A 274859-nucleotide genomic window follows, 5' to 3' on the forward strand; every position below is an offset into this window, starting at 1 on the left:
AATTGACTTTCGGACAGAATAACTCTATCTACTCAGGCAAGTTGCTCTGATGCCCTGATCAGCATTAAATGATGAGCAGAGCTGGGGCCCCTTCTCATTCCAGATACCCCAATCCAATCACTGTGACACAAAATACTCCTTTATAGGTAAGATGAGCCACTGGAAATAAAAATGAGTTTGAGAGAAGCCCAAGGTACATTCTGATTTTATATCCAAGAGGCAGTGGATGGACACCATCATGAAAAGGCTCATCTGTACAGTAAAAATCAGACTAGAAGCTTCTTCAAAGGCAGGGTTTTAATTTCTGTGTATTTGCAGGTTCCAGTTTCAGGCCCAGAGCATTTTGAGAGACCTCACTTTAACATGGACTACTGGAAAGTGAAATCTCACCTTCATGGGTGCCATTCCATTGGGGAAAATTGTGCAGAGAGGGCATTTAGGGACACCCAAGAGCGATGAGGGACAGCTCTGGGTGAACTGCCAAAAGTGGGAGGAGGCAGGGCCCACTGGTTTGTACCTTTGAGCGACAGGCACCCGTGGACAAGCCAAAGTCTCAAATGGACCACGTGTTCCTGCCACCCCTTAGTCCTTCAGAGACCACAGGGACCCACGTTATAGCTAGATTCCCATGATGAGACTTTTTTTAAAAAATAAATTTATTTATTTTTAAATTTTGGCTGTGTTGGGTCTTCGTTGCTGCGCACAGGCTTTCTCTAGTTGCGGCGAGCGGGGGCTACTCTTTGTTGCGGTACGCGGGCTTCTCATTGCAGTGGCTTCTCTTGTTGCGGAGCACAGGCTCTAGGCACACGGGCTTCAGTAGTTGTGGCACACGGGCTCAGTAGTTGTGGCTTGCGGGCTCTAGAGCGCAGGCTCAGTAGTTGTGGCACATGGGCTTAGTTGCTCCACAGCATGTGGGATCTTCCCGGACCAGGGCTCGAACCCATGTCCCCTGCATTGGCAGGCGGATTCTTAACCACTGTGCCATCAGGGAATTCCCGTGACTTTCAATAATTGATTTTTATTGCATGGCTGAAAACATGAAAATAAAATGTTCACCACGAGTTTAACTGTGGATACTTTTCTTATCCAGGGAACATCTATTGCACAAGCTGAGCCATCATGTGTATCTTTAAGTTGTAATGCTCTGAGCAAGATTTTACCTCTGGACAGTTGAGCTCATTTGTTTTGGAGTATAAACAGCTAAGAGAGCAAGCGACTCAGATCTTGCAGCAGACTCATTTTAGCTCTTTGATTACTGCCATTATACTGAGTGCCGTAAATGAGAAGTGGGTCAGGAATGGGGAACTTAGCCTTCTGCTCTCACTCTAATAAATGATGATGATAATAATAATAACACCAGCTTTATATATAATGTCTCATTTAATCGTCAACAAACCTAGACAAATATATTATCATTCTCCCTTTTTACAGATGATAAAACTGGGGCTCAGAGAGGTTAAGTGACTTGCCTTAAGTCACACAGCTATGATGGGATTCGAGCCCAGACACACACATGACCTTAAGCAATAAACTCTACTTGCTGGATTGAGTCACTTTCTTCCCTGTTTTGGGTCTGAATTCCCTTCTGTATTGAGGATAGAATCGAACAGGATCATCTTCGGCCCCCAGATGCCGGCTTCTTTGATTCCCGCTTGGGCCAGCGGGAGCGGAGGTGGAGGGAGGCCGGGAGGAGCGATGAGCTGGACTTGCCGCGACGTGCGGTCCGGGCCTGCCCCGCGCCCCCATCACCACACTGACTCACTCTCTGCAGCTGGCGGGCTAGGGCCGCGAACGACGTGGAGAATCTCTGGCCAGGGCTGTGGAATGGACGGGACTCCACTCATGAGCAGAGAGGGGCGGAACAATGGAGTAACTGCCGCCTCGGTGGGTCTGTGGCCGACCGCCTGTGGGACTCTGGAAAGCCTCAAAGCCAGAGCCCGGAGGAAACGGCGGAGGAAGGAGGGGCCTGGACAGCCAGAGGGCGTGGGGCCAGCTGCTTCATCCGGGGTCTGATCGCCTTCCTCCTCCGGAAGCGGACGCGAGCCCCCATCTGTACATGGTGTGCGCCAACGCCGGCACCACAGACTCAGCCCCGCCCCCGTCCCGCCCCGCTGGGGTTTTGGTTCAGTCGAGTGATCACGCACAAGTTGGAGCAGCAGAACGGCGGCAACCGACTACACAACGGGCAGCGCGTTTACCGTGGTCCACACCCAGTGTCAGCTCCTTTCCGTGGGGGTAGACACGACAGGCATGTGAGGGCTCGGCAGTGTCCCTGGCACAACTGGGCAGGTACTGCCTCTAGAATGAACGACCACCTTGAGGGAGGACGATCACGAGAGCCAGCGGTGGACGGCCAGGGCCCAGCCGAGGGCAGGCGGGTGCGGTGCGGGGCAGGGCAGCAGGCACTGTCCCGGTTCCTTCTGGCTCCACCGCTGCCCGGCTTAGGACTCAGCAAACTGCTTACTCTCTTGGTCTCACTCTCATCTGGAAGATGTTAAGTTAAACATGCAGACAGTAATCATTCAACGAACTATCACTACTATTATCACTGAATACGAGAGAGAGGAACGTGCACTGGAAACACAACCTGCAGGAAGTAAATAAGCTATGCTTTTGTCCAGCGACACCGACGATGAAGCGAGGATGAGTTTCAAGGAAGCTGGCTCCAGCAGAAAGGTTCCACGGTAAAAGTATTTGGGAAATGGCAGACTATTGCATCTTACTGATTTACAAAGCAAATTTGCGTACTAAAGGCTCAAAAGAGTCCGATAAAAAGACGTGTTACATTTCATTCTGTCCATTCTTTTCCCCAACTTATCTGACCGTGGGACCATTCTTATTTTGGCTGAGTATACAAACGTTCCGTAGGAAACATTCTGAAGACAGAGGAGGTTTGGGGGCTAAAACCATCTCAGTCTAATTGCTTTTTTTTCCTCCTGTGAGTGATGAAGGAACAGACAAATCAGAGAACCGGGGTAGGAGGAGGAGGAAGAGACTGATCCCGGAAGCCCAGGGCCGGGAGGTACACCTGCCCCTGCTTTCCGCCCAGCAGGTGACACCCAGAAGCAGCAGGAGAGCCGGCCGATGCCCGGGAGCACTGGGCAGGCGCTCTGTGAGGAAACCGAGCGGGAACTGAAGAGAAAAGGAAAGGGTGACAGAGCCAAGCTCAGGAGGGTGCAGGACACCTGCCCCTCGTCCTCCAGGACTTTGTCTGAAGCACAACGTGGCGACCAGAGACAGGGACTGAGTCGCGTCGGGAGACAGGATGAGGTCAAGGAGGGGACCTCCTCCCACCCGTTGATCGGGGAGACCTCACAGAGGCGGCGTTCAGAAGCTGCCGAACAGGAAGGCGCTGACAGCCCACCTGTGCTTTTGTGTTTCCTTTTTGAGCAGGTGCCCAAAATGCAGCTGAAACTTAAACTCAGTGCCCCTCATCAACAGTTTCAGAAAGATCCCTTACCCTGGACTCACGGCAAAATCAACACAGCCGTGGGAGTGCGGGTCTCTTTCAGACGCTCCACAGGAAGAAGATATTTATAGTTATTGCCATTAACAGGTTTCTCTAAATGTGGACCATGGACCATCTGCGTGGGACTCACCTGTGAAGCTTATCGAAAACACAGCTTGAAGGGACCAACTCAGCTCTGCTGAGGCAGAATCTCAGACTGAAGTGGAGGCCTCCTGCGCCACAGCTTGGTTAAGCAGGCGCCCTCCCGGGCCCATCTGCGGTCACGGTCCCTTCTCACGGGGACATGACCCTCACACTCGCGGCTGCTCTCCGTCTGCCCCTATTTGGGGAAGGCGCAGCCCCACCATCTCCTCCCCGGGCAGGCTGGAGCCACCGTGCATTCCCTGCCCAGCATCCTGGGAGCTTGGGTTTCAGGGGACGCATGCTGGCTGCACTCTGAGATGACCCCTGTCACCCACCAGCGAAATCGACCCCAAAAAAGGAACTCAGAGGGGCTCCCACACCAGCCATCCATTCCCTGGTGGCCGCCGCGCCCCACAGTGAGTGCCGGGGCGTTATCTGGCCGAGCTCAGCTGATACGGCCTTAGGGAGAGATGTCACATGCCACCTCGATGGAGGATTACACAGAGAATTTGAGGTCAAGGGTTTAGGCCAAACCAGCTTCTATTTATAAAAAAGAGCCTCTGGGGGGAAACATAAGCGCAGGAGATGGCTCTGTCTGGGTGCCGGTCAGGAGGAGGACACGCGGAGGCAGGTCAGCTCCTGCCATTTAGTCACGTTGCTCCCTTAAAGCAAGGCCCTCCACCGCGAGCTGTTCCCATCAACGCTCGAATTCCTTTGTCTCAAGATGGCCCTGTGTACGAACTAGGGAGAGCACACGTGGGAGGAATGAGCCCCGTGTGGACGTCTGGGGACTGGCTCTGTGGCTGGGGGGGCCTCACATGAGAACAGGTGGAGACGGGCTCTTCAGTTCCACAAAAACCAAAGAGGGTACCCGTTAAATGACTGAAGTCCAAGCTCTTTGAAGGAGGCAGACGCCCTGATGAATGGAACATACGAACAGACTCTCACTCTCCTCTCATAAACTGCACAGAAAACAGGATAAGTCACCCAGGGGCCCAATTCCGGTCTGGGATTCCTGAAACCCAACGTGCCGCACTTAGGAGACTCCTCTTCTGATGAGTGTAAGAAACTACTGCCTTCAGCCGGAGGGCGTCCAGTACCAATTTCAGTCCTACTGAATCAGAACCTGCCAGACTGGGGCTTCTGAGTTTGTACTTTACACAGAGCCCCTAGCAGAGCCAGGACCGGCAGGGCAGGCTGTGGCCCAGGGTACCTCCCCGGGGTCTACCCTCCCAACAAGCCAATAGAACCAGCCAGGTCATACTGGCTGTAATGCGACAAATTCAATCACATGGAAAACTTTTATTAACACCTTTCAAAATACAACTTTCCAATATATAAAAATCTAAATAACTGTCCCTTTCCAACCCTCCCCTGCTGATGACCCAAGCCAAAGCGCTGTCCTATCCTGAGCCTGAAAGATAACAAATTCTTATGCCTACGCTTTGGTGCAAGGCAGTCCTTGTTTGCCAGCAACTGGCTAGGACATCACAGGCCTAAGAACACTGCATTACAAGCACTTTAATGAGACCAAAGTCACGACCTCTAGGCCACCCTAGCCAACACTTGCCTGGTGGCATCGGGCAGTAGCAACATCTTCTCACTCCCGGGTCTACCCAAGGGTTATGTGCACTGCGGTTCATAGATAGGAGCAAGGAGTGGTCACCAATGTCACCGTCACCTACTGGAGATAAAAGCTGTTTCTCAATCAACTGTCCACCTCGCCGCCAGAGTATAAGAAATTAGCCGTGGGACACACAGAGCCCAAGAGCCAAACTGAGAGGATGAGCAGAGGTGTTCCAAGGGCAGCACACCTGTCACCAGCACCCCCTGGCAGGTTTTCCACGCCTGCCTCACAGCTACCTGTACGCTGAGGTGTTAATACCTCTTCCGAAACTCAGCTAATGCCTGCATAAGTGAGTTTCCTTCCCTCTACTCAATCACGAAGTTGACACCTTGAGGGGCCTCATACTCAATAGCAAAAAGGACGTGAAGAAAAGACACCGAGTTACGGCCTCAAAAAGGCGCTGGCCAGCACTCAACCTCTTCCCCCTGGGGAGGGCCCCAGTCCGAGGAGACCAGGGGAGAGCGTCTGGGAGAAGCGCCTGCCTATCCGTAACCTATGCTGGATCCTTTTGGCAGCCGTCTTTGAAGACACATGCTGCTGGCTGATGGCAGGCTGTGCAGGTTTCTCAGACCCAGAGGAATGAGGAAACCTCTCTCCTTGGCTGTGACCTGAAAAAGCCCACATACATTCTGTATGGAAACAGGCCGAACAGTTTAATAGCGTGTGTGGGGGGGAACAACCAACACAAAATATAAAACAAAACAAGCAATCAGGCATCTCTGGAGTTTGGTTTCTGCTGTTTCTTTCGGGGTGTGTATTTCAACGAGAACGTCCAGTTCAAAGGACTGCTCCAGGGTTTCTCAGTGAAGGGGAGCTGAGAACGCAGTTGGTCACAGGAACGGAAAGGAACACCGACACCCACTCAGCTTCTCCAGCCACCAAAGCCCTGGACAGACCTGCAAGGAAGCGCCGGGAGAGGCAGATCAGCTCCTGCTCTGAGGAAGGGCTTCAGGGCTTGTGCCACTCCCTGTGTTCAAAGTTCCGGACCCTGAATTTTTAATGTCATGCAGTTCTACACAGAAGCATAGAGCGAGGATCAAAAAAATAAGACTTGGTAATCGGCTTGGAGCCCAGGAAGCTCCTGAGACACCAACACAAAATAAGCAAAAGCATCTCTCGAGTCCTGCCTTCCAGACTTTGCTCATCAGGAGGCACAATCTCCTCTCAGGCTCAGCCCTTGAGGAGACGCCAAGCCGGGCACCTCCTGCCACATGCCCGAGATCATCAAGTCCACAGAACCCAAAGCCTGCTGCCAGACCACCATGCTGCCAGGACAAGCTTTTAAACCAGGAAAAATGGGCACAGAACGTACAAACAGAGCAGAGACTAGTATTTTCACATACCACACACTCTTTCATCCTTCATTAATGACTCAAAATAACTGAAGATAGATACTTACGAGCTAGATGATCCAAAGCTAAATCCTGAAAAAGAGGAAAAGGGTGCAGTTAAAACACACACACACACACGGGACTTCCCGTGGCGCAGTGGCTAAGAATCTGCCTGACAATGCAGGAGACACGGGTTCGAGCCCTGGTCTGGGGAGATCCCACATGCCGCGGAGCAACTGAGCCCGTGCGCCACAACTACTGAGCCTGCGCTCTAGAGCCATGAGCCACAACTACTGAGCCCACATGCTGCAACTACTGAAGCCCACACACCTAGAGCCTGTGCTCTGCAACAAGAGAAGCCACCGCAATGAGAAGCCCCTGCACCGCAACAAAGAGTAGCCCCTGCTCGTCGCAACTAGAGAAAGCCCGCACAGCAACAAAGACCCAAAGACCCAACGCAGCCAAAAGAAAAAAACAAACAAAAAACCCCCAAAAAACACCACCACACACTTGGAAGACAAAGGTGGTCTCTAGGCTGCATTCTTTCCCTCCCTTTGTCTCCCTCCTCCTGCACTGCCTGCAGGTCCGGGCGGGCAGGAAGTGCTGTGGTCTTTTATTTCAGGGTTCTCCCCCCCTCCCTGGCGGGCACTGGCAGAGGGTCTTGGGTAGGCACCCTCTTACTGCTGCACCGTGCCACACAGATCCACTGCGTCGGGAAAGTATGTTTTTTCTACTTCTCCCATCCACTTGCTTCCTCTTCTTCTTGAGGCCGGAGCAGCAAGACACGCGGGTTCTAGGCCTGGCTCTGCTGCTCACTGTCTGGCCCTTTGGGCAAACTGGTTCCTTGGAGTTTTTGCGTCATTTGTAAAATAATAACGATGCCTAACTTCTGTGTCTAATAAGTGTGGTGCAAGGATAAAAGCAGAATGCACACACTGTACTATGTGGAGAAGCGGAGTGTCAAACCAATGAAAGACATTTTGTAAAGTCTCTACGTCTTATTTTTATTTTTTTCTATATCTTATTTTTTGAGTCTGATTTTTAAATCAAGGTTTAGTGGAACCTGATTTTTAAATCAAGGTTATTTTGGGGGGTCCTCAAATCTTGAGAGAAAAATCAGGTCAGCCATTTCTTTACTTGGTAAGAAACAGCACAGCGTTACAAATCTAATTAAAACCTAAAAAGAACATTTTGTCTTTCAAGCACTTTTGGCTTTTAAAATACTACACTGAACAACCAGGTAAAACCACTCATTCTTGTTTTTTTGGGCCGGGGGTGTCCAGGCATTTACTGAGGAGACGAAAGGAGGGACCACGGTGAGGGAAGAGGTCTGGCTGCCTACCTCCGCTGCCTGACCCGAAGGCGGAGAATCCCGCGCTCTGGGCCCCGAACGCAGAAGACTGTTGGGACAGCGATCCGAACGTCGGGGCGTTCTGACTGGCGAGGGTGCCGAAGGACGTGGTGTTGCTGCTGCTCCCAAACCTGGGTTCCGGCGAGAAATGAGGCTGCGGTTAAGCGTGGCCACGCGGTCACTCTGCCGCCCGACGGCCTCATCCCCCCTCCCGAGTCTCAGGAAGTGAGACTCGCGTGATTCGAGGTGACTTGCTTGGTTTAAAGTGGCCGCCTCTCAGAACAAACAGCCTAGAGCCCAGAGCCAACCTTCACCTCAGCTTCGGGAAGAAAAATAAAGGGACGCCATATGAAACCCCCCTTGCCCAGTGTTTGAGTTCTCCCCCACTGTCTGGAAATTCCACGTCACTGGTCCTACTCTAATGCCTCTCCTGCCTCGGGTCTCTCGTGTGCGCCTGTGGGAACCCCTCAGATGTCAGTCGGGGTCAGATACAGTTTCCTGGCCAGGGACCTGAAAAAAGGTGACAGGCTCTTGCGGAGATTTCAAACCAAAGCTGGTACTCAGCTCTGCTGGAAAAAATGGAACCAGCCAGTCAGGATTTATGTGGGAGAGCCCCCAGCCAAGGCAGAATCTGATACTTTTTTTTTTTTTTTTTTTTTACTAGTGAAGAAAATAGCTGGTTTCAAATAAATAAATAAAACCCTCAAGATTCCTAGTCAACCACGAACCTTCCACCAACTTTGCAGCATTATGTGCCGGGCGGTCACTGGCGAGAACAGTCAGAACCTGCCAGGATACTGGCTTAAGTCGATCCCAACTCTCCTTTAAAAGCTTTTCTTAACTTTTAAGTCTTGGGGTTTCCTGACTTCCTGGGAGAAACTTAAAAGACCCATTGGTCTCTGCACGAAATCTAAGGAGCAATACATCGACTTGCTCACTTTCCCTGAAATTCGCCGGCACTGCTGCGGCAGCATCCTTCATGGAGAGGAAAGGGCATGAATAAGGGGTCCACTTGAGTTTATTTTCAAGATAAAGATGCTTTCACCTGGCCAACCCTCATCCCATGTACCCTGACAGCTCTCCCAAACAAGCCCCTGGCTCCACTCCCCAACCCTCTAGCTTTACACATCCTGAGCCAGTGCTGAGGACAGGGACAGCGAGAGGCCTGTAAGACGTTAATCTCCGACTCCACACCTCCTTTGAAGGAGACACTTTGTAGTCATCACCACATATATTTTACTGGGAATTTGTGGTGTGGTGAAGGCTATTTTTTCCATGGGGTTCTGGTAACCAGACCGAATTTCTGGGGCCCTTAAAAGCAAATCTCTAATATGGCATTTTCAAGTGAGGATATGCACAAGGGAGTGAGAGCTGCCTTGAAGGCTGAGCAGTCGTGGAGACTCTGAAACACGCACGGGGCCCAGGCAGTGCCTAAGGAAGCTGGCCCAGGGGACTGTGCACCGAAGACCCACTCTGGGGGTCTGGGGCGGAGCAGGGGACACAAGGAGTTGTTTGCTCAAGGACAATGGGCCTTCTGCACAACAATCCCAAGAGGAAAGAATGTGATTAGAAACTGTTCATTCAGAGTCTCCTAACAGAAGTCACCACACAAGGGGCAATCCTGGCTGTACAGCAGCCACGGTGAGACTGTTTCTCTTCCTCTAACCAACCCTGTAGCTCCACCAGGAGAACAGGGATCTGCCAGCCACGACGCCACGTATCAGGGGACAGCAACACGGCGGACGTCCACCGCGTACTGGACAGAGTCTGCCTTGGAAGACACGAACCTTCCCCTGGAGACAACAGGAATCCTGGAGCGACTGGTTTGCTGATTTCAAGGGAGGGGCTTTCAGCTCAGTTGAGAGTAGGGGAAACAGAAGAACTTTCTTTTCAAAGCAGCAGTACTGGGCCCCAGTGCTTCTGCTGACCTGAGCCTGTGGGTTTGCCCAGGCCTCTATGGGGGGCTTACCCGAATCCTCCCGCGCTGGCGGCCGCGGTACCCTCTCCGAACACTTTGCCTCCCGTCGAGCCCAGAGGGCTTGTAAAGGCTGGGGCTGAACCGAATGCTGGCACCCCTCCAAACCCAGGGGATCCCCCAAAAGTAGGAGGGCTGCCAAACACTGGAGCAGCACCGAAGCCACCTGAGCAAAACAGAGGCAAACAAACAGAAACAGGGAGAAAGAAAGAAGGAGACAGGAAGAGAAGACAATGAGCAGTGAGAAACCAAATCAAAAGAGGGAGGAGAAAGGGGAAAGTACGTTAGAAACTCAGATTCAAAACACTACAGCAAAGGGCAACACCCTTTCTACCAGCAAAATAACAAACCCAAACCCAAACCCAAACCCAACCCAACCCGCCACCCCCTCCATTTCTAGCAGAGGGGTCTGGGGTCCATGTAGGAGAGCTCCTTGGAGTTCTAAGAATCCAGCAGACTCCATGTTTGTCTGCGAGCTCCCTGGCCCTCCCAGAGGCAAGCTGGACTCATCAGCTCCAAGTCTCGTGAGATCCGACTGCCACCAAGAACCAACCCCACGCACGGCAGACCCCCGCCCAGACCCTCTGCCATGTTTTGAGACTCCTCACTGAAAAGTCACGCTCAAAAGCGCCGATCCCTACCCAGCTGTCAAAGTGGTCAGAGTTTATTACTTATCATCACATAGGCAAGGCATCTCGCTTCATGGAAACACAAATTATAAAATTAGAGGCTCAAATCCCCTCTCAGGGAGAATCTGCGAGCCGGGTTACAGAGGAGATGGAGAGGCTGACGCTCGGCCAGGTGCTTTTTACTTATTTAGAGCCTGAGAGCTCTCACATCTCTCACAGGAGTCTTTCTCTCCCTGTACAGAAGAATTTTTAAAAAATGCTCTCTCTGCAGTCAGGAACTACTCCTCAATAAAAAAGCACGCCGTTTCTTGTCTGGAGGAAGGCTGCTGCATAAATGTGATAAGGCAATCAATCAGCCGGGAGGAGAGCCCTGAGTCCACGACCCCCTGGGCAGGCTCCCAGCGCTCTCACTCACGTGGACACAGGCCTGCAGGGGTGGCACGCATGCAGGTGACCGCACAGGAAGGGCCAGGCGTGCCCAGGCCACCTCCCCTGATTGCCGGATGCCCATCAGGCGGGAAGACAGAAGGTCCTTCCCTAACTGTTCCTTCTGCTCCTGGGGAGGGTTCCCAAACCCCAAGATACTGCATACATCACTCTAGGCTATTAGCAGAGACACTTGCTGAGTATCTATTGAGCAGAACAGAGCAAAACAGTACAGGACGTGTGCTCTAAAGGGCAGCATTTCTTACAGTGACCATCGGCCCAGGAGCTACATGCTGAAGGGAGGAGTGGTGGCCCAGGCAGAGCCAGGAGGCGATTTGCCCAGGGAGACGGGGACCTCATTCTCGTCCCTTCAGAAAGTGAATCCCGTTGACAGAGGGATCACTCAGGCCTTCTTACTATGAGCGTAATCACAGCACAAGCTTCGGCCACCTGCAACAGGGAAGATCAACCGCTGGACACGAAAAGCTGTCAGCTGAACGCCTTAGTTAGCTGCTACTTTGTGGTTCAATCGTTTGGTTATTTACCATGAACAGCAGAAGCACAACTGAGAAGGTGCTTTCTGTGCGGGCTCACGTTTGGGTTTACATTCTGTATTTTAAAACCTTGAGTGAAATTCCAAGCCATGATAATGGAGACTGTTGGGTTACAAATATAACAGACTGGAAAAAAAAAAAAAGTGCTAAAAAACCCTTGCAGTTGAATTATTTAAGACTGATCACAGATCTGGTTACACTTTCTTCCTGGACACACAGGCCTTTATCTAGTGCCTTGTACTCAATAGTGTTCAGAGTTCTTGGTGGAAGGTGAGTGAAAAATGAGAAGTCACAATGATACAGAAAGTATACTGGACAGGAAGGGGAGGAGATTAAGCGCACACATGCATGCGTGCGCGCGCACACACACACACACACACACACACAAATGCCCCCAAAACAACGAATCCATGTCACAGCTATGTGAAACAGAAGAGAATGGTCACTTGGGCTTTATTTCTGGAGACAGGCAACTCACTCCTGATGCTAGGGGGGTTCCAATTTTATTAGATGCTTATATTTTTTCTCCTCCAGAAGAGACAGAAATTTAGTAGCACTCAATGATAATAAGATTTCTGATTTACTGAGGGCCCTCCACGTGCCAGGTGCTGTACACCAGTTTGTTTCAATCCTCCCAACAAACCTGGGACTCCCTCCTTCACAGGTGAGGACCCCGAGGCTCAGAGAACATGTCTCTCATCTACGCTGAGCCAGCTGGTGAGCAGTAGAGCTGGGATTGGAACAGGGCTGAGTGACTCACAAGACTACCCATCCCCTCACCACTACATGCCACGCTGCCCCCTGCCACTACCACCAAATCCAGCAACTCCACTGACAGAGCAGTGGGGTGACCCCAGTGGACTGGGGGTGGCAGGAAGGTCATTTTCAGTCTGTCCCACTTCCTGTTCTCTCCTCAAATGATCTCCAGTGGTATTATTTTCTACTGCAACTGTACTCAAGGGAGGATGGGCACTTTTGGGATTTCAGAGACCCATCCAAACCATCAATCTAAAAATCCCTCGAGACCTCAATCTAGGTGGTTTCATGGGGCAAGTAATCAAATAGGAAAAATATTCTGAAACATGGGAGGACACATTTTCTCTCAGACTGCAAAAATAAAAGGGGCAAATTCTCAGATCAACTGGGACATGATCCCAGGATAAGGAACAACATAGAAGATAAACACAAGAATCGAAGAAAACATGATCAGGTTCCTGAAAAAGTAAATTTAAAAGTCTTGATGATTAATAACCTAAAATTTCTTAGTCAAATAATATTTGCCTTGTCAAGCAGGACCAAAACCTTTGTAGCACTTTCATTTTTAAATCATTCACTGCAGGGAAGGGTGGCGGCAGAATAAAGCTGTGATGCTCATTTCTAGTCCATTTTAGGTTCTAGGAAGGAGTTTAAAAAAACTAGCACTCATAGACTAACCCAGCCCAGGCACGGGTCTGAGTAAAGGTGCACAGTGCATGCAGAAACCTCAGCAATTTCGGTTCTAAAAGGTGGGATTCCAGGTACTAATTTGGGGCAGTTCTGCTCCTCAGTCAGAGCCACCCAGGCATCTGCTCCTCTGGTAGGGTCCTTCCTCTGCAACCCCCCCATAAATTCAGATACACACAAGGGAGAAGTATCCTGCCCGCTCACCTGCGGGGCATTTGCTTTATTTTGAAGAACTGCTTGCTCAGCAAATATCCTCCCCCTTGACCCCCTGCCTTAAAAAAGTCTTTTCACACAATCTTCCACACAACAAGGGCAGGTATGCACAGATCCCCTCTGTAGATCTCAGAGACAGAAATAGGATAGAGGGGCAGCTGACAGAGATGAAGTACGGTTTTGCAGGTAAACATATATTGTTCTTTAAAATTTTTAATTATAAGTGTAATAATACATGATTGTAAGAAGCCACACAGTTTATAAATGTATACTTTAAAAGTAATGCTGGGATAAAAAGTAGTACTGTAACGTTCTTTATTCCTGACTACATGGGTATATTCCAACTGCAAAAATTAATTGAGCTGCAGAGTTATGATACGTGGATACTGTATATGTACAGGAATATCAATACATTTATGTATGTTACACTCACAAGTACAAAAAAAAGTGATTTGGGAAGGAGGACGAATGATATAGACATAAGAAATTAAATAAATAATCTGTCTTGCCCATCACAGGTAATGGGCATCCAAGCAAATCTGACTTAGGATGCTTTCTTGTTTCTATTTCAGTTATCACGGTCTTATATGTTCCCTCACTTTGGTTGTTAAATGCAACTAAGTATTCACAATGCTTTCTTCCCTAAGAAAACATGGAAGTTCTCTTCAGGGCTGCATGCTGTGCATTCTGTGCTTTTTAACATGTCTCAGGAGACCTAGAACAGCGTCAGAAACGTAGTAGATGCTCGATAATTAGAAAATGAATTTTGGGGAAAAGGTCCCTTCATCCATACTCCATACTCTCCCCTGAGAACACCCCAGAGAGCTCTCCTTCCAGAGGTCTATGCAATGTTAAATACGCATCTAACAATAACCACAGCTAACAGGCATAGGAGTACCTGTTTTACTTGGAGTGGAAAACCCAAAGCCTTGGGAGGCCACACTTCCTCCTCCAGAGCTAAAGGTGCCAGCAGGTTTCTGGTCTCCAAATGATGAGCTGGCAAAGCCACCAAACGTCTTGGCTCCACTGTTTCCAAAAAGGTTAGAGGTATCTGAAGAGATGAAGAACACGTATGAGGGAGATCAGAGGGAGAAAAATGTCCTTATCTGCTTCTCAGAACAGAGAAGGAAGGAACCTCACTAGGTGTCTGCGGAGAAGGGAATGATAGAGAAGTCGAGGATCCAAGGTCGCTGAGACGACCTTGTGTGCTCCGCGGCATGTGGGATCTTCCCGGACCGGGGCACGAACCCGCGTCCCCCGCATCGGCAGGCGGACTCTCAGCCACTGCGCCACCAGGGAAGCCCTGCATGCATCTTGATGACAAGTCTTTAATCATTCCGGTGCTCAGGCTCAGGACTTCCTGTCGTGATTCTACAGGCACAAAACAACGGGGCCGCAACAGGTCCCAGTGAAGAGGCTCTTCTGCAGAAAGGTACCTGCGTGCCCACAGGTATCACAGGTATGTCCAACACAGGACCAACCCCGCAGCTGCACACGAGACCATTTGCTTCTGAAGAACAGGGCTGGTTTTCATGGATCTCCTCGTATGAAGACCAACTTCAAATTTTGTCAAACTAGAGAAAACAAAGAGAGAATCCAAACCGAGCGCGGTGGCTTCCAGCGTTCTGCTTTTACCGTCTAGCTGGGCATGCTTGCCACTGCTTGATCTGTGCAGAGAAGGGCAGACGAAACAGGAAAAACCCTGCTGCTCCTACCTCTGATCTGATAGGAGCTAGGCATGCTCTGAAGAATGTAAGGGGCCAGCAAGACTTCCAGTCTGATTTCCTCTTTCTAAGAGGTTCAGTTAAGCCCTTGACCTTTCAGAGGCTTATCTAGTGGGTCGCTCCTGCAGCTACACACTGAATCGGCTCCAAGACTTAAAGGAAAAACGGAAATGAGGGACTTTCCTGGTGGTCCAGTGGTTAAGAATCCGCCTTCGAATGCAGGGGACACAGGTTCGATCCCTGGTCGGGGAACTAAGATCCCACACGTCGCGGGGCAACTAAGCCCGTGCGCTGCCAACTACCAAGCCCGCACACTCTAGAGCCTGCGAGCCACAACTAGAGAGCCTGTGTGCTGCAACTACTGAGCCCGTGCACTGCAACTAGAGAGAAGCCCGCGTGCCACAACAAAAGACCCCACATGCTGCAACGAAGATCCCGCGTGCCGCAACTAAACCCCACTGGAGCCACATAAATTAATTAATTAAAAAAAAAATAAGGAAGTGAACTACTAAAAACCAAGATGGGTGAGAAGTATTTTGTTACAAGAAATGTGAATCTGACAGGCAACGTATAAACAGCCAAAGTCAAATACACAGAAGTGCTTGGAGAGAGTACAAACAGCACACTAAGTAACAGGAATTTTTCTTTAACTCTTTTCCGGGGGGAGAGGGGAGGGGTAACTCACATTTCCCCACCATGTCTGGATGCACGTTTTATTAAAATGAGTTTGCACCCACAGTAAGGCAGCAAGAAGCTCTGCTGAAATGGGATCACTGCCCAAAGCCACAGGCATGGACAGGAGGCTGAAATGACGTGCTCCGGGGCATTGACTCCATGTCACCAAGCGAGGCCTACAAGCACCTGCACAGGCCAGTCTTCCCCCAAGCCTGTCAGGCGCTCACGGAGAAGGTGACGGAAAGGAAAAGAGTGGAGGGCGAATAACTCTGCAAGTCGGGCCGTCTGCAGAGGTGGTCTACCACTAGCCCGTCAGCGCCAGGGTCTCTCATCTCGCTCTGCTGCCAATCCCACCCCAGTGTGAGATGCAACTCCGTTACTACTTCCGCTTGCAGTGCTCTTGACCTGCAGGCCAAGAAGTGAGGAGCCTCACCTCAGGGACACAACCACCTCAAATGTCTGTAGGCACCAATAACACAGAGCCTCGGCCCACCGCAGGCTCACCTGCTCTGTAAAGCTATTGCTGACAGTGTGGGAGCTTGGCTGTGAGTAGGTCAGGCACTGAGAGCAGGAGTGGATAACGGATTCCTTTTCACCACCTTCACATACGGTCGCACGGGACTATATACCCTCTGGTAGAGTCTGCAAAATGCCCTCCTGAGCAGTCTGATCCTTCCCCTAGTGAGCCGGCTGAAGGTTACACCAGATTCCTCCAACGGCAGTACAAAACCAGGCTTCTCAGCCATTCCTTTTATTTGGTATTTCAAGAACAGAGGACTGCAATTTTCTGACTTTGTTAGCGCTACCAAGGCAAAAATTCCAAATAGCAAACAAATTCAAGTACAAGATTAGAGGCTAGAGCTCCTCTTGGAGAAATCAGAAATACAGAGATGAAATGATTTTACTGGGACAGTGCTGGAAGACAAATTCTAGAGAAGTCAGAGAACATTTAGAAGTCTTCGGGCTTCTTTATCCCTTTATCCTTTAAGACTCCTTTGTCTTTAAGATGTTCACAGATATGACAGTGGAATAAATGAGCTGTGCAGTCAGCCCTGGCTTCGAAAACCTAATAACTGTGGGGCAAGGTCTTAACCTTCCCAAGTCCCAGTTTCCTCATACATATAATGGGACAGCCACTGTGCCCAGGCAAGGCTGCTGGGAAGACTGAATGAATTAATGTATGGAAAGCCCCTAGTCAGGCATAAGGTAGCCCTAGAAAATAGGACTTCCCTCTCTGTTTAACTTATCTCCTGCCAATCATGTTTCCTATCCCAATCAAGTTCAATACAATAAAACAGAGCAGGTCAGCTGCAGAAAGTTAAACCCTTTTCATTTTGCAAAGATCACTAGAATCAAGCCATTCAAGTTTTAACAGCTGTCATTTGTAGTCTCCAAAGGAGCTCTGCATGTTGAAACATTTTAGGATTTATTTAAGCTGCTCTGAAACAAAGTAGCATTAAACGATGGGATGTCTGCTTCTCTCTGTCTCTATGGCCAACAATGTGCTTCTCAGTTTTCTCCTAGTGGCTCCAAAATAACAGTCTCTGGCTCTTGAGAATATGGTGTCTTGGCTGTTGGAACAATATTTCACTGTGGAAGAGACTTCTTCACTTGTGAACTAGCCAGTAAGAAAGCCTGTCTCTGCAGAGCCACCGGATGACCTCCACTGGGGGTTCCAAGAATGGGTCACAGTGGCATCCGCTTTGGGCTTCCCCCCACTGGTGCAACGTGGATCCTCCATGGTCTTTTATTTGGCAAAAACACTAGCAAAATCCAACAACAGGGTCTGACCCAATTTAAATTAAATGATACTTGATATAAATAACATCACAGAGACCAGGTCCCACGTCATTCTGCAGGTCTAAAGTCACTAGACGAGAATTCAACACACACTGAGAAGGCAGTTCTCAGGAAGCCCTCGTCCAGGATACCTTCCCAAGACATTCTCTTAAAGAACAGTAGTAGAAGGAGCCTTGTGGGACCAAAGGATTCTCATCAAATGACTCCTTCATCCTCACACAAACATGTCTTTCAAGCCCCTGTGCAGAAAGAATGTGCTGAGAACTGTTCTCACCAGTGTCTTTAGGACAAGACTCAAGGAGGCAATAGGGCCTTACAGGTAGCAATTCACAGGACCCCCAGGGGTTAACTGTATCTATGGTAGAGTCTCGGGGAAGAGAGAGAGAAGAAACCTTTCTAGTGTGAGCTTCTGGATATAGAACACGCCAGCTCCAAGCACCAATGTTCCTAGCTTGTCTTTCTCGATCAATGCATAGTTCCAATTACTCCTCAGGCCTAAAGAGGGCAGCTCCAGGACCAGGCAGCCTGGGGCCTAAATGTCACCAAGGGAACTGCTGGCCGCCCAATCTGTGCTCAGATATCTATCTGCAGGGGAGCATGTTCGATGCCATGCGGAGTGATCACAAGGGCTGTCAGACAAGGCGCATGGGGAGGTGTTCCATTCCATGGCGAGGCCAGACGATCTCAGCAGGCAACACAGTGGATCAGAGCTCTGCACACATGCCGGGATGAAACCCTCCTTATGCCACTTAATGGCTGTTACCACTGGAAGTCAACATTCCCACTCTGAACCTACTTCCTTATTGGTAAAATGGGGACGGCCACATCTGAAAATACTGTTGTGAGAGGTGATTAGACCGCACACACTGAACAACTGGCGCACAGCAGGTGATCAGTAAAGATGAGTTCCCTTCTGCTGATGGCTCGTGAAAGAACAGAGCATAAGGGCTGCAGGATTCCAGAGAGGGAGAGATCACTGTGCATCCTCGTGACCTTTCGGCCACGCTGCAGAGGAAGACGTACATTCATGCTGAAAGGAACGGCAGGTTCAGAGGAGCGGCGTGTGGGAAGCAGTGTGAACCCTGGCACTGAAGCAGGGAGAAGTGAGGGGGTGTGTGTGTGAGCGCGTGCGCAGGCGAAGGAATTCGAAGTCAGAAAAGTGTGTCAGGGCTCATGGAGGGCCCTGCATTATAGCCCAAGGAGTTGGTCTGGACTTGGTTAGTGGGACATTGCCAAAGGGTTCTGAGTAGGGAGAGTGGCAAAATGAAAGAGTTTTAAGACATTCAATTTGGTACAGGTTTCTAGACCACAGTGTAGGAGACAGCAGGCAGAGAGGGGAGTCTGGAGACTCCTGTGATAACGTGGATGACAATGGGGACACACCCCACGATGACAGGGAAAAAGGAGAGGGAAAGAGCAGGGAAGGAAGTGTTTGGCAGGCAGGAAAAGAGCCGGGAGCCCATCCACACAGGGCAGGAAACTGTGCTGCTCAGAGGATCACACGCCGCACGGTCGCCCGAAGAGAAAGAGGCCGCCCCTGTGACCTGCAGAAAGCGTTCTCAGTTCTGTGGCGAGGCCAGTGTCCTCCCCAGGGGCCTTCCAGCTCCTTCTCCACTGTTCCTTCCTCTCATCCTGCACTTGGTCCTCAGGGCTACAGAAGCTCTTGTCCGTTTCACTAGCAAATTACGCAGTTTTAAAAACCAAAATAATGCTAAATCTTTCCTGCATACTTTCAAATTCACTTAAACTTCCCTTAAATGTGAAAGTAAACTGCTGGTTTACAACAGCTGACGTTTAGGAGATGAAGACCTGCAGGTGTCTGGTATCAAGAACAGATATATGTTTATTTTAAACCAGAATTAAAGAATTAGAAACAATGGTGTGCCTACGAACAACAGGTCGGGGCTGGGCAGGGGGCGTCTGTCCCCGATCTGTAGCACTGTCCAGTTACTGTGGTGTACATAACTACTCCCTGATGTCACTGAACAGGGAGCTGGGGAGAAACGTGCAAGCTGGCTCTCCTGAGCCGGTACAGACCAGCTCCAGCCCAGCACTGAGAGAAGGCCATTTTCTGCCAGGTAAGAGCCACGGCATTAAAGGTGAATCTGACAGGAGGAAAGGATTTCTTACAAAGATATGACACACCCACGTCTTAACAAAATAGGCTAGTAACACAATCTTGCAGACAATAATCTGCCCATGGGACAAACCCACATTTCTCACTAGCATGTTTTATCAAATGCCTGTTCTGTGCCAGACGCTGTGTTTGGCACCTTATGCACGATCTAGCTGAGTTCTAGGTCTGCCACTTTCTGGCTTTGTAACTAAAAATCACCTAACCGTTCTGGCTTGTTTCTTGATTGGAAAAGGGAGACTGACACCCGAGGATCACGTTTTCAAAGTACGTGTTATGGAGCCCTGCAGTTGCGTGCTGATAGCTGGGAAAAAGATGGGGAAACCACCCAGGAGTACTGCTGGTTCTTGGCCCCTGCTTCTGAATACCCTGTTTTTCTCTGTTCTATGTATAAGGATTCTGCGTAAGAGTTCATCTGCAGAAACGGCTTCTGAAAACTGTTACTAGGCTTGACTTCTAAGATCCCTTCATTCAAGGTACTAAATTCCTCCTAGCAGAACACAAACTTCTGATTATATAATTTCACAAGTTTAAAGCTATGTGTGTCTTCACTATAATCTCTCCTTATATATTACTAGATGAACAGTGACATCAAAGTAACTGATCTGTGACTCCAGGAGTCTCAGCAAAGAGTTTTGCTTTTTAACTACATGAGCCTTAATATCAAGGAAACATCTGTTCTGTCTATGGAACACGAGCTCTCGCATGAAGATCGCGTATAGCACAACAGAAGAGAGAAGCTTCTGGTAGAGCGTATTAAACAAGAGAAGCTAAGATGAAGGTGACAGGTGCCCGACTTCCCATCTCAGTCTCTACTGGCAGCAGGATATATATTTTTAGAAGATTTAAACAAACACATTTCTTTCATTTCCAACCATGAACAGACATCAACAAGGAATCAGCTGGAGAAGAAAGTGCCGGCAGAAAGATACAGCTTCATTTGAAAACAAGACGAAAACGTAAGAGATGAGAAATAATGACGGCTTCAACTTTTGTGTGACATTTCTCTACAGTAGCTGAATTTTAAAGCAAATTCAAAGAGAGTCCAACACAAATGAAAATCCAGATGCTCCTTCAAGCACACCCAGCTGGTTCTGCTGCTCTTTTACGCCTGTCTGCTTGCATTCATTTCAAGTCATTTCAATCCTAAGAAACAGAGCAATTTGGGCCTTGGGAGAGAAGAGGGGAGTAGCTCAATACACAGATCCTCTCTCCCTGCAGCTCTGATGTCTTTCCATGATTATATAGGACATCTCATTAGAAAACCAAAAATAAAAAACAAAATCAAAACAGATCACACTGCTTCGGGGTAGATATTTTAAATGGGCCTTCTAGACCTTTCTTTCCTGTCTACACTTGTCACTGAAGCTTTGATAACACCACGAGGATGACGATGACGTCAGGGGACCAAGAGACTGGGAAAACTTTCTTAACTTACTTGGGGTGGCTGTAGCTCCAAAGCCCCCGCTGGCCGAGCTGAATGGGTTTTTGTTGGCTGCGTCTTGGCTGGGTTTCCCTCCAAGGCCACTGAAGAAACCTCCCCCTCTTCCAGTGTTTCCAGACCCAAACACGCTGCCGCTGGAAGAGGACGACTGCTAAAAAACAAAAGGGACAGGAAGCACGATAAGATGAGAGGTCACGGTAAAATGGCAGGCCACATCCACGGAGAGGAGGCACTCACAGCTGCGCAAGTGGAAGAAGCAAGAGAACGCTGATTAGTTCTGGTGCAGATGCTCTAACACCCACAAAGGAAGCTGAGCTCTGCACAGGAACACTCTCTACAATCACAAGTTCTCAAGTTCTTCTATGTGCACAGTTCTCTGAAAACATCATTTATGGTAGGTGGGAGTTTTAACAGTTCATCTGCCCTGCTGCCTGCAGTCTCTGCTGGACATGACGCCAGGGGCAGGAAAACCAAACCCTCAAAAGCGCCCCCAAATGCGAAAGTTTAAAAACATGTCTAGGTTATGATGAGCACCAATTATTTTAATTCCTCTAGTGTTTGGCTGACCTCATCAGCAACCGACGATAAGGGATTCACACTGTCTTTTCTCCCAATTTGCGCGCTTTTATTTCGTAATGACTTCCCCAGTACTGCAGAAATGAGCTTAAATTAGCTCCACTGTTGAAACGATGACCACAGCTGAATTCTGTCCAAGTTTGCAAATCTTATGCTCAGAGGATGGTGAGCACGTGCTGACACAAAGCTGTATCAGGCACCACACACTGTATTTTTGTTTAGAAACTGGTTCTTTAAGGGAGACCAGGGCTAGATTTGAGGGACAATTAATGATTAGTTAAGTATGATATCTCCCTGGCTGATAACGTGGAATACGATGGGCCATTAGAAATGGGTCGCTGTGCACAGGAACCTTACAGGAGTCCCTTCAAAGGGGAGGGGGGGGGAACCAGAGAAGTGTACAAGTCCCTCTTCTTTCTGGCAAAATAAACCACCCACCTCAAAACAGTGAGTGAAATATCAATAAATGAGCTAGGAAGGTAGTGCCCTTCAGAAAAGTGCCTAAAATGTAATTTACACGCTCAAAAAATGGTTGCTGTTCAGTATTTTGACAATGACGATAATGAACCAATGATCGAGCACTTTCTCTGTGCTAGGCACTTTTCTACGCACTTTACAAATAATTATTTAATCCCCACAACGGTCAAACCTCTAGCAGCCTGCCCCTGAAACATGCCCCAGCACATCCCTGCTCTGAGCCCCCGTACCGTGACTTTCTGCCTGGACCATATGACAACTTTACTGACGTTCTGCTACCCCTACAATCTGTGTTCACACAGCAGCTAGATCCTTGAAAATGGCAGTCAAAACATTTCACTCCTGCTTACAAGTTCTGAAAGATACACATGACTTGGCCCCATCCATCTCTTGGCATCGTCTTCTATCACCCCCCCGCACTTGGTACAGTCACACCAGTCTTTTGTGCCTTGGACACGACAAGCTAATTTTTACCTGAGGGCAACATACTTAATGTACTTGCCTAGGTCTCTCTCCTTTTCTTTTTCCCTCTTTAAACTTCTTTAAAAACAACAGGAACTGTTTACTACAACCATTTAATGACGAGTAACAGCTTTTTAAAACTTGGAATGAAATCCAACCATAAGAGCACAGGCTTTGATAACTAGTAAACTGACTTTCAAAGGAACGAAGATGTGACAACTACGCCTGCACGCGGAAAACAGAAAATATCAGGTTTCTTGGCTGACTTCCACGCATCAGGCTGAAACATAGGAAACTGCCACTATACGGACATTTTTGCCCTACAAGGAAAAAACCAAAACAAAAACCCCACCGAACGCAGCAATTTCAGATGGCTCAACTCATTTTTTAAAACATCATTTGAGGGCTTCCCTGGTGGCGCGGTGGTTGAGAGTCTGCCTGCCTATTCAGGGGACACGGGTTCGTGCCCCGGTCCAGGAAGGTCCCACATGCCGCGGAGCGGCTGGGCCCATGAGCCATGGCCGCTGAGCCTGCGCGTCCGGAGCCTGTGCTCTGCAATGGGAGAGGCCACAACAGTGAGAGGCCCGCGTACCGCAAAAAAACAAACAAAAAAAACCCCATCATTTGAAAAGTAATGGATATCTGCAGAAATGAATAGAAACGGGTAGCACTTCACTGAAGTGAATGTGAATCGACAGTTATTGCATCCTCAGAAGCGGGTTGGAGTATTCCATTCATTTTAACTACAATAAATAACAATAGTTTTTAAAACTTTAAATTATGGAAAATCTCAAAAGTATAGATGGAGGAGCATAATGAACCCATGTACCCATCACCCAGTTTCACCCGCTAACTCACAGCCAGTTGAGTGTTACCCAGAGCCCCATTTTCTTCCCCTCAGCCTTTATTAGTATGAAGTAAATCCCAGACATCTCACCATTTCATCCACGGATCTTCCAGCATAAAGCTCTGAAACATGAACCATAACCATAATAACATTATCGTGTCTAAAAAACTAATTCCTTTATATCATTGAATAGAGAGCTAGTGTTCAAGATCCAGCCTAATAAGGTTGCCAAAAAACCCTGTGAATCTCGTCCAGCCTCCAGACCCAAGCACCATTTCACAGGAAGTAACAGGGTGCTACACTGCAGGGATCTCCAAAGGACCAACGATCTGCTTTGTTCATCAACTGTACTATGAGGGGAAATAAAAGAGAGGCGGTCCTGGGAGGGCAATTTATAGATACAGAGGCTGCAGAGAACTACCAGCCGATCTCAGTGAGTGAGGCTGACTTGATCCTGATTCAAAGAAACAAACGTAAAAACAGACATTTATGAGACTTCTTCAGAAAGGCATTTCCGGACTATCGAACCTAAATCAGCTTCCCTGATTACTGCCACATCATCCTGCTTTACTGTCTTCATAGTACTTAAATTAACTATTTGAAATGAAACTGTTTTAATAAAGACGGACACCCCTCCCCACCCCGCCAAATGTAAGCTCTATGGACATAGCTAACCACTTTTGCCTGTCTTACTCATTACTGAATCCCGGCATGAATGTTAAATTAATTTTCACAGTCCTGGTTCTCTACTGCCATTTTAACAACATTAAATCTTCTGATCCATAAACACAGCATGTCCTTGCACTTATTTAGATCACCTTTAATTTCTTTAAACAATGTTTCATTGTATTCAGAGCACACGTTTTGCACTTCTGTTAAATGTATTTCTAAGTATTTTACTCCTTTCCATGATACTGAAAACGAACTGTTTTCTTAATTTCATTTTCAGATGGTTTGTTGAAAATGTACAGAAATACAATTAATTTTTATATATTGATCTTGCATCCTGCAAACTTGCTGGTCCCATTCATTAGTTCTAGTTCTGTAGTGGATTCCTTTGGGATTTCTATATACATGATCATGTTACCTGCAGATGCATAGTTTTACTTCCTCCTTGCCAATCTGGATGCCTTTACTTCATTTCTTGCCTAAATGACCTCGCTACACACAACATATGCTCTTGAGAGCCACCCCTATGGTTGCACGCCATTAGCCGTCCTTCCCTTCTTATTGCTGAATAGTATTCCACTGTGTGAGGACGCCAGGGTCTACTATTCCCCTGCCGATGAACATCTGGACTGTTTCCAGGTGTGGGCTATCATCAACAAAGCTGCTATGAACATTCTGATAGAAGTCTGTCTGTGAGTATATATTTTCATTTCTTTTGGGGGAATACCTAGGACTAGAATTGCTAAACCCTAAAATCAGTGTATATTTAACTTACTGAGAATTTGCCAGATGGTCTTCCAAAGTGGCCGCACCATTTACCTTCCCACCAGCCAGCAACGCATTACGAGATCTAGTCACTCTAGATCTTTTCCACATTTGGTTTTGTTGGTTCTTAAATTTCAGTAATTCTACAGGTATGACATAGTATCTCATGGTTTTAATCTGCATTTCTCTGATGACTAACAATGCTGAGCAAGTTTTCATGTGCTTATTGGCCATCTGCACAGCCCCTTTTGTAAAGCAGCTGTCCAAGTATTTTGCTTATTTTAAAATTGAGGTGTCTTTTTATTTTTGAGTCATAGGAGTTCTTTACATATTCTGCACAGAAGTCCTTTAATTTATGTATTGTAAATATTTTCTCCCAGTCTATACCTTGCCTTTTCATTTTCATAACAAAGTCTTTTGATGAGCATAAGTTTGTAATTTTAATGAAATCCCATTTTTCAATTTCTTCTTTTATGGTTAGTGCTTTTTTGTGTTCTAAGAAATCTTTGTCTTCCTAATGGTTTCTTCACAGTGGCATTATTGACATTTTGGGCCACATAATTCTTTGTTTTGGAGGGCTGTAGGATGTGTAGCCTCTACCCACGAGATGCCAGTAGCGTCCCCCACTCATGAGGATCAAACGTGTCTCCAGACGTTGTGATTGTGAAATTCCCCCGGGGAACGTGTCTCCAGATGTTGTGATTGTGAAATTCCCCCGGGGGGCAAAATCGATACCGGTTGAGAAGCACTGATTTACTCCAAGGTAGCAAAGATGTTCTTTTTGCCTTTTTGCCACGGTTGTCACATATTTAATACCTTGTTATTAACTGCACAATACATTGTTTCTCTTTATGTCATCAATATTCTTTCTTCAGCTGCTTTAAAAGTTTTCTTTTTGTATTTGGTTTTCAGAAGCTTAACCAGGCTGTGTCCAGGGGTGGTTTTCTGAGGTTCACAGAGTGTCTTGGATTTGTGGATTCCTGTTCTTCAACAAATTTGAAAAAGCCTGGCCATTGTCTCTTCAAAAAATTTTTTTCTCACCAATTCTGTCTCCTCTCCTTCTGGGACTCTGATTGCATTATGCTGAATTGCCTGATACTGTTGCACAGGTCACTGATGTTCCGTCCAATTTTTTTTCAGTCTCTCGGAGCTTCATTTTAGGTAATTTCTATTGACATATCTTCAAGTTCACTGTTCTTCTGTAGTATTCACTCTGCTGTTTAACCTGTCTAATCGTTTTTTATTTTGGATATTAGATTTCAACTTCAGATACAGACTGACTTTCTATTTGTTTTTGTAATTCCCATTTCTCTTCTGAGATTCCTTATTCAACCATTCTTTAATTTTCCTGTAAATCCTTGAGCACGACAGTTATTATAAAGTCTCTACCTGTTAGTTCTAATACTGGATCATCTGTAGGTTATTTTTTTGCTGATTTCTAAAGTATGACCGTAGGTCCCCCTTTTCATTTTGCTTCTTCACGTGTTACATACCTTTTTTTGTTGGTTAGGTATACTGGACTTTATACAGAGGAACGGTGGTGTGTGACTGAGGAATGCTAGCGTGTTCCCCAGAGAGTGCGAGACCAATTATTCAGATCTCCCTACGTGTCCAGTTGATCGGGAACTGGTTCACAGATTTAGACAAACCCACCTCTGGTTAGCCAAACACTGCCTTTGCTTAGGGCTTAGCTTATTTGTCATGTAAGTGTTGGAGCCTGGAGCCAGAGGGCAGTTAGGCTGGAGTGCTACCTTTGGATTCAACAGTTTCAGGGAACAGGAGGTTGCAAGACTGCAAGTTCTTTCTGCTTTACTTTCTTTCTCTCAGCAAAATTGGGGGAGAGGTGAATAGAGGATTTTTATACTGAACTTGCAAGTCTTTCAGACTCCAATTTGTTGTTGTTGTTGTTTTTTTAAAAGCAGCTTTACTGGGATTATAATTCATATACCACACAACTCACTGATTTAAAGTATAAAATTCAGGACTTCCCTGGTGGCACAGTGGTTAAGAATCTGCCTGCCAATGCAGGGGACACGGGTTCGAGCCCTGGTCCAGGAAGATCCCACATGCCGTGGAGCAACTAAGCCCATGCGCCACAACTACTGAGCCTCAGCTCTAGAGTCTGCGAGCCACAACTACTGAAGCCCACACGCCACAACTACTGAAGCCTGCACACCTAAAGCCTGTGCTCCTCAACAAGAGAAGCCGTCACAATGAGAGGCCCACGCACCACAACGAAGAGTGGCCCCTGCTCGCCGCAGCTAGAGAAAGCCCGCGTGTGGCAACGAAGACCCAACGCAGCCAAAAATAAATAAATTTATAAAGTATAAAATTCAATGGTTTTGGTATATTACATCTTTAAGTTTTAAAACGTGTGGTAAAATATGTATGACATAAATCTTGCCCTTTTAATCATCTTTTAGTATACAATTGAGTGGCATTAATTATATTCACAATGTTGTGCAACAATTACCACCATTTCTAAAATTTTTCATCACCAAAACGGAAATTCTGTAACCATTAAACAAGAACTCCCTGGTCCCTCCTCCCCCCAGGTCCTGGTAGGCTCTAATCTACTTCCTGGCTCTAGGGATTTACCGATTCTAAATATTCCATACAAGTGGAATCATACAATATTTGTCCTTTTATATCTGGCTTATTTTACTTAACATAATGTATTCACGATTTATTCATGTGTAATATGAATCACCACCTTACTCCTTTTGAAGGCTGAATAATATTCCTATGTATGAACGGACCACCTTTTGTTTATCCAATCCTCTGTTGATGAACACTGGGTTGTTTCCATCTTTTGGCCACTGTGAATAATGCTGCAATGAGCAATGGTGACCAAGTGTCTGAGTTCTACTGCTGGGTCATATGACAGTTCTATGTTTAGCTTTTCAAGGAACCTGTTTTCCACAATGGCTGTACCATTTTCCATTCCAACCAGCAATATACGAGGGTTCCAATCTCTCCAATCTTTGTCAATACTTGTTATTCTTTGTTTGTTTTTTTTAAAAAATTATAGGCCTGCTAGTGGTTGTGGAGTGGTATCTCATTATGGTTTTGATTTTCATTTTCCTAATGTTTATAATACTACTGATTATCTTTTCGTGTGTTTATTGGTCATTTGTTTGCCCTCATTGTTGCCAATAGCTTCCTCTGGCTTCTCCAGCCAGTAAATTTCCTTTGGCAAGGCCTCTCTTCCACTTCCTAAACCCAGGCCTGACATTTGCCCCCAAAAGCTGCTGTACCATCAGGCTCACCTACGATTAACTCCCGTCTGGAAATCAACTCAACAAGGCTTTCTGCCATGTTTTGATGGTCCCATTGTGACAGATTATATTTTCCAAAGATGGTCACAGTAGTATTTCTAGGCCTAAATGCTCTTCTAGAGCAAGAGGTGAAGTCTATTCCCCTCTCCTTGAAACTGGGAGGGGCTTTGTGACTGCCTTGAACAAGAAGATGCAGTATACATGATGCTCTGTGACTTCTGAGGACAGCTTCTGCCTGGCTCCCTCTCTTTCTTGGAATATTCTTCCATGGAATCCAGCCACCATGATGTAAGGAAGCCCAGGCCATACAGAGAAGCCACATGTAGATGTTGTAGCCAAGAGTTCCAGTTGAGGTTGGAACTAACAGCCAAGCCAACCACTGGAGAATGCTACTGAGTTTTGGGGTAATTTGTTACACAGCACTAGATAATTCTAATATCCACAGAGTTAGTGTGATTTTCACACCATCTGGATTTTTCTTGGTATTATGATGAAAATGAAGTTCTTCTATATCCTGGCCAGAATCTACCTGTATCCTTAGATTCTTCTCAGAATACCCCTACTACCTGAAAATTCATTCATTTTTACAATGCTTATCCTGTGCTAGCCACAGTCCTAAGCACTGGGGATACAGCAACAAATATAACAGATAAAGCCCCTGCCATGATAGAAAAAAAACTCATTTGAATTTCTAGCCCCTCCAATTGCAAATATAATTTCTGTGAAGGAAGAACATGAGGTGCAGGGCAGTAACCAATATGGAGTTTATCACAGTAAGCTTTAAATCTCTTTGCTCAAATTATGCCTGCGAGAGAGAGAAAAAATTTATGCCTGTGAAAGTCACGCACGTAGCTCTAATTTGTTCATTTCCACAATGTAGTAACGTTCTACTACAGAGTAATGTAAGTTCATCTGCCCGGTGGAATGGCCATAGCTGTCTGGGTTGCTTCTAGTCCTGTTATTGTAACAGTGTACCCTGGCGCACAGGTGCATCAGTTTCTCCAAAGAACAAACTAGGAGTGGAACCACAGGGCTTTACTAGATCAACCTACGCCCCAGCTAAGAGTGTACGTGAGTTTCTGTGGCTCTGCATATCTGCTGACATTTGGTATTGTTGGGCTTTTAAATTTCTGCTGCGTTACAGGTGTGCATCTCTTAGTGGTTTTACTTTGTGTTACTAATTAAGTTGAATATGTTTACGGTCCTCTGGCTATCCTTTTTAAAAAATGTTTTCTTATTTCTCTCTTTTTCTCAATTGTGCTAAAATATACATGAAACTTACCATTTTAAGCTTTTTTTCCCCCATGCGTCTGGGACATGAACCAGGCATGGGCACAAACCAAAAGCCAAGCTGGGATAAACAAGGAGTTGCTTTGTCCCCGGCTGATATGAGACAGGCACCAGCAACTAGGTGCCACTCGACCCAGGTCAGGGGCAACATTTTAAGGATTTTAAGTGTATAATTCAGTGGCATTGAGTACATTCCACAATGCTGTGTAACCAACACTACCCTTTTTTATGACGTCTCTTGTCCTTTTTCTTTCTGTTGTGTTTTCTATTAAGTTTTCTATGTACAGAGCTCAATGAATTTTGACATATAACTGTTTATGATGTTCAACTTCTTTTTTCTTTTTTTTTGGCTGCGTTGGGTCTTCGTTGCTGCGCGCGGGGGCTTTTTCTAGCTGTGGTGAGCGGGCGCTACTCTTCGTTGCGGTGCACGGGCTTCTCGTTGCGGTGGCTTCTCTTGTTGTGAAGCACAAGCTCTAGGCGCGCGGGCTCAGTAGTTGTGGCACACAGGCTTAGTTACTCCGCCGCATGTGGGATCTTCCCGTACCTGGTATTTTCAAGTTTGTCTTTTATGTCTTTACGGCACGTAAAACACAGCTGTTTTATAGTCTAGGAAGTCTTTGGAAATGTGCGTCTCATGTTTACTCTGGCTCTTGATCATAGTTCCTTGTTTCCTGTTGTGATGAATTTACGTGTGGGAATCAATGTCCTTAAAAATTATCTGAGGCCTACAGTTACTTTTCTTCAGAGTGGCCTGTGCTCTTCTGCCAGACATCTGGAGACACCGCCATCCTCGGATCGGGTCAAGCCACATTCTCAGGCCGAGACCGGTGAATCTGGAGTCACAGCTTATCGTGGGGAGGGTCTCTTTTAGCCCTCCCACTTTGTACACGTCTTGGTGAATGATGTCTGCCCCTTTGCCCTTTTGGTGTTGTTAACATAGGCAATTCAGGTGCTCTCAGATTAGTAGATGCTCTCAGGGCAGAACTGGCTTCTGTGCTCCACTCACTTCTACAGGTTCCCATTTTCCCTTTAATCTGGTTTGGTTAAATACCTTATTAGTTTATAAGTGCTTTTGAAACTGGTTTGTACGTTTTATATAGTCATTTTTAGCTGTTTTCAGTGGGGAACTTGAAAACCAGAAGTTCTGTTTCTCGGTCAAGGATCACTGACTAGGGCAGGGCCCATCTTCTAAGGAAAAAGGTGATAAAGAAAATCTCCTACTGAAGACTTGGAAGAAACATAATATGGCTACCACTTTCTTAACTACTGGACAAGTACCACCCTCACCTTTAGAAAGTCACAATCGTTTCCAATATATCAGAGTACCTTATGAAGTTACTGTGATCTAAACGCAGCAGCTAGCTTTTACAACAGTAAATTTAACCCCTCTGGGCCCTCCGTGTCCTCATCTGTCAAATGGGGATAATAACAGCGTTACCTTATACAAGTACTAATGATTCCAGGACTCAGTGCGTGTACAGCACTTAAAACCACACCCAGCACATAGATAACCACTAGCTAGACAAAGTGAAACGGCTCAGGTCACCGAAAGGTCCCTGGACTATACACTGCTTCGCACAGGGGCCACATACAGTTTCTGTTGCATATCCTTCTTCATCTTGTTTAAACAACGACTTAAACAAATAAAAACTTTTAGCTCAACGGCCTTAAAAAAAAAAAAAAGGCCAAGGAGCAGATTTAACCCATGGGCCATAGTTTGCCAACCCCTGGCCTAACAACAGGCAGAAGATCGATGGAAATCAGGCAATGTGCTTCAAAGTGCTTCCCGAGAGGACTTTCACACAAGGATCAAAACTGTAGTGATTCTCTCAAATCAGAGGCTGAGACTTCTGCATCCCCAAGGGAGCTACAGAAGGCAGAGCTCGAGAACAACAGGGCTGTTTTTTGGGGCTGGTTACATCCTACAGGACCGGTTACATCCTACGGGAACATGACTGATTGTATCCTATAGGAACGACGCAAATGGGTTTGATACATGTTGACGTGAATAGAGGCAAACATCCATATTTACCTGGCCAAAGACCGTTCCACCAGTACTGGCTGCTTGACCAAACAAAGAACCAGTATTACTAGACCCAAAACCTGTAAAATAAACAGAAAACCGAAGTTTAATTTGGATGAACCTTCTATAATATCAGTTTTGCTTTTTACTTTTTAAATGGCATTTAGGTGCGCTAAAGTGCCTCACAATAAATCAATTCATGAAGAAAATCTGTTTTCCTGCCTAGGAAATGGAGAAAATTATGAGTAAGTAATTTAAAGAAACCCTTTTTCCATTGCTAGAATTTTATAATAGCAAAAAAAAGTCCCAAAGTCCCAAGGATTGAATCCTTGTCTCCTACCAAACCCCAGGCGGGTGAGGTCTCTCAGCGTAGCTCCCCTAGACTTAGAGCTGCCAAGAAGTGCTTCCAGTGTCTGACTTAAAACCATGAAGACTCCTACTCCCTGGTTACCTCTAATCTCAAATACCAGCTTCTTTCAGGGTAGTTTATCTTTCTTCTAGGTGGCATAACGTGGTTGAGGTGCTGAGTTAACAGGGCCTGGGAGAATCAGGAAGAACTATATTTTATAACAAAAGAGCCCCAGATGAGGAGCTGGAGGACAAGAGTTCCACGCTCATTTCTGCTACTGGTCTAGGCAGGGGAGCTCAGGCAAGGCTCAGTTCCTCAACCAGCGCTGGAGGAGGCCGCTCAGGTTATCTTTCCACCTAGCTCCTGTAGGAAAGAAGGGTTTTTCAGAGGTTCTCAGTTGTACTGAAATAGTTTTGATTATACTTGTGAACGAGGATTCTCAAGTTTTGACTGCAGAACAAAAAGATGCACTAGCGACAGCGTTAACTATCCTACTCTCTTTTAAGACCCACAAGGCCTCTTCCCTGCCCGTTCTCTAGACCAACTTATCACATCTCCTCCCGTCACTCAAACAGGCCAAGCAGCCTCTTCACAGGGCATCAGGTGGATCCCAAAACTGTCGTGCACCACTGTGTTCTTGTAGTAGAACATAGTGGGAGCTTCACAAACATTTGTTGAAGGCAGGAAGGAAATGACTTCCTTTCTAATAAGTTATGAACCAGTTTCCAATAAATTTTCACCAAAGGAATGAACGCGCAGTTACTTGTAATCCTGTCCACCAAATCATTAATCTTTGATTCCGCCCCCCATCCCCTGAGCCTGATGGTTGAAGAAATGCCTTTCATAAGATAACCATGGAGAAAGGAAAATTAGAAAAGATATTTGAGTTGTCCTGTCTACTGGTTTTAGGAGCAAAAGCAGCTGCTAAGATTGGACATGCAATAGTGAGGATTACATTTTACTTTCAAAAATAGTAAAATTTAAAGATTTGTTTTTTTAAAAGAATTACACTGGGGCTTCCCTGGTGGTGCAGTGGTTGAGAGTCCGCCTGCCGATGCAGGGGACACGGGTTTGTGCCCCGGTCCAGGAGGATCCCACATGCTGCGAAGCGGCTGGGCCTGTGAGCCATGGCCGCTGAGCCTGTGCGTCCGGAGCCTGTGCTCCGCAAAAGGAGAGGCCGCTACGGGAGAGGCCACAACAGTGAGAGGCCCACGTACCGCAAAAAAAAAAAAAGAATTACACTGAAAATAGAAAAATAATCCAACTTCTCAAATGTCACTATTTGCCCTTCTAGAAAGCAAGGTGGTGTCAGCGGAAATATGAAATACCGGCAGCGCAGAGGACTAGGATGAGGAGCTCTGGAGTCTAGTCCTGGCTCCAGTACTGGCACTAAATGACATTAGATCAGTCACCTCGAGGCCTGACAGGTTTGGACATAATGACCTTGCAAATGTAAAATTTCATACTTATGAGTCATTTGTTATTTGCCATGACTTTACATCTGTTTTTCTCCCCCCATGAAACTGGCACTCCGGTGGCTAGGAGAGTGGAGAACTTGCTGAGAAGCACAACTGGAGCTGCAGTGATTAGACCAAAGAAATGCCCGAGACTGCCAGTGGCCAGGCTCCCTTCCGGACTTTTCAGAGCCTCTTCTGTTTTCCTTTCCTTTCTTTTAATCACCAAACTAATGCAGATTTGCTGCAAATGTTTCAAATAATACAGAGGACAACAAAGTAAAAATCTTCCATAAATTCTTACCTGAAGCTTGACAAAAGCTAAACCCAGAGGATGGCGCTGTCGTGGTGGTGGCTGAGGCGCCACCGAACACAGAGCTTCCCTGCCCAAAGCCAGGGCCCTGGCCAAAAGCAGGAGGGCTGCTCTGGCCAAAGAGCCCCCCTCCAGTGTTGGCAGAAGACTGTCCAAATGAGAAGGAGCTGGAGCTACTGGCGCTTGAAGATGCACCGAACACGTTCCCGCTGGTGGACGCGGGGGTGGGGGACGCGGACTGACCAAAAGCCGGCACGGAGCTGAAGCCGGGCTGACTGAAGGAAAAGCCGCTCGCGGGGCTGCTGGTCGGCTGCCCGAAGGCCGGGGCCTGCCCGAAGCTCGTCTGTCCAAAGACCGTCGGGGCGGAGGTGCCAAACGCTGGGCTGCCGAACCCCGAGCCGCTGACCTGCGGTGCGGCAGCCGCCGTGCTGGCGATGCCGCCCGCCTGCTGTCCGAACAGGCTCGGGGCAGTGCTGGCGGCCACCTGCCCAAACATGGGGGTCGCCGAGGGGGCGGTGGCTGTGTGGCCGGTGAGCTGGCTGAAAGCCGAGCTAGAGCTGGCGGCCGGTGGCTGAGTAAAGACAGGCGAGCCCGAAGTGACCGCCCCAAACACTGCGGGCTCCGTGGCTGGGCCTGGAGCATCACCGGAAACAGCGCTGGAGGTGGCGGGAGGCCTGGATGTTTCTGGGGCCACGGGGCCGGCACCTGGGACGGCAGGTGCTGCGACGGCAATCTGCCCAGGCGCTGCCGGGGTGGGGGCAGGGGACGGCGGTTCGGTCTTGGCGTCCGGGGCCCCGGTGGCTGCCGGAGTGGCCTCCGCGGACGGCGCTAGGACGGTGGCACTGGGCGCTGCTGTACCAGGGCTGCTGGCCGCAGGCTGGGTGAGAGCGGGCTCCTTCTTCACAGAGTCAGACGTTTGAGAAGGAGCTTGGGGAAGCTGGGCGGATGGCTGCTGCCCTAGGAGGGAGGCTGTTGACACCAAGGCCTCACTACCACCTGGCTTCTCAGGCAGAGCCGATGACGTGGCTGCTTCCGTGCTTTTAGCGGAGGACGTGGGCACGGTGGGAGCAGATGCTAAACTCAGGAGGCTGCCAAACGACAAGGCGGGGAGGGATGTAGGAAGGGGTGTGGCAGCGGCAGCGGCAGAGGACGGCGCTGTACCACTTGTCTGCTGGCCTCCGAACGGAAAACTGGTCTTGCTACCGCTTAGCGATAGCCCCGCAAAACTGATTACGCTGGAGGGTCCCGCACTGGTGAGCGGCAGGCTGCCAAAGACGCCAGTTGAGGAACTGCCGGGGCTGGGGCCGGCCGCAGCCGCCAGGGTCACTGTGGTGGCAGCCACAGAGGAGGTCACGGGAGGCTCCGTGGGCTTCCCCAGCACCACGGGGCCGGTGAAACTAAACCCGGAGGGGACGGCCGAAGTCTTGGTGGGCTGTGCACTAGCACCAGTCCCGCCTGGGGATGAAGCCTTACTGGCTGCCTTTGTAGAATCATCTGCTTGGCCAACCCGCAGTCCTGAAAAACTTCCTAGAGTCTCTCCAGCCAGAGAACTTGGAAACAGAAGCTCTCCCAACTTGGACGGCGGAGCTTCCACCTTGCCAGAGGGGGTGGAAAGAGCAATTCCAGAAGGTGCCACAGGCCTGCCGCTGGATGGAGCAGACTCCCCAGGAGAGGGACCAGCAGCTCCCGTGCTACTTGACGTCGTCATTCCCGAGGGAGGGGAGCTTTCAGGAATGGCCTCGTAAAAAGGTTTGCCTGTCCCGCCAAAGGAGAATGTGTCCAGCTGGTTTGACTCTTTGCCGGGGGGTGCTGCCACTAGCAAGAAAAATAAATTAGGAAATGGACTGGATTTCACAAAATATGACCTATCACAGTCTCACTGACTTTTCTAAGCCAAAGCCTCTCTCCTCCCTTGATACTGTCAGGGACAGCTTGTTCTGACAGCAGCAGACAGAACAAATGCTTCTCCGCAGGAACGTTAGCTCTGAGTCATCTCACTGAGGTGGGATGAACGAATGTTCTCTTTATGACCATTAAATAATAACAAATACATCTCTATCTAGAGTACATGAAATTAACCTAGTGGCCCAAAAGAGAAAGAAAAGGCATCTTCCCACATTTCCCCCGTGTGTGCGCCGCAATAACATTCCTGGCAACAGTACTAGCATATGGACCTCCTGAGAGACCAGGAATTGATCCTTTTTTTTTTTTTTGGCCGCACCATGCGGCTTGTGGGATCTTAGTTCCCCAACCAGGGATTGAATCCAGGCCCTTGACAGTGAGAGCACGGAGTCCTAACCACTGGATCACCAGGGAATTCCTCCTTTGGTTTTATGGACAGATAGAGTGTCAATCCACAGGCAATCATTTTTACCTATAATTAAGGGCTACTTCCTAGTGCTCTCCTCACTAAGTGCTTTCATGGCAGCAGTGTGGCCAGATGGTCAAGGACATACGTGGGCTCTGAGGCTGGGGGCTCTGCCACTTGCTGGCTGTGCAACTCTGGAAAAGTTAATTGACTTCTCTGGGCTTCAATTTCTCCATTTGGAAGAGAGAGCTAATAACAGTACGTACCTCACAGAGTTGTTATGAAGATTAAATGAAATACAGGTAAAGCATTCACAAGGCCTGGTCAAAAAACTGATCAATAAAGACTAATTTGATACTTACAAACTGAAATTGGTCTATCGAAAGTGCTGGTTGATGTTTCTAACTCCATGCTCTTTTAAAAAGTCTGTCTAGGGGCTTCCCTGGTGGTGCAGTGGTTGAGAGTCCGCCTGCCGATGCAGAGGACACGGGTTCGTGCCCTGGTCCGGGAAGATCCCACATGCCGCGGAGCAGCTAGGCCTGTGAGCCATGGCCGCTGAGCCTGCGCGGTCCGGAGCCTGTGCTCCGCAGCGGGAGAGGCCACGACAGTGAGAGGCCCGCGTACCGCAAAAAAAAAAAAAAAAAAAAGTCTGTCTATCACAAACTCCTGAGAACACTGCAAAGCCCCTACTATATACAGGTAATTTCCAGAAACCCCTCTTTGTATCACTGGTGTTGTGCTGAGCTGTTTATGATTTTGGATCGTTGTCTATTCTTGTATTAGTGAAAATGTTTATGGAATTACTATTGTGTTTTAGTACTAATTTATTTCATTTAGGATTTTTGAAATTATTCTGTTCCTCTCCAATCTTTTTATATCATTGAGTTGTTTTTCTTCTAGAAAGTGAGAGTGGGGAGAGGGTGGGCCTCAAGGGTATTCAGCCACATCTAAGTGGGCAGAACAGTTTAAGAATCACTGCTCCAGAGAGAAAGGAATGAGATCAACAACCCTTTCAGTGCCACACACAGCTCAGGTTTAGGAAGTCTGCTATGCTTTCAGCTCCCTAATCTCCCTCCAGGAGGTTTTAGGAGATCCCTTTTTTACTAAAAAAAACTTCTACCACTTGGGTTGACACACAGAAAGCACTCATAAAAATATGTGTTGAATGAAGAGATGAAAAATGGTCATTGTCTTATTTATCATAGGGAAAATCTAGAAAGAGCCTAAATGTCCAAAAGGTGAATAGTTAAATAAATTATGGCATATCCACAAGACAGAAATTATGTGGCCATCAAAAATGACATTTACACAAGATTTTCAATAATACTGGAAAACTCACAAGAGATTGTGTTAAATGAAATAGGAGTGGAAGCAAAAACCCCAGAAGGAGACATAACCGAATGGCAGTGGTTAGGGTACGATGTGTGATTCCAGAACACATCACTTTTATAATAAAATATAACAATCACTTTTATAATAAAGGTTTTCTTTTTAAAATAAAAGAAAAGTAAGCTTAATTACTTAAACTGAGAACTGGAAGGCACTTAAAAAGTACATCTGGTTTCCTTATAGGTCTTCAAATTCTTTTAAACATTAAAAACATGCTGGTTGGTAGATGTGCAACAACATGCATGAGACCAGTGTGTCTTCTGCTAGGTTATCAAGGAAAAAGGATGAGTTCAGTCTTTGATGTCTATAGTACTAAGTCTATCTCATCCTATGAATTGATACAATTTTAAATGACATAGGAAAAAGATGGAAAAAAATAATTCACATGTAAACATTCACATTTAAAGCACAGCCTTGCTTTTCTAGAAGCAAATCCTTTCCTTGTACTTAATTATGGAGAAGTCCTTCCCCAGTTTTGTAAATCTAGACTATTTTTAACGCATAATATCAACACCAGGTTAATTGCAGACACTTTAGGCAAGACGCAGCAGCAAGCAAAATGTCAACACATCTGACCCCCAAAACCTGCACTTGTTTAGGGGGAAACACAAAAGTAATGCTATGCCATGCAGAGACTGTACCTTGTGTGGCCGTGAAATTAGAAGACGGTGTTGGTGTGACTATCCCAAAATTAAAGCCAGTCCTAGGGAGGGGAAGAAAAGAAGCTAGAAATGAACAAACCCAAGGCACAACATTGCCCTTTTAAAGTACATTTTATAATTCATTCACACAAACTGTTCTCGAGGGACTTACAATCTAGAAGATAAACGTCAACGAAGTGAAAGCACATTATCTCTGAAGCAGCAGAGCCATCGCAAGCTCTCTAAGTGGGGAGAGACAATTTGTGGGTGAGGTAAGAAGGGAGAAGCAGGTGAGAAGACCTTGGAGGAACAGCTGGGCTTTCCACGGGGGAGGCTGGGGTGGGGACCTATTCCAAGGAAAGCAAAGGAGTAGGAGAAATGCACTGGGAATGTTTCTGTGGGGAGAGTGGCCAGAGCAGATGGCCCACCTAGTGAGGAAGACGAGACAGGCTGGAGGACCTCTATGACCCAGACCGAGACCAAAGAGCGCGTCAGGACAGTGCACGCCACAGGGAGGTGACGGACAGCACGGAACAGGAGCCACTGTCTCTGCTGTTCTGACAGAATGCTTAGTTCTGGGCTGGGAAATTTGGTTCAAAAGCTTTTCTTTTCTTTTTTTAAAATTTTGGCCACACCTCGCGGCTTGCGGGATCTCAGTTCCCCAACCAGGGACTGAAGCCGGGCTGTTGGCAGTGAAAGCGCCGAATCCTAACCACTAGACCACCAGGAAACGGCCCTCAAAAGCTTTTCTGACTCTTGTCATCACGTCGTCTCTTTCTGTACATTTTCTTTACACCATGAATGAAGACACCATGGCCAAAGAAGAAAACGCAGCACGAGCTGAGCCAGAACAGACTATTCACTGTGAGAAAAGTTCAAATAGCAAATTTAAAACTCTACAGCTTTAAAATGTAAGGGACCAAGCATACCAAATATGGTAAGAAATGGTAAGGACTGGACTTAGAGTTTTCTTTTTAACCCATCATTGGCTTCGTCAAATGGACTAAGACCACCTAAGAGGATGTGTTAAACATTTCATCACATCAAAAAAGAAAACAATTCTCTTTCTTTTTCTCAAACTTGGTGAAGAAATTTTATCTAATAACGGTAAGCCACTGACCCAATGACCCAAACCTTTTCAGGTTATTTTAAAAATGGCAAGAAGACTATCAGTTCATAGAAGTAAAGATTAAAAGATGCAGTAACTCCAGGGCTTCCCTGGTGGTGCAGTGGTTAAGAATCTGCCTGCCAATTCAGGTGACTTGGGTTTGAGCCCTGGTCCGGGAAGATCCCACATGCCGTGGAGCAACTAAGCCCATGTGCCACAACTACTGAGCCTGCAGCCTGTGCTCTAGAGCCGTGAGCCACTACTACTGAGCCCGTGAGCCACAACTACTGAAGACCGCGTGCCTAGAGCCCGTGCTCCGCAATGAGAAGCCACCGCTGTGAGAAGCCTGCGCACCGCAACAAAGATTAGCCCCTGCTCGCCGCAACTAGAGAAAGCCCGCGCGTAGCAATGAAGACCCAACGCAGCCAAAATTAAATAAATAAAATAAATAAATTTATTAAGGAAAAAAAAAGATGCAGTAACCCCTGGCACTGACCTACTCTTTAAAATTTGCTCCAAACTACCTTTGGGAAGTAGAAAACATAATGATTGACAGTAAAATATATATAATTTCCTCCCCTCAAATTCTATTCTAACCACCTCCTTTCTTTTAAGTGGTTAGGTTGAAGGATGCTCAAGAAACAAATTCACGTCAGGAAAAAGAGATTGTGGTCAATATGATTCTAGTTACAAAAGCATGACCTGAAAGAGCTTAAGAGGCTTTTCTAATGGAACTGAACATGCAACTCTTCACAGTAAAAGCAATCTTTGGATGGGTTTTTATCTCAGTCACACAGAGCCTAACTCCACCCCTGAAGGGGAAGGACGCTTTGGCAACTCTCACAGGTTTCAAGATGAGTGCTTATAGCACAGAGAAAAGACACTCTCCTTCCAAGGTTAATAAAAGCTCCCTTTGGAATGAGGGTTAGAAGACCCTTTTGTTTTTAAAGATGACTCAACCTGACAAGTATAGCCATCATTACTTTTTAAAAAATGAAACAGAAATGTATGTCCCCACATCTATATAAAACCCAAATTTTCAAATGGCTACTGTCTTGCTCTCTCAGAAGTTGCATATAACGTGACCTCTCAAGGCAGCAAAGCCAATCCAAGCTTCTCACCCAGCCCCCAGACGGTGTCAGAATGAAGACACCTCAGTGTGATAAACGTGATCAACCAGACTCACTATGCAAAGAAAATGGAGCTTATCCTAGAAAACAGAACAAATAGGCAATATGTAATGACACATGTCTAAACTTGAATCAAAAAGGGGAAGCACATTTACATTAGGGCGCTCAACTACTGTCACTATTACCAAACGCATCACTGCAGTGATAAGAACTCTGGCTTCACATAGGGATACCTACAGATTGTAGGATTTGGGACAGCTATCTGTAAGGTTGCTGGTGATGTCACAAAATTTAGTTCACTACTGACCCTGACGGAGAAAATGAGAAAGACTTGCTGAACTGCCCAACAACAGACGGGGTAGACGTCACAGCTGTCTCTATCTTGGTTGCCACTGGTCCTGAAATTATGGAAAAAAATGAGAACGTTACAAAAAACCAGTTAGAGTCACCATTTTAGTTTAATTCTCTGTGGCAGCGAATGCGTGGTGCCGTGCAGAGCGCAGCCCCAGGTCACGCACTTTCTATGACAAGTCGGTGGCCGCAGCGCTGCCTAAGTCATGCTGCCTCAAGGTCTCTGAACTTGCTCTCTGGCTCAGTCACTGTCAGTTCCAAACCAGGACATGCCACACTTGCCCCTTTGCAGGAAAGAGGTCAAAATAGCTGGAGTGCAGTTCAAATTTAAGGCTTTAAAAGTAGCTTTTACAATTACCGAAAAGTAATATATACCAAAGGAAAAACAAAATTCCAAAGAGAAATAGGATAACTTAATATCTCTGAGTAGTGACTTCATGGCTATTTGCTTTCTCTCTGCATTTCTATATTTTCCATAGACTTTTTGTATTTAAATAATAGTTCTTTTTTTTTTAATTACAGAGGTAACATATGATTGCTGTAATATAGAGAAGTATAGAGAGTTAAAAGTGCAATCCATCATCCTTCCCACATTCAATATACTGTAACTACTTATTAATAGTCTGGGGTATTACCTACAATCTTTCCCCTATCGCTCTACTTTTAAAAGGAGGACGGGAATGGGGGAATTACATTTAAAAAGCCCAAATCAGGGATTCCCTGGTGGCGCAGTGGTTGAGAGTCCGCCTGCCGATGCAGGGGACACGGGTTTGTGCCCCAGTCCGGGAAGATCCCACATGCCGCGGAGCGGCTGGGCCCGTGAGCCATGGCTACTGAGCCTGCGCGTCCGGAGCCTGTGCTCCGCAACGGGAGAGGCCACAACAGTGAAAGGCCCGCATACCGCAAAAAAAATAAAATAAAAAAAAGCCCAAATCAAACCAAACCAAACAATAAGAAAATGCACCTCCCTTTAAGTAAGTATGGGATAAATATTTGTAAAATTATCTAACAAACCACTATAATACAATGTGATGTGTACAAGGCTGTCCAAGGCAGCCTGACTTATAATCTTGAAAAGTTAAAAACAATCTAAACTATCTGCAGAGTACTATTAAAACTTAACAGGGTACAACTACACAGTGAAGTCTTAGGCTACCATTAAAATGAGTGAGGTAGAGTTGTATCAGATCTGGAAAGATGAACACGATATTTACTTTGGGGGGGCGGGGAAACAGATTACATATCAATATATACAGGATATGACTATTTTTGTTTAAAAGAACAATACACATCAAACCCCAAGAGATACACATCAAATCGCTGAGCGCTGTTATCTCTGGAACAGGGAACTTATAGGGCAGCTTTCGTTTTCTACATTATATAGCTCTACACCATAGACTTTTTGTGGACTTGTAATAGTTCTATAATCAGTAAAACAATGAAGGTATTTCCATTATTAAGTAATAAGGGAATTATTCTACAGAAGTTTCAGAAATGCATTTTTTTTTTAAAGAAAGTTTTTGCAAACTCTTAAATAGTACTTTTCAGGGAAATTTTCCTACTTAAGAAAAGTCTGTTTCCAGAAAGTGAGGACAGAAGGAAACACACAGCAAGGACAGAGAATATTTCACAATCATCACTGAATGGTGAATCCTAGAAATCTCTTTGCAAGTCATGCTAACTGCCTAGACATGCACAAAACAAAGCCCCTTAGATGTCCTTGATTCTTAACTTCAGGAGTGACAAAAAACTCTCCAATAAAATCCTTGAAAGGGGTTAAGATACATAATCTTTCAAAAATTTTTTCTAAAATATTAGCTAGAAATGGAAACAAATTTCTTAATTTGAATCCTAAATGATTCAAAAGTCTTCGACAAATTCCACTGAAATTTCCCTTCTAACATAAAGTTTTAGCTGCTAGTTAAGAAGTGCTATACACCTTCTCATGGAAGGCTTATATGATAAAAACTGTGCTCCTCCATTAATCCGAATTCTAGAATACAACTTGGGCTTACACAATAATGGTTTTCTTCTGAGTGCAAGGAATACTTCTGAAGATAAACCCAATATCCAATGAGAAAGATTTGACTACAGAGAAGTTGGGATGATGGTATGATTGTGTAGAGATTACGGAAAGCAGGCTGCTAAAGTGTGAAGTTCAGCATCTCGAACAGAATTTATTAGCTTGAAGACCCACTGGAGAGCATGAATCAGAATAAAAGCTAGAGTCCAGAGCATGGTGAGAACGCTGGACCGCGGGCAGCACAGTCTAGCATTTTCTGGGCCGTAGCAGAAAGTAACACATGTCAAATGAAGCGGACTCTAACACAGGGTCAACAAAAGGGGCTGCTGAGGAAGAGCCCACATTAAACTAGGCACTACGTGTAAGCACACTTCTATGTCAAGTGGGCTAGGGCGGCGTGGATGCCTGGTCAGAGCACTTTATGGTGACTGTAAAAACTAATTTCGGTTAAGAGTAATTACGCCTGAGTGACTGCTGGAAGCATGTGAAGCCACAGTCTTTTAATACTGAATTTGATCTACTCTGAGGTCTTATATTGTAACAGATCCATTTTACTTTCTGTGTTTTACCAGCTTTTGAACTGTCCTCGTAAACCCAGAGAGTTTTTCTTTCCTTTGTAGTAGAAGAAGTAGAGTTCAGTGCTCTGATCCACTCCTCTCTAAACTTTGATTATCCAGCAAGGCAGGTGCTCCTTTTTAGGAAAAACATTTAAAGGCAGGCTTTCTCCTATTGCTCTCATATTTCAGAAGTCTGCAGAGCTGCTGAAGGGCTCACTAATTTCCTGGATATTCTACATCAACTGAGGCCTTTCAAATATGTCTTTACTGTACGTGATTTCACACCAAGCTGCCTTTGTGATCCACACAATAAACTCTACTGTGGAGCATATCTTTCACCTTTATTTTCACTAAAACAAAAGGGCAAACTTACCTGAAGCTTTATCACCAGATGACAATTGACTGGACGCTGGTGTGGGCCCAGACGGCTTTAAGGCGTTTATCAGAGATCCCTATAACAGGAGCAAGACATTTATGTGAAACCGCAAACGAGCCTTTGGAATAAAGGAACATGTAAAATGATAACATAATTTAAAATAAGCGAGCACAAACACTTTGATTTAGTTTAATTTTGTTTTTTCCGTTTCAATTTAAGTCAGTATTTTTAAATGCTTACCACATGTAAGATCGTATCAGAGATGGGAATATTCCACAAGCACCAAGAAAACAGAGTCAGGCCTGTTTAGCTGGTGGCTATTTCCTCAGTGCCTAACACAAGACTTGGCACGTAAAAGGCACCGGGATATTTGATACACAAATGAAGGAAGAAGTTAACGAATGAAATAGGTCCTGGCTCTCAACAAAACTTATAATAAGGTTAGAAAGCAAAACTGTTCAACTTATCCACCTCCAGTCAATGTTCCTTTCCTCTTGGCAAGGCAAGAAGATTTGTGCCTTACCATGTGTCCTCCAAGGTGAACATGGAAACCTCCAGAAGAAAGACCAAATGCTAACCGCTTAAGTGTCATGTTAAGTCACGGCAAGCTAAGGAGTAGACAGCCACGTCTGAGAACTCACAATAGGCAAGTTCTGATGTTCAATCTCAAACACAATCTACCATTATTTCTAGAGACAGAGATGAGTAGCAGAGCAACCAGGTTTCTTAGGGAAAGTCTCCGAGAGAGCTTGGTCTACCTTTCACCATCTCCTATGATTTTCTTCTGGATTGCGTAACTGTTTATAATATAACCTATCTTTGTAAGAGACAATGTTTATCAGGCAACAGCCTGAAAGTAGACATAACACACATCACTGAAGATGCAAGGTCTGAAAGACAGGGATTGCAAGAGAAAGCAAGAGAACCTATCCCCTGGATGCTGACACAGGAAGGTACAACGAACAAAGCAGTGGACAGGAAGAAGTTGGAAGACTTGGGTTCCAGCTCTGGTTCCATCATTTAATAAAAACCATGGAAGCCTCCGTTAGTCACTTGAGCCCTGGCTTCTTCATTAGTGAAACATAGCTGAACACCTGTCTTGTCTATATGGTTGCTGTATGGGTTAACTAAGACAATGTTAAATGAAAGTAAATTTCAACTCCATACAGACACCCCATATACAAATATAGAATTATGACCCAAGATTACTAGGTGCAGGATGTCACATGGCCTAAAAGACAGTATCAGGTCCTAACTGACCTACCAGGTCAAGACTGGCATAAACTGTGGGGAAAGGATCACAGGCCTTTGTCAGACTTACAGTTCCTTTAAACAACATGAGGACCTAGTACAGCACTGTCTTCAGTTACAAAGACGGTCACTGCAGGTCACGTTAGCAAAGCCCAAAGCAGCACGTTACCTGCTTAGCTTGGTGAGCAGACGCTGGGGTCAACATCGGGTGAGGTGTTTTGGCTGCAGAGTACGGCACTGAAGAACTGAAAAACACAAAGCATATGCTCAAGAGAAAGGCATGACTGGGTGTAAATCACATTCATCCCCGAGCCAACCTTCTGTCCAAAACATAGTATCAATTTGGGGGTAGAATATAGATGTCTGGGACCCTAATCAAAGTCATTTGACATTTTTCGGATTGCAGACTGAATTCTTTAAATGATATTTGGGTCTTTAGCATAAAAGTCAAAGCAGCGACCTGTAATCCCAGGAAAAAATTATGAATATTCAGAAGTAGATCCTTTTCTTATCTGGAGACTCAGCCGTCTGCACCTCCTCCCCAACACCCACCGCCATTCCGGACCACGTGGGGACTTCCTGATTCTGTTTTCCAGGCCTGAGAAAATGTTCAACAGGATCTATGGGATGTATATGATCTGGCTCAAAGAAGAGACCTCAGCTTCTCACGGCAACCAGCCCTGGGAGCCCAGCGCTCACGATGTCAGCACACAAGAGTCAAACATACCACGGTTCCGTTCCCGACCTGCACTTCTGCTATGGTATGAAAAGTGCATCCAGTGTGTGTAGAAAGAGTTCTCACCATCTTTTGTTACCCCTGAACACAGTAAGCAGGGAACTGTTATTTCAATAATTACTTAGTGTTAATATGTGATGGAAAAAAATCACCTGTTTAACACAAAGCTCTATTCTTGGCTCCTGGGAGCAATTCTTTCCATCAATCTATCTGTCCTCAGCGCAGAGCTACTTTGACTAGTATGCATAGGAATAGCAATTATAGGACCTGGTTTTATTTTTCAGAACTCTCATTTAGGGAGAATTAATAATTTTCCATTGAAAGATTAACTTGGAAGAGGAAACACAAAAATAAGCCCATGCCTCATAGAAAAAAATTATCAAACATTTTAATAATCTTACAGTCACCTCAGGATACTCTCCTGGAATAATACAGGAACCTTCCCAAACAAACTTTATTAGATTCAGAGAGGAGAAAAAAGGCAGTTATTTTCAATGAAACAGAACCTCTTTATTTTCCTACTGAAGAGAGAAGGAGCTGTAAGTGTGTCCCTCTCTGAAGAGACACACCCCTGTCCCCCTGAGACGCTCCACCAAACAGGTGCGCAGGGACACTGCTCCCTCATCTGCTGACTCTCCAATGAGAAAAGGAATGTGTGAGTGAGATGCCGGGGCTGAGAAATCCCTGGGCGGACACAGCAGACTTAGGTGGAAAAATGGCTGCAGCTCAGGCGAGTCACGAGGGCAATGAAAATCTTGCACGCTTTCTTAAAGATAAGCAAAAAATAAACTACAAATAAAAAGAAAAGCAGCAGTTCACCCAATTTTAGAACATTTTTTGCACCCTAAACTTAGTTATGACATGACGGTAAATTAAATCATGCATGAAGCAGACTGAGTGTAATTATTGTTCTATTTACTTGTGATAATGCTATAAATCTCTTGGGTGTCCTAAATCCCCAAACACACAAAATTAGGATTCACAGTACTTACACACCGGGCCATATGACAACCCGCAGAGACATGCTGCTCAGTGCCATCAGCTAACAAACCTACTGGCTAATCGGACCCACGATGATCCAAGAGCACAAACAGAAAAGAACAGTGTACTACCAAACAAACGTGTTCAAAGACCTGTGCGGGACTGTGAACCAAAACAATGGAAATCAACAGCTAGCAATGTTCAAGAGAAGATGGAAATGCTAAACTTGGAACTGTCCTATTTTGGAGGACTGTATTCTACTTTCTAGCAGTATGGACCTGAAAAGAGATCACTGGAAATTCATTTGAAATGTTCTGTTCCACAGCTGAAAGCAGAAGCCAAAGGACCACAGGCAGAAAATGGCACTGTCACATATATTTACTACATTGAGTCTACAAATGACATTTATACTACTGCCAACACTAGGGCACTGCTTTAGAAAGGAGGAATGGAGTTACACAGGTCACTAAGAGTAGTAAAATTAGGTTCTTGGAGAAAAACAACTGCAACCGAACTTAAGTTCTCCGACTTTCCATTACCCAGACCATCCTGATAAAAGTTAATACACAAGTGGAGGTGAGCATATCAAGTATGATAAACATCAAAAAATGTCACAACAAACCTCGTTCAAACACTGCCTTGAACACAGGAAAGCCATTTTTTGGTCTTTTTGCCACACCCTATCAGCACTGCCTGCTGACACAGGCAGGCTAATGCACACATTCTAGGGCTGTGTACTCTACACACAATGATCAAATTGGGTTGTTAAGATTGTGAAGCATTAAGATGTTGCCTAGGCCCTTTCTTAGTGGTCCCTTAAACTTTAATGAACTTTAACAAGGCAAATATTCATACTATTGTTGTGAAAGGGGCCAACTACTCATTCTTCTACCTATTTCAACATTTTAAAGAGCTTAAAAAACAGACCTGGTTATGTTTTATTTTGGTAAGTCTGATTCATTATCATGTACATCTTTTTATAAATTCACATATGACACAGTGGATCTAAACTGTGAAAGCTACTAAAGTTAACTATTTAATGAACTATGACTTTTTTGTAATTATTTAAAGGTGAAGCAAGTAAGGGGACAGGACTACTTAACAAGAGCAACTGAAGAAATAAATCAGGAGAGAAAAAGAAAATAATAGAAGATATTGAAAACAAAAGCTCTCAGTTCATTTCTTCACCTATCGGACTGTAGTAATCGTAAAGTTTGATAATCTTGGCAAAGATATGGGGAACCAGATTGTCACACACTGCTTGTGGGAAGGAGAAATTGGTATAAGCTCTACTGAGAGAAAGTTGACAACAATTGTAAGAATTATATGTATGTATATACACTCACATATATGGATATCTCCTTTGCCTCAGCAGTCCTACAACTGAGAATTTATCCAACAGATATGGCTGCAAGCATGCAAAATTATCTAAGTGTCAAATTGTTTTAGCATTGTTGGTAACAACATAAGAAGCACATCCCTGAATTATCAGTCAGTAGAGGAAAAAAAGCTATCAGTTCACTTTTAGGTGTTTCCTATGTCTTGTTACCACCAACTACTGTGCCCTATTGGTAAATTTTATGTCTCTGAAGACTCAAAGGCTTTCCAAAATATCATCTAAAAGTCTGCTAAATCAAACTGTAGTTTTTGCACGCATGTCTAGGTGCCAAGTAACTTAAATAATGCAAATTGGAACTGCATTACAGCTTTAAAAAAGACCTATATTAAATATGGAAACAGGATTCTTAAGAATTTATAATGACATGGAAAAATGTTAACAATTAAGTTTATCTGCCCACACCATGCAGCTTGCGGTATCTCAGTTCCCTGACCAGGGATTGAACCGGGCCACGGCAGTCAAAATGAGGAATCCTAGCCACTAGAGCACCAGGGAACTCCCTCCAAATTTTACTTTAAAAAACTAAATTTTCATGGAATAAAGATGAAGACAAATGCAAACAGTGATTAAACATTTGCAGTGGGAATAAAGGTAATTTAAATTTTGTTCTTTTTTAAACTATCTGAGATTTTCATACTATCTACAATGAACATTTGTAGTAAGAAAAATAAAAGAATGAGAGTTTTTTTTAAGGTTATGGTAATTACTATAGTTATTATTTTTAAAGTGGGGCAACATCTTTAAGTCAGTGAAGGAAAAAAACTGTCAACCTAAAATTCCTTACTTAGGAAAAATATCTTTCAAAAATAAAGATGAAATAAAGACTCTGGAATACACACAAAAGATGGAAGAATTCAGATCTAAACCTGAAGAAATGTTAAAGAAGTCCCTGAGCAGAAGGAAAATCATACCAGATGGAAACCTGGGACTGAACAAAGGAATGAAGAACACCGGAAATGATAACTATATGCGAAAAGAAAAGATATTTTTCTTCTAATTTAGTTCTGTTTAAAAGATAATCAACTATTTATAAAAACATATCATGGGATTTATAACATAGGTAGAAGGAAAATATACAACAATAGCACAAAGGTGGGGAGGGGAGAAATAGAAGAATACTGTTATAGATTCTTTTACTATATTTTAACAGTATAATCACACTTGAAGATAGACTGTGATAAGTTAAAGATGTGTACTATAAACCCTAATGCAACTACTTAAATAACACACAGAGGTATAGCTAATAAGCCAATGAAAAAGATAAGAGAATCATGAAAATATCACTAAATCCAAAAGGCAGAAAAAGAGGAAAATGGAACACAGAACAAATGGGACAGACAGAAAACAAATAGCAATATAACAGATTAAAACCCAAACATGTTAATAATCACATTAAATGTAAATGACCTAAGTACTCCAATTAAAAGTCACAGACTGTCAGATTGGATAAAAAAAAAAAAAGATCCAACTACATGCTGTCTACAAGAAACCCATTTTAAATATAAAGACACAAGATAGGTCTAAAATAGAAGGAAGGATAAAAAAGCTATACCACACTAGCACTAAACAAAGAAAGCTGGACTGGCTACATTAACATAGGAGAAAGTAGATTTCAGAGCAATTAATCTTACAAGGGAGAAAGAGAGTTATTTTGTAATGACAAACTGGGTCATTTCTTCAAGAGTATGTAACAATCCTAAACATTTATGTAACTAATAACAGAACTTCAACATGAAGCAAAAACTGATAGAACTGTAAGGAAAATAAATCCACAACTATAGTTGAAAATACCAACACCATTCTCATTAATTGATGGAACAAGCAGACAGAAAATTATCACTATCAACCACCTTAACTTAATTGACATTTATGGAACACTCCAACCAACAAGAGTAGAATACATGTTCTCTTCAAGTGCACACAGAACATTTACCAAGATGATGGATATTCTAGGTCAGGGACTGGCAAACTACAGACTAAAGACCAGCTGCCTGTTTTTGTAAATAAAGTTTTACTGTAACAAAGCCCATGCCCATTCATTTACAGTTTGTCTACAGCTGCGTTCAGGCTGCAATGGCAGAGTTGAGTAGTTGAGACAGAGACTATATGTCCCACAAACTTAAAATATTTACTATATGGCCCTTAAAAAAAACCCTTGCTGATCCCAGCTATGGGCCATAAAAGAAGTCTGAATAAATCTAAAGAATTCAAGTCATACAAAGCATGTTCTCTGACCACAATAATTAAATTGAGAATCAATAACAAAAAGATATTTAGAAAATGTCCAGTTATTTAGAAACTACATAACACACTTCAAAATAATCCATAAGTATAAAAAAAAAGTATTTTGAACTGAATGAAAATGAAAAATAACATATACAAAATCTGTGAGATGTAGCCAAAGCAATTCTTAGAGGGAAATTTATAGCACTAAAATGCCTGTATTAGAAAAGAACAGTCTCAAATCAATGACATTAGCTTCTACCTTAAGAAACTAGAAAAAAGAGTAAATAAAACCCAAAGTAAGTAGGAAAATGAAATAATAAAGACCAAGTAAAAAAGTAATAGGAAAAAAAATCAATGAAACCAAAAGCTGGTTTCTTTGAGATCAATAAAATTGATAAACCTCTAGCTAGACTGATGAGGTAAAAAAAGACACAAATTACCACTAACAGGAAAGAGGGAACTGAAATCATGAATTCTATCCACATTAAAAGGATGACAATCAGTGACTATTACAAAAAATGTCATGCCAATAAATTTGACAACTCAAATGAAATGAACATATTTCTTGGAAGACACAAACTACCAAAGTTCACTCAAGAAGTGGATAAGCTGAATAGTCCTATATCTACTAAAGAAACTGAAATTTCCAAGCCAAAATGACTTCAGTGGTGAATTCTACCAAACACTTAAGGATGAAATAATAACAAATCTACATAAACTCTTCCACGAAACTGAAAAGGAACACTCCCCAACTCATTCTGTAAGGCCAGCATTACTCTGATAACAGAATGAAACAAAGATATTACAAAAAAACAAAATCTACAGACCAACATCGCTCATTAAGACATGAAAAAATTCTTAACAAAATTTTAGCAAATTGAATCCAACCATATATTAAAAAAAAAGGACAATACATCATTACCAACAATTGGTTTAACATTAGAAAACCGATCAATCGGGCTTCCCTGGTGGCACAGTGGTTGAGAGTCTGCCTGCCGACGCAGGGGACACGGGTTCGTGCCCCGGTCAGGGAGGATCCCACATGCCCCAGAGCGGCCGGGCCTGTGCATCTGGAGCCTGTGCTCCGCTGCGGGAGAGGCCACAGCAGTGAGAGGCCCGCATACCGCAAAAAAAAAAAGACAAGAAAGAAAACTGATCAATCTGACAAGGGCACCAAGACAATTCAAAAGGGGAAAAGAAAAGAGTCTTTTCCGCAAATGGTGCTGGGACAACTGAATACCCACATGCAAAAGAAAGATGTTGGACCACAAAGTCACACTATTTACAAAAATTAACTCAAAACAGATCAAAGACCTAAATGTGGGAGCTCAAACAATAAAACTTAGAAGAAAACATAGGAGTAAATCTTTATGACCTTGGATTAAGCAATGGTTTCTTAAACACATACCTATATGTAAGACACCTACAGCACAAGCAACAAAAGAAAAACATAAACTGAATTTTATCAAAATTAAAAATTTTGTTGTTCCAAAGGACACTACCAAGGAAGTGAAAACTATGCAAAGAATGAGAAAACATATTCACAAATCATGTATCTGATAAGGGACTTGAATCTAGATTACATAAAGAATATGACACCTCAACAATTAAGATAAATAACGCAATTAAAAAACAGGCAAAGGATCTAATAGACATGTCTCTAAAGAAGATACAAATGGCCAATAAGCACATGAATAGACTCCCAATTATCATGCATTAGTCATAAGGGAAATGCATATCAAAACCACAAGGAGATACCATGTAACACCCATTAGGATAGCTATAATCAAAAAGATGGACAATAACAAATATTAGTGAGGATGTGGAGAAATTGGAACCTCATACATTGCTAATGGGAATGTAAAATGGTGCAGCTGCTTTGGAAAACAGTTTGAACTACGTTTAGCTCAAAAAGCTAAATGCAGAATTACCATATGATCTAGCAATTCCACTCCTAAAACATTACCCCAAGTAACTGAAAGCAAGGACTCCAACAGATACTTGTACAAGAAGAGGCGAAACACCCAAGTGTCAACTTACAGATGAATGGATAAGTAAAATAGGACATATGCATACAATGGAATATTATTCAGCCATAAAAGGAATGAAATTCTGACATACGCTACAACATACATAAATCTCGAAAATTTGAGCGAAATAAGCCAGACACAAAAGGACAAATACTGTATGATTCTACTTATATGATGTACCTAGAACAGACAAATTCTTAGAGACAGAAAGTAGAATAAAGGCTACCAGACACTAGAGGGAAGGGGGAGTAAAGAGTTACTATTTAATGGCTACAGTTTCTGTGTGAGATAATGAAAAAGTTCTGGAAACAGATAGTGGTGAAGGTTACACAACACTGTAAATGTACTTAATGTCACTGTACACTTAAAAATGGTTAAATTAATAAATTTTGTTACACATATATTTTACAATTAAAAAAAAAAAAAGCTTCCTAACTGTTCTCCCTGTTTCTACCATTCCTCACTCCAGTCCTTTTCATCTATTCTCAATATAAGAACCAGAAGCTTCCTGCTAAAACCATAGGTCAAGAGAACTATCTGCATTTATCAAAGCTCATAGAGTTTTACACTAAAAAAAAGGTGAATTTTACTGTGTGTTAATTACGCCCCAATATTTTATTTTATTTTTTTTTGCGGTACGCGGGCCTCTCACTGTTGTGGCCTCTCCTGTTGCAGAGCACAGGCTCCAGACACACAGGCTCAGCGGCCATGGCTCAAGGGCCCAGCCGCTCCGCGGCACGTGGGATCTTCCTGGACCAGGGCACGAACCCATGTCCCCTGCATTGGCAGGCGGACTCTCAACCACTGCGCCACCAGGGAAACCCACACCCTAATATTTTAAAAAACTGCTAAATGCTTTTAATAAAGGAAACATAAATCCGATCAGTTTGCTCAACATCCATTGGTCAGCCAGGTCCTGACCGAGGCTTACTAGATGTTACAAGACCTGTATCCTGGGCCCCGGCCCTGCTATCCCTCTCCCTCCAGCCACCAGTGGCTGTCTGGCTCCTTCCTGAACCTGCCAGACATGCTCTCACTACAGGCCTGGTGCTTGGGGCTTTCTTCCTTAGGATATTCATGCGACCTGCTCTCTGGTCTTTGGTCTTTATTCAAATGTTAAGTGTCAAAAGACACTGCAAGGCAAAATATTACATAAGACGGGAGAATCCAGCTTAATGGTGAAAGAAATATGGTCTGATATTTCTGAAATATTTTAGTCATTAGCTATGTATGAATAGCACCTTCCTTGTTCCTATTTAAAATTGTAACCCATGTCCAGACAACAGTCCCTAAACCCCTTCTCTGCTTTAATTTTCTCCATCATATCTATCACCACCTAAAATACTATATATTTTATGTACCATTTGTCTCTTTGTGACAAGGGCAAGGTTTGGGGGTTTTTGGGAATCTGTTTTGTTAACTGCTTTATCCCTGGCACCTAGAACAGTGTGTGGCATACAGGAAATGCTCATAAAGTATTTGTAGAAAGAATGAATAAACGAATGCCAAAATTCCTGAAAGTAATGATCTATCCGGTGTGCTTTGGAAAAAAAACCCAACCAACCAAAAATCCCACCGTATTTCTAACCTCATTCAGCCCTGCTTTCTTCATCCTCCATTTCCTGCCAGGTCTCTAGACATACTGGCCTTCTTTTACCTTCACCTCAAACATGCTCTGTCCTTTCCCAGGTCTGGGCTTTTACACATCCTGCACCCTCCGTTTATAACAATCTTCTCTCTACTCTGCCTGGCAGCTTCTGGTCACTGCTCAACTTTCAGCTAAAACAACTTTTCCTTCTCAACCTCCTCATCAGCCCCAGATTCAACCAGATGGCTTCACTGTGTGCCTTCTTAGCACCTTGTACGTCTCCTTCATCCAACTCATTACACTGCAGTTAGAGAACTGTCGATGTAATGGGTCGTTTAGTGGCTGTCTTCTTGCTAAGATCTAAGTGCCGGGAAAGCGGGGACCTGGTATGTCTTACTCACAACTGGATCCCAAATACCCAGGGTGTTATCATGCTCATGGCAGACACCCCTTAGGAACCTGCTGAATCAAGTGACTGAGCACTGGAGAGGAGTCTAGATAGCCATGGGTTTGCTCCAGATAAACCCTCTTCCTGAAAACAGGAGGTGAATATAAGGGATGAGGCCAATGAACATAAGACATACCAACGGCAGAAATGTGTAAACTCATCTTTTTTGTTTGTTTGCTTTTGTTTTAAAATTTTTATTGGAGTACGGTTGATTTACAATGTTGTGTTAGTTTCAGGTGTAGAGCAAAGTGAATCGGTTATACATACACATATATCCACTCCTCTTTTTTATTAGATTCTTTTCCCATATAGGTCATTACAGAGTATTGAGTAGACTTCCCTGTGCTATACAGCAGGTTCTTATTTAGTTATCTATTTTATATATAGTAGTGTGTATATCTTAGTCCTAGTCTCCCAATTTATCACTCCCCCCCTTATCCCCTCGTAACCATAAGTTTGTTTTCTACCTCCATGACTCTACTTCTGTCTTGTTAAGTTCATTTGTACGCTTTTTTAAAAAAGTCCACGTATAAGTGATATCATATGATATTTGCCTTTCTGTGTCTGACTTACTTCACTCAGTATGACAATCTCTAGGTCCGCCCACGTTGCTGCAAATGGCATTATTTTGTTCTTTTTTATGGCTGAGTAATATCCCATTGTATATATGTACCCCATCTGCTTTATCCATTCCTCTGTCGACGGACATTTAGGTTGCTTCCGTGTCTTGGCTATTGTAAACAGTGCTTCAATGAACACTGGGATGCATGTATCTTTTTGAATTATGGTTTTCTCCGGGTATATGCCCAGCAGTGGGATTGCTGGGTCACATGGTAGTTCTGTTTTTAGTTTTTTAAGGAGCCTCCATACTGTTCTCCATAGTGACTGTAACCAATTTACATTCCCACCCACAGTGTAGGACAGTTTCCTTTTCTGCACACCCTCTCCAGCATTTATTGTTTGTAGATTTTTTTTTTTTTTTTTTTTTTTTTTTGCGGTATGTGGGCCTCTCACTGTTGTGGCCTCTCCCGTTGCGGAGCACAGGCTCCGGATGGCAGGCTCATCGGCCATGGCTCACGGGCCCAGCCGCTCCGCGGCATGTGGGATCCTCCCGGACCGGGGCACGAACCCGTGTCCCCTGCATCGGCAGGCGGACTCCCAACCACTGCGCCACCAGGGAAGCCCTGCCCTGTAGATTTTTTGATGATGGCCCTTCTGACCGTGTGGGGTGATACCTCACTGTAGTTTTGATTTGCAAGAAATGTGTAAGCTCATCTTATAATAAATCTCTTTAAGATATTACTCAGAAAAAGTTAAATGCAAAATTAAATATTTAAAATACACTTACCAAACTACTGCTTAAGAGAATCTGAAAGTAATTTTATAATGAATGTAATTCCCTCTCAAGCTTTCTTATTGGGGGAGGTGGTAAATACCAATTTCTACTTGTCAATTATGCTTAGATTCACCTATTATTCAACAAGTGGTTATTAAAAAGGAACTGCATTCCAGGCACCACTCTGGGCTTACGAGTTAAATAACTGCACCACAGTCCACATTCTGTGGGGAAAGGAAGAGATTTTCTTTGATTCCTTTTTAAGTTTTGTGTCTATTTTTCTTAAGTCAGAAAAAAGGGCAAACTCAGCACTGCTCCTTTAACAAAGCCCTTATCAATGATTAGCTCAGAGGAACCCTGGAGGGAAACAAAGCCTGAGATAAGATAAAGGAAATCACCAATAGGTGCTTCTCACACATGGTTAACAGCTAAAATATCTCAGAAATACCAGACCATATTTCTTTCACCATTAAGCTGGATTTTCCTATCTTATGTAATATTCTGCCTTGCAGTGGCTTTTCTTTGCCTACCCTACACTAGGAATCTGGCTATAATTCCCAAACTCTAATGCATAGTTCTTTCCCTTGAGAAGTTCACAACGACCACAAATGCCATCTTGGTCGAAACAGCATACCAAAGCTTCAAGGTCACTACAAGATAGGAAAGCGAGTAGGCTTGTTTTTGGCTGTTAGTATGGCCCTGAGATAACTAAGAAATTCCTGGGAGTGTTGATAAATGGACCAATGTGGCAAAAAGAGGCCAGTGGTCTAGTGCAGCAGGGCCACTCGATAAAGCCAAAACAGAACAGTGAGCAGACCTGGGGGCAGGGGAGTGGGAGAGAGCTAATGTAAACTGGAAAAAACACAGGGTCTGTGGCTGTTCATCTCACCGCTGGACTAGTAATGGGCACCAGACTCTAAATGCCTGAATGACACTGGTTCTCACGATCCCTACATTCAGACTGAGGAAACGGCCCTCAACTCTTCCTTCTTCAGCCACACTGAAGAGCTCCTGGCTACAAATACACAGAGCAACAGGGCACAAGCATATTCTATGAACCGTGCTGCCCAGAACAGTGACACGGAGTCAATACCTTGAATTCTAAACACAGATTCAGACTTAAGAAAAGTCAGCTCTGGCAGCAATGATCTGGCCCTCAGATATGGCATGAAGTCAATCTAGACGTCTCCAAACAGAGCTGGTGCCTTTTAAAAGATTGTTTTTTCATACAAAAGGTATGAGAAACCTGAAAGAACAGGAATGCCTGGAGACAGGAAGGAAGGGAGGAGAGACGGTCAATCTCAAGATCATCACTGGGTTTTCAGAATCAACAGTCTGCATTAGAGTCGAACTGCCAACTCAGGAGCCCCAAGAGTATTAAAAAACAAAAGAAATCAAAAATCAAACCCCACACCTTACCTGACTTAGTAACTGTAATGTGTATCATATGTAGACTTACACATGACAAACAGCATACTGAGTATATATCACCAAGACTTTGAAGGTTTATGAGGCAACTGCTACTGCCAGTTGAAGAGGACAATCTCCTGAAAACCCAACTGTGTACCCAAGATTAGCTGTCCACTCCACCCCTCTTATAACCTACATTTCTGCAGGAAAAACAGGCACACTCTGACAATGGCAATGCTGCCCCCTGCAGGCACTTCACCACTATTACAGAATAATTCACGGGCTTAAACACACTGAAAAGTAGTAACATACCCCATCGCTGCAGAGGGGGCTGTAGGATTATTCTTCAATTCCTGCACATTTACCACTTGAGGGACATTCTTCAAAGTTGATTCGGTCAAAGTACTGACAGCTATTTAAATAGAGAAGAGAAAGGCACATTAATTGCAGTAAAGGATCAAAAATTCTAGCCAGGTATAATGAATCACTAGGACACAAACTCAAGCAGAATGCACTTACTATATAAAGGAGATCTAGGTCGTCCTGCAGCACTGTGCTCAGCGAAGCACCTGGCCTACTCCACTCAGAAAAGTTACTTGGTGAAGCTTCATGCAATTTAAGCAAATGTACTAGTTTAGAAACAAGGAATTCCCTAGCCAGCTTTTATACAGTAGAGCTGAGATACCTGCCATATTGTTGGCTCGCCCTCGAAAAGGGCAGAAGGAGCTAGAGGATTAGCAGTGCTCGGACTAAGGGCTTCTGCCATCCATCATGCATTCATTCACTCAACCACTCTTTCGCATGAGCTTATTATTGTCGGACTCAGGTGCTGGGAATACAAAAAAAGGTCTAAAACATAGTTCCTTGTCTAAAGAAGCTCATGCCTTAGTGAGACAGACACGGTGAATAAAATGTGAAAAATGAGGCCAAGAGGCCTGAATTAAGGAATGGCAACAGGGATTGACTTGACACCTACTTATCTATCTTAGGCTTGTCAGCTTTCATATCTCCTTTTTTGTGTCTTATAATTTAAAGCTGTGGCCCAAGACAATGATATTTCATAATTAACTATTAAGAAGGCCTAAGCAAAGCTCTTAGGTCTCTTCCAACTATACTTTGGGCAAAGTTGAAAGCTGCAGCCCAGGTAGGACGGTGGGTCCACGGCAGCTCACTTCACTCCCTGTTCAGAGAGGTAACCAGGGACATCTTGCCCGTGACCGCATGTATTTCATCCTTCACATTCAGAGGTGCCTACACCTTAGACCTATTTGCTTCCAAAATGATAATAGACATCACACCACCTCCTGCTGAGAGTGGAATAATCCTAAATCCTGACAGATTTAAGTTTATAAATAACCAACTCAATCAGCTTTATTTGGGGCCTGTTCAGCACAATGCTAAGATTCTGCTTGGTCCAACAAATATTTAAAACATCAAAGGTTTCTTATTTTTTCAGACGGCTCAAAAGTGCCTTAAAAACTTCTCCGGTTTTTGCTCTTTCATTTCTATTTTAGATGGCTTAATAAGTGTTTTAATGTTTGAACTTTTCTTAGAAATCTTTATTATATAATGGTAATTCTTTTTTGTCTAAATAAAACCATCATGTTTTTTTAGTCTTTTAAAATTTTAGTCTAAATTGGTATGTGTTCTAAGCAGTTACAGAACTAAAAAATAATTTTATTCAGCTAAAACAAAAATATTTGATTTATAGCCGAGTTTCTCAACCTTGGCACTATTGACATTTTGGGGCTGGATAATCCTTTGTTGTGGGGTTGTCTTGTGCATTTAGGATTTTTTTGCAGCATTCCTGGCCTCTACCCACTAAATGGCAGCAACACTGCCAACTGTTGGAGGGGAGATGGGTGGGGCAAAATAGCCTCTGGCTGAGAACCACTGGCTTGTGAAGACTGATAGCTAGTGATAACTGAGGTCCCGAGGCGAACTACCTATAAATCTTAATGCAGAAAATTACGGATAGCCACAAACCACTGACAAAATGCAAAAGCTGATTAGCTTCTTAGAGTTTTCATCTGTCAAGTTTCCATCTTAAATTTGCAGTCTTAAGAAAAAGCTGTACTACAATACAAAGAACACAGGGTTGGAGTCTGGGTTTTGTTACGTATTGGTCAGCTGACTTTCACCTCTCCAAACCTTACATTACTCAAAAGCAAAATGGGCATACTTATACCCACCTCAGAGGGTGGCTGGGATCCTTCAGACACCATCAGACAACTCTAATGTTATTAGGTGATCTAACTGCGAAGATTAATTTTGGGCTTAAAGCAGACATTATTCAAAAGTAGGGATTAACAACTCCATCAAAAAACCCCACTGATCTCCCACTTAACTGAATGTGGCAGCTAATACTGCCTCTTCAAAGGAAAGTTCCCGACTAAGTCTCTGCCTTCGCAGAACTCTCTCCCCCAAGAGGTGAGAGACCTGTCACATTAGCCTTCTCTTCTGAAGGGCAGCAAAGAGAGCCCGCCATTTCTTGGCACCTGTGTCCTGGCCTGGGGCTCAGACAGCTCACCATCAGCCCCTGAAATAGATGTTTTTACCTGGAGACTGACTGGCCATCTGCCGTCTCAGGGCTGCTGCAGCGGCCGCCTGGGGAGCAGAGATGGGGTGGGAAGGGCCAGGGGCGCCATGCTTCACGGTTTTTGTTGCAAGCATTGTGCTATCAGCCCCTTGGGGAATAATTTTGCTAGCAGGTGCAGTCACTGAGGAAAAAAGATAAATTAAGTGAGAGAGTGGGTCAGAGAAGAAGAAAACGCAAAAATTAAAATGGTAAATTCTCCATGTGTGGTTGCAGGGAAAACGTTAAGATTAAAAATCCTTAAGCATTAACATAGGAAAGTACTGGCAACCTGACAGGCTGGCACTTTTACCTTTCAAAGATGCTGCAGGCAATTTGCCTGCCTACTTCTATTAGTGAAAATACTTCACATGATCATTTCCTCTGACACTGAGCAAGATATAACTTTTGTGCCAAAACAGAGCAATGTCCTGCTCTCCTCTCATAAAATCTCTCCATTCTGGTACCTCATGCCCGGCTTTGTCCTCTTAGAAGTCACTGCAATACAAAGTCCTGATGCTCTGAAATAAGGTGTGACAGCACAACACAGGTCACATCCGCGAGCCAACACAGACAATGAGCGTTCTGGCTGGTGAACTCTGAGGCACACAATGGCTACAATGGAAGAGCTGAAAGGAGGTGGGACGTGAAAGGCACAAGTTGTGCTCCACAGTAAAGCAGTAACTGTGAACCTTGCAGGGTATCCTCTTCCTCAGGTCCTACCAACCACTTTCAAGGGGAACACACCTCTTGAATCTGTCCTGTAATTTCTAGAATATTAACAGAAATGGGCTGGAACCCATGACTTATGGATGCGATAATATAAAACCCAGTTACAGGAGTTAGAGATCTCTTAGGGAAAAAAAGATCATTTCCTGTCTCATTGTTTACTTACCTGAAGTTCCCATCACACCTGGTGAACCATGAATCAGGTGAGATTTAGCAAAAGGAGTCGCCTGGGGCAAAAGACTGGGCTGGATGGAAGGCGTCCGAACCACGGGAGCATGCCGGGGAACCTGGACCACTGCGTCGTCATCCTTACAGGATGCCCGTGTGTCTTCACCTTCCAGAGACTGGGAAATGGATGACGTTGAGCTGACTTCATCCAAGTCTTCATAATACCTCTGAGACAGGAAAGCTGACCGAGACAGGCTGGCTACAAAGCCCAAAACAAAACACAACTTAGACAATTCAAGTCCAAAAGACAATTCAAGTCCAAAAGCTATGTAATTTTCACTGCCGCTAGAGAAATATCCAATTTATAAATTGACTTAATTATTACTTATTTTATGTGGAAGCAGCTGCTGCTGAATGCGAACAAAGATACTTTTTGCTCAAATGGGCTTTACAAAACCGAGCTGTGTAGGACAAGAACATTTTGACTGTTAAACAAAAAAAATGATGTGAGGTGAGAGAGGGGATGCATGCTGGTGTAAAAGCAGGAAGTTCACAGGCAATAACACCGTCTCAGAAAAGCAACAGACAAGCTTCCAGAGCAGAGTAAACAGTCGCAGTGCTGCCACTGCCTTCCAACAATAAACTTCTGAGAACAGGCCTAACGCAAACTGGAAAAGACATCATGTCCTCAATGCTGAGGGTCTCAAACACTGCCACGTAAATCTAATCATTCTTCTGAATCAATTAGGTTAAAACAAAAAAATCACTGAAATCGAAGATTGATTTTCACCTTCCCTGTTTTTTTCCTTCCATAAACTATGGGGTAATATGCCATGTTACTTTCTACCGTGAATTTCAGAAGTCATGTTACTGTCTGTATATTGGAAAAAACCCAAAACCAAACAAAAAACAGCCCTCTCTCCTCCTCAAGTTATGCTAAAGTATTGCTAATATTTACTGACTTATTTGCCCTATAGGCACATCACTCTGCAAGATTTTATTTGTCATAATGGAACCGGAACATAAATAAATGCAAGTGAAAACCAACGCTGTGTGCTGGCGCTGCTGCTAGGCTGCGCCAGCCATGCGTGGCTATTTAGATGAAAAGTAACGTAAATCAATGAAAATTTGGAATCCTAAGTTGCACCAGCCCCCTTTGAAGTGCTCAAGAGCCACAGCTTAACTGCTATACTGGAGAGCACAGACCCAGAACATCGTCACCACTGCAGGAAGTCCTACGGGACAGCACTGTACCAAAGTGTTTTGATGCAGGTCAGTGTGCAGCAGGGTCACTTAGCAAGTCCCTCCATAACCACCAGCACCACCAGTAAAACTGCAGTTAACATTTATTGAGAACTTACCTGGTACCAGGTACTGCTCAAAGCATCTAAATTAGAAGTTCCTGTTATCTGACTTTATGGTTATAGAAAGGCTGAGTAATTTGCCCAAGGTCACGAAGTTGGTAGGTGGTAGAGCCGGAACTCAAACTTGGCGTGTATCCGACTCGAAAGACCATGTTCTTAACAATACTCTGTTATATATAAAATACCCTGTGCTAGGTAGAATTTTGACCCCATGACCCTTGCCCCCAGTGCCACACCCATGGTTATGTTCTGTTAGATGGTTATATTACATGGTCAAAGGGATTTTGCAGACACGATTAAGGTTACTAATCAGTTGACCTTAGAACAGAGAGGTTAGCCTGGATTTTCCAGGTGGGCCCAGTGTAGAATCTCAAGAGCCCTTAAAGGTAGAGAAAAGAAGCACAAGAGGAAGCAGAGAGAGGTGGCAGAAGTGGGGGCACAGAAGCATTCAATGCGCTGTTGCTGGACTGCAGAGGAAGGGGGCCGGGGGCACATGCAAAGCAAATGAGGACCTCAGTCTTATAGCTGCAAGGAACCGAATTCTGCCAACGACTCAGAAGCGGGATCTTCCCCAGAGCCTTTAGATGAGAGCTCAGACCAGCCAACACTGATTTCAGCCTGTGAGCCCCGAGCAGAGGACCCAGCAGGGCCATGCTGTGCCTGGACTTCTGACACACACAACTGTGAGATCATAAACAGGTAGTGTTATAGGCCACTACATTTGTGATAATTTGTTACACGGCATCCACAGAAAACTAATATAAACCCCACACTCTCTTAGGGCCACAATGCTCTCACTAATTTCTCTAAAATCCCACTTCCTGAGAGTTAATAGCAACAAGAGATGACTCAGACTCATCAACTTCAGGAACTGGATAGAAAACGGAAATAACTTTCACTCCCAAGGTCTGATACCACCTGGGGGTGCTCTCAGTTTCCTTCCTTCATCTTTCTGATGCCATTCATTGGATTTGGGTGGAGGGACACCCATCAACTGAAAAATGCAATGGCCATGCTCACTTGCAGAGCCCAGGAGCCTGGTCTGCTCAACTGTCCCAATGATGCTGCCTCCGCAGCTGACACATGCTGCTTCCTGCTGTGACCAAGGCTGCAGCTACCTTCCTGGCACTAGAAAGGGGGCACCACCAAAACCTAAAGAATCTTACTCTGCTTAAATGCTAGCTCAGATCAGGACAGGCAGAAAGCCACATTAACAGGAAGAAGAAGGGGTAGAACTCATGATCATGTCAGTAGACGCAGCAAACCTCATATCTTACGAGGAACTACAGAAAGTGTTCCCTTTGAGATAAAGGCAAGGATGCCTACTCACCCCTTTTATTGGACTTTGCATTGGAGGTCCTAGCCAGTGAAATAAGGTAAGAAAATTAAATAAAAAGCAGAAACAAAAGTGTTCATATCTATGGAAGGTATAATTGTTTCCACAGAAAGTCCAAGAAATAGCTACAGACATATTATTTGAAATGAGTCAGCCAAGATGCTAGATTCAGTCAACATACCAAAAAATCTAGTACATTTCTATATACTATATCTAACATAAAATAAAGTGAAATTTAAGGAAAAAGCCCCCATCATTATAAAAGCATCAAAAATATCAAACTTAGGAATAAATCTAACAAAAGATGTGCACGTCCTCCATGCAGAAAACATTTAGAAAAATTAAAGACCCAAGTAAACATACGCCATGTCTAGGAAATGAAAGATCAACACTGTACAAATGTCAATTCTTCTAAGTCAATTTAGAGATTCAACACAATCCCCATCAAAATCTCAAGTCTTTGAGGGCTGAGGGTGGTAGAACTTAACAAGGCAATTATAATATTAATATGGAAACGGAAAGCACCAAGAAGAGCCAGAACATTCTAGATCATGGGTCAGCAAACTACAACCATGAGCTAGCTGCGTGCTTTTATAAAGTCTTACTGAAGCATAGGCGTGCCCATCTGTTTACATACAGTCTGTGGCTGCTTTCCTATTACAAGGGCAGAGTTCACTAGGTACCATAGAGACTACATATTTACTACATATTTACTATCCAGCTCTTTAAGAAACAGTTTGCCAACCCATACTCGAGACTGTAGAAACTTCTGTGATGATGAAATGTTCTGTCTGCGTTTCCCATTACAGTAGCCACTAGTCACGTGTACCTAGTGAGTACTTGAAATGTGGCTGCTGGGATTAACTGAATTTTTTACTTTATTTAATTTTTATTAATTTAAATTTGAATAGGCTACCATATTGAACAGCATAGCTTTAGGATTTAGGGAAAAAACCAGTATTGAGACTTATTTTAGCACCAGTTAATTGAGGCAGAGTGGTGGCAGTGGTTTCTAATCAGTGTACAGACCATCAGACCTACAGTATAAGGAAAACCGATTTACAACAAAGGCGGCCACTAAGCGGGGAGGAAGAATCTTCACTAAACAGTGTTGGGACAATCAGATATCTAAATACAAAAAAATGACATGAGAGCCATACTTTGTATCATACACAAAAATCAATTCCAGATAGTATAAACGAAATATGGTCTACCCATGCAATGGAATACCATTCAGCAATAAAAAGGAATGAATTACTAATACATGATACACATCATGGGTGAACCTTAAAGTTATACTAAGGGAAAGAAGCTAAAGCAAAAGACTACATATGATTCCATTTATACGCAGTTTCTAAAAAAGGCAGTTCCACAGAGCAAGAAAACGGATCAGTGGTTGCTGGGAGCAGAATAGGAACTGATTACAAACAGCATGAGGCAACTTCTTAAGTGATGGAAATGTTTTAAAACTGGAATGTGGCGATGGTTATACAATTCAGTAAATTTACCAAAAATCGTCAAACTACACACAACAGGTGAATGTTATGATACGCAAATTATGCCTCAATAAAGTTGTTTAAACAAAATCAATTTCAGGTAGATAGCAGATCTAAACTGGAAAGGCAAAGCATTAACACTTCTAGACAATAATAAAGGCGCATACATACTCTTGTTACCTAGAGGTAGAGAAAGATTTCTTCAACAGAACAACAGGAACTGACCATAAAAGAAAGGCTGAAAAATCTGTTTTAAAATTAAGAACTTCTCTTTGCCAAAAGATACTAAGAGGCTAAAAAGCAACAAAGTGAATAACTACAAACTCATATAACCAACAAAACGCTGGTATCAAGAACTGATAAAAACTTTTACAAATCAGCAGGACAGATTATCCAACAGACAGATGAGCAAAGGATTTAATCAGGCACTTCACAAAAGAAGATACCCAAATGGTAATTAAATACATAAAAGGGTGACACCAGCAGAGTTAAAAGGAAAAAGATTGATAATATTAAGCTTTGCAAGGCTGTGGAACAGCTGGAATATTCATACACTGATGGCCAAGTGTGACTTGCTACAAGAGAACTGCACGCAGAATCTGAAGCTGAGCACAGGGAAAGAGTACGAGACACAATTCCACTCGGAGCCACAAGACCACATAAAAGACATACACGTGTACCTCAAGGGACAAGCACAAGAATGTTCAGAGCAACATTCTACTATGTTACAGCTAAAAACTGCAAACAGTGAATGTCCACCAAAAGGAGAATGGATAAACAAATGCAGTATATTCATACACCGAAGCAACAAAAACAAACAGCTACATGCAGCAACATGGATGACTCTTAGAAACCTGATGTAGAGTAAGAGAAACCCATCCAGAGAATAAATAAATGGACTTCCGCAGTATCCAAAGCCCAAAAAACAGGCAAAACCAAATTACGGTGTTTGGGGAGGCAAGCTTAAGTAGTAAAACTATCAAAAAGGAAAAATAAAGGAGACTAAAGAGGACAGCGGCTTAATGCAATGTACAATCCTGAACTGGATCCTGATTTTCCAAAAAGCTTGGCTACGCGTGCTGAGCCCGCGCCTAGAGCCCATGCTCCGCAACAGGAGAAGCCACCGCAATGAGAAGCCCGCACACCACAATGAAGAGTAGCCCCTGCTCGCCACAACTAGAGAAAGCCCGCGCGCAGCAACGAAGATCCAATGCAGCCAAAAAAATAAAAATTTCAACTCAAAACATAGTTTCAAAGAAAAAAGCACTTACAGGCACTAGAGCAAAGCAGGGTTATGCCTACAGTTGCATCTAACAAATATTTCTTTAAAAGCAGATTCAGGTAATTATATAGACAATTTCATGACAAAATATTTATCAGGTATATGGCTTCTTTTCAGCAAGTGTTTTTAGCCATCATTCCCTAATCTGTAGTTTTTGTTTCTCCTTTCTTAGAACATCTTTTTTTCAAATGCAGCCTTACTCAAAACCCCATACCAATCAGAAAAGTAAAGCTTCTCTAGGTAAAGCAGAGGCTAGGACCCCTGGAGCCAGCTCAGCTTCCCCCAAAACCCTTGAGAACCACTGCCACAGAACCTAAGGACCACAGAAAACACAGTGTAAACGCCAGAATAACTACCTTGAACTGCTTCATTGACCATGTATAAGCTGCTTCTTACACACACACACACACACACACACACACACACACACACACACACACCCCATCCTACTCCCACACCATGTACTATATGGTTTATCCTAAAAATTCAGGACCAGTTTCCTCTACCTGGAGCAGTAGATCTCACCGGTGGGGTCTTCCTCTTGGCCAAGAAGTTTCTCAGCTGTGCCTGTTTCACGGGGGACAGTTTAGCTGCAAGAAATTCATGAACACATAAATGCGTAAGACTCGGTTTTTAAGATGTCAGTAGATGAAAGAGAACAAAGAGAGTTTAAAGACCGGGAAGAACTCATTTACCTGCGACTTTGGGCAAGGGTTTGGTTTGAAAGTCTATGGTTGTTTTCAACAAAGCATTGCGCAGGCTTTCGAGGTCACTGTCAAAACTGAAATAGGATAGTGTTACATATGAACCAACTATGACCTGAGAAATCAGGGTGGTGGTGGTGGTACATTATCCTCCTAAACATAAAGGCAAGATGTGAGAGCATCCCAATACAGAAATGGAAAATCTGACCAATCAAGGAAACTAATCCAAGAGGAAAGAGATCACAGTCTCAATATTATATCCGAACCCCAGAGCAAACACACCACCAACGGGGCTCCAGCAGGAAGGGCAATTAAAATCTACACGTTCAGCCTAAAGGCAGAAACACGAGACCACCTTGGTAACTTCAGGGGTAAACTGTCTAACTGCAGGGTCTGAAATCTCCACGCTCTTGCAAAATGATAAATCTGAGCTTCAAGACAAATTGGTCAACCTAATCCTGAGAGTTAATTTTCAACTGAACAATAATACTGTGACTATAGTATCTGCTATCATCTAATGAGCATCTGTTTCATCAGGCACACTACTAGGTGCTTTAAAGACTCAGTTTTAAACTCTCCAGTAATGCCATGAGGCACGTACTATTAGCCCTACTTTTTGGCAAAGGAACAAAGGATCAGAGAGGGTGAGGAATCTGACCAGGCTCACACAGGTGAAAGACAGCAGAGTCACTTTCAAAGCCACATGTGAACCATTCTAAGACTACTCCACCTAATTCTATTTATTCGTTCATCAAACCACATTTATTGAGTGCACGTGGCATTAACAGGCCCATCCTCCTGCACACCTGTGAGTGCTGCTCTGAGAGGGGACATCCAAGGGAAGGCCCCACTGGGAGGTTTGGTTATAAAGACGGAGCTGCTGGAGACTATCCACCAGGTGATTCAGCCTCTTCCTCTGTTGGTTGATGATTTCCCGGTTGTTGGCAAGGGTGTTAAACAGCGTCTCTCGCTCTGGCACAAACAGGCGCCTGTTGAGAGCAAGGAGGAAAGAATTAAATGTGAATGGTTCAAGTAAAGGAACTCCCCACCGAATGGGAAAAAAAAGACTACAACTGTAACAGTGAGAAGACTGAACTGGAGAACCACTAGTGGGAAAGAAACATCAAGAAATTATTAGAACATAAAAAGGGGATGAAAGCCTAATGAGGATAAAGTGTAAGGAGGAAAGAGCAGCTTAGGATGTGCAGGACCGGGCCTGCAGCAGAGGACAGCACAGCCAGACAGAACCTCAGATGGGTTCCAGGGAAGAAATGGGGGAAAATTCATCCAGCTATATATTTAGGATATGCATATTTCTCTGTATGTAAATTATATGAAAGAAAAAGAAAAAGCCCAAGGGTACAGGGAAATCTAGGGAGTCAGTCATCTCTTCAGAGTGCTGTCAAAAAAATACCTAGAAACAAATGACAATGGGGACACAATGACCCAAAACCTATGGGATGCAGCAAAAGCAGTTCTAAGAGGGAAGTTTATAGCAATACAAGCCCACCTTAAGAAGCAGGAAACATCTCGAATAAACAACCTAACCTTGCACCTAAAGCAATTAGAGAAAGAACAAAAAAAACCCAAAGTTAGCAGAAGGAAAGAAATCATAAAAATCAGATCAGAAATAAATGAAAAAGAAATGAAGGAAACAACAGCAAAGATCAATAAAAACTAAAAGCTGGTTCTTTGAGAAAATAAACAAAATTGATAAACCATTAGCCAGACTCATCAAGAAAGAAAGGGAGAAGACTAAAATCAACAGAATTAGAAATGAAAAAGGAGAAGTAACAACTGACACTGCAGAAATAAAAAAGATCATGAGAGATTACTACAAGCAACTCTATGCCAATAAAATGGACAACCTGGAAGAAATGGACAAATTCTTAGAAATGCACAACCTGCCAAGACTGAATCAGGAAGAAATAGAAAATATGAACAGACCAATCACAAGCACTGAAATTGAAACTGTGATTAAAAATCTTCCAACAAACAAAAGCCCAGGACCAGATGGCTTCACAGGCGAATTCAATCAAACATTTAGAGAAGAGCTAACACCTATCCTTCTCAAACTCTTCCAAAATATAGCAGAGGGAGGAACACTCCCAAATTCCTTCTACGAGGCCACCATCACCTTGATACCAAAACCAGACAAAGATGTCACAAAGAAAGAAAACTACAGGCCAATATCACTGATGCACATAGATGCAAAAATCCTCAACAAAATACTAGCAAACAGAATCCAACAGCACATTAAAAGGATCATACACCATGATCAAGTGGGGTTTATTCCAGGAATGCAAGGATTCTTCAATATATGCAAACCTATCAATGTGATAAACCATATTAACAAATTGAAGGAGAAAAACCATATGATCATCTCAATAGATGCAGAGAAAGCTTTTGACAAAATTCAACAACCATTTATGATAAAAATCCTGCAGAAAGTAGGCATAGAGGGAACTTTCCTCAACATAATAAAGGCCATATATGACAAGCCCACAGCCAACATCATCCTCAATGGTGAAAAACTGAAAGCATTTCCACTAAGATCAGGAACAAGACAAGGTTGCCCACTCTCACCACTCTTATTCAACATAGTTTTGGAAGTTTTAGCCACAGCAATCAGAGAAGAAAAGGAATAAAAGGAATCCAAATCGGAAAAGAAGAAGTAAAGCTGTCACTGTTTGCAGATGACATGATACTATACATAGAGAATCCTAAAGATGCCACCAGAAAACTACTACAGATAATCAATGAATTTGGTAAAGTTGCAGGATACAAAATTAATGCACAGAAATCTCTTGCATTCCTATACACTAATGATGAAAAATCTGAAAGGGAAATCAAGAAAACACTCCCATTTACCATTGCAACAAAAAGAATAAAATATCTAGGAATAAACCTACCTAAGGAGACAAAAGACCTGTATGCAGAAAATTATAAGACACTGATGAAAGAAATTAAAGATGATACAAATAGATGGAGAGATAAACCATGTTCTTGGATTGGAAGAATCAACATTGTGAAAATGACTCTACTACCCAAAGCAATCTATAGATTCAATGCAATCCCTATCAAACTACCACTGGCATTTTTCACAGAACTAGAACAAAAAATTTCACAATTTGTATGGAAACACAAAAGACCCCGAATAGCCAAAGCAATCTTGAGAACGGAAAACGGAGTTGGAGGAATCAGGCTCCCTGACTTCAGACTATACTACAAAGCTACAGTAATCAAGACAGTATGGTACTGGCACAAAAACAGAAAGATAGATCAATGGAACAGGATAGAAAGCCCAGAGATAAACCCACGCACATATGGTCACCTTATCTTTGATAAAGGAGGCAGGAATGTACAGTGGAGAAAGGACAGCCTCTTCAATAAGTGGTGCTGGGAAAACTGGACAAGTACATGTAAAAGTATGAGATTAGATCACTCCCTAACACCATACACAAAAATAAGCTCAAAATGGATTAAAGACCTAAATGTAAGGCCAGAAACTGTCAAACTCTTAGAGGAAAACATAGGCAGAACACTCTATGACATACATCACAGCAAGATCCTTTTTGACCCACCTCCTAGAGAAATGGAAATAAAAACAAAAATAAACAAATGGGACCTAATGAAACTTCAAAGCTTTTGCACAGCAAAGGAAACCATAAACAAGACCGAAAGACAACCCTCAGAATGGGAGAAAATATTTGCAAATGAAGCAACTGACAAAGGATTAATTTCCAAAATTTACAAGCAGTTCATGCAGCTCAATAACAAAAAAACAAACAACCCAATCCAAAAATGGGCAGAAGACCTAAATAGACATTTCTCCAAAGAAGATATACAGACTGCCAACAAACACATGAAAGAATGCTCAACATCATTAATCATTAGAGAAATGCAAATCAAAACTACAATGAGATATCATCTCACACCGGTCAGAATGGTCATCATCAAAATATCTAGAAACAATAAATGCTGGAGAGGGTGTGGAGAAAAGGGAACCCTCTTGCACTGCTGGTGGGAATGTGAATTGGTTCAGCCACTATGGAGAACAGTATGGAGGTTCCTTAAAAAACTACAAATAGAACTACCATATGACCCTGCAATCCCACTACTGGGCATATACCCTGAGAAAACCAAAATTCAAAAAGAGTCATGCACCAAAATGTTCATTGCAGCTCTATTTACAATAGCCCGGAGATGGAAACAACCTAAGTGCCCATCATCAGATGAATGGATAAAGAAGATGTGGCACATATATACAATGGAATATTACTCAGCCATAAAAAGAAACGAAATTGAGCTATTTGTAATGAGGTGGATAGACCTAGAGTCTGTCATACAGAGTAAAGTAAGTCAGAAAGAGAAAGACAAATACCTTATGCTAACACATATATATGGAATTTAAGAAAAAAAAACATCATGAAGAACCTAGGGGTAAGACAGGAATAAAGACACAGACCTACTGGAGAACGGACTTGAGGATATGGGGAGGGGGAAGGGTGAGCTGTGACAAAGCAAGAGAGAGGCATGGACATATATACACTGACAAACGTAAGGTAGATAGCTAGTGGGAAGCAGCCGCATAGCATAGCACAGGGATATCAGCTCGGTGCTTTGTGACCGCCTGGAGGGGTGGGATAGGGAGGGTGGGAGGGAGGGAGACGCAAGAGGGAAGAGATATGGGAACATATGTATATGCATAACTGATTCACTCTGTTATAGAGCAGAAACTAACACACCATTGTAAAGCAATTATACCCCAATAAAGATGTTAAAAAAAAAAAAAAGAAAGAAACAGAGGAACAGCACACGATTTTGCAGCAGGGGGGTCACCCACCCAAAAGAATTACAAGAAGACAGGGACAACTGTCCCCCTTCTTTCTGGTGACAAGGTAGTTAGTTCAACATATATTTTTAACAGGCATTTCAATAGGGTACAAGGTAATATTTAGAGAAGGGCCCCAAACAGAGAAGTGCTAGAAAAATAGTACAGATTTAAGAATCTGAACTCTACAGAAAGGGAACTTAAAAAAAGCACATTAAGGGACTTCCCTGGCAGTGCAGTGGTTAAGAATCTGCCCGCCAATGCAGGGGACACGGGTTGAGCCCTGGTCCAGGAAGATCCCACATGCCGGGGAGCAACTAAGCCCACGAGCCACAACTACTGAAGCCCATGTGCCTAGATAGAGCCCGTGCTCCGCAACAAGAGAAGCCACCGCAATGAGAAGCCTGCACACCGCAACGAACGAAGAGTGGCCCCCACTCGCCACAACTAGAGAAAGCCCAAGTGCAGAGGGAAAAAAAAAAAAAAAAAGCACATTAAGTAGAAAATCCATGGGGTTGTTTAAAGGAGAACAAAGAGCCTGGCTTCTCTGTTTGCATCATGCACTTTTTATTGTTTATTTTCATTTTAAAATTTTTTATTATTTTATTTTATTTTATTGGCCGTGCAGCTTGTGGGATCTTAGCTCCCCGACCAGGGATGGAACCAGTGCCCCCTGCAGTGGAAGCACTCAGTCTTAAGAACTGAATCGCTAGGGAATTCCCCATCATGCACTTTTTAAAAAGCCAACTTATTAATTAGCAAAGAGAAATCCAACTGTCAAGCAGAGCAGAATGTTCTCACTGTCAGGTCAAGCCATTCTCTCACATGGGGAGGAACATGAATTCAGAACCAGGGGAGTAAGCTCTGAAATCTCTAAAGGGGCCCAACTGCCCACGGGGACAAGTGCTCCAGGCCACAGAACCTTCCCCCTGCCAGTGTCTGGAGGATCAATGTTCACCTCTGTCTTCCCATATCTATGCTCCTCATGTCGGGCACAAAGCCTTTTCTCCACGTTGTGGAATATAATGTATTAAATTTTGTTTACTGAATTTTAAACACCTTCTAGCCCTGCCCCTGACACAACACCCAGGTTGCCCCACTTAAAAGTCCGTGACCTCACGGCTTTGTAAACAAGTGAATAGACCATTTCCTGGTTTGTTTCCTTACAAGGCTAATCACATTAATCAAGTATAGGTGTTTCAGAAATCTAGCATTTGGAGGGCTGACCTGGTTTTCACATTTCTTGTGGGCACCTTACTGCTTTCACAATGTACTGCATTCTATTCCTTCTGGAAAACACGAGGCATAAAACCAAATATCCACGGATGGAAGATCAGGATAGAAGATTTTCCTCTACCTCTGTTACCACTCCTCTCATCCTTTTAGTTACCCATACTAATTAGGAATGTTTCCTCCAAAGGAAAATTTGGAATATACAGAAAAGTATAAAAGAAACATTCCTCTTGATCTCGTCTTGCAGGTGTAACTATGAGTATTTTGACAGATTTACTTCCAGCCTTTTCTACATTAGACCTCCACAATGAGGTCACCTAGTATGATTTTATGTCTTACCTTTTTCATATTTTATATTTTATACCTAATAGTTACAGAATTATGTATCTTGTATAGTTCATGTAACACAATATATTTAATATGATTTTTTTGAGAATATGAGATTCAATGGCTACACAGTATTCTGCATTAAGAAAAAAATGTGACCAGATTTATTAGCCACTCCTCTAACTTCTGGGTAACTAGGTTGAATCCAATTTTTCACTCTCATAAACTGCACTGTAATATAAACCGTTCTATGTAAATTATTGTGAATATTGCTATTATTTATGTAGAACAAATTTCTAGATGTACAATGACTGGGTCAAAGAGAATGAACCTTTGTAGGGTTTTTTATAAATCCTCCTAAGTGATCTTTTAAAAGGGCTACAGCAATTGTCTACACAGTGGATGAGAGACCTCGCTCACTTTTGTTTTTTCTTTTGTTCCAGATGCCGATCCCACTCCAAGTCTAGAACATCATTCACATCTTGGACAGCAAATTTCACATACTGATGAAGGCGCCGAATTTCCTACAAGAAAAAAATGAAACGTCAAAATGACTCAGCTGTCCAGTAGCTTGCAGGAAGGTGTATCAAAACAGTTAAAATGACTCTGAAGTCTTTTTATACTGAGAACCATAATGAACAAGGAAAACGTAATAGGCTTTAATACAATATTAGAATGTTATAATTGAAATGAAAAACAGCAACTCAACCTTTTAAAGCGTGTGACAGAGAGGTGGTGTGAAGAAAAGGGAAACAGAAAGGGCGTATCGGCCTAGGGCCTCTAGGGAGCCACTGTTCTTGCTTAGTTCTCATTTTCAGCTCCTGTAAAGTACCTCCACATGGCCTAGGAATTTTCCACTGCACTCTGTTACTCCGACAGGGCACCCATTTAGCTTCTGCTCTCCCACCCCTGAAATTAACTGTAATACAGACCAAATTATTCTACAAAACAGTGCTGAAAATACTTCTGCACCTATCTATTCATAGAGTAGAATACATAAGTCATCTCACCAGTGGGGAAAAACCCATTTCTCAAAAACAAAGAATAGTATCAGCACTAGAAACTGAATTTGCCATTATTAAAAGTCTTACCTATTAATTCATTTTAGGCCTGCAATAATTTTCTTTAAATATTGGTCCAGTGTTAACCTTCATGGCTATACCATTTGACTCTCAAAAACTAAAAAAATATAGCATTCCATTAAACATGTGTACAAATGAAGACAATGTACTTTACAGTGGAAAACACGCTTTACATCTGTACAAAGATCTTAATGTGTTTAACTGTATTTTCAAAATTATTTTCGGATAAGGGTATGTGTCCTAACTGAAGAAGAAAATGTCATGTAAAGAGAGCCAGGCTGATTCCAGGAAGCAGCAGTAACCTTAGCATCAAATACAAATTTCAACTCAATGCTCCATGACTACAGGGAGGCCCTTTACTGTGGACACTTCAAATGTGACCATACCTCTGTGCGTTAACTGATCTTGTTTCTTCTGAATGCCCTCCCAACTTTGTCTGCCAGGAAAAAAACTTTTCTTTTAAGGCCTATCACAAATATTTTTCTGTGGCTTAGCTGCTCCCCCATCTGCAATCCCATAGCAACACACCCCACGTTATATTTACAAGTCGATCTTTCTGCTGCTACTAATCCAGCTGTAGTGTAGTGCTGAACACCAGAGGCTCTGAGCCAGACCCCCCAGGCTCCAGGGTCCAGCATTTATTAGTGGTGAGACTTGGGTAGTTCCTGTGTCTCTGATTCCTTATCTTTCTTTTGTATATGGTATGCATTCAATAAATGCTAGCTATTATTATCTACTTAGCACTGTGGAAAAGAGAAAATTATTTCCCTTGAATGGGGAAAGTGGTTCACCCAAAGCTGAATTCTTTTAGTTTGCACACAGAGGAAGGGGTGAAAAGGCACATAGGAAGAAAGAGTAACCAGATTCAATGTGGAGGCCTGTAATTTGATGAGTGGTAGGCAGGTGGTCGGCACTCTCTGCTAAGAGGGTTACCATCCCCAGGAGAAGGACACACCTAGGAATACCTCAAGGGTGGCAGGACACAGCAGGGGTTCCTCAACCTTTCCGGGAGGCCTCCACTTCTTTCATTTTCCTACTGTCAGTATGCTTACCAGGTGTGGGATGGAAATGACAGCAACAGTAGAGTCTGCAGCCTCCAATCCTCCGAGGAGGAGGGGGTTCACCACACTCACAGGCCCTCAGGTCCCAGGTGAGGAAGGCCACTGCTGCCTCCCCTGCACCCTTTCCTACCTGATTCTAGGGAAATGCAAGGTGCTGGGAGATGACCCCTACTAAAGCTGTGATGCAACAATTTTGAATAAATTGAAAGATGGAAACAAAACTCAGATTTCGCTCAAAGAGAATATAGGAATAATTAAGAATGAGAAAAGTAACTTTGCTAATAGTTACAGGAAGGAGCCCCGGCAGGTAGAAGTTTCGATTCTGGTCCCACTCTTACTAGTATCAACATTACCTTGGGCAAGCTCCTTAGCCTATGATATTCCAGTTCCTTATCCGTACAATGGGATCAGTAACTCTCACCTTGCAGAGCAGCAGGTTTTGAAGACTAGAAATAATGTATTAAAAAACATCTCACAGGGCTTCCCTGGTGGCACAGTGGTTAAGAATCCGCCTGCCAATGCAGGGGACACGGGTTTGAGCCCTGGTCTAGGAAGATCCCACATGCTGCGGAGCAACTAAGCCCGTGCGCTACAACTACTGAGCCTGTGCTCTACAGCCCACGAGCCACAACTACTGAGCCTGTGTGCCACAACTACTGAAACCCACGCGCCTAGAGCCCATGCTCCGCAACAAGAGAAGCCACCACAATGAGAAGCCCATGCACTGCAACGAAGAGTAGCCCCTGCTCACTACAACTAGAGAAAGCCCGCGTGCAGCAAAGAAGACCCAATGCAGCCAAAAATAAATACATCAACGAATACATTTATAAAAAAAAAAAAACAAAAAAAAACCCCACACCTCACAGGGTACTTGGGTACTTGGTGCCCAGTGAACAGTTGCTAGTTTAATAATTATTATTCCTGATTTGATTTCTAAATGTATCTTTTTCAACAGCTACTCTCTACCAATCTTAAGGTTTAATTAAGAATTACGTTTTTGTTTAATCCAGAAAACCTTAAGTGGGAAAGTGGCATTTTCTTTGTGATGGTGAAGGGAGTCTACGCCAAGTGGGTCAACACTCGCAGGCAATGAACAACTTTACAAGCAGCTGGGCAAGCCTGTACCTCCCAAAGGAGTGCCTGTCTAGGAGTCTGTTCTCAGCAGCTCTGGCGGGGCTCTCCTTACCTGGAGCTGAGCCTCACTCCTGGGGTCCAGCGGCCTCTTATAGAGCAAGTGCAGATACCCAGAGTCACGGTTTCTCTCATTTTGTTCTCTGGCTTCTTCAACACCAGCAAAGCCCTCAAGTAAAGTTGTTTTCAGGGTACTTATATCTCCATGAAGAGACTAGAAAAGGTATGAGGATGAATTGATACAAAAGTTATTTCCAAGAAATAAACCTTTCTTTCTAGATCAAGGAAGGTGGTATTTCTCAAATATTTAACGTGATGAACATATGAATACAGCAAAAAGTGAATTTCACTGCTTGGAAAGAAAGATACTAATGCTCATTTTTTTTTCCTTCCTCACTAAAAAAAATACATACTCTAATGATCAGAAACTCAGGAAATAAGGTAAGTACTGTAATCCTGCCATCTAAAGATGATCACTGTTAAAACCGTGGAGAACGTTCCTCTTTCTTTTTTTTAATTTTTAAAAATTTTATTGAAGTACAGTTGATTTACGATGTTTCAAGTGTACAGCAAAGTGATTCAGTTATATATACATATATTCTTTTTCAGATTCTTTTCCATTATGGGTTATTACAAGATATTGAATATAGTTCCCTGTACTATACAGTAGGTCCTTGTTGTCTATCTACTTTACATATAGTAGTATCTATTAATCCCAAATTCCCAATTTATCCCTTCCCCACCCTTGAGAACTTTCCTCTTTCCAAGTGTGTTACTTAAGACCAGAGCTCTGGAGTCAGGCAGTCTGAACTGGGATCCTGGCTCTATAACTCAGTAACTGGGTGGCTTTGGGCAAATTACTTCATCTCTCTAAGCCTTGGTTTCCTGTTCTTGCAAAACAAAAAGAATAATAGTGCCTACCACACAGAAAAGCTGTGAGGATTCAATGAGATAATATAGATATGCCTGGCACATAGTAAGTAGTAATAATTGTAACACAGTAAATAAACAGTTAACAACAAATATTTGTTACTTTTATACTGTATATGCTCTTAAGTATCCTGCTTTTACTTTAAACCTAACAATTTACTATAAAAAACAGTAAATTTTCTCCTGTAAATGACCCACAGTACCTTCATTAAAGTCTGCTTTTATACCAAGAAAAAAAACTGAGTAAATTTTCAAATATATCTAAACTAGGGCTTCCCTGGTGGCGCAGTGGTTCAGAGTCCGCCTGCCGATGCAGGGGACGCGGGTTCGTGCCCTGGTCCGGGAAGATCCCACATGCCGTGGAGCGGCTGGGCCCGTGAGCCATGGCCGCTGAGCCTGCGTGTCTGGAGCCTGTGCTCCGCAACAGGAGAGGCCACAACAGTGAGAGGCCCGCGTACCGCAAAAAAAAAAGAAAAAAAAAAAAAAAAATATATATATATCTCTAAACAAAATTAACAACTAGAATAAACTTTTATGGAGTGCCTTGTAAGTGTCAATGGGGTAGAAAGTACTTATTATTCCATTTTCCACATGAGAAAACTAAAACATAGAATAGCTGGAATAATTTGCCGAAAGTCACATAATTTATTATTAAGTGCTAAAGGTAGGGTTTGAAGTCAGGCATTCCTAGGTAAACCACTCAGCCACATAAAAAACAACACTGGTGGTTCTTGAAGAGAGAAAATATATATATCCGTGGAGTATTAGGACAACAATTTGCAAATGTGCAATTCAACTTAGGAAGAATATCAAAAACACAAACCTCTGTGGTCTCTTTAATCTCCAAAAGAAAGGTGTGCAGGTCATCTGATTCTGTTCGCAGCATCCTCATCTCCTCAGAAGTGCCCACTTGGAAACAGGCTTTGGAAGTCCGGGCTTTCAGCTCTTCCAACTCCTTCTGAAAGTGAGTGATCTGCAGAGGCCACAGATGAGGAGACGGCTCAGTCTGAATGGCATGGCAGTCATGTCACTGCTCCCGGGCCCACTAACAGCACAGACTCCCGGCACAAGCCAAGGCTCAATGCCAGAATATAACAGTCACGTATGAGTCCACACTCAGAGCCAGTCAAGTCTCACTATCAGAGCTACTTCTGGAAAAATCTGCAGGAACAAATTTACCTCCTCCCCGATTCCAGCCATCACAGGGTCTGACTCTTTCCACTGATGTCCCTGCTTTTCTGTAACAGGAGGCTGAAGTGATTTTGCCTGAAACGAAAGGCAAAGGTTTTAAAGTGCACCCCACCCCGCAAGTGATGGCTTCCTGGAGCAGGTGGCTCAGTGTCTATCACAGGTGTGGCGCTCTCACAATACCATCACTGTTCCACCACTCACTCTTTTGAACCCGTATTTACTGGGCACCTTCCTGGTATAAGATATGCTCTAGGGCTTCCCTGGTGGCACAGTGGTTGGGGGTCTGCCTGCTGATGCGGGGGACGCGGGTTCGTGCCCCGGTCCGGGAGGATCCCACGTGCTGTGGAGCAGCTGGGCCCGTGAGCCATGGCCGCTGAGCCTGTGCGTCCGGAGCCTGTGCTCCACAATGGGAGAGGCCGCAACGGTGAGCGGCCCGCGTACCGCAAAAAAAAAAAAAAGATATGCTCTAGATAGAGGTAAACAAGGTAGATGAGGTCCCTACTCTCATGGAACTCACAATCTACTGGGACGAGACATATAATAAGAGGCAAACAACTCAGGTAATTTCAGCTAGTGATAAATGATACGAAAAAAGTAAACAGGAACATATAGAGAGAATAAAAGTGGGCACTGCTTGACATGAGACAGCCCAAAAGCCCTCACTGATCACTGCCTCTGCACTGAAATCTGAAGAAAGGGAGAAAGCTATGGAAAGCTCTAGGGGAAGCACCTCCAGGCAGTGAGAAGAGCAAGTGCAAAGAACCTGAGGCAGGAAAGACTTCGGCAAGTCTGAGGCAAAGATATAAAGTGAATGTGGGCACATCAAGTCGGAGGGAGCTGGGGGCAGGCAGAGGCAGGTCGTGTAAAGCTATTCCAAGGAGTCTGGATTTTATTCTAAGTGTGTTGGAAAAGTACTAGCGGAGTTTTAGGAGCGTTTAAACTATTCTGATTTATGATATTAAAAGATCCCTCCTACTGCTAAATAGAGCATGGATGACAGTGACAGGTAGGAAAAGAAGTAGGAAGAGGAGTCAGGAGGCTAATGAGGGAAGAGATGATAATGGTCTGAAATACGATGTTAGCAGGGGACAGAGATGTGGATTTATGACATATGACACATCACAGAGCAGAGCTGGCAAGACCTTTGCTAGTATGGACTGGGGGAGGTGCTACTAAAGAGAGGAATCTAGGATGACTTCTGGACTGGGGGTAGAGCAAACTACCTGGTTAGTGCTGCTTACTGACATGGGAATACTAGAAAAGGAACAGGGTCTGGGGAAGACGGAAATCAAGGATTCTGCTTTGGAGATGTTATAACTTGAGATGGCTTTCAGATTATTTGATACCTACAGCAATTAACACATGGAGAGTTTTCAGACTGCATAAGCATTCGTTAAAACAGCTTTATTTAATAAATGCCATGTGTCATGCTTTATGCCAAAAGCTACACCTGTAAACTGGCCATTTACTGTGGAGCCTGTACAGGTGTGTGCTGGGGGCAGGAAGAGGTTGACTGGGAGAGGGACAGAAGGAAAAGACATGACTCCTGTTCTGAGGACACTCAAGTAGTCAAGTGGGAAATGGACAGAAAATGCTCTTTAAGTTAAACCATAAAAATAAATGGAGATGACAGACTGCAGATCTAAGTATGAAAAGTAAAATAATAGAACTTTCAGAAAACATAGGAAAACATCTTTTTTTTTTTTTTTTTTGCGGTACGCGGGCCTCTCACTGCTGTGGCCCCTCCCGTTGCGGAGCACAGGCTCCGGACGCGCAGGCTCAACGGCCATGGCTCACGGGCCCAGCCGCTCCGCGGCATGTGGGATCCTCCCGGACCGGGGCACGAACCCGTGTCCCCTGCATCGGCAGGCGGACTCTCAACCACTGCGCCACCAGGGAAGCCCAGCAAAACATCTTTTTGACCTTGGAATAAGAAATGATTTCTAAAACAGAACACAAAAAGCACTCATTATAAAAGAAAAATTGATATATTGAATTATACTAAAATTAAGAACTGTAGTCATCAAAAGACACCACAAAGAAAATGTAAAGGCAATTCAGAGAATGAGAAAGTATTAGTATTTGCATTATACGTATGTGTTTGCACATGCATGTGCATATCCAACAAGGAACGAACTCTTATAGATCGGTAAGAAAAAGACAACCCAAAAGACACCCTGTAAAAGAAGACAGTGAAATGGCTGAGAGTCATATGAAAAAAAAAAGCTGAATTTTACTACTCATCAGGGAAATACTAATCAAAACCACAAAATACAACAACAATAAACAATGAAAAATACAAAGGCTGGCGAGGATGTGGAGCAGCTGAACTCACATGCTCCTAGTAGGAATGTACGGAAGAGGAACATATGAGTATTCTATGACCCAACAATTCCACTCCTAGGTAACTGCCCAGCAAAAACGCATACACATATTAACCCAAAGACGTCAGCTAGCATGGTTATAACAACACTATTCACAATGACTTAAACCCAGAAACTACTCAAATGCCTGTCAAGGATGGAAGGAAACTTGTAGTAGAGTCGTCCAATGAATTCCATACAGCAACAATGATACAGAAAAATCTCACAAACATAATGTTGAGCAAAACAGTCAGACCCAGGAATATATACTGTATGATTCCACTTTACAGAAGGTACAAACAGGCTAAACTAAGCTATGCTATTAGAAATCATATAGTGAGACCCGTTTGGCAAGAGTTGTGACCAGAAAGGTGAACATGAGGGGGACTCCGGGACCCTAGTATGTTCTATTTCTTGATCTGGGTGTTAGTTACCAAGGTGTATTCAGCTGGTGACAATTCACTGAGGTGGACGTGTGTCACGTGTATCCTTTTTTACCCCCATGTGTATTCTATGTTAGTAAAAAACTAAGTAACTAAAATAAACTGAGTTGTTATGGAAAGAAAAAGAAAAAGAAGGCAGTGGGTAGATTTCTTGGTTACTTTGGGAATGAGAGAAAAAAATCAGGTGCTACACCACAGTCTTCAGACATAAAGAGAATTCAACAAATGGAACATAACATGGATAAGCTCAGGAACCAGCAGAGAAAACAATTCTAAGACTCTAGGGTTGAGATAAATGGCTTTTATGAGCTCACATTACAAATATTCAAAGATCATACTTTGGTATTTCCTATCACATAATCCTATATACTATTTCAAAGGTGTGAATTCTAAAACACAAAAACCCATTTTATAAACATGTATGTTTTGGGCAGTAAATTAATAAACACAGCATTGTAGGTTGAGTTTAAACATACCTGGGGAGAGCCTGACTTGGCCACTGGAGGGGTTATCCTGGGTGATTTCTGTACCGTTGACGGCACTGCATTTGGACTACCCTGAGCAGACCGCCCTGCTAGAACAAGAAGTCAGTTAAAACCAACAGTATTTATTCCCATTATTTCTCCTATCACAAACATCCTTTCCTCAAATCTAAAAAAAAAAAGTTTCTCACTGTCCCTAGCCCCCGTTTATGATCTTTGTTACCAAGAGTGACACCCACAGTTCCCAAATAACTAAAAAACACACATTACATTTTAAAACGGGAAACTCCTTTGTAAAGCAGGTAGAACTGGAGTGTCTCTGATCATAGGTGTGTGGATGGTGTGCAGGCCCAGGAGGCTGCCCACTTGGCCCATCCTTACTCCCCACAGAGGCTCCTGATGCACCTCTGGGAACTGGGGGCAAAGTTTACAGACCACCAGAGCAGTAATCCCCATCACCCTGTAAGAACTCACAAGGTCTTCAGGACCCTCCTGGAAGCCTCTAGGACAAGTCTCGCCCTGTTGTGCATTAGAATCACCTAGGAGTTCTTTAAAAAAATACACCAAAACTCATACCCAAGCCTCATCTCCAGAGAGCCTGATTAAACGGATAGGGAGGGGATCCCCCACTGCGTCCAGTGTACAACTGGGATTGCAATCCAATAATGCAAGACCCACCAAATTGTAAGAATTAAATATGTCAATGGGGGTAGGGAGATCTGGGTGGTAAGCGGTGGAAACGGAGAAAATGTACGTGTGTTACGGTACATCTCCTCTCTCCCAAACTGTAAAGACATGGGGAAAGACTAAAGGAAGGCTTGTTAATTTTTTGGGTCACAGACAGGTGCTTTTCAGAATTTGATGACAAGTCCCAGAATGAGGTGACTTTGGCAAACGCCACAAGGCAGCTCTTTCTCCTGAGCAATAGGTAAGAGAGATTTCAGGAATTTCACAGCTCAATGCTTGCTCAATATCTATCAAGATAAAATAATTCCTGACGCTCAAACACCAAATGGCTACCCAAGTAGGTCTGGCTCGGTATTACCACTGGAATTCACAGAAGCAACCAACTTAAAAACTGAGACAGATCTGACAAACACCTTCCCAGCCATGGGAGCAAACCGACATCACTTACGTCAGGACAAAAAGAAATCCTGTGATGTGATGCACATCACCTATGTGGTATTACTGCTCAAAATGTTTCATGCGAATCTCACCATGTGGAAACTCTCAAATCCAAACTGAGGGACTGTCTACAAAACTAACTGGCCTGACCTCTTCACGAATGTTAATGTTGAGAAAGACAAAAACGGTGAGAAACTGGCTAAGACTAACAAGACAAAATCGGAATGTAACATGTGGTCCTTGAGTGGCTCCTGGATTGGAGGCAGGGAAAAAACGACTACAAAGAACATTAAAAGGACAACTGTGGAAATGCGAATACCGGCTGTAGACTGGATTACTGTTAAATTTCCTCAGTGTGACAATGTATTGAGTACCCTTATTTTTAGGAAACATACTGAAGTTCCTAGGGGTGAAGTGTTTCACGTCTGCGATTAACTTTCAAATGTTTTAGAAAAAAATTACATTAAAAAGGAAAGACATAAAGCAAATGGTGCAAAATATTAGCAAGTGTTGACTCTCAGGGAAGGGCATGGTATTCAGAATATAAGTTATGCAACCTTTCTGTAGGTTTGAAGGAAGAAAGAGATAGGCTGGGAACATTTACTCATGGGGTTTTATAACGCACTTCAACTTGGCTATAATCATTATTCCCATTTATGATCTCTATTTAATAAATTTGCTTGCGGTAGGGCTGAGTGTGAAAACCCAAAGACAGTCATCAGAGGAAATAAGCATAAAGCCACCGTAGGCTCCTTCTCCTCTATGTGGCTTAAAGACTTGCTCTGTGACTGACCTTCACGTAGGGCAGGCTCTGCATGAAGATAAATGTCCCACAACAAGATGGAGACAGCATGGCAGCACTGAGGCCACTGCGAACCTTCCCAATCCAGAGTACAAAAGCCACAGAACTTCAGTGTGAGTTACAGGAAGCAAGAAAAAGGATTTAAACAACAGTCCTTAAAAGTAAGGATTTTTAACTTGGGAAAATTTTTTTTGGCCGTGCCGTGTAGCTTACAGGATCTCAGTTCCCCAAACAGGGATTGAATCCGCACCCCTGGGAGTGAAAGCGCAGAGTCCTGACCACTGGACCGCCAGGGAAGTCCCACAGCTTGGAAAAATATACATCTGGGAATTCAGGATTGAGCTCTAAAGCAGGTTGCTTAAAATCATACCCGATACTGAGGAAGAGACCGAGGACTTGGATGACAAGGAACTGGATGATGCCGAGAGAGGTGCAGGATGGCTGAGAGGTCCAGAGGATGCTGGCTTGGAGACCGAGGAGAACGGCAGCATTGAGGGTGAGCTCTGTGAGTTGTGAACAGGAGCAGAGGTGGCCGCGGCCGTGAACCTGAAAATGGAAGCCCGAATGGATCAAAATGGCCTGCTGCTGTGAGATCCTTTCACACTGGTCATGAGCGATCATCAAAGGATAACTTACTATCCATACTTTTTTGCCTTCAGGAAATGCAAACATTTAGCTATTTCTTATAAAAGGTGAAAGCTGCATGAAAGCATTTATCATCTGCTTATTTGGAATGAAAAAGTCAGTGAAAATATCTAATAAGTACTTAACATGATGATGAAACTAAGTTTATCACGGCATAAAACATTTATTGTCGATTCTATCAAGCTGAGTAAAGAAAGAGGGTGGGACTCTACTGGACTTAGGAGAGTTTAGTGCTCTCCCTTTGCCAAGGAAATTACTGAGAACTCGTTGTGGGGTGATCATCTCTGGGGAATGAGGAAGGAAGAGGAGAGCAGGTCACCCTCTTTGGGATGCTGACCATCTACTGGGCAGGGGAGGTAAGTTCCACCTAACGAGCAAACGTCTGTGAACGATGTAAACAACAGCATCAGATGACTGGTCAAATAAATTATGGTGTGGCCACAAAATGGAATACTAGGCAACCTTTAGAATGAAGTGGCTGCGTGGCAAATTTAATATGAACAATGACAGCGGCCAGCAGCCCCTTCACAGTAATAAGAGATAATACAGAAGAGTGGGGGAAAACTGGTAGCGTTTACACTCAATGGCTATCTTAGGAAGGGTTACAAGGTATAAGGGATTACTTCACTCAAGAAGCTTACATGCTAGTGGTGAGAACAAAACAAGCAGATAAAGAAGTAAAAAGTAAGATATGAGTGAGTTAGTAGGACCCAGATCTGGAGGAAAGTGGAATACCACGCTGAAGTGTTTGGATTGTACTCAAAGAGCAATGAGAAGCCGCTGGGGACAGTCATCTGATGTATTTACAATTTCACAAGATCACTCAGTGGCTATGTGGAAAACAGTTCAGAGAGTCAAGAGTGGACACAAGGGAGAAAAAGGACTAGAGAGATTCAATTTCCTTAAGGGATATATAGTCTGTATTGCTTCATTTTTTAAAAGTAAGGAATACCTCCTACATTTAAAACCTGCAAAAGCAAAACAAGCATTTAAATATAAACTTCTAACAGTTAAAAAAAAAAAATTCTAAGAGACATCTCTGGACTCTGTCCACTGATGAAATGCAAACCTTTATGTTGTTTGCATTTTTACCATTTGCAAGTATTACTATGGGAAAAAGGACAAGAAAATCTATTCAATAACTCCACTCACAGCGACTCTATTTCTAGTGAACAGGCAGCGATATTTCTACCCATCAAACTTTGTTACCTACTTTTCGCTAAGGTTGACCTTGACTGCAGAGGCTGATGGTGGGAAGGTGGGCTTCATTCCTGTGTTTGGAGCAGACACGCTTGGCACTGGTGTGCTTTCCAGGGTAGGCTTAAAACCCGACGATCCAAAGGAGAATGAGGCAGCTGAGGGTGCCATGGGAGAGGCCGCAGGGGTGAGCACGAGGGAGGCTTGAGGAGGAGGAACAAAAGAGAAGGAGGATGCTCCAGGGCCCAAGGCTGCTTTGGAATTGTCAGAGGCACTGGAACACGGAGGGGCCTCCCCAGTGACAGAACCAGATGACTTCAAGGATGAAGAACCAAAGGAGAACACAGCAGGGGCTCCCACGGCGGAAGGCAAAGAGAAGGTGGAGGTGGGAGCAGTCGGTGATGAAGGCAGAACGGAGGCAGGAGCTACGGCTGCTGCCGCATCGAGCTTCTGCGGGGCCTGAGAGGAGGTGGGAGTAGTAGGAGTACTTCCTGCAATGGGAAATATGGAGAAAAAGGAAGGGAGAAGTTAACCCCGTAACAGTGGAGATCCACATCACAGAAAGCAAGTGGGTTTGTGGAAGAATGAAGCCAGAAATAATGGTTCTCGTTCCACAAGGGAACAAAAAAAGGGAAATGGAGTTGATGTTGGACTTTCCATAGCAAACATTCCATATGGTAAGATGTCTAAAACTTTGAAGGAAAAAGGAAATGCAAAAAGACATTAGACTAATAGGACTTCATGAACACCCACTTGAGTAATGTAGAAAAAATACACTTCTCAATGTTACAGTGAAAAATAAGTTATTCTGCAATATTTTATTATCAGGAAAAACCTTTAATTCAGACTTACACCTTATAATAGTCACTAAAACAACTCTAGGTTAATTAAAGATACACACATATACAAAAGCATATATATAACTATATCTCAAAACAAAGGAGGCAAAAAGTGAGTTGTCTCTTAGAGTCTATCAACTTGATAAACCTAAAAGTGACCCCCCCCAAAAAAAAAACACAAAAGATAAAGATTTGACTATGTACAGAAATAGTTATACAACCAAAAGGTAAATGAAAAAAAATTTGCAGCAAATGACAAGTAATATGTTTTATTTTTTTTAAAGCTCATACAAATTGAGATTTAAAAAAATTTGAGACTTTAATAGATATAAGCTGGGAATCTAATGCATAAAAAGAAAATATATTCAGTCTCTCTAATCAAAGAAATACAAATTTAAAAGAGGCATATTTTTGGCTGTCCTCTAAATTATCAAAATAAAAATATATATAATCCCCTATGTTTGAAAGGGTAAAACAAACCTGAAACTTTTTATCACTAGTAGGTACCTTTTTAGCACAGTCTTTTAGAAAGTATTTTAGCATTTTGCCTCAAAAATCACAGAACATGTACCTAGTAATCCCAATTTTAAGAATAAAGACTACGGAAATAACCTAAAAAATGAAAAAGATATTTAATACAACCCAAATGGTAAAATATATTCAACAGAGTGTTAAACACTCCTAAATGAATCATAAAAATTACTTAAGAACCTGGAAAACACTTAAAATTTAAATAAAAGACCAGCATACCAATTATGTATACAATATAATCACAACTATGAAGATGTTTATGAAGAAACACTGAAAGAGAATACCATAAAAGGCAAGTTTAAAATTTTTTCTATTTTCCAAACTTTCTATAAACATGTTAATTCTCCAAATTAAATAACTAACTAAGAAAGCAGTATTTTTTTATCAATACATTTATGGGTCTTGGTTCTTCCAAATTGTCAGAGGTGACAGTTTATCTTCACTATGTCTAAAGCAAGGAAATACTTAGGATACAACTATGAAAATGCCACTTTCTGAAAACAACGACCCCCAGGTAGATTGTCACTTCGATGACAGTATATAATGCAAGCCTATCTATTCTGTTAATACTTCCTTTACACGATAAATATGGAACCAACAACAGCTTACCTCTTTAGAGACCCAAGCATATGTGTCAATCACTTCCATGCATTTAGTAGACCAATACAAAAAGCATATGCCAAACCCCAAAGAAATCACAGGCATCTTCCCCACTGAAAATGGAACTAAATATCTGAAAACCATCATGCTGCTCTTTGCGATCATTCAACCCAGCATCCTTGGCACTGGAGTGTGGGAGCACGCAGAAGCACTGATGTCCTCTGAACCCATGAGCCAGCTTCAGCTAGAGCTGGTGAACTGGTGGGACACCTCCTCCCCCTTCAGTGGCTCTCTTCCTCTCATCTAAACATGGCTGTTACCTCTGGGCTAAGCATGAGGGAACACGGGGTTTCTCTAGGAGAGGCAAACAGTAAAACTGGTCTTTGCTCGCACTCAGGGAATAAGGGGCTTGTAGCAAGCCCCTCACACTGAACTGTGCTCAGAAACAAACATCATCCCACAGGCTCCCGACTTCACAGGGTACACTGCTTGTTACAGACAGACCCAGCAACTGAGTGTAGGTAGTTCATGGGACTCAGGACCACTTAAAGGGGAAAAAATAACTCAGAGTACACACTGCAAAAAAGGAGATATCCCAACACAACAACACTGAGGCACCCAGTACATTACTTGGGGTCACACTGCCAGTTGATAGGAGCCCAAGTATCTGAGTGGCTCTATTTATGAAGTACAACTCACTCTGCATTGGGAAGCAGTGAGAAAAGATCCCCTCAGTGTTCTCCACCACATCCAACCCAACTGGTCAACGTTTCTCCCTAGATATAGAATTGGTGGCAGTATGAGCTTTTTTAGCTATATCAGAAGAGAAAAAACTTACTAGTTATATACTCACAAAATTCAAAAAAAGAAATATTAGTAAAATTCCACAATATGAAACAATGCCCTTCTAGAAAGTTCACTCTGTTCTCACAAGTGACCCACTGCCGTCGTGAGAATTCTGAAGACGCAGATTGGCACTTACACGCATGCATTTACGTATGTGAAGCATAGGTACCAAAATGCTGACTGGCTGTATTGCTTGATGGGTTCTGAAGTGGTTCTGTCTTTGTATTTTCTAATTTTTGTCCAATAAACATATATTACTTAAGCGATATCTTCAAAGAGGAGGGGGAAAATAAACTAAAGAAAATTAAATACAAAGAGAAAATTCCCACGTTCTCATCACCCAGCAATAGCCACTATTTAGATTTTAACATCTTTCAAGTATTTTTTCTATGTATGTATTTTTCTCATAAAAAAGGAATCAGAGTATACAGTGCTCTTTTACAATATGTTCTGTCCTTTCCTTGTCAATAAATATAACATTTTTAATAGTTACATGGCATTTCACTGTATGGATGTACACTCATTTATTTAACCAATCTCTCATGATTAAACAGGTTAGGTTTCAGACCATATAATATAGGGTCTTATAATAGGATACTGTCAGTAAATTACCTAATGGGATCCATCGGGCTGAGATTCCTTTTTCTCTAAAGTAAAGGTTGGAGAATAAAGCTTGGGGGTGAGAGAAGGCAAGTATGTGCATGTGTCTGAGGAAAAGATTAGTCCTGCCTCAATAAGACAGACTGGCTGATAAAGATAACCACTGTGTGTCCTCACAGTATTCATCCCAGCAAATACTCCTGTACAAGCCCTCGGTATCCCCTCTCGGCCAAAATGGGGGGAGGCACGCACCTGATGACTTGGGTTGTCGCTCTCCTTCCAGTGAGAGCCGCTCTGGTGTCCTGAGGAGGGACCTAACACCAGGATTTTGATTGATCATGTAAAATGGACAAAGCACACCATCTGTTGAAAGTAACATAAGAACTGGAGCAGGAGGAAGAGTCTTCTCATCATCTGTTACAAAAGAAAACAAAGGTGATAAAAGGGCCAAGTCGATTGAAGGGCCTGGGCCCAGAAGCGGAAGACTGCCGGAAGCAAAAGACGCTTCACAGGACTCATCTCTACAGTAGCTCGAGTTGGTTTGTTCTGATTTGGATCTGAACAGCCTTTTATGAAACAGCTCCTTAAAGAAGAGCTACTGCCATGATCAGATGGCCACCGTCCCACCAGCCCTACAGGGAAGCCCTAGCAGTCCTGCAGTAGCTCTGACTCCCAAACCTCTGATTTTTACGTGTGTCCCGGTGTTTGGGAGGTAGGTTTAGCATTCCCCTGACCAAGACAGGAGTCTCCAGGAAGTGACTCCTTTAGTTAAAAAAAAAAATGACAGATGAGCCTCTTTGGAAAACACATGGTAGGGCACAGAGAAGTGAGTCCCACTACTTTATATTCATTCACAGTTGAATCATAAGCATGTATTTTGTCAATTAAGTCTTTACGAGAATCAGAGTAAATGAGCTAATCAGACCAAACAGCCTGACCAGGGAAAGGACAAGGAACTTAGTGGTGTCTGATGGGTACACCTTTCTAAAATGAAGCACAAAGCACAAAGAATATGGCTTTTTGTAAACAAATATTTTTTCCCAGTTTTACTGGGATAAAACACAAACATCGTACGTGTTTACGGTATACATGATGGTCTGATGGATGTATACGCTGTGAAATGATCACCACAACCAGGCTAATTAACACATCCACCACCTCACGTACTTTACCATTTTGTGTGTGTGGTGAAAACTTTTTTTTTTTTAATTTTTATTGCAGTATAGTTGATTTACAATGTTGTGTTAGTTTCTGCTACACTGAATCAGTCATACACACACATATATCCACTCTCTTTTAAGATTCTTTTTCCATATAGGTCATTACAGAGTATTAAGTAGAGTTCCCTAGGCTATAGGGTAGGTCCTTATTAGTTACCTATTTTATATATAGTAGTGTGTCTATGTTAAGATCTACGCCCTTAGGAAATTTCAAGTATAGATCCCCAGACCTTATTCATAATATAATTGAACGTTTCTACCCTCTGACCAACACCGCCCCATTTCCTCCACCCTCTAGTCCCTGGCCACCACCATTCTTGCTCTCTGCTTCTCTGAGTGTAACTTTTTTAGATTCCACATATAACTGAGATCGTGCAGTATTTGTCTTTCTGTGTCTGACTTATTTCACTCAAGGTCCATCCATGTTGTTGCAAATGGCAGGATTTCCTTTTCATGGCTGAACAGTCCATTGTATATATAACACATTCCCTCTATCCATTCATCCACTGATGGACACTTCGGCTGCTTCCATATCTTGTCTGCGGTAATAACATTGCAATGAATATAGAAGTGCAGCTATTTCTTCAAAATCCTGATTTCACTTCCTTTGGAAAGGGAAGTGGAACTGCTGGCTCACATGGGAGTTCTATTTTTAATTTTTTTGTTTGTTTGTTTGCGATACACGGGCCTCTCACTGTTGTGGCCTCTCTCGTTGCGGAGCACAGGCTCTGGACGCGCAGGCTCAGCGGCCATGGCTCACAGGCCCAGCCGCTCCGCGGCATGTGGGATCCTCCCAGACCGGGGCACGAACCCGTGTCCCCTGCATCAGCAGGCGGACTCTCAACCACTGCGCCACCAGGGAAGCCCTATTTTTAATTTTTTGAGGAGCCTCCATGCTCTATTCCATACTGGCTGCGCCAGTTTACATTCCCACCAGCAGTGTATACAAGGATTCCCTTTTCTCCACATCTTTGCTAACACTTGGTATCACTTAACTTTTTGATAACAGCCGTCCTAACGTGTGAGGTGATAACTCATTATGGTTTTGATTTGCATTTCCCTGGTACTTAGTGATGTTGAGCACCTTTTCACATACCTGTTGGCCATCTGTAAATCTTTTTTGGAAAAACGTCTATTCAGGTCCCCTGCCCATTTTCTAATCAGGTTGTTTACTTTGTTTTATTCTGCTATTGAGTTGTATGAGTCCCTTATATATTTTGGATGTTAACCCCTTATCAGATATATGGTTTGTAATTTTTTTTCCCATTCCACAGGCTGCCTTTTCGTTATGTTGTTGGTTATCCTGTTTCCTTTGCTCTCTCTCTTTTTTGTTATTCTCTTACTTTATTTTTTTATACAATTTTTAAAGGTCACACTCCATTTATAGTTATTACAAAACATTGGCTGTATTTTCCCCATGTTGTACAATATACCCTTGTAGCCTGTCTTGCACCCAACAGTCTGTACCTCCCACTCCCCCACCTCGATATCGCCCAGCTCTCCCCTCTCCCCACTGGTAACCACTAGTTTGTTCTCTAGATCTGTGAGAAAAAATGTCTTGTCTCACTTTCACATTTCAGGAGACTGCGGCCCTGCCGAGCCTCAGCAGGGGAGAAGACAGACTCAAAGCATGTGCTCAGGCCCCATCTGGAAGCCTGTGCCTGAGGCCTCCATTTTCTAACCAGGCCTTCGAACCAAGTATTGGTATGTAGCACCCAAGTGCCGTGGGGTGCTGTCCCCTTGGGAGGCACTGGGAACCTGGAAGGGGCACAGAGACAAAGCTATGAAATCAGCACTATGTATTTTAGCCGTATTCTAAAGCACACACAGACACGCCAACACTCAGATACTCAGACACACAGAGTATGTGACCTCGGTCAATGAGTATCGATTCAAATTAGATGAGCGTTGTACAACACACCGTCTCACTCTTTAAGTAGAAACATGGTACAAGTTAAAAGTGCACAGCAGAGTAGATTCTGTCATGAAAACGTAGAGCTGGATTTGAATATTAACCATGATGGGAAGAAGACCACTTCTGCGCTAAGCTGTGTCAGACTATACTTACTGATGGTGATTTCCACTTGGTTGGTGTAATCTATGGCAACTCCCATGGGCAAGGAATCATCACTCTTGTCTGTCACAGGCAGTTCAGCTCGGCTAGAATCCTCCAGCAGCCAAGATTCCCAATTACTCTGGACAAAAGAACAAGGAGAAGAAGAAAATGCCATGTTGGTTAGAGCCTTCTCCAGCACTGCTCAACAGGAGAGAAGAAAAAAGACAGCTCATGTGGTTTAGAGTTATATGTTGACCGAGACTCTGAAATCTGGAAAAACAGTCTAAAAGCTATGAGTCCCCCAGCAAGCGAGGGGTTACTTTTCCAAGTCAACCTCTCTGTCTGTTCCTGGCATACGAAGCTCCTGCCTTGTGAATAAATAACCACTACTGTGAACACTCTCTGAAGTACTGTCCACCACAACCAGGTAGACTCCTGAACACAGAGGGTGAATCTAATAGCTGCACTAAGCCAGTCAGTAGCTGCTCCTAGAAATCTGGGATGGGCACCAGGATCTCCAGGGGATCTCCAGTGAGGTCTTGAGCAGAGCAGCTTATAAAGCTGGCCAAATGCCCTGTGCTCACTCGACCACAGAGACAGAAGGTAACCTTAGTTCTTGTCTTCCTAGTTCCTGGTGTCAGTTCCTCACTCTGGCCAATCATCCTGCCACTGGATTCCTTGAGAAACCACCACATCTTTCCAATAAACTCCCCTTTCGTTCAAGTTTGCTCGAGTGGGATCTGTTCCTTGCAACAAATGATTCCTGGTTTTTAAAAATCTAACCTTTCAACGTTGACCAAAACTGGGCAGCATGAATCAAAGGGGAATAATGCTCAATGAGAAACAGAAAAACAAAAAACTGCTCAGGAAAGGGAACATAATTATGCTCCATGACTTAGCTATGGAGTCAATAGTCACATTCATAATAACGTAAACAAAATGGATTCCAACTTGGAAAAACAATTTATAGACAAAATAAAGAAGGCTTGCTAATCACTACAGAACAGAATACAAACAGTATCAGCTTTGATTTTGCGAAAGACGAGACACAGATGACAACAGCTTACAGGTGGGAGTGGGGAAGGTGTGCTAAAGGCAAGGGTGGGGCGCTGACATGTTCCTCTCACAGCTCGGAAGATCAAGAGAGATGCTGTATGGGAATACCATAAGAAACAAAGGTAAAAATGATTACTTAAAGTTCAAAGATAACAAATAGAAGAAACTAAAACAGTGCTATAACCCTACTGAAAGGAAGGAGGGAGGGTTTGAAGGCCACATGTGAGCTAAATCCTCATTTGCCCTAACAGCCCAATAGTTTAACATTAATAATCGACAACTAGTGATAAAGCAAATTATTATTTAGGGATAAGGAGGTAACCATTAAAAGAAAAAGTTTACAAGTTAAAAGTGGTCCCCTTTCGTGGTTGAGAGTCTGCCTGCCGATGCAGGGGACACGAGTTTGTGCCCTGGTCCGGGAGGATCCCACATGCCGCGGAGTGGCTGGGCCCGTGAGCCATGGCCGCTGAGCCTGCGCGTCCAGAGCCTGTGCTCCGCGACGCGAGAGGCCACAACAGTGAGAGGCCCGCGTAACGCAAAAAAAGTGGTCCCCTTTCGAGAACAGGACAGACCAGGACAGGATGGGCAGTGGTGATTTTTCACTTATAAGCCTTTCTCCACTATTTGATTCTTCAACCATGAACATAATTATTTTGATAAAAAGCAAAAATAAAAGTGTTTTTCAATGTGTGAATACATAAAATATTTGTGCTACTAAGAAATTGTGACTGAAGTTAATCCAAGAGCAGCAAATCAGACCGCTGAACTCTGGCCTGTGACCCTGAGGACTACGCACTTATGGCTGGCCACCTTGCTGCCCAGAGAAGGATAGATAAATGGTGAATGACTGAAGAGGCATATGTACCTGTGCATGGGGTGCACAAAACATTTTTAAACTCAAGGTAGACTTTTAAAAAGAAAAGTTTCTGGCTGAGGAGTTGTGAGAAATGGTCAGAATGCAGATGCATTTTGCAAGTAGACCAAACATTACCTTTTGATAGATGTGAGATGTGAGAGAAAGAGAGTCAGAGGTGACACCATAATTTTTGCTTGAGCAATGGATGGAATGGAGATTAACCTACAAAGAAGGGAAAAACTTGAGGGAGGAGCAGGTATTGGGAGAAAAACAAGAGTTTAGTTACAGACAGTATTAGTTTAAGATACCTCTTAAAAATACAAGAGGAGTTGCCACTTAGACATTTACATATGAGATAGAAAAGTACCCCTGGAATAAACTCCACTTGCTTATTGCATATAATTCTTTTGCTTAATGCATTATTTAATGTAGTGGTATTTAATTTGCAATGTCAAATTCTGATACACATACTACTTCATCTGTATTTTATTGGTCCATGTATTATTTTGTTTCTTTTTGCCTAGTTCACTATTTAGGGTATACCAACACCCTGTAACAAATATAGATCCAAATATGCACTAGCCAACATTACAGAAGATTTTTGGAGTTTGACTGGGTATTTAAGTTGGCAGAGTGGCTGTCCTACCAGCTTTATTCAGGGATCCCAGCTCCTCATTTGTGGCTACACAAGCCATTACTTTAGTCCTTAACCAACTTTGTATCCAGGTGACAAAGAGAAGAACAAATGGAGAAGGCCCATAGTTCCTGGGGGCCGGGCCTAGAATTAGCACAGAAACTGCTGCTCCCATTGGAATAGGTAGAACTCAGTCACATGGCCACACCTCACACCAAGACAGTAGCAGAAAAATAGCTCATCATTTTAATGTTCAGAAGCGAAACAAATTTTAGGTCATTCTCCTGGTTTTCTTAGCAATAAGAAAAATATTTAAAATTAGCAGAATTCTGTACTCACTTTGATTAGGTGAATAGGTAACTGACCCATATTCAAAATTCTCTGCATCCTTTTCTTATAATCCTTTACAAAATGCAGCAGAGGCACTAAAATTTGGCTCACATTTTAAATAAAACATTTTATTGATTTGGTCTTCTGTAGCTTATTGAGTTTTCATTCTCTCTTATTCTTTAAGAACAGCTCCGTATGTTTTTAGTTTGTCTCTGCCATTATTTCTAAGTAGTCTGCAACTGTAGCTCTGAGCTTCTCTTTGACCTGAGTTATTTCAGTTAGTGACTTCATATACATGTATATATATTTGCCGGTATTTTGTAATTTTGTTTTGATTGTTTAAAATTGTGTCATTGTCCAGCTTTATTACAATGTCAGAAACAGTGCAATGTCATTTCTACATCTGACTTGATATGATCAATTTTTCAAAATGTTTTGTGGGGCTTCCCTGGTGGCACAGTGGTTGAGAATCTGCCTGCTAATGCAGGGGACATCGGTTCGAGCCCTGGTCTGGGAAGATCCCACATGCCACGAAGCAACTGGGCCTGTGAGCCACAACTACTGAGCCTGTGCGTCTGGAGCCTGTGCTCCACAGCAAGAGAGGCCGCAATAGTGAGAGGCCTGCGCACCGCGATGAAGAGTGGCTCCCGCTCGCCGCAACTAGAGAAAGCCCTCACACAGAAACAAAGACCCAACACAGCAAAAATAAGTAAATTAATTAATTTTTAAAAAAATGTTTTGTGGCTTCTGGAAAAAAAGTTTATTCTTGATGTGTACCCAAATTTAATACAACCATTACCTGGACTTTACTAATTATATAATTAAAAAAATAAAGAAAGAAAGAAAAGCTTCCCTTTCATTGTGTCTCCTGTGTAGTCACTGTGCATAATCTACCAGAGCTCAGGAGAGCTTACCACGACAACTGCAGCCCACCCTGGCCTGCAAAGAGCACAAAGGGGAAGAAGGGAGATGGGTGCTTAACTGCACAGGTGCTTTTAGCTTTCTGGCCATTTTCCAAAGTCAAACAGAAAGTATTTCTGATGAGTCACAATTTGGTTTGATTTGCATGTCTCTCTTCCATAGTCAAGGATGGGTTATAGTTAACCAAATAGAAGAGGCAGGTTCAAGTAATAGGAAGAAAATAAAGACGGTTGAACAGAACAAGGCAGAAAAAACCTCCTACACATCCAGGTACACTCCTATTGGAGGCTGATTACTAGTATGTTTCCACACACAGTGGATACATCCTAACCTAACAGAAGGGCTTTTGATGACACTGAAGGAACGGCTAAATCTGACACCCATGTTTGTCCAATGCAATATCCAAGCCATTTGATCCAGGGCTCTTGGTCATTTAAGCTGTGCTCTCATCAGAAACTCATTAAAAGGGATGTGACTTCATCTAAATCTTAACTTCAGTTAAACCCCTCCAAAATCTTTCTCAGAAAGGTATCACATAAAAGTGACAAAAGAGAGACACTTACCTGGCTGCTTTGTCGAGCGAGGATACTAACTTCTGTTGAAGCCGCAGATGCTGCCAGCACTAAATCCCTTCAAAGAATAAAACCGGAAGACCATTAAATTCAAACAGCAACAGTTGTACCTTGACTTGAGTCACTGGTAGCATCTACAAGGCTTTCATTGGGACGTGAAGGAGAAAAGCAAGGTTTTCTACCCGGCTGAAGAAAGGTAAGAAGATTTTGGATGTAAAGCTTTATTTTTTAGTTCATAGGCTAGAGCCCTGGAGACTCAGCCAACTGCCTCCCTACTTAAGACAAAGGAGAGACACAACAGAATCAAGTCAGAGTTCCCAATAAATATAATACCCCCCTGTAGAGAGAATAATCTAATTAGAGGAACAGAAGCTTTGCTTCAAGTCATCTATCTTTCAAAGGGACACTTCTGCTCAGAGGGAAACTTCAGTATGTTCCTTAAATATCAGTATTTTCTTAAGTCATCATCGGAGTTAATGAGAAAATGGGATTTCTAAGTTTAGTATGTATTTGAGCTAAATAATTCAAGACTGGGAAAACAGAAGTAGTAGTCAGAAGGGCATTATCTAGCATGAGCTGAAAACGTTCGGGTTATCTCCAGCCTCTATTTTCCTCCCTTACAGAAAGGAAACAAAACAGAACAAGCAGGACCAAGTGACTCAGGGGTGACCTGACAGTGAGGGCAGGTTGCACCCTCCCTGGGTACGCGGCTCACCATTCTTCAATGTAGCTGAGGTAGTAATGATGCTGCCTCTCTGTACAGCTGCCATAGCAGGGCTCCATAAAGTTCACAAACACTTCTGGGTGCTTTTCTTCTTTTTTCTACAATGAACAGAACGAGAAAAAAAAAATCTCATGGGCGATTTTTCTTGAATCCTACACAGTTAAGAATCTCAAAAGATAAAATCATTTAAGTTTTATGAGAAAATTCATTCAAAATATATAGACACTATATAAAGGCAGCACTGAGCAGTACAAAGAACAGAAGCATTGGCCACTGACCAAACTGAATTCAAAGTTTTCTGTCACTTTAGCATGGACAGATTACTCAACCTCTCTGATAATGTTTTCTCTCATGTACGATGGACCTAAAAAACCTACATCAAAGGCTGCTGTGAGATATGAAAGGATACACGTAAAGCATGTAACCCGGTCTAACCCGGAACATAAGGAGTGTTCAATAAATGCTAGTGTTAATCTGATCCCTGGGAAAAGAAAATCTTAATGATATCTTGAAATAAGGCATCTTAATAAACTTATTTTTAAAATTCAATATTGTCAGGAACCCAAAAGAGTTAATAAAAACAAGGCACTTTTTCTTATCAGATTGGCAAAGGTTACAAATGGTACCATTACATATTGACACACATATTGGGAAACTGGTAGTTCCAACCGTGGTAGGAGTACAAACTGATACAACTTTTCTAAAAGATACTTCGGCAGTGTTTTCAAAAGCCTATATCAAAAGAGCATACACTGCTTGACCTAGCAAATTCATTTCTAGGTGTTTATCCTAAAAAATAAACATAATCCCATTAAGTGTACATAAAAGTGTTAGTATTGTTTAAAACAGGGAAAAACTGAAAGCAACCTGAGTATCCAACAGTAGAGGAAGCACTAAATAAATTGATTATCTGCCCAAAAGCAAAATTCAGATTTACTGAGCTAGAAAGGTAGTTGCAATTTACTAAGTAAAACAAGGTTGCAAAACAGAACGACTAGTGCCACTCCCACTTTTGTTATACTTAGACTTTTATGTATGTATTTAATGTTTTTCTAGACTTTGAAAGTTAACATGATTTGGAAATATAAGCCCTGCCTCATTTGCTGTTTTTAATGCCACTGCAATTTAGGAAGTGTAGATCTTATCATTCAGGTCCTTCTTTGTCCTTCAAAATGACTCACTCCCTCACTCAAATGGCTCTTCCTCAGAGGCCTTCCTTGACCACCCAAGCTAAATCACACCCCAGTCATCAACCAACCACCCCTTACCCTGCTTTATTTCCTCCATCACCCCTATCACTCCTTGATCCGACCCTTGTCTGTGGACTAGCACGTTCATCCGAATGCAAGATCCACAAAAGCAAGGACTTTGCCTTGGTCGCAGCTGTATTCTCAGCTTTAAAGCACACTGTGTAGGCATTCGATAAATATCTGATGAATAAATACGTGAACGAATTTTGAAAATCAAGGTACTTTCTTGCTTCTCTAAAATGTCTTTATCATGTTAACATCTACCACAACTCACAGTTTGCAACTTAAGCAAAGTAAGTTTTAGGACTTTGTCCACCTTGTGACTCGACAGTAGAACATGCTCTAAGTGAACACCACCATTTTGGTCCCCAGGCTCCCAGTGCAGCATTAAAATCTTACACCTCAAGTTGCACGACCACTGCCAGCAAGAAAAGGAAACTGAAGCCTAACTGCAAACTTTATTAGAAGACTTCTAAAATTCTCCAATAACAGAGACATCCTTTGCATAGACATACCGGGAGCAGAGCCATCACCACATCTGGAGCAGTTTCCAAGGTCCCGTCTGCAGCAGCATATACTATTGTGAATTCATATGTACCAATCCACAGCACATCCAGAACTGAAAGACACACACCCCAATAAACCATCTTGTGCTTGGAATAACCCCTGTACATTATACTACCATCTCATGGATTAAAAAAAAAAAAAATCCAACTCCTATAGCTTTTAAAAAGGTCCAGATTTCACTAACTAAATACAATTCACAAAGACTCAAGAAGCCCAAATTCATCCCAAATTCATCCCATCCCATTTTTTTTTTTTCTGGTGGATTATAATCAAGGCAAATAGTGAAGAATTCTAATTAAAAAATCAGGATCCATTTAATGTCATTTACCAAGAGACACAGGTGTCTACCAGAGGATTATTGTTACAGCGACTTAATTAGCTAACTGAAATAATGGGAGTTTTCATACAGGAGGCACCAACACTTCCCTGATCAGGTATGCAGGTACATCACATGATCTGAAATTTCTGCAATAAGGACAGCACCTCATTAGAGGTCAGCCCAGTAAGAAAAGCAGATGTGTTACCTCTGACAGGATGATCTGCCTCATAAAATGGAGGACAAGGAATGACTTTTTTTTCCTGCAAAGTCTGAAAGAGATTTGAAAAAAAACAGAGTCGAATGAAACAATCCCCAAACCAATGAAACTGTCAAATCCAATAAGTTCCCCTAGAAACCACCTAAGTCTCATCTCCCCAGCCAGGAGAGAATGAATACAGAGACAAGTGGATGCCTACTTCTAGAATCCTACCCTATGGAAACACTCACAGCAACGTGATCAACGTAGGTGATGAGGATGCTCAATGCAATACCACTCAGAGTAGCAAAACCACTCACGCTGATACAAATAACCATCAATAATGGAACAGACACTCACATAGTGGAGTCCTATGCAGCCATTCAAAAGAATGAAGTAGCTCTGCATGTAATGAGCTGGAAGAAAAAGACTCCAATACACTTTTTTTTTTTGGCCGCAGTGCGCAGCACGAGGAATCTTAGTTCCCCGATCAGGGATCGAACCTGTGCCCCCTGCAGTGGAAGAGCGGAGTCCTGACCACTGGACCGCCAGGGAAGTCCCTCCAATACACTATTAAGTTTAAAAAAAAAAAAGCAAACAATAAAATTAAACCAACTGTATTAATTTTTTTTTTTTTGCGGTATGCGGGCCTCTCACTGTTGTGGCCTCTCCCGTCGCGGAGCACAGGCTCCTGACGCGCAGGCCCAGCGGCCATGGCTCACGGGCCCAGCCGCTCCGCGGCATGTGGGATCTTCCCGGACCGGGGTACGAACCCGTGTCCCCTGCATCGGCAGGCGGACTCTCAACCACTGCGCCACCAGGGAAGCCCTGTATTAACTTTTTACAGGCTAATGCCCTAAAAGAATATGTACCAAATGTCACATAACAACTTTTTGTGATGACAAAGAAGAAACAAAACCTTAACCTCAAACCTATTCCACCACATTCACCACTTTGCAACCCCTCAGAGAACAGGAGGAATACACAACAGCACAGGCCTTGGCATTGCCTGTGAACCCCTCCTTCCCATTCGGGTGTGACCAGATATATATGGATTCTTTGTCGATTTACATTGATGAATATTCATGAATATCACCTCTGGAAGAGGTGACACAGCTCACCACAGGGAGAGCTGACCGAGTGCATATGCAACACTCTTTCCTGCATTCACTTGTGTACTGACAGATTTGTTGCAATTAGCGTAAATTACATTTTAATAGAAAAAAACAGCAAAGATACTCCCAAACCACCCCCAAAACAGTGGGTAACTTAAGTAAAAAAGTTCTGAAGTCCAAGGCAAGACTTACAGGAAGATACTGGACCACAGTTCCATTCTGTTTCCCCACTGCCAGCTGCTTTCCTTTGGGGCTCCAGCAGACTGGGTAAAGAAGAGAATGCTACCAATTAAAAACTGAATAAAATGGAGCAAACCAATGAGATCTGTACCAAAACAGCTACATAATAACCACTTCTTGTTCCTCTGTCAGTCCATGGAAGACTGTGGGATCATCCTTACTTGGCACAGTGAAAAAAGAAAGATCATTTCGATGATACAAGCCAATTGTGATTTATCACTGGGCCACTGAATCAGCTGTTAAAAATGCTTTTTCAATGGAGTACTGCCCAGAAAGCTGTAAAGTACAGAAAACTCTGTAGTCTTTAGATAAAACAAGTAGAATACAGAAGGTTCTCAAATATCAAGATGTCATTCTCTTGCTCCTGTTTGATATTTTCTAATGCTTTTCCTCAAAGGTACAAATGACTGTTTCAGAGTATGACCCTTTTAGATCAAAACAATTATTCTCAACAACACAGTTCTAAACCAGCTATACTAAAATATTTCTTTCTCCAGAAAACCCAAGCACATTCAAGTTAAATCATGTATGCTATTTGGCTTCAAGGACATTAACTACGGAAATAAAAAACACTCTCTCCACTTCTACCAAAGAACAACAAATATGACAAAAAACCCCATTTGCTTTTTTTCCAGAGATTAAATTTTAACTAGATCACCATTACCATATGTTACAGAGGAGAAGACTTTATTACTCACCAGATGTTACTCCTACTGTGGAAGGAAGAGTCGCACACACTTTCACTGTCTCTGTGATCTGTAGGACAGCAATGCTGCCATCAGCCAGGCAAACTGCCACCATGGAGGAAACAGTAGGGTTCCACTTCATATCGATCACCATGCCTCCTGCATCTTTCAGGAGCTTATGATACGCAAACGGGCGTTTCTGCTGTTTGGCCTTTTAAAACACATGCCCAGAAGCAAAAATAAATCAGTAAATTAATAAGTACAGAGACATTTAATAGTCAAAGAAAATTACTGAATCTGCAAGTTTTCTCGAGTTACGGCTCACCTTTCCCCATGACCACGAGAAACCATGCAGCTCTGCACAACAGTCTATTCGTTACAGGCAATTTTAACACAGCTTTGAAAACGGCAATCAATCGCCATAGCACACTCAGAGGGACTCGCAACAAAGGAGTGCACAAATGCAAAATAATCCATAAAGAGCAGACACTAAATAAAAATCTGGGCTCTGCTTCTTAATAGTGCTGGGCCCTTGAATTTTAGAGAGCTCTCATCTTAAAATATTATACCTATTTTAACTGGTATGCAGAAACCACCAAAGGCTTCAAAATTCCAAGAGCTTCACTGAAGATTTGTTGTGGAAGGTTAATGAAAGATTATTGATATAAAAGGTACCCCAAACAAACAGACACACAAGAACCCCAAATACTTAAACTCTTTGGGCCTGTTTCTCTACCTATGAAATGAAGATGACAGTACCTACTGCATAAGGCCATGAAGGGTAGGCATGAACGAGAACAAGGCATGTCAAGCACTAGTACAGGGCCTGGCACAAAGTCAGTATAAACACTCAATGTTATTGACTATTATCATTACTAAACGGCCTGGAATGGAAGAACACTGTATTAGGAGGCCAGAGATCCAGGATGTAGGAACTTCTGACATTAACTACTAACTCTATGGCCTTGGGCAAGTCACCTAAGGGTCCCTGGGCTCTGGCTGTCTCATATATAAATGAGAAATGATAACATCTTGGGGCAGGTGGTATTATGAAATAATTTCTTGAAGTCACCTCTATCTCCAAAGATCCATGATTCTGTAATTAAGGATCTTTTAAAAACCCATATTTTAATCTAGAAAAAGAATTCAAAGGCCAACCAAGAACTTCTAGGTTATGATTCAATACCAGGAAATCTTCTTAGGTCCCTACAGTTTGCCAGCAGCTTACCTCATTTGAGAAAGTGCGAACATCAAAAAAAGCAATAATGGAACCATATTCACTGGACATCATGCACACGGAAAGTGTGAGGTTATCACAGCTCAGGGCCAGGTGATGTATCGGGAATTTCATAGGAACTAGCAAGCTTTGAACTTTATCAACTATGAAAACATAAAAAAACACAAAGCAGAAAATGCAATGTTCTAAGCATAAGCCACAAACTCTATTCAGGTCTATGTGAAACAATTTTTACATCTACATAAAAATATGCACACACCCTGATAACAAGTTGTACAGATAAATCGCAGCTTTCTTACAGATGTATAATGTCGCATTAAGTATCACAGGGACTCTTCCTCATCTGACCTGAGAAAACTAACTGTGGCTGTAGCCCTTGTTGGAAACAGTGCCCTGTACCGTATTTTTGCAACAATGCTCCAAAGAGCACACATTCCCATTTGTTTGGATGGCGCTGTTGTGACAACTAAAAAGCCACGCAATGAAACTCTTCTCCCAGGGAGCTGGAACCCAAGTTCAACTGAGCATGGCACAATGGTAAGCTGCTCTTCCCTTTGAGCTCAGAGGGACAGCTCATCAAAAGAGAAATACAATGGACCAAAGAGAACACCCAGGAGGGCTTCCAGAAGCCTACCTAGAACTTCCTCTTCTTTGGGGTCGATCTCAGGACTAACAGCAGTTTTACTACTAGAATGATTTCTTGTAAATCAAGTGACATTAGCACTTCACTCCTCTATCGTGCAACACAAACCAAGGAACTTACCTATCTTATTGGGATCATCTCCAGGTTTATTCTGAATAAGAAGATTTTTAGTAGGAAAAATCTGCAACCCACTGGCTCCACCAGCGAAGACCAGGCCATACTTGTTGGACACGGCAAGCAGATTCGAGCGTTCCTTGGGCAACTCCTCGGGGGAGTCAAAGATTCTCACCTTCTTCAGGGCTCTAAACTGAAAATCCTGTGGTGCGGGGTCAAAGCAAGATCAATTCAGGGAAGACAGGAAATTAAATCACACCTGTCATTATATTTCAGTACACCCAATTCCAGTACAACAAAATATACATTACCCTGAGGGTAAGGGCTGTGCGGCTCAGTCATTTTTAAGCTTCCTGTGATATTGTGGCACCCGGTATAGTGCTTATTAGTATTTACTGAATAAATTAAATTAAAAAAAATTCTTTCATGAAGCCTTCCTTGACTAACCCAGATAACACTGATCTTTTCCTTTTCTGAATTCCTAGCTAATTTATTGTCTGAACCACCACACAAGCTGCACTTTTTTATTTACAATCTTGTCCTATTTCATGGTATGTCTTACGATACAGAGTAGTGCTTAATAAATTGTTGTTAAATATTGAAAGCATCACTCAACTACCCTGTAAGCTCAAACTACCAGTGCAGTACTCAACAAAGATACATGGAAATAATGGCCACTGAACGGTAACCAAATCCCAAACTGGCTTACCTGCATCAGACACTAAACAAAACTCCCACCACAGAAGAGGTCAATCTCTTGGTGTTCAAGACCTATAAACATACCTAGATGCTATGAGGACATCTAAAATCAAGTCCAAACCCCTTAACACAGGCTATAAGGCCAACACGGCTTGACTCGTCCACTTCCAGAGCCTCACCTCACAATACTCTGCTTCCCTCCCACAACTGCGCCATCACCTCTGCCACATCCAGTGCCACCCCCACCCCCCACCTATTTCCAGTTTTCATTTCCTCCCATTTTCATGGTCCTTAGCCCCTCAGGGCCTGGGAGCCTTCCCCAACCTCCTGTCAATGTCTGATTCATCCAGTCTTCCCTGAATTTATTGATCTGCTTTCAAAGAATTTTCAGTGTGTACCACTTCTTGGTAAAAAGAGTTCCATACGTTTACCAAGCATTATGTTAAGTTGTATTATATATATATATTTTTTTTTTTCTTCAATTTTTTTTCTTCAATTCTAAACCTATCTTTAAGTCAAGGTTTTGGTGAAAAGAATATGAATCTCCTTTTGCTTACACTCTAAAAAGTGCAAAAGCCAAAGACAGCCTTTCTCAGCCTTCATTTGTGTCCATTTACAGTGTTTCATCCAGGATCCCTAACACACCCCACATACTCATTTCCTTGGATTCAATGTTTAATACAGATTTGCTAAAAGATTAACTGAAATACTCTTTTAATTCCAACTGAGTATGGTGATCAGAAATCCACACGGCTTTCCAGGTCAGACCACAAAATTTTCAACCTTTTTTGTTAATTCTCATCCTGATAATCCCAAATATCCTACTTGGGTCTTGTAATCAGAAACTCAAAGGGAGGCCACCATTTTCTAAGTCTGTGGTTCTAAAACCTTTTCATCCTTTTGCTCCAGCATATGAAATATGGCACACTCTCACTGGGTTGCTCACCCTTGGCGGTGATTCTCAAGAAGAACGAGAGCATCACTATTCTAAACGTGGTGTGGATTACTCCTCCCTAATGCATTTCAGTGATTTGTTGTTCAAATGCCTAAAATATTCCTACAACTTATTTCCTTTCGGGTGTTTACAACCATCATTTGGCTCACCTGGCCCTCTCAAGTTTCCTGACTTCAGGCTGATTTCCTGTCCCGAAACAGCCCTCCGATTCTAGTTAACTAAAGCTCTCGTAGGATAAGTGATGAACCCTGGCTCTGCATTAGGCAAGCGTAGACCGCCTTACTAGTACAGCGAGAGAGGAGGGTCTTAAAAACAGTAACAACAATCTGGTTTTCAGCCCGCTTGTCAAATGCGGCTTTGGGTAAGTTACTTTCCGAGCCTCAGTTTGCTCCTCTACATTAACAAGTATTCCGTGGGGTTGCTGTGATAATTATCAGTGCCTTGCACAGTAAACGCTCAATAAACAGTAGTTAGTACCACGACTCCAATCACCACATTAAAGGGGCTAGGATAACTCAAGAGGCTCGCACAAGACCAACAGGGGACGCGGAAACCGCATTCGGTGGGGCTTTCACGCCGACTGCACTGAAGAGCGCTCCAGGACGCGGTAAAGAGAATTCTGAAAGCGGCAAATTGTTCAAGCAGGAGGCGCGGGGGCGGGGGGGGGGGGGGGGGGGGCGGGGCGGGTCAGCGGACATCCGAGCTTCCCGGGTCAGCGGGGCTCCAAGGCAACACCAGAACTAAGGAAGGAAGGGAGGCCCCGGCCAGTGTCTGACCTTCATCTCCCGCTCGGGGATCACGGCATCCATTTCGTCTCCCATCGCGCCGCCCTCAACAGGTCAAAGCAGCTACCACAGCTGCCCGCCTCCTTGCAGACACAGCCCAGGCGGCCCCTAGGCCAACTTCCTCCCCTCAGGTCTAGCGGCGCGCGGGCATGACGCATTTTCCGGCGCGCTTTGATGACATCACACGTTTCGGGCCGAGGGAGGTGGAGGGACCGTCTAAAGTCCCGAGCTCTTCTGGCCGCCGCCTCCCATTGGCCGGCTCTGACAGAGTATGGGGCGCGGCCCGGTGTCTGTGCGCCTGCGCCCGGGAGCGTCCAGGTGCCGCCACCGCGTTTTCAGGTGGAGCGCGCTTGCTTCCTGTTGGTTTCTCATACTGGGAAGTGCAGGCGCGAGTCCTCCACGTTCGTTTCGTTGAAACTTCGTAGTAGTCTTTGGATGTAGGTGGTTATTAATAGTTCCGATTTCAGAGGAGTTGGGAACTTGACAAATATTTCCAAGGGGCTGTAGCTTCTGAGAAAGGCTTTACAGGAGTGTGGAAGAAAAAGGTTCTCAGAAAGTCGGGGGGCCGGGTTCTCGCCAAGGAGACCCTTACGTGTCTGAAGGCTGAAAGGGGATATTAAAGGGCCCCAGCGATCAGCTTTGTTTACTCGTTGGAGTAACAAGCCTGGAAACTGCGCGAAACACCGCGCAAAGACATCCTAGTCACCTAGCAGTTATCATTGCCATTTAATTGATGAGGCAGCTGGGAGCACAGAGAAGTTAAGAAAATTCCCCAATGCCCCTCAGTCAGAAAGTGGTGAAGGCTGGATTAGAATTCAGCCTTGCTGATTGCTGGCTATTACACAGTCCTACGTGGAGATTTTTGTAGTTGAATTATATTATAAATGCTCTAGGACAGAGATTCTTAACTTGGAGGCCATGGGTCAGCTCCGGGAGGGGGGGGGGTGTATTCTGCCACTTACTATTTGGTTTTCAGCAAACTGCTTCTCTGCTCCAAGCCTGCTTCTCATTTATCAAACTAGGATGATATAATAGAACCTTACTCATGGGGTTGCTGTGAGGAATAAAGGCACACAGGACACATTCAGTCGTGTCACTATATCAGCTAGCTCTTCTGAATTTGCTGACCCCGGAACCACCCCCAAAATACACCAGTCAAGACGTTGATAAGTTTGTCTGTTTTATTTCCAGTCCAGTACCACACATACTCAACACGCACCCGCACACACATACTGCATCCACTTGAACTTGCCCGACACACTCCTTCCTTTTGAATGGCAGGGACAGAGCCATACTCGGCAGTCCCCAAGCTGCTGGTTACATTAGTTAGATTTGGTCTTTCAGAAAGAAGACAGCTGAACTCCTAGAAGCTGAGCCCTTAGCCAGAGAAGTAAGAGTCCTAGAGCTAATAGCCACAACCTGAAATACATGCAGACCACACCCCCTTTCCAGGGACCACTCTTGAGACCCTCTCCCTCTGGAAGTTGAATTCCAAATGATGAAGGAGCTGGTAAAGTTTCCGCAGGACACTCCCCATCCAATGAGAGAACTCTTTCCTGCCCTTTCTAGAAGCTGGGGACACACCCACTTGCTCTCCTCCCTTAAGAAGGTTTCCTGCAGTCTTGTAAAGTGTGTAACCCGCTGAAATAAGGCTGGTTGGTTCTGTCCTCCTGTCTGAGTGAGGTACAGATACACTGACTATGATGGGTAGTCAAGGAAGGCATTACCTTGCTCAAAGGTCTCAGCCTGTCCCAGAAAGGAGAGGCAGTGGGAAGGGGTGGAGACAGGCAGTTGCTCACCTAAGGATCTCAGGAGAAAAAAAAAAAAAGGCAGGGGAGGGAGTGGAGGTGAGATTTTACATGTACAGGGTGGAATGTTCTGCTGGGGTTTAAACTTCAACTAGGCTTATGCATTTGAAGTACCTTCTTAGGCCGAAGATCAGCCAGTCGTGGCCGAATAATCTCGTTCCTGAACTGGCCGAGACCAGTGGATTAACCCCACCTGGCTGTTTCCCCATCCCCTACCTGCTCCACTCCCTGCAGCTGCTGTAAAGTCAGCTCCTTGGCCTTGATTACAGGTCAGAGGAGTCACAGTGAGCTCCCAAGGGCTCCAGCGCCCCCCCCCCCCACAGCTCTCCTCTTCAGGTTTGTGAAGGCTTCTCCAAGACCCTTGCCCAGTGTTGGGCCCAGTTAGGCCCCCCAGGATTGCCCTGCAGTCACCTCATATCCTCCTCTTTCCTAACTTTCATCACCTGGGTCAGACTTCCCCACTAGACTCTAAATTCCATGAGTCTGTCCATTTCACTACTGGGTTCTTAGCTCTTGGCCCATAACAGGTGGTTAATAAACACGTTCAATGGATGAGTGCATCTAAGTCCTGAGTGGGCAGGGGAAGGGACTCCAGAATACAGGTGGGGTCAAGGCTGGGGTCCCTGCTGATGCTGCCTCGGAGGCACTGGGAAGGGTGAATCCTGGCCCAGGGCCTCGCCCAAGGGTTGACCTAGGAGACTGCCCCTCTCCGCCCCTTCCCTTGTTTTCATCACTGACTGAGGCATGGGCAGGGCATCTGAACACCTGGGCCCCGGTCCGGATCTTCCATCTCCAGGTTGACCCCCGCCCTAGGGCAAGGCACTTAATCCCTGTGGGTCACCACAGTTTCCTCACCTGTGAACTGAGAGGCCTGGCCCAGCTAACCTACAGGGTGAGTCAGGGCTCTAAAACCCTAGTCCATAATAAAAAACACAGGTGACAATCTAATCCCCAAGCTCAAGGTTTTGAGTGATTTGGAAACAGAATGATGAATTAGAGAGACACTGGACATGGCACATGTCAGGACAAAGTGGGGGGACTTAAAGCTTATAATAGGTTGTCAATAAATACCTGTTGAATGACGGAGTGAGTGAATGAATGAATGAATGAATGGTGTAAGGAAGGTGTGAAGGCAAATGGGGAAGCAGAGTCAGGTTTCAAGCAGATTGGGATCAGAAAGGCAACCTATTTCTCAGCTCCTGGCTTAACAGTGGTGCTGCCTCTCTTTGCCATGAGCATTTAAGTCCTCATCCTCCTATCCTGTAGCCCTCAACATCCTCCCTAAAAGGTGGGACTAGACTGAGCTGAATCCCCTCCCCCAAGGCCCCTGGACCCCCTCTGCCTCTGAAGCCCCAGCAAGGGTCAGGGGGAGCTGCACCCTTCCTCTGAGCTGCCTGTACATGTGTGGCCAGGGGGCAAGGCTAGAGGATTCCTCTGGAACCTTCCTGAAGGGCTCAAATTGCCAAGTCCCTCTCCTTCTCTCCTTCTGTCACCTCACTAAGGATAAGACGAAGTGTGGACTGAGAGGGGACCAGCTGAGGAGGTGGGACATTGTGTGGCCACATCCTGGCCCACCCAAGAGCACTGGAACCACAGAGCTGTCCGAGGATACCCTAACGAGGCCCTGCAGCCTTATCCCGACTCCAGGGTCTTCTGAAAGGGGCAGAGGGCCTCACCAGGGCCAGGCCAGGGTATCAGGACTTAGCTCAGTGACCTGGAAGGACAAACAGTACCAGCTTCAAGTGCGGGAATCACAGGTTTCCGGTCTCCCTGTCCTGGCCCTGCACCCTCTGGTTTTTGGTTTAATGTCAGCCCTTCTGCACAGGGAGGGGAGATGCAGGGAAAAAGAGAAGGAGGCGATCTGGACTCCCCAACCCAGAGCCCCTTTAAGGCAGATAACCTGTGCTATACAAAGAGATCACTGACCCTGCTGACGAAAAAACAAACGCACAACGACCAAACAGAACAAATAAGACACATCGCAATGAGTCGAGAAGGGCAGTGAGATCAGGAGGGAGGCAGAGGAGTGGGGAGGGCGGGGCAGGTCCAGGCGGGGGTCCTCAGGGCAGGCTGGCAATGTCTCTCTCTGGAGGGGGGCCAACTGGCTTGGGGCTGCTCTCGTTGGCTTTTCCTTCAAACATCATGACTCTGGTTCAGAAACGGAGAAAAGAAAGAAAACACAAAACAGGATTAGGACTCCTTTCCTCGTCCAGGGAAAGATCATCCCAGCCCTCACATCTGCAGGGTCCTCCACAGAATGCCCTTGCATCCACTCTCCAGCGAGATTTTCCCAGAAGCCCATGCGGCAACTCCACAGAGGGGGCTGCTAGTCCCATTTTACAGAGGAGAAAGCTGAGACACAAAGGGGCAATGAGACTCGTCCGAGTCACACAGGCAGCCCGAGGCAGGACGACACTCACTCGAGACCTCGGACTTCTAGGTCATGCGCCTTCCCCTGAGCACACTGCCAGGAAGAAGCAGAGCTCGGCTGGGCCGTGGCTCTGCTCAAAACCCCTTCAGATCTTCAAAAACCTCCCACTACTCTGACAGTAAAATCTGGGCAGCAGAAGAGGATGGGGGTTCAAAGTATAGCCTCTGGAGGGAAACTGCCTGGATTTGAATCCCAGCCCTACTCCTTCCCAGCTGGTGACTGCTGCAAGACACTCAACCCCACCGATGCTCAATGTTTCCAACTGAAAGTGAGGATGTCAAAAGCACTTGCATCCTGGAGCTGTTCCAAGTGACAGTGCCCTTCACCCTCTGTACTCCCTCCCTGGGTGGGCTCCTTCAGTCCCTGGCTTTAAATCCCATCCAAAGTGTGATAGTCGGGCTTCCCTGGTGGCGCAGGGGTTAAGAACCTGCCTGCTAATGCAGGGGACATGGGTTCGAGCCCCGGTCCGGGAAGATCCCACATGCCGTGGAGCAACTAAGCCCGTGCACCACAACGACTGAGCCTGCTCTCCAGAGCCCACGAGCCACAACTACCGAGCCAGTGTGACACAACTACTGAAGCCCACACGCCTAGAGCCCGTGCTGCACAAGAGAAGCCACCGTGATGAGAAGCCCGTGCACCGCAACAAAGAGTAGCCCCCGCTCGCCGCAACTAGAGAAAGCCCATGCACAGCAACGAAGACCCGACGCAGCCAATACATAAATTAATTAAAAAATAAAATTTAAAAAAACAACAAAGCGTGATAGTCCACAAACGGCTTACCTCTGAGCTCCAGATCTGCACAGCCAGTTCCCTCCTCAACCCCTCCCCTTGCGTGTCTAGGGGCTCTTCCAATTCAATACATCAAAACTGAGCTCAATTCCCACCTTCCCCCCTGCTCTTTTCTCAAAGCAAACAGCACCATCACTCAGTTAACTCAGACCCCAGACCTTACAACCATCAGACTCCTTGTTTTCTTTTAAACCTGGAAACAACCCTTCTAGCTCTACCTCCAAAATCACTCCCAACTCTGACAGCCCCTGCCCACCTCCACTACAGCCTCTCCAGGCTGAGAGCCTCATTTCTGACTTGCACAAGTGCACGAGCCTCCTACCGGCCTGCCTGCTGCCACTCTTGTCCCCACCGCAGTCGGAGGGGGCCTTTTAAAAGTCAGCTCCTAGCTTAGAATACTCCAATGGCATCCCTCCACGGCAGTACAAAATGTTAAATCAACCGTGGCCCACATCACCTGGCCCCTGCCCATCTCCCTCGCGCAGGAGGTCAGATGTCACCTGCTCAATGAGACCCTCTCTGCCTACTATGCCACCCCTCTCTATTCCTCTCGCCCACTTTATTTTTCTTTGTATTGCACGGTTGCAATCTGGTGTTGTGGGTTGTTTTTGTCTGTCTCTTTCCATCAGAATGTAAGTAATTCATGTGTCCCCAGCACCGAGCATGATTCCTGGCACACAGCTGGTGCTTAATAAATATTTGCTGAATGAATGAATGATTCATCTAAGGAGTCACTATGCAGACTAGATGGATCAGATTGGAAGTGCCCAATACATAGTAAATGTCCACTAAATCTTAGCTGTGGTTTTTAATAGCATCACCACTCTTATTGCTACCACCTGGCCTCTCAGGTGCAGCATGATCTGACCTGGACGGTTCTCCCACCACCCCTCCTGCCCCATCCCTCCCGACAATAAACACTCCAACCAGACCAGCCTGAGCCGTGGGCTTACCAGCAGGTCACCCCGCTTCCCGCTTTGTAAAATGAGACAGGTATATTTTACATTGGTACATTTGAAGAAGTTAATCTTACAGATACACACCACTATATATAAAATAGACAAACAACAAGGATTTACTGTGTAGCACAGGGAACTACATTCACTATCTTGTAATAAGCTATAATGGAAAAGAATCTGAAAAAAACATGCATATGTATAACTGAATCACTTTGCTGTATACCTGAAACTAACACAATATTGTAAATCAACTATGCTTCAATTTTTTTAAGAAAAAGTTAATCTTATCGCGTAAAAGCCAAGTGAGTGTCCTTTACAGCTTGAACACATACCATGGGACTCTCCAAGGAATTTCTCTGCTGCTCTCCAGTGGGGAAGTACCCGCAAAGTGTGACTTTGGTCACCATACACTAGGTGTTTGCTGTCAGCCAGGTACTGGGCTAGACGCTTCATATATATTATCTCATTAACCCTCAGGACAACACTTCATGCAAGATATTTGTGACCGGGGCTTCCCTGGTGGCGCAGTGGTTGAGAGTCCGCCTGCCAATGCAGGGGACACGGGTTCGTGCCCCGGTCCGGGAAGATCCCACATGCCGCGGAGCGGCTGGGCCCATGAGCCATGGGCGCTGAGCCTGCACGTCCGGAGCCTGTGCTCCGCAACAGGAGAGGCCACAGCAGTGAGAGGCCCGCGTACCGCAAAAAAAAAAAAAAGATATTTATGACCATCTCTGTCTTATAGGTGAAGGAAAGTAATTTGCCCAAGGTCGTTTCAGTAGCAAGAAATAGCATCAAAATTTGAACGATACCTCCCTTTAGAGCCGGTTTTTGACTCTGTTATGCTCACAACCCCATGGGGTGGTAGAGTCACTCTACAAACAAGGAAGCTGAGGCTCAGAAGGTTTCAGCAGTGCATTTATCATCATCGTCACCATCACAGCCGGCCACTTACTGAGCACTGATTCTACCAGAGGTTCTGCTACAGGCTCATTTTGCCTGCAAGGTACATATTAATGTGACCATTTGACAAATAAGAAAATCGTGTTCATCAAAATTAAGCATCTTGCCCAGTAGATCACATAGTGAATTACCTCCTGGCTAGGGACTGGCTGAGACGCCCAAGCCAGGAGCCTCTCCACACACTATGACTTTGCCTCCAGAGGTCCCAGGAGAGGTGGGAGGTACTCACAGCTTGAGGACCGCCGACCGTTTCCCCAGCATCACGTTGACAAAGTCTCGGTAGGAGATGGTGTCGCTGAACCCGCCCGTCACCTCCGAGATCATCTTCTTCATCTCCAGGTGGGTCTTAGGGACCCCAAGCTTCTCCATCATCCTCTTTAAAGACATCAGGTCTGCCGGAGGAAAAGCAGAGCCGTTAAGTGGAGTCAGGGGGCCCGGCTGAGTGGGGAAGCTCCCCTCTGGCACCCCCATGCCCAGAACAAGCCCGGCAGGAGAGTCCATCCCTGGAGACTGCAGTCGACAGCTTTTCTCCTCCAGGGAGAATGAACCCATCACATCTTCCCTGCTCTCTGAGGGGGCAGTATGGACTAGTGGTTAGGGACTTGGGCTTCTAAAGTCAGACAGACTTGGGTTGGAACCCAGCTCTGCTATTCTTGGCTGTGGGACCTGGGACAGACTACTTAATCTCTCTGAGCCCCTCCTCCCATCAGTGGTAAAATGGGTTGATGGGATCATCTGGAGCGAGGATGCAGCAGAAGCACCTGGCACACAGCAGGTGTCCAGGAACACAGCCTCTCTTCTTCATTCTGTTGTTCTCTCTGCTGCTGCCTAAGGTTCAGGTGACCGTGAGCCTGCGGCTCCAGCTACCCGGGAAGTCACGGCCCAGTGAGGTGGGGTCAGGGCGTCGGCCTGACCCAGGCATCAGGAGTCACTTTCCAGGGCGCGGTGGCAGCTTCTCCCCACCTGCCACTCCCACCCTGCGGTCCCTGGCTCCACCTCGCTGGAAGGGAGAGGATGCCAAGAACATCCCGCAGAGCAGGAAAACCAACAAAAGAACAAAATTCAAGAAAAACAAGGGAGGCACCAAAGTCACTACACTCCGAGGAGTTGGTGCCTCTGACCTCCTGGCTCCCAAGATCTGAGGCAATTTCCTTCGGATTGTTCCGTGAACAATGCGTCAGGTCAGCAAAGGACAGTGGGAGTGCAGGTGGAGCAAGGGGCCAATTTTAGGGTCAGGGGAGTAGTGGGCCAGCTCACCGGAGAGGCAGGGCCGGCACGACTGGTGCCAGACCCTTAGGTGCCAGGATGTCCAGGACATTTCAAAGAAAGCTGGGCAGTGTTCTACAGGAAGAAGTGAAAGGTCTCCTACACGCTGCTGGCCACACTCTAAATTGGCAAGACCTTTCTGGAAGGCAATTTGGCAAGATGCTTCAAAAGCCTTTGACCCAGAAGGTCTAATTCCTGAGGTTTACTCTAGAGAAATAATCAGCAATGTGGATAATGATTCATGTACAAAGACGTTCTTCACAGGATTATCAGTGAGTTAAAACCAGACATCATTTAAATGGGTGATACTAAGGCATTGATTGAATAAATTATAGTCTGTCCCCAAATGGGATATCATGCAGCCATTAATTATATTTTAAAAAAATGAATTATATGTCAAAATACTAACAATAATATTGTACAAAGTTTTAAAAGGAGGTCCTAAAATGGTATCGAACGGTGTTTGTGATTAGAACAAAGAATGGAAGGATATAAACCAAAATCTTTATCACAGTTATTTCTGGGAGGTGGGATTGTGGTGATGTATTTTTGTCTTTGTGCTTTGCTGTGATTGCCAAAACGTTTTAGGATGACGATGTATTCATTTGATACATCGCTTTAAGAAAAAAAGGGATAAAAATATTCAAAAAGGAGAAAAATGTGAGAAGACAGAGGAGGGGGAGAAACGCTGGAGGGAGAACCCACTCGGAAACCACAGGCTGGGATCTGGGCCCTGGCTGCCACTTAACGACCACATGCCCCAAGCAAGTCCTTTCACCGTTCTGAGCCTCGGTTTCCTCATCCGTACAATGGGAACAATTAAACCGACCTTGACCGTGTCATAACACTACTGGTGAAGGTCAAGGTATGGTCATGAACATAAGTGCCATGGAAAAGGTGTTTGTCACCCCTAGCGCCTGGACGGCAGGACACAATAAAGGTCTGCTGGAAGAGAGGACCAATGTCCATGGAAGGCCCTTGTCAACTGCAGGACAGTGTTCAAATGGAAGGACAGGCTTGGGGACAAAGGAAATGCCAGCCCCCTGGGCCAGGGTGGCAACAGCCTGAGCATCTCCAGCCCTGAGCTGGGTGGCACCTCTATCCTGAGTCCCGGGAGCACCTGGGGTGGGAGGCTGGGGTGTGGGCAGGGAGCTGGGGTCGGGGAGGGAAGCAGTGGGGAGAGGAGTTTGGGGGGCAGGAGATCCAGGGTGAAAGGCAGACAAGTTCAAGGCCAGCTTGGCTGGCCTGGCCCATCGGGGAAGCTTCAGTCGGTGCTTGTCATCCTCAAAATATAGCCCCAGGCCGCTCACCCATGCAGGCGAGTCAGTGGGGTTCTCTGGACGCCCACACCCCCTACCCACGGAGCACTCTCCCCCACCCCACCCGCCGGCTCACCCAAGGCCTCACTCACCAATCTCGCCCTCATTGTTCAGGTCAAACTCCATGTACTTCTCTGGAAATCACAGAGCAAAAACTGGCATTAACTGGGAAGCAGGGCTGCCCCCTGCAGGGTCCCAGGGACTCCCTTGAGGGCAGCTGGCTGGGTCCCCAGGGTGCCCACACCATCCTCCTCACCCCACGTCGGGGTCTTGACACAAGTCCCGTCATTCCTCTGGGGAAAACCATTGTCTCTGGGAAAAGGGCTTGCCCACCTGCATCACCTGCTCACAGGCACCATGGAGAAAGGTGCCCGGGGGCCACTCTGACCCTGTACCAAGAAGGGCAGCGGCTTCCCCCCAGGCCCCCAGTGTGGGCTGGCTGCATCCGAATCGGCTGTAAAGTGACCAGAATAAATTCCCGGCCCTGGAGATGCAGATCTGCAGGATCTGGGAGGCAGAAATTGGTGTGTTTTCAGAGTATCTCAGGCGATTCAGATGGGCAGCTAGGTGTGAGAACCCCCAATTTAAGAAGTCCCTGTAGTTCTGAACTTTTGGTGGCAGGGGGGCGGTCATGGCTACCACTGAGAATCTGATGCTCTCTCCGGAGAAGACCTGCCCTTGACTACAAAGCGACACATACAGTGCCTGGGGCGCAGAGACCCTCCCCGCAAACCTCACCTGCAGACTTTGAGTTAAACCTCCCTGATCAAGGGGTCGGAGCAACGAGCTTGGTGTCTCCTGACCAGGCAGTGGGGGCAAACAAGTCGTGCGGCCTTGAGTAGCCACAGGGTCTATTCTGCCCCAGCAGCCAGCATGAGAAAGCCAAGGTCCTGCCAGTGACCCTTGAGCCCAGGCTTGCCGCCCCTCTGCCTGGCATGTTCCTCCCGGGCATTCTCAGGGCCCCTCCTCACGCCTTCAGGGCCCCCAAGCCTTTTTAACTGGGCACCGTCAGTCACCCCCGCAAAGCACCTGCTACCATGACACACTTTCTACTTCCTTGCTCTCTCGTCACCACCCCTCCCCCACTAGGACACGGGCTCCTTTGGCCAGGGGCCGTCTTGTGTGTTCTCCATTGTGTACCCAGGCCCCAAATGGCCTGGTGCCTAGTAAGGCTCATTTGGAGATCAAATGAGTGAATGGTTTGAAACCTCCGTAGTCCCTTGGCTTCCAAGGCAACCTCCTGTGGTCCCAGGATGGACCCTTATCCTACAGCCCAATGAAGACAAGGAGAATGGTCGTTAGACCCCTGGGACCTCTGTCCCTCCTCTCAGAGCCACCTCTGAAGAGTGACCCTATTGGTATCCAGGGAGAAGGGAAAGGACTGGCCGCTCCTGCTTTGCACTGGGAGGGGGAGGGGCAGAGGGATGGGGCAGGGGAACCAGCCAGGGGTGGGCGTGTCTTCGTTCTAGTTCTTTTTTCTTTTCTTTTCTTCTCTTCTCTTTCTTTTCTTTCTTTCTCTTTCTTCCTTCCTTCCTTCCTTTCTTTCTTCTAGTTCTTTTCTTTCCTTCTGTCTTTCTTTCTTTCCCTCTCTTTCTCTTTCTCTCTCTTTCTTTCTCTTCCTTCCTTCCTCCCTTCCTTCCTTCCCATGTAAAAAGCACCACTGTGTAACGGTGACAAGCAGGGGATTTGGAGTGAAACCAATATGGGTATAAGCCCCAACTCTGCCATAGGTGAGCTGTGTGACCCCAGGCAAATGACCCCACCTCTCTGAGCCTGAGTTTCTTCATCTGTAAACTAAAGCTCCCACCATCTCCCTCCTGGCTGGATTGGGATGAGGCAGGAAGATCGCATCCCTGAACACAAGGTCACGCTCAGCAAATGCTTAGCCATTGGTGTCCTGCCTAAGGATGGCTACGTTATAAGCGGTCTGAAGAGCATTGGCAGGTTCCTTGCCCTGGAGCAGGGAGGGTGTCCACGTTGCCAAGACTCTGAGGGGGAGGGGGGACGCAGCCTGGAGGATGTTCACGTGGTCCCCCAGCGCGCCCAGGGCCCCCGCAGCGCGAGTGCATCTCCCGGACAGGAAAGGTGGGTCTGTCCCACTCCTTATGTGCACAGCTCCTCTCCTTTCGAGCCGCTGGCTGAGAACCAAGCGCCAGGGCCCGGAACAGAAGGACCTTTATGCCGCCCCCTCCCCGCGCGGACTCCCGGGCCCTGTTTTCTTTTCATCCTGTGCTGCCGAGATTCAATGGGCAGAAACTCTGCCCCCTGCCCCACTGTGGTGACACAAACGTCCATTCTCCGCAGGGGCTCCCAAGATGCTCCACCGCGCAGGGGGAGAGACAAGGGCTGCTACAAAGAGCTGATTGTGTGCTGGGGCCCCGGGAGCGAGCAGGGCCTGGGCAGGGGCGGGCAGGAGCCAACCTGAGCCCTGCTAGGCAGCAGAAGGGAGGGAAGGGCAGGGCCGGCCGGGGCCCGCAGGCGAGGGACGAGGGGCCTGTGCCCCCAGGCTGGGCATCCCGTCTCACAGCCCGTCGGGAAGAGGGGTATTGTGGATGCAACACGGGTGCAGCCTGCCCCTGCGGGCGAGGATTTGTATAAGGGGGTGGAGGGGCCCACCCAGCTCTCCTGGGGGGGGGGTGGGCAGCCAGCCCCAGCTCACCTTTAAAGGCTGCAAGTTTTTCCGGCAGGTTCTCTTCATCACTGTACTTCTGGTCACAGAGGAACTCCTACAGAGGAGAGAGGACAGCACTGAGCAAGGGGTCAGCAGGCAGAACTCACCAACACACAGGCCCACTGCCCATCGCCTCCTCTCCCGCCAGGTGGCTGGGCTTGGCCGCGCAGGGCAGTGGTAGTCCTGGCCTCCTGTCAACCCCCAGAGGCGGATGGGTACAATCCACCCCATGGGTAGGAAGTTTGCTCAGCAGCTGGGGGTGGGGCCCAGAGGTTCCGCTGTAGAAGACTAAACACCTTCAGTCAACCTCTGAATTACGGGTGCAGGGACCTGGGCTTCCCCCCAGGGCACCCCGGCTCCAAGATGCATGAAGCCATGAGCAACCAAAGACACGTGGCTTGGCCCTGGCATTAAATTCTTAGGTATGTGACCCTGAACAAACTGATCCCTCTCTGAATCTCTATTGCTTTATCTGCCAAATGGGTATAACTATCATAGCGTCTTCTTGCATGAGAATCCAAGGAGAGTGTTCAGTAAGCAGCAACTGCTATATTATTATTATTAGTCTCTCTCTAGTCAGAAAATAACTGTCCACTGCTTGAGAGGTCACTTACCCTCTCACCTGTGTCCTCACCTGTAAAACAGGGCCCACCTTCCCCTCAGATGCTTGGAGAGACTCAAATGAGTCTTTTCAGAACCAGATGGAGTTGAGAGGAGATGGGAAGGGACTAACAACAGCCCCCAGAACGAAGCACTAACCCACATGGTCGCTCCGGATCTCTCAGTGGGCCCAAGAGGTGGCAACTATTATTACTCCCATTTTACAGATGAGGAAACTGAGGTTCACAGAGCCAGAACTTCAAGTTAGCTCAGTCTGACTTTAGAGCCTGCATCTATCTTTAACCCTGACACTTAAAGATGGGCAGTGAGCAGGTATTCGCCCGGCTTTAAAAAAAAAACTAACAATTAGCACTTGCTAGGCTGGGCGCAGTGGCCAGGTATCTTACTTGCCTTGTTGCTAATCTTTAAGCGTCCCTAGAACCTGCACTCAGATGAGGAAACAGAGGGTGTGTTCCCATCCTGGCACCAGAGTCCACAAATCCCCTCTACTTCCCTGGACCTTGCTTTCCTCATTGAGTCAACTGACATGGCTGTGACTCCTTCATTCCTTCAACAGTTTTTGAGGAACCACAGTATACACTGCTCTATTCTAGGCATCCAGGGAGCAGGTGAGACCAAGGTGAATAAGACAAGGTCCTTATCCTAAAGGATAATTTTAGGATAAATTTAAATTTTATCCTAAAATTACAGGAAGTCCCTGTTTAAAATGACGTTAGGGACTTCCCTGGCGGTCCAGTGGTTAAGGCTTCACACTTCCACTGCAGGGGACACGGGTTCGTTCCCTGGTCGGGGAACTAAGATTCTGCATGCCACGTGGCACGGCCAAAAAATAAATAAATAAAATAAAATAAAACAAAACAAAATGATGTTAAATGTTATCTAGGTCTAACTAATACACAGTTTGAAGGACCCTTCTGCCCCTCCCTAATCCAATTTCTTTTCCTTCCCAGAGGTAATCATTATGCTGAACTTGGTTTTTCTACCATTCTCTTGAATGTTTTTCCTACTATGACCAGGCCAACCAAAGACATCTTATAAGTGAATTTTGAGGGGTTTAAAAAAATTCTAATTCTAAATTTTAGAACATTCCATACAAATATGTACTTGTAGTTCAATAAATGATCTTTTAAATGAAAAAAAATTTATCTGGGTCAATCACTCAATATGTTTCTAAATTCCTGCCGTCATTTCCCACTAAATGATGACCAGGTCTGTACTTACACATCTCCTAGGACAGGGAACTCACTACCTCTCCAGTCACTGTAAATGGAAGGTAGAATGGGACAATGACAAGAACCTAAGTGAGGATGAAGCCCTCTGGGTTTGGATCCTCAGCCCCCTCCTTACTAGCCGTCAAAGGGGCTCACGGGTACCCACCTCCTCAGGCACCTACCCCTCAGTCGAGACAACCCACTGCGGGCAGTTAGCACCTGGCTCGAGCGTCCGTGCTCAGTAAACAGTAGGTACAATTCCGTGTAGGGCAGAATCTGATCCCTTCCAGGGTTCAAGTTCCTCCACACTAACTCAGCACCCTTTGACTGAGTAGAAGGAACCCCCCGCCAATGTGGCTTCCCTCGCTGGGTCAGGGGGCCTCTGATAGCCCCCTTGCTTTTGGCAGGCACTATGTTATCCCATTCAATCCTCACAGCCACTGTTATCTGATTTTACAGGTGACAACAGGAGGACCAGAGAGCTAATAACATGTCCAGGGTCCCCAGGTCCTGGGGAAGCTCAGGGTTGGTTTGGAACCTGTGTCCATCAGACTCCAGGGCCCATGGGGTCCAGCTGGCTCGGCCACAGCCTCACTCAGAGCCTCATTACCGTGTGCCATGCACAGCCCTGCCTGCGCTTAGCTCCACGGAGCTGGAACCTTCCCCTGCAGCCTGGAAGGCTGCCCTCCTGTCGGCTGGCTCTGTCTGTCCTTCCCTTCCTCTTGGCTTCCTCTCGTAGGTCTTCTCCACTGAGGCCCCCACCCCCATTCCCTGACCAAAAGTAGGGCAATTAACTCTTGTCTGTGACCCTGAGCAACCCAGGCACCTCCTGGGGTCACAGATCCCATATCTGTCCAGCGGAGGTACAAATTGGCCAATGGTTCCCAGACTCTGGGGTGAAACAGAAAGAAACGTTTCCAAAAAAAACACAAAAGCGTGGGGGAAGGTGCTAATACTGGGCTTTCAAGATTTTATTTTGCCAAGTAAAGACTTTAAATGATGACCATGGACTGTTGCCACGAGTTCAGAAAAGGATATTTCGTAAAAGTAGGAACTTCACCATCTCCGAAGTTTTAACTAGAACCCATTTAGCCTACGTTCAACTCACCACATTGTCCCTATGTTCCCTTCACTTCACCACATTAGGAACTGGAAAGCCTTCCTGGGGAGGCACAAGAACCCAGGTAAGGCTCAACATCTGGGAACCTCTGGGGAAAGACCTGGGGGTCCTCCAAATTCCCAGGCTCTGGTGGACCCGAAATCCCGCACCAGCCTGGAGCCTGTCTGTAATAGACACTGATCACCTCTAGGGATCCAGACAGATTGGGTTCGAGGGGTAGGACATGGTCCTGGGTCTTGGAGACAAATGAGACACAGACAGAGACAGACAAGAGCTCACAGGGTGCTTGATAGCCACACCCCTCCCTGGACCTGACCCCAGGACCGTGCGCTCGGCAGCCCCGGGGCTTCCAGGATTATTGTCTTTTTGCTGATGAAGCCGGTTTTCTCCTTAGCACCAATCACCATCTAACATGGTATTTCATTTTTGTCCCCAACTCCTCACCCCTCTCCACCAGAGTGGGTGCCTCAGCCACCCTGACCTCCCTTCTATGCCTCTCCCATGCCAAGTGTGCTCCCACCATGGGACCTTTGCTCCAGCTGTGTGCCCTGCCTGGAGCGCACATATCTGCATGTCACCTCCTTCAAGTCTTTACTCAACTGTCACCATCTCAATGAGGCCAACCCCATCCACTCTGTCCACTGGAGTCCCCTCCTCCACTTCCAGTCCACCTTAAGATAACACCTTTTATACCATGATGAGTCATCTCCTAACACAATTTACAGTGTAATTGCTTATTAAGGGTGTTGTCCATTATCTGTCTTCCCCTGCTGGGTTCTGCATAGTAGGTGCTCAATAAATATTTGCAGGAAGGGTCAATGGATTGAGACTCAGAAAGGATGAACAACTTGCTCATCAAGGAAGCACAGCTCACAGGTGGCTGAGCTGGGATTCAGCTCCACTGCAGAGGCTGCTTGGGTTCCCTCCCTGCAGAGAGCTGGGGAGTAGAAGTGACCCAAGGAAGTGGGTGTTGTAAGGATGCTGAGAGGAGGCAGGTCCTTGGTCACAGGACACATCCAGGAGGATGTGTTTACTGCCTCTGCCCCACGGATGCCTAGCACCCAGCAGTGTCCAGCGTACAGTAGGTGCTCAATAAACATTACCGAATGAATGGAGAATACTGCCGTTCAGCTCAGAATGACTTTCTCCACTCTCAGCCCTGCAACGGAAAGGCAGCTTTGCAAATGCATGTGTGTGTGTATGACAGAGGCTGGAGAGGCCTCAGAGATTGGAAACACACATTTCCTTAGAGCCAACAGAGACAAATGCTTGAGCCACAGAGTGACCGGGGGTGGGAGAAGCAGCTGACTCGTTCACGTGTGGGTGGGCAGCTGTGTGGACCAGGGGGCCGGGGAGGCAGGAAGGCGGGTGGCAGGCACAGGAGCTCCACTGGCTGGGCTGCCAGCTCCCACCCCACCTCCGAGCTTTGGATTCCTGGTTCCTGCTCATGCACAGCCCACAGCTTCCTCCCTCCAGGGGTCCTCCCCCCATATCCTAGCTCAGCCTCAGGGCACAGCCACGCCCACTGGGCGGATCCCTTGTACCCACCCCGCCCTGCCCTAACTCTGGGCCCCCAGGCAGAGGAGATGGAGCTAGAAGTCACTCCAGATGTTTGGAAGAAAAACAAAAACAGAAACAAAAAGAGGGCAAACTGGACCCAGAATGCCTAGGTCTGAGCACACTTAGTGCTGTGTGAAAATGACTTCATTTACCTATGCCTCAGTATCCTCATCTGTAGGAAAGATAAAAGTATTAACCACATAGGCTTGTCCTGAGAATTACAGTACGTAAGCAAACAGATCTAAAGTGCTTAACACAGTGCCCGGCACTTAGTAAATGTTAAATAAATGTTAGCCATTTATTATTATTATCGGCTAACATCTATATACATTCAGTCCACTTACAACCCACAGCTCATCATCCAGACCATCACTGACTATTAAATAGATTAGGAAGGAAACCCCTCCCCTAACTTAGGCTGGTTATGGTTGCTCTCTCTCCTTTTTGGGTATTCCCATTTGACAGATGGGACAACTGAGGCCCAGAGAGGTTGCTCAACTTACTAAAGATCACAACGTTTTCACAATTCAAGGTCTATCTCCCTTCACCATCCCAGCTCCCTCCCTGCCCCAAACAAGGCCTGGCCACAGGTTTCTGGGCAAAGAAAGTCAATACTGGGAGTTACCTTTCCTCTTGGGCAGAAAGACGTTATTCCAGAGGCCAGGGAACCACTTTATAGCCCTCTAGGGGCATGGGTTTATTCTAGCCCCTCTCCCACTCCAACCCACCGTCCCAAAAGACAAGTTTTTCAGGCTGTAGAAACTGCTGTCAGGGCCTCCAGGTATGAGGGATGCAGGGGTCCCCTGGGCTCTGAGAGTGGCAAGTCTAGAGGCCTTGGTGGCCTGGTCAGTCCCTGGCAAAGAACCAGGAAATGCAAGCAGGGAGGAGCCTGGGGTTGAAAACAGGAAGCTCTGAACCAGGCAGTCACTTCTCAAGCCAGTGTCCACAGGCCAGGCCCAGGGAGGTGGCAGAGCTGTTCCAACATCCACCCAGTCACAGAACCCAGAAGGGACTCCTCAGAGCATCCGGCTTGCTCTCTTTGTCCAACAGCTGGGGAAACTGAGGCCCAGAGGGCAAGGTCTTGATGAAACCATCCTTCCTCTAGGCAAGTACAGGGCGTGCAAGGCAGAGGGACAGGGCAGGGAGGTTGATTCGGGCTGCCAGGGTTCACATCCCAGCTCCAGCACTTACTAGCTCTGTGGCCCTGGGCGACTTGCCTTACCACTCTGGGCCTTAGTTTCCTCATCTGCAAAATGGAATCATAAAGATAGAACCTCCTCACTGGGTTGGTGTAAAGATTAAATGAGCGAACTGCATAGAAAGAGCCTGGCTCCTAGTATACTTACTAACGGTTAGCGATTATCATTGTGCGTTTGGATCGCCCAAACTCAAGCCACACCGAGAGACAACTCTTGGGGAAAGGCAGAGAAGAGACCCACCCACAACTTTCTTTGTCCCCTACTGTGCCACGAAGTCCTCCTGGTGAGTCTTGACCCCCTGGTCATTCCTCCTCGAGGACAAACTTTGCTTTGTCCTTGGATACCTATGGCTGAACTGGTCGTGACTGGCCATCCACGGAGGACAGAGTGCACCCATCTCAGCCCCGAGGGACGGTGCCTGCAGCTGCACGGGCTCACTGCTGCCTCTCTTGGTCATCTGCAACCTCCGATGCACATCAGAGACTCCCCCCACCCCCTGAGAGCCCCGTCCAAGTGCTCATGACCAGGAGGGGCTACTTCCCCAACCAGCAGAGGTTGGCAGCCCCTGCTGTGTCCTGGCCTCCAGACCTTTGCCACCTGCCTGCACCCCCCAACGCCCACCCTGACTTAACTCTCTTTCTGGGCTGGTACCTCTAGCACCTGCTCCTGGCCCTCCAGGCTTGCCTTTATGAATTAGCCGCAGCAGAATTTTAGGGCTGGCAGATAAGCACCATCTCGGAGGCCATCCAAGGGGCTGGTGGCTGAAGCCTTGGGGGAAAAACCCCAAGGACAGGCAGCACGATGCCTGGCCGTGTGGCCTCTGATGCAGCCCACAGGCTCTTAAAGGGCCAGGGCCAGGTCATAGACGCCCGGCCCGGTGCCTGGCGTGTAGCAGGAGCCTGTAACGTGCACCCACGAGGACAGCAGGCTCACATTCCCCACGGCAGCTCTGGGGCCTCATCCGGACGCTGTGCCCTCGCCAATAGATGGGGCAGCTGGAGAAAAACACCCCCACTGACTACACAAATGAAGCAGACCCTGCAGAAATTCCATCTCCAGCTTCCTGCGACATGGCCACACCGAGGTCGAGACTGGTTGGACCTGCGGGGACACTGAATCCTCAGAAGCTCACGTGGCCCCTTATCACCATCTCCCTTATAATATATTAAGGAAGAGCAAGAGAGACGGGTGCCCGGCGATGCCAGCTGGGCACATTCACCTGGGCAGGGACAGGGTGGCACTGCCAGTACACAGGAAAAGAGACACACCTGTGTAGTGCCTGGGTCAGGTCTCAGAGGTCCCCCACTACTGGGGGAAGGGCTGGGGACAAGCCTCACCCCAGGTAGAGATATCCAGCCTGCCGTACCCAGTTCTTCCCAGCACAGGTGCCACGTGGGTTCTGAAATAACCATCAGGCACCGAAATGCTACAGGGAATGCTGAGTGCCCTTCATTCGACCTAGGACGGCTGAGAGGGCAGGACAGTAGCCAGAGATCCTTATCCACATAAGCAAGAGAGGCCTGTGTCACAGCGAGGCCACAGCCACCTGGTGGACAGGGGCCAGGGCGGGCCAGGGGCAGCGTCCGGAGACAGAATCCCGGCTGTGTCACTTCCTGGCTGGGTGACTTCACCTGGCTGAGCCTCTGTTTCCTCATCTGTAAAATGGGAGGCTTAGTAATCCTTGTCTCATGGGGAAGTTTACAGACTCTGGCTGGGCATCTATCTAATCCAGTGTTCCATTGAGAGGAGTCAGTGAGATGATTTACGTCAAGTGCCAGGTCCGGAGCAAAGGCACCACTCATGCTGTTTTGTTAAAGAACCTGGCCTCTGGCGGGTGCAAAGCCACGGCTCTCACCATCCTCCAGTGTCTTCCTGCTCCATTCCAAGGCTAAGGGCACTCTGAGGGGCACCCACCCAGCCCCACAGCTTCCCCCTGTCCCTGTGGGAAGCTGGAGGGAATTTGTCCCGTTGCCATATAAGGCCGGCCCCGGCTGGCCCGGGGTCACCTGCCATGCCATCAGGGCGCGGGGAATGTCAGCTATGTGGGGGAGTAGGAGACGCGCGCTGGTCCTGCCCGCTCCAGTGGTGCAGAGCACGCGCGCGCACACACATACAGCCCGGAGGTGGGGCGGGCACATACAGAGGAGCCCCAATCAAGGCCAGAAATGGAGAGAAGAGCCTGGGTTCAAGTGTGGCTGTTTAAACCCAGGCAATTTACTCAGGCCCTCTGACGTCTCCTGCAAAATGGGAACAGACACTCGCAGGGTTGGAGTGCACATCCGACGAGATAATGTCTGAAGCACGCCTGGCACACTGCCTGGCACACGCCAAGGGCTCAGAAAATGAGAGCAAAATCTAGAGTGAAACCCCAAAAAAGTGCGTTTTCATACAGTTCCACCAGGACCTTTAGGTCCACCCAAGTCCCCTTCTATTTTGACTCCTGAATCCCTTATAAGCACAATAGCCAAGACTGAGCTACCCCACTGCCCTCTGGAAGCTGGCCCATCCCAGCGGGGAGAAAGGCCCCAGAGGAACGGTTGGCCCAGAGAAGCCTCCAGAGCTCATAGCCAGGCTGGGCTCTGCCCCAGGCAGCAGCCACAGTGGTGCCCAAGCACATACAGTGAGTCATGAAGCCCCATCCTTCACGCCTTCTGGCTTCCACGGGACCACTGGGGCAGCTGTTCAGCCCAGCCCCCCGGAAGCCCCCTCCAGTGGGGCAGTGAAGCTGCAGCCCAAAGGCAGGCAATCTGGACTGCCAACGTGGTTCCCTCCAGAATCCATCCACCCAAGGGAACTTCCACCATGGCCGTGGCCGTGGGTAAAACCGACTCAGACCCTCAAACACAGCGACTCCCTGAAGTGTCTGCAAGGAGCTTCCGTCTGTTCATCTCCTCCGATTGTTGCAGGGACTTAGAGCAGAGCAGGGGTCTCTGCTCCCATTTCAGACACGGGAAGATAAGATTCTGCCCGACAAAGGGGTCTGGTCCAGGCCGAGCAGCCAGTCTACCTCAGACCTTGCCCCTGGGTTTCCACTCCCACACTTTTAAGTCCCAAACAAACCAATGATAGCAATCAAGACAGCAGCCCGCTCTCCTGTGTGCTTTACATAGATTATCTCCGCCGCAAAATCACAACAAACCTGCTACCATCATCTCGAGTGGCTTGCCCAAGGTCACAGAGCCAGTGAACAGCCCCCTCTGCCCATGACTCTAAACTGTGGTGGGGCCACCCTGACCTGCTGTGGTGGGAAGCAGCTCAAGCTTCTGGTTTGAGCCTCCTTCCTCCGGGAGCCCAGAGCCTGGGTCCCAGCAACCTGACAGTAGCCCGGGCTCACACGGTGGGTCTCAGAGTAGCATCCAGTCAGGGGAAGGACGCTAGGCTGGAAGCTCTGTCACCGGCTTCGGTGTGGCCTTGGCCAGCTGCTTGCCCTCTCTGGGCGTTGGGGTCCCGAGGTGGTTGGACACAGCCCCCTCTTGTTCACCTTCCCCAATCTCAGCGCTATCCAGCCCAGCCCCAGAGAGCCACAGCCCCTCCCCTTTCTGAGCCAAGCCAGTACACCTCCCAAAACAGCCCTGTGGCCTCACCTCCACACCCCACCTAATCCCCCCATCCCCCCAAGGGCAGTGTTGGCATGGAAAGTCCCACACACTCTCAGCTCCTCTGGTCTGTCCAACTACAATCCCCTCTCCCCCATCTCCAGCTGTCTCTGGCCCGGGGTCCTCTGGCTGTGGGTGGATTCAACTGGCTTGGAACCCAGCCTGCTGAGTGGCCCAGGGGGCTGTATGAGGTCAGGGTTCCAGGCTCCTGTCCAGAGGACCAAAGCAGCCAAGACCAAGGCTGAGCTGGCCGCAGAGTGAACTGGGGGGGAGCCCAGCAGCCTGGACCCCCGAGAGCCCCAGCCAGACGCCCAGGCTCCCTTTCAGCTGTGCTCAAGATGGCACTAAGAGGCCAGATGAGGATGGCGATGAGGAGGCCAGCGTTTACCTGGAGGGACCCTGGGGTCCCCAGAACCTCCATGGGACTCCACGGCCAGTGGAATGAAACCAGGCAGGCTGCCTAGCTCTAGGCAGTCCAAGGAAATCAAGGAGCGAATAAAGACTGCAAGCCCCTGTCGAGAGTTATACTACAACCGTGCTGCCAACCGTGGACCCACCTCCACATGGACTCCACCAGGGCCCTGCTGACTTTCCACTGTGGGACTCTGAGCTGGGTGCCCAGTGGCCCGGGGGAGCCTGCAGGGGAAATGTCCAGCCTTGTTTCAGTGGGCATGATTCTGCAACCAGTTAGAAGGAAACCTGGAGACATCCTCCTCAAGAAGTATCCTAGTACCATCCATGGAGGTCTTCTCTTGTGCTAGGTGCTGGACCAATCACGTAACATGCCTTCCCTCATGGAGCCCTCACGGAGACCCCGGCTCTGTGATGAGAGGTCCTCGCTGGGGACCACAGAGCTGGTACATAATGGAGACCAGATCTGAGCCCCAGTCTTGCTGTGCTGCCTTTGAGTTTTGGCCAATCCAGGCAGGCCCTAACAGTTTTCCATATCTTCTAGAATTTAAATGGTGGGGTTTTTTTTGTTGTTTGTTTTTTTGTGGTATGCGGGCCTCTCACTGTTGTGGCCTCTTCCGTGTGCTCTGGACGCGCAGGCTCAGCGGCCATGGCTCACGGGCCCAGCCGCTCCGCGGCATGTGGGATCCCCCTGGACCGGGGCACAAACCCGTGTGCCCTGCATCTGCAGGCAGACTCTCAACCACTGCGCCACCAGGGGAGCCCATTTGAATGGTGTTTAAGCAAAGGTCTAAAACGTCCCATTGTGTGCCTGGCAACAGCCGGATGGATTTCTTTTTAGAAATCCACTAGGATCAGGATGAAAAGCACCAAGTCTCTAAGGCAACCTTTCCTAAAAGCCTGAGTGAGAAGGAGTTGTGTGTGTGTGTGTTTGTGTGTTGGGGGGTGGGGAGAGGCAGGAGGCCAACCTTTTATTGGGTGGAGCGAGCACTGGCCTGTGAGTCTGGAGCCTAGGGTTCTAACTGCAGCCTGACCCAGACTTGCTGTGCCATCTAGGGGCAGCCCCCTCACCTCTCTGAGCCTCTCTTCCGTCCCTCGCTGTAAAACTGGGAATTACTCGAGACATCAGGGGTCTCTTCCAGCGCCAAGTCCCTGCAGCTGGTCCCAGGCCGGCTCCTGGGGAGCCCGGGGCCGGTGGGCCAGGCTGGCATCAGAGCTCCCGGGAGGGCCCTACCTCCCTAGTCTATGAGTAACAACTTGCAACCCGAGACCAGAGGGTGGTGGACGGGGTGGAGGGGGACCTACCTGGAGGCACAGGGAGGGGGCTGGAGGAAAGAAATCGGGGGAAGCCCGGGTGAAGGAGAGGAAGGGGGGTTGATTTTGCGGCAGGCACAGCCGCGCAGACGGAGGTGGGACCCGCGGAGCGCTGGGAGCTTTAGGGCCGACTCGCCAGCTGCCCTCGGAAGCGGCGGGGCTGCAAAAGCGAAGGCGGCGGCGCGCGCTTACCCGGTTGATCTCGGCCAGCCTCCTCTCCTGCCGGGCTTTGAGCAAACCGAACGCTTTCCCTCCTGGAGGAGACAAAGAGGCGGCCGGGGAAGCGGGGGTCTCCCCGGGCCGCGCGCCCTCGGCTCGCGCCCGCTTCCCGCGCGCGGCAGACCCCACCGACCGCCCCGTGCGCACAGGTGGCGGGCGGGGGACACCGGGTGTGGGCAGGGGCGCGGGACAGCGTGGGGACAGCGGCGCCTACCTTGGAACCTGTTGCTGAGCGCGACCGACATGGTGAGCACCGGGCTTCCGCCGGCTCGGGGCTTCGCGACCGCGGCGAGGACGAGGAGGAGGGGCGGGCGCCTGGTCCGAGCTCGCGCGGCGTGTGGCGGTGGGACCGAGGGGCGGAGGGATGGCGCGGGCGGCCGGACACTCCCCTCCCTCCCACCCCTCCCGACCCGCCTCCCCTCTCCTCCCCTCCCCGCCGCCCGGCATCAAAGCGGCTATTATGCTGGACGCCGAGCCCGCCGCCGGCCCCTCTGCTGGAGGACGCGGAAAATGCACGGCGCGGGGGCCGCCTGTGAGCACCTCCCTCTCCGCTCCTGCAGGAACCTCGACCAGTCCCTTCCCGCTCCGGGCCGCGGCTTCCCCTTAAACAGACCGTGGACGACCTTAGTACGCACTTCGTGAGATGGCGATCAAGATCAAATGCGGGTCCCAGCTGCCGGGAGCTGTAACGTGCCTTTCGCCTTTTGCGCAGCACGCACTTTTGGAAGGGAGGCCTAGGTTCCCAAACTTTACTCTGAACTCTTGAAAGATGAACAAACTTTTAGTTTCTTGAGAAAATGCATAATGACAAAGTGCCTCTAGGGTATCAGTGACACTTGAAATCAATTAGAACGAATTAGTGTTTTGTTAATAAAACCTTTTTTCTCGAGCGCTCACTGGGCACCAGGCACTTTGCCACAACCCAGGATATATGTGTTACATCATTTAATTCTCAAACCTCTATGAAACAGGACTCGGCATTTCTGTTCTGCAGAATGGAATGGAGGAAACAACGCTTTTCACCCAGCATGGGCTGTTATAAATTTTATTACCATCAGGGTGGTTTAAGCAGATAGGAGTTATAACCCTTAGTTGCTGGGAGATGTCCCGTCTGGAGGTCAGAGAAGACAGCTGACATAGAATGGGACCCTCATAATGCACTTCCTGGTTCAGGCTCAGAGAGCCTGTTGCCCTGGGCTGGTTGGCCCCAGTCACTGGTTCTGCAGGGCAGAGGCCACCCCATCTTCAACTGCTCAGCTGCTGGGCTGCATTGCTAGCCAGATGTTCAGCAGCTGCCACATTCCACCCAGCCACAGCCCCACCTCTGGGGCCACAGAGTGGCTCTCTACACCCGAAGCATGACTGGACTGCATGAGTCATGAGATGTCAGGTCTGAGGTATGTCACCGCGGGACAGAGAGGAAGCCTGTTCTCCACCCATTGGGGATGCTGAAACTGGGCCTTGCTGAGCCCCCCACGGCTTGAGCAGAGAAAGGTTTAAGGCCAAGAGCAGGCATCAGGACAGCTGTGTGCCTCTGTCAGCAGAGAAGCTGGGTAACAGGGAAGAGGGTTTGGGGGCATCAGACCCCGCCCCAGAGGTCTGCAAAGCACCCCCATCTCCTTGACACCACTTACACCAGACATCAATCATCAAACTCACAGTAGAGCAGCAACCTCCTGTTTTGGCCTCCCCACCCCCTGTCCTCCCTCCCAAACCTACCAGCTTACTCCCTGGGTCATTGACGTGCATCACGTCACCCCCCCTACCCCTGGCTTCGGTTTTCAGTTTCTCCATGGAGGAGCGCACCTCTTCTCTGAATGCTCTCCCCCAGTGAGTTTGCGGGGGTGGGGAAGGCACAGCCCAGCTCTCATTTTATGGCCTTGGACCCAGAGACCCTTGATTTTCTGAACAGGAGTAGGGAGGGGACCCGGCCTAAGCTGGGTTGGTCCCTCCTGGGAAGCTGGAATCAGGTCAGTTTTCCAGCTTGTCTCTGCCAAGCTTTTGACCTGATGACAAGTAAACATGGGGGCCATGGTGGGTCCAAGTGGGGGCAGTGGGGACATTCTCTCCCATCAAGCACAAGGAAAGCAAAGAAAGCTGCTCTGCAGAGAGAAGAAAACAAAGTAAACGCGGAGAGAGCAGAGGCAGAGACCAAGGGGAGGGGCGGGAGGGAAGGGCGAGGCAGGGGAGGAGCGGGAGGAAGGGCGAGGCAAGCCCCTGGCCCCTGACTGTCTCTGAGCCTGGCAGCCCTTCCTACCCCAGGATTCCAGGAGACTCTCCCAAGTCCTCCCAACGAACTCCCCTTTTCTGCTTAAACCAACCCAGGAGGGGGGCAGGCCTCGTGGTCAAGAGCCCTGACTGAGCATGTACCATAATCCTGCCCGCGACCTGAGCTCCTGGAGTGGCCCGTGCGGGCCAGGCCCCTACCCTGCAAGTGCCGCGCTGCTGCCCACCCTCTTGCCTGGAATGTTCCCCGCTGTCTCCCCACCCTTTGAGGCCTGGCCCAAAGCCCTCCTCCTCTCCTCACTGGTGTCCCTCCCTGAGCCTTTCTGCGCTGCTGGACACTGGTTTTGAGTTCCTTTCCTGCCTCGGTGTCTCCAGCCTGAGCCAGAGGTCACCTGAGGACCTCTCTGTACCCCACCCCGCAAACTCCCCCAGGCCCTAGACTTTGCCTAATAAGCCCCCTGGAGCAGAGAGGAGAGGGCAGACGCTTGGGGTTGCAGGACCCCAGCAGAGTCCCCCCAGTGGGAAGGACCCCAGCAGAGTCCCCCCAGTGGGAAGACACTGGCAAAGCCGATGGGCTCAGCTTTGTCACCTTCCTTCTACCTCACGTGGGCCAAGAGGAATCACTCAACCCTCTGCCACTGACTCACTCGTGGGGGGGGGGCACGTGTACCCACAGCCAGGCAGTGAGTCTGTACCCACAGCCGGGGATCCTGCTGCCGACCAGCACCGGAGGACCAAAGGCACACCACCAGCTAGTAAAGGGGCCCTTTATTGCCACGTTAAACAGAGTTGGGTAAACAGAAATGGTCTGGGCTGCTGCCTGTCACCCCTGCTGGGGGGCAGGAAGAACGCTGGGAAGGGGCTGGGCCCCCCGAGGCACCCATCCTCCCAGTGCCAAGGCCCCGCAGTCTGCTGGAAGAGGGCCCGGGAAAGGGGAGGAGTGCCAGGAGGAGATGCCGGGAACCCTGGGCAGGGCCTAGCCACAGGGGGAGATCCTAGCCTGACAGGTTAGAAAGGCAGCCAGGCCTCCACGCCCAGCAGGGCCTCCCATGTGGCAGATGGGGCCCCAGGGCTGCAGGGCCAGTTTGGGAAGTGTCGATCGGTCAAAGGCCAGCCAGGGTTGGCAGGGTCACAAAGGGAAGATCCAAGCGACCTGTCTGAGCCCCCTGACCCAGGCCCCCTCAGGTCACGAGGCCATGGCCCAAAAGGGGCACCGGGCCTGGGGCAGGTGATTCCTTCAGTGAGTCTGACCCAGTCCCAGGATCTTGAGAAGGAAGTATCCCACAAAGCCAAAGATACCCCTGCATGGGTGGGCCACGGCCCGGCCGGCCTAGCAGGCTGTACCACGGCCCCAGGAGCCCTGGGCCTCAGGTTCCTCTGTTGAGAACCCCCCAGAATCCTGTGTCTTTTGACCTGCCTGGTCCCTCAGCTATGCGGAGCTGCTGGGTGTTCGTGGCGGGTGACACACTGGTCAGGGGGCTGCAGGACAGAGGGCAGGGCTGGGACTGGGGGCTCTGGCTCTTGCTGAACCCGCCCTGGATCTCTGCGGATGACCCCCCGACCCTGCCCGGTCCCAGCCTCCCAGGTACCAACCCTGCCTGAGTATGTCAGTGTCACAGGGCGTTTAACATAACATAACATAACATAACATGACATGACAGACACCCCCAGCATCCGGGGGGTGCACCACACATGGATGGACGTGCACACATGTGCACTGCGCACACGGGCACATGTCCGCATGTACCGGTGCGTGTGTGCGTGTGGGGGGGGTGGGAGAGCACACCGATGGGTGTGTGCGCACCGCAGCCGCCTGGGTGGGCTCTGAATGCACACTCACTCCTGCCGGTGTGGAGGGGCTGTGGGCACAGACTCGGGCGGGTACGCGGCAGCAGGATCTGGGCAGCGTGCCTGCATGGCGCACCTGTGGCGGGTGTGCATGCCCCGGGCCGGGGGCACCGTGGTTCTGGGCAGCCCTCACTGCCAGCTGGCGCAGCTCTCGGGCAGGCTCTGCAAAATGGCCTCCAGATTCTGCTTGTCAGCACGGATCTCAGCAAGGTTGCTCTCGAAGCTCTGGATCTGCAGCTGCTGCTGTTCAGACTCCCGCTCCAAGAGCCTCAGTTTCCCTTGCAGCACCCCTGGTGGGCCCAGTTGCAGCCTCAGGCGCTCCAGTGCCCGCTGGGTCTCATTCAGGGCCCGGGCGGGGGCTCCGAGGGTGTCCAGTGACCCTGTGGAGGGGCACGGACAGCCTCAGGGTGGGCTGGCTCCCCTGCAGGCCCCAGAAGCCTGTTCAGGCCCCATCCCCAGAAGCCCTCCCCAGCCCAAACCCTCCAGGTTTCCGAGTGCCCACGATCTACCAGGAGGCAAGGGACCGAGAGGGCGGCGTGGTGAGGCAGGTAAGGGCCTGGCCTGGGCACCCCACCGGGCTTACGTGCAGGCCCCGGAACTTTCCCCCTGGGTGGCACTGGGCAACTGTTAATTTTTGTTGTTGGTATTACTATTACTGTTAAAAAATGAAGGCCTTGGGTGAGTCCCGAGCCGCAGTTTCCTCACCTGTAAAGCAGTGTGAGTGGGAGAGGCCCCATAATGCCTGCGGCTCCCACACACTGTTTCAATTCACTGAGAGCCCACACTTACAGATGGTACTTGCGGGCCAGGATGCGGGGACATCAGGGTGAAAAGAAAGGTTTCTGGCATCAGAATGAGGGTGTGTGAGGCAGACGGGGCGGGAGGGGCTGCAGGCCTGGGCAGCAGGGCCCAGGGGTCTAGTCCCGGCCTAGCACACATTAGGACTTCCTGGAGGAGCCTCTCCAAGTGTAAACCGAGGGGGTGGGGCCGGGTGCTCACATATGAACTTGGTGATGGTGGCACGGAATCCACGGGCTGTCTCCCCCACCTGGCCTTTGTCACCTTGTCATTAAGGTGGCATTCAATGGAAAGACAGCTGAGCCAGGTGGGAGAGTGCTGGAGTCACAGAAACAAATCCTCAATGCCTTCGAATCCCACAGGACGCCCCTGGGCCCCAGGGCTCCCCATGGCCCTGAGTCTCCTGGGCAATGAAGGCTGGTTTGGAGGACAGGCGACTGCAAGAGCTGAGCCCCGGGGCAGGAAGAAGCAGAGAGAAGCTGAGCCCTGCTGCCGGGCAGGCCCTGCTCCCAGCCGAGACTCGGAGAGGTCCCACCATCCACGGGCAAGTCCAAACAGCCTGGCCTTTGAGGAGGTTACAGCCTCCACTCTAACCGCCCAGCTGGGTCTCCTGGGGCAGGGACAGGGTCTAGGTGTGCGTGGTCACTCCTGCACCCCCGAGTCGAGCATAGTGCCGATGTGAAAGAATAAATGACAACAACAACGGCCAGCGTGGTTTACCCACACAGAGCGTTTGTTTCGTGCTGGGCATCGTGTCCAGCGAGCTGAGTTCTTGCGGGTAGAGACCTGTGGCTACGAGCGGGTGCTCTGAATCGGTCAGACCTGAGCGTGATCCACAGCCTCCCCACTGACTGGCTGGGGGACCCTGGGCCCATCATTTAAATTCTCTGGGCCTTAGCTTCCTCATCTGCAAAATAGCAAGAGCACGGGGATCCTTGCCTCGGAAGTTAAAATGAGCTACGATCATGTGTGCAAATAGCTTGGTGGAGCCTGGCATCCAGCCACAATGCAGAACCTGCTGATTCTTCCTCGTCTTATCGATCACGGTAACCGAAATGCACGCTGTTACATGCATGAACCTTGAGGACGTTACACTGAGCGCAATAAGCCAGGAATGAAAGTACACACACTACATGATTCCACTTAGGTGAGGTGCCTACGGTACCAAATTCAGAGACAGAAAGTAGAACAGGGCTTGCCAGGGGCTGGGGGAGGGGGGAACGGGGAGTCTGTGTGTAAGGGGGGCGGGTTTCATGTTGGGCTGATGAGAAAGTTCTGGAGATGGATGGTGGCGATGGCTGCACAGTAAGGTGCAGGTTGTGCCTAATGCCAGTGAACTGTACGCTGAAAGGGGCTAAAATGGCAAGTTTTAGGTTTTGTGTATTTTATCCCATCTCTGAAAACTGCTTGTTCATTTCCGCCGAACTGCTCTGACACTGTCCCTTCGCCCCTGCTCTGAGGGCGCCACGTCTTGGGGGCTGTCCCTTTCACGATTCACTGTCTCATCACACACAGTGTGGAAAGCACTCTCGAAACTACCCCACTGTTACTCCCATTTCCCGGGTGGGGGAACTGAGGCTCAGAGAGGTGGAGTGATTTTCCCAGGGTCTCACAGCCAAGGAAGGGAAAGTGCCAGACTGGAATGCCAGTCTCTCTGATTCCAAACCAGCACCTGAGCCTCGATGCCAGACTTGCTTCTGTGACATTCTCTCTCCTTCTCTGAAACTCTCCACCACTGAGGCAGGGCCTAGTCACCTGGTACCTACAGGTGTTCTGTGGGTGGTGAGTGTTCTGTGTCTCTCCTCTCCTCCTGACTAGCAGCCCCTGGAGGACGAAGTGAGCATGCTTCTGGACACCATCCCTGCCTCGCCCCGGGGGGCCTGGAGCGGTTACAAATGCTTGTCATCGAGCACAAGGCTCGGGATGGGGGAACCACAGACAGGAGGGAGGGCTAGGAGGCAAGCTTCCCCAGGACGGGGCCTCCCAGGAAGATCCCGGAGGTGCACCGTGGACCCAGGGGGCCAGGGCCCGGCCTTGGGGTCTCCTTACCCAGCCTGGCAAGCAGCTCTGACAAGGCTTTGATGTCCTTCTCCAGAGAGGTGCGTGACTCCCGGATCTGCTTCTCCATCTCGCTCAGCCCGGCACCCACCTTTGGCGGGGGGAGGGGAAGAAAAGCTTGAGCGGCTCCTGGCTGGCTCCCGGGACCACAGGAGAAGGAGTGCTGGGGTCTCAGCACACGTACCTGATCAGCTGCTTCTAGCTGCTGTCTGCGTGCTTCTGAGGCCAGGACCTGCTGGGAGGCCTGCTGGAGCATCGACTGCGTCTGGCTGGAGAGCCGGCCAGCCCGGCGGTGCCCTTGCTTCCCCTCCCTCAGCAAGGCCTTGGCGAGCTACGTACGGGGTGGGCGGCAGCAGCAGGGAGGGGAGTGTGAGTGGAGAAACTCCTTTTAGAGGTAAAGGGTGACCGCCCTGCCCAGCGGTCATAGATTCACGCACCAGATCATTCATTCATTCATTCCACAGCTGTGTACCAGATGCCGGCAAAGAGCAGATTGCTGGACACTACCCATCTCCCCCGAGAGGAGAAATTCCAATAATTTACAGATGGGGACACAGAGGTGCAGAGAGGAGGAGCTGGCCAAACTCAAAATGGCGGGACCAGAAACCAAGCCTGGGGACGCCTTCAATCCAGCACTGTCTCTAGGGAGCTGTAGAGGCAGTTCACTTGGGCCCTGAGTGACGGTGCTGGGAAGACGCTATTGATTCAAATTTGGCCCGAATTAAACAAGAAAAGTCTAGAAGTTTAGGGAGTAGAGCCAAACAGACTGAGGTGCGAGGCCCGGTTATGTTAAGTTACTGAACTGGGCTGGGCGTCAGGGTCCTCACCTGTCCCATGGGGACAGCAGTGACATCTGTTTCATGCGGAATCAACAGGGTCACCTGCGTGGAGCTCCAGAGCTCAGAGCCTGGGACCCCTTAGTAAGTGCAGAGTATTCAGCATTGCATACAGAAGGGGCATTTACCCTACAGAAGGGCACCTCTTCTATGACAGGCCTCCCACACACCCAGCAGGCAGGGATGCCCCTGGAGTCACATCCGTGGCCCTGACCTTGGCACTGTCCTTGGCCAACAGCTCGGCTTCCCTGCCCTTCTTCTTGGCACTGGAGGAGATAGATGCCGCATTTCCCAGCATCCTCTCCACCTGCTTGGTCTTCTTTTTGGACTCTGCAAGGAGCCTGTCCTGGACAACGGCTGCCTGCCTCCGCAGTGCGGCCTGGTCCTTGGGCCGAGGAAACCTTGGCTTCATTCCTGTAAAGCCAACCGAGGCTGTGTCAGGAGGGCTGGGCTCATGCCTGGAGAGCCCATGGGGTGGTCACTGCCAGATGTCTGACCAACCCCAGACCCTTGGACAACGTGAGCAGGGGTATGAGATGCATGAGATCTGTGTGTAAACTTCTCAGGCTCACCCAGGGAAAACAAACGAGTGAGACATACTGCCCTGTGAGTGTAAAGATTCATGTTATATTATGATACTTACTAAAGTCACAGAATTGCATGCTGGTCAATGCCTGGGCCAGTGGTAGACATGGGAGCTACAGCACGGTGCACAGCAAGATCCCCTAAGTTCCTTGTCTTTACATACCACACATTTCTAATAGGCTTTGAGGCAGCTTATCGTGATGAGCAGACCAAACACTGGACCGTTAAAATGATAAACCAAAGGCCGTATGTAACTAGGGGGATGATGAGAAGTGAGAAGCGCCAGAAAGTTAGGATAATGACGGTGCAGGTACCGAATGCACTGTTTACCTTTTAGCCCCTAGCGGCCAAGACAAAAAGAGAAATTCTACAATCCACATAGGTTTTTATTATCTAATAAGAAGTAGTTTCCTTCTATATAGAAAGAAAGGCTTTTTCATTTCCTTTCAGATAAAATTCTAAGGGAGATTTATCCTAAGGAGTACTGCTTATAGTAGACAAAGTCAAAATTTAAAAAGAATCAAGGGGACTTCCCTGGCGATCCAGTGGTTAAGAATCCACCTTCCAGTGTAGGGGACGTGGGTTCGATCCCTGGGCAGGGAACTAAGATCCCACATGCCGCGAGGCAACTAAGCCCACGCATCGCAACGAAAGATCCCGTGGGCTGCAACCAAGACCCGATGCAGCAAATAAATATTTTTTAAAAAAAGAATCAAGCCTTCTAATATTCAGGGACATAATACTACATAATCATTCTATGAAGATAATCCAAAAGTTAGATCTACTTTGCTTCCTGTACACAAAATTGGCATTTCTTAAAGTGCACTCTGGGGGGACTTCCCTGGTGGCGCAGTGGTTAAGAATCCGCCTACCAGTGCAGGGGACACAGGTTCGAGCCCTGGTCCAGGAAGATTCCACATGCCGCAGAGCAACTAAGCCCGTGCGCCACAACTACTGAGCCTGAGCTCTAGAGCCCGCGAGCCAGAACTACTGAGCCCTCATGCCACAACTACTGAAGCCCTCGCGCCTAGAGCCCGTGCTCTGAAACAAGAGAAGCCACTGCAGTGAGAAGCCGCGCACCGCAACAAAGAACAGCCCCCACTCGCCACGACTAGAGAAAGCCCGTGCGCAGCAACAAAGACCCAACACGGCCAAAAAAAGAAAAAAAGTGCACACCGGGGAGCCCTAATTCTACAGGGTGTTGATAAATGCTAGGGGAAATTAAGTTTACATAAAGTGAACCCGGTTTCTTTATTGAAGGACTTCTCAGAGCCTTTAATATTCTCAGGTGTGCACTGCAAGGCCTCAGGGAGATCTATAGCACGTGACATTTCCTAAACTTATTTGAACACAGATCCTCTCCTGGCAGAGCAGCTGCAGGCTAGGGGCTGTTCCACATTTCATTCAATAAAATTTCCTTTCTTGGTCTACCCAACTGTAAAATGCGGGCACTTGGCCTCCTTTCCCTACAGCTCAAAAAAGACCTGCTGGCATCAACCCATCAACCCACGTTCTAAAGAGAAACGCTGCATCCCTTCCCATAGCCCCACTGGACATTGGACCGGGGCAGCCATATTTGTACCAGGTAACCAGACTCTCAGCCAGAGTGGCCTAGATCAGGGATGGACAGCTGATGGCATCAGATTCTCCTCCCATCTGGTCCTGAGGGGCTCTGCGCGTGTGGTCTGATGATGGATGGCCACGTAGGCAAGAACCTGGTGAGCGGTATGTGAGATGGGGAGGGACAAAGCAGCCAGAGGAGAGGGAGGTCCTTAGAGGCAGAGGGAATGGTCTCCTTGGCTTATGCCCACATGACTGGACTTCTGTCCTCTGCAGCTAAGCCTGCCCTGGTGTCTGTCATGGGCATCTGTGCATCCACGAGCCTGGGGCTAAGCAGGGCACACATACCTTCTAGGTCAGCCAGCAGAGTCCTGGCTCCTGTGACAGTCACCATGGCAGCCTGGACAGATGAGGAAGCCCGGGTCAGGGCAGCTCTGGCTTCCCGGTGCAGCTGGAGAGAGAAGAGAGAGGCTGGTCAGGTGGTGCTGGAGGTGTGCTGGGCAGAGAAGGGTCAGGTGGGCACCAAACCCACATGTACAAGGTCCCAAAACATCACCAAAACTCTGACACTGAATTATGCTGTTTACCAGGAACATCTGATCTGTTTTGTTATACCAATATTAAACCTTGAATATCTCTCCCAAGAAGTTACCTGTCTCACAAAAGCTCCGAGGAAAACTGAAACCTAAGAACTAAAAGAAAGATGAACAACTGAAAATTTCTTGTCAGAACACTGCTGCGTCTCAGCCAGAGGATGTGAAGTAGTGAATCTGTTTATTAGACAACTTTTACTCATAGAAAATTAGTTTCTTCCCCGTTGCCACTAAAAAAAGGCTGGATACTTAAAGAATACGGGTCTGATGGATGAATAGATACACAAAATGTGGTGTATCCACAGAACGGAATATTATTCAGCCACGAAAGGGAACGAAGTGCTGACATATACTACGATGTGGATGAACCTAGAAAATATTATGGTAAAGCAGCCAGACACAAAAGGTCACATATGGCACGATTCCATTTATATGAAATGTCTGAAATAGGAAAATCCATAGAGACAGAGAGCAGGTGGGCAGTCGCCAGGGGCTGGGGGGAGGGAGGAATGAAGAGCGACTGTTCAATGGGTATAAGCAGTCGCCCTTTGGGGTGATGAATGTTTTGGAACTAGACAGAGGTGGTGATCGCACAACATTGGGAATGTGTTAAATGCCACTGTGTTGTACACTTTCAAATGGGTAATTTTATGTGATGTGAATTTCAATCCATCATCCGTCATGCGGGGTTTAAAAAATTTTTTTTGGTAAAGTCTTTATTGAATTTGTTACAATACTCTTTCTGTTTTATGCTTTGGTTTTTTTTGTCTGTGAGGCATGTGGGATCTTACCTCCTCGATCAGGGATGGAACCTGCAGGCCCTGCATTGGAAGGAGAAGTCTTAACTACCGGACCGCCAGGGAAGTCACAATCATGTGGGTTTGAAGAGCCACCAGATGCTGCCCTGGGATCCCTTGTGTCTTAAGTCTTACTCCAAATGCCTAGCAGGATGGGAGAGGAAGGTGGGAGGCACTGTGCTGGGGCACTGCGCACTGGGGTCTGGTCCTGACTCTGCTGTGGCCTCATCTGTGCCCCAGACCAGGGTGATGGACTAAATCAATGGGTACCACCCCAGGGGGCCCCGACACAGCACAGCTCTCCCAGTATGTGACAGGCACCAGGCCCAGCTGTTCGGATGCAGGCAACAGCTTTCTGCCTTGTTTCTTGTCTTTAAAAGGAAAATAAAGATGGATACAGGGGACTTCCCTGGCGGTCCAGCGGTTAAGACTCCGCACTTCCACTGTACGGGGCATGGGTTTGATCCTTGGTCGGGGAACTAAGATGTTCCGTGCCTCCCCCCCCAAAAAAAGATGGCTACGGGATAAGCCACTGCTGGGATTTGAAAAAGGTCTGTAGATTAGCTCATTGTATTATATCATGTTGATTTCCTTATTTTGATCCTTGTAAGGTGGCTGCGTAAAACATTAACAGAAGGAGAATCTGTGTGAAGGGTATATGGGACTTCTTTGTGCTTTCTCTGCAACCTTTTTCTAAGTCTAGATGAAAGGTGGAAAGTTAAAAAAAACAAAACACTTGAAGGGGTGCTTATACTTTAATAGGTTGGAAACCACTGGTTGGGGCTCAATTCACTCCATGATTCTTGAATTCCCTGATTATTTAGTCTTGCCTCCCCTCCTGGGTTGTAAATGCCAAACAGTGGGGTTTAGCACTAGAGCAACGTATGTGCTCGCTAACATATCTGGCAAGTGAACTAATGAATGCAAGAATAAGTGAATGAGACCCATCCCAGCTGTAATTAACACTGAGTAAGGGTGGTGGGCGTGGCTCTGTCTGTCTGTCCATCCTGCCTCCTCTCACACCTTTACGCCTTCTCGGGAAATCGGGACCTCCTGCCTTGGCACGAGCTAACTGAGGTTCTCTGGAATTTGGGGGAAGGCACTGGAGGGGTGGAAAGAACTACTTCTGGTCTTTGCCCTTCCCTCCCCCTGCAACCCCTGAGCCCAGATCATGCCTGGGGCAGCCCCAACTTTCTCCAGGTGCTGCCTCAAAGGACAAGAGCCCACCTGCATAAGCGGTTCTGTCTTGTGCAGCACGGCCTGGGCGGTGGCCTGGAGGGCCCGGGCAGCCTCGGTGACCACGCGCTCTCTCGATGTGACCGTCTTCTCCAGGGCCTGCACCTTCAGGCCCAGGGTCCTGGCCTGGGACTTCTGAGGCTGCCGGGAGATGGAGGGCTCAGACAAGGCCTGATGGGAAGGTCCGAGGGGCAGGTCCTCTACTGGGTGGGAGAAGCCCAGGGGCAGGGACCGTGGGGGGCAGGGCTGCACGTGGACCCTAAGAAGCAGAGGGGCCAGGGCGAGAGAAGCCAGACTGGGGAAGCTGTCACTTGAGGTCTGATTCTAGCACCAGCAATTTCTAGAAGCACAGACTCAGCTAACCTCCCGGACCTGTGTTTCCTTCCCCAGGCTCACAGTCCCTTCGCTGAAACCTTGGGGCCGGACGTACTTCTGAATTCAGAATTTCCTGCGGGGACTTCTTATTACCTAACGCCCTCAGCAGTATCTGGGGCAGTGCTCAGGGCCAAACATGTCACCACCTACATTTTCCTTCTTCACACACAGTGGGAGGATCAAACACCCTGAGTAAACAGCCTGGGAGCCGTCAGTCCTGGGCAGGCTGGGCCCCAGATGCATTTCTATAAGTTTAGTCTTTTTTTTAAAGTTTAGCTCCCAAGTTTTGGAATTTCAGGATTACTGAGAAGGCCTGATGAGCCTTCTCAGAGGTAAGCAGCATAGGGTGACAGGCACGTAGAGGATGAGGGCATTGCTCAGGAATCCCCTCCAGCCCCTCATGGATGCAGGCCTGAAATAACCAAATGGGTGAGCTCTAGCCGACAGACGGACAAAGTAACCGAGGCACAGGGATGGGAAGTCCTTTGCCAAGGTCACAGAGCCAGAGTGGCGGAGCTGGGATTTGGCCCCATGTCCGTCTGGTGTCATTGCCAATGCCACTATGATGAAGAAGAGGCCTCGGCCTTGATGTTATCATTATAATCAACAACAAAGATTGGCTGGGATCTTTTAATCAACTGCTAGAGAGTTAGAAATAAGCCACGTCCTCTGCCTCTGCCTGGGCCGCACTGGTTTCCCAGCTGCCACATTCTCCCTCACAACCACCGCATGCAGAGCTCCAAGGACAGCTGAGCTGACCGGTGCTGCAGGGGCAGCCGGTGAGGCCAGGCGCTGGGCTGCATCTGCGCCGACTTGCTGCACGGCGGCCAGCACCCTCTCAGCTTCAGGCAGCACCTCTGCCACGGCCGTGCCCAGCGCCCTCTGGGCCGCGTGTACCTCCTGGTACCTGGGAGGAGACAGAGGCAGGATGGCCCAGGAGCAGGACGCAGGCCATCCCTCCCCATTGCTGTCCCGGCCCCCCCAGTGGAGCTCCCGGTTGAAGGGGCTCTGGCAACTTCCCGGGCAGAACCGCCGTCTGCGGAGCTGGTACCCAGCAGCTGGCCTCGGAAACTGGCTGCTCCGCAGCTGTCTAATGAATGGGGAAGGCAGCCGAGGGGCTGCCTTCTCGTTTCCTCATTCACTGAATTCAATCACGCTTTTCTGAAGGAGCTCCCGCTTGGTTTCCACTTGAGAATCACATGTTTTGCAAATGTTTGGCTCCTCTGGACGAATGATGAAGAGGAAAATGCCTCGTGGTGTTGGAGGGATAGCGGCCCAGGCCCTGATGCCCCTGAGTGACCTTGGGCATGTTGCTCTCCAGGTACATGGAGACCTCTGGGCTGCATGACTGTTCTGCGGCCCTTTCTCCCTGAAATGCTGTAATCAGCCAACCAGGACAGCTTTCCTGTCCAGCTGTCCACACCCTGCCCCACCCAGCTCCCCCTACCATGGGTACTGCGGGACCACCCCCCGTCCCCAGGGTGCCTCCCATCCCTCATCCCTTTACAGAGAGCCAGCGCCCCCCCCCCAGCCCCTGGGAGTGGGTCATGTGATCCACCCAGCCATACCGATTGGCTCGGGACTGGCCACCTGACCCAAGCTGGGCCAATCAGATTCTCTCATCTAGGAAATCCACTTGGGCTCAGTGAGACGTTGGTGGGTCTCCATTGACCCTCTGAATGAGCTGGATACAAGGGGGCCACCCACAGCAGAGAAGCAGAGGCCAAGAAGAAAGCTGGTGCCTGACAGGAGCTCCCCAGGGGTCTGGGGAGGGGCAGGGGAGCTTCAGGGGGTCGAGGATGCGCTGACCTGGAACCTCCTTGTTTAGGTTCTCATTCCTTCTCTCCAGAGGCTAAGCTGCACCCCAGCAGGAGTGGGTTCCTCTAACGCACCCCCAAGCAGGCCTAAGACCCTAGGCATCGCACCCCACCCTAAAGAACATCGGGATTCAGGGAAGGAAGCCGGTTCTGGAACCAGCGGCCTCTGACCAGGCCCTGCCGGCTTCAGGAAGCCAACCCAAGCTCCTACCCACACCTGGGAGGTCTCCTCACCTGTCCTCTAGCTCCTGCTGGGCCTCCAGGGCTGTTCTCCCCTCCACCAGACTCCAGAGAAGCGCATAGCTGCTGTTGGAGGTGAGCAGGGCCCTCCGAGCAGTGGCCTCAATCCTGGTGGTGGTGTCCCTGTGACTGTATGACAGTACCCGCCCGACCATCACCAGGGGCTGACACAGAGGGGGCCCGGGCCCACCCCCCAGCCCCCACCCCCCGCCACCGCATGGGCCTCTTGCCGTCCCAAAGGGAGTACAGCCACGGGGGCCAGGCTCCTGTCCTCCCTCTGCCTGACGCACAGTGAAGACTGATGGGAAGGGGACCCGTGCCCCTGCTCCTGTTATATAGGGTTTATGCCTGTTGTCCTGGCATAATAAATAATAGGGCCTTTGATCACACATAAGATCTCAGCTTGGACAATAAATTATACGGTTACCCTAATAAAGAGAGCATAGAAAAGACAGCCTGGGTTTGAATCTGGCTCTATCACTTCTAACCCCGTGTCCTTAAGCAAGTCACTTTACTTCTCTGAGTCTCTTTTCTCATCTGTAAAATGGGTCTACAGTCCCTAAAGTACAGCTAAAGGGACAAATTGCTTCAGAGCTTGTGTCTTTAGGATCTTAAGCTGCTTCTTAAAAGCAGTGTATGAAACAACCCAAATGTCCACCAACGGATGACTGGATAAACAAAATGTGGCATATTGGTACAATGGAACATTACTGGGTTGTAAAAAAGAATGAAGTACTGATATCTGGTACAATAGGCATGAACCTTGAAAATATTTTGCTGTATGAAAGAAGCCAGATACAAAAGACCATGTGTATGATTCCATTCATATGAAACGTCCAGATTGGCCAATCTATAGAGACGGAAAGTAGATTGGTGGTTACCAGGGGCTGAGGAGGGCGAAGAGGAATGGGGAGCGATGCCTAATGGGTACCTGTTTCTGGGGTAAGGAAACTGTTCTAACACTGACTGCGGAGATGGTTGCACAATTCTGTGCAATTCTGTGCAATTCTGTGAATACACTGAAAACCACTGAACTGTACTTGAACGGGTTGACTTGCGTGGCATGTGAATTATATCTCAGTAAAGCTGTTATAAAAAAAAGAGCCAGGGAAGGCTCTCAGATGCCTTCAGGCGACCAATGTCGGCAGACCCCCACCCCGACCCCTTGCATCTCATGCCATCCTTGCACACCTCTCCTTCCCATGGCGATGACACTTCAGCTCTGTACTCAAGTGATTCCAACTCCCGGGGTGGGGATACCTATGGGGCTGGCCCTGACCCTGGAAGCCCCCAGCAGAAGGGCTGGGCTCCCTGCATGGTTGTGCGGCCAGGACCTCACCACGCTCCCAGGGCACGGGGGCTCACCTCCTGGCGAGGGCACGGGCCTCTATGGCCAGATGACTCCAGTTGGTGGGCTGGCCGCGCCCTTCCTGAGGAATCGCCTTTAGAGAAGAGAGAGAAATAGGAGGAAGCGGGTGGCCCATCCCTGGGGGGCAGGGCCCACATCTGGCGACTTGTGGGCAGACCTGGGCCATTCCACTTATTTCATAAACGCTCAGAGCCAGCTACAAAGTCAGCATCCACTGGGCGGAGCCCTAGAGCCTGGAAGTAACAATAACGACGCCTACCACGTGCTGGGCATTCACTGTCTACTTGGAATACGGCTCGTTCTTTGCAAATATTATCTCACTGAGTCGGCAGAGGAGGCACTGTGTGACCGTTATTTTGCAGATGAGAAAACAGCCTCCCAAAGCAGGGGGCGGGGGCATGCCCCAGGCTCAGCAGAGGGGAGGAGTTGGGGAGGGGTCCCCTGGGGTACCAGAGATGCAAGGATGGTGGCTGCATGCAGAATCTCCTCTTCTGAGGACTCCAGCACCGCCTCTAGGTCTGCCAGCTGGACGCAGGTCTTCTCAGCTCTGGCCTGGGCACAGTGGGCTTTCCTGCCCAGTGCCTGCAGCTGCTCCCGGGCAGCCTTCACAGCACCCTCAAGGCCTGTCATCTGCTCCAGGAAGTCTTCCTGGGCCCCTGCAGAAAGCCCAGAGTCCAGGAGTCACAGAGCAGTCGAGATTTCACAATAAAGCCTGCAACTTCAAGGGGCCCCATCTGTGTCCTCTACTCCTCCTGGGCACAGCTTGACTCCATCACCAGGCCTGAGCACTGGTTCCAAAGGAAAGGCCTCCCCATTTTACAGATGCGAAGGCTGAGGCCCACAGACGGCAAATCATGACCCAAGGTCCCCCACACAGGAAGTCAGCCACAGAGGAAGGACCGGAAGGAATCCAGGCCTTCTAGATCCACAGCGAACAATTCCTGAACCTGAGACAGCAGTAAAACCCGCCTTGAGTCAGCTCCGTAGTTCGCAGCGTGGCTCAGTGTGGGAGTTTCAACACACAGCATCTGATGGCTCCCTATTTTGTTAGTCTTGCAAACAGGTGCTCAGCTCACCTACGGCTGCTACAGGAGTACAGGTGCTTGTGAACGCGAAATTTAAGAAAATAAGCAATTCACGTTTGATGCTCCTAAATTTCAGTGTCCCAGGGACAAATTGCACGTGGACCTAATGACAATCTTTTTTCTTATTTACCCATTTATTTTCTATGCTGGGGATACAGCAGTGAGCAAAACGGCCAACAGTCAAAGACGGCAGGAACTTTACCTGTTCAGCACCTGGGACAGCGCCCCAATGATTATTTGTTGCGTGACTGACTCAACGAATAAACCCACCCCCTGTCCTCACTGAGCTTTATGGGTGCAGTGTAGGTGGCGCAGGGGGCATGGGGACCGAGGCTATAGTCAGAGCTATATTTTGTAGCTTTGTATAAAGCTACAAAGTACAACTGGGTGAGGGATATTGAAAGAGAGGTTCGTGGGATGACAGGACTGCATAGCAGGAGGAACTCACTTAGTTGGGGAGGTCAGACAGGCTCTCCCAGCAAGTGAGTTCTCCTAGGGGTGAACCCGACTGAGGTCAGACTGAAGGGCTCCACAGGGGGCATCTGAGCAGCCAGCCCCCTCCCCTTGCCTCCCAGTCTTCCACTCTGCTCTCCCACCGTACCTTGCAGCAGGGGGTGGCCCTCGTAGATGTCCCCCCGTGGGGCCTCTCCCTGTAGAATGTCCAGTGGTCCCCAGGGCCTGCCACAGTTTGACCCCTGCAGCCACCCTTCCATCAGGGTCAGTCTGGCCTTTAGCTTGGAAGCCTGGAGAGGACAGGGAAGGAACGGTGTGGGAGGCTGGTGGCCTAAAGTCCTGCTTGGAAACCTCTGCCTGGCCTGCCCACCCCAAGCATTGCCTTCTCCGATCCTACCCTGGGCCTCAAAGCTAAGCACACACAGGACCTCTGAGAACCAGCTGTGCCCACCCTGTCCTCGGAGCTGCCCCTTCCCTTCTCATACCCACAGCCCCTGCTGGCATTCAGCCGACCACACCTCTGCCCTACTGAGGGAGGGATGGGAAGGGAAGCCCCAGGAGGATTTCTGTCTGTTTTGCTATGTTCCCGGGACTTGGCACAGAGCAGGCATGTGATCCTTGCAGGCCGAGTGAGGGTGCTTTGCGACGTCTCCTAGCCCCATTCTTTCAATCGTATGAACAATACACACATTTACGGGGCACTTGTTAGGAGCCAGGTGTGAGCGACCGCTGGCCACGCACCAGCTCACATTCACCTTGTAACCGCCCTAAGGGGCAGGGGATACAGGTCCCGAGCCCAGTCCTCGATTCCAAAGTCCAAAATGCTCTGAAAACCTGCAAAGCTTTCCATTCCTTACTGGGTGGCAGAATCAGGTTGAAAAAACCCTGCCCTCAATTAGAAAAAAAACTGCTCTGAACAAGGCTACTTATGATCTCGATTTACCCCCTTGGTGTGACTATTCACCTGTTCTCCTGCAGATGTATCACTGGGTTTGGTTAGGGGGCCGGCCCAGGCACCGCTGGGAGCGGCACCTAATATTCAGCACACGCCAGCCTATCTTTCTACAGAACCATCACTGGATTCAGGTTAAGGGGCTGCAGGCCTGAACTATTTCAGTTTGGAGTAGGAGACACACACTGAAACTTACCAAGGCTGTCACCTGCCTGGGCATGTGACAACTAACAGGGTTGGGGGGGGTAGGGGAACCCCAGAGGTCATGCTCCTGACCCCTGCACGACACCACCTCCCTGCCTGAGATACTGCTTGTGTCCCATAATGGGCATTGCCCTCCTCCTGACCCTCCCCCAAAGGGCCTTCTGTGGTCTCGTTCCCATTGAACTTGAGAAAGTGTGAGACCTCGGCCTGGGTGGTGGGGAAGGACACGCAACAGAAGCCACCTTTCTCCTGTCCGCTCAGGAGCCAGGGAAGGGCAGAGGTGGGGCTGGGCCAGATGGCTGGGTGGGCACAAGAAGGAGGTGGCCGGTGGTCCCAGAAGGTCTGAGAGCTGTGGGTAAGTGGGCATTTCCCGGTGCCCAGCACAGAGCTGGTGCTCACTGGGGGCGTGAAATGAACAGAAGGTGGGGCGGCCCTGGGCAGGGCCTGGATGGGAGAGCTCACCTCCTTCTTCACCAGGGCGTAGCAGGACGGGCACTCCTGGCAGTGTGTGCCGCCGGCCGTGAGGAAGAAGTTGTCCTGGCAGAGGTCACACTTGTAGCCCACAAAGCCGGGCCTGCACACACACGTGCTGTTCTCGTGACACTGGGCCGAGGCGGCGCCCAGCGGGGAGCACCTGCAGGCTGGGGGGCGGGGCAGACGGCGCTGGGTGCCCTGATGGCCACCCCACACTGGAACCCCCAGGTCCCCCGCACCCTTGCGCCTGGCTGCTTCAGACCCCATGGGCAGCTCAAGTACATTCCTGGGTCCTTCCTGGGAGACTGATTCAGAAGGCTGGAGGTGACGGCTGAGAGCCTGAGTTATTTCAGTGCCCCTGGGATCTGAGGACCAGTCAGGTTTAGGACTGCCACGCAGTCTAACCATACAAACGAGGCCCAGAGAGGTGCCCTGATGGCCCCAGGCACACAGGGATTTAGCAGTGGAGTCTAGGGCTAGATTCTTGGCCTCCCATGCCGTCTTCTGCGCTGCTCCCTCACTCCACGTTCCCACGGCTGCTCTAAGAAAACCTGCCCCGTATCTGATCTCTCTCCTGCGGCGTGGCCATCTGCCCCACTGGTCCTCTTTCCTAGAAGCCTCACTCTCTAGGCAGCCTGGGAAGGACCCGGCTTCCTTACCCCGGCAGCCCCTGATGGAGAAGCCGAAGAAACCCAGCTGGCATCTGTCGCAGGCCTGGCCCTCGACGCCTGGGCGGCAGGGGCACTGCCCGGTCTTGGGGTGGCACTGGTCCCCCTGGGAGCCCAGCGGGCGGCACTTGCAGCTACGACAAGGGAAGGGACCCAGGTCTGAGTCCAGCTCTGGGCCATTCCCAGTCCCACCTCTGCCGGCCAGGGCTGGTGATCACGCCTCTATTGACAAGGCCCCATCTCTGTGTCTGCACATGTCAAACAGCTTCCCTCAGGCTGGGCCCCGGAAAGCACAGTCTCATAAAATGCTCCCCCCACAAAAAAGGTATGGGGACATATATACATTTGGACTAGACCCTTCAGTTGGAAAGTCACAATGCAATTAGCATATTAAAGGCCTGAGAAGCCTGGTCAGGAAGAAACCTGTTTGCTTCACTGGGCATTTCCCTGGAGTTCTCCACTGCTCCCTAAAGATGGTATCTAAGCTGCTGCTGTGGCCCAAAAGGTCACAGAGCGACAGAGTTACCGAGAAGGGAATCAGAGACCCAACCAGCCCCTGCCCACCTGGGCATCCCTTAGGGCTGCTCTTGGCCTGCAGCCTGGGTTGGCAGGGCCATGAATCTGACCCCCAAGGGACCGTCCCTTTGTCCCCCTTCAGTGCAGGGCACAGTGTACCTGGCAGTGGGCCTGGGACGACACATGCCAAGCCAGGCCCCTCTCTGGAGGCTCCCTGGAGATTTCGTCCATCCTGGAGAAACACCCAGGGGAAGGGCACCCACAGCCTCGCCCCACCCACCTCCGGCAGCCCCTTCCAGGCTGGAGGTCGTAGAAGCCAGGGCTGCAGTGGCCACAGTTCCGTCCGGTCACATGAGGCAGGCAGGTGCACTGGCCGGTCACTGGGTCACAGGGTCTCTGCTCGCCGACTGAGCCCGCCTGGTCGCAGCTGCAGGCTGGGGGTGGGAGCAGGAAAGGGTGGTGGGGAACCACGCCGATCATCTATTCAACCTCTGGGGACCCAGGAGCGGCAGAGAAGATGGGGAGCCCACAGAGATGACTCACGTTCAGCTCAGACGCCTAAGCATCTCTGCAAAAAGGTTCTAGGGTTGGGGTCAAGCCTCAGCCCATTTTCTATGTCCTTGGAGAGACAGCCCAGAATAGTCGTGGTGGCAGATGGCCCTTCTGAGCCTGCCCTGAGCCCCCACAGGCTGGAGAGAAGGCCAGAAACTTGGTTGGGGGTTAGGGGCAGACCTCTGTTCCCACTGTTTTGGGCCCCTTGTCTCTGCTCTCCTGGGTCCCATGAAACAAGAGGCGATAGGTGCTGCATACGCGGCAAGGACTCAGGAGCGAGTGAGTCTGGGGCAAATACTGAGCTGCTCCCTGCAGCACTTCTGGAAGCCTCCCACGAGCTCACGCACACTGTGGCCCTCTGAGAGGGCACAGAGGGCGGAGCACCTTGGTGGGGAGGCACGGCCTGACAGGAAGCCCAGGGGCAGGACAAACGTAATGAGTGCCGCAGGCCATCTGGGACAGTCTTGCATGCCAACTGTGGAGCGTGAGGTAAGTGCTAAATTATCCGGGCAGGAAAAAAAAAGAAAAAATCACAGGGTCAGAGTTGATCAGATCCCGAGGCTGAAAGACCTCGGAGAAGAGCAAACCCTTACACTTTCTTGACAAGGCAACAGGGAAGGTGAGTAATCTGCCTAAGGTTGCACAGCCTTGCAGAGCAGCCAGCTGGATCTGGTGGAGAAGGGGCCCACCACGCCCCACCCTGTGGGTCTGGGAGGGGGGTACTCACGCACGCATTTGTCTGTGGGCCGAGGGGACAGGGCGCTCCCGTAGAAGCCTTCCTCACAGCTCTCACAGTGGGCACCTGTCGTGTTGTGTAGGCATCGCAGGCAGCGGCCGGACAGGGGGTCACAGTTGCCCACTGCGTTGGGGTCCACGTTCCCACTGCACTGACACAGCTGGCAAGGCTGGGGGGCCCCAGAGAGCCCCAGTGGGTCCCCAAAAAAGCCATCATCACAGATCTCACAGCGCCACCCTGGGAAAGGAGAAACCTTGTGTGATTGAGGAACCCAGCCCGCTGGGTCCATGAAGGGTGAGGCCGGGCATGAACCAAAGTAAGCTCCCTCAGGTCTCCTTGTGGAGCAGAGCAGGGGCTCTGGGATCAGTCTGACCTGGGGCCAGGGCCCAGCTGGGCCATTAGCAGGCTGTGTGGTCTTAAGCAAGTCACTGTGCCTCTCTGAACTTGGGCTCCTTGTCTGCAGAGTGGGGACAATAATGGCAGCTACCTCAAAGGACTGTTGAGAAGGTTTGGTGAGATCACTTGTGCAAAGCACTTAGCACAGATCCTGGCACATGGTTGGTGCTCAACAGCAGTGGCTGTTATCACCCATTCACCATCACCACCCTCCTTGTCATCATGTCATCGTGTCATCACCCACATTCTCATCATCATCACCATTCTCTTCATTAGCGCCCTGACCACCATCTTCATCATCATCGTCATCATTGCCTTTGTCGACGTCACCTTCATCTTGATCATCTCTGTCATGATTACCATCCATCATCTTCATCATTATCATCTATCATCTCCATCATTATCATCCATCATCTTGGTCATTCATCACCTTCATCATCATCTTCCTTGTCTCCATCTTCAACATCACCGTCACCCTCCTCCTCACCCTTCTGTACCTCATCCTCTCCCCCATCGCCCTCCCTCAGCTGTGGTTGCTTTTTCGTTTGCGGTTTCTGACCCCTTTGCCTTTTCTGCTTCTCATGGTTTCTGAACTCCATTTGGACTGTTTATTTCATACTCCCACCTTGCTTCCTGGGTTTGATCTGGGGCTGCTGCTTCATCTTCCAGCCCCAGGGTTACTGTGAGTCTCAGAAAAGAAGGTGTGTGAGGAGGCTTTTGGAGGGTCATGGCCTGGGAGATTCACTCTGAACACAGACGGGGCATAAAAGGACACACTTGGACTATGTGGTTTATGCAGTGTCAGTTCATTCTTGGTAAGTACACCTACCTCTCTGTGTATATCTGCATGAGACAGACGACTGGGGGGACTCTGGGGGTGGCAGGATGACGGGCATCTTAAGTCGTCTTCTTGCTTGTATGCACATTCACGTTCCTCTTTACACGTTTACAAACAGTTGACATTGTTACCATGAGTATTACTAACTTTATAACTTAAAAAAGAGCTACTGTCATGGTGAAAGATAGTTGTGGGCTCCCTGCATCCTCGAAGTTCATTGGTCCAGTTGAAATCAAGTTAATGCGACTAAAGGCAGGCAACCTTGAACGTGGAGAGGAGGAATACTAAGGAAGAGATGAAAAAAAAAGAGAGAAAAGGAAGGCAAAGAAAAATCTGAATGGAGTTCAAGGTAGAGGCTAGTGTCTGGCTTTGAGACTCTGAAATAGAAAGGAAGTAAGAGGGGGGAATTCAATGATTAGGACTCCATGCTTTCACTGCAGAGGGCCTGGGTTCAATCCCTGTTCAGGGAACTAAGATCCCACAAGCTGTGCAGCGCGGCCAAAAAAAAAAAAAAAGTAAGACGGGCAAGGGGGAGATTGAAGCTGGTGATGAAGAATGTGGTCCCCATAGTTAACCTGCCATCCACTTGGGACCAGGTGAGGACAGCTCCCAGGTAGGAGGCAGCTGCAAGGGTTCAGGATGGTAGACAAGTGAGGCAGGCAGGGATCAGGGCTTGACCCTGGTCAGTTCCGGCTCAGACTGTCTGGGTGAGGGCTTTGGTGGGACCTGAAGGATGCTGGTGTGATAAAGACAGGAACTGGTACAAAGCCCCAGGGCCTAACGTCGACCCCAGGGAGCCTTCCCAGGGTTCCCTCTGTGGACAGCAGTGGCTTGCTCCCCAAAAATCCTCCCTTGGGTACCTTCTCTAAGTGTCTACCCTCTCACTGAATGGGATCCCCTCATGTTGCAGACCAGAGGAAGCCACAGGTAGGGAGCCAGAAAATGTGGGGAAGTTTATGGAAACAAAGGGGCATTATGATGGCAGGGGGCAGGGTCCTGTGGTGGGACCTCACTCCCTCAGTTCTTGGGACCCCTGCTCTGGGGCATCTCCCCAGTCCTGCTAGCCATCAGGGAGCTGCTTTCAGAGTGGTCTCAACAAAGCAGGCATCTGACAGGACCAAGATAATGGGCTGTCCTGATGCAGCCACAGGTACTAGATGTAGAACCAGATGTCTGGGAACCTTGGAACATTATGCCAAGTGAAACAAGCCAGACACAGGGCTTCCCTGGTGGCGCAGTGGTTAAGAATCGCCTGCCAATGCAGGGGACACGGGTTCGAGCCCTGGTCCGGGAAGATCCCACATGTCTTGGAGCAACTAAGCCCGTGCGCCACAACTACTGAGCCTGTGCTCTAGAGCCTGCGAGCCACAACTACTGAGCCCACGTGCCACAACTACTGAGGTCCGCGCACCTGGAGCCCGTGCTCTGCATCAAGAGAAGCCACGGCAATGAGAAGCCCGTGCACCGCGATGAAGAGTAGCCCCCGCTCGCCGCAACTAGAGAAAGCCCGCACGCAGCAACAAAGACCCAACGCAGCAAGGAAGGAAGGAAGGAAGGAAGGAAGGAAGGAAGGAAGGAAGAAACAAAGAAGCTAGACATAAAAGGACAAATGCTGTCTGAGTCCACTTACATGAGGTACCCAGAATAGTCAAATTCAGAGACAGAAACTGGAACGGTGGATGGCAGGGGCTGTGAGGAGGGAGAACTGTTAAACAATAATTTAATGGGTGTGAAGTTTCTATTTAGGATGATGAAGAAAAATTCCGTGGATGGATGGTGGTGATGGCCACACAACGTTGTAAATGTACTTAAGGCCAGTGAGCTGTACACTTAAAAATGGTTAAAATGGCAAATTTTATGTTATGCGTATTTGCCAAAATTTAAAAAAAATCAATACTGGCATATACTGAAAAACCATTGAACTGTACACTTTAAATGGGTGAATCATAGCGTATGTGAATAATATCTCAATAAAGCTGTTTTTTTTTTTTTTAGGAAAATCAGATGTCTAGGATGACTCTGAGTCCCGGAGCGCGAATGAGGAACAGGGAGAGAGCTGGGGATGGGGACACTTCCGCTTCACACATTATCTGGTGACAGTTTAAAATTTTATTTATTTATTTGATGCACCACGTGGCTTGCGGGATCTTAGTTCCCCGACCAGGGATTGAACCCAGGCCCACGGCAGTGAAAGCACCGCGTCCTAACCACTGGATTGTCAGGGAATTCCCATGACGACATTTTTTTAAAGCTGAAAGTTCAATCAGAGGTTTTCCACCTTAACTATGGGGGAAAATTGATAGGAATATGGATTCCTGAGCTCTGTCTTAAGCTACTAAACCAGGCTCTGCGGGGCCAGGACCGGACATGAGGATTTCCAAAATCCCACGTGGTATGTTCAGTGGCCCAAGTTCTGACGGGAACCCATTCATCCCGGGCTCCTGGCTATGGGGCTACGAGACTCAGTGTCCCCAGAGGTCAGGCCTGTCACCCCTAAGCTGGGCCCTCCGTCATCTGTCCCACTCCAGACCCAGGACTCACTCCTGGAGGCCGGGCAGAGGCAGGGGCCCCACGGCATGAGCCACTCACCTCTCTGGCCCGGGGGGCAGTGGGTACACACCACCTCTCTGCTCTCTGGGATGGTCATGCAGGCCGACTGTCCAGGGCACGGACAGGGCTGGCAGGCATCGGCTCGGCCTGTGAAGGGGTTGCCGTAGAAACCTGGCGAGCAGCGCTCACAGGATGGGCCCTCGGTGTGGTGGCCGCATAGGCAGATCCCTGAGGGGCAAGACGAGCGCCTGGTCACCACTGCCTGAGCCCAGACGCTCCAGAGGCAGCAGGCAGGCTTCTGGCCGTGGGGGTCACAGAGCACGCCCCAGGCAGAAAAGGGGTGGGAACACTTCCAAGGTGGAGGCAGCATAGCCCAGGGATGAAGTGTCCACCCCAGGCTCACATCCACCACTTACTGACCGTGTGAACCTGGGCACCCCTGTGCCTCAACGTCCTCACCTGCAAAATGGGCATAAATGGCTCTGACCTCAAAAGGTTTTCATCAGGATTCAATGAGGCCACGCAGTCAAAGTGCCCTGCACAGTCTCTTGCACACAATTATTATTACTGTCGTCATTATTATTTTGTATTCCAAAACCTGTAACCGAACCAGCTGACGATACAGCTAGCATTTGCTGCCAGTTTTCCTTTTCCTCTTCCTCTGTGTCCTCTTTATCTTTTTAATTGAAGCCTCCGTGTCCTCTTAACTTCAGGGACAGTGACACAGATCCAGGATTCTGGCCTTGACATGAGGCTCCCATCTAGGGGGTCTATGGGTTTCCAGAGGCTTCCTGGTCTCACAGAACAGAACCCCCGTCTCTGCCCACTGGTTTCTAATGAAGGGGATTCTGCAAACCCCTTTCTCCAGCCCCACAGCATCTGGAGTCTTCTCAGAGCCACTGCCAGGGACTAAGGGAGGAGCCTGGCCGAGAAGGGGATAAGCAAGACCAGCACTTCCCAGAGGCCCCCGGCAGCACCCAGCAGGGACTGAGGTGAACAGGAGGAGAGGGGACGCAGGGCGGACAAGCGGAGCAGGGGTGGCATCCAGGGGGAGCTGTCACACCTGCCCTGCTTTCTTGGCCCAGCACCCACATGCTCACTACTCCTCCTCCCATCCAGGGTGGACAGCAGTGGCTGCTGCGCCCATTTTACAGATGAGGACTCGCCCACATGGAGCTGGAAGTCATGCCAAGGCGAGGGGCTCTGAGGGATGACAAACTAGTCCCATCTCATGAGACAACTCTCCTGGAGCACTGCATAGAAGGACTATGAGGTCTCATCTGGCTCGATTAGTGATGCCTGCCGTGGGCACAAGAAGCGGGGAGACCCCTCATGTTGCCGGTGCATGCCCATCTTGGCTGGCCCGTTCTTTCCCAGGTTACTGTGCTTTGTCAGCTGAGAAAAGGCATTCCCTTTTCAGAGACCCCAGCAGCTCCAGGAGAGCAGCAGGGCGCTGACCCTCCCACCTCCTGTGTGAGGGACCAGCGTCCAGCCCCTGTCGGGCATCTCCTGCCCAGTGACTGCGGGCGAGGTCTTTCCCCAGGTTTCCTCTGCTACAAGTGGGGATGAATAGCTGGTACTGAACTTGTGGGAGGAGTAGCTCTGCCACCTATTGGCCGTGCAGCCTCCCTGCACCTTAGGTCCTTCACGTGTAAGATGGGACAGGAATGGTCCCGGCACCGCCAGGGGTTTTTGCAGGATTCAATGACATAGCATATAAAAAGGTGTCTAGCACTTGGAGGGACTCGAGGTTACCATTTTATCGGTATTGTTTTTCGCGATCACTTACATGCTCATAGCTGAGCATGCAGCTCAGTACTCATCTCGCTGTTTTGTGTGCCCAGGTGGCCTTGCGGGGGTGGGGGGGATGCAGGGAGACTCACCTGTGTTGGGGTCACAGGTGCCATGCTGGTTACAGGTGCAGGGAACACAGCTGGCATAGGGACCCCCCAGTGGTGTCTCCCTCTTGTATCCCAGAGCACAGGACTCACAGAACTGGCCCGTGTAGCCCCTGGGACACGAGCAAGTCTCCACCCAGGAGGCTGGCGGGGAGAGTCCCCGCCGGGCCGACGTGAGCCGGACCTCAGTCAGGAATACTGGGCCTGCAGATCGAGGAGAGAGAGAAGGAGAGAGTTCCACACACGTTTCTCCCCCAAACCTTCCTATTCACATATGTAAAAGGCAAAGGGTTATTGGCCCACGTATACAGAGGCAGTCCATGGATCACTTATAATTTTTAAAAAACAGACCAAGGGCAAAGGAAAAAATAGGTAATTTTCAGAAGGAGAAATAGATATGGCTGGGAATTTTCCAGAAAGACATTCACTCTCACTGGTTATTAAAGATATGTACATTTAAAGACTGCTATCGGGCTTCCCTGGTGGCACAGTGGTTGAGAGTCCACCTGCCGATGCAGGGGACACGGGTTCGTGCCCCGGTCCGGGAAGATCCCGTATGCCGCGGAGCGGTTAGGCCCGTGAGCCATGACCACTGAGCCTGCGCGTCCAGAGCCTGTGCTCCGCAATGGGAGAGGCCACAGCGGTGAGAGGCCCGCGTACCGCAAAAAAAATAATAAAGACTGCTATCATTCAGGACCCTCAGATTGGTGAGCATGTTACAGTCAGTGACAGTGGAGGATGTGGGTGTGGGGAACTCAGGCACGGGACGGTGGGAATACAAATTAGGAGGTCCTACTCCTAGTAACAGGGGAGTAGCTCCTCTCAGACCAACCGTCCCACAGAAAACAACTAGCAACTTGGGACAAAATATAAAAACTCTCTGTAAACACTGGAGGAAAACCAGAGCAGGTAAATAGGGGAGGACAGTGGACACCTGTCATCAGAATATAGACTGGTACAGCCTTGCTGAAGCAAAATTTGATAGCATGTGTCAAAATGTACACTCTTTGACCTAACGTTTCCATTTTGAGGAATGTGTCCTAAAGACACACTTGCACGAGGATAAAAGACCTTTATACGAAGGTGTTCCCTGCAGCGCTGTTGGCAATGGTGAAAAGCTGGAAACCACTTCAATACGTATGAGTAGGGGGGTGGGTAAGACTTTATGGGGCGTCTCTACCACGGAGTGATATGCGGTGGACGTGCAGAGCCAGCCTTTTCTACGTGTAAGGCAAGCAGCAACCTCCAGGATGCACCGTTAGCTGAAAAAAGCGAGTGGCAGACCACTATACTGTGGGATCACATTTCTGTATTAAAAAAATACAAATGTAAGTACATGCACACAGAAAGGTCTGGAGTGATACACCCCGGAACGTTATCAGTGGGCAGAGGAGGTTTGGGGGGTGGGGTGAGATGAGTGTCAATATGTCCACGTGCGTGTCCAGTTCACCCCCAGCACGGGCCTGGCCTAAGTAGGTGCTTTGTAAACATCTGTTAACTGACGGCTGAGTGAGTGACAGAAGGAAGTTCTGGAAGCTGCTGGAAAGAGTAAAAATGAAATTCCTGCAAGGGGGGGTCTGGGGAGCAGGGAGTACTGGCAAGGATGATGGGGGTGAAGGCAATGAAACCACAGCCCCAAAGAGGAGGAAGGTCTGGGGCTGGAGGGGGCTGGGTTACAACCCCCAAGCCTTGGACTCAAAGGCGCCCCAGGAAAGGCTGGCCATCTAAGCCAGGGGTTCCCAAAAGGAGCAAATCACCCTCCTAGAAGCAGGGACTGGAATTCATACGGTTATTTTAAAATATCATTTACTTTCCTTTTATTTATTCTGTGTACTACAGTTAGAATATTATACTGTTTTTTAAAAATTGTGTCTAGGTTATAATATCTGTGAATTTCATTTCCAGATAGTAAAAGGGGTGCTATATATGAAAGATCTGTTCTAAAAAGGGGCATGGAGGATCCCTGGACCAGGCACGGGGTGGGGAGAGGAGAAAGTACATTAAGGAAAAAGGGGGGAACCAGGAACAGTCAGAGGACCATCAGGGCAATCACCCAGTGACCAGGATGGAAGGTGCTAGAAGTCCCGGTTGAAGTTGTGATGACTTCGCTGGCTGGTTCAGAGGGTTTAGAAACCAGGCTTTCTCTAGGTGCAACACCTCTGATCACCAGCAGGGGGAAGTGATACCCTGGGAACCCTGGCCTGGCCCCTGCGGCCAGCACCAACCTAGGGCCCTCTAGGGTGCAGCCTCCTGGCAGTGGGGGACTCTGCCATGGTGCGACCACGCCAGGCTCTTGGCTGCCTTGTGGCCAAGCACCTGTCCCTTAGAGCTGTCCATCCTCAGGCCCCTCACCTGTCCAGCCCCTGCTTCTGCTCAGCATCCCCTCCAGCTGCCCTTACTGGTTACATGAACTTGGGCAAGCGTCCCAACCTCTCTGAGCCTCAGACTCCTTCGTGGTAGAGCGGGGACGATGATCGCCTGCTGTGAGGACTCAGCAAGGCTATGCACGAAAGAGCCCGGGGGCCTAGCTGGTTTGGGGGCTGGGGGTGTCCCTAACTCACCGGCAGGGCTGGCACTGTGGCCACTGGCCTGGATGCGCAGAGCAGTCAGATTGGTGAGCAGCTGCTGGACGTGGAAGGGCGGCAGTGGAGGGTCCACGTCCTCGGAGGTCTCTTGCAACCTGGCAGGGCGACGGGGTCAAAGCAGACGTGAGGCCCGGGGCAGGTGGTGTCAGGAATCCTCCAGCAGGAGTGGGGAGGGTGGGAGCCCCCAGACCCCAGGGAACCAGGTGTGCCTGGACCTCAGGGACCACCCCGACTGCTCGACCCCATCTCTCAGGACAGAGCGGGACACTTACAGGAACTTGAGCTGTACCTCCCCTGGCTGCCTGGTGTCCAGGGGGCTGGGCGAGCTGGAGTGCCGCAGAGTCAAGGTCAGACCCGCCCCTTCCAGCCTCAGCCTCGCAGGGATGGGGGAGCCCCTGGGGGGGGCCCGGAATGTCAGTGTGAGGGGCTGCCCATAGCTGAACCGCTGGTCTCCCAGGAACTTCTCTAAAGACAAGACAGGGCAGCTTTGACGGTCTTCAATTAATTAGCTGGATTTTAAATGTCTACAATGATTTTATTGCCAATTAAACCTTCGAAAGATAAAACTACAAAATCAAAGGGTCCCTGCACAGAAGACGCTGAGGGTGGCCCATTCATACCTCCGCAGACAGGGCTGGCTTCCTGGGCATGTGACCCTGGCAGTTACCTGGGGCCCCACGCCTGGCTTAACGCTCTGCTGTCCCTATCTTGACACTCTTAAGACTTTTATTTTGGAACTTGGGTTTTGTAAGTGTAGTGTCGTGGGACAAGGGAGTCTGTACAGGAGCAGAGGAGAAACTCACAGTACGCAAGGCCTGCCCGTGCACACGGCGCTCATGGCGCCCAACCCCGTGAGCTCAGAATCCCTGGGGAGCCGCATCCACGGCATTTAGTGAGGCTCAGAGCGAGTACCAGGCAAGCGTGCTACACGTGTGACTAAGCAGGGGCACTGACAGCCCCCAAGGGCCACACTTCCCATGGGAATCGGAACTTGCTTCCAGCGGGAAGAAGGCAGACGCATAAAGGACCGAGGGGCCCTGTCATAGCCCGTCTTACTTGGTCATTTCTCTGTATTAGCCAAGTGCTTCGGCAGAAGATCATGACACAGAAGGAAAGGGACCGAGAGACACCCCATCCTTCCTCCCTTCAGGCCTTCCGTACTCACGAGAGTGTTTGTTGAATGTGTGCGTAAAAAGAAGTGAAATCAAAACGGTTGAGTTCGCCCACCACCTGCCCTGCCCACTGCAGTGTGCCCAGCACACCCAGCAGAGAACCCAGCAAACACTTGAGCGAATAACTCCTTCTTAAATCCGTTGACAAAGCAACGAGGGAACAGAGCGTGTTTTCTGCTCTCGGGCTTCTGAACTTGGAACACCTGCCCCAGGAGGGGACCCGAGGACCCCATGGTCTTTGTTTCCTGGCTGCAGGGCACATGGGTGCTGCATCCTCGGACGTCTGAGTGCCCCTCTCTAGCCCCTCTCGCAGAGAGAGGGAACGGGCAGGACTGGGTGAAGGGAGCCAGTGGACCCCATATCTGGCCACAGTGGAGCTAAGAATGGGCTCCAGGCTCCTGGTCTGATACAGTTTCCAGGAGACCAAAGCTGCCCAGTTGGTGGGGAGTGGTTCAGAATAATCTAGAACTTCTTGCTTCTACAGGAATACCATGGTCCCGGGCATGGGGGTGCGGTGGCCTGGCGGGATGAGACGCTGATGGGAAACGCGCAGGGACTGTCTGGGGTGCGACAGTGGCCTGAGGGAGCCCTGGGTGGCAAGGCTGTGATGAGGAAGCAGAGGCTGTGGGGCACGTGGTCAGAGGAAAATGGCCCCCCAAAGTGTCCAGGTCCTGATCCCCGAAATCTGTGAATATGTTATGCTGCGCGGCTGGAGCAGTTAAGGTTGTTAATCAGCCGGACCTCAAGTAGAGAGATTATTTTAGATTATCCAGCGGGGCCCAACGTAATCACAAGGGGCCTTCAGAGATGGGAGAGGAAGGCAAAAGAGGCGGTGTCAGGAAGATGCAACGTGAGAAAGATCTGACCGGCTTTGGAGGAGGAGGAAGGGGCCACGAGCAGAGGGATGCAGGCCGCCTGGAGAAGCTGGAAACAGCCAGGGAAGGATTCTCCCCCGGAGCCTCCCCCAGAAGGAGCCCAGCCCAGCCGACATCTTGACTTCAGCCCAGAAAGACCCGTTTTCAACTCCCGACCTCTAGAACTCTAAGAGAATACATCTGCGTTGCTTTTAGCCACTAAGTTGGTGGTGATCTGCGACAGCAGCCACAGGAAATGGACGCGGGCAGCCCTGCCCCTGCCTGTGGAGGCAGGTACCTGGTGCTGTGAGCTCCTCCTTGCCCTCTGGGTCCAGGAGAAGCCCTCTCGGGCTCCACTGTGCAGGATGTTCTGGGCCCTCCATGCTTCTGGTCCGCCAGCCCTCGGCTCCTGGACAGCAAACACACACACAGAGCCCCTATGAAGTGAGGCCCTGGAGGGTGGCCTCTGCCCCCTCCCACTTCACACCCTTTCCCGGGTCCCAAGGACGACCCCCAGAGGCCTGAGTGCAGCCTGAAACACCAGGACCCAGGGAGGGGAGAGACTGTTCTAGAGACAGGCCGGGGGGGATGAGAGCCAGCTGGTGCTAGCAAACGCTCCGTGCCCAGAGCCAGGCAGCTCGGAACCCCATTCCAGATCAGGATGGGGGTCTTGGGGTGGGAGGTGGCTCCAGGAGGAGCTGGGAGGCTCAGAGACCCGGCTCTGTTGGGGCACAGTCAGACCTCTGGGCCTGCCCTGCCCCTTCAGTGGGCTTTTTTCTTTTTTAAAATATATTTATTTGGCTGCACTGGGTCTTAACTGTGGCGCACTGGATCTTTAGTTGCAGCATGTAGGCTCTGAGTTGCAGCATGCAGGATCTAGTTCCCTGACTAGGGATCGAACCTGGGCCCCCTGCATTGGGAGCATGGAGTCTTAACCAGTGGACCACCAGGGAAGTCCCCTTCGCTGGGCTTTGAGCACATGATGACGTGAGGACGGCCCGGAGACCCCACTGTGGGCAGTCTCTAACAAGACTGGACTAGACCTTGTCTTCAGGTCTTCAGAAGATTTCCTCGCCCGTGACCTCACCACCCCGTCCTTCCAGGTATGCGTGCCACGAGCCCCACTGCACCCAGGGAGGCCATCTGGTTAGGAAGTGGCCAGGTCAGGGTGGGAACCCAGTCCCAGTTCAGTCCACCCTCCCTCTGGTGATGGCAGTACACCAGGCACAGTCGGGCACAGAGCAAGTGACCTCCAGAGGGTGCTCTCCAGGGGGGCAGCTGGAGAATATGGTGGAGGCCCAACACCTGGGGCACCCAAGGGGTGAGGAGGGAGGGATGAAGAAACAGAAAGAGGTCAGAAAGGGGAAGTCCGGGGCTCCTCCGTGCTAGACTAGGCTCTGCCCCTTTGCTGGCTGTGTGACCCTAGGCAAGTTACTTAACCTCTCTGAAGCCGGTTAGTGCCTCATCTGCAAAATGGAGGCAATGAGGTACTGTGGTCCCGGTAGCAGTTCTCAAGTTGATTTGAATATCCTGGGAGATCCCTAAGGCTCTTTCAGGGGGTCCATGGCGTCAAACTATCTTCTAAATAACATTAAAATGTTATTTGCGTTTTTCATTCTCTTTCTTACAGTGAGAATTTTCCAGAAGCTACAGGATGTGTGATATCACAACAGACTAAATGGCAGAAGCCGTGGTAACAATCAGCTGACTTCTATTAAGCCAGACCTTAAAGAGATGTGCAAAAATGTAAAACGGGTAGCACTCTTCTCAAAGTTTTTTGTCTTTTAAAAAGAGCGTTATTTTCCGCAGGCAGAAGTTATATTTTGTTATAAGTTTACTACGGTCATCCGTAAATGAATTAATACACAGATATTTAAAAACTACTGTTTTAATTTCTAATACAGAAAATATCCGTATAAACAACCCACATAAAGAAAAGGACTCTGAGGTTCTCTCTCATTTTCAAGAGCATGAAGGGATCCAGAGATCAAAACGTTTGAGAACCGCTGGCCGAGGGTGTTAGTGAGATCACGTGAGATGCTGAGACTGAAGGGCCAAACCCAGGGCTTGGCTCCAAGTGAGGAGGATCGTGATGTTATTCTAGGATCTATAAAATGAGTCCCTTCTGACGCTGACATCCTGGACTACAGCCCAAGTGACCACAAGGCGGTCCCCATTCCAAGCCCCGCTCCGTCCTGCTTTCTGCGTGGTGTCCAGCAGAGGGCGCACTGCTCCCCTGCATCTGGGGCGCCCCAGAGCCAGCCCTGAGGTTCTAGCTCCCTGGGGGAGATGCGGGGGTGGGGAGACTCAGTGGGCATGGCAGGGACCCACGCAGGCCATGATTTAATGCAGAGTTCAGAGCTCCACTGCTTTCCTGCCCCAAAGATCCACCTGGAGCTGGGGACCCAGGTCCCCACAGCACCCCTGGACCTAGAGAGAAGACCTGCACAGCAGTGAAAAGCAAAACTCGGGAGCTGATGAACCCAAGGTGCTAACAACTAAGTTACGTGACCTTCCTTTTCTGGGCCTCAGGTGCCTTATCTGTAAAATGGGGATGAGAATATCTACCTGCCAGGGAATCCAGGAGGTTCCATGGACATAACGAGCTCAGCATGGTGCCTGGCATATAGCAGGTGCTCAGTAAATGGAGACCAGGGGATTGAGCCCGGATCCCCAGCACTAGGGGGCCAAGGAGCAACTGGAAATTCCCCCACAGGCTCCAAAGGCTGCCAGGTGCCCACCCCCCACCCCTGCTGGAGGCTGAGGAAGACGGCAGCGGCCAGGAGGGAGCCGAGGGATGCAGGTAGGTGCTGGGGATACTGAAGGACCCCGAGGCGCACGGCCGGTGTGTGGGCCTGCGGGAGACGCCCGGGCTGGGGCCCGAGGCTGCCCCCTCCTTTCCACACCCACCCATACCACCATCGCAGGATCTCCCCAGAGCAGGACCCAGCACCGCCCGTCCCAGCTGCGCTCGGAGGTGGCTGCAGGGCGGGCACTTCTTACCCCGGCGGAAGTCGGAGAGGATGTGGTGCTCCCGGAAGTGCGCAGCGGCCGCACATGCTCTGGAGTGGCCGTAGCAGAAGCAGCTGCTGCAGCCGGCTGGGCTGTGGGACTGCAGGCTAAATGTGCCCGGGCGACATCTGCAATGGAGGCGGACATGCCCACGGGGGCCAGATGAATTGGCTGCATTCGGGGGATCCCAGCTAGACTAACCGGAGCCCAGAATCACCGGGGAAAGTTGTTTTAATTTCAGATTTACAGAAGAGTTGCAAAGATTGTAGACACAAGTTCCCATGGCCTCTTCACCCGGCTTTTCCTAATGTTAACATCTGCCATTACCAGGGTACGTTTATTAAAGCCAAGAAGTTAACACTGATTAACGTTATTTCCTAAACCCCAGATTTTATTAGGATTTCTCCCCCTTTTCCACAAACGTCTGTTTTCTGCTCCAGGATCCCATCCAGGACATGGCATTGCATTTAACGGTGTCCTTAATCTCATCTGTAACAGCTTCTCGGTCTTTCCTGGACACTTTTGACAGTACTGGTCAGATATTTTGTAGAATGTCCACCATTTGGGTTTGTCTGGTGTTTTTCAAGATTAGACTGGGGCTGTGGGTTTGGGGAAGAAATAGAGGCGAAGTGCCCGTCTTCTCACATCATATCAGGGTAAACGATACCTGTGTGATGTCACTGGTAATGTATGACATCACTGGTCATGTATGACATCACTGGTGAAGTTAACCTTCACCATTTAGTTAAGGTGCTGCCTGCCGGGTTTCTTTTCTTTCTTTCTTTCTTTTTAATATTTATTTCACTGCGCCAGGTCTTAGTTGCAGCACACAGGATCTTCGTTGCCACGTGCGGGATTTTTAGTTGCTGCACGCGAACTCTTAGTTGTGGCATGTGGGATCTAGTTCCCTGACCAGGGATTGAACCCGGGCCCCCTGCATTGGGAGTGCGGAGTCTTAACCACTGGACCACCAGGGAAGTCCCTGCCAGGTTTCTCCACTGCAAAACTGCCATATTCCAGCCGTCAAAAAAAGTCACTAAATCTAGCCCAGGGGCAAGGGGAAGGGAATTAATCTCCACCTCTGGGAGGGGGGCAGTAATCAAAGAACCTATGGTGAAAGCACCACAGTAATTAGTAAATATTTTGAGGGAGATATTTGGGGGCCATGCAAATATCCTGTTTCTCCCTCAAGTTCTGCCCACGAATGTCAGCATTCATCAGCGGCTCTGGCCTACAGCGATCGTTACTCTGATATTGTAACAGTACTTTAATATTTCCCTCATCCCTTCTCCATTTCTAATGTGGAATTCTTCTGCCAGGAAGAGTTGTCCCTTCATCCCCCTGTATTTATTTATTCACTCATCTATTTATATCAGTGTGGACTCGTGGATGTTTATTTTATACTTTGGGTTATAATCCGATATTGTTGTTATTTATTTTGTTCCAGCTCTGGGAACTCTTTCAGGTTGGCGCTCATGTCCGTTTGACACGGGCCCCCATCCTGGTTTGGGGTTTTCTGGGTTTGTCTCTGTCTGGTTTTGTTTTTAAGCACTTCCCTGCTTTCTACAAGATGCTTCGGGTCCATCCTGTGTTTTCCCCGCCCCAGTCCCAGAATCAGCCACTTCTCCCAGGAGCCCTGCAGAGGCCTTTCACAAACACATATTCCTGGTTTGCACCACGAGGGCTCCATTCGGGCCGACCCAGGTGGAGGAATCCAATTCATAAGAAGATGCCAATTACCCCAAAGCTGGGCCAGCTCCAACGAACACATCTCACCAGCCCCCCCCATCTCACAAACAGGTAAAGTGAGGCTCAGAGGCAGACCTCCTCAAGGTACGAGGCAGTGGAGTAGAGCTAGTGGGATCTAGTCCCCCAACTCCACTCTGTCTCTTCAGCTTGAGGGGTCTTGGGGGAGGAAGACCCAGCAGGGAGTCCACCTCCCACCCCAGGACCCACAGGCCCCGCGTGGACAAGGTGAGAGTCAAGGCTGGGCTTCTTCCTGAACCAGTAGAGGCCCAACGTAGTCCGGCAAGGGTAGAGTCCACAATATACTGCCGTGTCAGGTTCCCATGGCCAGAGGATCAAAGAGGCCCTGGCACACCCCACGCTGGCTGCAAAGGCTTCAGAGGTTGGAGATGAAGCCAGGAAGAGGGGACAGAATGTGCCCAAGGACGTAAACCCACATTTGTCTGCCAGCCTGTTGCTGGGGCTAGGAGGCCCCCTAAACACATCAAGGAGGAAGGGCAGGGAAAAGTCCTTCTGCCTCGTCGAGCCTTAGAAGCTCCGCTTGTACCATGATAGGATGGCAAGGATGGCAAACAAGCTTGAATCTCAGCTCAACTGGTGGGAGCTTCTTGGAGCAGGACGTAGAGAAGGATTCTGAGGTTACAGTAGAGCTCATGGTAAACTGCTGTGGTCCATTGGTGATGTCTGCCCTGGGTGTGAGATGGGAGGGTTGTGGTAGCGCTCTACTAGTGATGTCTGCCCTGAGTGTGAGATGGGAGGGTTGTGGTACGAGTACCATGTATCTGCTCTCCCTGGATTAAATGGTCTCTCCTATCCTTTCTAGCTCTTTCTTTTCAGGATTCTGAGATAGGGGAAAAAAGATGTATTTTCACAGCTTATGAACTCTCAGTGGTGGTGGGTCAAAGTATAAATGGTATTGTAGTCTTTAGATAACTTCCTGGGTGTCAGATCCATGGTGCTCCAGGAAGGGTGCCAGGTGGTGGGGTTGCCCAAGTCTGGGAGGATGATGGCCCCTGCTCCTCCCACCACCACTGAGGTCACTTCCAGCAGGCTTATTACTGGATCGGTTCACCCACCTGTCACACAGGTTGCCTTCCACATTCTCTTTGCAGGGACAGCGGCCACTGCGGGGATCACAGGTGCCCAGGCTGCCAGCGGGATTGCAGGTACAGGGTCTGCCAAAGAGAGAGGACAAGAGGAAAGCGTCCAACGAGCAACTCCAGCGTGGGAATACCCCACCCTCCTTGGAAGGAATCTCTCTATCCTTCCCCACGCCCGAGAGGAACAGGAGGCAGGCTGACCCAAGAGCCTGCCCCCTGGCTCTACTGTTCCCACTGAGTGAAGGAAGTGACCCACCCACTCACCTGAACAGTGATCCATCTGCCTACCCACCTGCTTATCCATCCACGCATTCATCCATCTGTGCATGCTTCCAACCACTGATCCATTTATTCATCCTTCCATCCTTCTATCCATCCCACCCACACACCTATTCACTTACCCATCCATGCATTTTCCATCCACCCACCCATCCATCTACCCATCCACCCATCCATCCCCCATCTGGTAAGACACGGTCCCTGTCCTCACAGAGCCTAGAGTCCAGTGAGGATGGACGGGCAAACAGGTAGATGCTGTACTTTGATACAAGCTATGGGAGACAAGGTACAAGAAGAGGCTGTGGCAGCACCAATGAGGTGTCTGGAGTGGGAACAAGGTGGGGAGTTGTACCCTGACTGAAAATTAAAGAATGAGTAGGACTTTGTTCAGACACAGGCTGGGGAGAGGCAGGGTGTTGAGGGAGAAGAGAATGCTCCAGGGTAGGAGAAGTGGCATGTACAGAGGCCCAGAGGCCACAGAGACCCTGGGGAAGCATCCAGGTCCCCACCTAATGGCCAGTTTTATGCCTGAACGACTGAGTATTTTGAGAGAGATCTGAGACTCCCCAAACCTCCCCAACGGCATTTCCACGGCCTTTCAAATATATACAAGGAGACTGGTGCAATGCACCAAAGCCAAGATCATTTAATAGTACTTCTGAATTTATAAGGGCTTTATTTTTTTTGGTCATTGTGTATTTTCTCAATCAAGTGATAGTAAAGCGTTAGACCCTCCTCTGAGGTCCAGACCCCAGTAGCCCCTGCCCATCTCTGTCCCCCTGGATGCCCCACGAGCACTGCAGACTCAGCCTCTCCCCACCCTGTGCTCCCCTTGCCATGAATGGCCTCCCTTCGCCCAGGTGCCTGAAGCAGAACCCCAGGGGGTCAGCCTTCATCCCTTCCTCCTCTTCCGCCCCCGGGGAACCACCTGCTGCCAACTCTGCCTTCCGAGGGGCTTGGGACTCTCCCTCCTGCTTCCCATCATTCAGTCCAAATCTGCCACCGTGCGCCCTTGCTGGGTCATCTACACCCACTGTCCCCACCGCCCTCACCTGCAGCCGCCCTCACTGAGCGAGTGGAACCCGGGCAGGCAGCGGTCACACTTCCAGCCCGTCACCGTGGGCTTGCAGATGCAGGTGCCGGAGTCATTGCACTGGAGGTGCAGGGAGCCTGGGGAGGAAGGGCACAGGGCAGCAGGAGCCCGTGGCGGTGGGCGAGGGTGGGGGCCGGGGCAGTGCGGCCCACTCACCTGCTGGGTGGCAGTCACAGGGCTGGCATGGCATCTGTGGCTTCCAGCGATAGAAGTTCTCCCGGCAGCGCTCACAGTGTGGCCCGGCTGTGTGGTCACGGCAGCGGAGGCAACGCCCACCATGGCCCGAGCTGCGGAAGAGCTCCCGGTCAAACATGCACTCCTCAGAGCGGCCGCTGCAGTTGCAAGCTGTGGGCAGGAGGCGGGGGAGGGTGTGTGAGAGAGGCCGCAGCACATGGCAGGAGGGGAGTATGGGCCGATCAGCTTCCTTGTGGTGAGTGAGCAGGCAGCTGGAGGAAGGGCAAGGATGGAGTTCAGGCCTGGCTTGATCAAGGATCTGGAGACCAGTCAATTGATCTTCCAAAACAGGACACTCTCGAGAACAAAGGGGCACCACTAATAAATATACCCCCACACAGGACCCTCCCAGGCAAGCCAGGACGTACAGTCACCTGGTCATGGATCACAGGCTGGCTACCTTCTCGAGTGGCAGCGTGGCTCCCTCCAAGATCTCCTGTGGATCCTCTGAGCCATAAGAGTATGTGAATCTGATCCCCAGTGACCATGCGGTCACTCAGAAGCATGGAAAATACAGGTCACCTTTCATTCACTCATAAATACGTTTTTTAAACAACATCTTTACTGGAGTATAATTGCTTTACAATGGTGTGTTAGTTTCTGCTTTATAACAAAGTGAATCAGTTATGCATATACATGTGTTCCCATCTCTCTTCCCTCTTGCGTCTCCCTCCCTCCCACCCTCCCTATCCCACCCCTCTAGGTGGTCACAAAGCTCCGAGCTGATCTCCCTGTGCTATGCGGCTGCTTCCCACTAGCTATTTTACATTTGGAGTGTGTATATGTCCATGTCACTCTCTCACTTCATCCCAGCTTACTTTTCCTACGTTTTTAAAAAGTATGTACCAAAGGGACTTCCCTGGTGGCACAGTGGTTAAGAATCCGCCTGCCAATGCAGGGGACATGGGTTCGAGCCCTGGTCCGGGAAGATCCCATATGCAGCGGAGCAACTAAGCCCGTGCGCCACAACTACTGAGCCTGCGCTCTAGAGCTCACGAGCCACAATTGCTGAGCCCACGTGCCACAACTACTGAAGCCTGCACACCTACAGCCCGTGCTCCACAACAAGAGAAGCCACAGCAATGAGAAGCCCTCGCGCAGCAACGAAGACCCAATGCCGCCAAAACTAAATAAAAAAACAAAATACATTCATGTTAAAAAAAAAAAAGTATGTACCAAAGATCGGCTCCGTCTTGGCTCCCGTGGTGAGCCCAGCATGGTGTGGACCAGTGCCCGCACACAAGGTCAGATGCAGCAAGCAGGTGGATATCCTGCAGGTGAAGGGCTGTGATGGGAGAGGCAGGGAGGCTCCGGGAGGTGAAAGGAGGGCCCTACAGCTGCCTTCCTGGAGGAAGTCACAGCTAAGTGGGACCTGAAGCGTGAGCAGGAAGGAAGTGTCCAGGCAAAGGAGGGGAGGAGAGGGAAGGGAGAGTCCCAGGCAGGAGGGGAGAGGATAGTTGTGGCACAGGCAGAGAAGCAAGGTTCACCCAGTGTGGTGTGGGAGGGTGGCATGTCATGTGATGGGCAGGGCAGAGGGTGGGGACGTTGTGCACTGTGATGGGACAGGGAGGGGCGCAGGGGCAGTTATGAGGTCAAGGGGTCAGCCAGGGCTTGGTTCAGGGAGGCTGGGCAGCCAGCCGTGGTCAGTGGACTTCACCTTGGAGCAAGGGGCTCCGTGGATGAATATAATTGCATCTGCACTTCAGATGTGAAGTGCCTTCAGCTGGGCGGCAGGCGGGGTATGGGGGCTGGGAGAGCAGGGAGGTGGGGGCTTCAGATGCTCAGAGGAGGGGTGACCAGCCGGAACACAGTGTCGACCGTGTAGAAGGACACAGTCAGATGGGTTGGGGGGATGTGAATGCGGCTCAGGGGCTGCCTGGACTGGGGAGCGCGAGGGGTCAGGCACGAAACGCAGGTTCCAGGCTGGGAGGACGGAGATGTGACCTCAGGGGTGAGGACCTGACGGGAGAAGCAATCTGGCCTTTTGTGTCCCCACCATGGAGAGAGCCCCAGACTCAGAACGGGTGAGCCAGCCAGCTTCCTTGACCCTGAGAGGACTTCCTGGTGGAGGCAGGCCAGCAAGGGCAGCAGGAACTCATTAGGGCCACAGTGGCCCCGGGAAGCTCCTGCAGACAGCATCCTGTTCCATGGAACAAGCCGTCCTCTCCCCACCCCAGCTCTACATGCCAGCAGCCCAGGAGCACAGTGGGTCCAGAGGCTGAGCCGTCAGGAGCGCCTGCACATGAAGACATGCCTCCTGCCAGCAGCAGAGCCAGGTGGAGTCTGGTGCCCAGCGACGACCAGCCACACATGGGAGCCCGGAGGAAGCCAGATGACTGTCGGAGGGCAGGGCTTGTGGACAGAGGGAAGCTGGAGGGGCACGCCAGGCTGGGAGGAGCCCCCCACCCCATGCGCGGCCCCCATCCCTGGAAAAAGTATGATGGCAACATCCTCTCCAGCGTGTCTGTGAGGTTAGGCAGTGCCAGCCACGTCGCATGGGGGCCGGGGCAGCGAAGGGCTGCCTGGGGGCCTGCAGGGGAGGCTGGGTGGGCAGGTCAGCACCCCCAGGACCTGGGGTGGCCCGGCTTTGATCGGCAGCTGTGGTTGGAGCAGTTGACACAAAGGAACAAGTTGGGGGTCCTTCTCAGCTCTCCTACCACGCATGCCTCCACCTGGGGAGACTGGGTCTGAGGGGCTGCCTGGGCGGGTGAGGACGCTGCCCCCTCCAGCCCCCGCTAAGCTCCTTCTCATACCTGCACAGGGTTTAGAGCCCCCAAAGCTGCGGCCAGGCCCCCCAGGAGCAGCCCCGCTGCCAGGGATGGGGAGTTTGTCTCCTGGCCTGCACCCCCGGCCTCCGGCCACCGAAGTCCCAGGACACTCACGCAGACACTCGCTGGCCGCCTCGGCTGTGCCCCGGGCCCACGGGCGGTCCTGGAAGAAGGGCAGGCAGCGCTCGCAGTCCGTGCCCACAGTGTTGTGCTGGCATCGGCAGACCAGCCGGCCCTCCTCGTTGGGGCCACACTCGCTGGCGTGCCCGTTGCACTTGCACCTGGGAAAAGAACACGGGGGTGGGGGGTGTCCGGAAGCTGGGGAGGTGCCGGCAGAGAAGGGCTTCATCACCAGGGAGCCCCGCCTTCGGGTGAGCCCCTCATTCTACGGCTCAGCTACGGAGCTTTACTGAACTCCTGCTACGTGCCCGGGGCAACAGTCACGGAACCCACCGCGCTGGGCTGTCCTGAGCTCTGTACACGTGTAAGCGCATCGCATCTTCACAAGCCCACAACGATCCCCATTTAACAGACGGAGGAACCGAGGCACAGAGAGGCTGCCCGAGGCCACCCGTCAGTAACGGTCAAGTTCTCGATGCTGCCACTGAAAGCACCACACCCAGGGGCCGAGGGGGACCCGGGAAGAAGTCATCTCAGTCTCCTGGCTAGAGGGCGGGCCAGCTCTCAGGGCAGGGGGTGGGAGGTGCAGGCAGCCAGGGAGGCGCCTCATGCCCCCTCCTTCGTGTCTAAAGGGATGAGAAGGAGATTGCGCCTTACACAGGACGGCCCCCAGCTCATCTCAAGTCCCCAGTGAGCCTGTATCTTTGAGGGCAGCCCTGGGCCTGCCCCACCCCCGCTCCTGCAGAGGCAGACAGGCGGAATCAGCAGGAACGACGGTGCTCAGGGGGCCACACAGCGTGCTCAGCTGAGCCTGACCCGGTGGGGTCATCGCCCCCCTCCCGGGGGCCCAGACTGAGGCACACGGAGGATGGCCAGGGCTCCCAGCTCCCAGCCTTCCTCTGTAGCGGCCCCCAACAGAGCAATCAGCTCACATCATGTCTCTGGAGTTTCACCACTGCAGCAGGAGGGGCCATAACTAGCCACGTTGCACAGATGAGGAAACTGAGGCTCAGACCATGAGGTGACGAATGCTACGCGGCAGAGCCAGAATCTGAACCCCGTCCTCTCCTACTCCACGCAGACCCTGAGCTCCTAGACACTCCTCTACGGCCACCTGGTGTCTCCCCATAAGCTCTGCTCCACGCTCTGTCCCAAGTGGATGTTGAAGAACCTCTGGCCACGGCCAGTACCCATGGTACTGGGGACACAGGGCTTGGGAAGGTCACAGAGCACTGTTTCCTTGCCTGGCCTCCCTGGGAGCTCAGGGTAGGCAGGTAATGCCCAGAACTTCCGGCAGGGGCGAGGCGGGCACCAGGCAGTCTTGGGAGACAGTGGTCACCCGTCTTGGGACAAGGGACCACCCACGGCCCCAAGGGGATGTTGCCAACACTCCCTCCTCCACGAAGCCCTCTGATCCCAAGGGAAAGAGTGAAATTCCTACAGGCCACTGTGGGACACAGGCTGCCGGGCCACTGCCCCCCAACCGGCTGCTGGCCCGAGGGTGGTCCAGCTCTGGCAGCTGGGGCCCGGATGTTTTCTGTCCTGAAGCCCCCTGACGGCAGACGCTGCAGCTCACCGCCATCCACCATCCGTGGAGAGGCCCTGCTCCCGGGCGGTTTGACCTGAATCAAGGGTGGGAGTGGCGGGGGAGGAGGAGAAGCAGAGGGGCCCCTACAGACACCCCCCATTTCCCCTTCACTCCTGAGCGCCAGCCTCCAGAGGGTGCAGACACCCTGCGTGTAGGCAGTTGCGCCCGTGCTCCCTTCCCAGACATCTTCACCTCTCTGAACGCCACCTAAACGTCCTTGAATTTTGGAAGTCCCTCGCCCCCTACCCCCATGGGCCACCACTCCCACGTGGAGCTGGCTTCCAACCCTAAATAGCTTTCAGATCCACACCTCTCCCATCCTACCACCAGCTCTGCCCAACCAGCTTCTTCTCTCTCCTCTCATCTGCCCCCCTGCGATGTCAAGGGTTGGGGTGTCTTAGAAATCTAACCCTGTCACTACCCTGGCCAAATCCTCAGCAGCTTCCCAGTGACTGCATAAACTTGGTCCACGGCCCCGACAATCTTCCGGCCGTCTCCACGCCCCCTGTTCCAGCTGCAGAGCTGTTGCCTCATTCGTCAAGCCTGGGTCTCGTACATGCTGGCTCTTCCACCTGGGATGCTCGCCCCTCACATCTCCAGCCTCGCCGGGTCCCCATCTGCAGGGTGGTCCCCCTGACCTCCCACTGGGTCCCCATCTGCAGGGTGGTCCCCCTGACCTCCCGCAGGGCCCCCATCTGCAGGGTGGTCTCCCTGACAGCCAGCACACCCTGCCCTGGCTTCCTATCCTTGTTAATCTGGGGCGTGCGACATGATTACTGGGGACTGATCTGGTTCCTGTCTGCCTGGGGCGGGAACACATCTGTCTCCTCTCTCCTTTCCAAGAAGGAGCCTGATGAGGGAGTGTTTACATTGAAGACGTCATTTGTGCCTGGAGGGCCCAGTACCAAGTGGCCACGTGTGTACAGGATGGCCCCTGCTTTGTGGAGAGGCGAGATGCTTAAACTACAACGTGCACTGATTGAAGCTGGAGGAGTATGTAGGCCAGGGCCAGGGGTCCCGACGGAACAGCCCGACTCTCCTCACATGAGAAGGGTGTAGAAGTGCGGTGCCTCCCTCCTCGGTGACCTTTCTGGGTCACTGGCCGTGGGGCTTTGGAGTGGCCTGAACCGTTCGTACTGTTTGGAGATGGCTCAAAGCCTTATTAAACATGCTTGGGGCTCCCCTGGTGGCACAGTGGTTGAGAGTCCGCCTGCCGATGCAGAGGACGCGGGTTCGTGCCCCGGTCCGGGAAGATCCCACATGCCGCGGAGAGGCTGGGCCCGTGAGCCATGGCCGCTGAGCCTGCGTGTCCGGAGCCTGTGCTCCGCAACGGGAGAGGCCACAACAGTGAGAAGTCCGCGTACCGCAAAAACAAAAAAAACAAAAAAACCAAAAAAAACATGCTTGGGTCCCCAGGAAGCCCTACTCTACCCAAGTTTACCGTAAGATTTGGGGAAGAATGGGGTTGATGGGCTCCATCAGTTATAAGCTCATGAGTGCTGAGGAAAGAAGCAAAGCTTTGAAAGCCTGGGGTCCCGCACCTGCTTATGGTCACTGTTAACCAGCTTCATTTGTCCCACAGAACAGTGGTCCGACTGGAAATTTAAGCAGGTTCTACGTGTTAGACGAGAGTGTGGAACATTGCCCCACACGGGCACATGTGGCATGAATGAATGTACTGTCAGATGCAAAAAAAAAGGAAGAAAGAAAAGAAAGGGGGACGGACCACCAGGCAGAGGGAACCACAGGTGCAAAGGGCTGGTGTGTCCCGCGGACGGCAGCGGAAACACAGCTGACGTGGGAAAAGCAGCAGGAACGGGGCTGGGAGGCGGGAGGCAGGCGGGTCACGGAGGCCTCGAACGCTGGGCCCGGGAACCAGGCTTCTGCTCTTTCCCCCCCTGGAGCACCAGAAGTGGTTTCTTTACCCTCCACGGTAGCCACCGGGTGAGCCCACGTGGCAGCCACCCCGTCCAGCGTCCCGGCCGCTGCCCTGCTTCCCGCCTACCTGCCGCCCACAGAGAAGTCAGACACGGCGTAGTAGTAGGACTGCAGCACCTTGGGGTCCTTGAAGATGTCATCCCCAAACGTGTTGAGCCGGTCTAGGGAGATGAGGAACTCGGTGCTGGTGACCCAGTCCTGGCGGACAAGATGCAAGGGAAAGGGCTCCATCAGCAGGTTCCTGAGTGTCTGCCGGCTCCCCGGGGCATCTTCTGGGACACAGGGACGGGCCAGACACAGACAAATTCCGAGAACACTGCAGAAATAAGGAGCCTGTGCTTTTGGGTCACACCAACCTGGATGCCCGGCCCCTTCCTGACTGTGCAACTTTGGGGAATTTGCTCAATGTCTCAGAGCCTCCATTTCCCCATCTGTGAAATAGGACAAGGAATAATGTCGGCTCCAGGAGGGTGCTGGAGGAGGACGGCCAGTGTCAGCGGCGGGGCACGGAATCTGGCACGTGGTCGAGGTGCCGGAGCAGCCCATCTAAAACCGTGTCACGCAGGTTACCTGACTCCTCAGCGGGACCGCAACCCCGCTCTAGAGGGCAACTGAGGGAAGACGCGTCCCAGCGCCCTGGCGTGGGGTGGGCCCTGGGTTTACAGGCTTCTCACGTTCCAAGTATCAGGCTCCCACAGACAAGGCACCTGCCCCAGGTGACATCTGTTCCACCAGAACACAGCCCCAAGAGAACAAGGACTCAGGGCCCCTGGTTCTCACTGCATCCCCAGCCCGGGCTCTGCCGGGTGCACGGCAGGCACTCGATAAATTGCTGGTGGCGGAATGAGAGGCTTCCCCCTGGAAGAGCTGGTGGGGGGTGGGGGAGAGCCCACGTGAACGCTGACATTTTCATCTGCCTGCTGTTATAATCAGAGGTAGCTCCAGCTGAATGTTAATCAGCACTTTAATTCAGCCCAGCAGCTGCTGGTTTAGCAATCAGGCTCATCAGGATAGAAGATGAACTGGCGAAGTCTGACTTCTCACCCCAGCGTGACTCAGGCCAGCGGGCCTCTCCGATCCCCTTGGGCTCAGCAACTCTCGAGCCCGTGGCCTAGGGCCCAGGGCCTCTGCCTGAAGATGCTTCAGCCAGGAAGGGGTCCAGGACCAGAAAGCTTCAGAGGGGACCTCAGCGCTCAGCTGAGTTTGTAAACCTCCGGGGAGTCACTCCCTGAATCACTTCTCAAACGTCAGTGTGCATTCAGGGATCAGGTTAAAATGCAGCTTCTGATCAGAGGTGGGGCCTGAGACTCTGTATTTCCACACGTGCCCAGGTGGTACTGATGCTGCTGGTCGGTCCCTGAAGCAGCTGAGGAGCAAGGGGGCTAAGGCCCGGGGTGGGAACCCAGCAGAGCACAGCTGATGGTCTAAGAGTCTTTTCTTTCTGCAGAAAAAGTGCCCCTAGAGAACCCAAACCGGCTGATGTCCAAGCTGGAAGGTGCAGTAGCTGATGCGTATTGTGAGGTTATGGCTCAGGTCCTCACCATAACCCCACAGGGAGGTGTTATTCTTACCCATGCTTTACAGATGAGAAGACTGAGGATCAGTGAGGGTAAGTACTCTGCTTCCTCGTTGCACGGCTGGTGCACGCAGAGCTGGGATTCGGGTCTATCTGACCCCAGGGTCCCAGCTTTCGCTACTAAGTAGCCTGCCTTCCTGCATCTACTCCAACGCCCTCATCATACTAATGGAGCCCAGAGGGCAATGACCTGCCCAAGGTCTCGGCCTGCAGTGACCCCTCTTTGGGTTCCTGCATCTGCTTTGTAGCCTATGACCTCCTCCATCAGTCTTGAAGGCAATGGTGATAGGAACAGCATCAAAATCTCCCTGAGACACCAGCAAGGGAGCTGGGAGAGAGAAGGGGAATTTGTTCCCTTAGCCCAAACTGTACAGGTCACTCCCCGATGCCTTAGAGGTAACTTTGGGGGCAAACCGGAGCCCCAGTACGCAGAGGCAAGGACCTCGTGCAACTTGCAGTGGCCCAGCTAAAACTACTAGTGGGCTCTCGGGTTTACTCTGGACAGACGTGGGAGCCAGGATGCAGCGTTAACTGCAGAAGCGGCAGGCAGGAGCTTCGTCTCCAAGCAGCCCAGAGAGGGTCAGCCTTCTCCCCAAGGTCCTTGGCCCCCATGGAGGACAGAGGGACCCAAGACACAGCAGCCGCATGGACACATCCCTCGTTACCCCACACCCCCAAGGCTCCACGTCCTTAGAGGAAGCACCACCCTGGGGGTGCCCAGAGGGGAGAGAAGGGGAGGGGGCAGCTTGGCTTTTTTTGTCCTTCTCTGACCTTCTCTGTCCTTCTGCCTGGGGGCTGCAGGGGTCTCATTTCTGAAAAGGCTGTTTTCCTGTTAGGGACAGCATCCAGGACATAAGTGGCAACGAGTCAGGAGGCCCCTCTGTCCAGATAGCACAGATGCAGGCAGAGCAGGTGCCCCGCCCTTGTGCTTGTCTTCAGATGCCCTTGGCCAATGTTTTCTAATCTACAGAGCTTGGAGCCCCATGGAGAAGAAATTGTCATTTTCAACAGAATCATGTGATGAGCACAGGTGAATTTTTTTTTTTTTTTTTTTTGCGGTACCCAGGCCTCTCACTGTCGTGGCCTCTCCCGTTGGGGAGTACAGGCTCCGGATGCGCAGGCTCAGCGGCCATGGCTCATGGGCCCAGCCACTCCGCGGTATATGGGATCTTCCCGGACGGGGGCACGAACCCGTGTCCCCTGCATCGGCAGGCGGACTCTCAACCACTGTGCCACCAGGGAAGCCCACAAGTGAACGTTTTTAATGGGATAAGCAGGGCCTGGGCGTCTGGAGATAAGACTTTGTGCCAGAAAGGATTAACCTTGCCTGAGAGAGTTCTGACCTTTGCCCCCCACTCCTGGGGGGGTCACCTGCAAGCCCTCAGAATGTCCTCCTTGATAAGAGTAACTTTGTTCACCTGGGGCCCTGGGCCACCCCAGATGGTCAATGCTGACAATGTGATTTATGGGGAGGCCTACAGAATCCGCCTGCTCTCTGGAGGGGCTGGAGATCAAGGTCAGCCACAGGCTGTCCGCCATGTGCATGTGGCTGACCCCCAATAAAATCCCTGGACTCCAAGGCACAGGTGAGCTTCCCTGGTTGGCAATGCACTTGTCACATGCAGTTGCTGGGAGAAATCAGCACTGTCCCCACGACCCCACTAGGAGAGGACACCCAGAAGCCCCATGCCTGGTCTCTCCTGGACCTGTCCCATGTACCTGTTCCCTTTGTTGGTTTCAGTCTGTATCCTTTCCCTGTAATAAATCGTCACCGTGAGTACAGCGGCTTTTCTGAGTTCTGTGAGTCCTTCCAGTGAATCACTGAAGCTGAGGGTGGCCTTGGGGACCTCAAGCCAGCTGACACCGTGTTTTCTTGTGCTGGACAGCCTGGGTGGGCCACAACCTCTTTCTGGGCCTCAGTGTTCCCTCCAGAAACAAATGGGATTCTAATCCCAGCCCCCTCATTATCCCAGACAGGCAAAGGAAATGCTCTGAATACGTCGAGGGAAGAAGATAGCAGTTTTTCTCGGCAGAGGTCTGTCGGAATGCAGGGAAGTGGACTAGAGGGCCGTCCAATGCCCCAAAACATCAAACAGACCACCACCTCCACAGATGAACCGTCGCTGACGCACAGAAACGTGGACATGCGTGGGTGCTTATCCTGGGAGGGCCACAAAGCTGAGTAGACTCAGGTGGGCAGGATGGGGCCCTGTATGGAAGCACACAGCCACAAGCCTGCCACGCTCTCTGCCACAAGATGGGTGAGCTCACGAACTCTTATCTTCAAAGCGTGAATGAGCATCTCTTCTAGGACACGCACTGTGCTGGTCACTTTACAGTTGGCTGTCCAACGTGGCAGCTGCTGGCCCCATGTGGCTGTTTAAACTTCATTGAAATGAAAATTCAATTCCTCAGTCGTGCTAGTCACATTCCATGTGTTCTACAGACAGACACGTGGCTTGTGGCTACCATACCGGAGGGTGCTGCTAGGGATCATTTCTGTCGCTGCAGGAAGTTCTGCTGCGTAGCTCTGCCTGACAGCACAGATCCCAGGACTCTGTGACTCCAAACTCACGTTCTTCTCGTGTTTTCCCTCTAACCCCCGTCACAGCCCTTGGAGACACACAGGGCAGGCAACGCCATCCATCACAGAGGGGGGAAGCGGGGCTCCCAGCAGGGAGTTCTAGCAGAACCCCCAGCTAGGAGTCAGGACCCTCAGGGTCTGCGCTGGGCCCTTCCACCAACCCATGTGTGCCCTTGGGAAGTCCTTTCCCCACACCTGCCTAAGGAAGGGGTCAGCTGAGTTGGTGGCTGTCACAGGGCACCCTCTTCCATCTATTTCATTATCAGTCATCCACAAAAGATTCAGATACAACAAAAGCTTCTGTTGTTTCAAATCTGAAAACCACAGGAGGTCTCACAGTCCCCTGTGTCGTCCTGCCCTTTTAGACTTCCCCGGGGTCCCCTGGACCCGAGTGTCCAGCCCAGCCCCTGCCCCAACCCGGCCCCCGCCCAGCCCCACTCCTCTCTGACCTGCAACACGGGGCTCTCCTCAAAGTTGTAGGCACTGGGCCGGCCCTCCAGGGTGGAGAAGGCCACGTTGCCCCCGCTCAACGGGGAGATGTCGCTGAACTCCGAGGTGCAGAAGGCCACGCGCTCGTCCTCGCCGGGGCGCAGGTACTGGCCCTCGGGCTTGCCGTAGGTCGTCTGGCAGGAGGCGCTGTAGTACTGGTAGGGCTCCCAGGGACCGCCGGCCCGGGTGCGCTTGTAGATGGCGAAGCTCTCAGGGCGGCTGGTGTGGAACTTCAGCCGCACGTAGGTGATCTCGTAAGCTTTCCCTGCAGTGGGAAGACATGGACCCATTTTACAGAAGGGAAGGGAGCGTCAGAATCCTGGTCCAGGGAGAGCAGAACGGCTGTGCTGCGTGTACTATCTTGGATGGATCGTTAGAGGCTGCCTGGAGCACTGTGCTGGATGTGCCATGATTAATTAGTGATGCCTGTCAAGGACACAGGAGAGGACAATGCTGGCATGCTTCCCAAGTACTTGCCATCCCTTAACTAGGCCCGTTTGTCTCCCTGCACAGGAATCTGCAGAGTAACACCCCTGACAGGCAGCCATCTCTTTTTGCTCAACTATCTCCAGCAATGGGATGTTGCCACGCCCTGAAGAAGCCTGCTCTACCATTAGAAAGTCATTTCTTTCACTACGCTCCAATTAACCAAACCTTCCACCTGTGCGTTTTGGTCTCACTCCCTTCCAGTGATTTTAGACCCCTGGAGTCTGGAGACATGCCTGTTTCAAGCCCCCCAAATCCTAACACAACCCCCCCGAACCCCCCTCTGTCTCCTGCTTCCATCTAACTTCTGTTTGATCCAAAGTTCTTAAGAGAAGTCTGTATCTGTTGGCCCCATGGTCTCATCTCCCGATTTAACCCTCAGTCCACTGCAGTGCAGCTTCTCTGGGTCACTCAATAGAAACTGCTCTTGCAACCACAGCCCCTTGTGGTCACAGCCAGGGGACCACGCCTTGCCTTACTTCCTGGGCCATAGATCATCGCTGTTACTTGGAAGCCCCCTCCCCAGGCCTCCGTGCAGCCCACACTCCTGGCCCTGCCTCCTGGGTCTTGCTCCTGGGCTGCTCCTTCCAGCCCACCCTAAGTCCCCTCCTCGGCCCCCTCTGCTCAATACCCCCCACCAGTGGCCTCTCCATCGGCTTCAGTCCTGCTCCCCTCCCCAACCCTGCTGACATCAAGATGTGGGATCTTCAGGCCACACCCTGCCCTCCTCTCTGCCCAGCTGCCACCTTTATGCCGCAGGAGCGCTCACAATGGCTCCAGATCCACCACAGTTACTCAGAGCTGGGAGGCCGGGATGGGAAGGGGCATGCGGCTGGGGAGCAGGGAGGGTGGGGAGGACGGCCGCCTACATCCTCATCTGCCCCGACAGGTGTCAGCAAGTAATGCCTAAGAACAGAAAAACGGATGGACTAATGAACGAATGAATGACCAAGAGAGGGAGGGAGCCCTCCCATTCCCCAGAGCAGCACAGAACTTCTCTCCACCCCTTTCCCACATCTGCTTTCTTCCCTCTGGCTGTTCTGCCCTGGTCCCAGATACCCCAGGAGGCCTTTCCCACTGCTGCCACCTCTGTCACCGTCCACGGTCTCCCTCATGCACTGAGGAGAAGTCACTTCAATCCTCTGTTTAAACATCTCGGCCCAAAGTGAGAGCTAAATCTATAAAACTCTTACAAGAAAATATAGGAGTAAATCTTCATGACCTGGGTTAGGCAAAGCCTTCTTAGACGTGACACCAAAAGCACAGCTGACAAAGGAAAAAAAACAGATGAATTGAACTTCATCAAAATCAAAAAATGTGTCCTTCTAAAGACACCACTGAGAAAAATGAAAAGCCAACCCACAGAATAGGAGAAAATATTTGCAAAGCGTTAAATCTGTTAAGGAATTTATCTGGAACATTTAAAGAATTCTTACAACTCAAAAATAAAAAGACAGATAACCCGGGAATTCCCTGGAGGTCCAGTGGTTAAGACTCGGCGCTTTCACTGCAGGGGACACGGGTTCGATCCCCGGTCGGGGAACTAAGATCTCGCAAGCTGTGCAGCACAGCCAAAAAAAAAAAAAAAAAAAAAACAACCACAGATAACCCAATTTAAAAATGGAAAACAGAAAAAAGGATCTACATAGGCATTTCTCCAAAAAAGATATATCAATGGTCAATGAGCACATGAGAAGATGCCCAACATCATTAGCCAGACCAAACCCACAATGAGATACCACTTCACTCCCTTAAGATGGATAAAATAAAAGAGACAGACAAAAATAAGTGTTGGCAAGGAGGTGGAGAAATCGGAAGCCTCGTACACAGCTGGTGAAGATGTAAAACGGTGCAGTTGCTTTGGAAAGCAGTCTGGTGGTTTCCCAAAATGTTAAACACAGAGTTACCACATGACTCAGCAGTCTCACTCCCAGGCGTGTACCCAAGCGAAATGAAAACATACGTCCTCACAAAAACCTGGACACCAATGTTCAGAGCAGCAGTACTCATAAAATGCAAAGAATGGAAACAACTCAAATGTTCGTCCACAGATAAATGAATAAATAAAATGTGGTATGTCATACAAAGGAATAGCATTTGGCAAGAAAAAGGAATAAAGTCCTGACACATGCTACAGTGTGGATGAACCTTGAAAATATTGTGATAAATAAAAGAAGCTAATCCCAAAGAGTACATAATGTATGATTTCACCTATATTAAATGTCCTGAATAGGCAAATCCAGAAGGACAGAAAGTAGATTCGTGGTTTTCAGGGCCTGGGGTGTTGGGTGAATACTTGGCAGGGGGAGGTGACTGCTAACGGGAACAGGGTTTCTTTGGAGGTGATAAAAATGTTGAAAAATGGATTGTGGTGATAGGTATACAAGTCTATGAATAGCACTAAAAAGCACTGAATTGGTGCTCACATCCATGAGGGTGGCTGTTATTTTTTAAAAAAACAGATAACAGGGACTTCCCTGGTGGTCCAGTGGTTAAGACTCCACGCTCCCAATGCAGGGGCCCCGGGTTCAATCCGTGGTCGAGGAACTAGATCCCACATGCGTGCCGCAACTAAGACGCGGCACAGCCAAAATAAGTAAATTAAATAAATAAATAAATATATTTTAAAAAATCAGATAACAGTAACAAGCATTGGTGAGGGTGTGGAAAAGTTGGAACCCTTGTGCACCGCTAGTAGGAGTGTAAAATGGTGCATTTGCTTTGGAAAACAGTTTGGCGGTTCCACAAAAAATTAAAAATAGACTTACCATATGATCCAGCAATTCCACTACTGAGTATAGACCCCAGAGTACTGAAAGCAGGGTCTTGAAGAGATATTTGGGCACACATGTTCATAGCAGCATTACACACAATAGCCAAGACGTAGAAGCAACCCATGTGTCCATCAACAGATGACGAATAAACAAAATGTGGTCCAGGGACTTCCCTGGTGGCGCAGTGGTTAGGAATCCGCCTGCCAATGCAGGGGACACGGGTTCGAGCCCTGGTCCGGGAAGATCCCACATGGCGTGGAGCAACTAAGCCCGCGAACCACAACTACTGAGCTTGCGCTCTAGAGCCCGCAAACCACAACTACTGAGCCCTCGTGCCACAACTAAAGAAAGCCCGCGCGCAGCAATGAAGACCCAACGCAGCCAAAACTAAATTAATTAATTAAAAAACAAAATGTGGTCCATCCACCCAGTGAAATAGTATTTAGCCTTAAAAAGGAAGGAAATTCTGACACATGCTACAACATGGATGAACCCTGAGGACATGATGTGAAGCAAATTAGGCCAGTCATCAAAAGACAAATACTATATGATTCCACCTATATGAAGCCCCTAGAGGAGTCGAATATATGGAGACAGAAAGTAGAATGGTGGGTAAGGGGAGAGAGTAATAGTATTTAATGGGGACAGAGTTTCAGTTTAGGAAGATGAAAAAATTCTGTGGGTGGATGGTGGTGAATATACAACAATAATACAACAATGTGAATGTACTTAATACCAGTGAACTGTACACTTAAAAATGGTTAAGGTAATAAATTTTATGTTATGTGTATTGTACCACAATAAAAGAAAAAACTGCGGCGAAAGTATACATATTGGCCCCTTGGGAATGCAGTGTGGTGACACAGATGAAGGGCCATGAAAATATTCCTGGCCTTTGGTGAAAAAAAAAAAAAAAAAAATCCCACTTCTGGGAATTCGAACAAGGCATGGGACCTAAATCAAGAAGTTCATCAAGGAATTTTTTTATAATAGGGAAAAAAGTGGAACCATAAGGATTCAGTAAATTGTAGGGATAAACTCACAGGATGATTGAAACCACGGAAGCAGCTGACAATGAGTTTATATTACATGGGAAAGTGAAAATGTTGAATGAAAAAAAAAGACAAATGACCTTACGTTTAGAATCGTCAGATGATATTTAAAAATCCCTAAAGAACGAGCAGAAAAGAAAGACATCGAATGCATAAGCATGACTGTCCTCAGGGCAGAGGACTCAGTGACTTTTCTTCCCTTTTCAAGTGTTCTACATTTTCCCAATTTTTTCTCATGAAGTTTGTTCTAATTTAAAAACTGGAGAAAACACAAATTAAAAAAAAATTTAAAAAGCAACCGCCTTGCCATGTTCTGTTTTAAGATGCTTTTCAAAGTTACATTGCAGCACAGCCTGGCACTGTCACTCCAAGCCCCTTCAAAGAAAGCATGTGTTGCCAACGGAGCCGGTGTCTGGGGCGGCCGCTTCTGTTCTGAGCAGGCGTCAGACCTCGGAACCAGGTGAGGACTTGCCCCAGGCGCGCGTTCACGAAAGGATGCTGTGTGGAGGTCGCCGTGGGTCCACGGGCCCAGATTCCTCTGTAAACATCTAGCAGCCAGACACTTCTCAGGAGGGGAACTTGGAGTCACTTAAAAGGTAGCTGGCAGCTAGAAGCGTGATTGGAAAAAGGCGGCCACCGGGATTTCATGCAAATGAGCAACACCGCACACTAGGAAACATCGCGGCTTTTCCCTTTCCTTGCCAAGCCAGGTGCGAGAAGATGCAGGTACGTCACAGAGGCGCCGCAGGGACTTTCTGTTACAAGAGTTAACAGAAGGGCCAAGAGTTAATTAGAAGGGCTAAGAAAGCAACTTAATCCCTGCTTTGCGATGAAAAGGTTTCTGCCAAAGGCAACCCGAAGGCTGGGGAAGGAACTGGCCCTGAGATCTTCTGAACAGTACAAGAATTAAATTCGCAGCCTCAACCCAGACCCTTGCAAGCTCCAGGGGCCAATGAAGCTTCAGGGTGATTGAGACAGGTGTGCTCCCATCAGAAAAGCTGGGCCAAAACGTCATCCCCACCTGTTAACTGCGGAGTGACACTGCTTGGGACCACATGGATCTCAACTCCCAGCCACCCAATAGGCTGTTCCCTCCGCTCCTCACCTGGCTGGCTTCCGTGCATCCCTGCTCATCCCACTGGTTTAGCAGACTGATCAAATGCCCCAGCCTGAGTCCTGTGTGGAGCACCTTTCTCCCGCCTTCCCTGATGGCTACTCATCCCTGGAGCTGTGGGTATGGGTGCCTCACTGGTGCTCCCCAGCTGCCCCGAGCCTCTTCACCCTGTTCTGTAAAGACCTGCTCATCCCTCCCACTAGTCTGCGCCCTCCTTGGGACGGGGCAGTGAATCCTCAGAGCTGAGCACAGTGCCAGGTACACAGCAGGCGCTCCATAAATGCTTGCCAGATGAAGCATGATTTGTACCTTTAAGGAGGTTACAATCCAGTGAACAAGTGGAGACAGGCAGGCCTGACAACATGACTGAGGCTGTCACAGGGTTCTGCCAATCACGACCCCCCGAATGAGTCTGTTGAACAACAGCCAGCATTTAGTGAGCACCTACTATGTGCCAGGCACCTTGTTAAGTGCTCTATGCATACTCCATCTCAGAGACTCCCAAACAGTCCATAACCGTGCACGTCTTACTAACAAGGAATCCGAGGTTCAGGCAGGAGAAAGGGTCTCGCACAAGGTCACGTAGAAAACAGCTGAGTCTCTGCTCAACTACAGGCTTGTCTGCCCCCAGGTTGCCAAACGAGCCACCCCTCCATTCAATGCTCAGAGAGAAAGGGCTGCCCAGGAAGGAGGTGCCAGTGCCCATGAAAACTGCAGAGGTCGCCCAAGCCAGCACCAGGAACACCAAGCCATGTCCTCTCCAGCCAGCTGGGACGTAAAGCCCAACAGGAATGACACCAGGGCGGCCATAAAAGCAGACTGGCCCACATCCGGCACTGACCGAGCAGAACGAGCTCCGAAGGAGAGGCTTATTTTGGGAAAATGGAAACAAAACAAAGCCCTTAAATTGGAGCCATCTGGGGAGCAGTGGCCTGGGGATGGGGCTGCAGGGGACAGGGTGGGGAGCTGAGCGGAAATGCGTGGGCGAGGCTGCCCTGCCCACTGTGGGCATGAGAACCAGGTGGGGAGAGCCGCTCCCAGCCGGCAGGAGGCATCACAGCAGGGCTCCTCCGCCCTAGCATCTGGCCATCCACGGTTCTCGTCTTCCTCTCCCATCCTAGCTCTTGGCAATTTGGGGCTCGCTGAATCCCTGCGAAGAGCTGGGGAATCCCTGTGACCACAGTGCCAGACACCACGAGAGCCTGGCTGAATCAGAGCCAGGCCCACGACAGTTCCCTCAACTTTGGGCCAAGGGTCTAAACCCTAAATATGGATATCAAGATTGTCAAGCCTATTGTCTATCCTGGGGAGCGTGAACAGATTTCGTCTGATTGATTATTGCCTAGGGCTTTGTGTTAAGAAGGATTCTGAGGTCCAGTCTGAATGGAGCCATGACTGACATGTACAAACTACAAGTCTGCCAAGAGAGGTGTCAGGGCATTTAAGACCATTGCCATCAATCAGGGAGCAGATGAGGGGCTGAGTGGGAATGATGGAGAGGAAGGCAAAGACAAGGAACATTCCAGAGAATGATCTAGTGATCTGGCGAATGCTGAAGTCAAAGGATGAGGAGGGAAGAACTGCAGCGGATTCCTGAGTTCCTTGCTTTGGTGCATGGAGAGACGAGGGGGAAGGAAGAAGGATGCCTTTACTTTTTAATTTTAAATATATACATATAACATAAAATATACATAACATAACATAATATATATAACATAAAATTTACCATCTTAATCATTTTTAAGCATATGATCACTGGTATTAAGCACATTCACACTGCTGTGCAACCGTGGCCACCATCCATCTTCAGAACTTTTTCATCTTCCCAAACTGAAGCTCCATACCCATTAAACACTAACTTCCCATTCTTTCCTCCCCCAGCCCCTGGCAACCACCATTCTACCTTCTGTCTCTATGAATGTGACTCGTTTAGGGACTCAGATGAGTGGAATCATAGAGTGTTTGTCCTGTGTCTGGCTTATCTCCCTGAGCATGCTGTCTTCGAGGTTCATCCACGTAGCAGCATGTGTCAGAACCTCCTCCCTTCCAAGGGCTGAAAAATATGCCATTGTACGGCGGTGCCACATTTTGTGTATGCGTTCACCAGTGGACACTTGGGTTGCTTCCACTCTTCAGTTATTGTGAACGATGCTGCTATGAATATCGTTTACACGGTGCACCTTTACTTTTGGACCCTATGTTTGGGGCCCATGCGTGACATTCAACGGTCGGCTTTCAGGAGGATGCTTGAATGACCTGGTCAAGGGCTCAGGTGGGAGACTGGGCTGGAGGTGCAGGTGGAGCCGCAAATGTCGACCATGATCCCAACAGGCAAAGCCAGGGGCATGAGATGGGGAGAGGGCACAGCTGGTGGCATAGCTGGCGGGGAGATGAGAGAGAGCAGGGGAAGGGAGGCAGGTGAAGCGGCTGGAGCCCTGGGGTGCCCAGGTGCGGGGCAGGGCCAGGAGGAAGGGCGGGGCCACAGCTTAAGAGTCTGGGATGGATCTGGAAGGCTGGGGAGTTATTCATTCATGCGTTCATCCACTCATTCCTTGTTTCCAGGGAGGAAATACAGTGCAGCCATGATGTGCTGGGGTTCACATCCCCGCTCCACTGCTTAGCAGCTCTGTTGCCTTGGGCAAAAGACCTAACCTCCCTCCAGTGAAATGGGCAAGTGTCTTGAACACAGTGACTCCATTTCCCCATTTGCAAAATGGGCATCACAATAAAAGGGCTTCATGAGTAAATGCCTGCAAAGCACTTACCACAGTCCCCGGCACACGCATGACTAAATGCTGTCATTCCATCCATCCACCCAACCAACAGCACCACTGTGCAGGGGGCCCTGCCCTGGGCGCTGGGGTGCAGCTGTGAAAACAGGCATTCCCTCTGTAGCCTGGAGCCAGTGATGGACACAAACAACTCACGCCTATGATCTAGACTGTGACGGGGGAAGGGTGAGGGGCTGCAAGAGCATACAGGCAGGCTCTCTGCCCAATCCTGGGGGCTGAGGGCTTCCTGTAGGAGGTGACCTCAAAGCCTAGTGGGGCAGATAGCGGCCTGTCCGCTGTTGCATCCCCAGGGCTTGGTACAGGGACTGGCACGCAGTAGGCACTAGGCTGTTCTGCTTATGAATGAGATACGGGTTATCCAGGAGAAGGCGGGAACAGGAAGTTTTGCCGGGCAGATGCAAGAGCAAAGGCAAAGACCAGGAGGACAGAGGCAGTCTCGGCCCATCCTCAGCCCTGCTGAAGCGCAGCTGGTGCAGCCAGAGCGGGAGGGGAGGGAGGGGAGATCTGGAGGCTGCCTGCATCCTTCCTGGGCTTTGGGACTTCCCACTCCTGCAACGGCTGGGTCCATCCTGAGCCCAGATGGGGGCGAGGCCAGCCAGGGCCAGCTGGGCCCAGGGCCATGGGGGGCTGCTTCTGCGGTAGAGGCTAATCAGGGCCGCTGCCTTGACCCCTGACCTGACTGGGGCCCGGCATTCCAGCCAGAACCCCCAGGGAGAAAGAAGGAGGACTTGGCGCCCCGGCACTGGCCTCGTCCAATGCAAACACGGCCGCCCACTCGACAGGAAGATGCAGTGGAGTCAAAGCTCAGGAGACCCAGCCGGCGTCGGGCTCCACCGGGGCCGGCAGGTCCTTCTGACGTCCAGCTCCCACTGGGCCAGGCCCCGCTGTCCTCTGTCCCCTCCGCTCTGGCCATCCAGGCCGTGCAGGTCCAAGAACACACAGAGCGGCCTCCTGGCTCCCCTTGACCTGGGATGCCCTCCACTCTTTTGTCAACTCCCACCACCCTTCACATCTCCAAGAGGCCCGCTCACCCTGGGTGTGTCCCCTGAGCTTAAATCTTCATCCACATCGTTCCCAGGGCCCAGCTCGTCTTCTGGCTCCATGAAGATGGAGCAGATGCTGAACGGATGCAGGGAGAACTGGCCCTGCACACGGGTAGCCCCCAGCCGGGATCTGAGGCTGGAGAAAACTTCCCCTCGCTCAGGGGCTCAGAACTCACCTGCTCAGGGACTTAATGGTCTTTCCAGTAGCTTCTCAGGAATCCAAGAAAGTGTACAAGCAAGAAGGGAGACTCCCCTGAGGCCAGCCGAAAGCTGAGGCATAACCTGGACGTGTATCAACCCCAAACGCAGCGCACTGCGGGGAGGGTCCCAGGGTCTGCGGTGGGACCCTAGGCACTGATTTCATCCTCAGAGCCTCAGTTTCCCTGTCTATAAAAGAACAAACGGGGACTTCCCTGGTGGTCCAGTGGTTAAGACTCCACGCTCCCAATGCAGGGGGCACGGGTTCAATCCCTGGTCACAGAACTAATATTCCACATGCCGCACGGCGTGGTCAAAGAAAAAGAACAAACGGTGCTGGGATGGGGTGCTGACATAGTGGGGTCCCTAGCACGTGGTGAGGGCCCCCTGAATACTGTGTTACCCCTGATGACCACCCACCTCCCACACACCCGCTACGAGGCTCCAGCCTGCTCACTTCCCGTGGCCTCCGTGGAGGGCTGGGAGCCACCAGACCCCGAGGCTGCCTTTCATCCCAGACAGGAAGGCTCAGCTTAGCGACAGGACTCAGGGATTTGGAACAGATGTCTGCAAGCTCGCAGGGGGCTGGGAAAGCAGCGACCTCTGTCCAGGGCTGACCGGCCGCCTGTCCCTCCCCCGGCCTCACCCCACTCCCTCCAGGAGACGGGGGCCAGAGCCGCTGCCCACTCCTCCCTCCAGTGAGGTCAAGGAGAGAGGGGGCAGAGCCAGCAGAGGCAGCCTGAGGGCTAGGAGAGGCTCCCGCCCACCTTGACTGAGGACCCACCCAGCCCCCACCAGGAATACCCCGATGATCCCAGAACTCTTCCTCCCCTGATATTATGCGACCTGTGGCTCAGCGTGGAGAAAACCAAATTTGAACGGAACCAAACGTGGGCCGCGTCTGTCTGGGGCTGCTGTGGGTCCCCAGAACCCCTCCTGCATAAATGGGACCAGGGTCAGGATGTCTTTGGGGAGCCAGCTGGGAGAACATTTCTCAATCCCTTCGGAAGAGGCCACCCCAAGGGGAACCTCGGCCTGAGCCGCTCTCAGCAGAGTCCTGCTGGTCACACACAAGGACTGTCCCCGCTCCTGTAAGCGCCTGGCCGACCTGAGCTCACAGGACCTGCACACTGCCCGAGAGGTGGCAGCTCTCACCCCATTTCACAGGGAGGAAACCGAGGCACGGGGAGGGGGTGGCGTCTGCCCAGTGAGTGGCTGTGCTGGGCTTGAGTGTGAAGCCTCTTCTGTGGCCTGAGGCAGGCAAAAGAGAGACCTGAGCTGGGCCCGGGGCACAGGACGGAGGAGGTGGGGGCCTCCTTCATGCATTCACTGTACAGACCCTTCCAGAGCCCCTCCCACATGCCTGGCGTTGCACAACACGACGGGAAGAACAATGGTGTGTGTGTGTGTGTGTGTGTGTGTGTGTGTGTGGCGTAGGGCCTGGCACACACCAAGTGTAAACGGGAACTGCCCCAAATCCAAACACGTAGACCCTCCCCCGCCCGCTCCTGCCTCGTCTGTGCCTGGCCTGAGCCCCTCATCTGACCCAGGTTCCACCCACACAAGCAACACATCAGCCCATCCCGCATCCTCTGTCATGGAACAAACTGTCTCCCACAGACCCCATCCTATCCCAGATTCCTTCCCCTGTGGCCTTGGGGTCCTGCCAGGCCAGTCTAGCCAGCTCCCCCAACCTCTCTCCCCCCACTAGTTTCCTGTCGCACGCCTGGGTAGAGAGACCCGTCCCATCCCATCCCTCCCATCCCATCGACAAGCCCCACCTGGAGAGCCCAACAGGTCAATGGGTGGTAACAAGGCCTCAGAGCAACCGAGCTTCTTGGGGTGGCAGTGGGTACCAGCCTGCTCTTCTGAGAAGGCTCGGTGTCCCCCCTACCACTTCAGTGCCATTCCCCAGCCCTCCCCAAGACACTGTCACTCAGAACTAGGAAAAGCCAACTCCACCGATGGGTGGAATTCACGTCAAGAAGTTTATGCTCTGATCTTGGATACACACGGATGTCAGTATCATTTAGCAGCTGTGTGTCTTTGGGTAAAAGACTTAACCTCTCTGAACCTCAATTTTCTCATCTGAAAAATAGGGACACATTCCCATAATTCCTAATCGAAACCGTTTGGCTCCGGATGTGGTTTAGAATTCAGAACTCTTCAGACTTTAGAGAGATAATGCAGTCCTTATGCCATGCATTGTGTTAACACCTCCAGCCGGGTCTGGGGCTAACAGCCATGTTCAAACATCTCAGGAACAGAATGTATGACTATTCACTCTAGGATCAACAAGGTCTATAAGTAGCCTCAGGTCAGGTTTAGCTGCCAAAATGAGTTATAAAAATACTTAGAGGGGCTTCTCCACTGGTCCAGCGGTTAAGACTCCATGCTCCCAGTGTGGGGGGCCGGGGTTCGATCCCTGGTCAGGGAACTAGATCCAGCATGCATGCCTCAACTAAGAGCCCTTGTGCCACAGCTAAGACTCAGCGCAGCCAAATAAATAAATAAATATAAAAAAAAATACTTTGAGTTTTCAGAGCTTTGGGAGATGTTGAACCCACAGATAAGGGAGTGTGGACCAATGGAAACACTCCCTCCCTGAAAGGGCTACGGAGCCAGGGGTCGGGGGGGGAGGTGGTTATTCCCATTCCCTGAAATGGTGGAGGTGCCATGAGTGAAGTGCTGGGTCCGGACTCGGGATTGTGATTCCCGGGGACCTAAGGGCTCTTGCACCATGGCGTGGGGTTGGGTGGAAAGGCTTGGGCACAGCAGAGAGGCCATGCCATCCGGTCCAGTTACCCAACAGCCGGGTGAAACTCGGCTCCTGCCCTGAGGGCAACCTTCTCGGTGATGAACACGCTGGCTCTGTCCCCAAGATCACCCCCAGGGACAGCACACAGCCTCAGGGATTCACTGAACCCCAAAGTCAACCAGATGCCCCAAGATTAGGAGCCCCTGCCCCAGAAAGCCGACTAGTTCACCCCCTGGTGGGTCACCTCCCTTCTTTGCCCACAACAGCTCTGGGTCTAGGATGGACAATCATTACAGGGCATGGTCCTCGCACCCAGATCCGCTGCTCTGTAAAGGGCTCCCAGGAGGCTTCCCACCCCTCCCAGCCCCAAGAGACACTCATCAGTCTATCCTTCCAGATAGTGGGGGGGCACAGGTCCCTTTCCTGAGGCCCCCCATATCTGGATCCTACAGCTAACCCAGGGCGCGCAGCGTCGAGCCCCCGATGGTGCACACAGGGGACGAGGTGATGGCGGTGCCCTGAGCCCGCGCTTACCCAGGTTGAGAGTGATGTTGACCGAGGTGGGGTACTGCACCCCAAAGGCCATGGACTGGCTCTGCCACCAGGTGCTGTCGTCCTGGCTGTGGAAGTCGGTGAGGTAGGAGGCGTTGTGGTGGCGCTCGGGGTCGGCGGCGTCGCAGCGCTGGCACTGCGCCCCCGCTCCCTGAGCGCCCACGTGCGGACAGAAGTCCTCGGGCGGGCGGCCGCACGTGTGGGAGGCCTCGGCTAGCCGGCCGAACGCCGCGTTCTCGAACACGGGCAGGCAGCGCTGCGGGCGCCCCGCGTCGTCGTAACACGCGCCCATGCCCGCGCCGGCCGCCCGCGGCGCCAGGAGCGCCAGACCCAGCAGGAGCGCGGCCACCGCCGCCATGGTCAAGGGCACCGACGCCCTTGCGGTCCGGCCGTGCACGCCCGGCTCCGCGCGCCCGCCTCGTCTCCCGCTCCGGTGGGCGCGGACCGCGCGCGGGGCCCCAGTACGCGCCTCCCCCGGCGGGCGGGACCCATGGCGGGAGGGAGGGACAGACGGCGGGCAGCGCCCCCCAACCTCCCGACCGCTCCGTCCCTGGGCGCTCACGCCCCCTCGTGGTCGTGCCCGGGAGTGCTCGGCTTGGGAGTCAGCCCCAGCTGCTTTGCCCTGGCTCTGCTGGGGGACCCTGGCTCCTTGACCCTCGGTGTCCTCGTCTGTAAAAAGGGATTGGTAATGATGCAGGTTCATTACCGTGCTTGTGAGGTTTCAATGGCTGTTCATGACACGGAAACTGCTCACTAGTGCCTTTCAAGTCCTGAAATAAAAGGGGGCATCAGGGTCTTTACCTGGTCTTTCCCGTTGCACGTCTCCTCCCAGCAATAAAGTCACCCTAGGGGTAGATCCTTAAGTTTCCACTGTTCCATTAACTCTGAAAAGTGCTTCTGCTGCTGGCTATTCTCTGCTCTCAAAGCAGAGATTCTAGGCTGACATTTGTGACCAAGGATACCTGGTCTCATCACAAACATCACCTCAGAGAGAGACCTTCCCTCCCCCCACCCGCAGGAGATGCCCCCTTATATGCTCCATTCATTAAAATTAGCAAATCAAAGGAGAAAGCCAGATGCTCATATCAATGGATGCTAGAGAAAACACTTGATAAAACTTAGCAGCCCTTCTCAGAAAAACTCTAAGGAAAATAGTAATAAACTTCCTAAACACGCTCAGGACTATCTTTCAGCTGCAGCCTTTACAGCTAGGTCCTTCCCATCAGATGTCCTTGCTTGAGACTGGGAACGTAAAAGTGGGCAGAGGCCATCCTCTGCCCTTCTGCTGATTTTTTTCTGGTGGCAAGTGAGGTCACAGAGGAGGCTTTCTGCAGCAGCGCGCTTCCCATTCTCCAGCTCTGTGGGGGTCGAGAGGGCTTTGTGTGGTGGTAGCAGCAGCCGTGGCATCTTGACTCCTATTCCTGCCCCCTGGATTGCAGTTACAGAGTGAGCTCCCAGAGCCTCAGGTGGTGGCAGCTTCCCAGGTGGGTCAGTTCTGCAACGTCCTAGATGTCAGCACTTCTGGTGTCTTTCCATTCATCCCCTGAGCACTTACCTCTCTGCATTCAGTCCTTCCTGCTGCAAACACCTAAGCACTTGCCAAGTGCTTGGTGCCGAGCTCAGCATGGTGAGGGTGGAGAGGGTGGGCAATAAATTGCCATCACTACAATGAAGACAAGATCCTGCTCTCTATGAGCCCTCGGTCTGACTGGAGAGGGAGACAGGGCACTAAGAAACAGCCTGATGACATTCCAAGGCTTGTTCTTGCCTGTTTTATAAGACTGGATTGTGGCCACGTGTTTTCCATTCGTTTGTTCCTCGGCAAACATGTGCTGTTGCCCACTGTGTACCCTGCACTGTGTTGGGGACACAGAGGTGAATTAGACACCCCCATCCCACCCCCTAGTGAGGGAGAGACACCACATCCATTGGTGTCCATGAAGAGGCTGATAGGATGTAACGGAAGGTGGTGCATGGGGGGCTTGGGGTGTAGGGAGGGTGGGGTGGCTAGTTCTGCCTGCAGGTGGAGGGTGCTTCCTAGAAGAGGTGATAAATAGACCAAGTTGTAAAGGATGAGTAGGGGAAAGGGCATCTCAGGCAGGAGGCACAGCTTGTGCAAAGGCTCAGACGTCTGAATAGGGAGGGCAAACCTGTTGTGTGTTTGCAGCTCTGGGTGGGGACTTGGTCCTGGGGCTGAGGCTGGAGCAGGGTGCAGAGGCCAGGTGATGTGGGGTGCTGGGCACCATGGTGATGAGCAGGGGCTTCGTCCTGTAGAGGATCTGCGGCTGCTGTGGGTTGTGAGTTCTTGGCGGGCAGGGACCTCGTGTGCCGCACCCCCTGTCCCCAGGACCTGAGCTGAGCATAGTTCAGGGCATGTTTGGGGAACAAGCAGGAACCACATGGCTGGCAAAGGCTGATCCTACAGGGGCAGGGCCGGAGATGATGGCTCCTTTAAAAGGCGCCAGCCGGCTGCTCCCTGACCTTGCCCAGCTCCTGGCAATCGCTCTTGAGGGGACCACACCACACTAAGGGGCCAGGATGAGGGGCTAAGTTTAGTTTGGGCAATCAGGGGAGGCTTCTTGGAAGAGGTGACAACACAGTGGAGACCTGAAAGATGGGATGAGAGGCAAGGTTGCGAGGGAGGGCTCACACTGATGGGAGCTGACAGGGACCCCTCAGCTGTCACCCTCAGAGAACATCTTCTCCCTGGAGTTAACAAGTTCAGACAGGCCCAGGGACATGGTTGGCCTTGGGACATGCCACCCCTCAGTACAGCAACTGTCTCAACCCTCCTCTGTCCCCAGCCCGAGCAGGGTCTAGGCCTGGGATTGAGTCAACCCTGGATAGCCCTTCAAATCCAAGGGCCCCAGATGGATAAATGACGCACCCCCTTGTGGGGGGTGCAGGGGCCGGAGGCTGGGCTCCAAAGGAGGTAACAATGGCTGTTGGGACTTCCCTGGTGGCGCAGTGGTTAAGAATCTGCCTGCCAATGCCCGGGGACACGGCTTCGATCCCTGGTCCAGGAAGATCCCACATGCTGCAGAGCAACTAAGCCCGTGCGCCACAACTACTAAGCCTGCACTCTAGACCCCGTGAGCCACAACTACTGAGCCCACGTGCCACAACTGCTGAAGCCCGCATGCCTAGAGCCCGTGCTGTGAAACAAGAGAAGCCACCGCAATGAGAAGCCCGCACACTGCAACGAAGAGTAGCCCCCGCTCGCCGCAACTAGAGAAAGCCCGCATGAAACAACAAAGACCCAACGCTGCCAAAAATAAATAAATTTCTAAAAAAAAAAGGCTGTCCACTCATCATTCATTCACTCGCTGGACAGACATCTACTTAGTCCGCATGCTATGCCCTGAGCTGGGCACAGGGGACAGAGTGATGAATTGGTGAAACTGTCCCTGCACTTGGGGGGTCCCAATAAGAAACTGATGATTATAACACAGAGTGATCAGAGCACTGGGGAAGAGAAAGTAAAGAGAAGGTGCTTACCCCAGTCTGGAGAAGTCAGGGAAGGCTTCCTGGAAGAGGTGAGGTCTCAGCTGAGACCCAGAGAGGAGGAGATAGCCAGTAAAGGGGATGGGGATGAGCATTCCAGGAGAGGAAACAGCATGTGAAAGGCTTGGAGACAAAACTAAAGAACTGAAGGAAGTCCAGGGTGGCTGGAGATGGGAGTTTGGGAAGAAACAGGTTGGGGCTTGTGGGGTGGGCAAGGGCCAGCCCCACATGTCCTGATGAAGAGCCGGACTCCACGTGGGGACTGCCAGAGAGCAGCCTCCCTTCTCCAACCTCTCCCAGGGGTCCAGGCTCCCCGCTCCCCAGTGAGAGGCTCTGGGGAGCCTGTGGCCCCTACTGGGTCCCCTCCCACTTCCTCTGGACACTCAGGGTCCAGCACGGAAACCCTTGGGCCTGGCACTCCCTGGGGAAACCCCACGGCCGAGTCCACACAGACATGTCTCTGCTGTGCCTGACCTTGCCCACACGCAGCCAAAGTCACCCACAACACAGGCCAGCCAGGAACACGAGGCCATGGAGCCCATCCTGTGGGTAGATCACAGAGCCCAGCTGCTCCTCAGTGGGTTTTCTTATTTGTCTGCACCGCTCCCCCAACTAGGGGCCCCTGGAGGGTAGGCAGGAGGGGTGTGACTCATCCCCTGGGTGGGTGCTTGCAGAATGCCTAGTGAATGAATGAAGGATGAAGAATGTTAAATGGATGGTAAGTGAATGAAAAGTACATGAAGAATGAGAGCATCTGAATGAATGGATGGATGGATGGATGGATGCATGGATGGATGGTGAACGAATGGATGTAAGTGTGATTGACGATGATGGTGATGGTGGTGATGGTGATGATGATGGTGGTGATGGTGGTGATGGTGATGATGGTGATGATGATGGTGGTGATGGTGATGATGATGGTGATGATGATGGTGGTGATGGTGATGATGATGGTGATGGTGATGGTGGTGATGGTGATGATGGTGATGATGGTGATGATGGTGGTGATGATGGTGATGATGATGGGGATGGTGATGATGATGGTGGTGATGGTGATGATGATGGTGGTGATGGTGATGATGGTGATGGTGATGGTGATGATGGTGATGATGGTGATGGTGATGATGATGGTGGTGATGGTGATGATGGTGGTGGTGATGGTGGTGATGATGGTGATGATGGTGGGGATGGTGATGATGATGGTGGTGATGGTGATGATGATGGTGGTGATGGTGATGATGGTGATGGTGATGGTGATGATGGTGATGATGGTGATGGTGATGATGATGGTGGTGATGGTGATGATGATGGTGGTGATGGTGATGATGGTGATGATGATGGTGATGATGATGATGATGATGGTGATGATGATGGTGGTGATGGTGATGATGATGGTGGTGATGGTGATGGTGATGATGGTGATGATGATGGTGGTGATGATGGTGATGGTGATGGTGGTGATGGTGATGATGGTGATGGTGATGATGATGTTGATGGTGATGATGACGGTGATTATGATGGTGATGAATGAATGCATGCATGTGGGAAATGAGGGCTTCTGCTCCCTGGGTTCTCCCCACACAACCTCTGCCCCCAGTTCTGGGGCCCTTGCCCTCTCAGCAGTAGGCACATCCTGATAGCCCCCTCCCCATTTCTCCCACTGCACCTACCACCCTCTCCTTTTGGCCACTCAGCTCCGGCCACACGGGCCTCCTTCCCAAACACACACAGCGCATTCCCACCTCAAGGCTTTTGCACGTGCTGTGCCTTATGCCTGGAGCGCTGCTCCTGCAGATTTCTGTGTCCCTCCCTGCCCCAGGGTCCCGATATGGAGAGTCCAGCCCAGACCTTCCTTGACCTTCCCCTGTGCTTCCTACTCCTGCACTGGGCAGTGTTTTCCTTCCTAACCTGTGACACATACGCACACTTGCTTGTTTGTCTGTGGTCTGTCTCTCCCATCAGACTGGGAGCTTCCTGAGGGCGGCAACTGTGCTGCCCCCCTTTCTCTGCCCAGCAGGGACACTTGTGGGATGAATCCATGGGGCACAAAGCAGCAGATGAGGGCACAGAGTCCCCAGTGGAGTGACGAGCTCCACGCAGACACTTATCTGTGCCAGCAGTCCCCACTGCAGGGAAGCTACCCTTAAACAGTAATTTGACTTCCAAGCTCTTTCTGCTGAGGACAAGGAAATGGAAATTATAAGTCAACAGCAGAACCTAGCAAGGGAAGGGAAGGCGTAGATAAGCCACACCTGCACTCCAGCTGCCCCAGGGATTCTTAAACATTGCCGTGAGCACCGCTGGAACGAGGATGGGACCCCCAGGCCTGAGTTGGACCCCTGTCTGTCCCCAGGGCCTGGCACGACCCTGCAGATGCTCCCATTGCTCTCGGGTAAGGGCGGTCTCTGAGACCTCAGCTCCTAAGACTCCAGAACTCCCACATCGTCGGCCAGCACCTTCCGACCCTCAGGCTTTCCAGGTCCCCCCCAACCCCAGGACTTTGGCACCTGCCAGTACCTCTGCCTGAAACGCTCCTCTGCTCTTCTCACCAGCCTGATTCTTGCTCCTCCTCGAGGGCTCAGGCCTCGGGATAATGTCACTTCCTCAGGTTGCCCCGCCCCCTGGCTTCATGGCACCTCTAGACCCATCATTATTTTCATGTCCCTATTTCCCGGTCCCAGAGGACAAGAATCCTGTGGCTTCCCGCTCTGTCCCTGACGCGCACCCAAGGCAGGGTGTACACTAGGAGGTCCATAAATGGTACAGAGTGAATGAATGAGTGCAGGAAAGCAGACTGGATTGAGGGAGGGAAGGAAGGGGAAAGAAATCTGGCAGCGAGGCCCAGGCTCCAGCTGGGTTCTTCTTTGGGGGTGAGGCTGCCCGTAAATGAGGGTGAAGGCCAAGGGCGGGGAAGGATCTCGCAAGCCCATGACCCATGACTGGGAAGTGATCTGCAAATGCACCTCACCCTTCACGTGGCTTTATTTTGAAAACGTGAACCTGACACATGTCAGGGAGAGGCTGCGGTTCTCAGCCTGGGGCCACAAGGAGCCATTTGCATTCCTGGTGCCAGCCTAATGGGGCTCTGCAGGGGCTGCGGGAAATTTGTGCCGCCTGCTGGGGCCGGTCCAAGGCCAAGGCAGGGGCAGGAGCATCTAGAAAATAAAACGGTAAGGCTGCCGAATCTGTGCCTCCGCCAGGAGGGTGGGGCACCTGGAGGACAGGCAGGTGGAGAGGGTACCTCTCACAGGTGAGGGTAGCCGTGGGGACCGGGCAGTTAGGGGCCCCCCTTTGCTGCACCCTTGAATGCTGACCGCTCCCCCTCCCCGCCTCGGACAGGGCCTGTCCCTGACCACCTGACACGCAAACCATCTGGCTCCTTCTCACGGGGATCCTACTAGGGCGCGGGTATCGGCCCCATGCCTCGGATGGGGAGACTGAGGCACAGGAAGCAAAGTAACTAGCCCAGCGTTACCTGGCTGGGAGGGGTCAGGTGGGGTTTGAACTCAGTTCTCTCGGATTCTCTAGCAACCTCCATGCCTGCCCTCCCCCACCTTTCCTGATTTCCAGAACAAACCACATGTAGGGCGGCCCCCCAGCATGCTCTCCCCCCGAGAGCATCCTGGGTGCTCTGCCTGGGCCACGGAACACTTGCACATGCGCTGTTCCTGCCACTGGATCACCTCCCCACCGCACCCCCTTCCTTTCCAAAGCTGTGGGCGATTGTCCGTCCTGCTCTCCAGCAGGGAAATTTATCTCTTCAATGGGGATCATCTTTGCAAATCGCCCTTCCTGCACGGCTGTGTCAGGGGTGTGCTGGAGCTGTCAGGCTTCCGTTTGGATGTGTGCGCACGCGCGCGTGCACGTGTGTGTGCATTCACGTGTGTGTGCATGCATGAGCGATGTGTGCTTTGTGAGTGTGAGCCATGTGTGTGAGATCGATGTGGGGTATGGGCGGGTGTGTGTGGTGTGTGTCTGTGTGTGCTTGTGTGGGTGTGACTGTGGTGTGTGTGCTGGGACCTGGGCTGGGGGTGGGCACAGACATGGTCTGAAGTCCGTGGAGCCCTGAGACACGTGGGGTCCCGCAGGCAGACTCCGTGGGAGGTAGAGGAGGAAGAGTGGCGGGAACTGATGGGGGGGTGAGGGACGCATCCCCTGGAGCCTGAAGTTAGCGGTGCTTGTCCTAGACCCTGTGGCCTGGCCCGGCTGGGGGCGTGCGGGGCTCCGAACCTACTGCTGGGTTGGAGAGACACAGGATGGGAGCACCTCGCGGAGTGGGACTCGAGGCCAGAGGCTGGCCCCTGGAGGACAGTCCCCGAGGGGCACAGGGTAGGCACTGCAGGCTACTCAAATCATGGGGTACAGGAGTCCACATGAGATGGGGGGCCACAGAGAGGCTGTAGAGGGCAGCCTTGAAGCCAGCCTCAGGGCTCTCCAGCTGTGTCCTCAGCAAGGGGCAGGGAACCAGCCACTGAGCCCTTCTGTCACCCCCAGAACAGGGCTGGCTGAGGGCAGGGCTGGGGTCTGCCCACTCCCGAGGCCCCTCAACCAGTCAGTGCCCGGGCAACGTTTGTGCGGACTGAACGCCCAGCCCTGTGCCGCGAGCGTGCGCAGGGCCTCCCCGCATCTTGGAAGCAGCCCCGGGATAAAGGCCGCTGCCCCCTCCTCAGATGAGGAGACAGGGGTCAGGCAGGGTGACTTACCCAGGCCCCCAGGGCTCAGAGGGGCCGCTGCTTGGTCTTCAAGATGTGGTTTGTCTCCCAAGCAGAAGCACGGCCTGGCCACTTGGCGTGGGGTCCCCACGGGAGCGCGGGCAGGGGGCACATGTCACGAGTCTTCAGTGTTCTCCACCCGCAGCAGAGCTGGCACATCTGGACCTCAGGGGTTCCTGCAAGCGAGTGGCACTGGTTTCGGTCCTGAGTAGGGACGCCTCGGCCCGGTGGCAGGCAGAAGGTGGGCAGGGCAGCCTGCCAGCAGAGACCCCTAAATAACAGGGAGTGACCAGCATGACTGCTCCCGTCCCAGCCGGGGGACAGGCTCAGGCTTCATAAAGCGTGATAGATGGGCCTAATATGGGACTGGAGACGGCGGGCTGGCAGCCCCGGCCCGGCCTGCCGGCTGCCATTTACCCATATATTTATTTATTTATGCATTCTCCTCCATGGCAAAAGCCCAAAGACAATAAAAGAAATTGAATTGCATATCAGATGGGACATCAGAGGGAGATACAGCCATAAATCACGTCGTATTTATTCCATAAATATCAACACCTCCCGAATAGCCAGTGCCCGTTATGAGGTTATAATCGGGAAGCTGGTCCCGCGATGCTCACCACCAGCCCCTCTCCCATTAGACAAACGGGCTGCGTCCCCAAAATAAATAAGCACTTCCTCAGGCCACCTGCCCTCTTTAAGACAGGCATCTGGTCACCCGGGCTGCCTTCACCCAGAGTAAGGGGCGGGGTCCTCGGGAAAGGGCAGGCGGTAGCTGGAATTACAAGGTGCCCAGACCCCGATGCAGTGAGCCCATGGAGGGAAGTAAGTTTCTGCAGGCCCTTTGCTTCCACCTGCACACCTACCACCCTGGCACCTGGTTGGAGCCTGGATTCTTTCTCTTTCATCCTATGACAGTTTTTTTCCCAAGATGTAATTCACATTCGGTGAAATGCACACATAAGTACATAGCTTGATGAATTTTTACATGGGTATGTAAAAACACCACCAGGATGGGCTTCCCTGGTGGCACAGTGGTTGAGAGTCCGCCTGCCGATGCAGGGGACACGGGTTCGTGCCCCGGTCCGGGAAGATCCCACGTGCTGCGGAGCGGCTGGGCCCGTGAGCCATGGCCGCTGAGCCTGTGCTCCGCAGCGGGAGAGGCCACAACAGTGAGAGGCCCGCGTACCGCAAAAAAATAAATAAATAAATAAAGATGGCTGGGCTTCCCAGGTGGCGCAGTGGTTGAGAGTCCGCCTGCCGATGCAGGGGACACGGGTTCGTGCCCCGGTCCGGGAAGATCCCACATGCCGCAGAGCGCTGGGCCCGTTTTAATTTGTATTTCCACCACCGACTCTTACCTAGATGACTGCACTGACCTCCCACCTGGGGTCCCTGGGCTGACTTCCTGTCCCCTGCAGTCCATCCCGCACTCTGTAGCCAGAGGGACACTGTTGCCAGGTCAAGACCCTCCTCTGCTCAGAACCCTCCCATAGCTCCCAGCTCACTGAAAGTAAAAGCTGAGGTCCTGATGGGTCCTGCTGTGCTCGGGCCTTCCCCCACCATTGTCATCTGTCCCCCCTTCCCTGGTGCCAGCTCTCCAAGGGCAGCACCTGTGTTTTGCTCGTTGTTGCATCCCCATAGCCTAGGTCAGCGCCTGGCGCAGAGCAGAGGCTCAGTCAATACTGGCTGAACAGTTGAAACAAGTCAGTGGCAGGTAACATGGCATTTAGCAGAGCCCCTGTTCTGAATGAACAAGAAACTCATAACGTAGAAGTAAGCATTTTAAAGCACGCAGTCCAGTGGCACATACCGCGTTCACACTGTCGTGCAACCACCATCCCCGTCTTGTTCCAAATGACAGCGGTTTTAACGTGGCCTCCTCAACTTCTGATGTGACCTTAACAGTTTCCCCTCTTTATTTTTTTAAACAACTAAATGTCTTTGAGTTTCCAGCTCCCAGCCCTGAGTCTTGCTGTGTCCTGGAGCTCTCTCCCACGGTGTTTACAGATGGTCCAAACGTCCCACTTTGAAGGTTGGCTGACCGGGGGCTCCCATCCCCGTGCCCAGAACGTCCCCCTCCACGTGGCCTTCCCAGGGGCCTGATGCAGAGACTGGGGGCAGGGAAGCGGCTGGTTGTCCCCCCGCCTCTCCCGCCACCCACCGACACACACACTGTTGACCACTCTGCCTGGGCCCACAGGTCCCCCAGAGGAGGGACAGTCCTGGGCAAACCTGGGCTCTGCCGTCCCACACCGCTGCCCGCCTCCCTCACACCCCCGGCCTCCCTCTTTGACCCTCAGGAATCTTTCCTTTCATTTGGCTGATAACTGGGGGAGGGGAGGACGACCCAATTTATTTGGCAACAAATAAAGAGCTGCCGTGATTAAGAGCGGGGGAGAAAGTTTAAAGGAGGAAAAATACCTTGGGTAATGCCATCTCCTGCGTCTTTATATTCTGAAGCGGATCGTTCTGGATGCGGGCAGAAGGCCTGATTTAATATCCTCATGGAAAAGACTGCACCTGATCCAATTACCACGGGAATTTTGACACAGTCAGCAGTCAAGTTGAAAGATTCGGAGGCACTCACCGTGGGAGTAAACACAGAGACTGAATTACGCAGATGCCTCTGGGGGGTGTTAAGCGGTTCGGGTCGCTGTGAGGGCACCTCAAGCCAGGCTGGGGGGCTCGACGGAGGCCAGTTTGCTGTAGCTGGCCCTGCGGCTATGCCTTCTCTGTCCCTCGGGCTGCCCTCCACGCTGGACTCCAGGCCAGCAGAAGGCCCTCGGCTTGGGGCCCTGGTATGGCAGGCCAGGGGGTCCACACACGTGCCAGGGCCCAAGCAGGCCCTGGAGGTCCTCCTCGACGTCCAGTCCCTCCCCCACTCCACCCTTGCCAAACCCTGTCCAGGCTGCCAACTGAACCAACCTCAACGCACCCAGCTGGCTCAGTTTTCCAGCCACTAGGCTGGCCCAGGCTCCAGCTCCCTCACCTGGACGCCAAAGGCAGCCCCTCTCCTGTCTTGCTGCCCTCCCATGACGGACGGTTGACACACATAAGTCCAACCATGTCTCTTCCGTGCTCAGAGCCTTTCAATCACCTCCAGCTCTTCTCAGGAGAAAGTCCAAAGGCAGGAAGCACCTCCAGGGTGCTGCCCACCCTGGTCCCTTTACCCACTCCAGCCTGCCCCCCATCTCCCTCCTTTGCACCCACCCGGCCTCCCCTGTCCCCAGACCAGTCCAGGTCTCCCTGCTGCGTGCACTCGGAGCCCCTGTCCTCTGCCTGCAAAACATTGGCCATGACAATAACTATTACAAAACCATCTGAGGACTGTATGTGGAAATCCATCTCCCCCCACCGGATTTGGGTTACACAGAGGTTGGAAGGGCCAGAAGCTACTGAGTCTCTGTCCCATGCTGGCCATGCAGCCTTGAGCAAGGCTCTAGACTCTCTGAGCCTCAGTTGACTATCTGCACAATGGGACAATAATGTCTACTTCCCAGAGGTGGGAGGATGGAGGAGATACTGAAGGAAAAGAGCGTGATGAAGACCCAAAGTCCTGCCACCAGACTCTTGGGAGCCACGTCCCAGCTTTGCCACCCACAGCTCTGTGTCTCCGCCCCCTCATCTGTGAAATGGGTTGCTCTGGCCATCTCATGAGTTAATATCCCCGGCGTTAATAACACCATAGCCGTGTTAGCTTTTGTTACCTTGTTGGGTACCTTGAACACTTCCTAGTTACGACTGGAGCTCTGTCCCCCCCCTTGAACAGGAGGGTCAGCTAAAGGCCTCGGGGCAGCCCCACCATTAGAGACCAAGGCCAGGGTCAAAGGGCCAAGCGTTTCCCGCTGAAGCCAGACATTAGCCTGTTAACCATAAACCCATGAGTACAGCCAGCCTGTCACCTCCAGAGCTCACCTTTGGGAAGGGACATGGCAGGTGGGGTACACGGGAGGGATAAGTTTTGAATGGGGGCAGGAATGTAGGCTTGGGATTTTTGTGCACAGAAAAGATGACTGAGACAATGACTTTGGCTTTAAACATTCAGATTTGATTCATGAAAGTGCCATATTAAAAAAATGTTGCTCTGGGACTTCCCTGGCGGTCCAGTGGTTAGGACTTGGTGCTTTCACTGCCAAGGGCCTGGGTTCAATCCCTGGTTGGAGAACTAAGATCCCGTAAGCCACGTGGTGTGGCCAAAAAAAAAAAAAACCAAACACAAAAATGCTGTTCTTTCTTAAGTTTTTAAGTTCACCTTACATCTCACTATTCTATTTCTATTTCTATATTTATCAATGTAACACAACTGAACAGTCTCTTTTAAGGGCCATTTGATTACTCTTTGGTCCCATTTACAAAACTAGTTAATCAAACTCCTTTAAGCATTTGAAACTGCATAAATAAATTGGATAGATCCAGTTTTCTTTTAAGTACTTCAACGATCTGACCGAGAAGGCAGTTTCTCAGCAAAATTAAGTACCTCCTTTGCACATCTAATACACGGAATCTGTAAATGGGGTAAACTCCAGCACTGTTTACAAACTTCCTAAGAGTATAACCTGAAGTCCCAAGTCCTAATCAAAGACTCAGTTTCATATCTTAAATTCGAATTGCAAGGTTGACTAGTGCTTTAATCGGCAAATCCTGAAACTTACAAATGCTTAAGCCACCCAACCTGCACACACTAAAGACAAAGATATTAAGGTTGTTTTGATTCTCTTAAAAGTGCCTTTTTTTTTTTTTCTCCCTGTGGCTGCACCGTGCGGCATGTGGGATCTTAGTTCCCTGACCAGGGATCGAACCAGTGTCCCCTGCAGTGGAAGCACGGAGTCTTAACCACTGGACGGCCAGGGAAGTCACAAAGGTGCCTGTTCTTAATTCTAAAGCTTCTTGAGGCTGAAAGATGCTAACCCAGCCTGGAAAGATCAGGTTCCCGGGGCTCCCTGGCTGGTGGGGATGTGTCCCTGGGCCCTTCATTCTCCTCTCTGCTCAGCCCAGCCTGAAGCCCCCCATCCTGTCCTCCCCTTCCCCAGTAGATTGGATTCAGCTAATCAGTTTACTGATTCCTTCTGTCCTGAGCTCTTCATATCCCTCCTCTCAGTTAGGGCTGCTGCCATGGAGGACTCCTAATGACAGGTGATTGGATTCTATGTGTCTCTCAGGGATTCTGTCACAGTTCTGAGGTCATCACAAGGACAGGAGGTGGGTAGAAAGCCTGGCCACCACCCAGGAAGAGGCCCAGAGTAGGAGGAAGGGGTGGTCATGAGGAGACTGGGGCTCTCCGAGGGCCGTGGACCCTCATGGAGACTCCAGTGTCCCCACCGTTAATTGCAGGCCCTGCATCCCCTGCTGCTGAAGCCACGGAAACTTGGGGTGGCTTGAAGAAGGCAGGCTCTGGGGAAGACCCTGGGCTTCGAATCACAGTAGTCTGGCAGGCTTGCACTGCCTCCCCCTCCCTGCTGAGTGCTGTGGGCAGTAGCTCACTCTCTGAGCCCCACCCGTTACACAAACCAACCGCAGACAGGGTCTAACGCTGGGCATCGCTGCTGCAACACTGAACAGGGGCTGGCGGCCCGCAGGCTCTGCGTAAACATCTGTCCCCTTCCCTTCCAGAGGGTGGGGTGGGGACAGAAACAGTTCTGGCATCCACAGTAGCCCCTTTCATCGACTGAGCGCTTCCTAGGTGCCAGGTTCATGGGAGGGACTGTCCGCACTGTGTCTTGTTTGATGTCTCAACAACCCCATGAAGGCTGTAACTGGTGTCTGGTCAGTCCTGGGGCTCAGCAAAGCTAAGTAACTTGCCCAACGTCACACAGCTTAGAAACAGCGGAGCTGAGGTTCGCACTCAGGCAGGTCTGACCCCTCGGGCCCCTGGTCCTGGCCCATGTGCTGTCCTTCCCCAGGGCTCTGGACCTCCAAATTCGGGCCTGGGCCGAACGAGGCAGCAAATGGCAGGGGGAAGCAGCCATGACCGAACTCTTTCCACAGTGGAGAGGATTTCGTTCCGTCAGCTCGTCACCCCCTCCTCAATTATCTTGCCACCGGGAGCCTGAGAGAATCATATCTGCTGCAAAGGCAGCGCGTCACAGGGGTGCCCGCCGCCCCAGTCTCTCCTGGCGGGACCCGCTGGAGGGTGGGCACCGCGGGTGTGGGTGGGGTCGCCCCTCCAGCCTCTCCTCCCTGCCCGCCAGTGGTGGGCAGGGAAGGTTGTCTTGGTAACTCGGGCTGAGTTGATGTTAGTCATCTTCTTGGGATTTTTTTCCCTGTGATGAAAGGTCCAGCGAGGGGCGTGGGGCAGGGGGAGGGGTGGGGGGAGAGGCAGAAGGATGCTGACGCCCTCCTTCCACGGGGCTGCTGACTTAATAAGAATAAAGGCAGCTCTGATGGTGCAGGAAACACCAACTGAAGGTTTGAGATGTGGCCTGGGGGCCGGGAAAGCCAGGCCCAGGTGTGAGCAAAGTCCTCAGGTCCCAAATACCCCCCAGGTGGGGACAGAGCCTTGGAGGGACCAGTGTGAGTCGTGGCTCCTGAGAGGTGGGCACGGCCGGCCAGTGGTTAGAGTTCAGCTCTGGTTGGCCGTGAGTCCCCTCTTTTCACAGGCTGGGCGGCCTTTTCCTCATCAGAACTGGGGGAGTAGTGGCACCCCTCCCCGGGGCTGGGGGGTGGGGGTGGACTGAGAGAGCACAGTGAGGCCCTTAGTGGAGAGTCCCATCCAACGGCCGGCACTGCCCTCATCATGGATGTGGTGGGGTGCGGCCTCGCCCCAGCCTGACCTTTTCTTTTTTTTTTTTTTTTTTGGCCTTTCCACGCGGCACATGGAATCTTCGTTCCCCAACCAGGGATTGAATCCACGTCCCCTGCATTGGAAACGAGGAGTCTTAACCACTGGATCGCCAGGGAAGTCCCTCCTTTTCTTTTTCTGAAGCAGTTTGCAGAACTGCAAAATCATCTCCCTTGGACTTGGAAGAGAGGCTCACCATGGCCTGCTCTGGGGCAAGGGCATGTTCTTACCTTGATCCCTTATTCACTTATGTCCCTCTTTACAGACGTGGCCACAAGCCCCGGGAGACCATATGACTTGCCCTGGGCTCTCCAGCCAGTTGAGTCTTCTCTGGCCGAGGTGGGTGGCCCAGGGTGGGAATGAGATCCAGGTGGCCCCCACCGATGGCTCTTTTTTCTGACAGCCCATCGGCTCTGCCGTCTGTGCAGAGACCCTCAAGTCCCCCCGCAATGAGGATGGCTTCACAGTAAAATGCCCACACTCTCTAACCCAGAGCCCCACGTGGCCTAGACCACAGCTCCAGGAAATGACCGTGTCAGAGGCCAAACCCACTCTCGTAACTGACCACCCCCCAAGGCACCAATGCTCGGCCTGAGAGCCAGAGGGGCTGTTAAATCACAGAGCCAAGGATGAGAACTCCTCTGATGGGAAGGGGTGGGTGGGACGGGGCTCAGAGGGGCTACAGACGTTTTCTGAAGCTGCTTCTGCTCAACCACTGTGCAGGTGACCCGGGACACCCTCCACTGCCCGAGGGCCAGTGTCTCTTTCCTGAGTGTCCATACTGACAGGACTGCTATGCATTCCACAGCAATCAGAAGAGATTTCATTTAGTGAGCACTTACTGTGTGCCAGGCCCTACACTAAGGCCCTTCGTGCTAACTGCATGCAGCAGGGAATGTCATGTCTGTCCATTTTACAGGTGAGGTAAGTGAGGCTCAGAGAGGCAAAGTCACCTGCTGTCTTAGGCGAGGTCTTCCAGGAGCAGAACTGAGTCAAGGATTTCAGGGCAAGTGATTTTATGAAGGAAGTGCTCCCAGGAGAAGCCAGAAGGAGTGGGGGAAGCAGGACGGGGAGGGAGAGAAGGCAGACAAGGGTGTGATTTCAGGTGAGGCCCGGACTCAGCCGGATGCCGTGAGGAGCGCTGGAGCCGGGACTGTACCCTTGGCCTCTGTCTCATCCGAGGACCAGGCTGGGCTTCTGTACCCACCCACCAGCCAGTGGCTGTAAACTGTTACCAGCAAAGCCAGAGAAGCTGGCAGATGGGCAACAGCGCCAGTAAAGGGGACTCTGGGGACCCGGCCGAACACCAAAGTCTCTGCCTTACTTGCTGTAAGTCACACATCTGGAAAGTGGCAGAGCCAGGATTCAAACCCAGTCCAGCCAGGCGCTAAGCCCTGGGTTCTCACTCACTGTCCTGCATGGGCTCTCCCGGGGCTGGCATGTCCTCACTCAGAGGCCGGTGTCCCTTCTGTTCCCTGCTCTCTACTAGGAAGCCACGGGGCATATTGTAGGTGCCAAAGTGACACGCCTTCATTATCCCACGCACTGTATCATGTCTAATACACGTCTCACCATGGAAAATGTAGCTCAGGGCCTCATGTATCTTTTATGCAGTGGGACTCTCGGCGGGGGTACAGCGGGTGAACCTTGGATATACACCCCTATGGCCCTGCACACTCGGAGAACTCCCCACACGCAGAGGGCCAATTAGACGCTCCTGGATTAGGGCCCCTCTCCTTGCCTTGCAAAGCGAGCAAACAAACGAGTACATTTAAAGAAAACGATTCTGTAGATGATGTGACCATTGGCCCATGGATATGGCCGGGTGACAGGTTTGGATCAAGCCGCGCAGTGGAGGGAGGAGGAAACAGAGGGGCAGGGCTGGGGAGTCACTCCTGGAAGAGTCATTCCGGCCTATACGGGGCATCGGCTCCAGACAAGGTGGCTGCCATTCTCACGACGCCCTGGGAAGTGGGATCCAACACCCCGCTTCTGGGGGCGGTCACCCCTCGAAGTTACACGCAGACGTGTGGCAAAGGAAAGCTGATGGGGAGGTAGGGGGCCACTTCTGGGCCAGAGCAGGTACCTGTGGGTGTGAGACCCCCGGCTCTGCTCTCCCTCCAAATGGTGGAGCTTCCATTCGCCTGGTCCCCAGAGCTTTTAAGCTAAGGCAACTCTGGGCTTGTTACCAAACAGTCATGCTGATGGAGCATTTCACAAATAAGCAAACAGGCTCGGCGGCCAGAGGAGACTTGCCCGAGGTCATGCCCCTGGAAGTGGGGCGGCAGGACCCGGATCCAGTCCCTTCAGCACCCCCAGCCCAGCTCCCTTCTAGCCCTGGGGCAATCTGGGCTTGTTTCAGTCCCTCAAAACCCTGCACACAGGCTGTTCCCACTGCCTGGAACACTTATCCCTGCAACCTTAGCTCACTCTCACACCTCCTTCAGGCCTCATCTCAGACGTCTAAGAGGCCTCTGCAGTAAAAAACCAGTAAACGTGAGGGTGGAGGAGCCCCAGAGCCCAGAGTCGGGGCCCAGGAACCGTGGGTGCACACACGTGAGCGTGTGTGTGCGTGCGTGTGTGACCTCCATCTTCCCTAACACCCCTCCCCAGATGCTCTAGTCTCTGCCCAGGCCCTGTCCCCACTGCATCAAGCCATGTTTCCTCCCAATCCACCTCCCCTACTTGAACAGAAGCTCCATGCGGGTGGCGACGTTGCCTTTTTACTGTGTGTCCTTAGAGTCTTGCCCAGTGCCTGGCACAAAGGAGGCATTTAAATAGTCACTGAATAAATGAACGAATGAATGAATGAATGCCTTGTACTGGTTGACACCTCGAGTGGCCATAAGTCAATGAAGATATATTTGAATTTCCCTGCCTGTCCCAGCTGGGACACAGACCCAGCTGCCCCTGTCCTGGGGTCCACACCCAGGTCAAGACCCACCCCCCCTCATGGACGAGCCATGCCCTTCATAGGGCAACACCCTCGTGAACTCGACCTTCCTGCCCACAGTCCTGGCAGCGCCTGGTGCCCCCTGTGCTCAGGGTCTGTGTTCTCTGAAGTTCATGTGCAGAAGCCCTTGTGGCCCCAGGAGTCAGGCCTCCAGCCTTGAGCATGTGCCTCACGCTGGTTCTGGGTAGTAAAGACCTTGGCCTTTGGAGCCAGAGAGACCTCCCTTCCAGTCCCTCTTACTAGCTGTGTGACTTTGGACAAGTCACTGGACAACTCGGTGGAAGCCTCAGTCTTTTCCTCTGTAAAATGGGTATGAAATGGTACCACCTCCGAGGGCCATTATGAGGATTTGGGGAGCCAACTTCCAGAGTCTGAAGTTGTTACTATTATGACCATGGCCACCCAGCCCTGCCCTTTGGACCTGCTCCCCCAGGCTGGTACTGCTGACCACGAGAGATTCACAGGGTGTTAAAATGGACTGGCCCTCTGAGGAAACTGCCTCTCCCACCGAGGGGCCTTGATGGTGGTGTGTTTCACATCTGGAAGAAACCACTCACCTGTCTGCATTCTCAAGGAAGACGTACCCATCGAAGGTGTGACACCAACATCACTGGAGAATGCTCCCACCCCGAGAGCCCGTGTGGCCTCACCTTGAGAGAAGGGCCACATCCCACCAGGCTGGCAGCTATCAGGTGACGGCCTGAGGGATCATTAGGTGAACCTTCTCTCTTCTCTCTGACCCCAGGCAGGGCTTGAGAGAGAAAGTCTTGGTCACGTTTCCAAACCTGTGATCCCCTGGCCATGATCAACTACAATGAGCAGAAGTCCCTGGAGTTTGGGCAGGAGTGGGCATGAAACGTGGGCTGGGTCAGAATTTGAATTTTTGACCCAAAGCAAAAGGTGGGAGCGGCCAGAACGGCCAGGGTTCGCGGCCCGGTGGACATCGCTGTCCTGGCTCCTGCTGCCCCATGGGAGCTCCCCGCGGCCTCCCACTTGCCTGGGACCAAGGCAGGGGAGTCCCCACCATGGGGCCGTCGAGGGGCTGCCTCTGTGTCTCCCGCTCCCTGTCTCCTCCCACAGGGGCAGAGCTGGGAAGGCAGGGCTTACAGGTGACAGCACGGCTCAGGGAAAGGCTGTGTGGTCCCCAAGGAAGCCCCGGAGAGGCAGGTCCTCCTACACTGAGCTCTGGAAGCGTTTCCACCCCTTCCTCAATGGGTGCCCGCTTGGGGCCAGTGGAACTGGAGGAGGGGATACCACGGGGATGCACACAGACATGACTCTGGCCACAGCTGCAGGAAGCAGAGTGAGCAGTCCTTGGCCACGGGCTGTGATGGAAGTTCAGGGGCCGGCACGGGCCGTCGGGGAAGACTGGACCCAAGGGTCAACCAGAGCTACAGTCAGCTGCTGATGATGGGCAGGGAAGAGCGGTCTAGGCAGAAGGGCAGCTTGTGCAAAGGCCCTGAGGAAATAAGGACGCAGAGTACCTGTGTGTTGTGTGTGTGAAGGGAAGGCGGGGTGGCTGCTCCTGGCGGGGCGGGGGTTGGGGGAGGAGTGAGACGCAGGGCTGGAGAGGTGGGCACAGCAGCCCCACAGGCACGAGTCTGGGCTTTGTCCTGGAGGTGGGGCTGAGCCAGGAAGGGAGGGGATCGCCCCTCCTGTCCCACCGGGGAGGTGGCAGGGTCTGCACTGAAGGGTCCCAGCTGTGGCCGCAGCTGTGCCCCCAGCCTCCAGGCCTGATGGAGGGACTGTCATTTAAACAACCTGGGGATACGCAGGAGGTAGAGGCTGGGGCTGGGGCCGATGGGAGGCTGCTGGGAGCAGGGGACCACCACCCCCAGCCCAAGGGTGGGCAACTACGCTCTGGAAGAAAGCCGGGCTGTGTTAGCAGCCAGGGACTTGCTGCTCTGGGGCCTCAGTGAACCCCGGTGCCCTCAGACCTAGGTCAATTCCTCTTCCCCGTGGTACGCCGGGAGGGGATCAGCCCTGGGTGGCCTGGACGGGAGCCCCCAGCCATGGTGCTGGGACCATTGCTTCTCCCTGCACACCACTCCCTTCTACAGCAACGCTTCCTGGAATGGCCCTGCCCTGCCACCGTCACAGGGGACGGCTGCCCACAGCCTGGGAGCCACAGGGGCTGGCAGAGACCTCAAGAAGGCTGGTCTGACATCTGCACAAATGGGAAGTGGGAAGTGGACCCAGCACCCCTCCGGCTGGGCCCCCAGTGGGCTGTGCTACCCGAGGCCTCAGCCCACCTGCTGGAATTTCAAAGGCAAATGTTCTGAGAGATAATGAGGCTTAATAAGCCAGGCTGATCGATATTCCACCGAAGGAGAGGGACAGAGGGAGGGGGAGAGACTGACCCAGAGAGACACAAGAGACCTAGGGAAACACAGATTAACAGAGCCGAAAACAGAGAGAGATACTCATACACGGAGAGAAACGACACAGAGAGATACAGGCAGAAATCCACAGAGACAGAGGAATGGAGAGAGACAGGCACAGATAAATACATAACACGGAGACACACAGAGATACAGTACAGAGAAAGGGAGAGACTGAGACCCCCACCACGACACATACACCCAGAAACGGGGACACGGGGGGACACCCAGAGAATGGGGGACACCGGAGATCCGGGGCGCTGGGGGGAGTAGAGCTACGGGGTCTGAGCCTCCTCAGGGGAGCTTGGGTGAAGCTGCTGGAGTCCTGGGCCCACTGTCATGCTAGCTATGGGGTAGTGTCCTTGGTCCTCAGGTGAGGGGCGTGTGTGTGGTCATCCCCCTGCCCCAGTGCTCAGGACACAGAACGATGGACCACCTGACAGCAATGCCTGAGGTCAGAGGGATGGGCAGGGCTGTGACCTCCCACCCCAGGCCAGCTCACCGCTCTCCTGCCTCAGTTTCTATATCTGCAAAATGGAGGGGGAGGCCCCAACTCTTGCCTCCAGGGTGGTCTCGAGCGTTAAACGAGGTGAAGACGATGAGAACCACTAGTCCAGCAGCAGCTATGCTTTCCGGAAGCTTCTGATGTGCCAGGTCCATCTGGGGACCTGAGGACCTTCAGAGTGAGGCACAGAGACCCCATTTCCAGATGAGAATAAGGAGGCCAACAAAAGAAGTGACGCGATCGAGGCCACAGAACTACCTCTGCAGAGATGAGATCGGGACATGGACCCTTCTTGTTCTTTCCATTTTTAAATCTGTTTCTACCACCCAAGTCCTAGGAGCAGGCGGACCAAGCAACCCAAGTCCTTTGTTAAGAATTGGGTGAATGGGGCTTCCCTGGTGGCGAGTGGTTGAGAGTCTGCCCGCTGATGCAGGGGACACGGGTTCGTGCCCCGGTCCGGGAAGATCCCACATGCCGCGGAGCGGCTGGGCCCTTGAAACATGGCCACAGGGCCTGCGCGTCCGGAGCCTGTGCTCCACAACGGGAGAGGCCACAACTGTGAGAGGCCCGTGTACCGCAAAAAAAAAGAATGGGTGAATGAATAGCCAAAACATGGAAGCAACCTAAATGTTCATCGACAGAGGAATGGATAAAGAAGATGTGGTACACGTATACAATGGAATACTACTCAGCCATTAAAAAGAATGAAATAATGCCATTTGCAGCAACGTGGATGAACCTAGGGACTGTCATACTAAGTGAAGTAAGTCAGACAAAGACAAATATCATATGATATCACTTATAGGTGGAATCTTAAAAAAAAAATGAAACAAACGAACTTATTTACAAAACAGAAACAGACTCACAGACATAGAAAACAAACTTATGGTTACCAAAGGGGAAAGGGAGGGTGGGAGGAGGGATAAATTAGGAGTTTGGGATTAACATATACACACTACTATATATAAACTAGATAATCAACAAGGACCTACTGCATAGCACAGGGAACTCAGTACTCTGTAATAACCTATATGGGAAAAGAATCTGAAAAAGAACAGATATGTGTGTATGTATAACTGAATCACTTTGCTGCACACCTGAAACTAACACAGCATTGTAAATTAACTATACTTCAGTAAAAAAAAAAATAGGCAAATGTCCACCACCAGGGGCAGAGAGCCATTCACTCATTCATTCCCCCGTGCACTCACTCATTCATTCACTCACTCACTCGTTCATTCACTTCTTCAACACGTGTGAGGTGTCTGGCTGGTGTAGATTCCTGATAAACAATTTTGGAAACTAGGTATCTCCCGCCCCTTCCACTGTTCCTCAGAGGCTGTTCTGAGTGTTTTTGAGCACCTCAGGCCTCCTTTTCCGAGAGCAGAAACCGCGTGGAGCCTCTTCTGTGCAATGTTACCGCGGCTGGTGCACCCTGAAGGAGAGAGGGGAGGGGAGGCTGGAGCTGGGCATCCATCTTGGGGGGCCTGCCTGCCGCACCCCATCAGGTCAGGCCGGAGCAGCAACGTGCCGGCTGCCCTTCCAGCCACCACCGGGAGAGCCTGCCGGATGGCCACCCCGTGCCAGGCCCACGCGCGGCCCCCTCTCAGCTTTGCCACCGCAGGAAGGAGAGCGCCTTCACGGCTTCATTTAAGAGCTGGGAGAGGGAGGTGTCCCATCTGAGGTTGCACAGCTTGTGGCGGCAGAACTGGGACCCCGGCCCGTGCTCTGGGCCACCTTCCCGTCTATCAGGCCGGGGCCCTTGCCCAGCAACACTTCCTGCCCGTGCCCCCAGCCGTTGTGTCCTCGCTCAGGGCCTGCACAGGTGTGGCCACTTCAGGCTTCAGTCCCCAGAGGGGGCTTGGTCCTGGAGTCCTGCCTCTGCATGGAGCAAAAGGTCTTCGCCACCCTGGTCTACGCATCGTCACCATAACCCAGCTAAGCAGCGATCCAACCCTGCCCGCCCTTTCTCTGCAGACTACCAGCTCGACCGCACAGCCTTCCTGTCTCAGCGGGCGGCGTCCATGCTGCTCGGCCCCAAGGGCTCAATAGAACAGAGGGTTAGAGGGAAACTGCTCCCCTCGCTGGCTTATTCCCCCCACCCATGAGCTTCCTCTCCAAACGTACGCTTCTTGAAGCCCCTCGCTTAGGTGGCTGCCCCCCAACCCTGGCTCTACATCAGAGGCCCAGATTCCTGGGTCCCACACGGCACAGTCCGGTTCCACCAGCCCGGATATCTGGTATTTGTTTACAGTGGTAAAATACACAAAACATAAAATTGACCGTTTTAACCATTTTTTTTTTTTTTTTTTTTTTTGCGGTACGCAGGCCTCTCACTGTTGTGGCCTCTCCCATTGCGGAGCACAGACTCCGGACGCGCAGGCTCAGCGGCCATGGCTCACGGGCCCAGCCGCTCCATGGCATGTGGGATCTTCCCAGACCGGGGCACGAACCCGTGTCCCCTGCATCGGCAGGCGGACTCTCAACCACTGCGCCACCAGGGAAGCCCCGTTTTAACCATTTTAAAGTGTACAGTTCAATGGAATTCAATACTTCTACAGTGCTGTGCAACCGTCTCCACTCTCTGGTTCCAGAACTTTTCCATCACCCCAGTGGAAACCCAGAAAGCAGTCAGTCTCCATTCTCTCCTCCTCCAGCCCCTCCCCCCAGCCTCTAGCAGCCACTTATTCTACTTTGTGTCTCTGTGTATTTTTCTATTCTGAGTATTTCGTATAAATGGAATCATACAATATTCAGCCTTTGGTGTCTGGCTTCTTTTACTTGCCATAACGATTCTGAGGTTCATCGACGTTGTAACATGTATCAGAACGTCATTCCTTTTTACGGCTCAGTAATTTTCCATTGTATGAATGGACCATATTTTGTTCATCCGTTCATCCATTGATGGACATCTAGACTGCTTCCATCTTTTAAGTATTGTGAATAATACTGCTAAGAATGCGGGTGTACAAATACCTCTTTGAGACTCTGCTTTCAGTTCTTTTGAGAATGTATTTTTCTTGGAATATACCCAGAAGTGGAATTGATGATCATACAGTAATTCTATTTCTAATTTTTTAAGGAACCACCATTTTACATTTTTACCAGCAGTGCACAGGAGTCCAATTTCTCCACATCCCCACTAACACTTGTTATTTTCTGTTTTATTTATTTTTTTTGCGGTATGCGGGCCTCTCACTGTTGTGGCCTCTCCAGTTGCGGAGCACAGGCTCCGGACGCGCAGGCTCAGCGGCCAAGGCTCACGGGTGCAGCCGCTCTGCGGCATGTGGGATCTTCCCGGACCGGGGCACGAACCCGTGTCCCCTGCATCGGCAGGCGGACTCTCAACCACTGCGCCACCAGGGAAGCCCCCTTGTTTTGTTTTCAATCATAGCCATCCTAATGGTTGTGAAGTGGTATCTCCAGTTTTGATTTTCATTTCTCTGATGGACGCCTCTCATTTCTTTTTCTTGCTGTGGCTAGACCTTCTAATACTACATTGAACAGATGTGGTTAGAGCAGACAACCTTGCCTTGTTGGTTCACTGTGGTTTTGCCCCCAGAATTTTTTCAGGACCTGGGTGGTTCTGATGGGCAGCCTGTGGTATAAACCCCTAGCATGCTTTGGTCAGTGTTTCCCCACCTTATCTCTGATTCTCATGACAGTCTTCTGAGGCCTTGTTTGTGTACCCACTTTACACTAAGAGAGAAAACAGATGGCCAGAGGTGAGGGTTCTCCACAGGATGGGTGGTGGGCAGCAAAGCCAGGAGGACCCAGGCAGGGTAACGGGTCTCAGGTGGCACCTGTTCTGATTGTTGGAACAAAGATGAACAAGTTGCTGAATATTTCAAAGGTCATCAGCCCTGGCCCATGTCTGCCTGATTCCAAAGTCCTTTGCTCCCCCGTCTCTAGGCACAATATGGTAGCCCAGGGGTTGGCAAACTACAGCCCAGAGTTAAATTCAACTCCAACCCGTGAGCTAAGGGTGTTCATATTTTTAAAGGGTTGCCAAAAGAAATCAAAGATGTACATGCAAAGCCTAAAGCATTCGCTGCCAGCCCTTTACAGGAGAAGTTTGCTGACCCCAGCTTTGCCCAGAGGAGAAACTCTTAATGGAGGAGCCCCCCGTCCTCAGGGCAGGGGTGGGTGCATGAGGTTTGGGGCACAATCCACACCCTTGGACGGTGTCTCCCAGCTGTGCCTCGTCCAAGGCCCAGGGGATGGCCGAGGGGCTGGGCCTGGGTCCCCAGTGCCAGATGTCAGCACTCAGCAGCTCAACCCTCCCTCATCCCAGGAGGTGAAAAATGTGACACCTTTAATGGGACATTAAAGTTTCATGGGGACGATGCATATTTGATGGCGCTTAACAAAGCATTCTTAAAGGCGGCCCAGACAGCCCCGCAGGGGCGGGTGCAGGCTGCAGGCGAGCCGCCCTGCCCGCGGCAGCCCAAATGCTCCCTCATCTGTCTGCGGGGGACAACTTGGCATTCCAAGCTCCTGCTGGAGCCAAGTGCAGGCCCTTTCATGATTAATATTAATATTAATAATATTAATATTATGAGGATGTCTGAGGGGCTGCGTGGGCAGGGATGCAACTCAGGCTGCCTGGTCCCTTTCCAAGCAGCCCCCAGCCTGGGGGACAGATGCGGGAGGCCTGCCCCTCATCCCCCCCACTTCTCCCTCCATCTTCTGACCCCCCCACTATTGTCAGGGGCCACTGCTGAGGGTGGAAGGTCAGCCGGAGGCATCCTTAGGAGAGGGGCACGGGGACGGCCTCCCGGGAGCTTTGCTTGTGATGGGTCCCAATCACTGACTCTGAGATCAGTGTCTGAGAATCAGAGGTCACAGATTCTCAGATTCACGGCATCTTGGAAGGGCTGCTGCGGACCCTCCTGCATCTAAATGGCCCTGGCAGCTGTGAGTTCTGACAAAGTCACGTGGGCCACAGCACTCACTTTGCTGCTCTCCACCAGCCACACGACTCTGTGGCTGCAGCCTGCTCTCAGAGCCACCCAAATCTTGGGGGCTTCCCACAAGGAGGCCACCAGTCCTGACTGATGTCCCGCACCGGCCCTTGACGAAGGAAGCTCCCCTCAGCCAGGCGGCAGGCGACCTGCCCAGGATGGCGACCTAGGATTCTCAAGCTGGGAGTCCCTGAGACTCGGCCCCGGGATCTTGCACCCACGATCACCCCGCGTGCAGCGATGATACACGACCTGCACCTGCAGTCCAGCACCTGGACCTCTAACTGCCTCTAACTGTGGCCTCTAACTTGCCACATGGAATGATTCAAGGGCTCCCCCAACCCACTGTGTCAGTAGGAAGCTTCAGATCCACCCACCAAGCCTGGTTCTCACCGGGTTTCCTGTTGAAGTGACTAGCACCCTGTCATTGAAATGCCTGGGCCACATGCCAGTCTTAGGGTCACTCATGACACCCGCCTCTCCTTCACCTGTTTCTGACACTGTCCTTCCTAAGTCCCTGCAGCTCTGTCCTCCGCACTCCGTCTCCTCTCCCCAGGCTGGCCCAGGTGGCCAGCACCTCTTCTGACCCCTGTGCAGCCCCTGGTTGGCCCCCAGTCCGTCTCCTATCACCATCAGAGTGGACTTCCAGAAGCACCATCTGGTCACATTAAGCACCTCTTTAAAACCATCGGTGAGTTTCCAGTTCTCTCCCCAGCAGGGCTTGCAGGGGACACAGAGTCTTGTCCCTTTGCCCTGCAGCCCCCATTACACAGCCTTCCCCTCTCCTCCCCTCCCCCACAGCCCCCCACCCCAGCACAGGGCCCTGGCTCCCTCCTCTCCGCACCTGTAACACCTGTTAGCCTTCCCATCTCACCTGCTCCTTGTCACTTCCTCAGGGGACCCTTCCTGACCAGGTCAGACCCCCAAGCAAGTTCCCGCCCTGCTGGGGTCTCTCTCCCTCAGGACACATCACAGAGGGCACTTGACAGCTCTCGGGGGACACCCCCCCCCACCAGCTGACCCTCCCAATGCCCACGGCATGCTGGTTCCACTGTAAGATTCCTGGCATCACCCAGGAAGCTGGCTTCAGGCCAAGATGCGAGATGGGCCACCCCCTTCCGTGCCAGTTATTCAACCTCTATTTATTAAGCACCTGCTTTGGGCCAGGCCTGGTCCCCTGGGTCCCAGAGCAGCACCGCGTAGCCCCAAGCGTCCCAAGGTCGGCCCTCAGAAGGGCCCCTTCCTCAGAGCAGACACGCCAACTCCCACCTCCTTCAGTCACCTCCACCCGCTGACATCTGGGGTCCCTGCTCAGGTGGTTATAGACACGAACAGAGCTGACGGCCAGGCTGGCAAGGAGCCCAGGCTCCCTTGCAATCTGAGGGGCTCACCCATCGTCCTAGAATCCGAGGGCTTTCCAATGTGCAGAAGCGTGGGTGTTACGTCTGCAGAGCACCCATCCAGGCCAGGGGTTAAAGGCGTCTCACAGTCTCAGGTTCTGTGGGGTGGCTTTGGGCTGTTGAAGGCAGGAGGGGCTGAAGGAGGAAACTGGGAGCCCAGGAGGGGGCCAGGGCCCTTCAGTACCCCCTGCCCCCCAACCCAGAACAACTCTGCTCTTAGACTGCGGGGTTCCTTAAAAGGTCTCCTTTAAACAGAGCGTGGCAGCTGAAATCGGATCCAGAGACCTCATTTGAAGATGGGGAAAGTGTAGCTGGGCCTGGGGGAGGGGGCGCTGGGCTGGGGCTCCTCCTGGCCTCAGCCACATCCCAGGCCAGCGGGGACCCAGCCGCAGGGATGGAGTTAGCAGGAGAAGGAGGGAGCAGGGGGGGCTTGGCAACATCTGGAGTGGGTGTCAGTCTCTGGCTCTCACCCAGGAAGCAGCAGGTGTCCTGGCAGGCTCTGCAGCCCCCTCTGTGTTTCCATTCCCTCCCAGATACCCCACGCCCACCCTCCAAGACGGCACAGAGCAATCAGCCGTCCTCACGTTTGGGAAGAATTACCAAATTCCTTTGCCATTTGTTATCTCTCTTAAAAATATATATATTATCCCAAACATCCTGGGAGGCCCATGATTTCATGATTCTAAGATCCTCTGGTCCCCAGATTCAGTAGTTGGAAGATTCTAGGAGCTGGAGATTCCCATTCTGCCCTGTGGACGGCAGAGCCCATCCTGGCCTCAGGCCACCTGTTCTCTCTGCCCTGGCCTGAGCCCTCCCTACCAGTCATGTGAGCTGAGAGACAAGGTCGCACCTGCTGGCCTCCGGGGAGAGGAGGCCAAACGCCCTCACTCTGTTCCCCCATCAGCGTCCAGAGGAAGCCTCTCCCCTGGGCCACCATGCTTGAGGGAGCTGTGTGGGGCTCTCTCCTCTCCTTCTCGGCCTTTGGGGGCCCCGTCCTCCTGTCACAGCCTGAGCGGGCAGTCCAGGCCCTGGCCCAGGGAGGGCAGACCAACCCCACCCCACCCCGGTTCCCATACCACTTCTCTAGGGGCCTGAGGTGAGAACTGACTTTTCCTATCCTGGCAGAGACTCGGGGTGGACACCTGGGGGTCAGAACAACCTCTCAGCTCACTTTAGTCGGGGCAGTTTAGACCCAAGTTGCTCAGGACTAGGTAGAACTCTCCAAGGAACCTTCTGGAATTGGAGGCACACTCAAGTCCCATTTCACCTCCCATTCACCATCATTGTCCCTGGAACCAATCTCCCTCAGGGGCCTCTGGGGTGGGGTGACCAGGGTCTGGGGCAGGATCCTTGAGTTCCTGGCCAAATCGTATCCTGCAGAGTCTGTCTCATCCCCTTTTCCAGGTGCCTTTGGGGCTGGAGCCCTGGGGTAGCCATGTCCATGGTTTACCCCATCCTGGTCCTCTGTGAGCCCTCTTAGGTTTGATGTTGATAATTTATGGAAAAGGGGGCTGACTGGTGGGCGGGGGGCGGAGGGAGGCCAGCAGGAATTCCGGGCTAAAGATAGACCCTTACTTCATAAGCAGGTCCCACTGGGTGGGCCTGAGCTGGGATGATAATCAAGGCATTAACACTGGGCCCTGTGAGCTGGGTAGAGAGCTCCAATGCTCAAGGGCCCACTCAGAATCAGCCCAGGCCCTGGGGGTATACCTGACGGTCTATGGGGAGAGCAGGGTTGGGGTGAAAGGGGGGGAATGAGGACTTTTGTGTAAAAGTAACGGGGAGGTGAGGTGGTGATGGTGATGATGGTGGTGGTGGTGATGATGGTGGTGGTGATGATGATGGTGATAGTGGTGATGGTGGTGGTGGTGATGATGGTGGTGGTGGTGATGATGGTGATGGTGGTGGTGGTGATGATGGTGGTGATGGTGGTGATGATGGTGATAGTGGTGATGGTGGTGGTGGTGATGGTGGTGGTGGTGATGATGGTGGTGATGGTGGTGATGATGGTGATAGTGGTGATGGTGATAGTGGTGGTGATGGTGGTGATGATGGTGGTGGTAGTGATGTTGGTGGTGGTGGTGATGATGGTGGTGGTAGTGATGATGGTGGTGGTGGTGATGATGGTGATAGTGGTGGTGATGGTGATAGTGGTGGTGATGGTGGTGATGATGGTGGTGGTAGTGATGATGGTGGTGGTGGTGATGGTGATGATGGTGGTGGTGATGATGGTGGTGGTGGTGATGGTGGTGGTGGTGGTGATGATGGTGGTGGTGGTGATGGTGATGATGGTGATGATGGTGGTGGTGATGATGGATGGTGACTATGGTGATGATGATGGTGGTGGTGATGGTGGTGGTGGTGGTGATGGTGGTGATGATGGTGGTGATGGTGGTGATGATGGTGGTGATGATGGTGGTGGTGGTGGTGATGGTGGTGATGATGGTGGTGGTGGTGATGATGGTGGTGGTAGTGATGATGGTGGTGGTGGTGATGATGGTGATAGTGGTGGTGGTGGTGATGATGGTGGTGGTAGTGATGATGGTGGTGGTGGTGATGATGGTGATAGTGGTGGTGATGGTGATAGTGGTGGTGATGGTGGTGATGATGGTGGTAGTGATGATGGTGGTGGTGGTGATGGTGATGATGGTGGTGGTGATGATGGTGGTGGTGATGATGATGGTGGTGGTGGTGATGGTGATGATGGTGATGATGGTGGTGGTGATGATGGATGGTGACTATGGTGATGATGATGGTGGTGGTGATGGTGGTGGTGGTGGTGATGGTGGTGATGATGGTGGTGATGATGGTGGTGATGGTGGTGATGATGGTGGTGATGGTGGTGGTGGTGGTGATGGTGGTGATGATGGTGGTGGTGGTGATGATGGTGGTGGTAGTGATGATGGTGGTGGTGGTGATGATGGTGGTGGTGGTGGTGATGCTGATAGTGGTGGTGGTGATGGTGATGATGGTGATGATGGTGGTGGTGATGATGGATGGTGACTATGGTGATGATGATGATGGTGGTGGTGATGGTGGTGATGGTGGTGATGGTGATGATGGTGATAGTGGTGATGGTGGTGATAGTGGTGATGGTGGTGGTAGTGATGATGGTGGTGGTGGTGATAGTGGTGATGGTGGTAGTAATGATAGTAACAACAGCACCCAAAATTTACTGAGCCCTTGCTATGTGCCAAGCCCTGTCCTAAGGAGTCGATGAGCCTTATCTCATTGCATCTTCATGGCCACCCAAGGAGGTGTGGCTTCTTGTGCTATCATCCTATTTACAGATGAGAAAATTGAGGCTCAGACTGGCAAAGTCACCTCCTCAAGGTCAAGACCAGTTGGTAAGTGGTGAGGTAGGGACAGGAACCCGTGTCTGCCTGCCTACATAGCATTGCATTAACCTCTCATATTTGGCCCCCGCTGCAGGGACAAAGGTGGCCAGAAGGTGGCAGACCAGCTGGAGGAAACTGGCACATCCCTTGTCCCCTCCCGCCCCCCCAGTCGCCCTTCCCTGGGCCACCTCACATACCCGCCTGCCCCGATAGCATCTGAGTGTGTGACTCACTACCTCCTCTGCAGACTGACTTCACAGCCCTTGTCTTCTTTGACCTCCGCAGTGGTCCTAAGAGGTAAACCTGATTAGCAGATGGGGAAACTGGGGCCAGAGGGGGGATGTGACTGGACAGAGGTCACGGAGCACAGTTCAGGAGGCAATTGGTCTAGAATGCAAGGTGCCTGACTCTCAGTCCAGGTTCTACCCAGCACCTCCCTGGGGCCGTCAGCCTGGTCACGGGGACACCCAAATGGGGGCAGCATAAGGTAGAGATGAGGGCACTGCCTGGCTGTGCAACCATAGGTGGGTGTCTCAACCGCTCTGAGCCTGGGTCAGGACTCAGCACAGGCCCTGGAACGGGACAAAATGTTGGTCCATGGACTTGTAGGAGGGTGCCCATGCTGGGCACGAGTGGTGGAAGCCCAGAGCCTTGGGATCCATGCAGGAGGCCACCCTGCCACCCACCGCCCTGGATGGAATGTGCTCACCCTAGAGGAGAGGACCCAGTACATCCCAGTGGCTTGGAGTCCAGTTAAGGACAAGCCAAAAGCCCCCTCCTATGGGTCTCGGAGGAGGAGCCTCGGAGGTGAAGAGCTTTCCCGGACCTCACGTGAGTGGCTGAGCTGCGGGTCCCACGGGCTGCTCGAAGGAGGAGGAGGTCCTCACACACACACAACCCGCTGCCACCAGGCTGGCAAGGCCTCTTGGCAGTGGGCACATCCAGGCTGGGCTGCGGCCCCCTCCACAGCACCCAAGCTGTTGATAATGGGGGAAATTGAAAAAAACAAAACCAGATGCTTCCTTGAACATTTTTGGCATTCGTAAGGCTCAGAGTTTCATCCCAAACGCAGCTAACATCCTCTCCCCTGCTGCCGCCTGCCTTCAGCTCTACGCTTCCCCCACCCTCCAGGTGGGCAGCAGAGGGCCGGGAGGGCCAGCTCCCCTCTCTGGATCCCCCTCTCCCTGCCTCCCCCTGCCTCCTCCCCGCTCCCCCCACCCCGCCTTACAACGCTCCATCTCCTGTAGACTCAGCCCTCTGTCAGGCCTCGGCCTCCCCCGGGAGCCACGTTCCCGGTTGCTAGATCTGGCCCTGCGCCTGGGCCTGCCCCTTCCTCCGCTCCTGGGAGGCCGCGGCCTTTGCCAGGCCCTGGGGGCCTCCTGCAGAGGAAATGAGGCCCCAGCTGTGCTCCGGAGAGAGGTGACTGACGAGCTTGCCCAGCAGCACAGCGGGGGAAGGGCTGGGTCTCTGGGGGGGTTCAGCTGGTCGGCATGTTGCTCAGGCGGCTTCGAGGGAAGTTGTCCCATCTGCCAATTAGCAAAGGGACAAAAGCCTGGGCTCTGGGCCTTTCCTCGACACCCGCCCCGGGGTTAGTCAGGGAAGGAAGCCGGCGAGGGGGCTCTGCTGTGTGTGCTGAGGGCTTCTGTGGCCTCAGTTTCCCATCTGGACACTGGGGGGATGTTCAGGCTGGATGGCCTCTCACGGCCCTCTGACTCTGATGCTGTAGGATTCTAGAACAGCCGCCCCCTATAACCTCATCTCCATCACTAAGGGCAAATAAAAGGGAAAAAATCGCACCCGCCCCACCTAATCCTTTCCCGGCTTTCGCACCCACCCCACCTAATCCTTTACACCAAGCAGCTCAGCTCTCTTGCCGGCTCCTCTGGGGGATGGCGGCAATGTGAATTTAAATAGAGTTATGCCGAAAGAGCATTACCCAGCGCGGTGCCGGCAGGGAGCAGCCCCGCTGAGCCGCAGAGGCAGGCCCCGGTCTGCCTGTTCGCGACGAGGGCAGCACCTTCGGACGATTTACAGTCAGGAGGCTTGATCAACCTGCCTCCCACCTGGCCCCCTTCCCAGGACTCTCCTTAATAGGTAGCTGCCTTCTCTGGGGGCGCTGGGGCCGGCTGCCGGGGACCCGCCGGGTGTAAATAGTCTGCTGGCACCGTGATGCCACCCACAACGAATGGGGACTCCAAACCAGCTCTCCGGGTGGCTCAGTGCCCCCTCCCGGCCAGGGGCAGCTGCCAGCCTGGGACGGGATTCGAATGGCTGTCAGGTCTGAGCCGGGGGCTCAGGCATGGGGCTCCGGGCAGAACAGAGCTGGTGCCAGGAGCTGGGGGCAGCTGGGAGGCCCCGGCTCCGCCACACAGCCCTGAGCCACCCCTCCCGCTATGGCTCCCCCACTCCTTGCTCTTTCCCATCACCTGAGCACCTGGAGGGAGCGGACAGTCTGCCTGATAACTGCCGGGTACAGAGCAGACACTCTGGGCAGGGCTGTCCTTCCCCTGCCCTGGGCCAGGGGGTTTGTAACCTATAACTCAGCGGGGGCAGCTATGACAGGTGGGCAGGGCTGGCTGCGTGGGCTTGTGTTAGAGGTGCACTCCTTGGGGGGCCCAGCACCCCCAAGCTCAGGCCAAGGGGGCATGGCAGTCCCCAGGGGGAGAGCCAGGAGCTGGAGGCCCAGTGGAGTTATGCCTGAGCCAGGCTCTGAATTGACTACACGGCGGGGAGCAAGAGACCAGGCGAGCCCAGAGGGCAGGGATCCTCACGCCGTCAGAGCGAGGGGTCTCTGACCCCGGAGGGGCAGGGGTCAGCACGGGGAGGGGCCTTTACCTCCCACCGTCCCTCCTGACGCTGTGGGGCTTGTGGTGGCTGAATGGTGCCTGCTTTGGGGTTAAGTTCCAGAAGCTGCCCTTACCCCCCAGAAGTGGCGGTCGTGGTAGTGGTGATGACAGCTACGTGTAGGCTCCTAGGATGAATCAGATGCTTCTAGAGGGTCCGCCTGGCCCAGCGCAGGCCCCAGCCCTCGCTCAGAGTCCTGGCTACTGCTGGAGTCTTCGGGGTGGGCTCTCAGGACCCCAGGAGCAGGGGGCTCCGGTCCTGTGCCTGCAGGTCCTACCCCCAGCCCCCTGAGCAGGCTCCTGGCCAGGGCCCTTCTCCCAGCCCCAGGAGGCAGCAGTGCGAGGGCGACCCAGCCCTGGTAGCTGTGTCCACGCGAGTGCTGGACTCAGCCTTGCATCTCAGGTCTGACATGGAGAGAAGTCCCCTTCCCCTTGCTGAGCTGAACTCAACCCCTCCCACCCGTCAGACACACTCTTGTGTCCAGAGCCTCAGTCTTTCCTGGGAATTGCTGCTGGTTCGAACGTTCTGGGTCAGCCCATCCCATCGCCTCCAAACCCTCGAATTCTAGACACCTGCTAATGCCTCTGGGGCCCCACCATCCCACCTGGTGCTTTTGAATGAATTAGAAGAAGGCACCCATTTCAGCTCCCACCACCTTTCTCGGCCAGGCGCCCTTGTGCAGGGCACAGCCTGGACAAGTGTTCCAGGCGACTCTGCCTCATTTCTCCTCCTGAACCCCTAAAGCAGAAAGTCCTGTTGCATTAGTTGCATGCAGCTGGATCTCCCAGGTGCACCATTCTTTTAGGCTGTGAACAAATCCACTCTGGTTCCCAGTTTTGACTCAGCTGTTGGTGCCATTTGACATAGACTGGGTGCTGGGTGCTGGGTAATTGTAATAAGGCTGAGTGCTGGTAGTTACAATAAAACAACAGAGTCACCATGGACTGAGGGCCTGCAGGTGCCCAGCACCAGGCTCAGTGCTTGTCAGGCACATCTCCATGTGTTCTCAGCACCCTTGGGAGGCAGCTCTGGTGGTTTTAAAGAATTTCCATTCCTCTTTTAGGGAAAACCTAATTCCCCTGCCCTTGAATGTGGACTGTACCTAGGTGCTCACTTCTAATGAACAAAATGTGGAGTGTGACTTCTAACCATGGGTCATAAAAGACACGGTGGCTTCTTTTGTTCTCTCTGGTCCCCTGCTCCAGGGAAAGCCAGGGGCCATACTGTGAGGATGCTCAAGCCATCCTCTAGAGAGGGCCATGTGGTGAGGAGCTGAGGCCTCCCGCCAAGCAGCCATGTGAGTGTTCCACCTTGGAAGTGGGTCCTCCAGCCCCAGTCAAGCCTTCAGATGATGCAGCCCCAGCCGGCATTTTCACTGCATCCTCCTGGGGGACGCTGAGCAAGAGCCCCCCAGCGAAGCTGCTCCTGAAGTCCTGACCCTCATGGACTGTGTGAGATAATAAACGTTTGTTGTTTCAAGCTGCTTAGTTTCGGCGTAATTTGTAATGCCACAGTCGATAACCAGTACAATAGGTATTTTTGTTCCCTGGTCGTTCAGACTTGAAAACCGAGCTCCAAGGTACACTGGGGAGCAGGTCTGGCTTAAGCAAAGGTGCCCTGGCTGGAGCACCCATCTCAGAAAGAAAAGCAGTTGTCAGGAAAGGTGCACAGTGGGGATGAAACCAGGGATGGCCGTAGGGCTTTGGTTGCAGACCGAGGGGTTTGGGTCTGCATGTCCCCTTCCCTCCTGTCTCCCCACCCAGCGGTGGGGAGCTGTCCCTGTGGGCTCCAGAGTGTGGGGGGGTCTGCTTCACAAGGAGCTGCTGGGGAACCAGAAGTGGATCCAGGAAGGCCAAGGGTCTTGTTCATTCATTCACTCGTTCATTCAATGATAACCAAGCCCCTACTGTGTGCCAGGAGCAACCACAATCCCTCCATTAAGACCCTCCCCTCCTCTCCCATCCTTTCCGGGAGAAAGTTGCCTCATTGAGCGCCTCGGCCCTCCTCAGTGGGGACACAAGTCAGGACCTGGGATGTTGGGCTGGAGGTCAGGTGCAGACTTGGGCAGGTTGGGACCAGGTGGAGAGAGGCCAAGGCTTGATGCTTCCCAGTGATGCTTGGCTCAAGAAAGTGTGGGAAAGAAGGTAAGAGATTCCAAAAGCAAGGCCAGAGCAGGGGAATTGGGATTGAAGAGTGTTAAAGACAGTCCCGTCCTTTGACGCTGTAATTCTCTTCCTGGAAATCCACCTTAAGGAAGTAATTAGCAAGGCCGACAGCAATGGGGGCCGGGCGGGGGGCTGGAGGGGGGGGGAGGCTGTTAGCTGGGCACTGTTTACAACAACCACAAAATAGAAGTAAATGTCCAAAAATAAGCGAGGCTTAAAAACGCTGTGTCCCCAGCCCCAGCTCTGGAGTCCGATGACCCGGATATAAATCTCCAGTCTACAATCGTGACCTCTCTGTGCCTCTACTTCCTCTTCTGTCAATGGGGAGAATAACGGGACTTAGCTACGGGCCCCTGTAAGGGTTTGATGAGTTAGCACCCGGCGCAGGCTAAGCTCAGTTCCTGAAAGAGAGATCATCTTCCGTACCTATTAGCTAATAGCATCATTACGCAGGCTTAACTCTAAAAGTGAGTTCTGGAAGCTTTAAGAACATGGGACAGTCCTCACGGTCAGGTTATGCAACGGTATGTATGGTACGATCTCCATATGGTAGAACACGACGCACGCCGGAAATAACCTTCTCCACTTCAGCCTGAGGCCCTCCTCTGGGTTGAGGGTGAGACCTGGTCACTGGGGCACAGACGCTGGGTCACTTCCATCAGCGCTTTGGCCACGGTCAGTGTCTGGCGCACAGTAGCAGTGGAGGTAACACAAGAACATGGTTACGCTAGAATTCGCTGCATCACTGTGAGAGGGGACAGAGGTACACGTAAAGCCTATACACACAGCACCTGGGTGCCTTATGTTGGCTTCCCCAGAAGCAGAGATGTAAATACAAGAGGTTTATTTGGAGGTGATCCCAAGAAGCGCTGCCAGGGGAGTAGGAGGGTGAGGCAGGGGAGGGAAGGCAGCCTGCACTGGGTGTGTCATGTATCAGATTGTACCGTGGCACCTGGAGCACCGGTCCCCAGGGGGATTCTGGGAAACAGGGTAGACCATGCCGTTGCCAGAGAGTGAGGGAGCTGGGGTACTTACCCTTCACTCTCCCCCGACTCCCCTCTGTCATTCGCCAAGGGCTGCCCTTGGGGGAGAGGGTGCAGTTGCTGGTCTCCGCACATTCTGGAACCGTGCGTGGTGAGTGCCCACGTGGGCAGAGATCCAGCAGTGCCCGCTGCACTGGTATCTGGTAAACATTGAGTAAATGCTGCTGGTATTTTCCCATCTCAACTCCACGGGCCTGCCCGCAAAAACACCACCAAAGAAAAAAAAAAAACACCACCAAGATCCTCTCCCCATGTGTGTGTGTTTTTGTTTTGTTTTACTAATGCTCTTTTTTTTAAAATTTTATTTATTTTTTAAATTTTTACTATTTATTTGGTTGTGCTGGGTCTTAGTTGCGGCAGGCAGGCTCCGTAGTTGCAGCTCACCAGCTCCTTAGTTGCAGCATCCGGGCTCCTTAGTTGCGGCATGCATGTGGGATCTAGTTCCCTGAACAGGGATCGAACCCGGGCCCCCTGCATTGGGAGTGCGGAGTCTTATCCACTGCGCCACCAGGGAAGTTCCCCCACCGTGTGTGTTTTATATCAGTACATACAAATAGATTCCCAAGACGTTGCTTGTCCCGTGGCCCATAGTGTCCGGTAAATACTTAGAAAAGACTGGAAGGAAGAACCCCAAATGGAAGCCAGGATTGTCTCTGGGCACAACTAAAACAGGTGATTTTTACAACTGGAAAAACTGATGAAATCGAAGAAAGAAACATAGACAGGACAGATTGTGACAGGGGCGCCCATGAGGAACCCAGCGTTGGGAAGACACTTAGGGGAGCATCTCTGGTTTAGATTCACAGTTAATTCCATGTTAGTGACACTAACTGGTGTTGGCTGCACACTCACCAGGTCCTGCACTGAGCCCACAAGTGCACGGCTGCATTTCCTCCTCCCCACTGCCCTGGGAAGGAGGAGCTGGCCCTGCCTCTGGTTGTGCATTAGTCAGCTCCAGCTGCAGCAATGCTGTGTAATAACCACTCCCAACACTCGATGACTTACTGCAGCAGCATAAGTTTTTCTGGTTTGTGGCTCTGCTGGGTTCAGGCCTGTGCCTCATGTCTCTCAACCCCTTGGACCGGTGGCTTCCCAGGGCATGTGTTTTGAAGGTCATGAGACAAGTGCAGGAGGGTATCTCTCAAGGTCTGGGCTCAGAACATCACTGCGCTTCTGCGCGCATTCCAGGAACCAAAGCAAGTCACATGGCCAAGTCCAATGTCAATGGGGTGGGAGGCACAGGAGAGTTACCAGGCAAGGGGCATGGCTGTGTGATTCCCTAAGAGGGAGCAATAATTCCATCTATTCCAGAGCCCACCACCTGCTTGTGACCTCGTCTCATGGCTCAGAGTTGATGACTCCAGCCTGGACCTCTCCCTGGAACCCCAGGCTTTGGTATTGATGCCCACTCCATGCCCTTCTGCGAGGTCTACCAGGCACCCCACACTTAACATGGCAGGGACAGAACTCCTGATCAAAGAGCCCCACACACCTCCCCTGGGCTTCCCCTGTCTTGGTAAGTGGCACCACCACACGTCCACCTGGGTCTCGGGCCCCAGACCTCAGCATCACCCTTGCTCTCTCCCTTTACATCATTTCCCACATCCACTCCATCGGCCAGGCCTACTGGCTCCATCTCTAAAACGTGTCCCACATCTGTCCATTTCTTTCCATATCCACTGCTAACTCCCCAGTCTGAGCTGCCTCCATCTCTTACTAAGAGGGCTGCAAGCAACCTCCGTGGTCCCTGCCCTCCCACCCAGAGCCTCCTGAAGCCCAGCTTCAACAGGGCAGCCAAAATGAACTCGCAAAAACATCCATCAGCTCACACCATGTCCCTGTTACACTCTTCTGATGGTTTCTCAATGCAACCAGTGTAAAATCCAAACTCATTCCCTGCCCTGCCATCATCCATCCCTCCTTCCCTCTCCAACCTCACCTCTGCCCCCGTGTCCACTGTGCTCCAACCACAAGGCCTTTGTCAGGTCTTAACATATGCAGATCTCGATCCTACCTCAGGGCCTTTGCACCTGCTGGCACGTCTGCCTGGAGAGCTCTCCCTCAGAGCCTCCCATGGCTCCTTCTTGTCCTTCAAGCACCACCTCCTCGCCAACCACCCTGTATGACAGCACCCTGTTTTATTTTCCTAGAGCACATATCACCATTTGAAAGTATCTTATTTGTTCATTAGAATTAAGCTCCACATAGTAGGTGCTCAATAAATATTTGTTGAAAGAACTCTTTGATGGGTTGGACATGGGAAGTGAGGGAAGAGGTGAGAGAGCAAGCACTCTCCTTGGAGCTCAGCTGGTCTGGTGCAGGGTGCTGGGGGTGTGGGGGGGGCCTTTCAGATGGGTCTCCAGAAGGGGGCATGGATTGCACGGGAACCACGACTCTTGAGCCCTGGGCCCCGCCAGAGGGTGGTCCAATCCCTGCTGAGGCTTGCGACATTCTCACCCGCAGGAGCTCTCAGGGGCCGGTCTACCTGCTGGGCTCTCTCTATCTGGCCTCACCTGGCACTCCGGGTGAGACCTGGAGCATGAGATGGGGGGCACCTGGAACCTCCCACTCCAAGGCCTTAGGCTCCAGGAAGGCAGGGAGTCAGAACCCAGCAGAAAGCCAGGGCCACACCCTCAGTGAACAGGCAGACTGAGAACAAACCCACCTGCAGGTAAAGGAGCCAGGAGAATAACAAGGAAAAAGTGTCTCCCGCAAGTGTGTGGCCACAGGCTTGTTCTCATGGAGACTTAGGCTCTGAATTTATTCTACCCCTCGTGGTGCCAATGAGAACAGCGAGTGCTACGAGCACGCTGGGAAGCCATTTGGCCATTGTTCCATGAGGGCCCGGCCCTCGGCCTTTGATGCTGGTGGGTGCCGGGCAGTGTACCTGGAAAGTGGGGGAGTGGTGGAATGGGAGATAGAACGATGATTGACAGGCCCCTCCCCACGCTGACACATTTCTGAGGTTTGACCAGGATGCCAACTTTGGAGCACAGATGACAGCCGGCCACGGCTGCAACACAGACCCTCTGGCAGGCGTGATAGGAAAGGACACCACCCGCACGAGCAGAGCGGCACATGGGGGAAGGCTGCCCGGCCACCCTGAGGCCCAGATGAATGGGGCAAGGCAGGTGGGGTAGGCCTGCGGGACAGGTGCTCAGGAGATATCTGTGGAACGACTGAGTGAGTGAGCAAGGGGGCTTCCAGCAGGCACACCAGAGCCACCATTACCCACGCGGTACCCACAGGTACACTGGGAGAAAAGCAGGTGTGAGATACAGGGCGCCTGCAGCCCAGATACTGCTAGTGGGGTGTCAGACGGTATGGCCACATTGGAAAGCAATCTGGCTGTTTCGTATGAAGTTAAACTTACTCCCATCCCATCACCCAGCAATTCCAAGGAATGTGTACACGTGTGCACCAGCATGGGCGTACAAATGTTCACAGCCACACTGGGCTTGACAGCCCCAAATGGAAACGTCCCAAATGTCCATCACCAGGAAAGCGGTTAAGCCAATTATGCAGAACCATAAATAAAATACTATTGCAGTAAAAAGGAACAAACTACTGAAATACACAACGTGGATGAATCTCAGCAGCCTAATGCTGAGCGAAGGACGTCAGATCCAAAACAGCAACGTGCCATGTGCTTCCATTACATGAAATGTAAGAACAGGCAGAACGAAGCGATGGCGATAGAAATCGGAGCGCTGGTTACCTCGGGCCATGGCGGGTGGGCGGTGCGTCGGGGGAGGGCCGTGAGGGAACTTTCTAGGCTGATGGAAATGACAGGTGTGGTGGCCGAAATTCACCAAACTCTACCCTCGAGATCTGTGCATTTTATCATATGTAAATTAGACTTTATTCTTTTAAGTTAAAAAAGGTAAATAGGCATGAGAGGAGAAGGGACTTTCCAATAATACGGTAGACTAGATGCCTACAACAGAAGAGCCTACAAAGGTTGGATATGATGTCACAAATATCTTTTAAATGTGCAGCTAAACTGAAAAAAAAAAAAAAAGGAGATCAACAGTGGCCAGAAACCAAAAGGTGGCAGGGAACCTGCAGGGAGATGGGCAGAGAGTAGGAAAAATTCCAGCTTTGGGGGAAGGGAAGAGAACAAGGAAAAAGTTTCCACTTTTTTTTTTTTTTTTTAATTGGAGTATAGTTGCTTTACAATGTGTGTAAAAGCTTCCACTTTAGGGACTTCCCTGGTGGTGCAGTGGTTAAGAATCCACCTGCCAGTGTGGGGGACGCAGGTTCGAGCCCCGGTCCGGGAAGATCCCACATGCCACGGAGTAACGAAACCCGTGCACCACAACTACTGAGCCTGTGCTCTAGAGCCCGGGAGCCACAGCTAGTGAGCCCATGTGCCTAGAGCCCGTGCTCCACAAGAAAAGCCACCACAATGAGAAGCCTGTGCTCCACGAGGAAGAGTAGTCCCCGCTCGCCGCAACTAGAGAAAGCCTGCGTGCAGCAACGAAGACCCAATACAGCCAAAAATAAATAATTTTTTTTTTAAAGTTTCCACTTTAGACTAAAAACTACAGGTCTGTTCTCATGAAGATTTGGGGTTTGAATTCATTCTACATGCAGGGTGAGAACTTAAAGTAGCCCTGAGTTCAGAGCGTCCTCAGGTGCCCAGAGGAAACAAAAGCCATTCTTCTAGGGAAGGACAAATTCTCATCCCAGAACACACCGGATTCCCAAAAATAAAGCTCTAACAAAGAAGGAACACACAATCCAAAATTACAAAACACACGGGGAAACAATCACCATGAGTGAGAGTTGGCAGACGTAGTGACCGACAGGATTAACACTGCGGGAACTTGAATGGTGGATCCAGTATCTTACAGCACACAGAAAGCAGCAGAAAACAAGTCGTGGCATTTTGGAAAGTCTGGCCGCTTGTAAGTTGGGATTTTTGTTTGGTTGGTTGATTTTTGTTGGCTGCAAGATTTTTCTTTTCTACGCCCAGTTCCTTTCATTCAACAACAAGCACTGGGAACCCAAGCTTTCGCTGCATAGGGAATTCAGCAGCTGTGGGTTCTGGAGAAGTGGGCTCTGGGGCCAAATTGCAGAGCTCAAATTCAAGCTGTGATGTTTATCAGATGCGTAACCTTGAGCAAGGTACTTGGCCTTCACGTACTTAGTTGTGAGATGGCGTAAGAAGTAAGAGCATCTGCCTCTTAGGTTCTTGGGAGGGTTTCAGTGAGAAAATCCAAGTCACCTGCATGGTGCCTGGCACAGTGGGCATTCAATAAAACGGCACTTATCCTGATTCCTCTAAAATGAAAACGGAAACGGCTCCAGTTCAGGTCACCTGCTGGTCGGATTTCCTGCTTGGCCTGAATTCTGGACCTCTGTAGCATCCCTCCCCTGCCCTCCCATAGCCGGACCTTTGGACCTTTGGACCTTTCTTTCACCTCGCCTTGCGCTGACCTCGGCGGGGGCGGGGCCCACTCCCTCCATTTCCCCCAAAGCCTTGCGAACACAGGCTGTTGCGCAGAGCAGACTCTTACCAAAGACCGGGGGGTAACAGATGGGATCTCCTGCAGCACCGCATGGAAACCACAAACCTGCCTCTCGTATTCATAACCGCGATGGGGTCCCCAGGCCAGCCTCCTCCCGAGGTCCCCATCCGGTTGGGTGGGCTTCAACCTCTCCCTCTCTTGTTCCCTCTGCCTCCCTTCTCCCTCCCTCACGGCCCCTCCCCTTCCAGCTGCTTCTGACAAAACCACATTTCTCCCTGGGTTTCTAGCCTCCCTCCTGGGTCCTGCCCTCCCCTCCCTGGCCAAGCCTGAGCCTCAGCTTTTCACACCCAAATATTCCATCAGGATGTTCTGCTGAATAAAAAGCCAGAACTGTGCCTCCAGCTTTTAAAATAACAGTGTTCCTGTCCTGCTCCATGTTTCCAGGGCACTGATTATGTCTCGGAGACCCATGGGGAGGTCCCATCTCGCCCCTTCTGCCTGAGTTATCCCTCTCCCGGGTTCCAGACGCAGCCTTGAGGGCCCAGCCTTGGCACGCGTTTCTCTGGTTCCCTCCGAAGGGCACGCCGCAGAGATGCCACACACAGAATCCCAGTGGACTCGGGGTGCAGACCCACCGGCCCGTGCACAGCTCATCAACGCCAAGACCTCACACACTCACACACGCACGTTCTCTCCATACTAATTCTCGCCTTTGATCGCGGCCCCTAGTCTGTCATCGCCACTCAGTGTTGACAAAGCAAAATACAAAATAGAAAGAAAGAAATCCGCCCTGTCACTTGGAATGTCCCTACACCCACCGGGCTTGGCAGTCCCCACTCCCGCCCCCGCCTTTGTATTATGGGTTTATGTCAAGGTATGTTGGATGCTAAATTAAATGTCAGCGCACTGTACGTTTCTGGCTCCAGCCGCAGAAAATGAGGAGCTGGCATTGGAGACCATCCAGTTGTTCCTCTCCCCGTGCCTAACCGTGAGGGGTGACAAGCCCATTGAATCATTGCACAGTAGCTTTCCATGCCACGGGAAGCCAAGATAAATTTATTTTTAATGATAAATGTGACTGTCAGAGTTAAGTTGAGACAGCTTTTCAGTGAGAGTCGAGTGCCCTCGGCAGCGTGGGGAAGAGGCTGGGTGGACGAAGGCCAGTGGTCCCAACAACCTTGCCAGCCGGTCCCTGGGGCCCCATGAGACAAAAGTATTCAACACTCAGCCCACTTTCACTGAGCTCCATGTTCACTGGTCTCAGGCCCAGCTCTAGCCAACCAAAAGGATGGAGGCAGGGGAGAAAGGGAGATACACTCCAGCAGTGCAGAGCCCTGGGTTCAGATTCTGGTCCCATTAGCTGCTGTGTGATCTTGGCCAAGTTACTTAACCTCTCTGAGCTTCAGTTGCCTCATCTATAAAATGGGAATATTAATAACACCCACAGGTTTTTGGTGAGGATTACACGAAATAAGATATATTGCTGGGGCTTCCCTGGTGGCACAGTGGTTGAGAGTCCGCCTGCCGATGCAGGGGACATGGATTCATGCCCCGGTCCGGGAGGATCCCACGTGCCGCGGAGCGGCTGGGCCCGTGAGCCATGGCCGCTGAGCCTGCGCGTCCGGAGCCTGTGCTCCGCAACGGGAGAGGCCATAACAGTGAGAGGCCCGCGTACCACAGAAAAAAAACAAAACAAAAAAACCCAAAAAACAAAAAAAGAGATATATTGCTAATGAATGGTACACAGAACATGAAAAATGCTTCCTGGAAAGTAGCTGTTATTTACATCATTTTACTAAGAGCACTCTTACCCAAGTTATGTAACTTACCATTTGGAGTCAGTTTTGTCATCCATAAAATGAGGATACCAATAGCTCTTGTTTATGAGGGTGGCTGGGAGGATACAGCGTGCCTGGCACAGCGCTGAGTGTAGGGAAGATGGGCAACGGATCACAGCCAGTCAAACAGAAGTAACCTGGATGCTGTCACCCAGCGTCTCTGGACACTCTCTCATCTTCCTTTCCACCTTCCTCATGTCGGCATGTCTCACTGCCTGCCCTGTACCCACTGCCTGCTAAGGGGGGTGCCCTGCGTCAGGATCCCACAGCCATGCCCTCCTTTGGACTACGGTGGGCACCTGACCAAGGACAGCTGTCTTCGGCCGGCTAATGACCTATGATGGATATGTCCCGGCTCCAAGGGATAAGCAGGTCGAATCACAGCCCGTCTCTCTGGAATTTAAACTAAAAATCCCAGATGAGAATTTTCTGTTGGTGGGGCCATCACACCTAGGTGGCCACGGGCAGGAAAGACAAGAACACGGGGAATCGGTGAGCCAGAGGGAGAAGGGTGAGTGGATGCGCAGGGAGTGGGCGGTTGGGGCGCCAGAGCAGCCTGGGGGGTCCTGGGTTCCGGATCCCCTGAGGTCCTGGCTGGTTCCTGGAATGCCCTGTCTTGGCCTGGCTGGAAAGCCCTGATCCCACTCTATCCCGCTGAGCACACGTGGGCTGATCCCTGGGGCTCTGTGGACACCAACTTTGTCCAAAGGAAATCAGAGGGCGGGGCACTGTCCCCTCTGCGGGGTCAGCTGCACTTTTGCTCACTGAGATCTCCTTGGGCCGCTGAACAGGGGGGCCCCTCCCCTCCCCAAGACACCACCCCAAGCGTGTCAGGTGAGGGCAGTGTGTAAGGCGCTGAGCAAACGCCTGCAGGCTCCTGGCAGAGCTGCACCAGGGCTGACTGTTCTTCTGGGGGGCTGAGCAGGGGCCTCATCACAGAGGGGGTGATGGGTGAAGACCACGACACATGCACTCACCACAGCCCCGCGGGCAGGAAAGTGAGGAGTCTACGGCCGAGCACGTGAGACAGGCTGACAGCAAACAGTGCCAGGAGGAGCCGCTAGGTGGCCCCCGCTTAGCTGTCCTACCGCCCTTCTGCAGGCCTGGGAGGCGATGCTCCAGCCAGCGGCCTCCGGTTGGCACCTACCCGTGCAGGCTGCTGTCGCTCTCCATCCTCTGCCTTTGCTTTTTGGCTTCACAAAATGCCTTCCCCCCAACATGCAGCTGTCCCCACCTTCACAGCCTGGCTCACACCCCTCCTTCTCCAGGACGCCTTCCCTGCCCACCCAGAGCAGATACCCTGAAACTCTTTCGGTCCTTAGTATCCCTCCCAACACTTAGAATCTCAGTTCAGGGTCCCCCCAGGGTGGTCTTCTGTCTGTGCATAGACACGTCTGGAGTTTACATCCTCTCCCCAAACTGGAATCGATTTGCAGTCCCATCCTCATGCCTACAAACCTCACAGTTCCTCCATTTAGAAGGGGGAGATTGTGATTTCTTATTCAATGAGAAAATTGAGGCTTGGAGAAGACAGGAAATCTGCCCAGGTCATAGTGGGAAAGTTGCTCAGGTGTTTCAATGCACTATCTCTCAGAACTTCACGAGAGCCCTTCTGAAGAACGTGCTGTTAACTTTTTAGCATCCATGGGGAAACTGAGGCTCAGAGGCACAGCTGATTGCCCCAGGCCATCTGGCCCGGGCCCTGTGCTTTCCACTACACCCCTCTGCCCAAGCCTGATGGCCCAAGCCATCACCTGCCAATCCACAGGAAAGGCCTCCGGGGAGATATGCCATTCAGAAAGAGCCATGGGGCCAGGACTCCAACCCGGGTCCCCTGACTCCCAGCTAGTGCCGTGGGACCCACTCCGGGTCGCTGGGCTGCCTCCCTTGGGGCAGAGGGGGTGGGGCAGCAGGTGAGGCCGGCAGGCAGCCCTGGAAGGAAGAGGAGGCTGGGGACAAACAGCTGGCAGGTTGTGAACCCAGCTTCTGTGGGTGAGTGACAGTCTGCTTAGGTGGCAAGGGGCAGGGGGTGCCCCGGACCCCCAGCCCCAGGTAGTCTGCTGCATCCATGAGGGGCCGGGAGAGGGAAGAAGATGGGGCGACAGACTGGCAGCCGGCAGGAGAGAGACGAAGATGGTGCCAGGGAACAGCGTGGCGGGCCAAGGCGCCCTGGGAGCCGGGAAACAGCTTTGGGGAGAAGCGGGGGGCAGGGAATAGGGGGGTCTATTCTGAAGCTGGGGGAGCAGAAGATAAGGGGCCGCAGAGAGGGACGGGCGTGGCAGTCGGTCAGGCCTCCGAGGCGGCCCGGGGAGGGGGCGGCCCGTCAGGAACGCGGCGTCGGGTCGTGTGGGCGCCTCCCGGTCAGAAGCCACAATGGCAGCTCGTTAACAGCGCAAATTAAGGACTTTGTCAATTACCTCTGAAGGCTGCACCGGGCGGATTAAATGCTTTTAAAAGTGCTGCCGATGGAAAGGGGCGACTAAGAAACCTCTCCCGGCACAAATCCCTCCTCTACCGGGCAGAAGAGGAGGCGGGGGCTGAGGCAGCACGGGGCGCGCCCGGCAAACGCGGGCGATCGGCCGGGAGCGCGGCAGAGCGCGGAGCCGCTGGTACTCGAGACCGCGGCGCCGGCGGCTGCCGCGGCGGCGGAGACCCCCATTCAGCCCGCGGGCCGCCTGGGCTGGGAGGCGTCGGGCCGGCTCACCGTCCGCGAGCGCCGGGACACAGGTCTACCGACTGTGGCCGAAGCGCCCCCAGAGCCGGCTCGCGGGTCGGGGTCCGGAGGGGGCGGTCCCTGGTGGCTGGAGACTCCGGGACTGGGCGCACTGGCCCCGGGGTCCGGACTCAGACCTCGGAGACCGGCAGGGGACGCACGCCGGCCGGCCCACACCCCAGGCCCAGCCCGGGTCTCAGGGTGAGCCCAGCGCCCTGAGGGGGCCAGGAGGAGCGCGGCGCCGCTCCTCAGACACGCCCGACGGCCCATCCCGGGCGCCCACGGGGCCCGCCCGGCGCCGCGCCCCCCGCGCACGGTGAGTTGGCGAGGGTCCGGCCCGGGAGGAAGTTTGCGAGGAGGCGGCCCCAGGGGCTCTCGGGCCCCTCCGGAGCCGGCGAGGGCCTGGCTGCCCGCGGCTGTTTACTGCCCTCCGGGCTGGGCCCGGGGGTCTGGGCCGGTCTGCCTCCTCTCTATTAGGCTTTGGGGAGGTGGAGTTTATCGCCGTCCGCAGTGTGTGCGTGTGTGTCAGAGGGAGACCGGGGGAGCAATAAAAGGCAAAGAGAGTACGAGACAAAAAAGACACGGAGATTGAGAAAGAGGAAGGGAGGAGGGAGGAGGGAGGAGGGAGGCGGGAAGAGGGAGAGGAGCGCGCAGGGGGAGGCGCGGGAGGCGGGAGCGGGGACGGCGCGCAGCGCGAGCGGCGGGCAGGCGGCTGGCTGCCGGCGGCTCTCGCGCTTCCGCTCCCGCTGTCGCCCGCACACACCCGCGCACACGCCGGCAGGCACACACACTCGCACACCCGCACACGCACGCCCGCTGGCCCGGGCCGCCCCGGCGCTGGGCACCGAGGCGGGAAGCCGGCGAGCAGAACGCGCCCCTCGTCCGAGCCCGCGCCCACGTCGGCGCCTTTGCGCTCCGCAGCGGCGCGCCTCGCCCGGCGTCCCCACCAGTCCTGCCGGAAGATGGTCAACGACCGGTGGAAGACCGTGGGCGGCGCTTCCCAACTTGAGGACCGGCCGCGCGACAAGCCGCAGGTACGCGCGGCCCGGATCGCGGGGACATGGGGCGGTGGGCGAGGCAGTGGCCTCTCTGGCCTGCGGGCTGGGCACCCGGGCTGGAGTTTGGGGCGTACCCCCGTGAGGCTCGACAGGCCCGGGTTGGGGCGGGCACCCTCCTCTCCTCCTCCTCTATAGGAGGCTTGAACTTGAGGTTCGGGCTGTGGATGGGGGCGGCACCCCTGCAGAAGCCCCTTTGCTCCACAACGGACTCAGGTGCACATCTGCGCAGAGGCAGTAGGGGACCTACGGAGTTTACAGTGTCACCGGCCCTTAAGTGTGAGTCTCCGTTTCCTCACCTCTACAATGGGCATCTGAACCACTAAAGTATTCACCCTGAGCACCCCCTGTGCTAGGCGGCTGGCATGCGCCCCATCACCCCCATCTCCTCTGAATCCTCACACTTTAGCCAGCCGACCCCCGACCCCATACAGTAGAGAATCAATAAGTATTTGCCTCATGTGAGAACCCTGGATATTGTGATTCTCCAGCTTTAAGACAAGGAAAGTAAGACTCAGCGAGGGTTGCTTCTGCCCGAGGCTATGCAGCTATGCTGGGATTTGAACCTGGATCCTTGGGCTCCAGGTCTGTTCATTCCACCCTTCCTGCTGCCTCTTCAGGGGCAGTGGAGGGTGCCCAGGGCTGTGGCCTGGAAGGGGGTGAGGGCAGAGCTCCAGGGCTGGCCAGAGAGGGGGCTGGAGATGGGAAGCTGAATGGAGGGGCAGCCCTGAGGCTGCCCCAGGCTGGGCTGCCAAGGGACTGGGGCAGGCAGGCGAGATGAGGAGTCCGCTCAGCAAGGAGAGGAAATAATGGAGCTGCCCGTTTTAAATTTCAAATTTCTCCCAGACAGATGTCATTGGGGAAGGAACAGTTCTTGTTTGCAGTGGCAGGAAGGGGGTGGCAGGGGCGGGCCTTGGCGGCCCCTCACTCCCAGGAGCGGCAGCCTGCGCATTCTGTCTGGAGTGACACTGCCGTGGCATGCCTCCACACTTTGCAAAGCCCTTTCCCAACCGTCTGCACAATCTCACTTTCTGCAGCAGCCTGGGGGCTAGGCAGGGATGCACATGCCCACGTCACAGGGGGATGGTAGCTCAGAGAGGTCGAGGCATGCACCCAAGTCACACAGCATGTTAGCAGGAGAGCAAAGATTCAAAGCCAGGTCTGACCCCAAGCCTCTCCCAATGCCTTCCCGGGCTGGTCTATTCCTCTGTTAAATCAGGTGAACACCCAAGCCAGCCCCAGACAAAAAGTCCTCTCCTGCTGGGATCTGACTTTCTCCCAGCTTAGCAAGAGCAGTCTTACCTCCTCGACTTGTTCAAGCCATCTCCAGCCTGGCCCGCTCTCCCTTCCCGTTAGTTTCCTTACAGGTACTGGTTGCTTGTCATCTTGTCCTTTGCCAGCCTCTGGTCCCACACCAGACTGCCCATTTCCAAACCTTTGCTGTCTCATCTTCCCCCAAACACACACACACACACACACACACACACTTCACTCAGGAAAATCCTACATATACTTCAAAACCTACTCAGATGCCACCTCCTCCAGGAAGCCCTCCCTGATGCCTGGTGGCTCTGCCTTGAAGTCCCAGCAGCATTTAGCCTGTGCTTCTCAGCTGCCTTTATCTCTCCCTGCCATGTTCCCTAGCCTTGAGTCCCTATTCCATCAGGAGCTCCCTGTGGACATGCACTCCTTCTGGGCCCCCATCCTGAGGTCTCCCCCTGAGTCCAGTCTCCTGTCCTTCCATGCAGCTCAGGTTGGGAGCTGAGGGATATTTGCTGAATTGAACTGCATGAAGCCCTGCCAGGAGGAACTGTGGGAGAGGAGCCAGCAAGTGCTGATGTGTCTCAAGGGGAGGTGGCTTCTGGGGGATCTACTTGAAATGTGGCTTTAAGGCCTCCTGGGTAGGCCCCAGCCTCTCCGCTGCTTCCTGGAAAATATATTCCAGCTGACACCAGGCCAGAGCCCAGCCGTCTGCCCCTTGGCATTGGAGGCTGCCGAGCGCTTGTGGTCCTAGAGGCCTGGGCCAGTATCAAGCACCACTTCCCCACTCCACTCCTTTGGTGATCCAGCATATAGACAGGCTGCCCTGTGCCAGCTCCAGGCTTGCCTGAAGATTCAGATACGAGACCAGTCCTTTCCTGTGCCCACTGTTGGAAGAGAGAACCTCACCTGCCCTAGTTCCCTTGGGCCTGGCCTTCTCTCCTCCTCTGCTTCTCCAATAGTTTCATCTTGACTATTGACATGCTGTGTGACTCTGGGTAAGTTACTCCCCCTCTCTGAGTCTGGGCTTTACCATCTGCAAAACAGGAAGAGCAATCCCTGCTTCCTCCTCACTTCACAAGGGCTGTTAACGAGGGCCGAGTGAAATACTGGTGTGCTTTGCAAACTGTAAAGCTCCATGCACCCTTGAGGAGGGTCGCTCTTAAAGTACCCTGTCCCTTTTTACAGGCTGTCAGCGTCCCGATCCCCCCTTTGCCTACCAGGGAAAGCAACTTGACCACCCAGTTCCCTCCAGAAGGGCCTGGCTGAGGTTCTTTAACAGGGCACTTCCTCCAGAAAAGACGCCAGTGCCACACTCTTGAGTGCCAGCTGGGTTCATTTGCAGATCTCTCCTTTCTTAGTCAAACCACCCTGGGAGGTTGGCGGCAGGAACGATCAACCCATTTGACAGACGAGGAAACTGAGGCTAAGAGAGCCGCAGCCAGGACTCGAACCTGGGTCCTCCAGCGTGGCCGATGAGCCTTATTGGGAAGATGCAGGGAGAGACGCTGACTGCCCTTGACTCAGCTCACTCAGGCATATTATGTAATTCCCAAGGAGAGGGCTCCAGCGCCCAGTGTGTGATCCCAGGGCATGCGCGGCACCCAGTGCCATTGAAGGGCCTGCATCCAAGTGTTGCTGTTTCAGGGACAGCCTTAGGCCGGCTCTGTCCCAGGCCTGTCTGGCCTCAGCTCCTCATTGGCTGGGTGACGTTGGACAAGGTGCCAACTTCGTGAGAACGTCCCTTCTCCCCTTGCAGAATGAAGGGGCTCTCACAGCCTTAGGGCAGGAGATTACGGTGGAATATTTGCCAGGAGTTTGGAGTTGCTCAGATAAAAGGATCTAGAAATAGACATGATTCTCCTAGTCTTGGAGTGTGGGGCAGGAAGTCACCCTGTAACCTTCTCCCCTGTTGCGGGGAAGGGAGGGCTTTTTTCTGAGCAGTCCCTGAGTCAAGCCACTCCACAGGGAGGTCGACCTCTGAACTATCCCAGGCCATGTCTCCTAATATTTTCAAAACTTTGAAAAATATTCCAGAAAGGAAAAAAATATTCTCGTTGGGAAGTTCTTCTTGATGTCTAACCTAAAGCCTGCTGCATTTAATTCACTCAGTGACTATTTATAGAGTCCCTGCTTCATCTAGGAGACGTAGCTGTGAACCTGTGCCTCGGGAGCTTAGAGTCTCATGGGAGGGACAAACTCACATCGTGGGATTATTACAAACCACGATGGGCACTAAAAAGGAAACAATACACGCCTCTGTTGTCTTGTTGCCTGGGGTTTGGGCTGAGGTCACTGTGCCTGGGTTGAGAGAGAAGGAGGGTGAAGTAAGTGAAGAACAGGGGCTACAAGTCAAGGACTCCTTCCTTCTCCTATTTCCTGCGCCCCTCCTCTGGCCACGGGCTGCCCCACGGAGCTCACCCGCTAGCCCAGTGGTGTGGCTGTGATGGGGAGGCCAGGATGCCAGGGGAGGCCAGGGGTGGGAGTGCAGAGACCACTTCCCTGGGGAGGTGATGCTTAAGCTGAGCAGCATTTGCCAGATCTGTGCTCCAGGGACACCAAGGTGTGTTGGGGGAAATGACAGAAGCCAGGCAGGTGCAGAGAACCACCAGGCGGAGGCTGGAGGAGGGCAGCTATAGCTGAGGCTGGTATGGGGGAGGCGGGGTGGGACCTGCTCCTGGGCCTCCGCAGCCCTGGAGGGGTCTGAGCACGAGTGTCCTGGGCCCTTTGCCATCAGGAGCGTCCCTGGCCGCCGGGTGGGGAATTGGTTGGCGGGGCCGGGAGGAGGCAGGGGGGCTAACGAGGAGATGGTTGTGGTGATGTAGGAGCAGATGACGGGGCTTGGACCAGGGCAGGGCTGGGGGCGTGGGGACAGAGGGGACCAGGGGATTAGAGGAGGTGGAGTGGACAGAGCCAGGTGCTGGCTGAGCGCGGGGGTGAGGGAGGGGAGCACAGGGAGGTTTTGGAGGGGGCGGCTGGTGAGGCTGGTACCATCCCCGGGTGGGAATCGCAGGAGGGCTCAGGTGTGGGGTGGAGTGAGCCTGGTTTGGGGCTCCGTGGGCTGGAGGCCTGGAGCTGTGGGGGGTGGGGAGGGTGAGCAAGACCCTCACAAGAAACACCTGGAGACCCTCCCGCATCTGAAACGGACCCGGAGCTGAGTGCTGTCGGGGGAGTGACCGAGCTTGGGTGGCTTGGAGCCTCCGGGAGGGGGCAGATGTGAGCCGCTCCCAGACCCTTCTCTTTGTCCCCTAGAACACCTCTGGCCACTCCCCCCAGGGCCTTCCCGGTGGCCTGAGGCTTCAGATGGCCCTCAGCATAGGTCACATTAAGAGGCAGGACAGGGCTTCCCTGGTGGTGCAGTGGTTAGGAATCCGCCTGCCAAGGCAGGGGACACAGGTTCGAGCCCTGGTCCGGGAAGATCCCACATGCCGCGGAGCAGCTAAGCCCGTGCACCACAACTACTGAGCCTGTGCTCTAGAGCCTGCGAGCCACAACTACTGAGCACGCGTGCCTAGAGCCTGTGCTGCGCAACAAGAGAAGCCACTGCAATGAGAAGCCCGCGCACAGCAACGAAGACCCAAGACAGCCAAAATTAAATAAATAAAATAAATGAATTTATTAAAAAAAAAAAAAGAGGCAGGACAGGGCACTCTTCCTCAGGGCTCATAGAACAAGTCCCAAGTCTTTGGGACCCCAGAGTTTTGAGCAGAACATCCAGCTCCTCATTTTAAGGGGTCTCTGGGATCCCCCTTCTGCCAGGGTTAGGGGATCAGAGTCCAGCCCAGGTCAGGAGTCATTTGCCTGGCCGTGGGAGCAGATGTGGGCTCCTGGGGAGAGGCGAGGAAGACTTCCCCAGGGGCTCTAGGCTGGGCAGGGGCTGGGCTGCCTGCCCCCGACATGATCCATGAGCCCATGTGCAGCTCTGAGTCCCTGCTGGGCCCAGAGCACACACCACGTCCCCCTTGGATTTCCCAATCCAAAGCCGCACAGTGTGTTTCTGCCACGATGAACAGCCATGCTGCCAGTGGCTGGGGTGTGCCTAGGAGATGGGGGGCTGGGAGCAGCCTTGCCTGGCCTCCCCCAGGGGGGAGACTTTCTTCTTCCCCCTTTGGTACAAGGAGTGTAGTCTCAGCCTACCCAGGGGACCACGACCCAGCTTCCTTAAAAAGCAAAGAAGAAGAGGGGGTGCGGGCTGGGCGGAGCACGGTGGCCGTGAGCCTCTTCCTCCAGAGCTCTCCTGGCCTCCGCCAGACCCCATGGCCACCTCTGGAGGCTGGGAACTCGGAGGAGGCAGCTGGGACGGACGCCACCCCTCCACCGAGGCAGCTCTGGGGCTTCCTGCCCCCCACCTCCCCGGGCACGAGCCCATCTTGTCCTCCCCTTGGCTGGGACTTCCTGGGCAGCCTTGGACCGGGGGCCAGCACGGGGGGTCACACAGGGGACAAAACCACACCTCTCCAGCCGGGAGCTCACACGGGTGTTTAGTACCAGCAGTGGGTCTCAGACCCTGGTTCCTCTGAGGCTCACCGCCTGGGATACCTTCCCGATCTCCAGGCACCTTGCCCCTGAGAGGCGGGGGCCCTGTGTGCATCCTCCCGCCTCCCGCAGATCCCAGGGGTGTGGGCACCCAGTCTTCCCCAGCCCAGGGCTGATGAGTAAGCGCCAGACCCCCGCACGCTCCGCTGGGCTGCTCACGCCTGAAGCCCCCCCTTAGCATCTCGGGCAGATTTCTTTGCAAGGCACGTAAGCGGCAGCCTATAAAAGCGAACAGCACTTCATGTTTAAGGTGATCTCTGAAGACTGATTCTCCTCTGCTGAGTGGCCTGTTTCATCTCCAGGCTCGTCGTCCCCCTGCCCCTCAGGGGACACCTTGTAGCCTTCTCCAGCCCCTCCCCTCCCTTGTGCCCTCTGTCTTCCCGCCAGGGACCAAGGGCCTGGGTGGAAGCGGATGCCGAGAGGGCTGGGATCCCGGGACACAGGAGGGACGAGGCCGGCCACTCTGCCTCGCCAGCTGGGGACCTTAATGCTCTTCAGTGGAGGACGTCGCTCAGAGCAGCTCGGGGCAAGGTGTCTCCCAGCGGACTCCGGGAGGAGCCTGACAGGGACTCACTTGCTGACACAGGGTTTGTCTCTCAAACCCCAGTCACACTTCTGGCAGAGGCGGGAATGGGGTCAGATGGCTCAGCAAACAGTCTCGGCACAGATGGGCGATTCCGGAGTCACCCGGGCCTGGGTTCAAATGCTGGCTCTACCGCTTGCCTCCCTGTGACCTTGGGCAAGGGTCTTCTCTCTCTGAGCTTCAGTTTTCCCATCTGCAGAGTGAATCCAGCCACAGCAGGGGGGTGTTGGAGGTTTCAGTGGCAGGAACACAGTACGCGCTCAAGGATGAGCGGTGATGAGGCAGTGCCTGCCCGTGTGGAACGTGCTGACCTGCAGTGACAGGGATGGGGCGGCCTGGAGGTGGCCTTCATTCTCTGCCAGGCCATGCCAGGTGGGCACAGGGCTCAGCGTGGAGGTTATGGCCTCTGCCCTGCCAAGCACCGTAGGTCCCAGGGCCTTTGCCTCCTCCCCAAGCCAGCAGGGTCACAGAGAAATGACCTGGTCCATCTGTCTGTCCCTCCGTCAGTCCAACAACCAGCCGCTCTGCGCCTTTTGTGGGGTGGAGGGGCTCATGGTCTAGGGCAGGTTTCCTGGACCTGGGCATTGCGGGTCCCCAAGTCCCAGATTTCCTTGTATCCACAGCTTTCATCAAATCCCCAAGTCCCCAAGGGGATCCGTGCCCCCAAAGAGGGTAAGAATCACAGTCTACGGGACATGCGTTCCCTCAGGGCAGGGCTGGGGTGATTTTCCCTCCTTGTCCCCCAGTCAGGGACTGGCTTGGAGCCTGGCTCACAGGGACCCCGAGGAATATTGAACGGGTGTTTGAGTGAATGAATGAAGTCAAATTGGTAAATGCCACCGTGGGGGGAGGGGGGGCTGTGGGAACACCGAGGGAGAGCTCCACCCATACCGGGAGAAGGGCTGAGGAAACAGTCCTGGAAGAGGTGACATCCAGCTGAGCCCTGAAGGAAGAGATCAAGTTTAGGCCGGTGGAAGAGAAGCAGAGGAAGCGGATGTCTCGGGCTGGGGGAGCAGCCTGTGCAGAGCTGATGACACCTTAGGGTCTGGCTGGAGTAAATCGCGTAGGTGTGGGGAGCCCAGGATGGAGGTGCCCCCCGGGCCTGGGCAGGGGTGGAGAGGGGAAGGGTGGAGTGTTGAATCCCATCACTGCAGCGACAGGCTAAGGAATCCTCTCCCTCATGTTGCCAACAACACAGACCCCCTCCTTCCTCCTCCTCTGGTGCCAGGTAGGAGATTCAGGAGTGACTTGTAGAATTTGAATTTATGGAAAAGAAGCTGTTTGCTCTACCATATTTTCTCATAGTAAGACGCGGGATGTAAGAGGCTATTTTATATATCACCGAGAAAGAAAGGAAAGTTGTCAATTACAATTGTAAGATTCCCCCCAAACGTCGGAGACGTTAAAATACGAAGGGAAAGAAAATAAAACAGGGAAGGTACGTCCTAGCATCAGTGACACAGAAATAGCACTTTGGGTGGAAAATAAAAAACCCAACACCTCCAGATGCTCTGTGCACATTGATCATGAGATAGTAAAAGCCGCTAATATTTATTGCCTAAACACAGCATGACAGGCACGGCTCCAAGTGCTTTAATATACTAATCCGTTTAAAGATGTGTCTTGGATTCAGAAAGTTGAAAATGTGGGGGAAATTCAGTGGTAGGAGTTGCCTGGCCCTGGGGAGGAGGCAGGAGGCTGAGGGTCCAGTCTGAGCTCTGCTTCTAATCTGCTGTGTGACTGTGGGCAAGCCCCTGGCCCTCTCTGGGCCTCAGTCTCTCCGTGTGTCCAATGCTCAGTGATCGCTTTGCAAGTTCCTTTTGGGCCATGCGTGATTCGGTCTAGCGAGTCTGGATTTGCTATACATCATGGTGCCTCCTTTACTTACAAGCTGCACTGGGTTCCAGCTTCCTTTGTACTTAGTCCCTACTGGGTCTGGGGGGTGGAGGGGGTGCTTTGTGAAGAGGTGGGGGGAGGAGGAGGAAGGAGAGGAAAGGGGGAGGGGAGATGCTCAGGTGGCCACCCTCTGCCTGGGGACTTGTGGCAGCCTTGTGCGCCTGCAACGGCCTCAGGACTCAGGATGTGGGTGCTCTGGGTTGAAAGGGACCTTCAGTGACGGGCGCCCGTGACCCCAAGGCACTCATTCTGCTGAGACAGCGCAGTGATTTGTAGCATCGCTGCTGCCACTGTTACAGCTCTCTTCCTGAGTCTGCACAGCAGGTACCTGCATATGGGGTGGGCATGTCATTATTGCCCCCATTTTACAGATGAGGACAACAAGGCTTGGGGGGGTGAAGTCCCTCACCCAAGGTCACCCCGCAGGAAATGACAGCTTGGGGACCTGAGTCCAGCCCGTCTGGCTGCAGAGTGGGAGTCTCTACCTCCCGCCCTTACCAGACCCAGGAGGGCTCCACGTGGGGAGATGTGCCTACCCCAGGCGGGCCACGTGGGCCAGGACAGGGGCAGCGAGGGAAGGGTGCCTCTCTCTCCATCAGTCTCCCCGGCTCTGCCTCTGTTTCTCTTGTCATCCTCTCCATCTTTGTCTCCCTACAACTTTCGCTCTCTCCATCTTGCTATCTTTGGTGTGTTCCTGTCTCTGTCTCCCCTCTGGGACTCTGTTTCTCATCTCTGTGTGACTCCCTTCCCCCGTCCCCAAGAAGGGGACCCTCTGAGCCTCGTCCAGGCCTCACAAAGGCCAGAGGCCCCATCCTAGGGCTGTCTGGGCCCTCCTCACCGGGCAGAGCTGGAGGCCCCGGTCTGCCCCTGATGCTGCCCCCTCTCTCTCCCGTCTGTCCCTCTGTCTCTGTGTCCATGTGCCTCGGGCTGGCCCACAGCGGCCGAGCTGCACTTACGCGCTGTGCACCGTGCTGCTATCCCTGGCCGTGCTGCTGGCCGTGGCCGTCACCGGCGCCGTGCTCTTCCTGAACCACGCCCATGTGCCGGGCACGGCGCCCCCGCCCCTCGTCAGCACCGGGCCAGCCGGTGCCAACAGCGCCCTGGTCACCGTGGACAGGGCCGACGCCTCGCGCCTCAACATCCTCATCGACCCACGCTGCCCTGACCTCGCCGACGGCTTCGCCCGCCTGGAGGGCGCCCAGGCCTCTGTGCTGCAGGCGCTGAGCCAGCGCCAGCCTGAGCCGTGGCTGGCGGGGCAACAGGAGCGGGAACTGCTGGACACCTTGGCTGACCAGCTCCCCCGGCTGCTGGCCCGGGCCTCGGAGCTGCAGGCGGAGTGCGTGGGGCTGCGGAAGGGGCACAGCGTGCTGGGCCAGGGGCTCAGCGCCCTGCAGAGCGAGCAGGGCCGCTTCATCCAGGTAAGGGTGGGCTCTGTGCCTCGGGGTCTGGGCAGGGGTGGCGGGAGTCAGGGGCACGCCGGCCCGCTGGGTGCCTGAGGCCCGCGGCATCACTCAATCCCCAAGGGCCCCGGGGCCAGGGACTGTGGCCATTCCCATCCACGGACTAGCAAATGAGGCCCAGGCAGGTGAGAGTGTCATCCGAGGCCACACAGCTGGTGTGGCCAGGATTCAAACCTTTACCTGAACGCCTTCCTGGTGACCTGGGTATTTGTGTAGCATCCACGGCGTCCAACAGTCGAGTCAAATCCAGGGCTGCAGGGGCTTCCCAGGCGCTCCAGAGCAGGTGAGACACCGGCAAGGCAGGACGTGGCCTCCGTCAGGCTAATGGAGGTTCAAGGTCATGTGGCTCGTCAGTGGCAAGCCCTCCCCCCAGTTGTGCCACGTGGCCAGAGAGAGCTGCACCCCCTCCCCAGATCCCCCCGTTCGCTGCCATTTGATGCCCACAGCTTTCCAGGGAAGGAGGGACCAGTTGAGGAGCTCAACCAGACCCGCAGACTGTCCTCACCACCTCCACCCCACCCCCGCGCCCGCCCCCTCCCAGAGCCGAGCCAGGTCCCAGCAAGCACCAGGTAGATCTGGGTGAAGGTTTCCAGCACTGACCACGCCTTGTGCACCAGCAAGAACTTCCCCCTTCATAGGATTGGAGATCCAGTATCATCTCATTGGCCCTCTGCCATTTTCCAGAAGAGAAAACTGAGGCCCAGAGTGGGGCAGTGATTTGTCCAGAGTCAGGCCTGGCATCTGGCCTCTGGAGCGCCGCCCAGCCTCCAGCCCTGTACCCCATGCCCCCCGTGACTTAGGTCCTTCGGGACTGGGAGGGGAGCCCCACCACTGCCATTGGTCCCAGCCCCTTCCAGACACCCGGGGTGACCAGGCGTTTGGTCACCCAACAGCTCAAGAGCAGTGGACCTTTTCCCTCCCTCTGAAGGCTGCAGCTGGAGAAATTACAGTCTTCCTCATCCTGTCTGTGACTGATGGGAAGGCGGCTTCCCCATCCTTGGGTGGGGTGTTCAGCTGCCCTCCTGCTGCCCCCCGCTCCATCTGCAACATCCTCACCCTCGTCTGCAGAGCTCGGGGAGACCTCCAGACGTTTGGGGGGCTCTGGGTGCCCCACCCCACTCTCCACATGGCTCAGCCCCTGGTCAGCCAGACCCGCCCTCAAACGCTCACCCTTAGGGCAGGGGTGGAGGATTGGGGGCAGGGGCCCGGGGTCTCCCACCCACCCACCCATGCGGAGGCCTAGAGCTGCTCCTGTGAGACTAACAGTTCTGGGACCCAGCAGTGCCTTGGCTTCCCTGATATATTTACTTCTCACAAGAATGTTTAATTTGACTCATTTCCCACAGACTCCAGGTGATTTCAGAGACCATGTGTCTTGCACAGTTAGGTCACCATAGCTCCTAGTTCCCCTTCTACAAGCTGCCCAGACCCTTAGCTGATCAGCGCAGAGCCAGGTTTTTCAAAGCAATGGCCGGAGTCTCTTCTAACATATCTTGTTAAAAGATATGTCCCTAGACCTCACCCCCAAACCCCGCCAGGGCCCCAACAGTTCAACAAGCACCCACCCGGGTGACACATGCGCACGGATGTCGGAGGCCCGCTGGCCCAGGAGCGGAAGAGCTGAGAGGTTCTGTCCTCACGATTGGAGTCAGCACAGTGAAGGCTCCACCAAGTACCAGCTGTGGGACCTTGGGCATGTCAGGTGCCCTCCCTGGGCTGGGCCTCCTCACCTGTAACACAGGGATAGCACAGTCCATACCTGATAGGTTGCTGGAGCTCGTGGCTGTACAGGGCTCGGCTGGCGTATGGCACGTGAGAGGGGCTGTTTGCATATCAGCAGCTCTTTTATTATGATGGTGGAAATTGTCTGTAAACTGAAGTTTCAGCCCATGGGGGACCGCCACTGAAAATCTTTTTTTGGGTCCACACCGGGTGTTAATAAGCACTGTGCAGCACAATAGCCCTAGGAGGTGGGGATCATTACCCCATTCTACGGAGTGACAGACTGAGGCTTGGCGTGGCGAAGTGCTTTGTTTAAACTCAAACCACTGAGAAGTGCTGGAAGCAGCAACTCCGATTTCACTGCCTCTAAAACCTGCCAATCCCTCTTTAATGCATCTGTGCGGCTCAGCGAGCAGGGACTGACTTTCCCCATTAATTCCGGGCATGTTTATATGTACATTTTCAACTTTAATCATTTGCTGGTTTAAACTGAGGTCTTCCTTGCCCGTTAGCAAGAGCCAGCCGTGCCTGAGTTTCTCGAGCATGTCTGCATTGTCACAGAAGGATGGGCAGTACTGATTCGACTTAACCAATGCACCCCGTGATCTTTGCTGCCCACACCCTGCAGGGTAGCCCCCTGCCCCCTGCTCCCTGGGGCGGCCCGCATCCCTCTGCAGGGCTCCCCCAACAGGGCCTGTCTACTGGACCCTGCAATAGAGCCCAGGGAGAAGCCCACCACCCTGCCCCGATGCTCCCGCCGTCCCTCTCAGAGCCTCTCCCCGAGGCCTCAGCCCCACTGAATCATCTGCTCAGTCGAGGAGAAACTGACAGGGCAACTAAAAGCTTTGCAGGGTCTCTGCTTCCAGACGAGCCGAGAATCATATTTTGTAAACTGCCGGCGCTGTAAATTTCTGCTTTCCTTCTTCCAACGAGCTATTATTATCTGACAAGTGACGGATTCAGTGTGTAAAACCCAGCATGCTTCCACGCTCGCTGGCTGCAGCCTGCCCGTGACCCTGTCTCCCCTCCTCCGGGTCCCATAGCGCTCCTTTCCCGCCAGGCAGCCCCGGGGGACCTCTCCTTCTGGGCCTCAGTTTCCCCATTTGTAACAAGCGTATGACACCTCAAGCCCTCCCTCCTGGCAACACTGTGGGGGGCAGGTGAAGGGGTGGACGCCAGAGGGCCCTGGAAAGTCAGAGCCATGGGGCATGGGTGGGAGTGCAGTCCCCAGGGCCCCACCTGTCCAGTGCAGACCCATCACCCCTGCCTTCACAGCCTCGCTGGGGGGTCAGAAGAGACGTTGGGTGAAGGTGTTTTGTAACCTGGAAGGTGCCTTGCAGTGAGGTGGGCACCCAGGTACTGAGTACTGAGTGCCTGCTGTGGGCCCCACGCTGTGCTAGGTACTCCCCACGTTGTCACCGGTCCCCATAGCACTTGGGCTCGGGAGGCCAGGTTAGCCCCGTTTTGAGGCTTGGTTAATCACTCACCCGCAGCTGTGTAACTGGCCAGTGGGTGAGTTGGGGTTTTGAGCAGCAGGGCCCCCTTTAGTCAGCTCACTTGGGCTGAAGGCACAGAACTGGATGAAAAACAGGGCCTGGGGGCAGCGGGGGCACAGGTGTCTGCTGAAGCCACTCTGTCTCCTCCCACCCGAGCCCCTGCCCTCTGAGCAGTGGGGCTGAGACAGCCTCAGATGGGGGCCAGAGTAGGGCAGGGGCTGCCATCCCACCAGGAGCCCACCTCCACCTTTGGGACAGCTGTGTGCCCACCAGAGCCCCTGCCACCCTGGCACTCCGCCCACCCCGGTGCTCCACCCTCCCAGAGCCCCACCCACCCGGACCTCCACCCACCCCGGAGCTCCACCCACCCCTGTGCTCCACCCACCCGGAGCTCCACCCACCCCTGTGCTCCGCAGCTTCTCTCCGAGAGCCAAGGCCACATGGCTCACCTAGTGAACTCCGTCAGTGACGTCCTGGACGCCTTGCAGAGGGACCGAGGGCTGGGCCGGCTCCACGTCAAGGCTGACCTTCAGAGGGCGCCTGCCAGGGGATCGCGGCCCCGGGGCTGCGCCAACGGTGAGTGGGGTGGGGCTGCCTTCCTTGGGTGACCTGGGTACTCAGGTTCGTCCCCACCTGCCCCACTAACAAGGAAACACTGCTGCTGTTTGCTGAGGACTTCCTGCTGCTAGGCAGCACTGAGCGCCCTACCTACACCCTCCTGTTGACCCCTCTCCCAGCCTGATGAGGCGGAGCTCATTGTACCCATTTTCCAGATGAGGAAAGTGAGGCTCAGAGAGGGTGCTCACTCACCAGATTCACCCAGGGAGAGGCAGGACCACGGTCTGACCCCAAGCCCAGTGCTCTAGAGACCACTTGACATTGCTGGATGGACAGACAAGTCAGAGAGACCCGGGGACGGCGCGGGGGGCCGTGGCGAGGGGACACGGGTGCCAGGCCCAGTGCCCTGACGGCCTTCCCTGTCTCAGGCTCTCGGCCACGCGACTGTCTGGACGTCCTCCTGAGTGGACAGCAGGAGGACGGCGTTTACTCTGTCTTCCCCACACACGACCCCGCTGGCTTCCAGGTCTACTGTGACATGCGCACTGACGGTGGTGGCTGGACGGTGAGTCTCCGGGGCTGTGTGGCCAGCTCGGCCAGGCCCCGCTTCCTTTGGGCCCTGCAGATGGTCAGGGCAGACCCTGGGGTGACCCAGGAGGCTGTGCACATGAACCTGGGGTGCTCTGAGAGGCTTCTCACCCAGCCTTCCACCCTTGGCCTGAGCAGAGACCCTGGTGGTCTCCTGGCAAGGAGCCGTCGTGATTTCCTTGCACCTTCTGGTTCCTGCCTGGGAGGGAAGTGGGAGCAATGGAAAGGCAGGGGTGAGACAGCCGTAGGTGGCCCTGAGACCTCCCCTGTGCCAGGAGAAAGGGGTGGAGGTCGTGGGGCAGAGGCCCTGGCTTGAAGACCTAGGGGTCATCAGATCTGCCAGCTGGGAAGCCCCTTCTAGAGCAGGGTCGGCCCACTGGTCTCCCACGGTCTCTGTCGCAATTGCTCAACTCTGCCTTCGCGGGGGCGGGGAACGTAGCCACAAAGCAAAAACGCCTGGGGGCTGCATGGTGGATGCAAGGGTGAGGGCGACATCGTTCACCATGCAAGCAGGAGGCGAGACGGGGAGGCCTGAGCGAGGCGGGTGGGCGGGGGCAAGCAGATTCTCTCGGGGGGCGGAGCCTGCTGTTAGGAGCTGGTGGGAGAGCCGCTGAGAATCCCCCGAGGACCCCGAGACGGATACACCTCTAAACCCCTCTTCGAGCTCCAGAGGAGAGAGTTTAAGTGTACTGGATCACATTCTGGGCCTAAAAGCGCTTTTGTTTTCCTAACTCGGAACATCTGAGTTATGGCCTTTGTGTCTGGGAACCCCTCGGCGGGCAGAACGGCTCCAATGCACCAGTCAGAGCCCAGAAATCAGAGTTAAGGGTTAGGACAGGCTAAATGAAACACCAAGACGCCGGCCTGGGCCATGCATCTTCCACTCCAGTGGACTTGAAGCCAGTCTCCTGGGAAGTCAGTCAGGATCGTGGCCGGGAGGCGGGTAATTCCTCGGGCCCAGGCTTCGGGGCCAATTAGAGGGGAGTCGATGAGCTGCGCCGGCCTGCTCAGCCCTCCCTCTAGGACATCTGGATCAGCTGGCCTGGAAGAAAGGCCATTCTCAGCTGAGAAGTGCTTGCGAGGCCGAGAGACGTTCATATCCATTTGGGATTCCATCAAAAGCAATCTCGTCCCAGATACCTCTGGGCGTCTGTCAGGCTTACCTCCCTGCCACACGGAATCGCTCGGAAACCCAATTGCTTGGGAGGGAGCTGGCCGCCGCCTTGCTGGACCCCGATACCATCCATCCTCATTAGGCTCCACATCCAAGCTGCCAGGCCTCAAGTGCCAACACCGGTGGACAGGACGCCTGGGGCCGCACACGTCAACCGGAGCCTGCTTCCCAGAGAGCCGGCCGCGCCTGGGCGAGGATGTGGCTCGGCGTCCCTGCACCCTCAGGGACACTTTACAGTTCATATACCACGGCCCTGCCTGGCACTGCGCCAGCCCTCCTCCAGCCCCTGGAGGCCAGCCGGGCAGCCTCAGAGAGGGCAAGAGCCACCCAGCAAACACGCAGCCCAGCCTCACGCAAGTCCGTGGGACTGACTGTCACACGGTGTCACTTGTCAGTTCATGGACTCAACCACAGGGCGCCAACCACAGGCCAGAAGATTCCACAGCAAGCTGCCGGCCGGGCGGGGAGCTGGGCGCATCCGCTGACTTGTGTGAGGGCTGTGGAGCCCCTCACGCCACCTGGGGTTACCAGAGAGGCTTCTGCACTGGGAGTTTGGAGCTCTGGGAGATGAGGCAAGAGCAGTGTTGCAGGCAAAGGGAAAACGTGCGGGGTCAGCAGGGAGGTGGCAGGGCTTGTTCTGGGACCGCGGTGGCTCCGTTCCGCTGGTGTGTGGCGCTCGCGGGGCCAGGGCCAGGTGGAGAGGCAGGCAGGGCCTGGGTCGAGTGGCTTCTGCAGGTGCAATAGGAATCGGGCTTTTACCTGGGGGGCAGAGTGGGCTCCTGCTGCCCTCAGAATTTCCCCACGGAGGGAGTGACCCAGAAACGAGGGGCTGAGGGGTGGAGGGGGCGCGTGAGTTCCGCGGGCCCTGAACCTTTGCTGAGGGTGTGGGAGTCGCCACGTAGGAATGAGGTCGGGGACAGATGGACACACGCCTCAAGGTGGCCTTTCTGCTGATGTGGCCACTGGCCCTGGCTGAGCCCCAGCCCTGCTCTACACTCACCAACGACCCCAGTGACCCAGGCCACAGAGGGTCACGCTGATCAGCAAGGCCACTCCTGAACCTAAGACGTACACCCAACCCCACCCCTGCCCCAGAAAAGAAGGGGGAAGGCAGGAAGGAAAGGCCGGCCCCTGCTGACCTGTGACCCTGGGCAAGGGGCCCAGCTGGGTCGCCAGGTCCTTTGGTACAAGGCCTCCCGGGTCTACCCCTCATGCTCCCTTTTTGTACCTGTCACAGGTGCAGCTAAGCAATCGCTGCCCAGGTGTTACCTGTCTGTGTCCCAGCCAGGCTTGCGCTCCGCAGGGCAGCGACTTGTCATCTGGCGGCCACTGCAGCTCAGGGGTCTGCGCGGTTCCCGCACACCATCTGTGCTGCCTAAATACTTGCCGGACAGGTGACTGTCGGCATCTTCTGGCAGTGTAACTTCACCTTACGGATCCTCACTTTTCTCATCTGTTAAATGGGTTAATGTAGGGCTCTTCATGGTGGGAACAGTCAGAATCCTCCACAGGGTGCTCACCGGTAGGGAAGGAGCAGGGGAAGGGGGAAGGGACAGCAGGGGTCCACGGGAGCCCTGAGGAATCTGGCTCCACCCTGCAGGATCTTACAGTCAAGCAGTGGTTTTTTTTGTTTTTTGGGGTTTTTTTTGCGGTACGTGGGCCTCTCACTGTTGTGGCCTCTCCCGTTGCGGAGCACAGGCTCCGGACACGCAGGCTTAGCGGCCATGGCTCACGGGCCCAGCCGCTCCGCGGCACGTGGGATCCTCCCAGACCGGGGTACGAACCCGCGTCCCCTGCATCGGCAGGCGGACTCTCAACCACTGCGCCACCAGGGAAGCCCTCAAGCAGTGTTTTTAAAGGGGAAGAAGATTCGTAAAATCAGAGGCCAAATTTCCTCATTTGGAAGGTGACGCATGGGACGAAGCAGCCGTTTCCAGCTCATCTCCCCGGCCCTGTGGGACTGGGAAGGTCACCTTCCCTCTTGGGGCACCCCCTTCCTCGTCCAGCCAGTGGGGTGGCCCTTGTATGTCACGTGGCCACATTTCAGGGCCTAGGGAACAGGGTGACCATGCCCAGGGCCCCATGTGTGTTTTATGGTTGGAAGGAGGGTCCAGCCCGGCCTCAGCAGACTGGGTCCCCTGCTGTCCTGCCCCGAGGCACAGCCTTGTCCCCACCAAGATCCGCCTCCGCTGTGCGGCAAACTGGGCCTGATTGCCAAGCCCTCATCTTTGCATAATCACCAGCCGGGGCCAGAGAAATCGGGTCCAGTTCAGCATCTTCCACAGTGGGGACCTGCGATAGGATTGATTCTGCTCTGCGCCCCCACGCGGATCCACCGCGAAGCCAGCTTCCCCAGCGCCATGAGCGAGTGGCCCGAACCTGCGTCCTCTGCCAGGCACTTTACTGCCTTGCGGGGTCGGCGGCTCAGATAGGCCTCTAATTGGCCCCACTGCGAGAGAAACCCTCCCCTCCCACCGTGCCCATTCCTGCCCTACCTGAGCTCCCCAGGTGGGAGGAAAATCCTTCTCTCATCTAAGAAGCCGCCACCTGAGCAGAGCCCAGCCCAGCTGGGGGATCAGGCTCCGGACAGATGAAAAGCTCCCCAGCCCCAGCCAGCATGCCTCGGGATGTGCTGGGGGTGCCGGGACTTGGGAGTCCACCGGGGGTGCTGTCTCCTCCCTGTGTCCCACAGGCTGTGGTGGCAGGAGGACCTGCCGTGACATCAGTGCCCCAGGCTGTTGTCGGCTCCGAACTGCTCTGGGGAGTCCTCGGAGGCCTGCACACGCTGACAATGACCACGGCGACTGGTGACAGCACCCCTCTGGTCCTTGACCCATGAGGTCAGAGAAATCTGCCTCTGTCCGGAGCAATTTGGATTTCTCAAGCTTTGAACGTAGACGGGGTGATGCACGTGGAGCTCGGCCCAGGGCCTCGGCATCTGATAGATGGCAGCTCTGAGCGGTGTTTGCCAGGAGCCGGCAGGCACCGACTGCCAAGCCTGGGAAGCATGGCGGGGAGCCAGGCCCAGGGGTACCATTTGCAGTCAGAAACAAGGAGTGGGCCCACTTCCTTCTGGGCTTGGCACCTGGTTCTGAAGGGGAGGGAAGGTAGACCTACTGTGCTCCGTCCCCCCCACCCGCACCGCGCGTACACCTTTTTCTTCATTGAGTCTCTGCCGTGATCCTGCAGGGGTCACCAAGGCGTTGCTGGTGGGGCCTTTCTACAGAGAGGGAAGCTAAGGCTCAGAAAGGTCCGGGACTTGTGCGGAGTCACACAGCCCCGGAGAGGCAGAGCCGGGATATGAACCCAGCTCGGCCTCAGTCCAGAAAGCGTGCTCTTGCCGCCAGCCCAGGCAGCGGGGCTGGGGGGGGGCGTGCTATCCAGAGGTGTCCAGAAGGGATTTGAGGGGTCACTGTCTCCCGGGAAAGCGGGCAGAGTCTCCCCAGGGGCCGCCCTTGAAGGGCTGTGTTTGCTCACCTGTCCAAGTTCTCTACGCTTTAGAGACAAGAACCCGCCTCTACCACAGCCCGCCGCCCCTCCTCACGGGATCGCCTGCTCGGGAGGCCTGGGAAGCTGGCGGACGCCACAGCCACACAGCCAACACGATTCTGCCCGTAATTGGTTTCTGCAGCAGCTTCACCAGAGTTGAGGGAAAATCTCAGATGCTGCTTCGTGGGGACACTTCTCAGGCGGCAGAGACACACCCTCCCCATCTCGTAGCGTTTGGACCCACCCCGCCTCTATCTCTTGCGCCTCAGCTCCTCTGACCACCTACCAAGACCCTGCTCAGTCTGCAGTTCAGCTGAGCATCTCCTCCTCCAGGAGGCCCTCTAGGAACACCCTCCCACCCACCCCAGCAGGTGGCTCATCCTCCTCTGAGCTCCCAACAAATGTAACAACAATTGTTACCCTTACGGAATGCCCCGTATCAACCAGCACATTTATACTTGCGGGTTGGAGCTGTCATAATTCCCGTTTTACAGATGAGGAAACGGAAGCACAAGGATCAAAAGAACATGCCAGGTTGGGAGCTGCTCTACCCTGAGACTGCTGGCTTGTGCATCCGTCCATCTCTCCTGGGGCTGTGAACTTTCTGAGGGCCAGAGTCCCGCATGAGTCCAGGCACACCGTACGGGGTCTGGAGCAGCAAACCCGTCATTTTGCAGAAGACAGAAGCCAAGACTTAGATGCTCATCCTGCCTGTTGGCTGGAGTCTGGCTAGAACTCGAGTCTCCTGAGTGCCAGCCCAGGGCAGTTTTTGGAGCAGATCTGGCTCAGCTATGATAAGGGCCACGGGGGCTCATGGGTGTAGGGGAGCAATGTCCACCCGATCAGCCGTGGGGTGCCCCTCGGCTGCTCTCAGTCTTTGTGTACCGTCAGTCTCTCCTCTTCTGGTCTCAGTGGGCCCCCACCTTGAGGCACCCCCATTCAGCAGAGGTCACCCCACCTCTCCAAACCTTACTCTTCTCATCTGCCAAAAGAGGGCACGAGCCGCTCCCTCCCGGGCTGTGGCGGGGAGGGCTGTGACTGTCCTTGAAGGCACCGGGGTGACCACACAGCCGGGCCCCGACACTCGGGAAGACTCCACACTCTGGGCCGCGTGGCAAACAAGAAGCAGGTCGGACAGGGCCCGTCTGAGGAAGGGGCCCCCGGCAGAGACCAGACCTGCAGAGCACGAGACAGGCCCCGGGAGCCCGTCTGACACACACGGGAGAGTCAGCCGCTCTGCTGCACCCCCTGTCTCCTGCCACCCCAGTGCAGCCGCTCCTTCCTTTGAAACCGCCCGGCACCATCTGCAGGACCGTGTGGGCCCAGCGCGCCCCTGGCAGAGCCTCACGAAGCGGCACTTGGAAGACGCCGGGCAGCAGGCTGCTGGCTTCTGAGAATCCGTACCAAGAAAACGCACCCCGTCTGTCTTCCCACTCGTGGCACCTGCCCAAGAGGCCGCGGAAGCGTTTCTACATCAATCACTTTGCAGCCGGAACCCTAGGGAGAAGGCCCCAGGAGCCAGACTGATGAATGTTTTAGCCCTAAAATTAACAGTTAGTTTCCCTACCTTTCCCCCACTTTTTGCCTAAGTGGGGACCCCTGTTCTGTGGGCAGCGTGGAGGAGGGGGATCAATCCTTTCCTCGCTTCCCTCTTCTTATCTGGCGGATCCTTGCTCTGTGGCTGAAGGCCTTCTCGTTGGTGACATCCTGCCATCTGGCGTCCCCTGAAGTCCAGCTGGTTTCCAGGAATCTGAAGCCACAGCTGCAGTTCACCCTGAGCCTCTGAATCAGAGGAGGCACGCTCCTGGGAGCCTTGCAGGACCCGTGGATGAGCTGTGCCCTGTGCTCACTTGGAACATGCTTCCGCTGACCACGATGCACTGCGATCGGCTCGAGGGCAAGGCCAGGGTTTCGAGTCTGAGATCCCAGCCAGGGCCCAGCATGCTCTGTCACTCAGCGTTTGAACCAAGGAATCAGGGCAGCCCGTGGCAAAGGCCGGCAACATCAAACTGCGTGTTGTGCTCCGTGGGCAGGTGGGGAAATCAATTTAATGGGTTGTGATCGACATTATTTTTTTAATCAAATAGAGTGGAATAGAATAGAACAGGATAGAAAATATTAGTGCCTATTCATCTTAAAGGCATATATCCTTTGGGAAGCTTTTGTTTCAGATACGAACAGCTGTGAGTGTATGTGTCGTGATGAGAACTGCATTTCCCTGGACCACGGTCCAAAAGTCTAAAAGCCACGCGGCGTGGATGTGTCTTCAAGGGGTGGTTCATGCTTCGTTACCACTCAGGGTAAAGCGCCCGTGTTAGCAAACGATGCTGTGGTCTCTGAGCTGCTGCGGACTCGAGCCATCTCGGTGGGATGCCTGCCGCTCGTGGCTGACTGCAGATACCTTCCCAGGTGGAGGAGAAAGGCAGGGAGGCCCAGGTGGCCTTGAACGTGCGCTCATCCCCTCTGATCATACACCCAGACCGAGCTCCAGCAGGGGCCCTGCCTGTTACTGGCGCCCAGCCCCGCAGGGCAGAGGGAAAGAGGGGCCGAGGACGGTGGCTTAGAGGTCAGCTCTTGCCTTGAGAGGCCTGGCGAGGAGGCAAGGGGGCAGGCTTGGGAAGCCCTGGCCAGTGACAAGTGAGAGCGTGGACGTGGGGGTAGGACATTGGCCTCCGGGTGTCCAGCCTGGCCTCAGGCTGAGGGGTGAGGTGTGGCTCAGACTGCCCACTCACGGCCACCTAACTTCTGGCCAGTTTCTGTCTCCTGTAACAAGGAGGGGGCCCAGGGGACACAGAACCAGCCTCCCAGGGTTAGGGTAAGGACGTGCGTGTTGCCGGGCAGGGAAGACTTACGCCGAGCATATGTTGTGGTCAGCTCTCAACCCCAGCCGGTCTTGGCCACTCTGCCCGTCCGTCCCCATTTCTGGGGTTCGGGTCCTGCCCGTGCCTGGAAGCGTGGTAACCCCACTTCTACTTCATAATAGCGGGAACAGGAACAACAATACCGATGGCAATACTACTACCAGCCACTCGGTAATTTATTCCTCGCTGAGGTCCCGGGAGGTGGGCTGGTCAGTGGGTGAGGAGAGCGTGGGGCGGGGCGCGGGGCGGCGGAGGGAGGAGTGATTTTCCCAGACCACACCTTGGGAAATGCCGGGCCCAGGACCCGGCCCTTCCTCAGGGCCACCCTGGATTCCTTCCCAGATGCCGGCCCCGCTGGCCACACGCCACTCGTCAGACCAGTCCTACTTCCCGCCTGGGTGGGGGTCCCCTGAGCCAGGCCTCTCCCCGTGCTCCTCTGCCCCGAGGGCTCTGACTTGGTCTCCCCACCCTGCTCCTGACATGGAGATGCTCAGTGGAACATTTGAGCAAATGAATGAGGCTTGGGGACGTGCCCTGGGACAGGAGGCTCGGGAGGAGAAGGGCCCAAGTCTGGAAGGAGGGACTGGGTGTGGCCTGGGGCAGGGGCCAGGGAGGGGAAGGAGGGGTGGCCCTGGCCCCCTGAGCTTACTCTCGGTGGGTCACCGATGGGGGAGGTGCTGCCGGGGCCCCCATTTTACAGATGTGAAAACTGAGGCTCAGAGAGGTGGGGTAACTGGCCGGTGCTGTAAGGGGCAGAGCCCGAGCTCTAGAGCCCAGGTTTGTAACCACTGCCCCCCCATGCCCCCTCCCCGGCCCCTCCAGCCCCCCTCTCCCCCGCCTCCTCCTGCAGAAACAGGCTCCGCTGTCCGATGTCTTCTCGGGGGAGCATCTGAGCTTCTGCCAGGATCAGGCCTTTCAAGGGGCGCGTGCTCAGGGTCCCGATCTGCAGCCATCAATACCTCTCTCCGCCGGCTCTCAGATCTCCGAGCCTGATCAAATTTCCTTCCGCGCCGGCCCTTCTGAGGGCTTTCACGTGTCAGGGCTGGGCCAGGTTGCAGGTAGCGGAACAAGAAAAAAAGGTGTCACCTCCCTCCTGCCACCTGAGGTCAGAGCTGCCCAAGCGCTGTGACGGATGGGTCCCCGCGGACAGATGCGGAGCTGCGGACAGACGCAGCTCCGGGCGGCTGAAATCCGGCTGCTTAGGGATGAAACGGGCGGCTCGCGGGTGCCGCGGCCAGATCTCTAACACGTCCGGTGTGGGCGCGGATGGGGTGCTGGGGGCGGATGCTGCCTCCCTCTGCAAATGAGCAAGAGAAAGGCTTGTTAGAAAGGGTTGGGGGGCGGGGCGGGGGGCGAGCTGGGAACAGGATTGCCAGTGGATCTTGTAGAGACTCGAGGCAGCTCTGGCCTGGACCAGCGTGGTACTTATTTCAAAGCAGTTTAACCGATGGGATTCCCGACTCCCAAACCAGCAATGTTATTAAAATGAAGAACAGAGGCAGCCGGGCTGCTTGTCAGTACCCGAGTCACACCCCCGCTGGCTGTGGACCCCTGGTCCTCCCCTGAGAGGTGGCCGGGGCTCTGCTTTCCCAAGCCCCCATTCATCCCCTGCCCGGGCTCTTTATAAGGGGGGATGTGCAGTGCGTGACTGCAGCAGGGGCGTATCGAGAGACAGAACTCTGGCGGCCAGGCCTGTGTGTGTGTGTGTGTGTGTGTGTGTGTGTTAGCGGGTTTTAAAAACTTGAGAATGGGGTTTTGTTCAGTTTTGTTTTGACCTGGGAAAAGATATAGGGACCCTTGCTCACCCCCTTATTATTTGACCAGTGAGGAAACTGAAGCCCCAGAAGGGATGGGACCCATCCAGGGTCCCACAGTGGGGCGGCAGAGGTGGGCCTGGAAGCCAGGCTTCCTCCACTGCACCCCAGTCCACTCCGGTTCCCTCTTGAGGGGACGTTTCAGGGCCTGGGGGCATTCGGTCTGTCCCCCCTCGGGCCACCACGAGACTCCTGAGTCCCTGCTCTGCTCTGGGGCCCGGTGGGAGCTGTGGAGGGAAATGGAGGCCCAGCCCCTGCTGTCCCCAAGCAGGCAGGTGAAGGGAGAGTGTGGAGCAGGGGGACGCACGTGGGGTCCTGGGAAAGCTGGAGCTAGCTCTCCATCCTCCTCCTTGCTTTGCAGGTGTTTCAGCGCCGGGAGGACGGCTCCGTGAACTTCTTCAGAGGCTGGGAGGCGTACCGGGATGGCTTCGGCAAGCTCACGGGCGAGCACTGGCTAGGTGAGCCTCCTGATGCCCAGCCCGCGGGGTGGCCTGCCCTCTCCCTGTGCGCCACGCGCTGTCACGTCCGAGCCCCGTCCTCATGTGGATGCCGTCCGGGCCTCCCTGGTGCTACGTGCAGAGGGGGTCAGCACGTCCAGTGTGAAGGAGCTCCACGAGCATGAAACCAAAGGCGGTACGCTCGCGGGGGGGCGTGTCCCACAGAGACGTGTGCTTTTCCTGCCGGGGACGCCCTGGGACTTGGTCGCTGTCCCGGATCAGGCAGCTGTGGCCAGTGCAAGGGCCCTGTTCCAGGTGCTGGAGGACCAGGACGACCCCAGTGCTGCCCTGCGCTTGGGAGTCAGCACTGCCCGATGCTGTGCTCTGGACACCGCGGGCGCATCTCCCCAAAGAGCGGCCGGTCGGCGCTCCTGGCCACAGCTCCCACGGTCCCGGGGCCGGCACGTATTCCTTGCCTGGCACAAAGTAAGGGCTCAATGAGCTTATGTTAATATTATTATTATCACTATTATTTACTTGCTATTTATCTTGAAATTCACTCAGTATTTTAAAATGTAAATATCTCACATAATTTCATTCTAAAGAATGACATCTGTAAACATCGCAGGTCGGAGGTCATGTATATATTTGGGCATGTGGCCTGAGGTCAGGTTTGGGGCTTTTTTGGTTTGTTTGAAATATCATTCACTATTTTAAAGGGCACAATTCAGTGGTTTCCATTATCATTATTTTTTTTCTCCTTTGGCCGCGCTGCGTGGGGGATCTTAGTTCCGCAACCAGGAATGCCCCCTGCGTTGGAAGCGCGGAGCCTTAACCACTGGACTGCCAGAGAAGTCCCTCTGGTTTTTAGTATATTCACAGAACCGTCACCACGATCTAATTCCAGAACATTTTCTCCACCCCCAAAAGAAACCCTGTGCCCCTTTAGCAGTCATCTCCCATTTATATTTTTAACATAAAATAAACACATGTCATTGGAGCCACGTGCCCCCCCGCCCCACCCCCGAGCATCGTTTGAATGACCTTGATCACCTCACGGCATACCTGTCCCCCTTCAGCTTTCTTGGGCACGGATTTCGGGAGTCTTCCCCAGCCAGGCACGAGGGGAGAGCAAGGGGGAGGCATGTGGCTGGCCGGGAGCACTAACCAGGGGGCGCTGGGTGCCAAGGTCTGGGCTCCAGGTGGGGGTCAGAAGGGTCCCAGGTAGCCCAGGAGAAGGTGGGTCCCAGGGGCGGGATGCAGATGCGTGCCCACTCTCCTGTGCACAGAGGCACCTGCTTTGCACTGTCATTTGCTTAATGTCTATCTCCCTCCCACCTGGAGTCCATGAGAGGGTCAGGACCCTCTCTGCCCTGACCTCCACTGTGTCCCCAGTGCCCAGGCGAGCACCAGCCACAGGAAAGGCCAGACACCCCAAGATGGACCTCATGACCTCAGCCCCTACGTACCGCACTCCTGCTGTGCGCTCAGCCCATTTTATATACATCAGCCCTGACACCGCATGCCCACACAAGGGGGATGGGACTGCTGTGTCCTCTCCTTTTAGGGATGAAGATACTGAGGCCCAGAGAGGTGGCAAGTAACCCAAGTCATAGGCTGGTGTGTGTGTGTGTGTGTGTGTGTGTGTGCGCGCACGCGCACGCGCACGAGTCAGGGAAGCCTGAGCCGGATTCACGCGCTGGAGTCCATCCAAGCTCTGAACCATACTCTGAACTGAGTGAATGAAAGCAGGGCAGGATAGGGGTCAGGGGAGAGAAGCTTCCAGGTGACGAGTCCCTTCCCCATCCCCTACACCCAGGTGGGTGTATAAAGATAGGGAGAAGTTGGCCAGGTGGGGACCCTGTTCCTGCAGCACCACCCACCCACTTGGAGCAGCACTGGTGCCTCTGCCACTCCCGGCATCTTAATTGAAATCTGTCGGCAGCCACCGGGTGTGGGAGAAGCATTTAAGCGGGGCCCTGATTAGCTCCTGACAGACAGGGAGCCCTGACGAGAATGTCAACTTGAGCCCAGCCCTCGACTGCCCTGCGCTGTTCCCTGCCTCTGCTTTTCCACACTCTCCTGTCACCTTCTCATCGTGTGTTTTGTCTTTTCCTATTGAGTTATGGGAGCTCTTTATATATTAAGGTTATTGATTCTTTGTCAGATACACATGATACGTAGTTACTCCTGGTCATTTGTCTTTCAGCTTTTTTTTTTTTTTGGTAACATTATTGCTTATTTCCTAGAAGTTTTCAATTTTTATGTAGTCAATGCTGCTAGTCGTTTCCTTCATATCTTCTGAGTTTTAGGCCCTGCTTTCCCCTCCTAGTTTTATATCAATAAAAATTTTTTAAATAGGAGTATTTTTAAAATGCTTTTTCAGTGTTAGGTGGTAGGTTCAGGTCTTTAATCCATCTGGGAGCTCATTGGGGTGATGATGGGCATCTCAGTATTCTTCCACCAGGATCTTCCTCCCCACTGTCTGTGATCTGAACTCTGATAGATGATGGGGTTGGATCTTGGCTCACCCTCAGGGCTGTGAGCATCCTGGCAGATCAACAAGGGCTGGAGAAACCCAGAGAGTAAAGACTGAGGGGGAGGTAGAGGCAGGGAGGGAGGTGGCCTTCAGGGGAAGAAGGGTAGAGGCGAGGGGGACCAAATCCCAGAGGAACCCGGCCCTCCCTCAGGGCACCCTCATGGGCACTGGGACTGCGCATGGAGCCCTGATTCGCCCGCAGGAGTGGGGTGCTAATGATGGGCACCAGCGGCCACTCAGTGGTGGGGAAAGGAATCTTCCAGCATCCCCACTGGGCTGCTCTCCCTCTTGCCCTCTTCCTGGATCAGATTACTTGTCCTGGGCAAGAACTGAAGGACATATTTTTGAAGTCTTGGAGTACGTCAATCAACTTGTTAACAGTGGTTAATTCTAAATAATTGTTTACAAAAGATGATGGGTTGGGAAGATACATTTTCACTTCATTGTTCACGTACTACTGGATTTTGTTCCTTTGTTTAAAGACCATGTGTTATTTTCATGATGATGATGTAAAGCAGTGTCCATTTTGAAAACATAAATAAATAGAGTTCTAAAATTGGGGAAGAAATACCTTAAAAACAAAAGTACTGAATGAGAGCACAGAGTCTGGGCAAGTCTGCCTGGGTTCAGATCCCAGATCTGCCACTTACCAGCTGTGTGACCTGGGCCAGTTCCTTAACCTCTCGGTGCCTCATTTTCCTCACCTCTAAAACAGGGATAATAATAGCACCTGCCGGGGCTTCCCTGGTGGCGCAGTGGTTGAGAGTCTGCCTGCCGATGCAGGGGACGCGGGTTCGTGCCCCGGTCCGGGAGGATCCCACATGCCGCGGAGCGACTGGGTCCGTGAGCCATGGCCGCTGAGCCTGCGCTCCGCAACGGGAGAGGCCACAACAGTAAGAGGCTCACGTACCGCAAAAAATGAAAATAAAAATAAATAATAGCACCTGCCTCATTGGATCCTGACAGAAGCAGCAAACGCCTGGATAATGTGTGCAATGGGCCAGGCGCTGTTCTAAGAGCTGTACAGGGACACTTCAATTACGCTGGACTCGTTTTCATCCCACTGGCTTCACGAATCCACGTGCAGCGCTCACAGCAGTGCCTGCACTTGTAAGTGCCGTCCAGGTAGGGCGGCAGCTGCTGTCCTTGTTGCCTATAGTCTTCCCTTTACAGCTTGGAAAGCCCTCTGGCCCTCCCTCCACGGGTGTGCAGCCTGGGGCCCAGAGAGGGACAGCAGCTGGCTGTGAGCCTCCCGCCCAGGGAGGAGCGAGAGAGGCAGGGAGACGAGGCCCTTATGCTCCCCAGGCCGGGTCCTCTGTGAGGAGCGCGGGTGGCTGCTCTGAGGTGCTGGCGGGTCTGCTGTCTGTACGGCTGTTGCTCTTCTCATGGCTCCTTCTCCTTCGCCCTGGACCTGGACCCTGGACCAGAGGCTTTCCTCTGGGCTGGGTGGGGAGGGGGGCGCCGCACAGCCCTCACACCCTAGGGGCGTGCACACGCTGACCCGCGCAGGAAAGGAAAGTGGGGTGGGGGGGCGGGGGGGCGGCTGATGAAATGTCACTCAATGCTGATAACTCGTAAGGCATTTAATTAAATGCCCTCTTAATCAAGAGGTAATCAAACCGGCAGGGAAGCACCTTGAGTGTGAGTGAGTGTGGGGAGGGGGAGGGGGAGGGCCTGGTGTGAGACCCCCCCCAAGGAGGGCGCAGGAGAACTGAGGAGGGGAGGGACGGGGGCTGCGGTGGGGTGGGGGAGGAAGGGGGCCAGGGGTGGTGAGGGGCCATCCAGAGCCAAGCCCCAGAGACGGCAGAGGGCACGGTCTTCTGCCTCTCATCCACGAAGCCAGCATTTATTGAGCACCTACTGTGCGCTGGACCCACCCTCAGATGCTGGGGTTCTACAGTGAGCGGGACAGTTGTGTTGCTCTCTCATGGAGCTTCCACACGGCAGGGGAGGCCCGACAAGGAGACAGGCGGCCAGGACCAGAATGATAAGCACCGATGGGGCCACCTGGGTTGGCAGAGGTCCTCAACCTCCACAGGAGGTCAGGCAGCCTTCCTGAGGAAGTGAGACCTGAAAATGAACAGAAGGTAGCCAGGTGAGGAGTAGGGCCAAGTGTCCCAGGCAGAGGGAACAGCATGTGCAAAGGCTCAGAGGCCAGGGAAGTGCATGTGAGTACCAGATCCCGTCTGGCTGGAGCCCAGAGTGTCAGAGAAGATAAAGGTGGCATCACCCCCAATCCAGAAGAGTTTCCAGACTCTTCCTGATTCCTGCAGTCTTTCTACCAGCCTTCAGCTTAAAACATTTGGAAGGCACAGTCTGACTTAAAGCGAGCACAGAGAACACGAAACATGAAAAGCTGTCAGTCCTGTTTCCTGCCAAACACAGGCCTGCAGGAAGAAGGAAGTAGCCCAGGACTGACAGCATACACTTGGCGGTGGTTGTCTTTCTCTCAGCAGCCACGTGAGCTTAACTCTTGTCTCTCCTTGGTTCTCTCTGGGGAGGTCGCTTCCTAGGCCCCCCCAACGTCTCCCACCGTTCTCTCCCTCGTTCCAGGGCTCAAGAGGATCCACGCCCTGACCACGCAGGCAGCCTACGAGCTACACGTGGACCTGGAGGACTTTGACAACGGCACAGCCTACGCCCACTATGGGAGCTTTGGCGTGGGCTTGCTCTCCGTGGACCCCGAGGAAGATGGGTACCCGCTCACTGTGGCCGGCTACTCGGGCACTGCAGGTGGGGCTCCAGGCTACGGCGGGGATGGGGAAGGGCAAGGGTAGCCTAGCAGTCTCCCCAGCTGGGAGGACAAAGGCGGTCTTTCCCCGCCAGGATCAAGGCTTCTCACTGCCACCTCCCAGTCCCCACTGGTCCTCACACCAGCCACATGAAGCTTGCAGGGCCTCGCCTGCAAAACCACCCATTTTGCAGATGAACAAAGTGAGCCCAGAGCCAGGAATCAGGACAGCTGGAGTCTGGGCTCTGCTGAGCCTCTAGACCCCCTCTGGGCTGTGTCTCTCCTCTCAGGCCAAGGCAAGAAAGCAAGGAAAGGGAGTGTGTGACAAAGCTAGGAGGAGGGAGAGGCTGCCTAGACGCAGGGACAGCCTTAGGGACCACCAAGGCGGCACCGTGCGTGCCTGTGAGCTGCGTGGACACCGAGCGTGGCGGCGGGGCAGGTGTGCACGCACAGGTGTGCACCAGTGTGCCTGTGGGGGGGCGCGCGTGTCTGCATGTGTGCACGTGCACAGCCTGGACGCACGTCCAGGGGACTGCATTGTGTATGGGAAGCTGTGACGCATGCACGCCCCTGTGCCCCCGTGAGTACACACCTGTGTGTGCACCTGCGCAGGGGACTCCCTCCTGAAGCACAGCGGCATGAGGTTCACCACCAAGGACCGAGACAGTGACCACTCGGAGAACAACTGCGCGGCCTTCTACCGCGGCGCCTGGTGGTACCGCAACTGCCACACATCCAACCTTAACGGGCAGTACCTGCGCGGCGCGCACGCCTCCTACGCCGACGGCGTCGAGTGGTCCTCCTGGACCGGCTGGCAGTACTCACTCAAGTTCTCCGAGATGAAGATTCGGCCGGTCCGTGAGGACCGCTAGACGGGCGCGCTGTCCGTCCCCGCCCACCGCCCGCCCCCGCCCACCACCGCCCACCACCGCCCACCGCCCGTCTCCGCCCCCGCCCGTCCCCTCGCCATCCCCACGCCCACCCCGAACTCCGCTCCTGCTCAGACGCCCGCCCGCCTGCCCGCACATGACTGACCCACTCTCGCGATGGAGTGGGCCAGGCCAGCCCCGACACTAAGCACCCCCTGCACAAGTGAGGCCACACATCACCTTCGCACTGTCCCCACCCACAATTTGCCCGGCTGCTGCGGGCCGGGCGAGTTTGACCACCCCAAATTCCGCCTGCCCAGACTTTGGCTCCTGGGCTGTTTGCCTTCCCTGGGCCAGGAGTCTGCCACGTGCTCCTGGCAGCCCTTCCACTTTGCCAGCCCAGACACCTGGAGTGATGGGCACACAGAGGAGGGGCAGATGGTACCCCTGGAGCCCTTTGAGCAGAGGGAAGGGTCAGATCTTTCTGGGTCACGTCTGAGGCCAGCCTCCCTGGACCTCCGGACCCCCCCCCCACCTCGTTCCTCTGGTGCCTGGAGGTCCGCCCTCTCTCCCAAGGACTGGGGAGTGGCTGCTGCTAAGGGCTGCCTGTGCCCATGGGCTGGGTGGCCACATCCCGCCATGCCCCTCGGCCAGGCTGGGGTGCAGCTGCCTTCGGGAACTCGCTCCCCAAGGTGACTGAGATCAGTTCCCTGGAGCCCTTCCCCACCCCCGAGCCAACCCGCTGTCTCTGCAGGCCTGGGACGTCCCCAGTCCCCTTGGCCGTTGTGCCCGCCCGCCTCCTGTCTTCCCCGGGCGGCTGGAGCCCCGCCGCACCCCACCCCGTTCCCCTGCCTGTGGAAGGCAGGGGCGGGGCCTGCGCCGCTGGGCTGGGCTGGGCTGGGGCTGGGCTTGTACCACCCGCCCTCCGATTTCCAGGCAGGGACTCTGGGACCCTAGGACCTCCTAGGAGCAGGCCTGGAGGGTGAAGCCTGGACCCAGATGGGTTTGGTGGCTGTTACCGGGTCAGCCCGGACACTGCTGTCTCAGTGGGGAGGTCGCCCCCTGCTGGTGACTGGGGGTGTTGCCACCTGGAGTCGGGGGCAGGGAGGGCCTCGCCGGGCAAGTGGGGGAGCCTGAGGTGCCCGCCAGGCACTCAGAGACATTTCTCACTGAATCCTCTCAACGCCCGATGTACTGTTACTGCTGCCCCCAACAAGAAGCACAGGTTCCCAAGGCCAGCGGCCAGGACGAGCAGGGCTGCTTTTCCACGTTCCCGCCTGAGGGGACCCGAGGGAGCCAGGAGGTCAGCCTGGAGAGCCGCCCAGAGGGTGGGCAGCCCAGCGACCCCTCCTCAGGCAGGGGGGAAGCCCTCCTCTGGCTTCCGATACAGGACACCTGAAGGCAGCCAAGTGGGGGAGTGCGGGGTTCAGCTCTCCCTTCCCCTCCCCCCAAGCTTTGTGCTTCAATAATAATAATTCAGAGACGGCCAGGGAAGCAGGAAAGGCCCCAGGGGAAGCAGGAAAGGCCCCGAGCGCCGCTGGCTGGCCACGTGACCTGGCCGGTCCCCTCTAGCCCCACCTGGCTGTCGGCGTTTGGCAAGGTTTGCGGGAGGAGACGCCATCCCTGCCCTCCTGGCCCTCAGCTGACATCAGAGACGGCCAAGGAACAGGTGATGACAGCTCAGTGTCACCAGGGCGGTGACGGGAGCACACAGGCGCGGGCGGGTAGGGGCAGTGTGGCAGGGGTGTGTGTAAGAAGACCCCAGAGACCTCCTGCTGGCTCCTTTCCCATCCTCTAGAAGCCAAGAGAAGCAGCCCACCTGGGCCGCTGGGCCCCAGCCACGAAGCAGAGGCTGGATGGGCCCTGCGTCCTCATCCCGGGAGCCCCATTTCCCCCTCCCTCCTGCTCCAGGCTGGGGCGAGCCGCTGCTGCCAGCCTCACGGTGCCAGCCACTGTTTAGAACGTGCCAAGCGCTTCCTGATCTGTCATCAAACACACTCCTGGTGAGCGTGATGTTCATGGATTCACAGATGCGCGTGCACATCAGGAAGCTCGGGCGTTCATGCCAGGGCTTGGCCGAGGAACAGACGTGCCACCGCTTGGGCCTGGCAGGGGGCTGGGTGAGGGTGTTTCAGGAGCGTCTGGCCGACCTGCAGACACTGGTTCCTTCCCGCCGGAGAGCACCAGCCCCGGTCCCAGCCCAGGCCTGGCACCACTGGGGACACGGCCGGACCAGATGCTGGCTGAATGGGCACAAAGCCCGTCATGGTGAGGACAGTAAGGCCAGCGCACCCCCCTTCCTAAAGGGCCTCCCTTCACAGGCTGGCGCTGAGCACACACAGTACCTGGGCCGGGAGGCTGAGGGGAGCGAGGCAGGCCTGGGCCCTGGCCTGGAGGAGCTCCCAGTGTGATTTCAGCGCAAATGGCTATCACTGGAGATGGGAGCGACCACAAAGGGAAGGGGGCCCTGGGAAAGCCGGGGGGAGCGGCAGCTCTGCCGAGACCGAGGGGTGACAGATGGGTGCAAAGGTCACCCAGGACCCATGGTCACTGCACCCGAACCCTGACCCACGATGCCTGAGTTGATGGCTTGATGGTGGGGTACCTGCGGCCCAGTTGTACCACGTGACGGGGCTGACACCTCACCTCCCCTTTCCTTCCTTCTCCCATGAGGAGAGAGCCAAGCAGGGGAGGGGTGCGCTCTACACTGGGATCCTCAGGCAGTGCATTTATGCCCCCAAAGCTTCCGAAAGTTCCTTTCCACAAGCACAGGTAGGTTCTGTGGGATCAGCCAATGGCCGCATTCCTTGTCCTGCAAACTTTGGATACATCTCTGGGGCGCCACCCAGCTGGCCACCCCTGCTCCCCGAGTCCAGAGGAGGGACGGACGCTGGGTTTCCACCCTGATGGCCTCAGCACAGTCAGCAGTTGAGGACAGAGCTGTGGGCAGGTCTCAAATTGCATGTTCCCCCCCGCAGCCGTATGTAAATAGGTTGTATAATGTTTGCCTTGGGGCAGAAGCGATATCCATATCCCAGGGCCCACCTCTTCCTGGGTCCCCCACGGCCACCCACCCTCATCCACGCAGGCCTCTGGCCTGGAAGGTGGGAGCCCCGCCACCCAGGATTCGGAGGATTCGTGGGGTTCATCAACAGGACTGCTAGCTGCCTCTGCTACAGCAGAAGGGGAGGGCGGAGGTGGGGGCACGGGAGCAGGGCTCGGACCGGCGGGGTTTAAGGAGCCACACGCGCACCAGAGGACACATTAGAGGATGTACAGACAAGGACATGAGGCTTTGGTCCGAGTGCTGGGGCCTCCCCAGGGCCTGTCTCTTCATCCGCTAGCAGGGAGAGGGCCGTCCCCAAACCCTGAGTGGCCACGCAGCTGGCAGGACTCGGCAAACCCGGAGGGCTGAAGTTGGACCTCGGCGGGACTGGGGGGCAGGGAGTGGGGAACCGGGCTCTGACCTGCTGTGCCCTCAGGCTGCCTGACTCCACACAAGACCTGTGGTGGGAAGAGGGGCGGGGCTAGGAGGGAGCTAGAGGCCAGCGCAGCTTGCGATGGACAGATGCTAGTGCGGCCTGTGTGCACTTGTCGTGTGTGTGGTCCTGTCTCCAATAAAGTCTCGTGGTGACCGACTCGGGCCTCTGCCCCCCACCCTGCTCAGCGCCCCACAGGGTGGATCAGACACCCCAGCGTTCCAAGACGCCTCCTGTACCATTTCCCCAGACTCCCCAGCGCCTTTATTTCTGCATGGGAAAGTGTTCCCTAGACAGCTTAGTGCCCCCAGGAGCTGCCCGAGACCCTTGGGCAGAGCCGGCTCCACACCTGGCCAGCAGCCCCGGGGGTTGGCGTGGGTGGAGGGGAGGCCGCTTCCCATCACGGTCCCCAGGGTCACAGTCGGTCCCTGTGGGTCTCCCTTGTGGCCGGGGCTGCAGTCCTGAGGAGTCGAGACTCTTTATTAAGAAAAACAGTCCCTGATGCCTGTTTATTCATAAAACCAATGTGAAGCTTAAGGACAAAGCAAACTCCTGAGGTTATGCGATGAAATCCAATATTTATCGAGTGCCCGTGTGCAGGGCCAGGGGAAGTGAATGTGCCCCACGTCCTGCCTCGGGCCGACCTGCGAGGGCACCCGTGGCTGGAGCGTCCGCACTGCCCGCCTGTGCAGACAGAGGTCTCTGCCGTGCGGCCCGAGGTCTCCCAGACCATCCTCAGCACTAACTACTCCCCTCCAGAAAGTGTTCTCACCAACAGGCGTGCCCTCCTGCCCACGGATGGCTCGTATCAGGCCCCCCGGGACGCCTGGGGGTGACACCACTGAGCCAGGCCATGGGAAGTCACTGAGGTAA

At 51.4% G+C, this 274859-nt stretch overlaps 4 protein-coding genes, 1 non-coding gene and 1 pseudogene across 12 annotated transcripts; 2 read left to right on the forward strand and 4 right to left on the reverse strand.

Annotated features, from left to right (window-relative positions):
* Positions 1-1381: 1381 nt before the first annotated feature.
* On the reverse strand, positions 1382-105927 carry NUP214 (nucleoporin 214). 7 transcript variants are annotated; one of them, XM_060300292.1, is made up of 37 exons: positions 105792-105927; positions 103368-103563; positions 102596-102747; positions 101380-101578; positions 100634-100704; positions 99336-99399; positions 98760-98863; positions 96986-97092; positions 96262-96328; positions 93949-94035; positions 91914-92040; positions 88878-89039; positions 85226-85700; positions 83738-83913; positions 81435-81529; positions 78141-78227; positions 77785-77934; positions 76087-76245; positions 73178-73281; positions 67170-67352; positions 66355-66440; positions 66166-66249; positions 60180-60440; positions 59268-59429; positions 57022-57121; positions 44725-44800; positions 43302-43380; positions 40305-40395; positions 37760-37821; positions 33413-35236; positions 31315-31385; positions 20913-21069; positions 14040-14192; positions 9871-10042; positions 7893-8032; positions 6619-6643; positions 1382-6115 (listed from the first exon to the last, which is right to left on the reverse strand). In XM_060300292.1, the coding sequence occupies exons 1-37, from the start codon at positions 105834-105836 to the stop codon at positions 6082-6084; spliced, it is 6387 nt and encodes a 2128-aa protein (XP_060156275.1). In that variant the 5' UTR covers positions 105837-105927; the 3' UTR covers positions 1382-6081. The 7 variants fall into 7 exon arrangements, with proteins under 7 accessions (XP_060156275.1, XP_060156277.1, XP_060156276.1 ...); XM_060300294.1 differs by having other exon boundaries at positions 33413-35230; positions 81435-81532; XM_060300293.1 differs by having other exon boundaries at positions 20913-21066; positions 81435-81532.
* LOC115843018 (small nucleolar RNA SNORA48) lies at positions 29295-29429 on the reverse strand. The gene has a single exon (XR_004035560.1). It is a non-coding gene; the product is annotated as a small nucleolar RNA SNORA48 (small nucleolar RNA).
* Positions 105928-107615: 1688 nt separating the features above from the next.
* Positions 107616-129624, reverse strand: AIF1L (allograft inflammatory factor 1 like). Of its 2 annotated transcripts, XM_030838540.2 has the most exons (6): positions 129472-129624; positions 129231-129292; positions 117995-118061; positions 115428-115469; positions 112980-113142; positions 107616-109756 (listed from the first exon to the last, which is right to left on the reverse strand). In XM_030838540.2, exons 1-6 carry the CDS (start codon positions 129500-129502, stop codon positions 109669-109671), a joined length of 453 nt encoding a protein of 150 aa, XP_030694400.1. In that variant the 5' UTR covers positions 129503-129624; the 3' UTR covers positions 107616-109668. The 2 variants fall into 2 exon arrangements, with proteins under 2 accessions (XP_030694400.1, XP_030694402.1); XM_030838542.2 differs by lacking the exon at positions 129231-129292 and having other exon boundaries at positions 129472-129597.
* Positions 129625-132254: 2630 nt separating this feature from the next.
* Positions 132255-193182, reverse strand: LAMC3 (laminin subunit gamma 3). The gene is made up of 28 exons (XM_030838545.2): positions 192807-193182; positions 180016-180320; positions 175474-175604; positions 171875-172041; positions 168915-169103; positions 168718-168835; positions 167363-167461; positions 164532-164668; positions 161827-161937; positions 159775-159967; positions 159479-159597; positions 156903-157121; positions 155059-155247; positions 151227-151472; positions 150228-150381; positions 149423-149565; positions 148752-148930; positions 147282-147423; positions 146046-146251; positions 145592-145668; positions 144221-144355; positions 142929-143076; positions 141786-141935; positions 139517-139619; positions 137238-137437; positions 136372-136518; positions 136179-136278; positions 132255-133711 (listed from the first exon to the last, which is right to left on the reverse strand). The coding sequence occupies exons 1-28, from the start codon at positions 193180-193182 to the stop codon at positions 133461-133463; spliced, it is 4734 nt and encodes a 1577-aa protein (XP_030694405.1). The 3' UTR covers positions 132255-133460.
* On the forward strand, positions 174615-175029 carry LOC132597447 (ATP synthase subunit ATP5MJ, mitochondrial pseudogene; annotated as a pseudogene).
* A 47147-nt stretch (positions 193183-240329) lies between the features above and the next one.
* Positions 240330-274131, forward strand: FIBCD1 (fibrinogen C domain containing 1). Its single transcript, XM_030838546.2, has 7 exons — positions 240330-240473; positions 249708-250187; positions 253864-254023; positions 254434-254570; positions 264293-264389; positions 269461-269640; positions 270251-274131. Exons 1-7 carry the CDS (start codon positions 240402-240404, stop codon positions 270508-270510), a joined length of 1386 nt encoding a protein of 461 aa, XP_030694406.1. The 5' UTR covers positions 240330-240401; the 3' UTR covers positions 270511-274131.
* Positions 274132-274859: the final 728 nt, after the last annotated feature.

Source organism: Globicephala melas, chromosome 6 (assembly GCF_963455315.2).
Source record: "Globicephala melas chromosome 6, mGloMel1.2, whole genome shotgun sequence".
NCBI lineage: Eukaryota > Metazoa > Chordata > Mammalia > Artiodactyla > Delphinidae > Globicephala > Globicephala melas.

Coding starts and splice junctions, on each gene's coding strand:
- NUP214 (XM_030838522.2), bottom strand. CDS start 105,836: ATGGGAGACGAAATGGATGCCGTGATCCCCGAGCGGGAGATGAAG. Junction 96,329..96,985: donor CTCAGCTACATTGAAGAATG/GTGAGCCGCGTA, acceptor TATTCTTTGAAG/GGATTTAGTGCTGGCAGCAT. Junction 73,282..76,086: donor GGAGTGAGGCTCAGCTCCAG/GTAAGGAGAGCC, acceptor TTTTTCTTGTAG/GAAATTCGGCGCCTTCATCA.
- AIF1L (XM_030838540.2), bottom strand. CDS start 129,502: ATGTCGGTCGCGCTCAGCAACAGGTTCCAAG. Junction 118,062..129,230: donor GGCTGGCCGAGATCAACCGG/GTAAGCGCGCGC, acceptor TCTCCTCTGTAG/GAGTTCCTCTGTGACCAGAA. Junction 113,143..115,427: donor GAACAATGAGGGCGAGATTG/GTGAGTGAGGCC, acceptor TTCCTCCGGCAG/ACCTGATGTCTTTAAAGAGG.
- LAMC3 (XM_030838545.2), bottom strand. CDS start 193,182: ATGGCGGCGGTGGCCGCGCTCCTGCTGGGTCTGGCGCTCCTGGCGCCG. Junction 164,669..167,362: donor GAAGGCAACCTGTGTGACAG/GTGGGTGAACCG, acceptor CCTCCATTGCAG/ATGTCGCCCGGGCACATTTA. Junction 144,356..145,591: donor GCCCGTGCCCTCGCCAGGAG/GTGAGCCCCCGT, acceptor ACTGTCATACAG/TCACAGGGACACCACCACCA.
- FIBCD1 (XM_030838546.2), top strand. CDS start 240,402: ATGGTCAACGACCGGTGGAAGACCGTGGGCGGCGCTTCCCAACTTGAG. Junction 240,474..249,707: donor GGCCGCGCGACAAGCCGCAG/GTACGCGCGGCC, acceptor GCTGGCCCACAG/CGGCCGAGCTGCACTTACGC. Junction 254,571..264,292: donor CTGACGGTGGTGGCTGGACG/GTGAGTCTCCGG, acceptor CTTGCTTTGCAG/GTGTTTCAGCGCCGGGAGGA.